At 40.7% G+C, this 233,985-nt stretch overlaps 1 protein-coding gene across 2 annotated transcripts; it reads right to left on the reverse strand.

The window, feature by feature from the left end:
• Window positions 1–21,200: 21,200 nt before the first annotated feature.
• NYAP2 (neuronal tyrosine-phosphorylated phosphoinositide-3-kinase adaptor 2) lies at window positions 21,201–200,309 on the reverse strand. 2 transcript variants are annotated; one of them, XM_043522822.1, is made up of 8 exons: window positions 199,051–200,309; window positions 198,315–198,808; window positions 191,253–191,495; window positions 115,725–116,023; window positions 86,580–87,677; window positions 66,687–66,899; window positions 58,040–58,143; window positions 21,201–23,483 (listed from the first exon to the last, which is right to left on the reverse strand). In XM_043522822.1, the coding sequence occupies exons 3-8, from the start codon at window positions 191,456–191,458 to the stop codon at window positions 23,256–23,258; spliced, it is 2,148 nt and encodes a 715-aa protein (XP_043378757.1). In that variant the 5' UTR covers window positions 191,459–191,495; window positions 198,315–198,808; window positions 199,051–200,309; the 3' UTR covers window positions 21,201–23,255. The 2 variants fall into 2 exon arrangements, with proteins under 2 accessions (XP_043378757.1, XP_037765420.1); XM_037909492.2 differs by having other exon boundaries at window positions 198,315–200,309.
• Between the last annotated feature and the right edge of the window lie 33,676 nt (window positions 200,310–233,985).

The following is a 233,985-nucleotide window of genomic DNA, read 5'->3' on the forward strand; positions in this document are numbered from 1 at the left end:
ATCTCCAGTTGGAATAATTGGGTTTGTTGTCTGAGCACCATCACTAATAGGGAAAGATTGGTCTCTAATTGAAGTACAGACAACTGAGATCTTCAGTTTCACTGGAGAAAAATGGGACTTTGAGCTACATAGTTAAGAAGTGAGAAATTACAAGGAAAAAATGAGCAAAATAAAACCAGCATAGGTTGGCAGAAGTCCTAGGATGAATAGAAATACTGGAATCTGGTCTCCCACGGTGGTATGCTTGCTGTTGCCTTAGGAGGGCATCTAAGCTACTTATTATGGTGTAACAAATCATACCACTGATGAGAAAAAGTGGAATAAGATTTTTTTTAAAAAACATTAGGACTCTCTTGCGGCTTTACTTGCCACTGATGAGAAGATGGGAAGGAAGATGAACACGGTACCAGGGTTAGTCCTGCAGAGGACAAAGGTAGTTAAACCTTCCAGGGAGACTGGGAAAGTGCACATAGGCATACCAGCCACTACACTACACTTAAAAAGGATGCTGCACACACTCCTCCAGCACCAGCTTTGGAGTGCCAGATGCTGTGAAAGCAGAGCAAGGCAATGGACAACCCTTCACTTTCTCCAGCCCTCTCTCCTTTGGGATGTCTAGCATAGATAGCACTACGACTCCCCAAGATATTTATATGGCCTTCATTATCATAGTATATGAGCCCTACATAACTCAACTGTGAAGCAGGCAAGTACTATATAATCCCCAAATTCACACATTGGGAACTGAGGCACAGAAGAGACTAAGTGACAGATCAGGGAATTGAACCCAGGTGTTCTGAGTTCTGGGACTCTACTTCTCCCTGAACCTTGTGCTCTGGAAGCATAAGAGCCAGGTTTCCAGCTATTTCCTTTAAAGGAGTAAGAAAGGGTCTCTACAGAATGTATCCACCTCCTTGAGCACCTGCTCTCGTACAGACAGAATCTGGTCCTTGACACTTTTTTAGACTAGATGGAAAGACACCTTGCACCAAATCCCCCAGACCACTTTTGCACTGAAATGCTGGCAGATTCTGGCCATCAATCTGCCATAACGAGCCCCAGGATGCTAACCTTAGTAGACTGAAGAGCCTCAAAAATGTGCAGACTTCTAAGTGACTTTTTTTCTGCCGTCTATGTAGAAGCAAGGGAGCATGGCTAGCTAGTGTGTACATTGCACCCATTGCTAGCTGTTATTTCAGACCCTTGGCGCCATTAACTAGAGTAGACTAAAGGTGGCTGTTTACACTAAGGAGCTATCCCTGAATATAGTGCATGTTCCAGTGATGCAAAGGGAAGCTTTGTGCCGCTTGGACTGAGGTATGCTCTTGCTGGTGTCGTCAAAGATCTGGCTCTTTACATTTGGTTATTGCTATTGCTGGAGAATGGCCAGCTGGGTTCCCTCCCCCTGAAAAAATTTCTACATAATTTCCAATTGAGACTCTATCATTCCCATGTATTTTGGACTGAGCACCTGGATGCCTACATCTCTAGTATCTACTCACACTAAATTGGACAAAATTTGCACAACTCTGTTGAACCTGATGTGAACTCCAGATGGAGGTTGAATGTACACCAGACTCTCTCAGCACTAGGCACATGAAATACACTATCATGAGTTCAGATAGCAGGGCTCTGGCTCAGCAAACCTATGGGATTCATTCAGAATGACAACGTTGCTCAGGACCATTTTGAGTGTCACACTCACTATGCCTTAGTGATCCAAGAGATTTTGGAATTACTTAGCAAGCTGCACGTAGCAAGCTGCACAGACACCTTTATGAGACTGTGATGGGCGAGGCAGAGAGCAGATGAGAATGAAGTCTCTTAGGATGAGGCTAATAGCTTCTTTCAATGGTACCAATTATATTTTACAGAGTAGCAGCCATGTTAGTCTGTATTTGCAAAAAGAAAAGGAGTACTTGTGGCACCTTAGAGACTAACCAATTTATTTGAGCATAAGCTTTCGTGAGCTACAGCTCACTCCATCGGATACATTCAGTGGAAAATACAGTGAGGAGATTTATATACACATAGAACATGAAAAAATGGGTGTTTATCGTGCACACTGTAAGGAGAGTGATCACTTAAGACGAGCTATTACCAGCAGGAGAGCGCGGGGGGGGGGGGGTGGGGCGCGGAGAGAAAATCTTTTGTAGTGATAATCAAGGTGGGCCATTTCCAGCAGTTAACAAGAACGTCTTTTATGAATTTTTAATTTCCCCTTTTGTCCCTTACTCTATTGACGCCATATGAATAGTCTATCTGCTGAATTAGCATGTCTTTGCATTTTGCTATGGGATCTAGCTTGTGTGCACGCTTGCTGAAGGTGGGGAAGATTAGGAAGATATTTTGCAGTTTTATGATCCTGTCAGTATCACACATCATTATTGGATTAAAGTCCCACCAGAGGGCAGTATAAGAGCAGATCAGAACAACTAGCATTTATAATTGAAAAAAATATTATGAATTTAAAAAAAAAAAAAAAAGACTGTCCTGTCTTGTAACAAACGTTGACAGAGACTTTTGCTGAGCTGGGGTTCTGAAGAACCACTGAAATGGGTGCTGGCGACCTGGAAATTGTACAGCTTGTAATCATTCTCAGGGTATTTAATGTGCTTCACTAGTAATGCTTTTAAATGCCAGGCTCATTCCAACCAGTGCTTGAGTCAGAGATGTTGCAATTAATTAGTACCTGGGAACTCTGAACAACTTTTGCATGACACATTTGTTGAGACTAATGTGTGTCTTACAAGTGAAGCTTCATTCTAATGTGTAGAGTATGGTATTGCTGACAGTACCATTTTAATGTTTTGCTGTCAAGGGCATTTTTGTACTATACCGAAGTATGCAGAACTGATCCATAATAATCCCATGAAGGAAAAATTGGGTTCCCAATGATCGTTTATTTAAGTGGGAAGCCACAAATCCTGTCTTGTGAAGCTCTATAGGCACAGAGAGCTGCAGATGCAGTGCAGTACTGGAGCAGATTTGGGGTAGCCCGTGCAAGGGTGGAAAACAACAAGCATAATAGTGAGTTGATGGTCTTTACAGAAGCCTGCACTGCACAACACATCAAATCAGGATGTTTGCTTGCGGATTTATCTACTGATCACTGGGCAGCTGGCTCTTGTGGAGAGTATTCAGTGTTCTAATCAGCAGGATCCAATCTTTTGTTTGAACCCAGTTTTCCAACCTTTCAAGCTTAAGAAAAAAAATCACTGTTATATGTAATTATGGGTTAAAATATTTAGCTTTGTTCTATAGTTAGAGAGTTTTTAAAGTTTTATTTGTTTTAATTAAGTTATTTTTCATGGTTTTCATTTTCTAGAGAATGCCATCTATGTTCAGTTTTAATTACACTTTTAATACACTTATTATTAACCTCAGACTGGTACAGATTGTGGCTGAAGCATTAATTTAAATTTAGTGTCAGTAAAACCCAGAATCAGCTAGTAACTTTCTTAGTCTGTTAGTTTCCTAATTATCTAGAATCCAGATTATTTGATTCTTGTTCAAAAGTTTGAACAAGTTAGCACATCATGAATTTAGTTTGCAAGCTGCTGGCACAGTAATATTTAAGCATTCTAAAAGGCAGTGTAACAGCTCTCTATAAACATTGGGCCCTCAATAAACTGTTCTCAAGGGAAACAAGAAAATTTCTGTTGTATGTCAGTGATTTGAATGATTATTTAACTAACAAGCAGTTCTGAATTTTTACCAAAATCTTTAAACTATACTCTGTCTCTATTTTTCTATTATGTTGCAGTTGCTTGAAGAACAGTTGCCAGGATAAGATGTGTCATGTAAACACATTTCAAAACTATGTGATTGTAGCCCTATTTAGAGAAATCTCCGAATAACGTTCAAGTAGCTCAGAAGATAGTTCTGATGGACTTTAATGTACAGCACAGTTGAAAAAAGTTCCACTAAGACACCCATTCTTACCATTCAGATCTGCAATACTGCTCTTCTTTCCGTTCAGAAAGCTGGCAACCTGTCCTTAGTGAGACTAACCTGCAGTGCTCATGCACATGACTCTGCTGATCCTTTTGCTGGCTAAGCCACACCAAGGCTTGTTCTTTTACCACATGGCTCCTTTTTACACTAACCAACTGATCCTGTGAGATGCTGAACACCCTACACTCCCCATTGAGTCACCTGGAGTTGAGGGTGCTTGTGAGGATGTGAGATCTCTTCAGAAGTAAGAGAAGGAACATAGGAGAGTAGTTACCAAGTGGACAGAGAAAGATTCCACAGGTCTCTTTACGGATGCACCTGTTTGCCTCTGCCAGGCCCAGAAAGGCATGCTGTGAAAAAGATCATATACGATAGAAGCTGTACACTAAAAGTACATAACCAGGGACAGGTTTAGCTGGACCCAGATCTCTAATAAAAGAAGCCCCTAGGGAATGGGCTGCTTCTGTGTTGTGTATATTGCAGTACTGCTGACCCTCTCAATTTTATCCCAAGTGTCACAAGTGTCATTGTGGTCTTAGCTCCCAGAGTCATGAGAATCTCAGCTTTCATTACAAAAAGTTTCTAGCCTTCATGGTTGCAGAGACTCTTGAAAACACAACCTGACCTGAGTGTACCCTAACAGTGGTGCTGGAACAATTTGTAGTGGGGGTGCTGAGAGCCATTGAAGTAAACTGTATACCCTATATATGATGGAAACCACTTCAAGCCAGGGGTGCTGCTGTACCCCTAGCACCCCTAGTTCTAGCACCTAAAGCCCTAAAGGCTCAGAAACCTGAAGCCAAATGCAAGAACACTCAGTTTCTTTAATCTCAAGATTCTAAAGCCAATCATGATTTTGGGAGGGGAGGGTTGGGGGGACCCCTGATTTAAGATTTTTGCCATTTGAGATTGGCAATACTCATATCACCACTATATCACCAAGCTCAGTTCCTTTAAAGATCCGGTGCTGCTCAGTTGTGTATGGAGTTCACAAGTGCAAATTATGACAGGCTTCTCAGCTTGTGGCTTCATCCTTTGATTGGGGGCCTACTTTCTCATTGGCCAACTTCCTGCCCACTGCCCTCCTCTTGCTGTTATATACACATAATCAATGAGAGCTATCCCAAGTATAAAAAGCAATGTAGGTGTGGTCGCACAGGCAGCCTCAGCAGTGGTGGCATAGTTGACCCGTGCCAAGTATGTATACACAGGGTTCAGGCGGGTTTGTACTCGGCACAGCTAAGCCAGGCCCCGCTGCCTTTGCTATCACAGCAACACTACTATTTATACTCACAAGCTAGCACAAGTATGTCCACACAAACTAGGAATCACGTCTAGCTCGTAGTGTGGATGCAGCCTAAGTCATTGTGATATGACATCTTGGCATCAAGCACCAGAAGGAGTAAGGGCTCGACTTTTTGTTTTTTGATTGTACAGTGCTTAGCACAATGGGGTCCTGATCGTTAACTAGGGCTCCTTGGTGTTATGGCAATACAAATTAATAATAATAATAATAATCAACTAGTAACCAAGCATGTTACTTCTAACAGCTCAGATCTGCTTTACGGGTACAAGTCCGCTTTAAACTTGATCCTCAGTCGCTTTTGAGTCTTAAAGTCAACTGAAAACGTACTCAGTTAGCAGTCCCATCACCCCTGCAAGGATTCAGTATTGATTTTTCACACTTGGATATATGCCTGTTCAAAGTAGCTATGAATGTTTCTGTCCTTGAAAACAGACTGCGTATTTTTAAGAAAATTCTTTGAGGTGGACGTGATAAATCTTGACTTTAGCAAATCTTTTGATACGGTCTCCCACGGTATTCTTGCCAGCAAGTTAAAAAAGTATGGATTGGATGAATGGACTATAAGGTGGATAGAAATCTGGCTAGATTGTCGGGCTCACCGGGTAGTGATCAACAGCTTGATGTTTAGTTGGCAGCCGGTATCAAACGGAGTGCCCCAAAGGTCGGTCCTGGGGTCAGTTTTGTTGAACATCTTTATTAATGATCTTGATGATGGGATGGATTGCACCCTCAGGAAGTTCGCAATGACACTAAGCTGGGGGGAGAGGTAGATATGGTGCAGGGTAGGAATAGGGTCCAGAGTGACCTACACAAATTGGAGGATTGGGCCAAAAGAACTCTGAGGAGGTTCAACAAAGACAAGTGCAGAGTCCTGCACTTAGGATGGAAGAATCCCATGCACAGCTACAGGCTGGGGACTGACTGGCTAAGCATCAGTTCTGCAGAAAAGGACTTGGGGATTACAGTGGATGAGAAGCTGGATATGAGTCAGCAGTGTGCCCTTGTTGCCAAGAAGGCATATTGGGCTGCATTAGTAGGAACAACACCAGCAGATTGAAGGAAGTGATTATTCCCCTCTATTCGGCACTGGTGAGGCCACATCTGGAGTATTGCATCCAGTTTTGCGCCCCCCCCACCACCACTACAGACAGGATGTGGACAAAATTGGAGAGAGTCTAGTGGAGGGCAATGAAAATGATCAGGGGGCTGGGGCACATGACTTACGTGGAGAGGCTGAGGGAACTGGACTTGTTTAGTCTGCAGAAAAGAAGACTGAGGGCGGATTTGATAGCAGCCTTCAACTACTTGAAGGGGGGTTCCAAAGAGGATGGGGCTCAGCTGTTCTCAGTGATGGCAGATGACAGAACAAGGAGCAATGGTCTCAAGTTGCAGTGGAAGAGGTCTAGGTTGGATATTAGGAAACAGTATTTCATTAGGAGGGTGGTGAAGCACTGGAATGGGTTACCTAGGGAAGTGGTGGAATCTCCATTGTTAGAGGTTTTTAAGGCCTGGCTTGACAAAGCCCTGGCTGGGATAATTTAGTTGCTGTTGGTCCTGCTTTCATAGAATCATAGAATATCAGGGTTGGAAGGGACCTCAGGAGGTCATCTAGTCCAACCCCCTCCTCAAAGCAGGACCAATCCCCAACTTTGAGCAGGGGGTTCGACTAGATGACCTCCTGAGGTCTCTTCCAACCCTAATCTTCTATGATTCTATGCTTCAGTAAGAATGGCAAAAAAATAAAAATCAACTGAAAGAGAATACCTCCATAGTTAAGTGCTATCTTCTTCTCTCCCAAGACTTCCCTTTGATTTAATAATAATAATCATCATCACTGTCTGGGCTATCAAGACAGGAACAAAATGATTTTTTTATTATTATATGCTAAAATGATAGATGCTAATTTCATTAGTGATGCTTATAAGATTTCACTTCCTATAGTAGCAGGTTCTGGTGGTTACCGGGGTTCTTGTGTGGACCACACAGATATGGTAGCTCCTCCCATTCTCACATGGCTCAAGATCTATAGAGTCTGGTAAGGCTTGGATACTCCCTGAAGCAGTGTCCACAGAGTATCCCCACCTATATTTTTTTTTACTGATTGATGAAGGGTTTAGGAGATAGCAGGCAGAGGGGGTGCTCTTGCCAGAATGGCTCCATTGGAGCTGTGCAACCATGGAGACCTGGAAAGGCCAGGATGATGGTCAGGCACAGTAGCAGGGGCACATGGCCTCAATTTTGATGGCCCTTGCCATTGGAGAGTTCTCTCATTGTCAGTGTGGATCTCAGAGGGATGCATGGGTTGGGGGTGGAGAGAGGACTGAATTCATTTTTCATTCCAACCCCAAAGGAACAATCTTGTGGAAACTATGCAAATGGGAACCTCCCAGAGATTCCTGCCCCCTGTGTGTGTTTTTCCCCACTGATGAGATGATCTGCCTTGATTTCCTAGAATACTGTGAATCAGTCTAATTAAGCAGCTAAATATCTTCACGATTCTCATAGGGAAGCTAAAATGGAATATTTTGTGGAACATTAGATAGTGGCTGAAGTTCAGCATTGACATATGTATTTTTCTTACTTATTATAGCAATCTTTGGCTAATATGTATGCATGTATGTATAAATGAAATAAGTAATCTCAGATGTCCTATAAAACCTGACTCTGTTATCCAACTATATGTACTGAAGCTTCAGTAGTTACATAAGCCCTATGTTTTGAGATTTGTCTCACTGAGGGAATGACCAAGCTTTACTTAGGAAAACTTTTACCTAGCAAATACATACATTGCAGAAGACATTTGTACCTTCTCCAGGGTATTAAGGGCTTTATCTTTCACTGACATGAATATGAATTTTTCTACTATTACTCCTGAATCTGCTTTCAGTGGAATCAGACTCCTTGAGCACCCACAATGTCCACTGATGGCAGTGTGAATTTTGAATTTGCAAGAATGTAGGATCTGCCCCTAAGAAGCTCCCAACTGAAACTCTCTGACAAGAAGAACAACTATTTCTCAAATCTACATTATACAGGAATTTGACTGCTTCTCATGATGGTACACTCCCATGGGGTAGATTTAGCTGTTTATACTGTCATGGTCCAAAATACTAATTAGCTCTAATGATCTATTTTGGACTAAAATTTAGCTGGTCAAAATAAAAAAACATTCACTGTTATATCCTGTTTTTAAACAGACTCATTAGCACGTTCTGAAAAATGTGCATAATGTTGCTTTGATACTTAGGGTGGATATTTTTATTGTTTTCTCCCCAAGGAAAAAAAAGTAATGAACACAGCGTAGTCTTGATATTTCAATGAATGTGCCACTAAATGTTTTTCTAAATCCTAAATTTATGATTGATAAGTTTACCCACATGTTCTCAGGTCACAATATCACTATTTGGTTATAAGTTATGAAGAGGGTTATTATGGGAGAGTAGTGGGTCAAGGCACTGGCCTTATAGTTTCTGCTGGCCTAGCCATCCGGTGGATGGCCTGGCCAAGGTTGCATGCAGCAGGTCTCAATCACCTCATTCCCAATGGGGTTCTCCCACTATAGAAGAGCAGGGGGCAAGTTGGGGGACTCAAGCCCACCCATTCCACCAGCTCCCAACCCAGGGCCCTAAGGAATTTGTCAAAGTGCCCAGACCAGTTATTGATGCACCTCGAGTTTCAAGTTTTCACTTTCCTACCAGACAGGAGCTCCTCTGGTTTAGAATACTCCACTTGGTCTGTTAATGTCCAGTTCAAAGCAACCTCTTTTAGGACTTTCAACGCTCCAAAGGAGGGCAGGGAACGGTAATCCAGACCCCCGCTGCTGCAGCAGCCTTACTGTAACCACTCCTACCACAGCTCCTAGTATCAGTCTTGCTTCCTGGTGCAGCCTGAACCTCTTCTCTCCCATTCCTTTCCTGGGCTACCATTATCCTTTTAAACAGTCCTCCACGAGCAGCGTGCTCTGCACCTGTTGAGAAGTGGGGTTCTCCCTAGCCCAGTATTGCTCTACTCCTCACCCTGGTTCAACGTGGGGTCTGTATACCCCATCACAGGGAGAAAAATCAATCATGTTCTTAAATGTTCAGCCATAAAAGAACAATTCAAGCTTGAAAAGATTGGAAACAATCTGTCCCAATAAGTATTTAATTGTTGATAACAAGGTAGCAAGTAGATAAACTGATAGGAAAGCACATTTAAAACATTAATTGTACACACTAGTGCTTAATGCTACCCAAAAGGTTTTTTTTTTAAAGACTCCTGTACATTAAAGTTCCATAGTTCACTGCAGAATTGCCTCAATCCACTGGAGACAGCAGGTGATAAATGTGACACAACAAACTAATTTCTTTTACGTTAAGAAAATTACATTTTTTTTAAATTACTATCAGCCAGACTTTGCCCACACTTGGTGACCTTACTCTCCTGAGCAGTCCCAATGATGGTAATGTACAGTCATTCATGCGCATATGTGTTTGCAGGATTGGGTCCATAGAGACATAAGTAACTTTACACAGGTAGGATCAGGACCACTATTCCCTCTAAGCTGTGCACGTGTGCGCGCGCACACAGATCCTAAACCCTGCGCACATGGCGACACACTGGGTGCACAAAAATGTGCACAGAAGCACAACAATTTGCACAGAAACAATTTTTGTGCACCCGGCCTGTCAAAAATTTGCACAGAAGAATTTTTTTGCGCACACGGCCTGTCAAAAATTGGAGGGAACATTGATCAGGACCTCCAACTGGTGTAGCATAATACATAGAATGAGACAACTGTTCAGTATATTATGCTTTTACCTCCCTCAATGTGAAATCACCCACCTTTCTGGAGAGTGGGTATTTCAGTACTCTCTATCCATCAGACAGCTTTGGGTACCCACAACTTCCAATGTCTTGGACAGCTTCTGATTCGAAGGGTGTTACTTTCACTCTGCCATGCCCATACTGTACTTCCATCTTTGTGGTCTTGCATTTACTATTAGTTCATTAGTGTGTCACAAGCCCATGAGTGTGTTTTTCTCAAACCTTGAACAAACTCTGTAAAGCCTGTAGTGCGAACTTCACCTCTTGCTGCCTCATCAATCACTTCAGATATCTATAAGGGCCAGATTTTAAAAGGTATTTAGGAATCTAGAACTGCCTGTACCAGGGCAGCCCATTCCTCATTGCCCCCTTGTGGCTAGCAAGGCTCTGGACCCTCTTCTGGTTCCCTTAAAGCCCCACACCATCTCTCTCATGGCTATCACCACTCCCACATCTGGGGTTGGTTAAATAATAGAAACACTTTAAAACATGCTTCAAAATAAAGCCCATCACCACAGCCCAGAAGTTCATACTCAGTTCTGGCTCTTCCACTACACATGGAGATCTTCTTCTATCCTAGTCTGCTTTTCATCAAGCCGCTACTCTTAGCCCATCCAAGCAGGAGCTCAGCCTTCTGACTTCTGGTTTCCTTCTGCCAGCATCTTGCCTGTTCTGGCAGAGAAGGAAGCTTATATATACGGCCCTCCTTTCCCACACTCCTCCTGATTGGCTGAGAGAGAAGGGAGCCCCACCCAATCCCATACTACAGGGCTCCTGGTCTCAGGTCCTTACAGGGTCAGTGTCCTGGATCCCATCCCCATTCAACTACTAATTCCCAAGGACCACATTCTCTCTTCTGGCTTCTACCATTTTCTGAACCTTTATTTGTTCCTGGAACAGGGTTTTCTGTCCCCCTCTAGGCTTAAAGGGCTAGCATACTGCTTCACAGTGTTTTGCTAACTCTCATTGAAATCAATTACAGTTAGGCACCTAATGGGATTTTCAAAAGCGTCTACCTACATATTTAGGCACATTAGTACCTTTACACATCTGGCCGTAGGTCCCTCCATACCAGCTCAGTCCTGGGCCTCTATGGAGAAACACCTTATTTTTCTACATGAGGGCCCAACTGGAAAAACCTTATGTTGGGGAGCACTTGTCTGTGTGACTAGTCATTAGTGTTACTCACGTGAATAAGGGTTGCATGTCAGGCTGATTTGTAATGCAAGAACCAAGTATGGATTCAGTCCTTACTGGTCCTTGTCCTCAAGAGCTTAAAAGCCAAATAAAGAATAGATTTGGGCTTACTGTGGCAGAGATAACCAGATTAATTTTACCTATGTTTCCCTACCTTGGTGCAGGGGGCTATAGCCACAAAGGTACACAACCTCCCTAATTAAATAAATATATATGTATTGTGTCTCTCTCGTAAGGCTGCTGCTTCTTTCTTCATTTAGTAGGTGTGCAGCAAAGTTACAAGCTGATGCCCCATTTCACATGAATAGCTTTCAAAAATATTAAACAAAGTAGCTGAATAACAATTATCCACAATTTAGTTAAAGGGTCCAGCAAGTGGAAAGTTGAGGTAAGGAAATATTGGAGGCTGACACCTATGACATTTCACATTTCATTTTTCTGTAAAATATGGGACACAGAACGCTACTGAACCCTCATTAAATCCTTGATTTACATCTGACAATTTGAGTCAGCCAATGCAGGCCCATCCAGAGATAAATCAAATCTGTATAAAATATTCTCTGTCTAGAGTAAATCCAAAAGGGTGTTCTTCAAAGGTAGCATAGCAGTAAGCGCACCATTAATTATTCTTCCCTGTTGTATTATCTAGTGATCTTAACTTGAGATATTTGATGGACAGAGGAAAACCTTGTTAAAAGCAAAAATTCAAAGTCGGCAGTCTATCTGATTTATTTTTAGCATATCATGGAAACACTATGAAACTTTTCTAAGACACACCTTGAACAAAGAGAATATATACATTAGCTCTAATAAGATAGTCCGTGACACCATAAAATAATTAACCTCTCTTTAAAGGACAATAATATATGCTTATTGTAAAGAAAGTTAGTATAAAATGTATACATGTTCCTTCTTTCTTTCCCTGATAGATAGCTAGATGCTGACCACAGTTTACATAGCCAATTACTAGTCTTTTTGAAAAGGCACTATGAAAGAACTCACTAGTAAGAAATGACATTATCACAGCAAAAGCCTGGAGCTAGTATTTCATGTTCCTGAAGGTGAGATCATGCTCAAAATAGGATTGTGGTTTGAGGTGTCAGAAATCAAATGCTTCAGAGGAAATACATAGCCATTGATGGTACTAGTCATTGAAGTCATTCTCAATTTTTAGACAATCACAGAATGAATTCAGGTATGTTACTTGACCTCCGTGCACCTCTCTGCATCCACTGTCATCTCCACAAATATTGCATCAGAGATGAGCTTCCCAGGAGAACTAAATTGCCACATACATATAAATAAGTAAATAAATAAATAACTTGTCTCAATAGGTTCATGACCCAGCCTGTACTGAAGGTCCAGTTAATTACCCACTTCAGTAATTATGGTCAACCTACAGTGCACAGTAAATATCACAATGTAATGGTCGTCCCCTCAACATAGCCCCAAAAGTGAGCTAACACCGCCCAAAAAGTGGGTTTTGCTGGCCAACATGGCCTCCTCTAGCAGGACGCAAATTGTAATGTAATATTCCCCACCACCACACTGAAAATCCAGAGGTAGGGCATTGGCAATCCCACTGGCTGCTTTTCCCAGCTGACTCCTCCATGAGATGCAGGAGACCAGAGAAGTGTAATTTACCCCTTCATGTGTCAGCTTCAATGGATCTGGACCTTCAACTAAAATGTGTACCACTATGTGTTTTCTCTCTGGATTACTGCAATGCACTTGGCACAAAGCTACCCTCTCAAACCAGTCATAAATGGTAGCTAATGCAGAATGAAGCTGAAGACAGGCAGTCTTGCAGAGAGCATGTTATACCACCTGGGATCTGCACTGGCAAGTTCTGGGTGAAGCTTAAAGTGTTGATTTTGATCTTTAATATCTTAGGTGATTTGGATCGCAGCTATTTGAAAGACTGTCTCTCTTCATGGCAGTTCAGATCATCTCAGGTGCGTGAGCTGGTGGCCCCATCTGAGTATAACAGGAACTGGGCTGCAGGCAGAGCGTTCTCAGAGAGGGGTCCTGGGCTTCTCCCACTTTTCCACCAGAGCCTAGATTTGAGGGCCTTCAGGACGTGCTGCCAGATGTACCTTTATTCCCAGGCTTTCCCAGGGTAAGAGGAGAGATGATTGGGGGAATGGACTAGGATGGGAGGGAAGGATTGTTTGACAGGCTGGGTTAGGAAGAGTTGGGCAGAGGTCAGGGAAAGTTAAGCACCCTTACATTTTATAAGATTATAACAAGTTGCGAGAGTAACCTACTTGTGGCACTCTTGACCTTTTGAGTTGGTTTTTAGTTTTTGTACAGTGCCTACAGGATGGGAGGGTGCTTTAGAAATGTACATTAACTATATAAATATATCCAAAATATTCCTCTGCTCTGCCCTACTGAAGCCTTTTCCCCTCTCAGTAAACACTATGCTGTTATTACTCGAGTATGTTTGGGCAAGAGCCCTTAGATACTTATGCTGTTCTGAAACCTCTTGAATATAATGCCAATCTAGAATAGCAGCTGCACTTCTATAATTTTCCTCTAATAATTTGACATTTATCAGACGGAGGCACAGTCTTGTGCAGAAGCGACATTACAGCCCGTTCCTTAATCATCTGGGACAAGGGTCTGAATGGCCCTATGATAATGACACCCTTTCACAAATACATCATCTTTGTTCTTGGCTGCATGCTTCCATTTGTGCCAGGTTGCTGGATCTATGTCTGGATGGACACAGTGGTAAATGAGTGTTGCTGTCCTCGCTGGTGCTCAGTGATGTACCATTGAATAAGGGGATAGTGTTTAGTCAGTCGCATAGATTCAGCAGAGAATAATTCATCCAATAAACCTCTTATCCTGTATGTACAGGGTGTCAGAGGATTATTAAGCTTCTGATGAGTTGGAAAAGAGACACAGGGCGAAAACATTAACCTCCTTCTGTAAATAATTGCACCTCACGCTGGCAGGACATGTCATCTTTTTGTTTCATAGAAATTGGGTGACAAAATTCAGCAAATTGTGAGGGAGTCTAGAAAATTGGTTAGGTCATGGAGACCTGGACTCTTTAAATACATACCATAGGGAAAAAGAGTTGTGTTTGAAATAATGGCACTAAAAACATGGATGATTTAGAAAAACAAATGCTTTTTGGGAAGAACTAAATTCCACTGAGCTTAATTGAAACTACAGAAACAAGCTGGAGAAGAAGACAACAGAGTTGATTCTTCACTGCCCTGTACCCTGTACGATCATTTACACTCTTTCAAAATAGATGTAAAAATGCTACTAAATCATAATGGCAGCATTTACCACCCACTTTGCGGAGATGGTAATGGCTCTATAAGGTATAAGGCAATAGAGAATTTGGACCAGAGAAACCCAGCTAAGAATAGTTAGTGAAAAACTGCAGACACACAACTCTGTTAGTAGGATATTGATTGACAAAAAAGTATACCAATGAAACACCAGGCCGACTATTTGTCAGTTATTTATGTTAATGGCTGGTCAGGGTTCCTAAGGTTAGGTCACTGATACCTAGCAATTTTTCCAGAGTAGATTAACCCTTTGATGGCACACATACTTTACAGCTATGCCTTGCTGCTGTCTACTGACTCATAATTCAATTGTGCCATGCTCTAGAAGTGATATCATGGTAAACTGTGTGATCCACCGCATTCAAGGCCTAGATATCCAACCTTGCATTAATTGAAAGTTTGCCTCATTGTCTATCAGCTCCCACATGCACCTTTATAGAGGCTACTTCAACGAGTCACAGTAAAGTTTGTGTTCAACACAATCTCTTGCTTAGAACTATTTCTGAACAAATGGAAATTTAATGTTCAACAGTTTAAGTTTTGGTGACATTTCTCCCCCTCCTCCCCAAAGACCTGGCTACAAGGCCAAGACCACGGTATTATAAATTAGAAGTAAATGGGCTGTTCTTCCAAACCTCCAAGCCAAGAGCAGTCAGGCAAACCTACCTTTGTGTCCCCTTACTGGCCAAACTTGGGAAACAAGCTGTTATTTAGAGACTTGGTAAATAAAAGAACTTTACAACTAAACTCGAGCTGTGAGAGAAGAGTGAATCAAGAGTCCCAGCGAGACACAGGCAATATATCTAGAAAGCTAAACCAATGCCTAATAGTTCCACAATAGTTCCTAAATGATGCACAACATGCTGTTAGGTGAAGAGAAATACCCCTTAGGATTTTAAAGTTGGTTTAAAAACAAATAACTACATGCATTTACTGCACCATTGCTTAAGAAATATTTACTTCAGTGGCTTCCTTTTATTAGTCCCTAAAATTTACCATTTATCTTCCAGACCACCTGATTCATTAGATGAAACTTAACAAAAAACACTTATTTTCAGTCCTTCACCAATATTCCTCCCAAAGAAAAGGGCACTTCACATATTCCACTAATGTCTTTAAAATAAAGAAAAGGCCCAGCATGCAGCAGTAACCAGTGGAGTGAGTGGATGCTGAGCTGTATCATGACAGGTGTTATATTAACCTGAGGCAGGTCAGTTGGCTAGGCTCAGGAAACAGAGTTCAGTCTCTTTGTAAGGACTACTGTGTGTCACGTCTCTATCACAAGGTGTGGACCTTGCTCCTCCCTCTCCCACTTCCTGACACAAGAGCAGGTTTCTGCCATAAAACAGTTGGCCCATCTGTGAGGATCTCCCAGGAAAAATCTAGTCAACAAAGATTTAACCCTGTGGATAAATGATTAATTTATCTCTTCCCTTTGAATGTATTGATTCATTTGTCACAGGGTTTAAGAACATATTTGGGGAAAGCAGAATTAAAATAAAATAAAATTTAAAAAAAACTTAACTAAACCAAAAGGCTGAGTCAGCTCCAACATAAAGGAAAATAGGGAGGATTCTCATTACCCAATCCTTTCATTGTTGTTATCAATTATTTGTATTATAGAGCCTTCAAATTCCATCCAAGACCAGGGCCTCCTGGCACTAGGCACTTACAGATACATAGTATGAGGTATGAAAAGAGGTTGCAATCTAAACAGACAATACACATAAGGAGTAGCAGAAATGAGATAGTATTGTCCAATTTTATAGCTGGGGAACTGAGACACAAAGAAAGGAAAGTCCTAGTCTTGTAAAGACTAACCCACATGGTTAACTATAAGAATGTAAGTTTCATTGTCTTCAAACTTAGGGTATAGCGATTCTTCTATCTGGAAGTGTAATTTTTGCAACTCAGGGAGATAGCCAAGTTATCTCTGAATGAGCTCGCACACTAAAAAGACATTGTAGCCATGGTGGTGCAAGTGGTGGGAAGGGCTAGCTGCCTTGCGTACGTAACCATCCAAGATTCTAGGTACATAGGGTGGCTCCTCCCTCCTCTTGCGTTGCCATGGCTACACTCTGTCTTTTTTAGTAGACACATTATAATCATTATTAATTTTTGTATCATTTTTATTGGTGTAAAACTTAGTCAAATATCATTGCAGGGTTTCAGTCATTCTATCAAAGGGCCAACCAAGCTAACCCAAACATGAATCCCCCATGTTGTTGATTCTAAATCCAGGGTCAGAGAAGTGTGGGAAAAGTTTTCTTACCTTGATTTTGCTGCACATATGCTGCCCCCTGCCACCTCCCATAAAGATGTATTGTGAAATCAGTGTAGAGCTGAGTTCACTGTTCCTGTGTCCTCTCCATGTACTTTCACATGGCAGCATGCAAGGATAGCAGCAGGGAGTGTACAGAGCATGGAAATGCAGAGCCCTGACTCTTAACTGGAGATAGGGGAATGGTTTAGAAAAAATAGAATCTTCATCCAAACAAAACTTCTCAGAATTTTTGTAAAAAAATCAGACCTTTTGAAACCCTTTTAACATTATTATATGTCTCTGCACTATCTGGTTCAGGCTAGGACTGGAAAGAGAAATATCTGCATCCCAGGAGTGAGAATGAATTCATGGAAGTCTCAAGAGAGATATACTATCCTGATGCAATTTGCAGCTCAGTTCTGAGTTGCTGAGAAGGATCCCGATTTAGGGTAATTGGACTGGGAGTCAAGAAATTTGGGCACTGCTCCCAGCTCTGCCATTGATTTACTGTGGCCTGAGGCAAGTCCATTAAACTATACCTGAATTTTCCCATCTATAAATGGATATAATTATAGTTAACTTACGTTGTAAAGTACTTCAGAGTCTGTGCAAGAAACATACTTTATAAATGCTAAGTATAGTGTCACTAAATATTATCATAGAAAAACAAACCTGTTGACCATCCACCGTTATTCCTGATTTCTGTGCACATCTTCACGTGGAAAGATAGCCTAGAAGCAGGAGAGGAAGTGGTGAAGGGAAAAAAGGAAAAATAAATGGGAGAGGAAGGGGATAGGGCAGAGAGAAAGTGAGGGGGGGAATAACAATTGTAATATATGAAATATACAGAGCAAATTTGATCCCAAAGCACATCCGAAAAAAGAAAAGAATTGGACAGAAAAGTAAAGAGAGAAAGGGAGAGAAGGAAATGAAAAAAAAAATGCTCCACAAATGAAGAGAAGAATAAAACAACCAGTTGTCACAGAGAGAAAAATCTCAATTTAAAGGTGACAGGTGTGTAATTTTGTTTTAAAGGGAAAGCTAGCCCATAAAAGAGATGTTTTTAGGTTTAAAAAGTAATTGCCAGATGTTTTCATTCATGCCTTTGAGCACTGTTTCTTTTCAGTTCTCTAGTTTTTGCAAATTTTATTTAGCTTCATGCTGTTTCATTGCCGACACTCTGTCAGCTATCACTGTAGTACTGAGTAATGTTGGCCCATCACCGCTCTATTAGCTATTCAATTTTTTGCCTTGCTGGGGGCAGGTTACTTATTATTAAGCAAGACAGACTATGTATGTCTGACTATGTGGCCACTTTGGTGACAGGCTAAAGTAACCCAGACTGATTTGCAAGAGAGAGGTGGCCAGTTCTCTACCCAAGGTTATAGAGATCATTTTTAAAACACAAAAGCAATGTACAGAGGGCATAGGAGTTACTTTGAGGTGGGAGAGAATGGAGATACTCCACTATATGGGCCCAAGTCATTGAGTCCACCCCCAAGAGCTGGGGTAGAGGGAGCTAACGAAACTTCAGTATAGCAGTTATGGCCACTTAGTAGCTCTGTTGCCCAACTGCAACCTGAAAGCAGAGAAATGGCTTATCCTGGGTTCCTGCATATGGCTCTCGAAGCAAAAATTGCTTCTTTAGATCTTCTGCCTCCGGGGTGTGCTCCAGTTCCTGCAGAAATCAATGGAAACACTTTTGTTGGATCAGGCCCTTTGCATAAAGCAAAGCTGAAATGACAAACATGGATACTTTCCTCCGGCATACTAAATGTATCACTCATTATTACCATAAACTTTTAGAATCTTGATTAGAATGATTTTTTGTTTAAAATGAACCACTACTTTACCAAGTTTCAGAGTAACAGCCGTGTTAGTCTGTATTCGTAAAAAGAAAAGGAGTACTTGTGGCACCTTAGAGACTAACCAGTTTATTTGAGCATGAGCTTTCGTGAGCTGCAGCTCACTTCATCGGATGCATAGCATATCGTGGAAACTGCAGAAGACATTATATACACACAGAGACCATGAAACAAAACTTCCTCCCACCCCACTCTCCTGTTGGTAACCTGAAGTTGACAACAGGCTGGGATCACTTGGGGCTGCATTGACTTTTAAGCAGATTCCTTACACTGCTGAGCGGAACATGATGCATATTTGCCCTGCCTCACTTGTGGATTCTGCAGACCGTTGTAGTGCCATCAAGGTGACACTCCTCCTTCCACTCAGAAAGGGGGAGATGAGGAGATGAGGAATTTTTCCACTTGCAGATTCATTGGGCAAGTTCTGGCTCTTGGCTCGGAAGAATATTGCTCTAGTGATCCCTCAAGTTGAGAATGAAACTAATGGCATTCACGTAACCAGGCCTAACCAGAGAGTATTCAAATGATCAATTCATTGCTCCCTAATAAAAACACACTAAAAAATTTCATCAGAATAAATATAAAAGCCCATGATTTCACTTTTCCTCAAGAGAGTGTTGAATGCAAATCCTAATAAACAAGCAGTTTTAAATTATATACCAAACAAACAGAAATAAAAGGCAGGATATTTTAAACTATTGCTTTTATTATAATTCCACTGGAGCACAAATAAATAAGCACTAAATTATTGTAAAATATTGTCAATGCACTAAAGAAAGCAGAATCTCCAAACAACATCTTATTACTTCAGAAGTATCAAAGTACAGTTAATTACATCTTACTTAAAAAAATCAAGTACAAAAATGAAAAGAAAATTATTATGTATTTATACTGTGTATATAGAAATGGCTAATAATATATGATTACAGTTATCCTCTAGCTACTCCTTACTCCTACACAATTTCAGGCACATACCTGACATTTCTAACAAAATATGAAAAAAAAAGCAATATGACATTCAGTTTTAAGATATCGGTAAACATATTACATTGGAATGAACACACAGAATGGTTTCTTCTTATTTAAAAACCCTGTAATTTAAAAACATAATGCCATAGTCCACTGAAAGAAAAAATACCATTTTATACCATTAATTTATTTTGTTAAAAAGAGCAATAAAAGTAAGCATACATTTGCTAATATACGTAAACACATTTTTAGTGCAAGAATAACGAGACCTGTGACTTTACTGTGCTTTCTTGAAATCACAGTGCACTTTACACAAATTGCTACACTATAATGTTTAACTTTAGGAATTTAAAGCAAAGTAAGTGCATACCAAACAATTTCATATATACAGTCTCCATAAGTGTGTGTAGATATGTGGCCTGTATGTATATTCAGATTGCATATTTATATAACTGCAGCTTTAATGAGCACATGTTGCTAAATGCGATCATTCACCCTGTGATATAGAAACTGCTGAGACAATAGGGAATGTAGAAAATGTTTAGACACCATTTTGATGGTACGTTCTCTGCAGTGAATATTCACCTTTTATTCTCAGGCTGTGCACTCTGCCTAATGATAATGTTGTCAAATGGTCAGAGCACAAGACAGGGACCTTATCCTAGCTCTGGCTTTGATTGGCTTTGGCAAGTCACTCAGCATCTCTGCCTCAATCTCACTTTCTATAAAATAAAATGTATCCTTCCTCACATAGGTGTGTGGTTTAATTCACGTTTGTAAAGTGCTTTGAAGATAAGTGCTAAGTTCTATTTTAATTTTTCATGTGGCGTCAAACAATAATAAATATAAGCTATTGTTTGCATGGGATACAATGGTGGTCAGCAAGCATTTGGGCTAATTAACGGATGATGACTATGGTGCTGAACTATGTAAGCAAAGCACTAAGTGGTTTTTGTGGTAGTTTAAATGGTCAAGCAAATCTGTTTATGACCAGAATGCTTCAGTACCATGATAATTATTCCTATAATATGTCAATATGAAAAGGATACTGTACAAAAACTTGAACGATTGTATATAAAATTGTTTATACTCTCCCAAAGGTTTGTATTGTTGCCTCTTTTGAAGGTTTTTCAAGATGTTCCCATTGGAGGCATGAATGTCAGTGATGAACAGCTGCTCTTGGGGAATACTTCCAAAGGGAATATTAAAGTTTTTAAAATGACTAATTGCTTAAGGAAGTGTGTACAAGAAGTATCATGACTGAACACATACACATAGAAAGATTTGGTGCAGCTTGTGAAAGGGACCAAGTAAAAAAAAAATCTCACATTGATTATATGAAAGTCTTTTCTTGGCATATAATCACCCATAACAAGGAAGATAATGCATTTCACCATTCTAAACATTTTCTGAGTAATGAACCTGTTATCTCAACATATTCCGCATGACTAGCAAGTCATTCTCTTTCCAGCAGATTCTGGAGAATTGCAAGATCTCTTGAGTTTTTCTTCTGCCATTTTCTTTCATTTTGAAAAAAATGAGTAGGCAGAATATACAATTGGTGCCTTTTGGGTACAAGATTTATTTAAAGATTCCTTCACAATTTGTGGTTTTTATGTTTTCTGTCTTTTGGATTGTGGGGGCTTCTTTAAATTTTCATCTAAATTTTGTACCCATTTCAGCCTCTGTATATCCAACAACACACACACATTTCATATATACAGTATGTATATAGATGAGAGTGTGTATGTGTGCATATATGCACCTATACATATACACACACATTATAGCATAATGCTAATATACATACACACATATGAACACACACTTTTGTTTATCTTATACAGAAATCCTCAATTTGGACATCAAAATATACATTAGTTAATTAGTTATAAAATATTTAAAAACTTTATTATTATTTCAGAGACTGGAAAGAAACTACTACTGATAAAGCGTTACTCAAACTTTAGTAATATAGATTACAAAAAAACCCTACTAAAATTGGTTATTTTTGGTTTTTTTGATCAGCAGTGATGCCCAGGGCATTGCTGCAATATAGTTTCAAAGAAAAGCCAATATGACAATAAGTTCAAACAACACATTTTTTCTTCTCAGAGAATATAATTTTTAAAGGACTATTAAAGAGGAATTTTCATGCTGCCAAATTTCAGAAGCATCGATAGAACTTTAAATATACAAAATATATGTGATAGCATCATTTTATCACTCCATGGCAATACGGATATTGTTCACCCTAAAGCGTTTCTTTTGGAAGATATTTTAATGCACAGCTCTCACTCTCATATGCAATATAAGCCATCTCTTTCTCCTGTTAAAACCAAGAGGTCATAATTCTTTGGTCATGACATAGCATTCTCTTAGGATGGGTGTGATGTCACAGAGGACTATGACCCAATTATCTGATCAGCCAGGAACAGGAAATGGGTTACGTGAGAGAAAGGTGCTCTGTGGGTCTGATCCAAAGCCAAGTGAAGTCAATGGGAGTCTTTCCATTGATGTCAATGGAGTTTGGGTCAGGCCTTTTTAAATAATGCTTTCCAATTTGATACAGACCCAACTAGGGATGTTTGGGGTACTTAAAAATAATGTAAACAGATTTTGTTACCTTTACTTTCTGGACCAAAGACAAATGTGGACAGGAATCATGGGTGCATTGCCACTGTTTTAACCTGCTAAACAATGGGTTAACTCATTATCATGTGATGTACAATTCTTAGTCACAGTGAACCATGGTCTCCTCTAGTCAGCTGAATAAAAGAAGGAAGAGCATCTGTTTTAGACCTTTCTGCAGTAAATTTCGTTTACTTGGTTAGCCAAATGTAGCCTAGGAACTATCACTGGAGACTTTAATAACTGATTGACATAAAAAGAAGGGCAATTTATAATAGTAAATTTACCAAAAATCTGATGCAGAACAACTCTTTTTTAATGCAATTTGGACATCCAAATTAAGCATTTTTATTTGCATTGTTTACAGTTTTTACTACTTCCTGCCAAAACCTTTCCCAGAAGAACAAAAGCAACGGATGTCTCTAATGAATATGACTCTAGTGAACTTCTACAGCCCTAGCACCAGGTTGATTTGTACATTGTACTTGTTAAACAAAAGTACAACCACATGCTTTTGTACAGAGGCCAAATTTAGGCAGGTAAGATCATTAAAAATGACAACAACAAAAAAGAGCATTCGGATACCACATATAAAATAGTTAATAAAACAATATAACAGTAATTATATTATATAGTAAAATTCTTCATAAACTTTTGAATTATATATTTTAAACAGTGTATTAGTTCAGGTGTTTTCAATAGATTGGCAAAATATTTACAATTCAATATCTTCTGGATCCAAAAAAATCCTTAATAAATATGCATGCCTTAATCAGCTGGAAATTTATACTTTCCTTTAGATTGACAGGTGAGCACCACATTGGTATGTTTTTCACTAGGTAGTTCGTCACCTGCAGATTAAGTTTTATGTCACAGGCATTGCCTTATTAAGAAAGGAGGCTACTTGTGCATCTTACAACATTGTGGTGATGGCATCAGCAACAGTCTGGTCATATCGCTGTGTCCCAGAAAACAGTTTGTTGTTTGGAATAAGGAGGAGGGCTGTATTTCTTGGTCCCAGTGTTCTTCTTCCAACTCGGCAAAATGGGCATGCTGTCCTGTTTGCAAAGTCCTTTCTCTGATTTCTGTCGAGCCTTTATTTCTTTGCACAAACAACGCTTTTTCTCAATCATTTCCAGCATTGTATGGTCCCCATGCAACCACTGCATACATGTCACCTATCAAAAAAATAATGCATACAAATAACTGCTTAGCCATAGATTATATTTAGAGTGTTGGCTCCTTGTGGTTACCATGATGTTTGTGAAGCATTATCCATGGTTTTATGAACACAAAATCCTTATGCACTAAAAGGAATAAACACAAAAATCTACTTATATATACTAGACAAAGACATAAGGGAAAATAAAAATAATCCTTGTTAACATTGCAAGCCTAATGCAAGCTAATAAGGTAACTGTTTTTTGCCAAATGACGGCTGTTTATTTCTGGATTTTAAATAATATAGATCTTTAAAAGGCACATAGATCTTACCAATATCCTGCCGTGTTGAAGGTAAAAATTCTATCCACTCAAAACCATGTTTTATGATGCCTGCCAAATCCAATTTGTCACATTAGAACTGTGGTGTTAATATAAATATAAAGCTAAATACGTTTGGGGTTTTTTGTATGATTTAATGAATCCTATTCCAGTCAGATGGTTTAACCTGTGCTGTTCTTTGAAGTGTTTCATTAACACAAAAGCAGAAAGTTGTTTTAAAACTGAACATCTTCATTCATTCACTCTGTTGCAAACTATGGTCCTGATCCAGCGAAGCAGATCTATGGTCCTGCTGAAGTCAGGGGAAATAGCTTCTTTTCAGTTCAGCGGGACGACTCATAAATATCGTATGAAGTGCATCACTGGATTGGGGCCTAAACAGCTAACTTTCAAATGTGTCAGTAAATGGATCAATGGATTTTGAGCATATCCTTGCTGTACATCTGCTTGTGTACACAGATCAGGTAACTCTGCTTTTAGCAAACTTGATGTGCATGTAAAAGTGCTGGTTTGTGTGTCAACATGTGTATTTTGCCTATGCCTTTAACCGCACAGTTGCCCTTGTATAACTGTGAGGCTAAATTTGGAGGCACAGTTTTCGTGGCTCTTCTGAACTTGTAGTGAAAATGTATATACTGTAAACTAATATGGAGAATACGTTTTAAGTTTCACAAAAAATGTTTGTTTACAATTAACTTTATACAGGTAAACATAATCTATGGGCATTCTTTCACCTCCAGATGTGATGTGGTATGGAACATTCTTGCTAACCTAGAATAATACAGGTAACATATGTACAGCATACCTTTCCTGAACTGAATGAAGTTAAAAGTCAACTAGGAGCCTGATGTGCTTTGCAATTTCTATTTGAGGGTTTGGCTCTCACTTTAGGTGTCATTTACGACAGACTCCATATGGCAGATGTCATGGTGAGTCAACAAAGTTATTAGACTTGTTATGAGCGCTTTGGGCCTGATCTAAAGCTTGTTGAAGTCAGTGGAGAGATTCCCATTGGCTTCAATGGACTTTGGATCAGAACCTGTGTGACTAAGAGGTTTCCTTGCCATTCCGTCCAAGGGCAATATTTTATTACTTACACAGTTGTGTCTTCTTTTTTGTTGGATCCCTCAATGTGGCAGGCCAGGCGCATAGTCTGCACACAATTCATCAAACAGAATATCCAAATATATGACTGCATACCAGCATCTGGGCAGAGTTTGACCAAACAGACACTTGAGAGTGGATTTCACTTACAGGCATGCGGAAATACCCTTTTTTTTACCCACCCAGTAAGGGAACAGTGCAAGTTCTAATATGAAATGTATGCCTTATACTATACTCATCAGCTGTAATGCACTGGAAAGCCATCATCAGCACATACCATTGCTATCAAGAATAAATTTTATTCATGTTTTCATCCACACACTCGCCCCATTGTGCTCTATTAGAGTTTGCCTGGTTCGATATTTTCTAATGGATTAAGACTTTCACATGCTTTGAAGGAACTGAAGCTGAATCTTTACATCCTAAAAAGTAAAACACCAATTGCAAATCCCTAAAGATGGAAATGGTATTCCAGAATTTGTCTGCATATTAGCAGCCACAAAACAGCTCTGGAATTCCCTGTATCACTGAGCTAAAATAAACTCAAGTACAGAGAATGCAACATTCTTTTGTATTGGTTAGAGCTAGATGAATAGTTCATAAAGAGCAATTTACTTCATGTCCAATCTATGAGATATCTGAATGCCCTTAACTCCCTGAGAGGAGATAGCTTCTTTGATGTTTAGCATGCAAAGGTTTCTCCTCCAGGATAAATGATGTGTGTATGAAAGCCAAGAAAGAAAAGTTGGTGTGCTCTGTAATCAGCCATACATCATTATTTGACAAAAGAAACCTGCCTGTAAGCTTTTCTAAAACAAATCTAAATCATACCGGTATCTTTTATTTAAGCAAGATCATTTACCACAAGTTGTGTCATCCCTTAACCAACACATATTTGCAATACATTTAAGGCTTTTGTAAAGAAACACATTGCACAACTTGCATTACGCAACCAAAAACATATGACCAATAATAAAATAATCATATGATAATATTAGACGTGTGTGTGTGTGTGTATACACATCTGAACATATATATTATATATAAAAACATTGTTTATATTAAAAATAAGTCACAGAGATCTGAAACAACTGGGCGGGAAAGAAGAAAAATTGAGAGGTATGGCATTCTGGTTTAGCTTGATTTAGGGCCTACTTGTCAAAATAAGGCCTTTAATTTTGTGCACATAATCATTTCTATGAGGGCCTCCATTCATGGTAATTTGCATGAACACAACATTTAAGCATGATGCTTAAGTGAATAGTAAAATGTATGGGAGAAATCATGTCAGAGCAAAATTGGAAAATGTGGCCTTAGATGTAAACATTACATTTTAAAAAGGCCAGTCCATTTTGAGGGCCTGATCCTGCACCCATGGAAGTCAATGGGAATTTTGCCATTAATTTATACAGGAGTACATTCAGCTCCTTAATATGACCATATGCCTTTTAGAATGCCCTGAAATAGTGAATTAAAAAAGCCACATATGAAGGTTTTTGAAAATGGGAGAATGAGGATCTCAGCTTGGGCCCTTCAACTCCAAATACCTTTTCTGAAGGGGACAAACTATCATGAAAGTTTTGAAAAAGAAATCAATCTAGTGGTTAAAAGGAAAGGCCTGTGAGCCAAGAGATGTGGGTTCTATTTTAGCTGTGTTATCAGATTTCTGGATGATCCTGGAAAATCAACTAACCTTAGTGCCTCAGTTTTCCCATTTGTAAAAATGTATTGGTATTTACCTCCCAAAGCTGTTGAGACTAACTTCATTAATGTTTGCAAAATGCTATAAAAGGGAAATAATAATATAATTTTTTTCAGCTCAGAGAAACCATACTTCCCAATTTTAAACTCTAATTAAATTATAAAACTATGGAGTTACATTAAAAGGAAAACTATTATTCATGGGAGAAGTTTGATGAGGAGAGGATTTATACCTTTCTTACAAATGTCCTCCTTTCTTTCTTTTCCTGACAGAAACTAGCAATGTGGCAAAATTCTGTCTCACTGATATGGAATGCAGAGGAGATAATAATTCATTAATCTTCATAAAGAACTGCAGCAAACTGTCATAAAGTTTGGTGAATAAGCCCTGCAAAGCTTTGGGTGACATCCAGGCTCCATTTAAGTCAATGGCAAAACTCCCATTGACTTCAATGAAGCCAGGATTTCTCCCTTTGTCACTAGGCAGGTTCCTCCTTATGAATCTGAATGCATTTGTTAAGGATATTGGGCCTGATCCAATGCTCTTAAAGTCAACGGGAGGCTTTCCATTGATTCTAGTGGACTTCGGATCAGGGCCATGATGAAGAATGAGATTTAAAAATCCATGTTAACGCAGAAATCACATGCAGGAAAACTCTATGCTGATACAGGAGGAAACTTTCAGGGTGCCTGGGGATCTCATTTTGAACAGAAATTGTACTGTTGTTTTATTTGGCGTCTGTAACTTAGTCATGAGCTAAGGAGGTGATTACATCAAAGAGATGGAATTGGGGAGGAAGTAAGAGAGGGAGAGATCTGGCTCCCCAAAACAGCAGTACAGAAGGGATTTTTACACCTCAAACACATCAGACAGTTGTAATTCAGGAGAGCCCTAAATAATTAGACTTTATGTGGCCATGCTGTGTGGGCTGTGAGGAGGATTGGCTCCACCTCCCAAGCAAGGGAGAAGCCATAGGCCCAATACCCTTAACAAATGTATTCAGACTCATAATGAAGACCTGCCTAGTGACGAAGGGAGAAATCCTGGCTTCACTGAAGTCAGTGGGAGTTTTACCATTGACTTAAATGGTGCCTGTATAGTACTCAGCAGCTGCTACACCAGCTTATGGACAGGAATAGCAGCCATAGCTCCTTTACATCTTCCTCTGGTATATGGGAATTCCTGGCCTCTGCACCTAATATCCTAGATCTTGCCCACCTAGATTGCAGGTTGGGTTACTGAATAGAAATAGCAGTGATAGGACTGATGGATATCTTGCTATTAATGCATATAGGATGGATATTTATACTCTTGGACCTCTCTGCAGAGAATACTGATATCCTATCTGTGAAAGGTAGCAGTGTTCTAGGGTAGCATTGGGAAATGGTTTGAATCTTTCCTCAGTGCTGCATCCAAAGGTCAGTGATGGGCAACTGTACCTCTGCCACCAAACCCCCTTCACCTGTGGAGCACCATTCTATTCTGTAGAACTCCTGCCTTATTCAGTATTCACATGCAGCTAATAGGAGAAATTCTGAGGCTTCCTTTGCGCCTACATGTCAACAATATGGCAATGACACAACTCTGCTGTTCACACCCCATGATAACACCACTGTCACCCAGCCATCTCAGTGTTTAGCTAGAGTAGCACATGGAGTAGGAAGAGCAGGCAGAAATTAAATCCTAGTGAGATGAAAGTAATGCTGACGAGTAGAAGAAGCACTTCAACCAGCTTGCTAACAGAGTGCTGCATCAGCCAGTCAAAGATGTGTGCCCACAAGGCATCAACACCGACCAATTTTTTTTTTTCAACTTCTCACTGCCATAGCTAATATTGGACATGCCTGCTTCTGCGAGAAATCCATACTACCCCCTCCAAGTGGTTAGGAGACTGCATCTCAACCTTACTGTTGATACCTAGCTTTGACCATGCATGCTTCCTTGGATTATTGCAATGCAAGTTTTTAGACATGAAAGCATCAGCCCTGAAAAAACTCTAACTGGTGCAGAATACACCTCCTCAGAATCATGGCATACTACGAGCACATTTCCTCTGCACTCCACTGCCTCCCTTTAGATAGAACATCACATCAGAGTGTCTCATTCCTTATTTTAAAGGTTCTAAATGGTCAAGGGGCTCAAGATGCCTAAAAGCTTCACTCACTATCCTGGACTTTGACCACTCTTGGCAATCCATTCCTCATAACAAAGCTGTTTCCATAAGGACAAACTCTAATGAGCTGGAGACAGGCCTTTCTAAAAGGTGGGTTTAAAACTGTGGAATTCACTCCCACAGGAACTAAGGATGACACAAACATCAATACTCTCCAGTACAAATGCAAAACTCATAGTTTGACCTTGCTTTCTTACAGAGCTACATATCACATATATTTTTTTTAAAAATATAGGCTATTGAAAGAGAAAGGAAGGAAGGGAAACAAAATGCTAACTGTTTATTCTTAACTCAAGGAAGTGCTCAGATAGCTGAGTGATGGGCATGGTATAAGAATCTAAGCAGAATAGAATTTTAAAGGAAAATAGGGAATGTGCTCCTAGAAGCTTCTACTGCAGCAGATAATACTTACAGTCATGAGTCAGAAGGCAAAGCTACAAGGTCAGGAAAGAATTATGAGAATATTACCAGGGCACTACAGACGCACTTAGAAACCATGAATTTCTTGACAGGGAGATGACTGAATATAAGTACTTGGGGCAGAACTTCAGCCACCATAAATGGGCATAGCTCCATTGAGTCCTAAGGGGCTGCTTACACCCACATCAACTAAGGATCAGGGCCCTATATTCCAGAGTGATAGATAGACAAATGAGATAGATGGATAAGAAAGGCAGGTAAGGGTGTGTATGGCATTAATTACAACAACAAAAAGATTTTTAAATCAAGAAAAATAAGTACAATGAATGCAACAATTCTTTTCCTTTGTTAAACTAAGCGGGTTAATTTTGTTTTGATAGAGGGAGTAATAAGTATGCATGGAATAAGGTCAGAAGGAAATATTTTTGACATTCCGACTAGTAATATTAAGCAGTTACTGCTAGATACAGCGCTCATCACTCATTAGCTATAGCCATTAGAAACAGTTATTCCCCCATATCTTTTGTCAGTAAATGATACAAAGTCTTGTGTTTTAATATGAGATGCTTCTCTGCTGACTTTCAAGAGTCTGGACACTCAACATATAACACAAGACATAAATTGTGTTAACACACTAAACAAACACTTCTTTAGTAGTTAGTAAATACATATACATAACTGAAAAAATATGGAAACACCTTCAAGTTACGTACATACCAAACCATATCCAACAAAAGCAAAAGCGTGAAGGGAAGAGAGGGGGAGAGAGAAAGGAAGACGGGACTGAACATATAAAATGAAAAACGCTCAGTATCAGGTCTGTGAACCTGTTTCTCTATTAGGCATAGTAACTTTGTCTGCTCAGGTAATATCTGTTGTTGAATTTCACCCCTATAGGGAAGGCTTATGTGCCCCCTAAGTTCCACATGAGTTCTGTTTCGATGGATTAAATGATGCGTAAGGTAGGCTCATGCTGGTTCTCTGCACGGGGGTTAGCTTCATCCTACATATCATATTTTCAGAGCTGGTTGAAAAATAGGATATAATTTGCAAAAAAAACTTCATGAAAATCTGGTTTAATTTTTGTTGTTGAACTTTCATGAAAAAATTATTGAAATTTTACAGCCAGCTCTACAGCAGGTCACAAACCAGGCCAAAAATGTTGACATTATTTTCATTATTTAAAATTTTGATGAAAAATTGCAAACATTATCAACCAATGGTATATTTCATACTTTGGACCCTTTTTTATCCTTTGTGAATTTTTTCCATGATCCAAATAGAGCATCTCTTACTAATGCTCATATCAAGGCATTGTGAAGAACAGATTAGATTATGTAACGTTCCATTTTCTTATTTTCTCAGCAGGGAAGTCTTTGCTGTTGGGAGGCTTGCTTGTTTGTTTTTAATATGGTTGGAATATTAGGTGGCATTTGAAGCTCTAGCCAATAAGGCATGCCCATACTTCAATGGGTGTTTCCATAATTTTTTCCCCAGTACTGTATAATCACACTTACTTTGCTGTAACTGTACAGGTTATTAGGCAGAGGAAGAGGCTGTTCTCTTCTGGTCCTTGAGGTTTTCCTCCCTCTCCTATTGGATGGGCAGTGGGGCTGACTCTTCATTTACGGAAGTATGGGGAAAACCAAATAATGCTTATGTGATATTGAATGTCATGTACAGATATGCCCTTTTTCTTCATGATTACCATATACCATACCAAAAATGACAGTCCAACATTTAATGTAAGGACATACAAAGTGATCTTAGAATGAATGAAATTAAAAACCAACCACAACATTGTTCTGAAGTGATTAGAAATGGCTTCAGCATCTGAAAACAAAGCAACAAAGCTATGTAATATGGTCTGTGAACAGTGCAACAAATGATTTCAATACAGCGAAGCATGCTACTGGTTTCCATCAGGCTAATAACAGGTGAAGAAGAAAGGCTTACTGAAAGCCACTTACCATCCTCTATGAGGAAGTGAGAATGGGCTCAGCACTGCTCCCTCCCCACTTGCCTGTTCTGACATGGCAGTCTCCACACTCTCTTTCCCACTGAGAATCTAGGTGGCACTTTCTCTTGTTTTCCAGCCATCTTGTCAACTGACGTATTTCCACTTGGAAGGGTGTGGAATCACATGACCTCTGATGTTGTCTGGGTCCCACTGGTGCATGTGGGATATGGCTATTCTATGGAGCAGTAGTTATTTCACATTCTCTGAACTGACACACTTGGCTTGACATAACACAGATTCCCTCACCTTATATTCACAAGCAGGATTCACTCACTGCAGTAACTCAGCAGCCATCCTGTTTCAGAAAGACATAAGGTGACATCCTGATCCTTCTGGAGTCAATGAGAGTTTGGCCACTGACTTCAACTGGGCCAGGGTGTCACCAGCGGTTTGCTAAAACAAATATTAATAAAAGCAAATGTTTCAGCAAAGTCTCTTAAAGATATTTTGAACATTTATATTATGTTGTAAAGGTTTAATTTGGCTAGTCTACTAGAACCACTGCACTGCACCTGTATTGGGAGGATCAGATTCCACTTACACTTCTGCAGGTATAAAGCCAGAGTAGTACCATGTCGTTGATGGAGTTACTCTGGATTTACACCGACATAAATGAGAGCAGAATTTGGGCCAGCATATGCAGTCATCTGCTTAGCTCTGCACTGGCTAATCAGTTATTCCACAGTTGTTATATTCAAACATGAATTGGTTATTAGTACAGTGTTACTCAATAGTGACAATATATGCAGGGATGCACAAAGCACACCAAGTGAACAGAGAAAGCAGGTGCTCTCCACACAATGGCTAGTGCATGTGATAAATTTCCCCCGGGAGCTGAAGGCACCTCTATTTGATCTTTTCTAGAAAGCATTCTGAGCCAGCCCTTGGTTACATCAGTGTTCATGCTACAGTGTTACCTATGCATTCACATGCTTATATAGCAGTCACAAATACAAAGGTTGCATTATGCATAACCAGAGAAAAGTCTTTGCCTCCAGTATTCACAAATGCTGCCTTCCAATAAGCACAATGAATAACCTCTCCATTGATGTTTGACTTGTGTAGTCCAAACATAGAGGGATGTGGGGCCATAATAGCTGAAAAAGAGATGATGCCTGCTAAAAAGAACCAAATAAAGCTCTATGAATAGACTATATTAAGCAGTTGTTATATAGATTTTGATAGCAGCATATGTCTGATTAACATATGTGAATAATTACACATTGGAAGTTTAAAAAACATTTATTCTCGTTTTCGTAATGCTTTTATCCTTTGCTGTCTGTGTTTCCCTTGGGATACAAGCCAGCATGAATCTATTTGGTGTTTTTGTTTATGAACCAAAATCTTTAATGTTGCTAGCGCAGATCTGCAAATAAAAATTTGCTAGTTTAACCTGAGCTCCTTTGCTATGGCAATGAAGCACAAACCTATGACAATGGTGTCTATTTGTTTCTAGTACCTAGGTGATAGAGGGCATATATTTTTAAGCAGATTTGTACATTCTGGTACATTCTGGAGGTGATTCCCCCAGGCCACAGCCATAATTTTAACATCATGATGGAAAAAATATTGTGAAGTTTTGTCTCGCCCTCTCTCCCCCCAAACACTACAAAAAGTATGTGTGTATGTCAAAGTTTATGCTACAGGGATATTTTACAGTAAAATTATGTGAATCATTCTTCAGGGCTTGTTCAGATCATGATGTGGGCCCTAATCCAGCAAGATACTTAAGCACATAAGAAATGTTATCAACTTCAGGGGGAATAATTATGTGATTAAAGTTATGAAATAAATATTAAATATTAAATAAAGCTTAAATATCTTGCTTGAATCAGGCCCACCATGATTAAAGGAATTTTAGCCTAGGTACAACTTTGCACAATTGGCCACATGCTTTGTTGTTTGCCTTCCTCTGAAGTATGAGGTTGTGATCATTGATACAGGCAGGTAATAAACAGACCAACAGTCTTTTCTGTTATGGTAAATCCTGTGGTCCTAAAACTCTGCAAACTCATTTTAAATATAAATGATATTACCAGAAACGATACGCAATGTCCCTATAACAACTGCTGTAGCATTTGCTGTAAATCTTGTCTTATAATTTGACATAACATAAAAAGAAACCTCTTGACGTACTGTATCTTACCAAAAATATGCGTCTTACCAAAAATAGAGACAGGGTAAGTTACATAGTCTTGTCTTTAAATGCTGGGTTAACAACAAGAGCAGACAAAAGTACTTGGAACTTCAGGAATTCCAGTAGATTGTGTCAGATACAAATAATCTTTATTCTCAAATTTAATTAACCAATGGTTAAACCATTTAGCATATCTGATCTCAATCTTCCAGTTTCATGATTCAGATTTCCAATTACTAACCATCACAGTTACTTCATACTAAGCAAACATAGCACGTAATCCTCAACTAGCTTTCCTTTGGTCTTTAATGTCAAATTAACTAGTTACCCTCAGACTGTTACTGTATTTTTCAATAAAACAAACTTTTTGAATGATAAATTAACATTCCTTCATTCAGTTCTCATGCTAATAAATACATTAAGTGCACTCTTGCGCCACAGATCTTCTTGACCTGGTATTAACTTATTTAGAAGCATGACTATTCCTTATCAAAGCTAATCTAGCTATTAAACAAATGGCTTGAAATGTATTACCTGACATAGTGTTATTTAACACATCATGGACTGCAAATATTACAAATGTGCAAAGTAAGAATTATAGAACAGCAAATGTTATGTATAAAGTAGTCTCATGACATCTAATTTATGTGGCAGAGAAACATACACCGCAGTCCCATTGAGGCCACTCATGAAAACCAAACCTTAGTCTATGCCTTTTCCCCAGAACTAAGAAATAAACACAGGGCTCAAGCAAACGGTGTGATACATCTTCTTGTTAACCCTGAAAATGGAGAGGGAAATGAAATATTGTGTTAGGGCCGCCAAAGGGGAGATAAGGGGCAGGCTACCCAGACACTATGGAATTTGATTGAGATAGAGACGTTTTTATGACCACACAGCATTTTACATTGCAGTGCCTAGAAACAAAACTATTTCAGAATTTCAGCTCTTGGAAGAGAAGCAGGATAGTATAAAGAAAAACACATGTTTAACTTTTCTGAATTTAATTAATCTATTTCCTGGTAATTAAGAATAAGAAGGGCCTGAGCCTTTAGCTTTTACTCACATAGACAATCCTTACTCATGCATCTAGTTCCATTTGAATTAGTAGATTACATGTGTTAATAAGGGTTGCCTAAGGCAGGACCCTTACATTCTTAGGACCCACCCCCCCTGTGTTTAGGGAAGGGTCTGATATAGCAATGAGTCACTCAGCAAAAGGCAGCCGGACACATACACTTAGTGAGGGACCCAGATCCCAATCTGCAGCATTGAAGTCAATGGGAGTTTTGTCATTGACTTAAAAAGGAACAAGACCGAGCCATTGGGAGGAAGAAATGGATTGTGGTGCCCCTCGATCCTTTATGTCATGTTACCACGTGACCCAAGAGAAGGGAGAGAAGCTGGCAGTAGCTGAAAGTTCCAGAACTCTGATACAGGTGCTGTAAACTGTCCAGAGAAGCTCCAGATTTTTAAGCAGGGGCCAAGTTTTGTGGATCTTGGCCCAGTTTAATCTTAATCCACCCCTGCTCCTATTGATATCAGTGGCAAAATTGACAGTGACTTCTGTGAGAGAAGGTTCAGTCCCAGGAGCAACACTTTTCTTTCTCAAGCACTGGAATTAGAACTGTAGTATGTCACTATCAAGCATGGGAATGAATTCATAATAATGATGCTCTTTATCACCAGCCTTTCTTAAAATGATGCATAATAACCTATTTGTGATTTATTCCTTCAAACGTACATATGGATTTAGCTAATCTTGATTATTGCTCCAAATTGAGAGTACAAGTCTCTTTTTCTTCTTTAAATGTTTGTTTGTATAAAGCGTTCTCAACAAAATGGACACAAAAGGCTTCCTCCTTGTCTAAAAACAATCATTGAAAGATTGAAGATGAAAGAGAAAAAGTTAGCATATTTAGCCCATGGAGAAAATGCCTCCACAGATAAAGTCCTGGTAGTCAGAACTCCTTGGTGGTCTGCTCATGTAGCATGATAAATTCACAAACTCAATGGGACCATGCGCCTGTACAAGTATCTGCAGGCCTGGGGTCTCACATTCTAAAGTTGTCTTACATATATACAATATAGCACTGTGTTCTGTTCCATTTCTTCTTTTCTTATGGCCAAATCAAGTCAATGATTGTTTTTTAAAGTGAACATCATTTGTCAAGGATGGTATCATTATACCATGGGAAAAAATGAATGTAGGATAGTAAGGCATTTAAATGAATCATTATGTGTGAGTGAAAGATAACACTGAGCTATTCAGGGTTGGCAAAGTTTCGGCATGTGGGAATATCATCCTTCTTTCTACATGCATAGAATTGTGCTTAAAAGGCAAAGGTATCCCATGTGTTATTAGTTACTAAGATATACTTTAATTATAAAAGTGCTGAATGGAAGATATTACTATCCAACATTGCTACAGTATGTTTCATCTGAAGGATCCCAAAGAACATTTCTAACAACAGTGTACAGGAGCCAGTTCACCACCATCGTTAGCGTGGATTTTGGCTCAGGGCAATGTTATACAACCATTTACGTCAGGAACTGTTAAACAATGTAGTAACCAAATACAATGCATGGGTGATTTATCTCAATCCATAAACATCAAGTACAGTTATGGAATGTGTCCTTTTTAAATGATTGGATCTTTGTTGTTGAGACAAAAGACATGAGAAAAAAACATTCCTTGAAAGTCTCCTGGGATCCCTCAATTATAGCCTATGGGTAAAATGGGACTTTTGCTGTTGACTTCAAGGGGGTCAGGATTTCACCCTCTGACTTTAAAAATGAAAGATTTTCTGGCATGTGACTTCATTTAGAATGAAGGCCTTTCACAATGGTGCCTATGTCACTGCCAGTAAAACATTCTAAAAATTCCTCAGTATTTCCTCTGTAAAGATTTGTCTTCTTTCTAACAGCTTTCTAAGTAGCTGCTGACACTATGCTGCAATAACTTATTATTCACTGAGGCCAATCCAGCTGGACAAAATCCCGGAAGAGAAATAATAAAACTAGCATTAAATGTCAACAAAGTTGCCACACTTAAAAATAAATATGGCTTATGTAAGCATATATAATTCTTCATAGAAGACTTTATCCAGTAAAGCACTTAAACACATGCTCCACTTTAAGTATGTTAGTACAGTGTTTCGCAAATGGTGGGTCTGATCCACCAGTGGGTTGCGGGAAGGTTCTAGATGGGTTGCAGGTCCTAGGTAAACATAAACTTCTCATGGCTTGGTGTGGCAGGGAGGACCTGGTGTTGGGGGTCTGGGTTGGGGAAGGGGTTGGAGAGTGAGTTCACCCCATACTCTCCCCACAGCAGTGGTTCCTGGATTCCTCTTCCTGCTCTGAGCATTGTGATCTGGCAGATGGTTTGGAGCCAGGTCACAACAGTTTGAGTGACGCTGCGACCCCATGCGCCAGATCATAACACCTGGAGCGGGGAGCGTACCCCAGCTCTTCAGGTCAGGAGCCACCACTAGGGGGTGAGTGCAGGGTGGGCTCGCTCTCCACCCCCTCACCAGACCCTCCCCTCCGCACTCGGCTGGGACTAGAATTACAGTGCTGGGGCAGAGGGTGCATTTATGTAATAGTGCGTTACAAAAAAGACAGTTGTTTGGGTCGCCTTCATAAAAAGTTTGGGAACCACTAGCTTGTAACCATCTATATAACACACTTTAGTCTGCAACATGCTTTTAACCTCTCGTCAGCATTTATTAACCCTTTGTAAACTATTTATAAATGTATTCTTACTGTAAAGTGTGATTGACATTTTTACCTGATCCTAAAACTCCACTGCACTGGAAAGGCGTTTCTTTCAAATGAAGAATACAAAATATTAATGAAAACAATACCTTGTCACTTAGAAAAGCAGCGTAATTAACTGACCAATGCCCTGATCCTACAAACATTTATGCATGTGGGTGACTTTATGCATGTAAATCGTTCTTTGAGTTCAGTAGAACTCTTCACATGAGACAAGTCAGCATTTGCAGGATTGGCACCCAACTGTCTGAGAGCATTAGTTGCAAATGGAAACACTTGATGAACACAAGATGAAAAAAACCGAATGGACAAAATGCAGAATGTTTCCAAACACCTTTCAATCACAAATGACCATTGAAAGATGAGTCTAGGAGAAACAGAGTCAGCATTGCAAACTTAGGTTCAATAAAATACCTTTTAAGGAACAGTAACATGTAAAGCAATAGAAAAATAATCATTGTTAAAGTTCTCATTTAAAATACATGACATTTTTATTTTCATAGTTCAACAAGACAAAATGAGGGTAAAAGTAAGTTATCAAAAGTGGGTGCTGGCATTCATACTTCTTTGCAATCAACGTACACTTAATGTATATGAATAGCCATATATTTCTAATGAAAGACTATGAACAAACACACATACATATACATAGATATATAAACATACTATACATACATACATGGGTGAATATACATATTTATGTGCATACAGTATACAGACAAGATACTATACAACTACAGTAAGTGCAATATACTGTATAAGACTATACAAACATTGAGGGACTCTGATGAAAACATGACAACTATGAGAGCAAATTTGAGTGATTTATGATGTAATTTCCTGTCCTGTGGCATGTTTTATGCATCACACAATTAGAACAGAAAAACATGGTACAGAATATTCAGTTCATATACAAAAAGGCAAGACAACAGAGTGCATGGGGATAGCTGAAATGTGCATGATCAGACAAATAAGGTGGTTTTGTCTAGAATACAGGATCTTCATGTTCCTTTACAGAGGGTGCCTATATATAAATCCATGCTTTCATGAATTCTCTTTTCATGCCGTTGTTTGTAATTTCTATTTGTTTTCTTTATGAATACTATAAAATTCTTGCCCTGAGTTGAACATAAATACAGAAAGGAAAAAAAGGAAATTGCTTGCTTTTTGTTTTATTTGTTTTTTTGTTTAAAACCAAGGCACAGTGTCTTCAGTAGTGATCGTAACACCATTTAAAATAAACACCACAATGGTTATTGTCCTGGCACTACTTCTCTTGTTAACATGATTAAACAAATTGGTTGCATTCAAAAGTCTCAGAACAAATTCTGGAATTAATTTAAGGGGTTTTTAAGAGAGTAAGTCAGTTATAAGAGGGTGCCTTAAAGAGATATTCCCTAAAGGAGCAAGGAGTTTTGCAAGATAAAATTCAATTATAGCTAACTTACTAATGTTTAGGCATAACATATTATTTTACTCTCTCCTTAGCATAAATTACAGTATAATGAAATGAAAGTTTGAATGCAAGTTACTTCCATTTTTAATAGAACCACGTACAAAGCTCCAAGAGCAGTTAAATAGTAGATGAAGCACCTCTAGTTAATTTTTAATTTCTCTGTATAGGCAGGACAGGAAAGTGATTTCATAAATGCATTTCACAAGCCTCAAGAGGTTTAGCCTAACAGTATCAGCCCAATGAAACAATAAGAATTTGAGGCTGCTTACCATCAATAATTGTATCTCACCCCATCTCAGCAATCTGGATGTCTTCTATTGGTGAGGTTCTTTATTCTCACTTTTGCTTTTATGTCCATTCAATTAATAAGGTGACTAAATAATCATAAACACGGTTATGTGAATGAATAAAAGTAAATCACAGATCTTTATATCATCCAAGATAGGTTGTGTATCTGAAAGCACAGGGCCAGATCCTGAGCTGAGAAGCACTCAGAAGTGGTACAGAGGTTGTGGGGTGTGCAAAGGTGGCTGTAAACCAACCCTGTACTTCCCTGATCCTGGGTATGCCTTGCACTGGACTGGTCCCTTAAGCTATTCTGATTTGTGTTGGCTTTTATTGGCCCCAAGGGTCTTTGATGGCAGCCTGGACAGCATACCTTGGCCTTGCCCCCTTTCTTCTGGTCACACTACCTACTTACCCATGACAGGGTGGCACATCAGTTGCTAGGGACATATTATACTATCTAAGGGATTCCCTGTGTAGGAAGATCTTCCTTCGATTGCATCCAGCAGTTTTGAGGCTGCTTTGCACAGCTGGAGCAGCATAAAACAGTCCCAGTGCACCAACGGACTAGGACCACACTATGTGGAAGAACTCAAAGAGCAAGCTGACCATACAGGGGGAGCAGGCTCCATTCTTTTATAATGCTCCCTGGACACTGGGCTGCTCTGAGAGGAATTGTGCCGCAGTGAAGCATAATCTCTTCCAGAGCTTCCCAGGGCTGAAATTCCCCCCTTTGCAAAGGACCCCAATCAGACTTATAGCTATCTATCTGCAGTAACCTGGGCCATAAGCACCTCAATCTCTGAGCACCTTGCAATCTTTCAGGTAGTTATCCCCACAACAGCCAAGGAGGTAGAGCAGTGCTATTATCCCCAATCTACAGACTGGGAACTGAGAAGCTAAGTGACTTGCCCAAGGCCACACATGGAATTTGTGGAAAAGGCAGGACTTAAATTCAGGCCTCCCTGGTCACCACCCTGACCACTGGACCAGCCATCCAGTTTGCTTTGGTGATTAAATGGGACTTCTGTGATATAGAGGCTTTGTGATGGCCCTCTGCACTGGGGGCTCTTTCTACTCGAGCTATACGCTAAAATGTGATCCTTTTTACACTGTGATTTTCCAACAATCAACTGAAAATCCAGCCACTGGTTTGTAGCATGCACAAAAACCCTACATAATAAACACAGCTGGAGAGCTCTTGGTATAGATCACTACTGCCTCACGCCACCTAGTGGCAGAACTCCTCACCTCCTGCTTGCCTCCTCCCCATCCCCCAGACTTCTGTTACTGTTTTAGCTCCCACCCTGCCCTTTCCTGATGATCACTAAGGGCATCACATGTGACTGCAACCAACAGAAGAGGCCGATTTGCTCATCCTATATTTCTGGTGAGGTCCTTGCCCATTTCAGGACACCATGCTTCTTGCAATGATGCTTTAATGTGGGCTGTGTGCTAGGAACTGGATTTGTCTGCCCTTTTGGTTGGAAATAAACCTCACTGGTAGATTTTGATTTGTCCTCTGATTTTTTTAATTACTTCAGATTGGCTGTAGTGCCCTTGCCAGTTGTGTCACAAGAGGCCAAACAGTGCTGCATCAGGGCTCACCACACCTATCGCTGGTTAACCTCTACAAGGACCGATGCAGCCACACAGCTTTCCCTAGCTGTCAACTTTTTACCTGGGTCTCCCGTGTATTGCAAAACACACCCCTGTCCCTATCAAAGAGAGATACAGCATTACAAATGGATTGAAACAAGCTTCCTGAACCCCCATAGTCTGTGACGATGAATGAAATCCCACAGTTGGGTAATGCTACAGCAACCACCTCCAGGAGACCACTGAAAGATCTGCCCCTTCCCTTGTGAAAATACAATGGCTTATCTCCAGGCTTCATCACACAACTAGTAGAGCTGGTCAAAAGCAGGGACACATTTTTCATAAAAAACCACTGTGAAAATGTGTCCCTTTCTTTGTCAAAATATAGTTACATTTGAAAAGTTTTAAGCAGCTCTACTCCTAGGGGACATACACCCTGCAGGTAGCAGTGCTTGCTTTCAAGTTTTCAAACCTCAGCTAAGAAACATAAGTAAGAATCTTAAAAGAGTAGAGCAACCTTCCCCCACCACATCTTAATTCCCAAATATCCATTTTTCTTGAATGGCCACTAGCCATGTTGAGCCTTGAGACGGGGTGGAGATAAGGAGAGATGCCTCAAATGGTCACTGAGGGATGCTAGGCAAAAGGGCTGAGGAGCTCAAGATTTTATCTTCCTGTCCCCTTCACTGATTCTCTTTCCTAGAGAAAAACCTTCTGAAAGCCTGCTTGGATGGTCAGTCCTCCCTTTCCACAGGCATCACCTGCTCCAAAACCTGTCCCAGAGACTTTGGGCCACATTTTCAAAGGCATCTCGATGTGATTTAGTCATTTGCACACACAAATAATAAAATATGCACAGGGAAATCAGGTAGTTGAATGTGCAAACACTCTATTTGTGCAAGCAAGGGTAAGGCCAGCTTTGAAAACATGTTCCTTTGTCTCTATAGACAGTAAACCGCCCACTCAAAATCTAAAGATTATCATCTGGTATAGGCCTACTTCTCCACTCTGTTACACCAGGTTTATGCCTGAGATGGCATAAATAGACCCATAATCTATATACTTTGCAGTAGGGGCCCTGGAACCTACTTCAACTGTATGGTACACCCAGAGCTTCCATAGGCCGGTGGTCTGATTTTGCATCTACTGAAAACAGTGGCAAGACCCACAGTCACATCAATAACAACGAGGGCCTCAAAGAGCATGTGATCTCATGCTTTTAAACCAGAGTCCTAGCAATGCAAAACACAGTGATGCAGCAACCTGCTTCTGCTTCATGACCATAACTGTAGAAACGCTGAAGGAAAAATATTGGGACAGCAACAGAACTACTGTGTGCCAGCAGGAGATGACTTTGGCACTTCTGACAGTGATTTCAGCCCATGAGGTGAAGGATGCTGGACTCTGGAGAGATTTGGTGATTGCATCTATTTCAATTTTTTAATAAATCCACCATTAGTGGAAGGGTTGTTTTTTGTAACCATTTGTATTATTTTGGACTAATTCTCTGATACATAAAGCCCGTATTTCGAGCGGAAACTCAGCATAATGCAATGTGGCACCTTTCCTAAGGCAGTAAATTTTTTCACATTGTGTGCTTCCAAAATGTTGACAGCTATTTAGTTGGATTGCCCACAGTAGAATTTTTCCTTAGTGTGTGCAAAATAGCTGTCCTTGGGAAAAAAAGATTTTAAAATAGTCCCATTGCTCCCTCTTGTGGTCAGATCAAAGAAAGACAACGTAGATACAGGTTTCAGAGTAGCAGCTGTGTTAGTCTGTATCCTCAAAAAGAAAAGGAGTACTCGTGGCACCTTAGAGACTAACAAATTTATTTGAGCATAAGCTTTTGTGAGCTACAGCTCACTTCATCGGATGCATGCGGTGGAAACTCACTTCATCGGATGCATGCAGTGGAAAATTCCACTGCATGCATCCGATGAAGTGAGCTGTAGCTGTAGCTCACGAAAGCTTATGCTCAAATAAATTTGTTAACCTAGATACAGAGAACATTACACATCTCTAGCGCTCTGCATAACTCATGCTATGAATCCCAAGGTTTCATTAGAAATTCAAAGCTCATCCCAGATTTGTGAACTTTTGCTTAGGAATGGGACCAAGCCAATGCTCACATTTTGAGTGGAGACAGCTGATATACTGACTTGGGTCTGAATGTTGTTATTAGGGTCTGTCTACACTCGGCCAGACTGGAATCCCAAATCCACACACTCCCAAAATTTAGAGGGTGCCTTAAAATCTGAATCCTGTGGCCCCAGTTGACCTCTACTTTTGACCATACACAGGCCCATCTCCTTCTCCTATGTACCACCAGCAGCTCTCCCTATACCCCCATCCCTGTCACATGTAGCACTCCCCTGGCACCCTCTTCCTCCAAGCCAGACAGGTGACTCTCTTCTGGCCCTTTCTCTCATAGATCTCCAGGAGCTCTATCAGGCAGCCCAGGAAGGCACATCTCCTGCAGATCATCAGCCCAGAAACCAGCAGCAGCCTCCCCGCAAACCCAACGTGAATACGTCTCCTCAGAACCTGTCTAAATTCAGGAGTCTCCAGTTCAGTGGGTGGTGCCGGGGCGGGGGGGTGGGGGGGGGGAAACGGGGGGTAGAAAAGGAGCTCAGGTTGTTTCTCAATTTCTGAGTAGGGAGAGAGATGCACAGGTGGAAGGGTGCAGTGAGGGGGAGGAGGGGTAGAGCAAGTGTTCATATGGCATCTCAAACACCCAGGAGAGGAGAGAGCATGTTTGGAAGCAGAGTTCTTTTGATATGACTAGTGCTTGCAGGATAGAATCACAACCTAACCAGCCTGCTCCTGGGGTTCCTGCCTTTCCCAGCAGCTCAGACATGGCTAGGAATGTTCCAAGGCCTGCAGGGCTTCCCCCAACTCCATCAGTAATTAGATACAAACTAGCCTACTGTTCAAAGGCTTGAGTGACAACTACCCCAAGCCATTCCCTCTTGCAGTCTTGCAATAGCGACTGCACACAACCATTCGATGTGAGGCACAGTTATACTATGGTCTTTTCTGTGATATCCCGCCCTGTCCTCCCTCCCTCCAATTTCCTACTAAATTTGATCAGAGAAAAACATCCATTTAATATTTGCTGTTCTAGTTCCCTCTAGTGGCAACTGTGCTTCATTGTAGAGAATATAAATCTCTACAAGCTTCACTAACAAATTCACCATGTTTTTTGGTCAAAACTGGTTTGCACAGGATCACAGTCCTGGCCATTCAAGAGTCCAGCACCGAACAAACCCAGTTTTCCAGCAGTCAGATCTTGTAGGTGAAGTTTAGGCTGGAAATCCTATACACATTGGCTTGGATTCCCTCTGGGCTGGCTGCTTCAGTGGATCACTGACCTGGACTCTCCTCTCACTGACAGGATTCCATACCAGGCTCCCTCCACTGGCTTCAGTGGGGTTATTTGTGACTCATTCCAGTGACAGTGAGAAGAGGCTCAGGCTCACTACCCTGAATACAGCACAAATGGCAGCCTCCCAAAAGCATCGCCAGGCAAAAACAGCTCCAAAGAACCACTGCTGCTTTGCGAATGCAGCTCAAACGGCAAGGCTGTTTGCATCACATGCACCCCTTTGCTCTGTGTCCCTTCCAAGAGAAGCTGGCAAGGACTCAGTCAGAACAACGTGACTTTCAAATGGGGCTCCAGCCCTTCTGGGCAAGAACTGTGTTTGTACAGCTTCTGACACAATAGAGTCCTGGTCTATGACTGGAGCTCCTAAGTGCTACAGCAAACAAACTAATGATAATAGGTTCCCCCTCCCAAGATTTAGTTAAAATGGCTTTTATCCCTTTTTATCTCAATTTGAGTTGAGCTGGAAGTTAAAATACAAGAAGTTAAAGAACCAACGCATTGCTTGTCGGAAGCAGCATTGCAGAGCGGAAAGTTCTCATGACATTGCACTGAGCAAACTCTCTGAAGATGCAGCTGTCTGCTACTAAACCCACCCACACTGAATACTTCACACGAATTCTGAGGCTAGACAAATTCATTGAGAAATCCCTGGTTGCTAAGGACCAAACCCTATTCGGTAGGAGTTTTGACACTGACTTAAATTCACAGTTACTGTAGGCACCTCTTAAAGAGCTCCATCAAAATCTCCTCATGTCTCTGGGTCATTCTGGGTTACATTGTTACTTGAGCTGCTTAGGGGTATGAGAGGGAATAAGAAACCCTTTTGGTAATCCTTACGTCCAAATACATAGGAGTACATGGGTGCTGTGTGTCATTTATCTATCTATCCTAGGTACTTGAATGGCCCCCCCTTACAGTAGTTTCTGAGAACCTCACAAAGCTCCTGTGAGATGGGGCCGTGCTATTATTCCCATTGTCAATATGGGAAACTGAGGCACAGAGAGGACCAAAGTCACACAGAAAATCTGTGGCAGCGCCAGGACTTGAACCCAGGTCTCAAATACTACGCTACTGTCCTAACCACTGGACCACCTTCCTCCTTCTAATCCCCACAGTTCTGCCTGTGGAGCAGGTGAGCCAAGGAGGGGTCAGCGGGGGAAAATGGGCATAGCCAAGGCTTCCCAGTGCATCAGCCAGCACAGCCACCAGCATGGGGGTATAGACCAGCAGCAAATTAACTACACCTTGGAGCAAAGGGGAAGCAGGAAAGGGATCTAGCCTTTCAGTTCCTTCCCTAAACCATCCCAGACACTGGGCTTGAGGCAAAAGCCACAGACTACTCCTCAATATACATCCTGAAGAATTTCTTACTGGTGTAGTCGCCAGTGATTGTACAATCAGCCATATGAGTCGCAATCGCATACAAAAAGAAACTCCTGCCAAACCAAGGAAACTCACAATTAATCTATATTGTTTGTTCTCTTCTCCACAGATATTGAAGAGGTCTCCAAACACTGAGCCCAACAAGGACAGTTAAGGAATGACCCATAATACATAACAACATGCTTGGAGCACAGTACATATGGGTTTGCATTTTCAGATATTTAGAACTTATAAAACTATAAAATATTTGCGTGTGATTGTGTTAACAGAGTATAAAATGTAATTGAAAGAAGTGTACAAGATGGTGGGTTAGCCTGCCCTCTGAATTTCTTTGCATGTATTGTTTTTGGGCAGGATGTATAATATATCAAAGCTTTCTCAGGGTCTGTGGGCCACATCTTGCAATCCTTACCCATCGAATCCCCTCTGTATCCATCCGTTGCCTCTTGTCTTGTACTTAGATTGTGAGGTCTTTGGGATTTTTGTTCTGTGTTTGTACAGCACCTGGCAGAATGGGGTTTTGGCCCACAAGTGGGGCTCTCAGGCACTAAGGTAATACAAATAATAAATAACGTTATGTTGGAAGGTGTTAATGGTTGCCATTAAATGGTCTTTGATCTAGGCAGCCACAGATCGGATTAAAGCTGATGGCTGCGCTAATCATGCTTCTTTAAATTTAGGCTAAATGCAAGGAGCAATTAAGACTCTTTATGGAGTGAGATAGCTGGAAACAACAGAAGCCACTGCTAAAGGCAATAGGTGCATGGCAAGGCCTGATCAGAAGCTAAGCTGTGAGGGTTGAGTAGTTCCCTGTCTGCAGACACAGGGACTTTGGGTTTGTCTGCGTGTGTATGTTAGAGAAAGAAAACAGGCAGACTCAACAGAAGCAGTCGCAAGCATGGCCCTGTAAGGGATCAGGGACTGGGCGTTCCTTGGGGCACAGGACTGATTGGCAGACCAGACTTGAAACTTGTGAGCAAGGAAACTGCCTGCTGTTGTTTGTTCCTACTGTGGTCACGGCAACAGACCTTTGTGTACATGATTGTACCAAAGAATACCCTGGACTTGTATCGTCCATTTTTCCTCCTAACAGAAACAATCCTGGAAGGCCCCAAATATTGCCTAAGCCCTTGGCCCAAAGGGGTAATAATAATAAGTGCCCCACTCCTCTGAAGTTTATGGACAAGCTTGACTTCAGTGAGACCACTTGTGTGTAATTGTTCACAAACATGAGAAAAGGAGAGGTCACAGTCTGTCTCAAAGTAGCTCCCTGAGGAGTTAGACACTACTCAGCATGAGTAAGGCTGGAGGAACCTGGCCCTTTTATTGTAGTCCCTTCACCCTGATAGCAACATGCTGATGTCAGTTTCTTCCTGATATCTTTCAGGAACCATCTCCAGCTTGGATTTATGACACTGAATGATCAAAATGGCTTTTACTATGAAGTCTATATCAGTTCCGTTATGAGCATCAGTTTTTACAGTTACCATTTCCCTCATATTCAAGCAGGATGACAGAATACCTCAGTTCAGAAAGTTCTCCACCTACCTCTAACGACTCTATTTCTTTTATATCATGGAGGTTTAATAGGGCTGGTGTGATCTGTTATGGATCCTTGTGGTTCTTGATTGATTTGTGTTCATTTTTCAACAACAGAATTCATTAAGTGTGAAAGTCAGGAAACCAGTCCCTCTTAAGAAGCCTGACAACTGCGGGTTATTTACTGACTCCTCTGGCACTTTTGTACAGTATTGCTGTGGGAATATAGAAGCTTTGGCCTGACAGAAATGTAAACAAAAAAGTACCGCTGCACTGTTTATGTTCCAGGAGGCATAGGGGGCATATATTAATTCTGAAAGCAGAGATCCCAAATCATAGAAATTTGAATTCATTAGAGAAATATTTGACCAGGTGCTTTAAAAAATTATAACAATAATAAAAAATAATAAATAATAATTAATAATTTGCTCTTCTAAAAGAAATCAAAGCACACTGCAGAAATTGATTAATTATAGTATAAGCACAACGCTCTGAGGCATGTAATTATTACTGTACCCATTTTACACGTGACTAAATTGAGGCACAAGGGCTAGACTTGTGGCTGAGGCAATATGGGAGTACTCACGTGCTTAAAGTTAGGCACATGCTTAAATACCTTGTTGCACTAGGGGCAGAATGCTCAGGTAGCTCTGCACGCTGCCTCCCGCCCCATGCACTGGCTCCGCAGTTCCCATTGGCTGGGAACCGCAGCCAATGGGAGCTGTGGGGGGAGTGCCCGCAGGAGGAGGCAATGCACAGAGCTGCTTAGCTGCACCTCCGCCTAGGAGCAGCAGGGACAGGTTGCCACTCGCGGGGAGCTGCCTGAGGTGAGTGCCACTTGGATCTGATACCCCAAAACCCCTCTTGCGTACCAACCCCCTGCCTTAAGCCCCCTCCTGCACACAAACTCCCTCCCAGAGCCCGTGCCCTGCACCCCTCCCATGCCCCAACCCCCTACCCCGCATCCCCTCCCGCACTGCAAACCCGTCGTGGCCATTTTTCCGCCTAGAACAGCGGGGACATGTTGCCACTTCCAGGGAGCCACGTGGAGCCAGGAAGGAAGCCTACCAGCCCTGCGCCAACGGGACTATAAACCAGACTTTCTATGAAGATTAGAAATGCTGGTTTGTAGAGCTTCCCGGTTGGTACAGGGCCGAATAACACAGCTTTTACTGTATACAGCATACCCAAATATACACCAAAAAATAGACAGCTAGAAGACACAGCAACTTCTATAGATGCCACTAGGTGGAGCCATCAGTCCAAGAAACAGATTGTCAGAGCCAGAAGAGTACCCAGAAGTTACCTACTACAGGACAGGTCCAACAAAGAAAGTAACAGAATGCCACTAGCCATCACCTTCAGCCCCCAACTAAAACCTCTTCAACGCATCATCAAGGATCTACAACCTATCCTGAAAGATGAACCCTCACTCTTACAGATCTTGGGGGACAGGCCAGTCCTTGTTTACAGACAGCCCCCCCCCCCCCCCCCCCCCCCCAACCTGAAACAAATACTCACCAGCAACCACACATCACACAACAAAAACACTAACCCAGGAACCTATCCTTGCAACAAAGCCCATTGCCAACTGTTTCCACATATCTATTCAGGGGACACCACCATAGGGCCTAATCACATCAGCCACACCATCAGAGGCTCGTTCACCTGCACATCTACCAATGTGATACATGCCATCATGTGCCAGCAATGCCCCTCTGCCATGTACATTGGCCAAACAAGGCAGTTTCTACGTAAAAGAATAAATGGACACGAATCCGACGTCAAGAATTATAACATTCAAAAACCAGTCGGAGAACACTTCCATCTCCCTGGTCACTCGATTACAGAGCTAAAAGTGGCAATACACAACAAAAAAACTTCAAAAACAGACTCCAACAAGAAACTGCTGAATTGGAATTAATTTGCAAACTGGACACCATTACATTAGGCTTGAATAAAGACTGGGAGTGGATGGGTCATTACACAAAGTAAAACTATTTCCCCATGCTAATTTTTCCTTCTACTGTTACTCACATCTTCTTGTCAACTGTTGGAAATGGGCCATCCTGATTATCACTACAAAAGATTTTTTTTCTCCTGCTGATAATAGCTCACCTTAACTGATTATTTTTGTTATAGTTGGAATGGCAACACCCATTTTTTCATGTTCTCTGTGTATATATTATCTTCCTACTTTATTTTCCACTGCATGCATCCGATGAAGTGGGCTTTAGCCCACAAAAGCTTATGCTCAAATAAATTTGTTAGTCTCTAAGGTGCCACAAGTACTCCTCGTTCTTTTTGCAATTTTAAAGGCACCTAACTTTCTTCATTATTATATAGACCAGTGATTCTCAACCTTTCCATACTACGGTACCCCTTTCAAGAGTCTGATTTGTCTTGTGTACCCCCAAGTTTCACCTCACTTAAAAACTTATAAAATTGGACATAAAAATACATTACTTTCTCATTAGTACCATATAATTATAAAATAAAACAATTGGAATATAAATAGTGTACTTACATTTCAGTGTATAATGTACAGAACAGTATAAACAAATAATTGTCTGTATGAAATTTTAGTTTGCACTGATTTCTCTAGTGCTTTTTACGTAGCCTGTTGTAAAACTAAGCAAATATCTAGATGACTTGATGAACCCCCTTGAAGAACTCTGTGTACTCCCAAGGGTTAAACGTACTCCTTGTTGAGAACCACTGATGTAGAGAGACAAGATGGGTGAGGTACTACATTTTATTGGACCAACTTCTGTTGGTGAAAGAGGCAAGCTTTGGAGCTACACAGAGCTCTTCTTCAGGTTGTTTTTATCATGTATCAGGGCTTTCTGCTCCTTTGCTTAGTACCATTCACAGGGGTGGTATAGTAGGGTTTGGAGTTGACAGTTATGGGGAGGAATTTTTGGCTTTTGGTTTTCAAATACAATTCAAAGATACATTTGGGGGAAAACATTTTCAGACCATCTTTAACCAGGTCTCCATTTCTGGAGCTGTAACTTTGCAAGGGCAAATAACTCTGGGACTAGAATGGAGGAGGGGATTTGAAAATCTGGCCCAATGATGTATAATTCATCACAAAACTTCCATATATTACAATGCAAATAAAGTTATGTAACTAAATTAGCACCACTAATTTGGACTAGATTATGCAGTAAAAAAACCTGATTTGCGACATTCTGAAGTGCAAGGTGGATTATGCAGCCCATTCCTTCACTGTGGGATTGCAGAGCACAGGGAGCAAGATTTTCACGAACAGGAGCTAAAAGGTATGCTCTGAAGTAAATATTTAGGCACCTAAATAAGTAACCTTATTTTCCAAAGTGTTCCAATTTACTTCAAGAGGAGCTACAGGATACTTGCCACTTTTGAAAATGAGGTCACTCGGGAGCCTAACCCTGGTTTTGAAAAATTTGGCCATCCCTAGGAAAAGCCACACTACAGGTGAAGTGTACATTATATTTTCTTACCAGGCACCCTAGCAAGAGAACAGACTCCATGGAAACTTCTTCCCCCAAATGTCTTTGGATCAGGAAGGGCCCCTACAACGTTCAGCTAATCTAATGTTCTTCCAGCTCATTAGCCCTATCCATTCAGCCTGGGTAGACTGGATCTGAGTAGGTAAAAAAATTATGCAACCAAAGAATAAGGACATGAAGGTCTGTTCTCTTTAGCTGTAACTCCCAGAGCATATCTTTTCTACACAGAGTGTAGCATGCTCAGCAGTTCTGGAAACCAGATCGCTTATTTAGGGGATGTCTAGACTCATAGGACACATAACCAGGGGCCCCATGGCCTGAGCACTTTTTATGCAGAAGCCACTCAAGACAATCTGACACCCTAGGCAAAACCTCCTCATATGCCAACTGTGATGAGGAGCAGCCAGGCCATATGGGAGTGAGAGGCACTGCAACTGGCCTCCTGGGTCCATTGCGATGGGGCGGCTGGGCCAAATCTGCCTTGTGAGGCAGCTGCCCAGAAATCTGCTGCCCTAAGCAGCTGCCTACTTTGCCTATAGCTAGAGCCCAACTTTTATGGTGGAAGTAGAGATTGGAGGTGAGCAGTGCCCAGAGCAGCAGCAGGATAAGCATGCTGGATCCACAGCATGGTCAGCCCTGCCACAGTGAGTGTACTGTATGGAGCAAATCTATGCCCCCTCCCCACCACTTCAAATGGTGCTCTGCAGCCCCTCTCTACAGTGCAATCAGAGGCATGACTGCAGCACATGTAGACATACCTAAGCTTCAGCAACAAAGTAGTGAAGCTGGGGCAGCAGGGGACAGCTGCTCAAGTACATCACCAGGGTCCCACTCAGGGCTGCCCAGTTTGTGCTGCCCCCTGTGCCACTGTGGCTTCACTGCTATTGTTATTCAAGTTACCTAGATCAAAGCTAGCTCTGTTACGTCTACATGTGCTGGGGTCACACCTCTGACTGCAGTGTAGACAGACTCCAAGATATCGAAATATGGATTTAGGCACCAGTTTCAAAACTTTAGGCACCGATTTTAAAATTCTTGTCCATAGAAATCTGATTTTAAAAGGGTTTACTAATGGATGCATTCCTTTGAGGAAGTACGGTGTGTATATCTTTACATGACAGCTGTGCCTATGCTGTTAGCATGTGAACTTCCATCTTTCCTTTACTATAGTAGTAAAGTAACCAGGGAGAGAATGAGAGAACCCTTCCCCTGCATGGGATATTGGGAGGTTGGGGTTATTCTCTCAGCCAGGACTGAGATATATGAACTCTGCATTGTGTGCTCTTGGGAGAAGCCCTAAGGGCCACATGATGGGAGCTTTAAGCAGAAAAAAATAAGGGATTAACTGAAGGTCACTCAACCTGTTGTAGCAACTAGCAACCTGTTGTAGACATCATCTTTATGGCAGGAAGACTGCTTATTTGCACCACATCCACTATCTCTGCTTAACTATTTACCTTGCTAACTGGGCTGAGCTGAGAGAAGAGCCATTAAAAGTTCAGAGCAAGAGTGTTTCCTGTAGCACTGTGTAATTTTCTAGTGCTTTCTCCATTCTTCTTTTAAATGGAAGTTGAGGCGCCTGTAGACAAAGATGTCCTGTGACCTTTATTCCCTCTTGTGGACGAGTTATTATTCTTAATCCTGGCACAGATTTTGAATTCTACTATGATCATTACTGGAAAGCTTAAACATTCTTACTCTGCTTACATCGAATATACCTGTCACCAACCCCATTCAGGGAGGTACCAGAATTTAGAAGGTCTATGCACCAACCAGAGATTGGAGACAATAGTATAGGAGCTACACTGCTGTCTTCCAACTGAAGAAAAAAACCAAACCAAACCGCTAACTGACAGCATGAAGGATGCTGCACATTTGCAGATAAGGTACAAGGTTCACAAAAATAGGCCTGCAAGAAGGCTCTGCATCGCAAAAGTGATGAAATACAGGCATCAGAACTAAAGAAGGATTTTTTCCTCAAGGGTTTCTATTCCTTCAGGGAATGGGCTTTCTTTATTAATATGTGCTAACAGAACAGCCATAATCATGCAACTAAGTACCGGGAATTTTGCTGTAATAGTCCTAATCTAACAACAAGAACAACCAGAACAAAAATCAGTTTGCAAAATCCATTTGGAGCCACAAATTGGCAATAGATACATTTGCTATTTTTTAAACTGGTATCTGAAATTCTTTCCTTGTTAACAATCAAGACTGCACACATTAATTTTTTAACTAAACTATGTCTGTAAGGATCCCAATAACGACCTAGCAGTGATGTTTTATGTAAATTTAAAATAAGATTTGAAAAAAATCCCTTCATACGCAGTAATCTAACATCTGCAATGCAGTTCACTTTAAGTGCATCCTTTTGTACCTAAAATAACACATTATGTGTGTATGTATATGACACATAAGGCGGGTCTTGTGAAGCCATTCATTCTTCACTATCCTGAGACAAACGTGAGACATGCGTTTTTATATTCCTTTAAAATGAGGACGAGTGAGAGGAGGCTGGTGAGCAACCTTATACTGAAACCCCACTCATCTAATTTTTTTCCCTTTAAATCTGAATCCTGCTGGCTTTACACATACTAGGAGCTCCATTCATTTACAGTGGGTCTACTGACGTGAATGACACCAGCAGAATTTGGCCAAGGACTTCAGAGAAAGATTTGAGAGGCAGTGAGGTGGAATAGGTAGTCACTTCACAGGGAGTCAGGACACATGGGTTCTAGTCCCAACAATACCACTGACCTGCCACTAAGGATTTGTGCTCCATGGCACTTTTGAAAACCCCACCCTCTGTCTATTGCAAGCTTAACTTCTCTAGTAAGACTGCCAGTTGGTGCCAACGTGGTGGTGATGCATTTTGTCATGTAGACAAGGAACTGAAGCCACTAACTCAGTCAACATAGTAGGCCACACACTACATGGTCATTTGACCACTTCCAATCTAGAATGGATTTCAAATCGCAACTTAATGGTGAAAGGTTCAGAATCCCTTGAACTACCCAGCTACTCAGCAGCATCCATCTTTCTTTACTGTATTTTTAATTATAAAATGATCAAGGGCACACCTGGTTTACCTAGCTGAGTGCTAGGGCTTGCCTTTACATGGCTCTTGCTTTGGGTCTTTCTCTTTGAGAATTCTGGTTGCTGGCCTTACATCCCCTATTCCAACCTCCTGCTTCTTTAACTGCTGTTCCTTACTGCACTAGATAATTTATAGCTGTTCTCCATCAGAGGCCAGTCTCTTACTTTGTCTCTGCCTGTTGAAGAAATATTTTTGTTTTATTCATACAGTGAGATCAAAATATCGCTTAGCACCTTATAAAGCACTTTCAATCTTCAAAGTGCTTGACACACATTAACTAGTCAGTCATCACAACACTCCTCTGAAATATGTTAACCACCATTATTACCACAGTATACAGATGAGGAAAGTGAGGCAGAGGATTTAGGTGCTCAAGATTACACAAATAGTTAATGTCTGAGCTGGATTAGAATTTAAGAGTTCCTATCTTTTCATCCTATGCTCTAACCACTAGACCTGTCCTCCCCACCTGGTGTAAAAAAGATCATATTATAACATCGGTAGGGTTTTGTGAAATGTTCAACTGCAAACGTGAACCTACCTGAAATCAGTTAATGGGTTTAGGATCTATTCCTACTCAAGAGCATCACCCAAGTCCATGAACATATGAGATAATTGGGCTAACGCAGTAGTCTGTCTCTTTTCCTATGTGTTCTTCTTTCTTGGGGCCTTGTCTGCAAAGAGCACTGGGTGGTGGTTATCCCCACCTCACACATTTAGGGTGGATTCCACGCAAAGCTCCTTGCTTCTTAATCCTGAATGATCTTTGGGAAAGCCTGTTGCTGCCAATGCTATGGTGCAGTTAAGGAAAATCAGTCTCAGTACTCTAAGACAACCATAGCATAGGACTATAATACCCTCTAGTCCAGTGGTTCTCAAAGCCGGTCTGCCGCTTGTTCTGGGAAAGGCCCAGGTGGGCCGGACCGGTTTGCTTACCTGCCGTGTCCGCAGGTTCGGCCAATCGCATCTCCCACTGGCCGCGGTTCGCCGCTCCAGGCCAACGGGGGCTGCGGGAAGCGGTGCGGGCCAAGGGACGAGCGGACTGGCTTTGAGAACCGCTGCACTAGTCCACAACTGATCTGACTTCCAGTGGGCTAACAGCCCCTATCCTTCTTCACACACATTTCACTTGACCCAGGGTGTCGCATACCACGGTAATATGGGAATATGACTCTAGGGTAGGGATTGAGTTGTGCCAGGTTTTACACAAAAAATCCCAGTGATGTCTGTGTACATAATACAACTGCTATCTTTCATCCTCTCCTCCTGCTTCTCACTGGAGAAGTTCAGCGGGATTTTCCTGCCGCCGCCACTTAGGGCCTGTTTCTACACCATTCATGTTGGTGAGAGTTTGGCCATTGGCTTCCCTGGGAACTCAGTTAGGCTAAGGCTCCTCCTATCTATCTCCACTGCTTTCTTTTGGCTTGGCTTTTCATTTCATTCATGCAGTGGCAAGGTATTTCAAAGCTGATGAGACAACACTAACCAGTGATTTTGGAGTTCTGTTTGGGTATTTGTCAAAAACAACTTTTTAAGGTACCATGCCAATGAGGTTACTCACCCTCTAGGGCTGCCATGTTTGCTGTTCTCACAGGTACCCAAACAAACGCACCCATACCTGACCATCTTCCCATACAGCATTACAAATTAGTAGTGTTCAGCATGATTTTCTATTGCCCCAGGGCCTTGCTTTATCCTACATCTTCTTACACCCTCCTGTCAATTGCACTTCCTAGTGCAATCCTGCCTTCCAACTCCATCAATGTGTAACTTATACTAGTTAACAGCCGCGGATGCCTACTAACACTATCTCCTCCCACTGTTGTCACCTCTGAATTTGGCTCATAGTCTCTAAAATCTCCTTGCAATACAAGATATTTTTACTATGTCATTTTTAAAAAAAGGTTGAATGAAGTTTCTAACATGTAAAGAGTTTCATATGGAACACACCAGAGGACCAAAAAGAGATGGACTATAACTCTATAAGGCCTGATCCAAGAACCAACAGAACTGAATAGAATAATACTTTAACAAGCTTTGTATCAGAGCCACAGAAAGCAGTGGTACTATAAGTGAGGGAATGCTTGGTAATATCAGATGACAATATCTGCGACAAAGTTGTGAAGTTAATTTCCCCACTTGCGGGATGCGATGTAATATGCAGTTAACTGCTCTTAGAAACTCTGGGCCTGATCCTTTTCTCCTTGAAGTCCATGAGAGTTTTGCCATTCAATGAGAGCAGGACCAAACCCTCTCATTGAAAATCATACCATCATAATAGAGTATTGTGGCACACCAGTGCTTTATTTTTTCCCAACTGGTCAGTTTAAAGGGAATATTAATATGAATCGAAGCCTATTACTAGGGTAGCAGGGATTTTTTTTCGGGGAGAGCCATAATACACACTATACACTACACTGTTAGCAAAATCTTCGTCTTTTAGTTACTTGAATTTTTTTCCCGTCATCTTTATTCCTTTCTTCTCTCTAGAGTGAAGTGAATCCTTTCTCCACAGTTCTAATCAACCCTGGCTGCAGCTTCTGGAAGTCTCCTTATCTCTATCATCACACCGAGTTCTGCTTACAGGGCTTATTGTTTTTTTTTTTTATATCCGAACCGAGATACTAAAAATCCTTTGTAACATTCAAGGTGCCTTTGTGACTGAGTAACCAGCAATGTGTTGCATTGGCTTTGCACCCTGATCAATCATAAATCATGTATTACATATACATCGGGCCATGCAAAAATATTCAGAAGTGCAATTGCTCTGATTTTTTTCCGTAGAAAGAACTCTCAACATATCATTTAATTAGCTTGTCATTGTGAGTCACCGTTAATTTGCTTACCTAAAATACCTTTTGGTAATGTGTAAGATTTTTTTAGGCATCATCTCCAACAGGACACAAAATTATAGTAGAACCTCAGAGTTATGAACATGTTGGGAATGGAGGTTGCTTGTAACTCTGAAATATTTGTAACAAAACATTATGGCTGTTCTTTCAAAAGTTTACAACTAAACATTGACTTAATACAGCTTTGAAACTTTACTGTGCTTTTAACTCTCTGAATTTAAATGATACAAGCACAGAAAGTTTCCTTACCTTGTCAAATCCTTTTTTTAAACCTTTATTTTTTAGTAGTTGACATTTAACACAGTACTGTACTGTAATTGCCCCCCTTTTTTTGTTGTCTCTGCTGCTGCCCGCTGGCAGACTTCCAGTTCCAAATGAGGTGTGTGGTTGACCGGTCAGTCCATAACTCTGGGGTTCGTAACTCTGAGGTTCTACTGTAATAGAACAGCTCTTACTTCAGTTAAGCAAAGTTAGAGAAGTTCAACCAATATGGACTCAGTTGTCCAAACAGAATGTTACTGGAAAATAGGCTGAGTGAATTGGCAAAGCTTCATTAGCTGTGCCAATGTACACCAGCATTACAGGCGTTAGTTAGAGCAGAGCTTCTTGCAGAAACTCACAGAGCTGCAATACAATTAAGTATGGGAATAGCAAAGGGGCCCTAAAGGGAGTTAGGCCCCTACATCTCATTGAAATTCAATGAGATGTAGGGGCCTTATTCCTTTCTGATCATTTGAAAAATCACAACTAAGTAAACAGAAATAATATATATAAGTATAAAAGAAAACCATTCAATACCAAAATGCTTCATGTTTGATGGAAGACATAAATGCAATATTTAAATGCAGTCGTTGCCCCTATTACTAATCTTTGTAGTTAGTTCTGAAGATTAGTAAAACACCTCATCACTTGTGTGCACTGAAGTGAGCAGGATCTCCACGTTAGCAGACAAAACAAAGTTACATGTGCATTTGGCCATGTCTTTATTTCTCATCTCTTTTCTCCAGTTGCTAATATAGGTCTCATTTGCCGTGTTCAGATACTTAGATTTCTTTGTCAAGTGTCCGTTGGGTATTTTTGGTATTGTTGAGAAAAGTAGCTCCATTTAAAGCAAGTAGGGTTTTTTCTTCGTTTCGTTTTGAATTTTTTGCATTTTTTTTTTTTTTTACAATTTACAATAAACATAACTACAACAGACTATTTAATAGTCCCATTACCACTATATGGCCTTAGGTTGAAGAGAGGCTAGCTGCCATATTTAAACAAAATAACTCGCCGTGTGAGCAATTTTAAGGACAACGATAATTCACAGTGTAATACAATCATGCACCAAGCTCAAAACAAATGTAAGACTGGCACAAATATTACAGTACAACAGGGCAGAAGTTAAAAGGTATGTACAAGTCTTTTGACAAACATTGGTGCAAGTGCTTTAGACGAGACATTTAAAAGAAACACACTAAAACATAGATTAAATTTATCAAATTTTGATAAATTTTAGACAGTAAAAAAGTACACAAAACATGAAAAAAAATAAAAAAAACAACCAATACATATATAGTTTCACTACATCTATATTACAGAATGAAGGAAATCAGAGACAAAAAAGATTTAAGAATTCACAGCAAAGAAATTTCTACCAGCCTTGAAGGATAGAATTTCATTGCCAGTGAGAGACACACGCACACGCACAAAAGTAAAAACAAACACAAAAAATCATTTACTGTAACAAATGACAGACACAGAGGTGAGAAACATTTGGCATGTTGCATCACATGAAGTCATTCACGATTGGCTAACGATGGTACCTGGCTGGGTTGGAGATCGCTGGCTTGCCTGAGAGGAGTGACTGATGGAGGAGGCACACCTGATGTGGATGCAGATCGACCTAATCTACAGCTTGCTTTAGGCTCTAGGAAGGGAGAGAAAAGAAGACATATGCCCAGTTAATGGGATTGTTGATGTTGGTGCAGTAACTTGACACTTGAGGTGACATAGAGAACTATAGGTCCTTGTAAGTGCAATTCACCTGCCTGCCAACCTCCCCAGAACTTTCCCAAGGTATGGAATTCAGGCACATATTCCTGGACAATGTCTTGGGAAGTTGGCTGAGTCATAAATAAAAGTTGTCTTCTAGGCACTAGCCACCAGTATGGCAAGAGAGAGGCCTGGAACTAACTTCTCCCCACACCTTGCTGTCTCAACCTCTTTAATTTCCAGTAGCATCTCTGAGCCTGAAGAGTAGAGCAATGAGCAGCAGAGATAGGAAGCACGTCCAATTTTCCTTCTGCCCTCCACCCACACACTGTGGCAGTCTCAGTGCCCAACTCTCTCACTTGCATAATGTGGCAGTGATTGGTGAGGGGTGACTGAGAGGGGTAACTTGTGGCCCAATACCCTCATTCAGCGGCTGAGTGGGATAGATAGTGGAAGAGGACAAAAAGATGGTGAGGCTGAGGGAAGCGGAGGGAAATCACGAAGAAGACACAGTTCTTGGGGAAGTGGACAAAGGTAGGAGAGGGTGATGGGGTAGGTGGGGAAAATGGGAAGTTAGAGATTTTCCAGAATCAAGACATCATGATTTGTGATGTCATGAAGGCCACACAGAAATCTGAAAGTAGCTGACAGTGAGTCAAGGTCAGCCGCAGAACACAGAGTACAGGGAAGAAACTTCAAGTTTTAATAGCATGACACAGGCCTCGGCAATGGAGTCTGTGAAGTTGGTTGCATTGTGTTGTCTCCAGCTTGTGTGTTCCCCAAGTAGGAGCGATTAACAGAAGTGAAGGACACTATGAAACAGGAGAGAGATCTCAGGCACCTGAAAAGAATTTTGATGCAGAAGTATTTGATTTCCCTATCCTGGTTTTACCCAGAGACATTTCCTGGAAGATTTCCCACTGAGTTACAATTCAATTTACTGCAATGATCCCAGGATAAATACCGAGCTGGGAGAAATTTACCACCTAATGGTCTGTCTGCAGCTGGTTTAGAAGAACATATCTCCCTGGGAATCTGATCTGCCCATCTCTGGTTGAGAGAAATGTTGCTCCCTGAAAGAACTGCAGTGCCCATGTCTCCTCTAGGCATTCGTCTGCCTTCGTCTGGCTCAGAGGAATGTGTTTATTCTGCTTGTATGTTATATCCCTTTCAACAACCCTTTATCGGTCCTGTCTATTTAAACTGTAAACACCTCAAGGCAGGGACTGTCTCTTACTCTGTGTTTGTACACTGCACAGCACAACAGTGCCGTGATTTTATTTGGGATCCCTATGCTCTGCTGTAATACAAACAATAATGCATCTCCTTACATCTGGTTGAAAAGACGTGTCTTCTCACAGCTTATATCAGCCCAAGTTTAGCTGAAGGCACACATCTCCCCATGATGATGGTCTGTCATGTCTAGCTTTAATGTGAATCTTCTCATATATCTTATCTGCCTATGTCTGACTGAGAGACATGTGCTTTCTCATGTCTGGCTAAGAACATCTTCCCCCAATGCCATTCTATGTATGCCGCTGGATGACCAGAACACACCTCTCCATAGCATTGGCCTTTAAGGATCTGCAGCGGCTGCTGGCTGGGTCACTTCCTCCACTTCATTTTCTGAGCAGGTCAGCAGGCCAACTTCCTTCCATTGCCACCACCCACTTTTACCCAAAAACTCCTTCTGGAGTCTCCAGGAGAGCTGGCAGCCTGCACCAGTACATAATCTGATGTTTTGCCTTTCTGAATGAGGACAGTACACTGTTCAGTTGATTAGATCTATTCTGAGATAATTTGTTATTATACATCTGAAATCATTTATTTCTTCACACTGTCTGTGTGCAAGGCACCCGATTTTTCCTTTACTAGAATATACACTAGCAACTGGAGTTTTCCTGTTGATTTCCATGGGAGAAAAATTGGGGCTTATTTTTGTTTTGTTTATCTGTTAAGGACAGATGCTACACTGTCTCTATGTTAAGCAAAATCAGATTCCCATCCAGCATTACCTTGGTTAGTATTGTTGATGTCAAAAACTCCAAGGCATTGCTTCTGAATTGTTTTTTTTTTTTTTTTTTTTTGCTTTGAGAAAGCAGAGAAAAATGTCATAATTTCCAATTTGGATATACTTGCTGCAATGAGAGCCCATTGTTTCCTTGCCAAAGACAATCCTTTCATCTGGCATCAAAGAAATAAAATCCATCCAACTCAGATGAAATATTAGTTTCTTCTTTTATCTCCCTGGCAATATATTCAAGTGTCAGAAACTATTGCAAATTCCAGCATGGTTCTTACTATGGGAAGTTTCCAATCAATGCTTATCTAGCTTTTTCACATCCAGAAGTTTAGGTGAATAAGAATTTCTTTTTTAAGGGACAGTTCCATTGATATCAATGGGATTATTTTTACACTGAATCAATTGGGAACATGTAACAGAAAGTTTTGCTGTGACTAACTTCTTCATGCTGTGGCATGGAATGCAATTTTTTTCCCTAAATGATCCATCAGATATTGTCTGTACAGCTGACCACACCATATTCAGTGTATCCAGTGCTATGTCTTTTTTGTCCCTTGTGCACTCCTTATTCCCTGTACTCAGCTAACCAGACTTGGAGTACAATGAGCATTTTTCTTGAGTAAGAAGTTCTGAATAGGGTCCCCTAACAGCTGCAGGAGGACTCTGTGTATAATGATGCCCAGCATCCTTTCCCCTTCAGTGAATTCAGTTTCTGAGTTGTGTGTTTCAAATGACAAATTTGAACTTGTCTACAGTGCTCTGTGGCTTCATGCACATTCTGATTCTGGGAGCAAACAGACAGAGTTAGTTTGAAAACTCCCTGCTGCTGTCCCCAAGGGGGTCCCAAACTGTTTGCCAGCAAAGAGGAGGGCTGGCTTCCAGGGACAGCATGATGGCAAACCTGAAGTGGAGACAGATCAGTGTCAAGTGCTAACATAACCTCGCTGAGCCCCAGGTGTGCCCCTAACAACAAAGCAGGAGCCAGTTTGGGCCATGACTGGAGGAATGTGTGCTTTGACATGGATCTCTGGGGTGGTAAGAACTTGGGGTTCTAAACAATTCTGTCCCAAAGGCCACATCCCATTCCAAGTGCAAAATTCCTTTCAGAGCACAGAGACAGTGGCTGTGTGACATTGCTACTAGCCACTCAACTGCTGACAGTTGATCCTGAGGATCTCCTGCTATGCTAGGGAAGTCCCAAGCATATGGATAAGTGCTTTACTAGATGGAAGCCAAAGGATGCCATGTGTTTGAACAGCCATGAGATGCCTGTTGTAATCAATGGGCATCACGTGACTTGAACTCAGCAGATCATGTTGAAAATGTAGTGGGTTGTTTTCAAGATTTTATTTATGTCAAAGACAAATATTTAAAAAAATATTTAGTTGCTATATTTACTGACGAAATGTTTGTTGTGATAGTTTTCTCAGCTTCAAAAGCCGGTTCCTTCACATTGTGTCATGTGAAATGAAGCACACACTGAGGGCCAGACTCATTCTCAGTGAAGTCATTGAGCAGGATCTCAGTGGAACTCCACATGGACATAAGGGATCATGTTGTAGGATCAGTGTCTAAGAAGCAAACACTGATTTCCCATAAAAACATAAGGCATAGATTAACAAATGGGGGCACCTAGATTTAGGCACCTAAATCTACATTTATGCTCATTTATAAGTGACCTGATCTTCAAAGATGCTGAGCATCTGCATAGCCCATTGTCCTCAATTAAGGGTGTATTTTTTGCTAACATAGCAGACATCTCTGTTCTAAGGCCAGAATTTTCTGAAATAATTTAGATTTGTTTTATAACAACAAGAGGCGGTTTCCTGCATTCATCCATTACACAACTGTTCTGCAGGATGTTTATTTCTGGGTTTGATCAGAAGAGATCTCTTTTATGCATCCCAAGGAGTCATCATTCTGCCTATCCTAATCTTAATTTAAAAAAAAATTCTCTGGCTGTCACACTAGAAACGCTTCCTATCCTGCCGCAGTCTCTCCTTTGCACATGAAAATAGAAGTTGCTTATGCATTATTGCTGCCAAGAAGCACATCTTGAATTAAACAATAAGACATGACAAGATGTATATCCTATGCAAAAAAATTGAACATGCACATTTTAAAACAAATTTCATCTATTATTGTTATACTGACGTAACCTCACTGGTCTCCTAATAAATATAAATAATCTGTAATATAACTGGAAATGATCGAATACTGTATAGGAAGAAATCATTTGATATTTTTCTTTCTTAAAAATATTTGACATGAGACTGCCGTCAGGAGGCATTCAGTGTTGAAACTTAAGAGCAGTGCATTTAAAAAGAAACGTTTGTATACCATACATTGATAAACCTCTGGAACTCAGTGTTACTAGATATCATTGAGGATAATATCTTGGTAGAATTCAGAAACAGGATTAGACATTTATACAGAGCTAAAAAGAACACCTGCAGCTACATAGATTTAAAAAAAAAATTTGATGGGGTATAAACCCTTACATTTCAGGGCATATACCAACCACTAACTGCTGGGGACAAGGAAGAAACATCCCATATTGGCAGGTTATTCTATAATAGTCCACTACAGGTTTCTTGCAGCTTCCTGTGAAGCAGCTGGCACTGGCCAAAGTCAGATGCAGGACACTGGACCAGATGGATGATTAGTCTGATCTGATATGGCAATTCCTATGGTCTGAATATGCATATATGCCATAAAATGGTGAAGTGCTTATGTGTAAAGGGTCACAATCTGAAGATTTTTTTTTATATGCATGTACCTTCTCCACAGCTTACTGGGTCTCCTTTGTATTCTATCCAAAAATATACTTCCTTCTATAGGGGTAGGCAGGTGCCTATACACTGTCATCTAGGAAGGAGTGATAGAACTGTGTATTATGAACACAGATTTGTTTATACAAGCAAACTTTTCTTTTCAACTGCATATGCATCTCTGCATCCCGGGGTGATCTTTCAGCAGGACTTTAATGGAGCACAGACCGCCAGTTTAAAGCTACCCTCACCTGGAGAATGCTACTGCCTGCCATTCCCCTGGGGATGAATCCTCCTTGGATGAAGCAGGCATAGGTTGGGACAGTTTGCCTCCTGCGCCATGATAGCGGGGATGAATCAGGCCCTATATCTCTTCGGCCTCCCAAGGGGCTTTTTTGTGTGTGTCAATGTTTCTCCCATAGCGCTTGAGGTTAACAGTTGATTATACTTTGAAATCCTAACCACAAACTCTGATTAAGTACAGTATACTCATTCCTTTCCTGATCATCTGCAGAGTATTCAGCCTGAATGCTAAATGTGTTGGCTGAGCTTCTAATAGATGGCGATTATAAAACAACGCCCCCTCCGCCCAACAACCAGTTCTATAAACTATTTAAAATGCAATGTAGAAATGCTTCTCTCTCGCAGCAGGTGGTAATGCAAAATGCTACATAGTAGCAATAAGAGAGCAACATTCCAGAAAATGTTCTTCAAAACTCCTGGAGTTAAATTACATGTGCTTCCCATTTTGTAAACCTCCTGTGACTTTGCCCTGAAATTGCAAGGACATGTTTTGAATGCGGGTGTGCGTAAAAGATCATTGACAGTGCTTTCCAAATGGAGCTCTCTGGGAGAAACGGTATCATGCAGATAGGATGCAAATGTCCCTGAGAAATTATCTGATAGATGAGAGAATGATCCAGTGCTGTGAAAATTGTTATTCAGGTGGAATTAGTGACCTAAGGTAATTTAAACTTTGTGTGCCCACCAAAAGGGCCCATGATCTTTTCTGGAGAGGCCTGAGCTCTGATTCCAACCTTACTAGCACCAGTGTAGATCAGGAGTAACCCACCGAAACAGTCAGTGGCGTTACACTGTGTAAAACTGTTATAAACACAATTGGAATCAGGCCCCAGAACAAGTTAATCTGGGTCCCAGATTCCCAGCACAGTTCTAACAGTACATACAATAAATCACATTGACTTGATAATGTACCTGTACCTATCCAGATAAATCTAAACCTTAATTTTTGTTTTTCATTGTACTGTAATTCTAGTTTGTTTGCAACAGTTGCAATCCACAAGGACAGTGTGCAGCACTGGGAATGAAATGCCACAATGAGGAAAAGTCAATTATGTATTGGTGCAAGAGCTATGGATCCCATCCAGGGAAAAATGTATATGGCTCACCGGGGTGCGCAACTCAAAGGAATTGTAGTAAATAACACATTTGAAAAAACCACAGTGATACTCTTTGGGGGGAAGAAAGAGGCTTAATTCAGCCAATAAAATATTTGTATAATACTAACAATTGCGCTTGCCATCTGAGGCTTTGATGGTCTTTGTAGTAAAAGACAAGACACAGCCACAGGTAGCTTACTGTAACGTCTGATCTGACACCCATTGAAGTCTAGAGAGCTATGCAGATTTAGAACTGGAGCCGGTGAGTGTTTTGCATGATTTAACTGTGAGATGAATGAAGTCCCCCACAGCAGCCTCTGCATAAGGGCTGGATGGAAGTGAAATATTTTGTTTATGCTTTATTCATATTGAGGGATGGACAGAGACTGGGTCCCTCTGATTAATTTTCCTTTTTCTTGGTTCTGATCAATATTATTGTCTAGCATGACTAAAGAGTTTGGTATGTACCATGGGTTTGAGTCTGTGCTGTCCTGGCATTCTGATCTGGTAGAATCTTTCAGTGGTGCAAATGATACCATAATGTGCAGGACAAAGTCCCTTGAGTTTATCTAAAACATTCACAGGTTCTAACCCTATAAAGGTAAATTTTTCTCTTACTCACTTTGCTGCACCCTCTGTATCTTACTCCCAGCCTCTCAACTCCTCCTCCCTCCTTCCTGTTTCCTGTCCTTTCAGACTCCCAACAGCCAGTGCTTCCAATTCTAATAATTACAAGCAACATCTAAACACCACACCACTCCTAAAATCTAATCCTGCAAACCCTTACTCACCAGAGTAATAAATAGGTACATTTAAAAAAATCCTAATAAATAAAAAAAATAGCTAAATACTTTGCCAAGTATACTTTGCCAATTTACACTGATGAGGGGTATGCAGGATTGGATCTATAAAGAAGACTTTTTTTTCCCTACCAGAAGAAATATTCTGCAGAATGTAGTGCAGAGTAACTACACAAATCTATAATGGAAAAAGTGAGTGAAAGATTGCTGCAAACCTTTTGTCATCTTGGCAAAGTTTGTACAGTTCTACTGAGTCCTTGTTGTCAGAGCAACAAGCAAGACTTCTCGTCTCTGGGAAGCAAGACGTCTTTTATCACGCGCTGAAGTAGTGTTTTAAGTGAGAAGAGATATCATACTTCTATTGTTATGACAGTATGTAGACACCAATGTCTGCTACCATTCACTCAAAAACATCTCTTCTGCAGAAATGGTTTATTGTTTATCAGTTTCGGTATGAGACACCGTCCACAATCTTTACTCTTGTAGAAGATTGTTACTGAGATTACTGAACTATTTATGTCAATTGTTATGAAAGTGGATATTTCTGGCAAACAGGCCACGAAACTTCTTTTTTAGTGATCTAAGGTAATTATTAAGGTAAGGTAGTGATCTGTCACATTTAAAAAAAGTAACACTGCATTGATTATTCATAGTGTTATACATGTGCCAGCTATATTCAGCTTAGATAGACATTTTACAAAATATAGGCTGTTTTTTTATTTCAATGGATTATATCAAGTCACTATATACATTATATGTATATATATATAAATGTATATAATAGTTAATGTGATTAATAACACTGATGAATACTAATACTGACTTCTGAAATCTATAGTGAGTTTTGGACTGATTTACATGTAAGCATAAAAGAGTGGACCTCTTGTTTTCATCTGTTGTGTATATCAATATGACAGTTTTGTTTATGCTACAGCATGTTCTACTCATTATCTTATGTGACATTTGAATTTATTATGGTCCCTCTATGAAGTGAAATCTGGAGGATTATTAGGCACAGTGTCCCTCAAAATTATGTGTAATTTACAAATTTTGTTCAAATATTTGAATGGTACAATTTTATTCTTGGTCATTAGCTACTAAGGACCTAATCCTGCCTAAATAGAGAAAACAGCTATAGGGAATATAAAGCCTGAACCTGAAAGGTGCTAATGGACAGATTTTTAAAGATATTTGGGTGCCCAAAGATGCAGATAAGTGCCTAGTGGGATTTTCCAAAGCATCTAGGTACCTAATTCCCATTGATTTCAATAAGAATTTAGCACAATAGATGAAAAGCTGATTTCAGTGGAAGTTAATCACCTATATGCATCTTTTGGCAACTAAATACCTTTAAAAAGCTGGCGCTAAGTGCCCTCAACTTCCAATTTCTTTAGCTCAGCTCCTTGCAGGATTGGGCCCTATATTTGTAATGGTATCATGAGATTTCTTTCCTTGCTCTGCTTGTGAAACAAACTCCCACATACCTGAGCTGTTGTTTCCTGCCAACATTGTTGGACTAACAGAGGATCTTCCCAGTCTACTGGACACAACTGGTGGTCCTGGTGTTCCATCCCATTCCTGAGCTTTTATTGGCTCCCTGGAGGAAGTTGTCCCATGGTGACCTCCTCTCTCTTTGTTTTCCAACTTTGGTAGTGGTTCAGTACTGTGGCTCCTGATCTTCAGCTCGTCTAGTGGTTCTACAAAATATACAAAGTCCACATGCCATTATCTAGTGCATTTTAATTAAATTCATACCATGGTATTCTTTAACAGACTAGTATAAAAAGCGATCATCCTTAATTATCCCTCTGGTTGAGTTATGACCACCACAATCAGAGAGATGGGTAAAACTGGCAGTTTTTAATTCACTTGTTTTTGTTGAACTACAATATTTTATGAAAATACTTATTGTGCAAAAAATTATGCCCCAATCAAAGCTCTTTAAATTATATTTTTAAAATTAACATTTAGGAAATTACCTTGAATTCTTTATGGCTGTCTCGTCCCTGCAAACTGGTCCTTCTAGAACTCTCTCTCTCTCTTTCTATGCAAGTTGTTTCCTAAGGTTTTGTATTGTTCAGCTGATGGGCTTGTGACTCCCAGGAGCATTAATGGAAGCTACATACAATCTATCGTGCCTGACTAATTTAAGTATTTCTAGTATGCCAGTAGCATAATCTATGGGATAAATTCTGCTTATACAACTCACTTGAATAATCCCTCTGACGTCAAATTAGTGGCTGCTCCATTTGCAAGCACAAGAGTTGTTGCGGAGTGGAGAAGGCAGACAAATGGGAGAGCAGGTGTCCCCAGTGATGCCAGGGTTTTAGCAGCTTTTTCCATCCCTGGTAACTCTCTCTTCCGTCCAGAGCCCCTTCTTGCTCCTCCCCCATTTCTTCTATGACGGGCCCATCAACAGGGTGGGGCATCGTATTTCAAAACTAACTCACCTTCAATGGAATTAACAGATAGTTTCCATTTCTATTTTCTATGGTCTATGAATGAATTGTATCAAAAACATGAACAGGGGAAGCATTTAAGAGAGACTTAAAATCACAACAGTTAATTACTATTTGATCCACTTATGCAAAGCCTGCTGATCTATTTTTTTCTTATTTGATGAAAAATTCCCTCTGGAATTTTATGCTTCAGATTTATGGCCAAAGGTATTCTTATGGCATATTCCTGATTTATAAACATTCGGGATTATAATGGAAATGCTGGCCCTTTTGAACTTCAGCATCACCGTGTGAGTACTATAGTGTAAATACAGTTTTAACTATCTACATAATTTGGAGGAGAAGAGAGAGAGAGAGAGATTTACACAATGCCTACACACAACTATACACAAAATTGTTTATTGTACCTTGAACAAAGATACCCGGTTAGATTTTGGGTCCCTTAATATTTTAATCTGTTGATTAACTTGTTTATGAGAAAAATAACATTTTCTTTGTAAAATCCCTCAAGAAAACATTAATGAGAAGACAAATTTATCATTTCTAATGAGCAGGTATGCTGTACATTATGGAATCAATAAGATACTGTATGAATTACTGTCGGTTTATAAGCTTGCTACTGAAAAGAGAAGGGAGTATAAGGATTTTAACAATGTTTCTGACAGGAACATTTTTTCATCCCCAAGCATTAAGGTCTTAGGTCACAGTAACAAAAAAGCAATAGAATATCACAAAACAATTCCAAGCTGACGATTCACATAAAGAATATTTAGAGTAATCACAAAAGCACTATAATCTCAAAATCTAACAACTATTTACTGCCCTTCCTTGAACTTTTGGACTGCCTACTTTAATAGAGAAATATCATAAGCGGGAAGGCCCCTGCTTTGTAACCCAAAAGGCTACATAGGGAGAGCATTGAAGAATAGTTTGCATCCATATTACATGACACAGGCTTTTCAGGGACTTTCAGCATGGAATGTCTGCCACCAAGCCTTGTTTATGCATTCTTAGAGAGGCAGGGTAATGCAAGGAGCTATGTCGAGAAATATAATGACACAGGGATTTATTCATTTAACATTTACACATAATTATAGCAGAAATATATCTATAAACTAATAAAATGTGATTCCTGTAAATGTCATGTTACTGGGAAAGTGGAAGAGGAGAACAAATATCAGAAATTCGATGGAAATATAAACCAAAGACACTGAATAAGGGTCGAGTCCTGGGAGGAGCTGACTGCCTTCTTCAAAGTTCTGAGTGCCTATTTTCCAATAAAACCAACAGAAATTGAGAGGGGCATATGTAATCTCATAGATTCAGGTCCTAACTAATAGTAAATGTGCACATTGAAGTTATGGAAAGAACGTATGTAACTTTACCTAAACTCCTTCATCTTATTGCAGCATTCAAAAGAACTAATTCACCATATCTTTCAATAGCTACTGTAAATGCTTTGATTATTTTAGTGAGAGCCTTTTATATTTGTGACTTCTTATTGCTGATTGAATACAACCACTTGAAATTTCACACACTGACAAAGTCATCCCTTAGTTACAGAAGAAGCACTCCAGTTGCATGTGGAACAATGGGGATCAAAAACACTTCAGTTCACTTTACAGAGCAGCATTTGTACTTATTACTTGATGCAAATGATTTTTCTGAATGTCACCTCTTATTTCTATTAGCTGAATCAAATGGCAGCAATTTTCTGCAAACAAACTGAGCTGTGGAAATACTCAAAGGCAATTTAAAACAGACTGATTAAGCAATGAGACCCAACAGGCAATCCATTTTGCATGATGTTATAAAGTACTCTGACAAAAGAGTGAAAAGAGGTGCAATGCAATGCTCTGATCCTGCAAACTTGCTACTGTGCATAATACTAAAAACCATGAGCAGCCTTAGTGAAATCACTTTCTTCAGTGGCACCATATCTGGTCATAAACATTATAGATAGCAGTGTTTTCAGAGTCAGGCTCTTTCTGTTAATTTGGAGACAGCGTAAACGGTCATTCACTTCAGTAGGAGCTATAGTAGTTTATACCAGCTAAAATCTGCCCTGGAATGTCTTAGGGCTGAACAGTCCTAAAGTTGATCTGCATTAGTTAGTCTTTGTTAGTCAGCACTAAGGAAAAGTGTTTTATATATTCGGAATACTATGAGGAGGAAAATAGGACCATCTCCTCAGCTGGTATTAAACAGTGTAGCTGCTGTGGAATTGGTAGAGCTATGTCAATTTACCCCAGCTGAAGATCTGGTCTCAGTTTATTTCTTAAGATTTTGTAGAAAATCAGTTTTCACTTGTGAGCCTAGATTTCATATATTTCCACTCCCCATCCTTTCCTGGGGAGCTTCAGCTCTGAGGTTATCTAAAAATTAATAAATCCTAAAAATGAAAAGCAGATTGGATCAGACTATAATCTCATGCAGCCCATTATAGGCCCCAAACATTGTTATTGGATGATACTTATCAGTAACACTGATGCAAAGTCAGAAAAACAATATGCTGATATTTTCCATGGCCTTCTGGAATATTTGATTTCACCTGGTTTTGTAATATGTCAAGAACAATAAAGTATATGACAAAATTAATTTTCAGTCACCTCATCTTGAAGATGGCCCTACTTTACTTAAATGACAAGAGGGAATAATTTCAGCTTCAAAATTTTACTTATATATTATTAATAATATATATATTTACTTCAAATTTAAGACCAAAGGAATTCTTATGTCATATTCTGATTTATAATCATACAGGATTATAATGGATATATATAGTATTCCCTCAAATCTCATGTTTTTGTAAATTCACCATAATACTTCCTGTTACATCTGAAGAATGACTAATTTTAACTGGTCCAATGAAGGTTTGAGAGGGGCAGAATGCTCCCCTCCCAGGCCATGGAACATAACTGGAACCATTCTGTGGTCACTATGACAGCTCTACAGTTATCTGGGCTGTCTCATGCCGTCTACCATTCTACACTACTCTACGCTACTGCAAATGGAACTCCATGGACCACAGCTCAGTGGCCCTTACACTAGTTAAAAACTTACTCATTGTTTTATATAAACGCCTCAGGCACTGATCCTGCAATGTATACTGTGTGAGAAGAAAGCTGCACACATGTGGAGCCATGGTGAAGTACCCATATTGAAATAACCTTATTATTTATCTAAGGCGAAACACATGCTTTTATGGGTGGTTGATAATTTTAGCTGGGACAAGCCAAGACTTAAAGGAATAGTTGTGCAATCCTGCAAAAGCTGTGGAAGGACTTCAGTACTCAGTGTACCCATATTGACAGTAGGTAACATATACTCTACAGAGGGCTCATCACTTATTATTTAAATGACACAAAATAATGCAAATTGGATTTAAGATATACTATGCTGTTATTATCTCATTCAGATGGCTGGAGGTAGCAAAAGCCATAAAAGCTCTGTGTTAATGAGTTCCTTGAATCACATGTCTAAAGGTAAATCTTTTCACAGTCAAACGCTGAATTTTGAAAACTGAACATCATTATGGAAAGTGTCTTTATTGGTCTATAATTCTTAACCCAAAATAGTACATAAAATGTAAATTTCAATAAATCATTTGTTGCTTTAAATATTTATGAATACCCCTTCAGTGAGATTCCCATACCGGTGTTCAAATGCTTGAAGCACTTCCACATATCACTGTATTTCAATATTAAGAGATGTGCACTTTCCACATTTATTTCACCTAAATCCCAGGCCTTCTCATTTGATGAGAAAGATGGCAGCTAAAATCTCTTAGGCAGTACACATTTTCTAAATAATTGACATGTATGGTTTGAACATTATAAAAGATCTCTTAATGGGTGCATAGTTTTGATGTGATTTGTGGTTCCGAGGACTTGTAAGCTCTAAACAACCTGAGAAACGCAGCTAATCAGCCACAGTTTAGACCAAACTAATTTGACAATCGGAGCTAGGGAAAACATTTTACCTAAAAAGCTATCATTGCAACAAATATACTCTATGTGGCCAGCCTGCCACAAGCTGCTTAAGCACATATTAATTCTAGGACATGATGGCTTCTTATTGTAATGCTATCTAACAAATAGCAGAATCATTTTTAAGGAGGCAAACAAACAATAGTGTGAAGGAACTACACATGAGGGTTGCTCTGATAACCTTCTCTCTGTAATCTGTAATTAATAAAGTAATAATCCATGTTTTATTCATTCTTTCTTTTTTCTGTCTTTTATAAATCTAAAATAAAAAAAAAACATTTAAAGCATACAACTCTGTTAATCCGGGGAATAATTTTTTCTACTCACGGTACCTAAAGAAACATATGTGCATAAGTCTTTGCAAGATTGGGATATTGATGTGGAAACCAGGTAAATCACTTGGAGATGGATTTTAAAAGCTCTTAACATTGGCTTTACTTTCCTTCCATTGAAGTCAAGGGGAGCTTTACTGTTGACTCCAGAGTGAGTACAGTTAGGCCAATGCCAAGCTCTTTTCAAAATCCTACCTCTAACCTTTGTGCCTCAATTTATTTATCTGTAAATTGGGGATAAAATTTTACTCATCTTTATAAGGTACTTTAAAATCTTGGAATGAATGCTTCTTCATAATGTCAAAGTATTATACTTCCTTCTTGATGTGCACTTATTTGTCTGATCTGCGCAGACCATCGTGTACAAATATATATTCAAAAACACCACAGAGAAAATAAACTGGGTATAAATTCTGCAAAAGGAAAGATTCAATGCTTTAAGAAATTATATTTATAACAAACAATTATGAATATATTACAGTGCCAATGAAAGCCTTTTTCTGATCTTTATTAAGCTTGTGGCTTGTCTAGTCTGTCTTTATCTGGTTGCTAATTAAGCAGAAGTTTGCTTTTCATATCAATTTTTAATACTCATTTCTTACAGTTAAGTGAGAATTGGAGCAGCTCAATTCAAAGCAGTTCTGACCTAGTTCCATGCAAAATCAATAGAGTGCCTGAAAAAGAGTCTCAGAAACCACCCAACATTCAAGGAGACAAGACTGAAATGCATCTAATGATTAATTCAACATAGGTGCCCATGGAATGGAGCGTAGCAGAGCTAGAAGGGAGGCACCCCCCCACCGCCACCCCAGCAGCCTTTAGGTTTATGTGTGGTGCTTTTTTAACTGAAGGTGGTACCACCAGTGACCCATGGCTCTGCCACTGTTCAAATTCTGGCTCCGCTTCTGGAATGTGAGTTTTTATGCACATCTAAATACAGTGGATATGTACTCTGCCTACTAACAGATGGAATAGGGAAGGGGCAGACAGACCTTGGAAGCTTAGAATTGGAGGCTACCTGTTGTTTGGCTGATTTTTTGTAGCTAGGCCTCAAGGCCACAAGTGGGGAATTCTGGGGGATGTAGGAGAGTAAAGGAGGGCACTTGCAGGGGCGAATTTATACAAAACAAAATCAAAAGTAGAAATAGGCTGATAATTCCATGAAAACGAAGGGTTAGTAAAAAATAAAGCATTAGGGTCATTCCAAAATAGAAATTAGGGAAGAATTAAAGCTGAAACATAAAAAAAGAAAACAGGGAAGGACAATAATAGAAATAGTCAGAAAACAGGTAACATTTTTCAAAAGTAGAAAAATAGATACATTTAAAAAAATAGGTAATGGCTTTCAAATAGAAAAATAGGGCCAGATGCTGACAGCTTGGCTCCTATTGGGTAAGCATCTTATTTCATAACTGCAATAGCTTCAAAGTAGTGCCAATGACTTTAGTGGGACTATTTGTGGAGTAAGATACTCTTCGGTGGGAATAAGTATATCACATCTGGCCCACAGAAATGGAAAAAGATATGGGTTACAATAAATAATAAGGTTTAAAATTTAATATAAACTAAAACTAGCAAATGTAAAGACCTAACTAATAAGACATGCATCTAACCTCATTAAACATTTTTCTTGTTTACTGTCTGTCTATTTTTATCATTTCTCTGACTTATCTTTTTTGGATCCCATCCTGCATGTGTTAAACTTTGCTAGCATGAGTAGTCCTACTGAAATCAAGTTGAGCACATGTGTCTTTTCAGGATTGGAGTGTTAGCATGTAAACACTTTGGGGCAGGTACTGTGTCTTCTCTCTATAGATGATCTGGTCATCTCTTCTGGCCTTAAACTCTATGACTCTTACAGTAACCTAGCATAAGAAAGTAGGGATTGGTCTCTTTACACTGTAACAATATAAATAATAGTAGCTGTGAACTCATCAATGGGTGTTGGGGCTGAACATAATGCACATTCTACTGTGAGAAAGAACTGCTGGAAATTACTGTGAATATATTGTGGTTTATACTGTTCTGAAAATAAATGGTTGGTTGTGAGATGTTAACATAGATACATATATTATTCTGGGGCTCAGAGACTGTTTTGCCACTTAGGAATATCAAACCACATGTTTCAGGACTTAAGCCAGCCTTTAACTATTTGAGACCTAATGTGGAGGGCAGATGATTCCACCACTGCCTACTGCAAGATTTCCTTCCTATGAAGCATCTTGTAATGGCCCCAGTCATAGAAAGGATACTGGACCACAAGTGCAATCCAGTCTGGTAATAACTATGTTCCTACATCCTCAGCGTGAAGGATTTTTTCCATCAACTTGCTGCTTGAATGAATAATTGGTATTAACGTTCACTTTGAATAAAAGAACTTGGTTAGTGTCTACACTCATTCAACAATTCCTTTTGCTCCAAACACTGTTCATCACCGTTGGACGGATTCCTGGTAAGCACAGGGTCCATTCCAATCAATGACCTTCTGAGGTCCCTTCCAACTCTGATATTCTATGAATCTATGAATGAAATAATAAGTCTTGAACAAACATTTTCTACTTTTATTTTTAAAAATCTCCACTCAAAAACAACTGAAAATGTTTTGACTGATGGAGTGAAAAAGCAGGACATTTCAGATATCCTGGGACAGCACAAGAGAAAGTGGTGCTGACTTGGTGAAGCTGAATTATAGGGTCACTTTAACAAAAAGGTGAGTGCACAGACTTCATGGGTACAAGTTTATAGCCTCACTTGCAAATGCAGTCTCTTTCAATAGAAACTAATGGAGCTGTTGAATATTTTTAGTTGAATAGTTTTTCAACAAAATAGAACTTTTTGAACTATACCAACATTTTACATGAATATTTTACTGTTGAAATTTTCCATTTTTTTGGTCAAAACAACATTTTTATTTTCATTTAGTTATTAATTAAACATTTTGTTTATACTGAAATTGAAACAAACTCATGTTTCTGTTCTAATTTAATTTTTTTTCATCTTTTATATTTTTCCTTTTTTCTCTCCCCCGCCCCCACTTTACCAGTGGGGAAAGGGTGGAAAGAGAAGAGGTGAATAAATATCAAATATATGAAAAAAACAAATTTTAAATTTTGATTTCAATCAAATAAAATCTGAACACTTTTTAAAAATTGCATTTAGATGATAAATGAAAAAGTTTATGAAAATTTTCAACTGAAACTAACATTGTTTGATTTTATTCAAAGTTTTTCCTGGAAAATAACTGCAATTTTTCTAACCGCTTTGAGTATAACACGTTTATTAATGCTAGTTTTTGTTTGATGGTTTAATTTTTCAACCAACGAGAGCACCTCCTTGTCATTACTAACAGAAATGTTCTGTTTGTATTTTGTTCCTTATACCACAGTTCAGTGGCTGAAGCACATGACTAAGGAGTAAGGAAATCTGGCACCAATTTGCATCCTGATCCTTCCAAGCTTAACATATGTGCTTAATTTTAGGCAATGTGAAAATGTTTGTGAGGTCATGTCCAAGTTAATTGCAACCAAAGAGTAACACCCAGATTTACTGACTTCCAGTCACAAACTAACACCTACATTATGCTGCCTTTCTTATGTCCCTTTATCTTGAGTTAATACATTTCAGTGCTACAGTAGATTCACATTTCCAAAACAAGTTGTTTTTTTAAATTATGGATGTAAATCACACATCAGAATAAGGTTTACCCGTGTCTATCTGGTTCAAACAATGAGGCTTTTTTCTTTCAGCTGAGGTCAGATGATCAATAGCTCTCCTATTCCCACTTAATGCATGATTGGATGTTAATTGCATGTTAATTTTTGTACCAAATAATTATTATGGATGGATGAATCCACTCATTACTAAAAGCAGCTTGGCCCTTTGTACAAAATTAAAGCCCAGTTGAACTTGACCCTTCCTTGTTTATTACAGTAATAATAATTATTATTATTTCTCTGTGTTCCTGTATTTCTATTTCCAGCCTCAGCTGAACCCAGGAAGTTCTGGAAATCCCACAAGTTTTCCAGCTCAATATCCAGATCAAGGTGAGCTGGATAAACCAAATAAAATATCTCTGAACATTTGAGGTTTGCCCATCCATGATAGGCCCATGTCATTGGTTGTGTTGAGATAAGATGTTCCTGGCAGGTTTTTTATGGAGAGATTGTGGGTAGCTAAGGGGACACAATGGGCCAAAAGTTATGTGTAATGTTCCAGCTAGTCACATTTACTAATTCTCCCTATCCCCCTTATTAGTATCTATAGTCTGAGTATACAAGTATGCTGAGTCAGAGAGGCTTTTTGTATGGAACAAATTTTTCACACAAGAAGTAAAGCCCTTTTACTCCATTGCCAAAATGTAGGCCTAATCCAAAACCCACTGAAGTGGGAGTCTTTCCTCTGACTTCACTGGCCTTTGGAGCAGTCCTTTAATGACTGCACGTAAGGACTGGGATCACGCTGCTGGGACTCAAATCAGAAGTTCTAGAAAGTCGAGATACTTCAAAGCTCATGTATAAGCAACTTAGTCAACCCAATAAATTGTTATTCCTTATTATGTAGATAGGTATGGAAAAGACATTTTAAGAAACGTTAAGAAGGGCAATAGTAGCTACAAGTGTTGCAAGGATTTCAGAACTTAAGGCAGGAACTTATTTCTTCTCTTTATTCTTTTCACCCCCATGCACAGTTCCCACCATCTTCTCTCTTATAATAACACAGATTCTACAGCTAACTTGTTTTACTGTAAGATGTCCAGATAATGCATTTAATTAACCTCAGTCTCTTGGCAAGAAGCAGTGACAGTGGCTCAGGAGATCCTGGGAGTAGCATTCAGATCATGAGCAAGGGTTGGAAAGGTCTTCTTTTAATGATGACTTTCTGTAGCTCTGATGTACACATTCTAATTTTGAAAATGGAAAGCAGACATTTGCTAGCAAAATTAAGTTTTGCTTATGGTAAAATTGGGGAAATTGTTTCAGCTTGGTTGCCTTTGGAAATGCAAAAATGATCATTCTACTTTCTATATTGTACAATTGCTATGCTTTTTTTACCTCTCTTCACTACAATTTGTTTTAAACAAGCTAATTTTGACTGTATTCTGAATAGACACACACATATATACTAGTCCCTACAATGGACTGTATCTGATCTGTGAAAATCTGTGTTATAAACATGCTGGTCCTAAAGAACATTTTCTATTATATAGAAAATATGGAGGGTCTGTACTTTGAATTTTGGGGGTCTTGAAACTACAGAAGCACTTGAATTTTATCCCAGCTTACAAGTATGAAACTCAAAGTACGCACAGTTTTGTGTACAGGCACAGCTGTGAAGTCCTAAAAGAAGCATATTAACACTCTCAGAGGAGAAGGTTCCCTGATCAGCCTGCCAGAGGGACTGCCCACACTGTCACATACCCAGAGGAAGGTACAAAGGAAGGTCAGACTCTGAAAGAGAGAGGCTGCATCTACACTGTGAGCTAGGGGCATGATTCTCCTGCTCTAGTACCCATAGTCACGCTGAGAGCTAGCATGAGTATAAATAGTAGCAGAGCCGTGGTAGCACAGGGAATGACAGAATAGGCACCGCTGAGCTGTGCCAAATACAAACCCGCCTCAAAATGGTGGGTGTGGGCTCAGCGTGGCTCATCCGTGCCTCTGCCGCCACAACCCTGCTATCAGGGCTACGCTACTAATACTGATACCAGCTCGATGAGAGCTTGCATGCACATGTGTACGTAAGCATGGTTTGAATGAGCTCTCCCTTGACATCTGATCATGCACCGGGGAAAAGATTTCAGGAGCAGACCCTATTTGCATAGACACACCTATCCTGCCTAGGTGTTCGGCAGACAGACCTGCTTTGCCAAAGTGATCAACTTTGGCTAGTTTTGGTTAGTTTTGGTTTAAAATGCTAGTTATTACTTCATTATTATTTTCACTGAGGAATATATGAGTACCATATATTTATCTCTCCACTCTAAAGGACTCAGATAAATTTCAACAGATTGTATTTATGCAATTTGACTGAAAGTAATGCATGTTTGGATTTCTGGAAAACAGCACAAGGTTAAATGTTTTTACTTCTATTTTTATTATTTCTAGGCGCACATCAATCTGTTGTGCATTCTGCAGTTTACATATTTAGAAAAAAGCAGTATTTATAATATATTGCCAGTTTTGCTAGATGACTGTACAATTTTGAATATGGGCTTTTGTAATTACAAATGTCAGATTTGTGTCTAATAGCCAGATGCACAGCTGGTGTAAATTGACACTGCTCCATTGATTTCAACTGAGATATGCTAGATTACAACAATTGAGGATTTGGCCCTAGAGGTCTAATTTTCACAGACATAATTTTTTGTGGCTTAGAAAGTTCTGTGCAGATAAATGAGTGGCACTCAAAACTTAGAGCAAATAATTAAACTCCAGGTCTTCAAATGCAGCAAGTGTTCATTTGCTTATCATTGGCATCTATTAAATACAGACCAGAGTAGGTGCCAGTAATTTAATTTATTTTTAAAAGATCCATTTATTTAAAAATGTTTAATATGGCCAAGAAAACCCATAGCCTACCTGTATATGTAATAAACAAAAAATAAAGCCTATTTCAACCTTGTGAAACCTTAACCAAAAAGTTGAAGACAGACTTTACTCAATTTCTTTTTTAACTATAGATTTTTAAGGGTTGTTTTTTTTTAATTCCTAAAAAGAAATGTTGATTGAGGTCCATACACATCAGTCAGAAGCAGCAGCTGTTTATAAAAAAAAAATCTGAGGAATTATTTATGAAATTACGTCTTCTTCAACGATTCTATATACTGTAGCAGTCCCAAGAGAATCTGATTTTTTCATGAGCCTAAACTGCTGAAGTAGAAGAGGAGACAATGTCATGGTCTCAGTTAACGAATCTATCGTGTCATTTCAAAATATGTTTTCTATTTTAATGTCTGTGTGTAACAAAGACATTCTTTCATTCAAATAATAAACCACTAATTTTTCTGCTCCTCTCAAGCTCCACTGAACGCCTCCCTTCTTGGCCCATTCTTGTGCAGGTTCTCCTCCATATTTATTGATAAATACATAAGCAGCTGAAATACAAGCTTTCCTCATTTTTTTCTCTCCCGTTCTGCCATTTTGTTCTTTTTCCTTCCATTTAATTCCTTTTATAGAAGTGAATGGAGTTACAATAGTGCAAAACGGAGGTCATTCAGTGGTCACACTACAAGGAGTCTATCACCTCAGGGCCAGATTTTCAAGAGTCCAGCTTCCATCTCAGCCCCAGCCAGAGTTTCAAAAGTGCTCAGCACCCGGCAACTCCCACTGTGACACCGATGGCCAGATTTTGGGAAGAGTTCAGTACCCGACATGCTGAAGCTGTTCTGAAAAGCTGGCCATGTGATTCTGGTGCCTAACTGGTAGCTGAAGGCTTATGAAAATCTGGGTCTGATGGCAGGTGCTGTGCTCTTTCAAAAGTGTGCCCTGTACTTACCAACATACAAGAAGGCAAAGGCATGTCTAAGGAACTGAATACAAGGGTGGGGAGAAAAGAGCAAATGAAAATAAACATAAGCATTAAGGAAAGTGGGGTAGGGAGAATTAAGTACTCATACTCCAAGTATAGTAATTAACCTTGCCAGTTCCGATAACTTGTTAATGTTACCTAAAAATTGGCAGCATCCCTATAATATATAGTATATTGTTACCATCAGGAATTAGAGGGAAGTGCTGCAAAGAGCAGCAACATTATTTGGTTATCCTGGGTTACTCAGTTATCTAATGCAATTGGCAAGAATTTAAGCATGACCACTGTATCCAGTTATGTTGACTGAGTCACTCAGTTTGCCCAGAGCATATGCAGTATCTGTCTTATCCACATCCTTAATGCAGACTGAATTAGAGAAATGAACAGCCTTCAGATTTTCTCATGCTGTTTTCTGTATACCTCTGTCTTTTATGTCATCATGTAGATATGTAGCCAACCATGATGATAACACAGAACCAAAGTGAGGCACGCATACACACACACATGCACAGTTAAAACTACAATAAAAAACTGGCAGTGGCCGGGTCATCTATTTCCCTAAGTTAAGTATCCTCACACCTTCTTGTCAACTGTCTAAATGGGCCATCTTGATTATCACTACAAAAGTTTTTTTCTCCTGCTGATAATAGCGCATCTTAACTAATTAGCCTCTCACAGTTTGTATGGTAACTTCCAACTTATCTGTATGTGTATATATATATATTTTTAATCTTCTTACTATATGTTCCATTCTATGCATCCGATGAATTGGGCTCTAGCCCACGAAAGCTTATGCTCTAATAAATTTGTTAGTCTCTAAGATGCCACAAGTACTCCTGTTCTTTTTGCGGATACAGACTAACACAGCTGCTACTCTGAAACCTACAATACAGTTGTATCTATAATGCTCTTTTCCGACTCATTCATTTCAGCCCATTTGATTTAGCTGGGTGAAATGCTACTGAAAGCCACAATGAGGGCCAGCAATTTCTATTTGCAAATTATTTATTTCTATTTATTAATGGTCTTCTTTCCTACTGTAAATTTATAAGAGCTTCGTGTTTATATGCATGTTTTCAAGCTAATGGGAACTTTGTTGTAGTTTATAGTAGTGACTGCTAAAAAGACTTGTGTGTTTGTGAATTTCTGCACATATTGTAAGATTCTTGTATGCAATGAATAATAGTTGTAATGCAACCCTCTCCACAGGGTCTTGCAGAGTCTGTGGCTTCTGCCCTATGGAGCATTTCACTGTACAGTTGTGACAGGGAGGAAATGTGTGATGTACTATTTTCAGAAGGTTTGGAGGTTTAGTTAAGCATCTGAAGATTTAGATAATTATACAGATTTTCTGATCCTTCTTGGTGTCTACTGAATTGTGGATTATAATTTCATTATAATCTTTCAAATAACATATATGGGGGGGTGGCTAACCACCTTAAAAATGAACTTATTCAGATTCCAAGCTGCCGTCATCCACCCACAAAGATTTCAAAGCTGCTACATGCCAAGGAATTAGTTCACAAAGTGATAGAGAGAAAGCTGAATTTTTCATCCTAGTGCTTTCCAAGGAGCTAGCATATGGATTTGGATCCCTGTCGGACAGAAGAGCATATGGGAAAAGAAAGTTTACAGAAATTAATCAGACCAAGCTAAATGCAAAATTCTCTTGTTAGATCTGTATGGCAGTCCAAGCTAAGTGTGGTAAACTCCTGCCATAGTCATTAGGAGTCCCTGTAGGTAGAAAGGGCAGGATATCTGAGTTTGTATGTCTGGTGGATTCAAAGTGAGAATTTGGCCCTAATGAATGTGGGTTCGTACTCCTTTCAAATCTGCACTTGTCCAGATTGCTCACCTTCCCAAAACATGGTTAAGTTCCAATTCACAGGCCTTCTGACTTTGGAGTTTTAGCCCGAAAGAGGAGTTTTAGCAGACTTTCTATTGCTATTGCACTATCTTCAGATGTATAATTGAGGTCTGTTTCAGGCACAGAGATTTGGGAACATAAATGATTTTTGACCTTAAGTTGACGTAATTCCTGCAGTTTTCTTTTATGGGTAGATACCAACCTCATTCTGCAGCCCTTCCAGATAAATGGATTGAATGGAGTGTTATGCATGCAGGATGACTGCAGAATTCAGTCCAAGCAAATAGCAGATGCATACCTGCCAAACTGTTCAAACCTAGGTGCCTACACTTAGTCTCTGCCAAAATGTTCAAACCTAGGTGCCTACACTTAGTCTCCCTGTTGAGGTATCTAAATAAAAACTCTGAAATGATTTTAAAAGGTGCTGAACTGGCGCTCCAGTTGGTTTCAGTGGAATGTTTGAGTGCGCAGCAGTTTTCAAATTCATCACATCTAACTAGGTGCCTAATTATAGCTTTAGAACCCTCTCTTTAGGTACCCAAGTTTGAAAATTTTGGCCACAATGTAGCTACTAACATAAAAATCCCAATGAATGGCCAAATTCATTCCTGGTATAAGCAGACAACTCCACTGGGTTATGTTTTGCTCTTAAAATTAATAGAAACTGAGCATCCAAATCTCTTTAGAAATTTTGAAAATCCCACCGCAAATTTAAAAAAGTTACCCTTTAGCTAACTAAATTTATCCCTTAAGTAACTTATTTCTAAACCTAAAACTAAATAGAGGGTATCTTAAATTGCTATAAATACTGAAGGGTTTATACAGTTTAATTGTAAATATATAAATATTAGACTATATATAAATATATTTGTCATAAAATCAGGAATAAAAATTATAATCCCAAATCAGAGATTTTACAGTAATTTAAACTGAAGGCCTTAATAAAATGTGAAGGCTTTAGCAGTTAGATTTAAAGGTGGCCAAGGGAGCAATTCAAAGATTTCAAATATCTTTTAAAAAAATAAAAGTACTACAGTTTTACAAAAGATTTATAAAAGACACATACTATATAGATTTTCTGTAGTAAAATCCACCATTTAAGCAGACATCTCTATTTCTCAAACTAGTTTTGAACTATTTTGAAACCATTTTGAATCACATTGCTAAATATATTTTTCTTATTCCTGCCAAGAGTTTCATGATTTTTAAATGTCTTTATACATACGCACACAGATACATACACGCGCACACACACGCGTGGTACTTTTGACATTTGGGTTTTATCAGGGATGGAGGTGGATGCTTATGGTAATAAAGGGATGAACAGCTTTCATTGAGGACTTTGAGAAATGCTAAGCTGTACCCACTGCACTGTAAACTCAGGGTTCAAACTCAGGCTTAAGCCTAATCCCCACCCTTCCGTCTATGAAAAAATTGCACTAAGCCAGGGCTCAGACACAGGGTCCCAAGGCTCCAAGGGGGTGGATGGTCCAAGCCTGAGTCTAGCTGGGACCCAGGATTCAAGCCCTATTGTTTTGCAGTGTAACTGCAGCCCCACTGGAAGCATGCTCTGCGAGTCTGTCAAAAGTACCCCACAATCCCTTGGGCTGACTTTCTTTGTCCTCTGGACAGGCAGTTTTGGTGGACAGTCAAGTTTTCCCACACTGCACCATGAACAAAGGGTTAGAGCGGCCACATTTGGGAAGAGCACTAGAAAGTCCAGGATACGGGTGTTTGAATTTGGGCCTGCATAATGCATTGTAGATGCTGGAGCCCCAGGTTTGGACCCAGGGTTCAACAATTCCTAACTTGGGGTTACAAATGAGTGTAGACGCTCAAGCCCTAGGTTAACAAACCCAGGGTCTGCCAACTCAAGTTCTATTAGCTCTGGGCTGACATTGCAGTCTGGACATATCCTAAGAGACCTGGGAGGCTAATGAGAGTCGGAGCTCATCAGCACTGCAGTGACCACTGCAGCCAACTATAGGACCACTCCAGCCAATTTTCAGTGAGCACTTTTTTGCCTACAAAGGAGGCTCCTTCCTCTTCTAAAGCTAAAATAAAACCCAACAGTTCAGAAAGATAGCCTCTTCCCATTCCCATGGTAGGCAACACTACCATGATGCACAGCAGCCTCCCCTTTGGCTGATCTGCTGCAGTGGATCATGGGAGATGCAGTTCAGCTGGGGATTCCAGCGCATAGAGCAAAAGGGACCAGAAGCATCTAAACTACAGTCCTGCAGCACTTCAGGCAGATGCAGCTTAATGTTGAGCCTACTTGAAATGAAATGAAACATTTCAACATTTCCAAATTCAGCTGGAGTGGCAACCATGTAGCTGAGTCGACTTTGCTCGATAATTGCTACAGTACATTCCTACTACACCCAATTTGAATCCAAAATCCTGTATCATGCAGTTTTTAAAACTTACATTTAGCAGTGAGTACTTCAAACAAGTCACAGAGGGCCAAATTGCACAGGCTTCAATGAGAATCTTGCCTGAGATATGCCAAGAATAAATATATATATTTTTTCAAACTACACATTGATTAGTTTCTGAGCTCTTATTTCATAAGGTGGACACAACTTTCTCTTTTTTTTTCTACTTCCATCTGGTTTCCAGAAACTCGTTCAGACTAAATTACATTAAGCTTGCAAAAAGAAAAAAGGGCCAGTGCTGGTTTGCCATATATTACATTTGCTCTTCTCTTGTTCAAATAAATGTTGAGTATTACATCCTGATTCAAAATAGTGTGACAGCCTCAGGCTTTCTGCATGATTTGTATGAGTAAAATTTCTTAAATACATCTGGAGACAAGTTTAGTCTACATTGTCTTCCACTGTGTGTTATTATACACCACAAAATGTGACAAGCTTGGTCACAAGCTTTCAAACTCCACAATTTACTCTAATTGTGTTATCGTGGATCTCTCTCTTCCCCCCCCCCTTTTTTTTTTGTAGAATTACACAAGAGATATTGCTCATCTCATACTTGGTTACAAGTCATCCTACAGTGATTTCTATTGCTATAATATCTGAGCACAAACCCTGTTCTTGCTTATTGTGGTAATCCCAGGAGATTAAATCATACTGTAAATACCACAAGAAGTAAAGCAGGATTAGACTGACAGTCTGTTTACTTCCCCTACACAGCAGCACTCCAGAGTCTTTTGCTGTTAGCTTCACTACATAACATGGATGGTTTGTCCTTAAAGGAACCAAATTTGGCTTCTCTAATTCCTCTTCTCTCTCACTGCTAATGGCCAATAACAAGCACTTTCTCTCCCCTTGGAAGAGCAAACAAAATGTTCCTAGGGCAGCCAGTAAGAAAGCTGCTTCTTGTGGAGATCTCAAGGGCAGGATCTGCTTTAAATTCATATCTGAAATTTTCCTTGATAGTCTACGGTTAATTTCAGTCAAGTGGACTATAGAGAACTTTTTTGGAGGGTCATCCAGGGGTGCTGGAACAATTTGTATAGTGGGAGTAATGAGAGCCATCAAACCAAACTGTAAACCCTGTATGTAATAGAAACCACTTCAAACCAGGGTGTGCTGCAGCACCCCCATCCCTGCACCCCTAGTTCCAGCACCTATGGCATCAGCTGTGAAATGGCAGCATAAAGAGATCCTGAAATTTCAGCATTTGGAACTAATGACACATTCACTGTGGGAATTTCTCAGGGTTCTAAGGCCAGCTCTCTTATACACACTGACAAAGAAAGAACCTTAGAATTTATTCATTCTCTGGATGGTGCTGGATTTTTGTTTGCTTATTAACAAGCAATAATGTTTATTGCCAGTTTTACTCCTCCACTGTTTCTCTACCACATCACTTTAATTATTCCTAAATGTTGTAACATACTCCATATTTGTCCCCTATTACAAGAACCTTCTCATTCTAGACCCAAATTTGTTTCCATCCCACACACAAATCTGGTGTTATTGTATTTTTATTACTGTAATTATTTGTGGCAAAACTACTGAATCATGGAACTAAGCTTTCATACAATGCATTTATGTCTGCAGGCTGACAAACTATTGTAGGTGGATCAGGCTAATTTCTGCACTGACTTATACTCTGTGTATCCTACTGAGCCTAATTCCCTTCTCACTGCTACGGTTTTAAATCCATAGGCTTCAAAGGAGTTACTCCTGATGTACGCTAATATACATGAGAAGAGACTTGGTCCCAAGGGGAGGTGTAAAACTGCTGTCAGCGACAGAAGAATCAAGTGCTGACTTCAGTGGGATACACAGATTACAAAGCAGTTCAGAAAATGACCCATCTCTCTATAAAACTTTGGTAGCCTGAAGACATCCTAACTACCATCACTTATAAGGATGAAAGCCAGCACAGAATTTGGAACTTTTTTTGTTACATCTCTGCCAAAAAGGTATAATATATGATTAGTACAAACATACAATAGAGTGCTACAAAATCAGCTATTCTCAAATAAAAGCATTTGAGCTATTCGGGCTTCAAGATATCAAAGTAATAAACTGAGAAATCATATCAAGCTCACTGACTTTACTCATCTATAAAAGCTTAGGGCCATATTCCACCCTAACCCCTGTCTTTGGTTTCACTGACTTTGAAGGATTTGGGGACATACTAATATCTGTGCCAAGTTTACCCTTATGGATGTTCATCTCTTGCTAACTGCAGTTAGAGTTACACCGTGTGTAGTCTCAGGGTCAGAATGCTGCAAGATGCTGAGCAGCCTCAAAGCTAATGGGAGCTAAGGGTGAGACTGTTAGCCAGGAAACAAAGGTGTGGCATTCTTTTGTTGAAAACAACTAGGACATTTATCATGTTGTAACATTATTTAAGTATTTATGGGCCTGAGTCCATGAGGTATGAATTCCATGTGAGTTCAGGGCACTTCAATGGCATTGGACAGAACTCGGCACCACAACAAAAATCTTTAAAACCTTTCAGGGATTGGGCCTTAAATCTCTTACAGTTCTCTTTTGCAAGCCTTCATAATACAGGACAAATAGCTTTGAAACCTTGATATATAAAATAAAAACATGAAATATAAAAGCAGTTTTCATCAGTAATCAACTTTCCTCTGGAATGGAATAGGCATATATAATTCATGTTGCTGAGTTATGTGGTTATTTGCACAGTTCTGATTTAATAAAATATGACAAGAGTTATAATGCTGTAAATGAGACAGTTGAACAGTGTATTGAAAACTTACTCTCTGCAGGCTCTTTAGATCTTCTGCCACTGGACGACTTCCTCAGTAAACTTCGTCCTGAGGTAAAGAGGCTGGTTAATTCCTCTAAAGGACTGGTTGGTGTTCTAGAACGTGAACCACTCTGTGATGATGACCCGTAGGTATTGACCGAGGCATTTACCATCTTTCCCCCTTCTTGCAACGTGTTTCTGGCTGTAGAATGAGGCACTGATGGAGAACTTCTTGAGAGACTTCCTGAATGTACAGAGTCATAAGGTGGAGGTCTTTTGAGGCTTAAGGGGGTAAGAGACCTACCCATACTGACAGGAGAGGGTGAGGCAGAGTGACTTTTAGGGTAGCCATGTGGAGACTGTGTTCTGTATAAGGTAGAAGGATGAGGAGGTGAGGAGGAGTGCCCAGGAGTGGTAGTTCCATGAGATACTGTCTGGTCTTTCTCCAGTTTTTGATGGCCCGGTGTATGAGGTGGCAGTGAAGATGGAGAAGCTCCAACTTGTTGTTTGATGTAAGACACATTTTCTAATACAGGAAGCTTTGTGACTTCCAGTGGAGTTAGAGGAGACTCATCAGAATTTGGGGAACACTGCACTGGTGCTGGCGGGAACACCAATAGTGGAGGTCTATGAGAAAGTAGATTTGGAAATGGTGGGGGGATATCACAAAGCAAGCCCTTGGGAGTAGATGGCACTGAGGACTTGGTGAATTCTAGGTCAGGCACTGTGGGAGTAGCACACTGAGAAGAACAACTGTGATGGTCATATTCACATGAACACTTTGAATCTTGGCCTACATCATCAAATATAGGGTATTTCATCTCCTCATAGACTGCTTCACTTTGGTCATCCTCATCTTTTTTAAAGTCTCTTAGTATATTCCCAACCATTTCAATATAAACAGGCTCTTCTTCTTCTGTGTCTGGGGCAGGACTGCTGACTTGCAATAAAGAGGCATCCCTAGTGAGTGTTGTCTTCATGGGGCCATGCTTTTTGATGTACGTTTCATCAAAAGATGTGCTTAACTGAGTGTTTGGATTTCGTTTAGGCTTAGGAGGAGGGATCTTCTTGGTATATTCATCACTGTGGGGTCTTGGTTTGGCCGATGCTGAAAACAGAATGTAATATAAATTCATCAAAAATATTTAAACTTCTTTGGACACAGAATTTCTTACAATGTTATCATTCTAGAATGGATTTCTGGGGCCTGATTCACTTAGCAATACTCCAGTTACTCTAGTGCAACCCAATTGAAAATAATGGCCCATTCAAAACATGCCCTTTCCTTTCCCAACCCTGCTACGGTGCGCCACAATTATACTCTTAGTGAGCACTTCTTCCTCTCACAAGGGTTGCCCTCTCTCAGGCACTTTGGACAGGGCACTTTTCACATTTAAATATTATTCTGCTGAAATATCACTATAGTTTATAAAAAAACCCTGGAGAGACAACAGTTGTACCTAGGAATGTACTTATGAACATGAAAGAACCTTTAAGACTCCAGACAATCACACTGGAGTGACAGAGGCATAACACTAGAGTAACACAGTGATGAATCAAGACTCTCATATTTATAAGACCATTCTGTAGAGGGCATAACAAGTGCATGTTTAGTCCTACTGATGAAGTATATTTGTACTTACTGCGATGTAAGTACTGTAATACTTATCTTCAAAATCATTCTAATGAATCATTTAGATTCCATGTTGTGAGATGCCAAGACTTCAATGGAAACTGAAGGGACTCAGCATCTCAAATGATTTGAACCTTTTGAGTAGTTTAAATCTGGAAACAATTCATAAATCTGTTTTTGAAATTACAAGTTGAAATATTACGATGAAATTCATTTGATATGAAAGGTCAAAGATTTAATAGCAACTATCCTCTACAGATACAACAAGAAACATACACATGAAAATTAAAGGTTGGGGTTAAGTCAGTTTATCCTCTTAAATGGACTTAACCAACTCACCTGCAAAAAAATCAGCAAGAATCCTAGCCCTTATCTCTATTCTTGTAGAATAAATATCTCCCCTATGTTGAAAACCCTGACACCTTATTGATGTATCCCACAGCTCTAAATGTCCTAAATCATAGCTCAGTTTAACATGCCAATCTTCCAGAATTTTACTTATACTGTATTTCTCTGTGATACTGTCAACTCTACACTTAGAGAATTTTCCAAGTACCTTCTGCTGACCCATCAGAAAAACATCTAGTGAGTTTCTAACTTTAAATCAACCAGGCAGCACTTGTGGACTTAAAGGACCCCTTCTAGAAGCTCAGCCTCAAATGCACTACTAAAGTCAGCAACAGTACATTGTTCTGCCAGCTGGAAGACCAGATTTTGACAGTCTACTTATGATCCCAGCTCTGGGGTAGAAGAGGCTAGCATTTTGGCCTGTGTTTGAACTCTCTTGTTTATGGGGGAAGGATTCTAGCATATTATTATCGCTATTTGTCATACTTGTGCTTTGTTACATAAGATACCATTACTGCTCACTGCTAAGACATATGCCCCATCATAGAATATCGGGGTTGGAGGAGACCTCAGGATGTCATCTAGTCCAACCCTCTAACCCCCTAACGGAAGCCGTGGCAATAAAGGTTCAAGTTAAATAGACTGCTAGTTCTGTTTAAGAATAAGTAGACTTGGGTTTATATTGAGTGTTGAGACCACATTCAAGCCAGTAGTATCTGGATAAGTATAATGGGTAAAAAGGATTTCTTCTGAGAGGAAGGGACGAAATAGGAACTTAACCAGATTTTCAAACCCATAAAAGTTGTACTACAATGTATTCAAATGTGTCAGGAGTAAAATTTACAGAAGGGCCTAAATGAATTATACCTGGTCTACACTTAAAATTTAGGTCAACATCTCTTCATTGGTCAGCGGTGTGAAAAATCCACATTGCTGACCAATGTTGCCATACCAACCTAAACCCCAATGTCAACACAGCTAGATCAAATGCAAGAATGCTTCACTGACCTAACTACCATGATGCAGGGAGATAGTATCCCTTTCTGTTTCTATAGGCTGCGTCTACACTGTGAGGTTATGCTAGCATAGCTACATGCCAGGATAATTCCTATAATGTAGGCCAGTGGTTCCCAAACTTGTTCTGCCGCTTGTGCAGGGAAACCCCCTGGTGGGCTGGGCCGGTTTGTTTACCTGCCGCGTCCACAGGTTCGGCCAATCACGGCTCCCACTGGCTGTGGTTCACTGCTCCAGGCCAATGGGGGCTGCTGGAAGTGGCGCAGGCCGAGGGACATACTGGCCGCTGCTTCCAACAGCTCCCATTGGCCTTGAGCAGCGAACCGCGGCCACTGGGAGCTGTGATCGGCCGAACCTGTGGATGCGGCAGGTAAACAAACTGGCCTGGACCACCAGCGGCTTTCCCTGCACAAGCAGCGGAACAAGTTTGGGAACCACTGGTGTAGGCATTCACTTAGGAGGCTAAATCTCATTTCCAAAAGTCTCTTAGGGCAAGTCTCCACAGGGACACTCAAGAAAGTTATGCTGAATTAATTAAAGGTGTGAATGTAAAGTGCATTGGCCCTTGTGTGAATGCTCTCATTCAGAAGTAAAGTGGCATTAGTTCAGTTTAGCTTACTCACTAGAAGGGGGGAACCTGGGAGGCACACAGAGCCCCTGGCATGAAGATGGGCATGGAGTTGTGTAGGGAGCCCCTGAATAGAGGGGAATGGGAGGGTGGCAAATGGGGAGTGTGAGTGGGGAGAATGGAGGAATGCAAAGAGCCCTGGTGGGTATAGCAAGATGTACGACTCTCATGTTAGCATAGAGGAGAATACAGACACTGGACAACATTTTCAGAGGTAACTTAGGTTTGATCTACACTTCAAATTTATTCAAGCACACCTATATCAATTGGGATGTGAAAAGCCACACCCCTGATGGAATGCTTCAGTCGGCATAGCTACTGTCATTCAGGGAGGTGGTGTAGGCCAGATCTATACCAGAGGGCTGGCTGACAGATATGCTGACATAAGCGCCGTAGTGTAGTAGCCAGAGGCCAGGTCTGCACTGAAAAGTGAGGTTGACTCAGCTATGTTGCTCAGGGGGGTGAAAAATCCACACCCCAAGCAATGTAGTGAAGCCGACCTAACCGCTGATGTAGACAGCACTAGGTTGATGGAAGAATTCTTACATTGACCTAGCTACCAGCTCTCAGGGAGGTAGATTAACTACAACGATGGGAGAAGCCCTCCTGTCACTGCAGTGAGTGTCTACACTGAAGCGCTACAGTGGTGCAGCCAAAGCCTTAGGAACTTGGAGCCTGACTCTGTAAGACTCCTGAAGGCATGGCTACACAGGGACACTCAGGAAAGTTATGCTAAATTAACTCAAGGTGTGAATTTAAAGTACATTATACTCATGTGCCAATGCTCTCATTCATCAGTAAAGTGGCCTCAGATAGATTTAATTTAATTCACTTGTGTTCCCTCCCTCTCCTATAATCCCCCATGCCACTGTCTATCTACACCTCCCACCCACACACATATTCTTCTCCCTCATACCACTGTCCCCACTCTCCCCATCCCTCCTTTCCCCCCTTTCACTCTTCCTCACCATGGCAGCTTTGTGTACCCCCACATTCCCTCTTCTGCCACATGGCTGGGGCTATTTGTCCCCCATGTTGTCCTTCCCCCCATACCTGTGTCCCCTATTCTCTCTGCCAGAGGTGCTGTGTGATCCCCCACAGATGGGAGGATGGGCAGAGCTGAGATGGAATGCTGAAAGTTGCTAATGCAACCCATTCTAGACAATTGCAAAGGTGCTTGAAGCTCCTGGGTCTGCTAACCAGTTGCAAGGGACTCTGTGTGTCCCTAATTTCCCTCCTATCATTTTTCCAATTTTCACCAAAATCGTTGGGTTCTTTCTGCCATTGATGCATAGAACTTTCCCTGCAATTTTGGAATTGATCCGACGTGGCATACAAAAGTTTTCACAATACAGACAAATAGACTGAGCTGGCCAGAAAACAAAATTTCACGTCTGTAAAAATGTTTGAATTTTTGGAACTTTATGACCCAAATTGGGACAAAGAGCTGAAACGTCCAAGTTTTTTTCAATATTTTAAAATCCTGCAATATTTTGTTTTGGAAACACTGAAACAGGGATTCTGATGGAACGCTCCCTGTGTTCAGTAGCGACGGCAGGTTAGTAAGGAGAGAGTGTTCAGTAGAGAGTTTATCAAAATATAACCATTTCCACAAAACTTTACTATTTGACAAACCTGTAAATTGTGACCAAACAATGTTTGGTTTAATTTTCCAACCAGCTCTAAGACAGAAAAAGAGGAATTCCATTGAGTTGTGGGGAAGGCCTTGCTTCTCTCTAAGACACTCTCTCTCTCACACACACACACACACACAAAACTACAGTGACATGCAGGTCTTTTTGCAACTGGCACATGATGCCCTTATCAACAGAAAGGTCAACTGACCCAACCCTGCTGTATAGGGTGGAAGATAAATACCTACGGGGTGACTTTTTTCTCTCACGGTTATTTTATTTTTTCTCTACCATACTTTAAATAAGTTAAGCAGGGTTTTTTTAGTAGTAGAATAGCAACACATAATTTAGATGCTTTCCCCCATCCCCAGCAATCTGTAGGACTTTAAATATTTTATAAAATGTTGTTTTTTTGTAAATTTAGGAACCTACTATATATTACTTTTACCAGGAATATGTGGTATTATAAGACACAAGAGAAACTAGCCAAATAAACTGGTGTGTGTGGGGTGGGGGGGGAGCGGGACGGGACAGCAGAGGCCTCTGAGTAAGAAAGGGAGCAGGGAAGCTACTACGCACCTATATGGGGTGCCGTGTACTCTCATTCAATGTCAATGAAGTCAGACTTCATTGCAATTGAATGAGAGTACACTGTACCCCATATAGGTATCAAACTGAATTAACACCATATAGGTGTCAAACTGAAATAACACCATGATGATTCAGGCTTATCGTTATTATTAATTATTGTTACTATTATTTTGGAAAGGCTTAGCACACTTCTGTAGCAAGAGATTAACTTTGTGGCAAAACCTACTGCTGCAGAATCATGGAATACCTATTTATAGACGACCACTCAAAGAATTGTAGATGGAACACAAGAATGCTGCAATTAAGAAAACTGTGCAACTGTAATGAAAGGCGCAGACAATGTGTCTGCAAATTTATGTATAACTAACATTTGGCAGGGATAGCTGTACACGAGGAGCTCTGCCAAGGTCCCATAGTTAATGAAAGCAGATTATTTGGCAATCCCTGTGAGCGGAAAGGCAGCACTGCCTTAGTACTTGACATTTATCAGGCCGGGAAAGCATTCAGCATGCCTACTGGGAACACAATCTCCTATGAAAAGCAGCTATGGCTGACACATTGGTGATACACACACACTGCAGGGTTGTCTGCTATAAGCATGGAATAATTAAATGCTTTTCAACGTGGATTACTATGCCACTGGTCACTTGTTCTTACTAACCTGCCATCGCTACCTTGCTACTATTACTACTTCTAAGCACTAAACGCCTGATCTGAAGCTCACTGACAGCAATGAAAAGACTCTCATACACTTCAGTGGGCTTTGGATCAGGTCTTCATATCATGCTGTTAAGAGTCTTATTTTGACAGGAGCTGAGCACTCACAAATCTCACTGAAGTCAATGGGAGGGGTGGCTGCTCAGCACCTCAGCCTGTTGGGACCGTCTCTAAACATTCCAGCATTTGTTCATCTTCACATCTTCTACTGTGGCAAAGTGGGAATTTTCTGAAATATTTTTATGAATCTTAAGCATGCCTCAGTTTCCATCTGTACATGGCATTGCTAACTGATCATCAGTTGGCAAGAGCAAACAGGACAAATGCCCAGTTTTGCAAAAAAGTGGGGTCAGGATGTGGAGGAACATGTGGGAGGAGGGGGCAAATGGCAGTGACAGCTCTGTGTGGGAGGGAGGGCTCGGAGAGTGGCTCTGCCTGGGCCAGCCACACACAGGTGGGTGGCAGGGGATCTTGGGTCAGCCCTGCATGCAGGGGATAGTGGAGGACCTCAGGCTAGCCCCACTCGGGCAGGGGTGGGAGGGCTTCATGCCAGCCCCATGCAGTGTATTCCGTTTTCGCTCCAGCAAGACAAAGAGATGCCACAATGACTGAACAATCAACACCCAACTGCATGAAACTCCAGCTGGGAGGACTTGGGAACTGAACTGAAAAACAAGGTGTCAGGTGACTAGAAGAAGGAGGCTTTTTGGAGGGACTCAGGAGCCCAGACTGGAGGAAACAAAGAGAGAGGGAGCCAGAGATGGAGTCCCTCACAGCTTGGCTGGCCTATCAGGGCACTGTTTGACCAAGATGGGCTATGTGGCTTAAGAGAGGGATTGCTGGTGCCAACTGCCCAATCTTGGAGGCCATGGGCCTGCCCTGTGGAACTTGGGGCCTGGCACACTAGAGGGGTCACTCCCAGGAGACTGGTGACAGGCTGGGGCATACACCAGACCCTGTGACTCCATGACAATCTCATCCTGCGTTTCTCTGATTTTTTCATAGATACCTAGAATTTAAAGCCTTTCTCGTGTGACCTCCTATATATCACAGGCCCTTACATTTTGCCCAGTTACTACTGGATTGAGACCAATAACTTGTGTTTGGCTAAAACATATCTTTCAGAAAAGCATCCAGTCTTGATCTGAAGATTTCAAAAGATGGAGAATTCACCTCTTCCCTTGGCAGTTTGTTATAATGGCTAATCACCCTCAGTAATAAAAATCTGTGCCTTATTTCCAATTTGAATTTGTCTGGCTTCAGCTTTCAGCAATTGGCTCTTGTTATGCCTGTCCCTAACAAGATTACAGTTATAGATTCCAGTAGATTACAAAGCCCTTTAGTACCCAGGATTCTCCCCGTGAAGATATTTATACACTAATTAAGTCACCTCTCAATCTTTTTTTGGTAAGCTAAACAGATTGCGATCTTTAAGTTTTGCCCTCTCCAGCCCTTGAATTATTTTTGTGGCTCTTTTCTGCACCCACTCCAATTTTCCCATCACCATTTTTTAAAATGTGGACACCAGAACTAGATGCAGTATTCTAGTGCTGGTCTCACCACTGCCATATAGTAAAAATCACTTCCCTATTCCTACTCACTACTTCCCTGTTTAAACTTCCAAGGATCTCGTTAGTCCTTTTTACCATAGCATCACATTGGGAGCTCATGTTGAGTTGCTTGTCCACTATGACCCCTAGATCCTTTCCAGAGTCACTGCTTTCCAGGATACTGTCACCCCAACTTGTAAGCATGGCCTGTGCGCATTGTTCCTGGATGGATGATTTGTATTGGATATATTAAAATGAAATTTTGGTATATTAAGGTTTAGAAAAAATTATTTACTATTTTGACTTTTTCATATTATTACAAAATTTTTAAAAAAATCAAGATAAGTCATCTTGAAAGGAAAAAAAAAGTTTTTCACTTCTGAAAAATGTTAAAATGGAGCATTTCAACATTGTTGGAACTTTCCCCCCTTTTGTTCTCTGAAACAAAATTTTGGCAACATTGACATGATTTTATGAAGCATTTTGATTTTGTTGGAATTGCATTTTCCATCAGAAAATGATTCTAGGAATGGTCTTCTGACCAACTGTATTGCTTACAGTTAAAAATACTTGAGAAACTGCAAAAACAGAACAATTTTAGACTATCTGAAGCTACTATTCCTGGTTATAACAGGATTACGAGAAACAATTTTGAGATGGAAGATTGAGTATTCAGTGTCTGGACTGTGTACTGTGATTGGTTTGTAATCACAAGCATCACACTATCACAAGCATCACACTATCATTTGCACAGCTAGTTGAAAAGGAAATACAACTTTCGTACTTTGCTACCAAATCCTCCCCCGATCCCGGCATCGGAAAGACAAAATACAGCAGAATCAGCATGATCCAACTGTCTTTGATATCAGCTATGGAGATTTTTTGCAGTCTTCTGCTTGCCATGGGTCCAATCTCCACAAGGGTTCACATGGAAGAAGGCAGAGGGAAGTGAATATGTAAATTGCATAGATTCACTGGCCCACAAAGTCACATGAGGGGATTTATACTGCACAACGGGTATTCCTGCTCACACTGGTTTCCTGCTCAACCTGTTTTCCTGCTCCATGTCTCAGACGTGGAGCAGCTCCAACCCAAGCAAGAGCCGGCTGGAACTAAGGATTCCATCCCTCTGTGCAAGGTGCACAGTCCCTTAACGAGCAATGTAAAACTGTGCCTCGTTTTACCAGCATGATTAATTTGTCAATGTTATCTTTAGAGGGAGAGATAAATATATATGGTTACCACGTTCAGGCCTAGGTCGCGCCTGTAAGAATTAGCTCTGTATTGGGGTTGTGCAGAGCTGCCCACCATCCCAGGGGAAGCTCGGGAAGGAACTGTACCTTAGGTGGTCCATATAGATAAAATGGATACAGTGCTGGTGGGCAGCCTTTGAAAGCCTAGCAGGAACTCTGAACTTGGCTGGGTGAGGGATGGTTTAGGAGTTGCTATCGTGGTTCTACATCATATGGGGTGTCCCAATTGCTCAAAGGATCCTACAAGATCCTCTTGTAGGATCTTGGATCTCCTAGCTATAGTGCTGCTTTGTCCTGTTGAAACAACCCAAACCAGCCACAGCTGGAGGATAGGAGCCACTGTGATCAGCTGCTAAACTTTAGAAATAAGCCAGAACTTTAGCGAATCTAAAACTACTTTGATATCAAATCTCCCATATTGAATAGAATTCTACCACCATTATTAATACCTCCAATGACTGAATGATGAAATATGGCTAATAAACCAAGATATAGAGGCAGCTGTGCTTTAGAAACAAGAAGCTTAAAATAGCCTACTGGCAGCCCTCCTGAATAAGCAGAGTCTGACATTTTTGAAATGAGATATTTGTAGCACAAAGGTTATGCATAGCTTTCAGACATGCCTAAATGATCTGCCTTTCACAGTTAATTTTGGAAATTCAGCCTGCTTCTTGTCATCCTATCCTTCTGAAGTCTTTTTCCTCTTTAAGGAGAGACTGAACTATGAAATCATGTTGTGGCATTTCTTTTCATTATTTTCTCAGTGTATGGAAAAAAGGACAATTTTTTTAATAAAACGAGTTTGTCATTTTCTACTGTGCCTTAGCTGTTTACCAGATTTTGCGACCCACACATAGTCAATGTACTGTGCAGTTCAGCCCACTGCAAGAAGAAAATTAAGTACATGAAACAATTAAACTCCTACCTTTCAATGTTTAAAAGGTGCCACATCAAATGTAATTTTAAAGCTGAATTTCTTTCTAAACAAAAGATTTCCAGTTGCTTAAATTACAAATTTAAAAATTTTCTCCTTAAAAGATTATATTTGCTTAGCAATAGGAATTGCTCAGGCTATATTTGCGTCTTCCTTAGAAAGGACCCACAGAACAAAAGGCTATAGTATTCCTTTCATTAAAACCCTGAAATTACTGAATATCAAACTGTAGGTCACAGATTACTTTCTTCTACTATAACATATACACCATTTAATCAAACAAAATATGCCCCCAAAGCAGCAAATCAATTATACACATATGTAAGTTTAAGCATTTGAGTAGCCCCTATTGGCTTCAATGGGATGACTCACCTGGCTAAAGTTACATGTCACTTTAAGTGCATTGCTGGACCAGGATCTGTGTGTCTCTAATTTCATTCATACCGTAGATGAATTTGGCGAGTATTCTTCATGAGACAGTATTGAGAAAGCAGCATGCTCCAACGCAGAGGTGGGCATACTACAGCCCGCGGGTCACATCCGGCCTGCGGGACCCTCCTGCCCAGCCCCTGAGCTCCAGGGCCGGGAGGCGAGCCCCGTCCCCTCCCCTACTGTTCCCCCTCCCCCGCAGACTCAGCTCACTGCTCCGTCAACGCAATGCTCTGGGCGGTGGGGCTCCGAGCTCTTGCCGGGCAGCGCAGCTGCAGAGCCGCGGCCTTACCCGGTGCTCTATGCTGCACGGTGGTGTGGCTGGCTCCAGCTGGGCGGCACAGCTGCCTGTCCTGGTGCACTGGGTAGTGCGGCTGTAGCACCGCCAGCCATCAGTGATCCAGGCAGCGCAGTAAGGGGGCAGGGGGTGGGAGGGGCTGGATAGAGGGCAGGGGAGTTTGGGAGGGGGTGGTCAGGGGGTGGGGGTGTGGATAAGGATCGGGATGGTCAGAGGACGGGGAACAGGGTGGTTGAATGGGGGCAGGGATCCCGAGGGGGGGCAGTGAGGAAGGAGAGGGGGTGTTGGATGGGGTGGCAGGGGGCAGTCAGGGGCAGGGGTTCCAGCGGCAGTCAGGGGACAGGGAGTGGTGGATGGGGCAGGGGTCCCGGGGGGGCCAACATGGGGTGAGAAGCGGGGGGGGGGGGTCAGATAGAGGGCAGGGGCCACATCACTCTTTGCTGTCTGGGGAGGCACAGCCTCCTCTAACCAGCCCTCCATACAATTTCGGAAACCCGATGTGGCCCTCAGGCCAAATAGTTTGCCCACCCCTGCTCCAGTGCACTGGACTGGCACTCAGGAGACCTGTGTTAAATTTCCATCTCTGTTACTGACCAGCTGTGTGACCTTGGGCAAGTCATTTCATTTTTCCATGCCTCTGTTTCCCCTTCTACCCTTTGTCTATTTATACTGCAAGCTCTTTGGAGCAGGGACTGTTCCTTATTTTGTGTTTATACCATGCCTAGCACAATGGGCCCAAAATTTATTATTGTAACACAAATAGTAAAAAATAAAGAGGCTTGGACAATGTGTATTGAACTCTTGTTATGTTGAACATCCGTCTTTTCCTCTCTGAGGAACTTGCTATGGCAAAAGTTCTTGATCTGTTAACATCAATAAAACATACAAAGCTGTCTTTCGGCAGATGACATGACCATCTAAATATCATCTCTGGTTTGGCTTTAACACTAGGGAGCATATCTTTGTCACCAACCAAAGCTGGCTCTCAGAGTATTATTGTCCATGAGGGGGTTTTTTTTTGTTTGTTTTTTTTTCTTTTACACAGACCAGCTTTCAGTTTTCTAAAAACAAGCTAATAAGAAAAAGTACAGAGAGGAAGGGACAACAGATAAAAGAGCACTCAGTGTAAAGGCCCTTCAAGCAGTAGTTGGTTTTGACAGAAATTTAATGTTGCTACAAATACATTCCCCCACCACCAAATAATCTATGTCCCTCCCTTCCTAGCCCTTGTGTGGGTGGTTAAAGAATGACTCAAGCACAGTCAAGTGAGGGGACTGAAAGACCGCTTCATAAAATACCACTCTGATGTCAATTAAGGTAAATTTACACAGCTTGTGGCAGCAAGCTCCCAAGCCTGCATCAACAGACTCAGGTTTGTGCTATAGCACTTAAAATCGCTGTGTAGATGTTGTGGCTGGGCAGGAGCTAGAGCTCTGAATCATGGTGATGGGTTTCAGAGCCCAAGCCCCAACCTGAGGTGCAACTTCAAAGCGTTGTCCACAAAGCTATTCTTAGCATGGTAACGTGAGCCCCATAAGCCCACGTCTGTTGACCTGGGCTCAGAGGCCTGATGCCGCAGGCTGCCACTGGCTCTGGAGACACACCCTCAGTGGCCTCAGGTGCTTTCAGGCTACATTTAAGGAAACTTCAAGAATGTTTACATCCCAGATTTTGGTCATAATTTCTTTCACCTCTTTAAAGCCAAATTCTACTCTCATTTACACTAGTGTAAACCAATTTACTCAAAAGGAGATGATAATCCAGAATTAACAACAGAATAAAAGAGAGCAGAATTTGGCCCTTGATAGTAAATTTGAGTCTGCATTTAATCCAACAATTCCTTCAATGTTGCATCAACATATCAAAGACTGGATAAACACCATGGCCTGAAGATATGCTACTGTCAGGTTGGGCCTTAGAGCTTTCTGTGCTGGAGGGGACACTCCTCCTATACTCAAGGCCTAGGAGCATCAGACTTACAGGCTGTCTTCTCCTTTCAACCATACTAGATCTCTGCTTCTCTGTGCATTTCTCTGGCATACTGAGCTGCATTAATTAACCTTTCTCACAATGAAGAATTTACAAAAGACTCCCAGAATATTATAAAATAACTGATTCCCCTCTCAACTACAGACCTTGTACCTCTAAATTTGAGTTGCATATCCTAGATCCCTTCAAGACTGAGTAACTGACCAACCTTAATTGTCCGGAAAACTGAGATAACAGCGAGCAAGCAAATGACAAATAAAAAGTCAATATTTGGGGAACAAATGGAACATTTATGCTGTCAAGCCTTTCTGTACTATTTCATGGTGTGGAGAGCTCTTGTTTTCAGGCAACCTAATGCCATCAAAGGTGGAAAAAAAATCTCATTTTGGTTTAAAACAATTGTGAGTTTGAAGTGGCCTCCTTTTCCAGAAAGGAAATGATGGACCAGGCACAACTGCTGGCAAATAAAAAAGTGGATGTTTAAGAATCCCTCTATGGGCAGACGTTGTTGAGTAATGATTTCGGAAAAAAACCTCTTTGAATATTGCTGCTATATCCAAATATATTCAAAGTATGCTCTATTATTCTGGTGTAAACCTTGAACAATTCCAGTGTAATGAGTAGAATTATTCCTGATTTATGCCAGCATAATCAAGAGCAGAGTCCACTCCAGTGTCTTCAGAAGATGGTACATCCATAAACTACATCATTCTATAGAATATGCATTAACCTGACTAGGACTAAAGTGATCAGATATGAAAATAGTGCAACTGTACTATAATCTGGAGGACCTCTAGCTATAGATTATATAACCTGTATATAAAATGATCAACAACAAGTATCACTAGATGAATTACATGAAGCATGTGCAAATGAAACTACTGAACCATGCTCAGAAAGAAATGAATTTACAAAACGTATGTGCTTGTTTGTTGTTGGTTTTAGTAACTAGTCTGCTATTGTATTTTAGCAGTGTCTGCCTAAGGCTGATGTTGTACAGTAGCTTAACTGGTTGGAGCATTGAATGAAAAAAATGCCCTCTCATCACATCCACTATGAGAGTATGGAAAAGCATCTACGGAGTAACAAAAGAGTAAAGCAGTTAAATTTGAAATCAGCATGTATTTTCACTGTCACCAGGGACATGAAGCTAAGGGCATTTACTGTTCTACTATAAATTAACTGATATCACTATATTCTCATAGTTACTAGCAAACTAACTGCAATTCATAATAAGAATTAAGAATTTGAAAAAGGTTAACTAAAAACAGCCTTTTTCCCCCCACAGTGACTGAGCTGTGCTAGTGTCATGACAGCCCCGCTCTAAGACAAATGTCCTCCCTATGCTATCTCTTATCTATTTCTGTCTAGCTATCTATCTCATGCTCATCATCATATTTGCTGAATGTCTTACAAAAATGTCTGTTCTGTGCCGTAGTATTGTCTGCAGCTTTCTATAGGCTATGCAGTTTGCTAAGGCAAGCTTAGTAGAACTTCCACTGGCTCAACAAGAGAAAGGATCCCTTTTCACTCAGCTGAGCATTTTCAAAAGCATCTAAGTGACTTAGGCACCTTGATCCTATTGAAATTCACACTGAGACTGAGTGAACTAGGTCACTTAGACATTTCTGAAAATGGCAGGCTGTTTCTGAACCTTGGTCTCGGACACAGTAAAGCACACAATATACACATGCGCATGTGCAAATTCAGCCTTTGTATAAGTGCAACTCTTCTGACTGCCCATTTACACAAGGCCTCAATTTGGCCCACTGGGTCTTGCCATTGCAAAGAGGATTTTGCAATGTCGAGAAACTGCAACCCTGGGTCTTAGTGTACTCTCATATAGAACAACCAGTGGACAGCCTCAGCAGTTGGCAAAGATGACAGGCCACTCTTGCATGCAACTACTGGAGTGAGAGAAAAATACAAAATATACAAAGAGTAAATTCCATCTGAGGGACAGTACATTTAGTTCAGTTATTTGACTTGGCCAGGAAAACGCTCCCTATCAGCTCACCTGGTAGTTGGCCAGGGACTCAATGGTGATCATGTGCAAGGGGACACAGGCGTGGAGAATTCATCCACCAGATGGGGGACTCTACCAGTTGTTTATATTCACTCGTCTTCCATCTGCTGATGCCATGGTTGATGTCTAATCTATCATTCATTTACACTGTTCATGATATGGTTGCCAAACTTCCAAAATAACTTCAGCCCATCAAAGGAGGCTGCCAGATTGGCAGATTACGGATTGTAAATTGCAATAAATCACTTCTGGCTATTGCACGGGTATGGCAGTCCTTAGAAATGTTTCTGCACTTCCTAAACGCTTTCAACTGGTGTCAAAGAACAAGCAGCTTCCAGTAACCCCCAGACAGAAGTTCTGTGCTCTTTGTACAAGCCTTTCTCTTGAGGCCTTTGTTAAAAAAAAAAAACACATTGCTGAGGATGAATGACACCTCTGACAGGCTTCTGTGTTGACACTTAGACTTCATCAAGGCGGAATTACAATGAGAGTAGTACAATGCCAATCAAAAGGGCCAGCTGAGTTGCAACAGCAGAAGCATCAGGAAGGAGAATTATACCTACTGACCAAGAGTTCATTTAAAGGAGCTACCCCGTCTCCGTCAAAAGGACACAGGATAACCCCACAGCAACAGATTCTGCAGGTTGTCATTGAGCATTTTCTGGGGTGATTATAATGGTAGTTGAAGTGAACAAAGCATTGTTAGAACAGTTCAGCTGCACTTCACAGGGATCTGCAGCCTGCAGATATAACATCTCTGCGGTCAGGGGCTGAGCAGTTCTCAAATGCTCAGTGTAATCAGTTTTAAGAAAAGACCCTCAAAGCAGTTTCACATTTCAGTTCCATCTCCATAGTGGTGGCTCCACCCTCCTCCTCCTCCCCATGACAGGATAAATCATTGCCATGAATTAAGAGTGGCCAAGTGTGAGTTTTTCTCAGATAAACTTAATTATCTCTGATTCTGGCACTCACCATTTTGTAAGTAATTGCTTTCCTTCACTTTAAGGTTCAACTACCACTAAGGTTCAACCCAACTACTATAGGTAGCAAGGCCCTGATTTGGATCTCTCTTATGATACACTGGTGTAAATCGGGGCTCTTTAGCTGGTGGTATACTTTTAGACAGTGCTCAACTGGAAGAGGGGCAGAGCCCCACTGAGAGAAAGTTCCCCATCTCTATCTCCACAACAGCTGAAGGAAGGGAGAAGAAAGTTAGCCTGCAGCTGAAAAGAATGTGTTGAAAGTGACTTTCATTTGGGTAGCTGGTTCCTCCTCCTTTCCCTTCCCTGTGGCTGCTCCACAGTGGTTAAACTGCATCCCCAACCTTACAGTAAAATGCAGCCCCTAGATAAAAGAAGCAGAGGCTCAGGACGTAGAAGTGAAAGGTCTCCCTCTCTTCCCCTGGACATATCATGTAGTTTTTTCCTTTCAGTTTGCATTCATAGCAAGACAAAATGCCTGGCTTAAAAGCATGCTGGGGAGAGATGGCTGGGAAATGGAATTTCAGTTCCACAAAAAATTTTGAGCCTTCAGAAGTTATTATCTTGAACTGTGTCTTAAAATCTAAAAACTTTAAATTTTTCACAGAACTGAAATTTCTCAATATTTCACTTCAGAAACACCAAAACTTTCCAACAGCAAGAATGTTTTGGTGTTTCTGAAATTAAATATATTCCCCAATCTCTGCTCTGGCACTCTAGCAACACCATAAAGGGGGCATAAATTACATTCACGCTCACTCTAAGGCCCCTGTGTATTGCTGAGTGGTGCAAAGAGGCTTTAGTATACATGAGACTCAGGACCACAGTATTCTCATTTAAAGCTGTTCTTTGCACCAAAATGGTGAGAGCAGGGCTTTTTATTAAAGTCTGAGCCTCTTTTATATGAGCTGCTCAGAATCTGAGATGCTCAAAGGAGAAAGCAAAACATTGTAAATTGACTGAATTACTGCTAGGCCACCCCACTGATTTCATTTTATTTGATTGAAGTCAATGGGGTAGCCTGGATGTAAATGAAAGCAGAATTTGACCCCACGTGCTCATTACAGAAACAAAGTTCTTTGTTATTTTCCCCCTTATCCTTCAACTATCTTTGCTGTTGGCACAGCCTTCTTGAAATTGGTTGCACAGCACAAACTCATTTTGAAAGGAACTAGATGGTTTTTTCTCCCTACCTACGTAAAACCCATTAAAAATTCAAACCTCAGATGCTAACGTTATTCACTTAGAACAGACATGAAGGAAACAATGTGGAGAAAAACTGGAAAATAGATAGAGTTGGTATGTTTCACATAACTGCTCACACTGAAGCCATTGGCATGGTCTTGAATAGGAACAACCCTGCATCTGACATCTGGGACAGATCCATTGAAGACAATGGAGCTATGACAATTTACATTATCTGAATATGTGTCTCCTGGTGCTTCAGGTCATAATAATGCCTTGCCCCCACTTCAGGAATCCCACATACTGTGCAAATACGAAGTATGAAGGCTGTGGTATTAGCAGATACCAAGTATGAAGGCTTTGCAATGACAGCTACAGCAATGATTCAGCTTCTCTTCTGGCAAGCAAGATTCCACAGATTAAGAAGCTTTGCCTTATAAGGTGCTTCCTGTGAAGCACCAAGTGCCCTCAGCTCCCACTGAATTCAATCAGCCCAATACAGGAACTGCTTCACAGATCTGGGTCCTAAAGCTGTGAGAGGAAAAAGGAAACTAGCTGTTGCACAGTATTTATAACCTGGCTCATTCTGCTGCTACTGAAAAATGAAGCTCTTATTTAATAAGAACTCAACTATGCCATTTAGGCATAGCCCATAGTAAAGGGTGGTACAGAGGCAAACTGAGGTCTCCTAGCACCTCCTATGATTGATTTCACTGTGAGTTGATGGTGCTCAACACCTTGCTTGAGATGCCAAGTATCTTGCAGGATCAGGCTATGATTGCAGGCCAGATTTTGCCACCTTACTTGCATTGGGTAGCATTACTGACATCAACAGGAATATTGGTAATGAGATCTTGAGCACTTTTTGAAAAGATCTCCCTCTTTTGTTATATCACTATAGACTTCTGTTTCCATAGTAATTGAGAGAGTTTTTAAAAACAAATCAAAACAAACAAACAAAACCCAAATCCTTCCTTATAGTACATTATTGCCAGCAATGAGAGACTCCAAATACTGGGATTTTCTGTGCCCTTCTTTTTCTGTTCAGAATGTCTTTCTTCATCTATTTACTGCTGCAGTTCCAGAGGTCACTATGCTAGCACCTGATCCTGCACAGCTTTGATCTGGTGATTACTCCTAATTTACACGAGTAATATATAACAATAACACTTATCTCCTTATGTAGCATTTTTCATTAGTAGACGTTAAACTGCTTTATAAAGGAGGGCAGTATCATTATCCCCATTTTACAGATAGGGAAAATGAGGCAGAGAAATGGGACAATATTTGGCCAAGATCAATCAATGGGCCAGTGGCAGAGCCAGAGCCAGACACAGAACCTGGGTCTCCTAAGTCCTGCTTTAGTGCTCTAACCACTAGGCCATTAATTACAATGGGACTAATTGCTTGCGTGGCGTAAGGGTTTGAATGTAAATAGAATCCTATACTTGCTGTCAAGATCACTCATCTCAGCTTTGAAGACAAACCAATAAATAATTCAGAGCAATGGATCAATATTTGTGACTTCCGTGTTTTTGTTTTTAAAAGCCCACATGTAAGAACATAAACTAGTTCCATAGGGGTGCTTCGGCTTGAGGTATTGTCATTACTGGCAGCTTTAGAGTAAACTCCATTGTTGTTTCAGTGTTTTCTTGGGGCCCGTGATTCCCTGACTGAGGGACTTGTTGCTGCTGCTGTAGTATTTATTCACCCTAAGTAATAACACCCAAACATTTCAAAACTTCCATTGTTATAAACACAAATCTAATTCAATCAAACTGTCCCTATGGAGGAGACAGTTAATCAGATGCGGGCTTTCTGCACTTGGGGCAGAATCAACTTCAGCAAAGAGCAGGACTGATATATAGGCCCAGCTACTGTATTCTCAGGGAAGTGACAATGGGCCAAGTCCTTCCATGGGTGTGGCAGGAAGGAGGATGCTCGGAGCCTTCCTCTTCTTGCAAGGCCCACCTTAGGACAGGAGAGGAAGGATTAGCTTGCAGTTAACGCACTGTAGTGAGTCATGTAAGCCCCAGATCCACAAAGGTTCCTAACTTCCATGGAAGTTAGAACCTAAATACCTTCGCAGCTCTGGCCCTTAGTATCTCTGCAAGCTGCCTCTTAACCTGCAAAGCAGTGATGGCTATTTCCTTTCTCTCCTGCTTTGTCTGCCCTGTCTATTTAGATTGTAATCTCTCCAAGGCAGGGACTGTGTCTTTTGCTATACAGTGCTTAGCATAGTGGGGCCCTGGTCTCAGCAGGGGCCTCTAGATGCTGTTGGAAAATAAATAATGATAAAGGGCCAGGTTCAACTGCATTCAAAGGCTGCATCTGCACTGTGAGCTGGGGTGGGATTCCCCGGCTCGTGTCCACATTCTCACACTAGCACAAGCATAGATAGCACTGTAGATGGGGTAGCAGAGGTAGCAGCAGCAGAGGCATTGCTGAGCCATGCCGAGTACAGACCGGGACGTTTCAGGCGGGTTTGTACTCAGCCCTGCTTCTGCTCCTGCTACCTGTGCTACTGTGGCTAAGCGGCTATTTATACTCATGCTGGCTCAATGAGTATGCAAGTGTGAGTGTGTGCACATGAGCAGGGATATCATGTCTAGTGTAGCTGTAGCCAAAGAAGCATAGGGACTGTTCCCTCCCTATGCCCTTGGTGTGTGTGTAGGGGGTGGTGGGGGGGGCAAGTAAGTCTGGGGAGTGGTCTTGCTCCCCACTCTGCACTAGCACACAAAGTGGTACTGGCTTGGTACTGGTACGGGGTGCCAGCAGCACCTGGTGTTCCACCTGTGCCCTTTGGAGAGCCGGAGGGATTCTACATAGCAGACTTCCTCTCTGAGCTCCACCAATTCTACCTCCCCTCCCCGCCCACACACACCCTGAACATAGAGCACACTTAAGCCTAGTGTTAGATGCATGCAGTTTTGTTTTTATTTTTCTATTAATCCTCTCAAAAGCTGGAATTACTCAAGTGTAACTTACATGCTAACCAGTTGAGTAATATTTACTGAAAAAATATTATTCGTGATCATCTCCGAAAGGTGTTACCAATAAAGCTGTGACAAGAATTATAACATCGTACCAAGGAGTGGACACAAAATTATGGTCTTTAGTTGATTTGCTGACAACAAAGAGGTCAAATGTACTGTCATCCAGATTTTGGCCTCTCTTGCAATCCTGTGCAAGCCCACTGAAACCAGCATAACTCCACAGAACGTATACTGAGTTAGAATTTGAACTTGTGTATTCCAGCTCACACGCCTGTAGTTCAAAGCAATGACCGTTACAATTGCCAAGGTATGAACGGTAATGAAGAACCACCACCACATGTAGATAATACAGACAATGATGGAGAACAGAAGATTCTTGGTGAACTTTTGTGTCAAATGGAGCCACTAGCGACAACAGAAGAATGGCCTCCCACAAAGAAGTGTCTGAACACCTACATTATTCAACATCTACACAAATGACCAGCCAAGCTGCTCTGGCACAAGATGATTTATCTACACAAGGAATGTGGAATAGTAGCGAGTAGGTGAATGTACTTAACACCTTATATGAGTACTATGCAGCAAACCAGCAGTGCATTCCATCTCAAAAACCAAGAGGCCACATGTGAACTCAACATCAGCTGGCTTGGAATGAAAATTACTCATTCCTGTATACCTTGGCGTCACTCTTAAACATGCACTGTCTTTTAGAACCCACGTTGAGAAAACGAAAGCCAAAGTTAGCATACAAACCAATATTCGCAGCAAGTGCATCAAAGTGGGGTGCAGACCCATCCATTGTGTGATCAACTGGCACATTGCTGCTCCTCTGATGAAAACACAAATGCAGCATGGGCACAATCCCCTCAAACAAAGAAGCTAGACCCTGCACACAATACTGCCTGCTGATTTATTACAGGATGCCGTTGCCTACTGTGACAGGGTCGGGCCAGATGGCTACAGGAGAGTGACAGAAGGCAGATATATTAGCCTCAGGTTAAGTAGGTCCCTTTTCCCTGGGTAAGGTAATAGGGAAGGTTCCAGAACAATCAGGAACTTTCTGGTAAACAATTCAGGCAGACAGGGAACACCTGCAGCCAATCAAGAAGCTGCTAGAATCAATTAAGGCAGGCTAATCAGGGCACCTGGGTTTAAAAAGGAGCTCACTTCAGTTTGCGGTGTGCGTGTAAGAAGCTGGGAGCAAGAGGCACAAGAAGTTAAGAGTGAGAAGGCGTACTACTGGAAGACTGAGAAGTACAAGCATTATCAGACATCAGGAGGAAGGTCCTGTGGTGAGGATAAAGAAGGTGTTAGGAGCAGGCCATGGGGAAGTAGCCCAGGGAGTTGTAGCTGTCATGCAGCTGTTACAGGAGCCACTGTAGACAGCTGCAATCCACAGGGCCCTGGGCTAGAACCCGGAGTAGAAGGCGGGCCTGGGTTCCCCCCACCCCTCCATCCCCCCAACTCCCTACTTGATACTGGAGGAGTTGAACTGGACGGTGGGTTCCACCAGTGGGGAAGGTCTCTGGCCTGTTCCCTGATCCACTAGGTGGATCAGCAGAGACTGTGGGGATTGTTCTTCTTCCTTTCCCCATGCTGGCCAGTGAGGAGGCTAACTGAGTGAACGGCAGATTTGAGCCATGAAAGTGGCCAAACTGAGGGCTGCTGTGAACCTCTGAGGCGAGAAAATCCACCAATAAGCACAGGACCCACCAAGGCAGAGGAGGAACTTCGTCACACTACCCATATCAACAGCCTCTACATCCGCGCAGGTATTGCTCCTCCGGCTATACTCCAGGAGGTTACAGTAGAGTTGAACACACAAAGCTAATGTGCAGATCTAAGATATCCACTATATGACATTGGCTCCAAGTCGACTGAAGTCACAACAAAGTTATCGTGCCATTGTTAAACCCCTAACATTGTCACCCAAACAGACAAGTGTTCAGTTATGGCAAACAAAGATGGAGAACGACCTTGTACGCCTCTTTGCTCCAGCTCCCAGCAGTTGAGGACCTACCTGGTACAGATCAGCCCTGGATTACATGGTCCTAATCAATGCCATAGTGGAGCTGGCTCATCTAGAGATGCAATGATCAAGTGGGGCTACATCACTGGCCCCCGGATCTGTGACTGCAGCAGAAACATGAAGCATCTCCTGCAATAACAGTTGCTTGCGCATGACTGCTCTTCCAGTGACCTGGCAGAGTGCAATGATCAGGCAATCACATGTGCACAGACATGGTGGGAAGCAGTTTGAGGACAAGACAAGAAGAAGAAGAATCAGTAAAACAAACACCAAGTTATTTTGGGGTTTGCATCTGCATTTTTTTAAAGTCCCATTCTGGCTCATTATGACCCCGTGGAGATGAGGATGTATTCTGTTTAGCTGTTGCTAGTGTGCGTGTTATCCCAACATAGCTCCGTTTGCTGTATTTACAGCATGCTTATAAACTGAAAAGCATGAAGTGCCAAACACAGTTGCAGCATGTCAGGCATATGCTGCTTGATGTCACCCAGTGTTAATCTATGCGGATGATATGAAAGCGGCAACTTTGTGTGTCAACCAAGAAGATTATATTCGAACAGTGATTAGCTACAAATTAGTGACAAACTGGAGAATGGGCAGTAGGTTTACTAGGAGCCTGGCACAAAATCTCTTAAGGCTCATTTTGGCTGAGCCCCCTCAACTCGCACTGAATTCAGTGCGAGTTGAGGGTGCTCAGCACTTTGCCTGATCAAGGCTTTAGGAAGAAAATGCTTTTAAGTTCCTGCTCCATTCAATTCAATGAGAGTTTTGCCATTAGCTTTAATGGGAGTAGAATTAGAGCTTAATTGAACAAGAAGGTAAGGGAAAAGGTACGAGGATAGAAATCTAATTTATTTTCTATAGAATAATGTGTGCAGCTGTGTTCTGTTCTCTTTCCTGTAGCTCCACATGAGTTTTACAGGACATAGGTATTACAATGGATAAGCTCTAAGGATATGTGTGGGATTTAATATTCTGACCTGATCCCGCAAACCCTTACCCGAGTAGTACCATTGCCTTCAACATTTTCAGGTCAGCTCTAGCAATGAGGCAATGGAAACCGAAGCTTTGTTTTTCCAGTGGCTTTTAATGCTTTTAGGGAGACATCCAGTAGACTAAAATAATCCAGGATCTGGTTTTATCACAGAATTTCAGCTCATGGCTAGTGGAAATACTGTGAGAAGGCCCATTATTATGTCTCCCTGCAGTGCAAACAACCCAATGAAAAGGTATCTGCTATGTGTACCTATACACTAGGTTAAACATAATGTAACTTAAGTGTAATAAATACATTTATGGATATTGCAGGCAGGCTGTATTTCTCATCTCGCGCTCTTTTTGCATGTGGAATGTCACCCCAAGTAAATGATCTATGTCCACGCACAAAATAGAAATGTGAAATGTATAAAGTGATTTCATCAAATGAAAAAAAGCCATTAAGCACACAAATCCTAGTGCAGGCTCATCTGTCATAGCTACAGTACTAATCATCAGTTCCCCAGCACAGAATAATTCCCTAGCTGGCAACTAGATTGTCATGTCTTTTAATACTGCATGGTCTGTTCTCCATTCAGTGCTTGTAACTTCCATTAACATCAATAAGTACGCCTATGTGCCTTGAGTGGTAGAAGATACCCCTGTATGGATTCAAAACTTGTTTACAAATTCCTCAGAAAAAAATCACATTGTGCTCATTGTTCTTGGCAGAAAGCTATCACAGCTGCATTGGAACCTCTGCTTTTGTTCCACTTTTTTCTGACCAGAGGGACCAGACAATACACCAGAGCAGATAGAAGGTGGCGTGGAATGCCGAGAAAAATAATTCAGCTCTGGGAGTCTGCCAGCGGAAAGTGGGGTTGCAGCAGAAAGGTGGTTACTGAAACTGCAGATCCAAACCTGCAGTGGCAACCTCAGCTAAAAATAAGCAAAGGAGACAACCACCCGTGACGGCATATCTTAGAGCTAACCGAGTGGTTAGACTGAGCTCTTTGCTGTTAGTTCCTGTTAGAATCCAGGCAACTGGGAGCAAGCAACCGTTGCAGCCTTAAGGGCCAAACTGTGGCTGTCTTCTGCGTGGGCTAATACACTCATAGTTACAGGGAGATGTTCCTTGTCCCCACCAGCAAAATCAGGCAGGACCTGATCCTGCTGTTTGCAATCCCTGAATGAAAGGCAATGTGGCTTTCTGGCCTGAAGACTGGAGCTAGGGAGAAATACATGCTGCATTTTGTTTTTGTTTTTTAAAGCAGTGACTGCATTTTTCGAGCCCCACTGAAGGCACTGTGTCTACCTCTGCCCTATTTAGGCATATTGGGGGAGATTTTCAATGGCACAGATGTTAGTTAGGGAATCAACTCCCATTAATTTTCAGCGGGAGCTGGGCACCTAACTGCCATCTAGAAAATCTCCCCCTTTGTCTCCAGTCACTCCCACTTAGGTGCTACACCTTCGCAACCCCGCATCACAGCTGTTGCTTGGGAAGAGCTGTAATTTAGCTGTAAGTAGTTTAAGGGTAGTTCAGCTTAGCAGCAGGGTGAGGATCCTGGCAAAACAATATCAGAAAAAGCTACTTAGGTATATGGAGTGAATACTTATTGAGGGCCAAATGCTGTCGTGATTTATATCCATACTACAAGACTCTATAGGGTTACACAAGGAGTAGTCAGGGAAGAACACTGCCCTTGAAATATGAAGCAACAGCCAGGGAAAGCGGGAATGGGAAAAAATGTATTACATAATAAGGATCTTCTGACATATTTCTTCCATTAACAGGCACACAGCTAGGATGGAAAAAGCTGGTTATAAGCCAGGAAACATCATTCTTTAAATAAATTATTAGCCAATGTAGGAAACAAAAGGAACTGAGAACTGCATAAAGCTACTGAAAGCTCTAAATCCATTTCAGTCCAACTGCTGTTTAGCTCATGTGGCAACAGTTCAAGCTCATAGCAGGTGGTTAGCAGCTTGGGTGGGTAAGTAACTGGGAATTTATGAGAGGCACTGCCTTTTGAACAACTCCAATTACAGTATTAATTGCCTTTTTCCAAAGCTACATATTCTCCACAAGTTGACTGCTTGTAGAGGTTACTGAGCAGAAGAAATGCTTTTATCAGACAGAATTACAGAGCAGCAGGGTAGATGCCTCACATTCAGGTAAACACACACACGCGCACACACTTAAATGGGCACCATAAGTGAGGATTTTCAAGAATGACCTGTCTCTGCATCTTTTAAAATCTAATTTGCTTTTCTCTGGTTTTATGATTTAATTGTTTGTATTGCAGCAGTGCCGAGGATCCCCCAGCTACTGACAAACACAGAAGAAAGAGAGGGTTCCTGTCTCTAAGAGCTTACACAGTCACTCTTTATTCTGTTCTGTTCCCTTCTGTATTTCTTTAAACCTGGGCAGTAAAAATACATCAGTCAGTTTCACTCCTCTTTATATTTGTTATGTGCCATACAAGACAAAAAGCAAGATAATGTCCCCACCCTGAAGGAGCTTACTTTCTAAAATATCTCTTTCAGGTTGCCAAGCACTAGGGCAATGATATGATGTGGGATGCAAAACAGCTGTTTCTATTGGAAGTTTAAATCTCCATGGAAAGACAGCCTTAGATTTTGTAAAAACTGGGTTTTATAAATCCAAACATGTGGAACAAATGTCACCTGATGAAGGCCCTTTAATTAGTAAGGGGCAGGGGAGGGGCAGAGAGAAGAAGGAATAATATAGCCTGATAGTGTACACAAAGATATAGAAACATACCAATCAAATTAAAGAGAGGTCACAGGAATTTCTCTGTCTTAGAAATTGCTCCTTAAATCACAGACAACTTGAATATGCTGTGATACCACACACACTGGAGCATTATCACATTGCTATATAAGGAGGTTGGGCTAATGTGTGTCAGCACAAGTTAAAAAGATTTTTACACTATAGCAAATTTGGAAACAAGAACCTTTATACAAAAAGCAATTTAAGGAGCCACTACCTTTCTGTTTCTGATGCTATTTATGTTTTAAACAAGGAAGGACTTACTAACTTCCAGTCAAGTTTCTCCTATTTACTGTCAGAGTCATATTTAAAAAAATCTATTGCTATGGAAATTATTGTGATGTGACAGATTCAATATTTTGACTTCACCAGAATCAGGAAGCAGAAGAGAAAGTGGGTCACGAGACAGAACCCCTATCATTTTTTTTCAAAATGGATCATTATAGAACAGAATAAAAAGAAAACACACATTGTATTAAAGATGATGTTGACAAATCTCTCCAATGGTTGCCTGGGAAGTTAAATTAATTTTCTTCCAAATTAGCCAGTGGGCCAGATTATAGACAAAAGAGTTGGAATTATCACAAGTTGCCATTAAAGTATACCTGCACCATTTTTGTGCAAACATCTTTGCAAAATATCCTATATGTGTTTATAGAAAACAACAGCTTTGTTTCATAATTTTCCATAGTGGAATCTCCCCGATCCAATAGCACAAAAAGCTGAAAGGTCACTTGATATCAGACCTGTCAGTGATACAAGGCTGACTATTGTCTCTTTTGGGCCTTGGGCCAGTGAAATACTGTGGGGATAAATTCTGGAGGAAATGAAGGAAAAATGTGGTAAACAGCTTAGTTTTTCAAATGGCAGCAGTTTAAAGATTGGGTTTGGAGTGTAAGAAGTTGGATTTGGATCTGTGGGCAGAGTGACACAATGGAATATGCATGACAAATTCCATTTTCAGATTGTTTTACCTATCAACACATGTGAGATATAAATCTATGCTCTAATTCAATCTCTGTCTATAAATAGCCAGTTGAGCTAGGAGCTTTGAAATTTTTTTATTGCCTTTTGAAAATCTGATTGGTTAAAAAAGGGTTATAGCATGAGCAAACCCAACAAGTATTTCTGACCACAACCGAGCCCCAATGGACACAGACATGGAGAGCAATATACCACATCAAGTGTCATAACTGACATGTAATGTGGGGAGTGAGAGTAGACCAGCACTGACTAAAAATAATCTGTGTCATTCTGACCCTAAGGAATCCCTTTTACATCTCACACTAGGAAGCAGAACTAGCTTGATGTCTCCCAGTAGGGAGCATAGCTAGTTCTCCTGCTCCACTAAAGACAACTCTAGCCTGGAGGGGAGGAAGGAAAGATCCTAATAACTTGTCCCCTCCTAAACAGTTTTTGGTGGAGAAGGAAGGACCTCGTACCCTGCCTCCTTTTCACTATTTCTGCTGAGGGGTTGGGGTGGAAAGAGCGGGCACAGGTTTTGCCCTAAATTGGGAAGATCGGGAAAAGGCAAGAATCCTTCTAGGTTAATTAATCTAATAATGGTTTGTCAAGGTTCCTTTCCCACTCTGAACTCTAGGGTACAGATGTGGGGATCTGCATGAAAGACCCCCTAAGCTTATTCTTACCAGCTTAGGTTAAAAGTTCAGCAAGGTACAAACTTTTACCTTTTGTCCTTGAACCTTTATGCTGCCACCACCAAAGTATCTAACAAAAATAACAGGGGAAGTGCCCACTTGGAAACATCTCCCCCTCCAAAATATCCCCCCCAAGCACTACACCCCCTTTCCTGGGGAAGGCTTGATAAAAATCCTCACCAATTTGCATAGGTGAACACAGACCCAAACCCTTGGATCTTAAGAACAATGAAAAAGCAATCAGGTTCTTAAAAGAGAATTTTAATGAAAGAAAAAGTAAAAGAAAAACCTCTGTAAAATCAGGAAGATAAATACCTTACAGGGTAATCAGATTCAAAACATAGAGAATCCCTCTAGGCAAAACGTTAAGTTACAAAAAGACACAAAAATAGGAATATACATTCCATTCAGCACAACTTATTTTATCAGCCATTTAAACAAAACAGAATCTAACGCATATCTAACTAGATGGCTTTTTTTTACCAGCTTAGGTTAAAACTTCCCCAAGGTACAAACTATTTTACCTTTTGCCCTTGGACTTTATTGCTGCCACCACCAAGCGTCTAACAAATATATAACAGAGAAAGAGCCCGCTTGGAAACATCTTTCCCCCCAAACCCTACACCCCCTTTCCTGGGGAAAGCTTGATAAAAATCCTCACCAATTTGCATAGGTGAACACAGACCCAAACCCTTGGATCTTAAGAACAATGAAAAAGCAATCAGGTTCTTAAAAGAAGAATTTTAATTGAAGAAAAAAAGTAAAAGAATCACCTCTGTGAAATCAGGATGGTATATACCTTACAGGGTAATCAGATTCAAAACACAGAGAATCCCTCTAGGCAAAACGTTAAGTTACAAAAAGACACAAAAACAGGAATATACATTCCATTCAGCACAGCTTATTCTATCAGCCATTTAAACAAAACAGAATCTAACGCATATCTAACTAGATTGCTTACTAACTCTTTACAGGAGTTCTGACCTGCATTCCTGCTCTGGTCCCGGCAGAAGCATCACACAGACAGAGAAGACCCTTTGTTCCCCCACCCCCTCCAGCTTTGAAAGTATCTTGTCTCCTCATTGGTCATTTTGATCAGGTGCCAGCGAGGTTATCCTAGCTTCTTAACCCTTTCCAGGTGAAAAGGTTTTTCCTCTGGCCAGGAGGGATTTAAAGGTGTTTACCCTTCCCTTTATGACATGGTTGTTTTACCATTCCTTACAAAAGCCAATATTACCTCTGGGCAATATACACCACCTCTGCAACTATTTTTACCTTTGGGCAATATTTTACTGCTATAGTTCTGAGAGAGAGAGAGACTTTACTTTTGTAAGTACTCTTGTAATATAACTTTGTCTAGGAAAATGGTACTGGCATAGTTACTTAAACTACAGGTAATACATTTGCAGTGTTTCAGGAAAACTTTATTAATAGGTTGACCTTAACATTGGGTCTCTCTAACACCACATTTCAAATAATTGTATTATTTACCTTCAGTCTTGTCCGGTAGTTTCCCACTCTTACTTGTTCCAGAGTTGACCGTTTCAGATGAGGTGCTTAGTTTGGTGTTGGGATCTCGTTTAGGTTTTGGTGGAGGTTGTTTACGAGAGCAACTACTGCTTTCATCGTCGGTACCCCCAACCGAATGAAGAGACTGGGATCTCACGGTAAAGCCACTAGAGCAAGGATGCGGCAGTCTGTCCTGAGGAGCAGGCATTGTCATAAATCCCATCCGGAAATGTTTGCCCACATAACTTCCTTCATTTCCTCTCGCGACTTCTCCACCTATGCTGTAAGAGAAAAGACATACACATACAGGTAAGGGATCTACCTGCATTTGAACAGCACCTAGAAATGGGGCCTCTGGACATTAATATTTAATAATCAACATCTCATCATAAAAGCTTTTACATAAAAAAGTTTCAGTGATATACATTTCCATGGCGTGGGGTGGAGAGGGTGGAGGATATTTTTTAGTCTTTTTTTTTTCTAAAAAAAAATCTGTGCACTTAGCTAACTTAATCAGAGACAATGAAAATAAAAACAGATTGTGAGGTCAGTTACAATGGTGTAAATCCACAGTAAGTCCAAAGAGGTACCCTGATCTAAAATAGTATAACTGAGATATGGATTTAGCCTTTGGAATTAAAGGGTGGAGATTTGAGATGGTCAACAAAAGGGGATAAAAATTAAGAATTTTAATTTTTTCCTCCTTTTTTAATTTGAAACATTTTAACCAGCTCTGTAGATAGTCCAAAATTGTGTGCATGAGAAGGAAATTTTGCCCAAAATGTCAATACTTTTTCTTATTTATTTTTCAAAAGTTTGAAACATGATTTTTTTTTAATTCCAGAAATACCGACCAGTTCTAAGAAAAAGGCACCTAAACTGGCAGTGACAAGATGGAGAAAGCCCATGTCCTTAACTTGCAACCCCTCTTTCAGATAGTATACAGGTCCTTCAGTTTTACAATTCCTTCTTGTGTTCCAGACTCGCTGGTGTGTCATGGCTGATTTGGGCCAGATCTTCTTTTCCCCTAAGGGACCTACCTACCCACTGGCTTTATTTTATAATCCTGCTTTAATGAGCCCATATATCCTGTGGAGTGTGGAGTATCACAAGCTGTTTAAAACTTTTTAATTTCCCTTCTAGCTCTTCAGCAATATATACATTTTTCTCTTCAGCAAGGCTAAAAATCAAACCAGGCCAAACCATTCTGTAGCTATTACAAGCCAACACAGAAAAGCCTTCAGAAGTGAATGTCAGGTAAAATTTTCAAATCATCACAGCATTAAAACTTCTCTTCTGATTTTTACCAACCTTTTCAGGAAACAGTCACCTCTGGGATGAGATGCAGTAGGCAAATGTTCAGGAAGAATCTCTCTTTCTCTCTCTGAAGTAGTTAGAGGGTGAGGTTTAAAAATCAGTAATAATAGGAAATCAGCTTCAGTTTTAACTATGAAATAGCTACTTCAATTCTACAAATACTGCTTTTATATTTTTATAAAACAGTTGAACCCCCCCCCCCCTAAATAACACTACTTTAAGTAGTTAATTTGACTTTTTTATCTGAAATATATTTTTCTGTTTCCCACTCTGACTTTTCTTTTTAAATGGTTTCCTACATGGCTTTTTTCACTCTTATCTCTGGTTATACAATTTCATAGGGATGTTCACTGAAATCATTGTCAAGTCAAAAATCAAGTTATGATGTAAGATCTATATTTACTGCCATATCCCAAGCATTTTCTATTACTGATCCCACATGAAGATCTGAAGACTCTACAGAATTGTAAACTCTTTGAACCAGGGATCATCTTTTTGTTCTGGGTTTGTACACCTCCAAGCACGGTGGGGTCCTGGCTTGTGTCCAGGGCTCCTTAGGTGCTACCATAGTGCAAATAATAAACAATAAAATAATAAAACATTAAAAAACGCTCATCCCATGTTATTTTAGGGTAACAAGCAGTTGACTTCTAAATTTTGTATGCTGTGAGAACAACATCTGGCGAGATATAATTAGTGCATTTTATCAGTCTGTGTCTCTATCTAGTATTTGATATACGGTTGTACGCTTGAAACGTTAAAAGTAGTACTTCGACTCAGCTCAGATTTTATAGCAGTGTGACAAGAACCTGCCCACAGGACAAATCCCAAACATCAGAAGTTCAAGAGGAATCTTTAGGAAGAAGAGAGAAAATTGGTCTTGCAAAAAAGGGTATTACTTTAGAAATGTAGCACCATGGATTGATCTGTACTTCCAGGTACTCCTCTATGACTGTAGACATACATGCATCTTAGGAAATAAAAATCATGGGATCTAGTCAATCCCTTTGGAATAAAAAGAATGCAAGGGAAAAATGCTCCAGAAATAACTCTCATACAGGGAAATGTAAACTCCACCTTATTATCCCATCAAATCTACATGAATCTGCAATGTGAGCAGCAACAAGGTAGTGAGGTAGAAGTGTGAAAGATGAATGGATAATGGGAATGCAGTCCAGATTCTCAGGAGACAAAATAACCCGGAACAATTTAAGTAAATCACAGGTATATGAGAAGGAAAACTCAGCTGACTTGGATCTGAATGTATAGAGACAGGTACCAAAATGCATTGGGGATGACAGTTCTGCACACAGTATTTCTTCTGCAGTACATATCAATTCTGGAATGCTGTTCTTATTTATGCTTATATTTCTGGAATGCAAACACAGTTTGTTTCAGTTAAAAACCTTCAGCAACACAGTAAAATGAATGGGGATTATATCTGTAACAGATATCCAAACCATTCAGACAGCTAGTTACGTACACTCTCAGTTACATACACCTGAACCATATGGCCTTCATCACAATACATACAACTTCCACTCAATACTTATTGTCAGTGGGTAAAATGTTTAACTTGCTCCCATTTTAATGTCCTGTTTGAAGTGATCCTTCATTAGGATAATACTGAGTAAGGGATCTGGCAATTAATACACCTCTGTTTCCGAAAGCTAATGCCATTTTTCTACAGCTCACTTGAGGATTGAGCAAGCCCTGTGCATCACATTCATAGAATCATAGAATCATAGAATATCAGGGTTGGAAGGGACCTCAGGAGGTCATCTAGTCCAACCCCCTGCTCAAAGCAGGACCAATCCCCATTATGCTGCCCTCCCTCCCTTTGATCTCTGGGGAATCAGAAGAACACCTCTTTTTTTGTTTAATTACATACTTCTTGAGATGATAAGCTACAGCTTATATCAAATATGCACTGTGTACCAGATGAGATAATAGCACGTTGATGATTATATGCTCCAAAAGCAACAGTCTACCACATGACCTCAGGGAGAATCTCTATTAGTTCACAATACTATTTCCACTCTTTTCTAAGTTCCAGCCACTAGAAGAAAAGTCTATTATAAAAGGCTAGAAATTGAACATGTCTTGACATATTCCATCCATTAGAGGCAGTGGTGCACATATAGATAAACTAGCACATGTTTACAACCAACTTATTATTGAATCATAACGGGCGTCGATTCCAGAGGGATTTTCAAGCAAAAAAAATCAAAGGTAGAACTTGATGTTTTCCTCCACAATTTGAAGATTAATAATTAAAAACTACCAAGCAATCAACCAACCAACTGGTGGCTGATTTAAATGATCAACTAATCTTTCCATAAATTGTTCTGATAGTATAATCCTCTGATTTGCCACAACAAAAAATGCCTGTCACATCATGTAAAGAGGATTACCATTTAAACGTATTGAAGGATGCAGGTAGGAGATCCACTTTAATCCTTAATTCTACTGTATTTATATATTGTGACAAAGTTCCTCCTCTACCTTGGTGGGTCTTGTGCTTATTGGTAGATTTGCTCATCTTGGAGCTTCACAGCAGCCCTCAGTTCGGCTGTTTTTGTGAATCCACAGTCCAGGTCAACTCCTCCTGTGTCTGACCAGGAGTTGGGAGGTTTGGGGGGAAGCCGGGCCCACCCTTTACTCCGGGTTCCAGCCCAGGGCCCTGTGGAATGCAGCTGTCTAGAGTGTCTCCTGGAACAGCTGTGCGACAGCTACAACTCCCTGGGCTACTTCCCCATGGCCTCCTCCCAACACTTTCTTTATCCTCACCATAGGACCTTCCTCCTGGTGTCTGATAATGCTTTTACTCTCAGTCCTCCAACAGTCCACATTCTCACTCTCAGCTCCTAGTGCCTCTTACTCCCAGCTCCTTACAAGTACACCACAAACTGAAGTGACCTCCTTTTTTAAACCGAGGTGCCCTAATTAGCCTGCCTTAATTGATTCTAGCAGCTTCTTGATTGGCTGCAGGTGTTCTAATTAGCCTGTCTGTCTTAATTGTCTCCAGAAGGTTCCTGATTGTTCTGGAACCTTCCCTATTACCTTACCCAGGGAAAAGGGACCTACTTAACCTGAGGCTAATATATCTACCTTCTATTACTCTCCTGTAGCCATCCGGCCCGACCCTGTTACAATATATAGGCACATTTGTTATGTATACAATGCTCTGAATAGAATATACTAATCAGAAGTAATGATTTCACTTCCATATAGAGATGTTTAGATTGTATACCATAGACCAAATTCTGTCCTCAGAAATTAACGTACACAACTTTCATTGTGGTGGTGGTTTTCCCCTTTGTCTAAGAAAACACAGGACCAGGAAAAATGCCTGTGGATTTTATCATCCCTTCGAATGATCTTACACTCCCCGATAAAAATTCTATTTCCTCTAGATTTGCAAATCTTTGTTATATGCCAAATTTACTTCTAAATTATCTGCAAGTCATCATAGGCTGACATTCCAAAAGATTTAGATTTGTCTTGGGCTTTTTCCCATCTTTAAAAGCTGTGGTACTCCTATAGTATAGTAAATCTGGAAAGTCTCCTATTTGGCAGAGAAATGGGCATTTGGAGGTCACTTTGAAATTTTGAGCGATCAGCACCTACTCTTGAAAGAGATGCTTACTACTGGTTACATGCGCACACACATCGGTGCACGCACCCACCCACGGCTAAGAGTATGCCAGTGCCATAAATTACATTGACATATTAAACTACTCACGCACCCGCCAGTTGGCTCAAAGAGCACCAATGCAATAAATTGCATGCCAGTTAAATAGTAAACTTTACACCTCTGCTATATTTGCCCTCGAACAGCTTTCATGATACTAACTACTGAAGATTTCCTGAGACCTGCCCCTGCAGGAGGTGTGCAGTATTTGCACCTATAGCAAGACAGAAGTATGAACACAAATAGCCAGAACAAACCTGATGTGTCCCAAGCAAAGGACATTTTTTCCACAGGACATTTTTTCATTTTCTGTCTAATTCTTACACATGTACACTAGTAACCACCAAAATGGCCTTTATTAGTAGGGCAGACACACAAAGTCGAATCAATCCCTGGAGTTCCCCAAAGGACAGAATAAGCCCACAGCTTCTTCTAAAGCTACCACCTGTATCAAAGATGTGACATGAATGCTAGTAAAAGACTAGCCTTCTGTTCCTGATCCCCGTTACATGACATGGTTACAAAAGGTCTCACACTATTGAGGCGATTGTTAGTAGCACAGCAGTAGGCGCTCTTTAGAAGCATGCCTGGCACTTTTCTCCCATTCACTAGAGGCAGTGAGCCAAATCTTGATCTCAGGTACATGAGCTAAAATCCAGAATAACTCTGTCCAAGTGAACAGAGTCACACCAGATTTATACCAGTATAAATGAAATCAGATTTATCTGGACCTGCCATTTACCTTTGTCTTCCCCCCAAACAAACAAACTCACTAAAGTCGTTTTGGAACCTGAGTCTCCAACATTACAATGCCTTGAGCTATTGAGAGAATTAAAGGATTTATTTATGCACTCCTCCAACTTGTAAGGAGGAGCTGGCTGGAGCTAGAATGTCCTGCTACAGCATAGCGGACTGAGAAAGATTTATACATACTTTGCTGCATAAAGGACTATTGAGACAGCTACTAGAAAGAATTGTGTAGATGATCTCATCCCATTAATTTTGACAGGAAAGTGCCTGAGCTCTCCATTGTACTGGTAATAGGTTCCCTCTCATTTCAAATGTGTATTATATGAGTTGCTGAAAATGTTACAGTTTATTAATATATATGGAAATGCAGATTTGGATTATTCCCTTGGGAAATTTCAATTTGAACTGGTTAGGTTCAACGGCTTCTATGACAGAGCAAAAAATGTGCCCAAGTAACGTTAAAAAAACAAAACAAAAATAAAACTGGACATTTGTCAGCAAAAACTAAGGTAAGGGGTGAATTGCACAGTGATAACATTTAATCATGTAAAGCACTCATGTTATAGACAGAGTAAAGTGATGGCTCTTGGAGCTGGAGATGCACTGTGGGACATTGATCGGACATATAGTGGTTAAGTATGTAATGTGCGCTTCCTACAGCTCACCTGGCCATGCCCGTTTTGGGCCATTGAACATTGCCAGAACACTAGCTACCTCCTTCTTTGATGAATTAGGGGTCAACAGAGTTTCCTGCCTTCTCTCACTCCCCTAGAGACAGTTACAATTTGACACTTAGGGTCCAATTCCAACACTCATATAAGGCAGGATTTACCTTAAATTAAGAGGAAAACTAGTGGACTTCAACTGCAGTATCTAAAACATGCACAGTCATTATTCTTCAAGCTAGGTTAAATACATAGACTATAATCCTTTCCCCACTGAAGTCAATGCTAGGATCAGCTGGGTTTATCTCACTAAATCAATTCCCTACCATGTCAGGGGCCTAGGGTGTTGGTGCACCTCAGTCCTTTCTGTTGTCTGTTTGTGGCACATAATTGTTTAGTCTCCAGATGGCAAAAACACTTTGGTCTAATACTGGTTGTTGGGCTGGATGCAGCGTTGGCTGGGTGATGCGATCCACAGGCAGTCAAATTAGTTGATCTGGTGATTCCTTCTGGCCTTAAACACGATGATATCAGTGTTATAATTGACTTTGATGGGGCCAGGATTTCACCTGGATTGAGGAACAATAGATGATGAATAAAGCTGATCTGACAACAGGGAAAGGAGGGAACCTCAGTTCACAAGAACTCTGAACACAACTGAACTCAGAACTTGGTGGGCCAAGTTGTGGCCTCAGATTCAGGGTTGCCATCTCAACTGAGTCCTTGTTGAGGTCAGAACTAGGCAAGGCAGGGTTAGAAGTCACTAACCTAAAAAAGAGACTAAATGTGTAGCAAATGCTATTAATAACAATAGTTTGCCCATCTCTAGGTTGATAGCTCTGGTGTCCTGGCCAAATAACTACTCAGCTAATCATATTCAGCCTATTTAAATTCTACCCATGTATTATAGTGCAGTGGTTCTCAGCCAGGGATACAAATACCACTGGGGGTAAGCAGAGGTCCTCCACGGGGTACATCAACTCATCTAGTTATTTGCCTAGTTTTACAACAGGCTACGTAAAAAGCACTAATGAAGTCAGTACAAATGAAAATATCATACAATGACTTGTTTATACTGTTCTATATACTATACACTGAAATGTAAGTACAATATTTATATTCCAATTGATTTATTTTACAATTATATGGTAAAAATGAGAAAGTAAGCAATTTTTCAGTAAGAGTGTGCTGTGACACTTCTGTATTTTATGTCTGATTTTGTAAGCAAGTAGTTTTTAAGTGGGGTAAAGCTTGGGGGTACACAAGACAACTCAGACTCCTGAAAGGGGTACAGTACTCTGGAAAGGTTCAGAGCCACTGTTATACTGTCAACTGAATATGGCAGTCTTCACTTTCTGACTCAAACTGTGATATAGAATTGTTGAAAAGCTGCCACAGTCTACCCTAGAAGAAGCTGCATTTCCTTGGTGGGTGAAATGATCTTTCTCTCTCTCAGAGTATAATTTAGTTAATGTTTAGGTGCTTGGAAAGATGAAAGGGGCGACTGAAGGGCTTTGCTATGATTATTATGACTTATTTTATTACAAACAACAATAAAGAAAAAAGAGTGTATAAAGGGGTCAACATCCTGAACAAAAAATAAAACCCTACAGAGTACTGGTTATTTTTTTTATTCCACTTTGCTTTACTAGTCAGTCATAATAAAAAGCTTCTTAACTCTGAAGTTGGATACTGAAGGCAGAGAATTTACATTAATTAAGAAATACTGGCCAAACAGAAGTGGTGGCATTTGCTTAATATTTGGACATTGCTTGTCAAACTGTGGAGTCTTTCTACTTCACTTTTTTTCCCCTAATGTGTGTTACAAATAATGGGTTTAAAGTTATTCTGTTACTTTGCTCTATGGAAATTACATCACGAGTTACTTGCAGAAATGTAATTAAAATGCTGTACAGCAAACTAATACAATTATGTTATTTATATATTTATTTTAGAAACTGCAAATACCTTATAATATCACAGTTCTGAGTAAAGCTGGAGGGATTCAGAATTATTGTGGTTGCTTAAATCCCATGATGTTCAAATACTGTAGAGTCACATCTTCTTCCCTGAGCCCTTCTTACCAGTTCAGACCTATAATCTATTGGTTTCATGCCTCAGGCACAAGCATTCATTTTAGGCACTTCATATCCACTGAGAGAGATCTATTTTTCTCCTTCTGTGTTCCTGCATCTGATATTTTAACACTACTTTTGCAGTTCTTAGCTAGAAGATGCCATGGAATTGCAAAGTGTTCTATTATTCGCACAGAACCTTTGCATTTACCTTTGTCATTCACAAGCCGTGAAGAGCTGTGCTTTGCCTCTATAAAAAGAGGCTTCTTGTTCTGGCTATGGCAACCCAAAGGAAGTTATAGTAGTGACTGCTCCTTATTCTGAGTAAGGAGAGACACTTGATAGCAGTTGCTGGCCTGATTCATCTCTTGGGTTAGCTGGCAAAATCCAGGCTGTGGGCCTCAGCAATGGTAAGACCCAGAGGAGTGTGTATCTGTGGAGTAGTGTACCACAAACCATTGCAAAGCCTGCTACCATAGGAAGCCTGTAGACCCAGCTGGTATACTTTCCATAGTAGGTCAGTCTAGTCCAACGAGATACATTAATTCAGAGACAGGGGAAAAAAGAAGATGTTACAGAAATGAACTACGCTGAAAGACAACAGAATGACCTATTGTAGATACAGTGCTAATATTTGACTCAAGAACTGTGTGTGTGCTAGCTAGAGGCATTCTCTTCACTGAATAAATAGAAATTTATTACTCAAAGCAATTAGTATTGTCACAGTTAAGCAAACAGTAACTTATTTTAGGATACTTTAACCCCTTGTTTACTCTTATGCCAATTAATATGCACATTCTCTGTTCACATCAAATGTTCTGAAGATAAAGGACTGAAGTGGCTTTGAAATGTCTGTTCCCCACTGGAATAAATTACATATGTATATATTAGGATGACATATTTAACTTTGTATCAGAAAGGCCCTTTCAAGATTAGCATAAATTATATTTGTAAATTGGAACTAGTATCTTCAGTTTTTAGGCATCCACTATTTTTATCCTCAAACAAGATTTCAACAGTCCATGAGATGTAATAGTGATAGATGTGAGGGGGCGGGAAAGGTAGGATCACAACCATGGAGTCAGGGAACTGCACACACCAGTGCTATAATATACAACTATATTGTTTACATTGAGCTACGTCATGTTAGTCAGACACACGAACAGCAGGAGCTTTCCAAATTGAAAGGATTCTGCTTGTATTTTTTTTTTAGTTTAAATTGCATTTTCTTTTCAGCGACCCCATTCCTTGTCTCACCCTTCCCATCCTCTCCCAAGCATAGAATGTCTGCACCATGCTACAGCCCAATCAAACCAAAGGTCCTAATGGCGCCTGATGATCCCACATCAGCATCTTACCAGGATCCGGAAGATAATAAAACCTGTAACATTGATACACAGGCCTGAAGTTCAAGTAAAGAGCCACAAAGGTCAACCCCAGTGTCACTTGCTGTACTGGCCAGCAGGAGCAGCTGATCCAGTGAGCAACAAACACACACTTCCATGTCAAGGAAATAGTTTACTTCTGCCATATGCATCATCTTTAGTGGCAAGAGATCAGATGCTGCTCAAAAAGTCAGGTCTCTCATGACACAGCACTCAGTACTGCTGTGAACTGCTAGGCTTGGCTCCTTTTTTACCAAAGTCAAGTCTATAAACATAGGGTTTGATCCTGCAAACATTGCACATGCAAGTTATCTCCCTTACCCACATGTGTAGTCCTGCTGAAATTACTGAGATGATTCATAGGAGTTTCCTTTGGTTTGTGCTATTATACCATTTGCAAGAGAGGATTCATGTAGCTCTTTCTGGAGCTATATTATATATCCAGCAAAATCATTTCCCAGCAGACTAGCATGTAATTCTACTAGTTGTTTCCCTATTAACACATAAAACATCTTAAAATGAAGAGATGGGTCTGAGCTCAGAACATTTGGTTCCAGAGCCAGAAATTGATTTTGAATCAGGGGTTATGGCTCTTCCCTTTACAGAGATGGGGCAGCCACTCAATTCAGAGGAGTTTAGCTTTGAGTCATAGGACATAGCAATATCCATACTGGATCAGATCCCTCATTGTCAGAGCCTCTCAGTAGGCCAATGTGGGATAATCTGGTTTCCAAATTAGGTCTCACCCTGACCTGTAATAATTAGAGATAAGCTAAAGCCCTGTAGCACGAGCATTAAATTCAGCCAGAGCTGTCTGGAGTGGACCTCCGGTAAATATTTTAGCCCCATGGGGCTAAAGCCCCAAGGCCCCATCCCCACCCTGCAGCTAAAGCCCTGAGCTCTGGTGCACACCCATCTACTATGGGGCAGAAGTCCTGAGCCCCGGAACATGCCCCCCTTTCCCCCTCCCCACCATGGAGAATTGGGGTGGGGGCATAGTGGGCTCTGGGAAATACTCCATGAGAATTTAAGCCCTAAGCATGAGGTTTAACATGTGTATGAGCATCTTCCCTTCCCCGCAGGCACAAAGTTTGGGAGTGATCCTGGGTTGTAGCTGAGTCCACCTCTACCTATAACATCAATGCTGATTTCTTAGATATCGCATGCCAGCACTGTTAGCTGTGATCACATTGCCACAGGAATCCTAGCAGAATTATACACATTGTTATTGTGAAAGTCTGACAGCCACGGCCTTCAAGCAGATTTTTTTTTGGCAGCCCGGGGTGGGGGTGGGGGTACTTCTGCCAGCCTGGGCCAGGCAGCTCCTTTCCCTCCCTGACTGCAGAGCATTCTGCAAGCTGGTAGGTACCAGTGCCACGTGTGTTTGGCAGTGGGTCAGCATGGAGCTGGGAATGCTGCAGCCGAGACCCAGCAGGGCAGCATGAGATCTGGAGCAGCTGAGAACCTGGCGTAGAGTCAGGCAGCAGGGCCACCCAGTTAGTCGATCCCCCCTGTTGGAAGCAGGAGCCAGGTACAAACTCTGTAGAGAATCACTCCCTTCCCCCCGGGCTACCCCTAGCTCCCCTGCTGCCCCTATGTTCCTGCCAGCTCCCCCAACTAGCCCTCAGTGCCCTCCCAGGGCCTCCCACTCCCACACCGGACATTCACCATCTTGGCCACCACTGGGGATTGAACTGGGAACTTTGGCACTAGCTGTGTTAGCATATACAGCTTGACCTAAAGGACCATGCCAAGCAACTGGGCGTTGAAATAGACTCAGTGGGAATGAAAGGAGATACATAACACACACACTGGACGATGGGTTACAAAAGCAGACATTTTTAGTCTTCTAATCAAGACTGTTCACAGCAGGGTTGAATAAAAGGTTTAATATTCTCTCTCAAAGGAAAGGCTTACCATGCCCCTGCTGATATCTATTTTCATAATAACAGCACTGGAAACCTACCAATAATTGGAATTTAGAGAAGGTACTTAAAAAAGAGTCTTAAAATAGAACTATGGTATATTATGTTTACAGCAAATCTGATTTGAATAAAGGGATCCTATAAAGATATGCAGCTCTCCTAGGTACTGGGCAGAACTGCTCACCAACTACTCCTCAGGAAATGTAATGTGCCCCTAAAGGGATGGAAAGAGACAGAGTAGGTGGAGCCATGGATTGCCATGGCTTGCTGGCAACACAAGTGAGTACTATACGGCTCCCCTTACAGGGGTGTAGCATTGTGTGATATCTCGCTGAGGTGGAGTATCTCCACTGCTCTGCCCTCAGGACTGGACGATGATGCTTCAGTGTCACAATCTAGAGACAGATAAAAAACAGCCTGTCAAGGTTCCTTCCCCACTCTGAACTCTAGGGTACAGATGTGGGGACCTGCATAAAACCCCCCTAAGCTTTTTTTTTTTTACCAGCTTAGGTTAAAACTTCCCCAAGGTACAAACTATTTTACCTTTTGCCCTTGGACTTTATTGCTGCCACCACCAAGTGTCTAACAAATATATAACAGAGAAAGAGCCCGCTTGGAAACATCTTTCCCCCCAAACCCTACACCCCCTTTCCTGGGGAAATCTTGATAAAAATCCTCACTAATTTGCATAGGTGAACACAGACCCAAACCCTTGGATCTTAAGAACAATGAAAAAGCAATCAGGTTCTTAAAAGAAGAATTTTAATTGAAGAAAAAAAGTAAAAGAATCACCTCTGTGAAATCAGGATGGTAAATACCTTACAGGGTAATCAGATTCAAAACACAGAGAATCCCTCTAGGCAAAACGTTAAGTTACAAAAAGACACAAAAACAGGAATATACATTCCATTCAGCACAGCTTATTTTATCAGCCATTTAAACAAAACAGAATCTAACGCATATCTAACTAGATTGCTTACTAACTCTTTACAGGAGTTCTGACCTGCATTCCTGCTCTGGTCCCGGCAAAAGCATCACTCAGACAGAGAGAACCTTTGTTTCTCCCCCTCCCCCTCCATCTTTGAAAGTATCTTGTCTCCTCATTGGTCATTTTGGTCAGGTGCCAGTGAGGTTATCCTAACTTCTTAACCCTTTCCAGGTGAAAGGGTTTGTCCTCTGGCCAGGGGGGATTTTAAAGGTGTTTACCCTTCCCTTTATATTTATGACACAGCCTAAAAATATTCCTACTTTTTGAACATAGGGGAAGCTTAATGAACATCAGTGAAGCGGGTTCTGATTGGCTATGTTTTAAAATTTTTGCATGGGAAATGCTCAACTAAAAGCCAAGAAATAAGAGCTCATACACTCCCTCAGAGTCTGAGAGTGATTTCAGATTAGAAACCTGCCATATACAATATTTAAACCGAGTGAAAATTTGTGTTCACTTTAACGGAATGCATGTTTGCACCTTATCAGAAATGGGTGGAGCTTTGACAAAGTTGTACACTTGTCACTTTCAATGGAAAATCATGTTGGGACAGCATCCATTATGCCCGGGTGCATGTGGATGAATGAGTAAGTAATTATTGAAATGAAATATGTAAATTAATTAACATATGAAAGCCTCTAGTTGTGAATTTTAGCTGCTACAATGATTCTATGGCTTGGATCAGTAAACAGAGGATTCTTAGATAGACAAGACCATTTCTCATGGGAGGAAATTTATAGAAAGGAATAAAGGCTTCCTTTTTGGATCAGATACTGGAAAAACTTTAGACTTGGCACAAACAAAGGAAACATGTTGGAGCTCTCGGAAGTGGGATTTGGAAGTCAAGCACACAGGAGCCGTGCTTTGCTTGCCAAGGTATTACCTTGTCTCTAGCCTTTCCAGCAACAGGCTTATTTCCAGCAATGATTTACAGACACTTTTCTAAGGCCATCTAATCAATATGAGTCTACTTTCCTTTTAAATATACAGCTCAAGTAGCAAGCGCAAAGGGAAACATTAAAGGTTTTCAATAGCATGTCAGTTCCCACAGCAGAAGATGTAGGGTGAGATTTTCAGAAGCCCAACAAAGCTGATCTGTAAATCAGGGGAAACTCCACTGAAGTCAACACAGTTGAATCAGTCTGAAACCCATATGAGAACACAATCAGACTCATAATATTTGTATACCACTATTGCTGCTACTACTACTACTTAAAATAATAATGATGCTTATAATGGTAATGCCTAGGGGTCAACTGAAAATTGGACCCCACTTGTACTGTACAGCGATAGAATAAGGAACAGTCTGTGCCCTGAAGAGATTCAGGCTACCCAGACATGACAGAGAAAGGGTAGGGAAAAGGGTTAGAGCATAAAAACAGAGGGATCAGCATGCTAACTGCAAAGAGCATATTAATTCTGAGGTTTCTTTAGTTTTGTCTTGCTATTTAAACCCTTTCAGTGGGGTTATGTAGCAGAAAAGTAAAAACAAAGGCAGGCAGTGGGTTGCAGCAAATAGCCAATGGCAGAATGTTCAGAGTGAAAACTGCAGAGAATAGCCTGAGACATCAGTATCCATAGGTTCCACTCCCTGCTTGAATTGTTTCTCAGGCTGGCTTCTCCAAGAAGCCATGTGAGTGGAATGCTACCAGGACCGGCTCTAGGCACCAGCAAAGCAAGCACGTGCTTGGGGCAGCACAATTCCAGGGGCGGCATTCCAGCCACCCTTTTTTTTTTTTTTTTTTTGCTTCGGCAGTTGCGCTCTTGGAGTGGCAAATTTTTTGCTTGGGGCGGCAAAAAACCTAGAGCCGGCCCTGAATGCTACCTGGGTCCTAGTGCCCGCAGGGGTTTTGCCTACACAAACAGGTGTGCTCTCAAATATTTCAGGTGCATTTTTAGATGCTGCATTAAAAATTGACCCTTAATACACAGGTATCCCTTTCAACTTTAAAACGAAAAGTCGCTGATGTGCTGTGTTTTAGTAGTAAGTCATGTGATTAAAAATTTGGGGCCAGATTTTCATCTATAACTGAGAAAGGCACAGTGTAAGTCCGCAGGAGCTGCAAAGGTGGCATAAAACCCACCTTGGTACTTCCCTGGATCATGGGACCCCTGCATATAGGGCTGATCTGCAGATATAGTCAGAACAGCCTGACAGCTGCTCTGACTTACTACAGCTGCTAATTGTCCCCAGCATAGACACCTCCTGGCTGCACCCTGGTCACATCCCATCCACTGTTAGGAGGAAAATATAGTGTCTACATTACCAGAGAATCCCCTTTCCACTGGAATATTTCTCCCAGAGCCCGTTATCTTGGCTTTATAGCCAGAATATGTCAGCAGCACCATCCACACTTTGGCCCATTATATTTTTGAAGCAAAATACCCATTCATTCCTTGATAGCCACCATATGAAATAAATCCATCATATCTCAGCACTACCAGCTTCTTGTACCTTGCAAAATTACTGCAACCTCTGAAAATTAAGCACATTTTTCAGAGGTGTGACTATATATGGACATTATACAGAATGCAATGCACAATGTGCAATGCATCTCAGATGATTCTGAAAATAGAGTCTGTTCTCTCACTCTCCCGCTCTGACTGGTCTCAGGCTGATAAAACAACTGAATCCAATACTGTACATCAATATTGGCAGCTTTCAGAGTCACTTTGCATCCAAGCCTAAAGGGCTGCAGGGTCTTGTTCACTAACATTCAAATTTCCCAATGAACAGCTCTCTGTGGCTCTCTTCATGGCATATCTATTTGTAACAAAATGATAGTTATCACCACAAGATAATATTAACATACTTTATGCCTACATTTGAAAATAAAAAGAAATCTTTCCCTGCCTTGATGGATGCCAATAACTAAGCCAGTTTTGTCAGATGGATGGTTATAATAAACTAAGCACCTACACTGAGAGAAAATGGGGGGGAAACGGAAATTGTATTTTTATAAACAAAGTTGATTTAAAATTGCATGGCACAATGTGAGAATATGGTTAAGACTTACTGATTTAAATTAGCTCACTGAAAGAAACTACCCAGCAAAGGACTGCATGTCATTTACATGTACTTACCATAATGCTCCAGCATAAAATTCATATTAAGAAACCAATTCTGCCTGCTGACATGTGCAAGCATCTCCCACTGAAATCAATGAGAGTTGTGCATGTGCAAAGTCAACATTTGATTTTAAATGTTCTTCTCCTATGTATTCACAAAGGCTATGAAAAGGGGATGCTTATTCTCTTAAGTATTAGAGGCGCGAACCCAAGTCCATTGAAGCAAATCCTACAGGGCCTTAAACATAGAGCTTCACGGTCAGGAATGAAATACCGGCTATGGCTATAATAATTGCAGGTAAGCGGATTACCTTGAAAAAAAGCAGTATGTGTTGAATTTCTATTACTCAGAAATTGCCCCTGCAAATGGAAAGAAAGTGGAGCTACTGTAGCTGACTGGCATCCTTCTCATATAACCCAAAGGGTTTTCAGTACAGCTTGCGAAGCTGCAGTGACATGAAATCCATGCCCAATTCAACAAAAAGTGTTGTCTTCCAGGCTGTGAAAGTCTGTGTGAGGCTCATGCTTTTTCAAGTATTCCAGAAAAAAAACACAACCCCACCAGAAGGGGACATAAGTCATGGCAATAGTTGAATTATACCTATGTATGCTCCGCATTTGAACTTTCCAAAAGAATGTTTGCTGTGCATTGGGGTGGTATGAAATTGCTCCCAGAACAGACTGGGATGCTGTAGTGAAATGAAGTCTGAGCCTCATTTTACAAAAAAAAGGTGTCAAAGAGCACAACATTGTTTTGTTCTTTTTGTTGGGTTAAGGATTATTTTTATTACTAATTTTGCAAGATTGCTGGCAAAACTTTCAGGGATTTAGGCCTTTTTGAAAATTTTACCCTGCAGCAATATGTTCTATTCAATGATGTCTTAATCCAGGCCAGAATTCAAGGAGGCCCTGTGTGAATACACTAGGTATCACAGGCCAGGTCAGTCAGGATTAAAGGATAGCTGTAGCTTCAACAGAGACTCAGCTTTGCATTCGTTACAGTGGAGTCCTATAGCTTCTCTGTTTAGAGGAAAACCACTAAACACTTCTTCCCACCCCCTGCTTAGTGCACAGATAGACAATAACTACTGTAATACAGCACACCTGCTACTGTGCTCTTTCTTGTACTGGCAGCAGAACGTTTACTTTTTGGTAGGATGTCCCAAAAGCAAATCATTTTAAGAGTTAGATAGAAATTTCTTAGGCTGGAGAGGCCTATGCGTATACATGTCCTGTTCCTTCCATGGTTGCTCTGTTCATATTCTGTGTACATGGAGGCTAAAAACAGTTTCCAAGCAAATATATTGTAGTCCAGTTTCACACATGAACTTTGCATAATAATCAAACATAGTAAATAAAAGGTTAATGAGTTCTGGACAATACATGGGCTAAACTGGAGTTCATGTGAGCAGATGTACTCCTGGGAATACTGGAGGATCAAAATATAAGTCATTTCCTAGTCTACACACTAGTGCTGGACCTGAATGCATCTGTAGAATAGTATGTGTTATCTTCTGAACTGGAGATCTGAAGATAGTGAGTTTATACATAGAGACCTGGTTCAGTAAGTTTCTGTATGTGGCTAGACTAGTGTATTGTTCTGTAGACTCCCACCCTTGGATATTCCTTTCTACTGTATACTAAATAAAGGCTAACCATTTTGTTAAGTAAAACCAAGTGGATACTTTATGGCTTAATGCATAATTAATGCTTTGTTTGGCAGGAGCAGGAAGATCAGAGGTACAGGGAAGAGGGACCACTAAAGTACTACCAGTCCCAAACATTCAATAATCCTATGTTAGGTCTCAAAAAATAAAACAAAACAAATTATGAGATTGGCTTTAAAATCATATCTTTTTTAAATAATAAATTTTGGGTACTTTTAGTCTTCCAGTTTTTGAGCCTCTAAGATGAACATGGATCACATTTTCAAGCTCTGTCTATAACCATGAGGGCTAAAACTCCCCATTGTTTTAAATGAAAGCTGAGATTTTCACTTAACCCCAGGCCTCCAGAAGTGGAGGCTTAAAGAAAAAATCCACCAAATATTGCAAGACTTGTGATAAAAGTATGAGAGGTGGCACCCCTACCACTATAAAATCCCCATAAAGTGAAATACATTTAACCTTTGGACATACAGAGTAGTTAAAATTGGCAGACTTCCTTAGCATTCCTGGTATTTCACATCAGGATTGGCTTCCCTCCCTGCCACCTAGGCCATTATTCAGTCAGGTCCATTCTACACTGGAAGGCAAACCAAAGGGACCTACCAGCAAGCCATAGGAAGCCATAATGCAGGGAGAGTAATGCTGAAGGCAAAATCTGAACTGGTCCTGAATTTAGAACCCAAGTGTTCCCTCAGGGGAGAAGAGGAAACTCAAAGAAAAGGTTTGCTTGCAAATCTTGTTGAAACCAACAACGTTTTGGACTCATATTACAGCTGTAGGTACACACAGCTACCAGTGTGGACAGGTAGTTTACTATCACTATACCTACCAATTTCTTCAAAACACTCTTGATTTAAACCCAAAATTAACTGAAGCAATAGGAACCTCATATATCATGAAAACACACTATGCTGGAAAATATCACCAGGGAAATAGCATTCTGCATTGTTAGGGTGAGAAACTGGGTGGTCTAATGAGCTTTTTCCATGTCTATATCTATGATTCTCGAGTTGCTGATAAAAATAAATATGAATTATAATTTTTATAGTACTTATGAGTCCTTTAGGCTTATGCTCTTTAGTGTGTGTTTATTCCCCTTCAAGCTGAGTGGAAGAACAATTAGATTCTTTTTCAGCAGTGGTATTATGGAACACACACGTACATACTTTTGATTTACAGAGTGTGACAGGCAATCAATGTGTGTCAGAGAAGACCCACATCAACAAAAAGATTTGTGATAGCTGTATTTGAGTATTCTTTTTCAGACCTGAACAGGGGTTTTTCTTCATTCAGCAAATACACTAGGAATGTCAGACCACCTGAAATCTGTGCTAGGAGCAGATATACTACCTTAAAATGTAGTAAAAGTAAATAGCACTGGCTTTAATGATTAACTCCAGGAGAAAAACATGGCAATGTCTTCAATGGAATCATGTAGTGCACAACAGAAAAAAAGGGAAGCAGACAGATGCTAGAGCCCGTTATTAGAATTTCCCACTTATATACTGCAAATAGTACAAAATGACAGCTAGAAATGCACCGGTATGTCAGAAATACACACCATATGACAGAGATACAATAAAATTGTTTTGGGCCTCAAAAATGACGAACTGAAGCAGAAGTCAAAAAAAGAAAAAAATAGTCTATGAATACTTTTTAGTTTATTCAAAGTAGAAAATACTGGAGAGAAATTAAAGACCAAAAGTCCCTGTTTATTAATGATGGGACATGGCTATGACAGCAGTTAAAGATACTTTTAAAAAATCCATAGACATGACTATCATATAAGGTTTAAGTCAGTCATTATAGCTTTAACAGAGGCAATTCAGATAGGCAGTGTTAGAATGTAATATCAGAGGCTATGGAAGAGATAGACATTTGTTTCCCATGTGTCAAAGTGGATAAAGTCACTAGCATTTTGCTTTTGGAACCAGAGGTCAAGTCCAGCAGCTTAGTGCCCTAAACTTGTATAACTCATCACCACATTCACATTTGTCCTTTTTGTGATGCTCTCAGTCCCCACTGACTGCACCGTCTATAGACATCCCTATTTGATCCCTTGTCCCAACAAAGCTTGGAACTCCTACTTCCCAGAAAAACCCTAGTTCAGTTCTAATACCTGTGTTTATTTCCATCCAGGGTCCCATAATTAGAGCTGTGTGGGAACCAGAATTTCCATTTCTGGATCAGAATGAAAACAAAGAATGATTTCCCATTATATGAATTTTTCAAAACAATATCATTTCCGGTAAAATCAACACATTTTCAGTAAAACTTTTAATCTGAATTGACTTTTTTTTTAAATGTAAAATGTAAATGTTTCAAAAAGTTTTGATATGAAAAACCAAAATGTTGTGCTCTAAAAGAGTCATAACAGAACACTTCTATCTTAAATAGATGCTTTTACTTTTCAAACTTTTCCGATATGAAATTTTGTTGAAATGAACGAGTTCCCACAGAACGTTTCAGTTTCAATGAAACACCATTTTACAAAAGCAATCTGTTCCATCAGAAAAGTTTCAGCCAGCTCTACCCACTCTTTCTAGATACAGTAGAACCTCCGAGTTACGAACACATTGGGAATGGAGGTTGTTCGTAACTCTGGAATGTTCATATCGCTGAATAAAATATTCTGGGAGCTAAACCATGGCTAACAAGTTTACATCATGCACATTTTATCTGTTTATTGCTAATGGAATCAGTAACAAAGAGTAAGTCCCTACAAAAGCACACAGCAAAGGGAAAGACGCTGAACTCAGTCACGAAAGAAACAGGTTAGATATAAAGCAGTGTCTCGCCTATCATTTCAACCCATCAATTTATACCAAGTAAATTTTAGGTTTTAAAATAGAAAGAGCTACTGTGGGAAAGACATCAGAAAATAAGCACTCTGTCTGTAATGGAAAACTTTGGATGGAGACTATTACAGAAGTGCAAAGATCTCCAAGAGCTTTGTAAATAGGTTTGAAAGATTTTAAATTGGTAAATGTTGATTTCACTGTACACACACAAACCTATGAAAAATGTTTTCATCAATAATCAAAATTTACAGATCGGCAAAGAAAGAAAAATGCACTTTAAGAATTTAAAGTAAAAATCCAGTGGTTTAGACTAATGAATTAGGCTGGTTACAAAGGAACTAGTGAATGAATAGTAAAATTGAGTATGATTTGTTGATTGAAGGATATTTACTTTGTACATTTTGACATGTGACGCTGACAATTTGTGTTTTAATGGCTTATAAAGCTTTAAAGACCGTATATGCTGAGATTTAAAATCAAACAATTGTTTGACACCCCCATAATTTCCTGCAACTGTGAAAATTTAAATGGATAAAACTTTAAAAAACTGTTTTCAAATAAACATTGATATTATCTGTCAAAAATACAAAAAATAAAAATCAAATTCTGCTAAGCCTATTTATAAATGTTAATGACTTATGCCTTGTGACTAATCTTATGAAATAGGTTAGTAACTATTAATCACATTTTCAAGATCCAGAAACAGCATGAAGAAGGTACATTACATTCTCAGAAGTGTCCACTCATTTTGCGTGCCAAACTTGAGACCAGTAGGAAAAGGCAGCGTTGTCTAGTGCACACAGCATTGGATTGGGAATTGGGAGAACTGGACTCTGCCACTGACCCGCTGTGTGACCATGAGCAAACCACTTTAGCTTTTCCTCCACCCACTCTTTGTCTGCCTTAGATTGCAAGTGCTTAGAGCCAGGGATTCTGTGTGTACATTGTGAAGTACAATCAGAACTTAGTGGCTGGGTCTGCTAGGCCCCACTGTCATAAAAACTAATAATAATGACTAATAAGTGTCTTGCCCAGTTGTCACTCAGCAAGTCTGAGACAGAGTTGTGGAACAGAACCAAGCTCTTCTCCCTCTCAGTCCTGGGCTTTAGCCGCAAAACCAGCCTACCTCACACCTAAAGAATAGTAAAACTAGGTGTTTGGGTAAAAAGCCTCCGATTACAGTGAAGGAGAAATCCAACTGGTAATTATTGTATTTTATAACTACATGCCTAGCCAATTTTCAAGAATGTACTGCAGCAATTTGTTTGGCTTAGGAAAACAACAAGTCATCATCTGTTCAGTATATTAATGAAATGTTTGCATGCAGCAGGAGGCTTAAATATCACAGGGGCGTCCCAGAGAGAATAGTCCACTGCTCTTTCTTGTTTCTAGCTTGGAATTTATTCTCATCTCTTCTGTTGTCCTTTTTTCCCCTCCCTTCTGTTCTTTTCAAACAGTGTTTCAGATCTGTTCACCTGAGTTTATCACTTTAGGAAGAAGGGATAGGAAAGAGGTGCCTCAAGAGAAATAGAGGGAATCACTGGGCTTAGAGGGAGATGCAGCTGGGGCACTCATTGTACTTGATAGAATGTTCTGGAGTTGGGTCCAAGAAATCAGAGGATGGATCAGTTTGGGGAAAGGAAGGAATGGAGAAAAGGGGATGGAGCAGAAAAGATTCATGGTGAAATCCTGGTCCCACTGAGGTCTATCTAAGGCAGTGGTTCTTCACCTTTCCCAAGTACTGTACCACTTTCAGGAGTCTGAAGCTGAGCCCACTGCCTGGGCCACACAAGCCCGAGCCCCACCACTCAGGGTGGAAGTCCGAACCGGCCACCGGGGGCTGAAGCATGTAACTTAGTTTCATGGAGCCCCTTGTGGCATGGGCCCCCAGGCAATTGCCCTGCTTGCCACCTCCTAATGCCAGCCCTGCACTTGCGACCCCCCTAAACCCATCCTGTGACCCCTTGGGGGTCATAACCCTGACGTTGAGAAACACTGATCTAGATGAAGTGATATACCCCTGGAAGATCTTTGTGTACCCCCAGGAGTATGTGTACTTCTGGTTGAGAGCCACTGATCTAAGGTATTTCTATAGTCCACATGACCATAGTATCCGAACACTTCCCACACTAATATATTTATCCTCACAACAACCCTGAGAAATTGGAAAGTGCTATTATCCCCATTTTACAGAATGGGAACTGAGGCACTGAGAAGCTAAGTGATTTGCCCCAAGTCACACAGGAAGTCTATAGCAGAGCAGAAGTTGGACTCAGGTTTCCCAACTACTAGGGTAGCACCCTACCCGTAGGGTGAGCCTTCCTCTCTGGCAAAGCTCCTGTTGAATTCAGCTAGTCCAGGATTTCACCCTTACAATTCAGTTATGTATCTGAACACTTGTCTCTCAAGCCATGATGAGTCATTTTAATTTAGCAGAATGTTGTTGACATTACAAAGCCAAAATAGAATTCACTACCATTTGACATGATTGACAATGGCAGTCTCTCAGGAAAGGCCAAGCCTAAGAGCATAAAGGGGGCCTGCAATGAGGTCTCACATTGAAGTGCGAGGACAGAATGTGCTTTTGGCTTATCTGCAGCTACCTAGTCATCCCATCCCTTTTCATCTTTCTAGGTTCTCCAGCACATGCCAAATCAGGCAAAAAGAGGGCAGTGAGACACATTCTCTAATGATAAACATACACACGTACACACCCCTCAAAGTGACATAGCCCCAGCACAGTAAAATCTAGTATGTAATGACAATGTTGGAGTGTTTGGTACTTCTGTCGTGAGGAAAGAAATGTATGGCAAAGGATGGACAAGTACACTGTGACTGAACTGGTACACTTTTCATCGTAATTACACAAATATGTGCCAAAATTGGGAGAGGGGCTGTTAAGGATTTGGAGGGGGGGAAAAAAACAAAGCAGGAGGCTTACTTGGTTTTGCAGTCAGAGATGGGGAATATGGTATGTATGCTAAGGGGTGCTTCGTGGCCAGAACCATAGTGCAGATGGACTGAAACAGAGGAACCTGGACACACTAATACTACTAAATATTTACACCCAGCTTGAAACTGGTCCAAAAAAGCATTTATGGAATTTTGTGTTGAGTGAAAATGTGAACCTATTAAAATTGGATCATTGACACAATATAGTTGGTCAATGCACAGTTAACAATAGTATCGACAGTACATTTTAATGGAGACAGTTTGATGTTCTGTATTATAGCAATGCATAACAGTCTAGGTTTTGATGTTACGCCTATCTTGCAATAAGACTCTTTGATTGAAATTACATTGGATTGAAAGCAGTGACTATTATTTCAATGAGCCCATTACATTTCCTTAGAGAAGAGTTCACCTGTTAATTTACAGGGAGAGAAGGGGGGCTCTTGGTATGAAACTTTGGGCCTAATATCAGTCTAACATTAGTATCACCATCATTCATGGGGGAATTAGAAAGTGGGGATGAATGAACTAGTTTTTCATAAAGTATCAATCTCTGAAAACTCCAACTAAGCCCTTTCTGAAGTATGAGAAATTTAGGATAATTCCCTATTTATCTTAGGTACTTTTATGGTCTCCTTTGCCACAGTATCTGAGTGCCTCAAAATCTTGAAATATTTATCCTCAAACCAACGAATTGAAAAAGGGTCTCCCAGGTTAGCACCTTAACTACTGATCATCCTTTCCTCTGCCCCCATCACTTTTCATTTGTACTCACCTCTGCACTTACTGGTTCTAAAAAAGTCTGGAAGTGGAAATGATGGTTAGAGACTTATAAAAAAAGCTATATTTACAATAATGCATTTCTGACTAATTAGTCTTTATGCTTCTGGTTTAATCTTAGTCACGCCCTACCCACAATAAAGAAGAACTGTTACTGTATTGTGAGATTTTTCAGCCTAGTTTGGGTATAACTGAATGAAAAACTTGACTAAAGACACTTATTGTGTGCCTGTGGAAGCTGATTTTTGAACATTAAATATGTTAAAAGGCTTCATTCCACACTGAGTACTAAGGGCCAGATTCTCTATTGAGAGCTGGCCCCTTTACTTCACAAATGCGCCTAAATCTGTCCATATGCAGCCAGCAAGAAATTCCCTTAGTATGGGGGAATTCTGTGCTGACAGAGGCAATACCCGTCCTAGCTGCCCACCTCTAGCTGTAGACGCATGTGCCTCTCCTCCACTGGCACAGAGTCCGTTAGACTAGAGTACGTCTACAATGCAATGCCCTGGGTTAGTAGAACTCGAGTTAGCCAGATCCTGGGTCTGTTAATCTAGGGCTTGAGCATCTACACTCATTTGTAATCTTAGGTTAGGCATTGTTGAACCCTGGGTCCCAACCTTGAGCTCGAGCGTCTACACTGCATTATGTGGGCCTGAATCCAACCATTCATATCCCAGCCTTCCTAGTGGCCTCCCAAAATGTGGCTGCTGTAGCCCTTTGTTCATGGTGCAATGTTGGAAAACTTGACTGTCCACCAACCTTGACTGTCCAGAGGACAAAGAAAGTAATTCTATGGGATTGGGGGGATACTTCTGGCAAACTCACAGAGCACAAGTCCAGTGGGGCTACATCTCCACTGCAAAGCAATACAGCTTGAATCCTGGGTCCCATCTTGGAACCACTCCCAGGGGGTCCTGGGATCCTTGGTCTGAACCCTGGATTAGCATTATTTGTGGGTAGATGGAAAGGGGATTAGGCTTGAGCCTGAGTTTGAACCCTGGGTTTACACTGCAGTGTAGACATACTCTTAGAAACCCTATGCCAGCGTGAAAGTTAGACCAGTCCCTTAATTGCTCTAAGTCTTGTTGAGACTGGGACCATGGCTGATGCAGACCTTCCATCAAGATCAGGGAGAGGAAAGCAGCTCTCTCATGTCCCCCATCTCCCCAGTAGAGCTTGGCTGCAACAGAGAACAGGGTCTTAAGGGTCCAATCCTATGGTCCTTTCAAAGGCAAAGCTCACATTGACATAAATAAGAATGTTACCTATGAAAAGACTGCAAGACAGAGCTCTAAGCCCCTGAAGCACACTGACATTGGAATTAAACTCATGCAACCAGGCTGAGTAAAAATGTTACAGAAATCACCACCATAAAGCTTGTTTTTAAAACTGTGTGTTCTAAAAAAAGCAGCTTAAGTGAATTGTGGGGGAAATGGGATGCAATCTGATGACAGAGTTGCTAAAGGAAATGGGTGTTCAGTTGAAATGGGTGTTTTGAGACCATGAATACTTTGCTATGACTATGCGACTATGTTAAAGACCTCGGAATAAAAAGCTATTTTCTAATGCCATCTGCTTTTCTCTGCTTGTACCCCCCACTATGCTATTATGCAGTGCTACTGTTAAGCCAGTGCTTCTGGGAATGTTGTTACAGCATGGCAAGAGAAATGGTATTTTCTAAGGCCTGGATCCAAACCCCATTGGAGTCAATGGGACTCTTTCCATCAGACTACAAATTAGCAACAGTGCAGGCAGAAAAATGTTTTCCCTCCCTGTGGACTTGATGGCAATCTCAGTGTTTAGACGGACCAGAACCTTCTCCAGCTTTAATATGTATATAAATGCCAAACTACCTATGTTTGCTTCTCTGTATGAGTACCTAGAACACTGAAATGATTATACATTTTGTAGGACAGGATTGCTATAGTGACTAGATGTGGGAAACAGCCACAAAGTTCAGGTTAGGGTACATTTGAATCTGGGATTTGGGTTAAAACCATTACAGAGATAGTGGCCAGCATGAAGTTTGATCCACATCCGGATCAAAGCTGTCCTAGAGTTCACATATGCATGTATCCTGCGTTTTGGTGATTCGGGTCCATTTCCATTAATGATCTGATAAATACATTAAAACTCACATGAACTAAAGTGGAGTTAGATTTAGAACAAGATCTGCCAAAATGGCTGTGATTCCAAAGAGTCGGCTCTTATCACATGATAGGATACCATGATATCGGAGATACCATATGTAACATCCCTTTGCTTAGAACAGGGAAATAAATATTCTGAAGTACTGAGCTGATCTGTTGATTTGAGTCCAACACATGTAAACTAGAACAATGCCTGCTTTAGAATATTTCAATTATCGTTATTTCCCTGAATTCCAGTTTGCCAGCTCTTATTTATTTTTGAGGCAAAGCCTGAGAACTTGTATCCCTACTCGGATCAAATTGCAGGTAGTTATTGTGGGCAACCACACACTGTAAATGTCATTGTACTTATAAATCAATAAAGATGTGTTTTATGTATTTCTCTGGTTGATTCCTGTGCACTATGATGTTTACAAGATGGTCAAAGTCAGATAAATCATTACTATCTATGGCAGGAGTAAATGTCTGATCATTAAGTTGGAAGGCTGTGGTTTTTTCCTCAGAACATGTGGGGGGCATGTTATCTTAATAACATTGCTAAAGACAAATATAAATTGATAGGGACATCAACATCTCCAATATATTCCCCAATGTGAGTTCATTCATATAAACCATGTCATAGAAAGTCCTGGATGAAAATTATAGTTGACATTTACCTTTGTCTAATGTTCTCCTTATATGTGTATTTAATTATAAAAGAAAAATTTCTCAAAACTTTGCTTTCATCAGTTTTAAATCTTTGTCAAAGAAGCTAATGATGAAGGGCCTGATCCTCCAAGTGCTTATGCACTTGAGCAAAGTGTTTTCAGAAATTGGGCCCTTCCATGATTATGTGTGCTCATACATCTCAAAATGAATAAGATATTTAGAGAAGTCAATCTGACAAGCAATTGGGTTGAATATATATTTAGCATTTTGAGGGGGAAAGTTTGAGAACATAAAAGAGCCATTTTTAAACACTACTATTTTCTTAACAAAAACGTTACTAATATGAGCTATTGCAGCTGCCTGTACTGAGGGCAGAGTTACTTCCTGAATGCAGCATATAAAATGTTACTTAGCTTCTTATGCTCTCAGAGAACCATTTATCTTATAGGTTTAACAAGGCTTTCGGCTGTTTACCATAACAATATCACATGGCAGTGAGTTCCATAGATTAACTATGTTAAAACTAGATACTATTTTTAATATATCTGTTTTAAATGTTCTGGTTTATATTATAGAAAAGTGCAAACAGGACAACCCAGAAAGCTTCCTGTATCCCATTAATCAAACTTGCTTGGAAAGGTGGAGAGTCACAGGGAATATGATCATTCCTCTATTATATTTCCTTTTACTCTTCATTCCAAACTAACTAGTCCTTGTCATTTTAGTTTCCCTATACATGGCTGTCAACAAGTTGTCTTAACTATTCTTCCAATGAACTGCATAGCACTTTCTAAATGTCTGCTTACAGGAATAGACTGAGGCACAATCAGCCATTCTGACATCTCAGATGAATAATAAATGGTTTTGAAACTATCCAAATATTGATTTAATTGTCTAGAAAAAAATAGCTCTTTTGGGTAGTGCAATAAGTGATTTAAAATACTTACTAAATATGTATTTACTCTATAGATCAAACTGCAAAGAATCCATTCCAGTCTTTTAAGTAACACATATGTTGCACATTTTATAACCTAAAAATCTTCCCTGGAAAGTCACAGACTAACACGGCTGCTACTCTGAAAAAATATTCAGTAATTTGTTACGTATTTATTACTAAACAATGCCAAGGGACCTGATTTAAACCCACCTTGCAAACCTGTAAATTAAGGCTGAGGCTCCTTTCCAAAACTTGTACCATGAAACTCACTTTCCTTTTCCCTGAGTAAACGCTCCCTGACTGAAATCCTAGTGCCATTGAAGTCAATGGGAACTTTGCCTTTGACTTCAGTGTGGCCAGGATGTCGCTCCTTGAATTAAAGGACAATGCTGGTTTCCAATCAGGGTTTCCTTTACTTCTGTCAGTTTAAGCCAAACTCTTGCCAACAACATCATCTTTCCTCACCAGTGGAAAGGAAATCAGGTATGAGATGTTATATGTTTAATCTTGCTAAGCAAAGGCATTCTCAAAAGAACTTCAGAGCATCCATATTATTGCTATGTAGGCAAGATAAGAGATAAGGTCAAGTTGGCACAGCAGACAGCAAATCTGAGATTATTCTTGTTGGCTGCCTTTTGTGAGGTTTCTGTAGCTTTAAACTTTTCTGTCATTATTTTCTGAATATTGGACCTTAAATAGCTAAGAAATCTGCCCATATGCCAAGACAGTAGCCATTTTGTTCTTAGTGTGACTACAACCTGCACCAGAGGGGAGACACTCTGCTCTCTCTTTGTGACTTTACTTTTATTCTGTCTTGCTACACTGTTTCCAAAGCTCATGATTTTATCATGTCTCATGATATTGAGTGTTTTTCTTAAAGCCCTAGCTTCTGCAGTCATGTTATTTCCTGAGAATCTCAGCTTTCATTTTTTAGTGAAGGAAATTTCTATTTCTCGTGCTGATGGAAGAAAGTTTGAAAGTGTGTCCTAAGTGCTCCCTAAAAGTTCTGAAAAACAGGAGGCAAAGAGTGAGCCCAAAGGTTTGCATTGTTTTTAAAAATATAATTTTTAAGCCAATCATTTTGGGGGGCCTAACTCATTTTTGATGCATGTGGGGGTAGCAATACTGTTGCGGTATTTTTCTTAAGCTAAAATAAATTGAATCTGAGATGTAAGTGTATATTCTCATTTTTTATGAGAGAGCACAACACACATGAGTGCTAGTAGACCCTTTAGCATCCTAATACTCTGCCTCCCCTCTACTGCGGGAAGTCACTCTTGGCAGGTCTAATATCCAACAGACTCACCAGGTCCCTCCTATGCAGTAATCATTTTTGGGTGGCAGGGAGGGGGAACCTAAAGGTCCAGATACAGCCCACTCTCTCTCTGAGGGAGAAGTTGTGAAGTCCTGGCAGTAAGGAAAAGTGGTCACAGCAGGAAAGCAGGCCAGGGGAAATGGGGTTTTCCATGAGAAAGTGCAAAAGCCAAGACTACTCCTTTCCAAGGGTGCTGACCTGCCTCACATTCCAGCAACCAGAAAACTTCCCTTCTCTGTAACATAGTAGTTCCTATTACAACTAGTGGCCTAGCTGTAGCCTCAATTAATTGACTAGACTCCCAGGTGTTAAATACTTGCAGATTAGCCTTTATCCTAAGGGTAAAATAACATGCACAGAACATTTGAGATTTTTTCAGCATAAGAGGTGGAGATATAGCTGCATGACCCCCACTCAGATAAGATATGTGATTAAATCCCTGCATATGGCACTATAGACCTTAAGGTTTTTTAAACCAATTAAAAAATTTAAATTGTGATTCAGAAGTCACAAACATGGATGTTAAGGACATTCTGACAGCAGATTTTCACGTAAGATTAGTGCAAAAAGCCTACAGAGAACACAAAAAGAGTAGGCATGCTGAAACGGCACAATGATAGGGAATACACCAGCAAACAGGCAATGGGGGTGTGGGGGGGAAGGTCACCATGACAAATGACAAAGTGACTAGATTGAGAATTTCCAGAACAGAAATAAGACAAAACCCAAAACATGCTGAAGGTTTGAATAGTTCTCCCCCTTTATTGGGTGGGTTTTTGCACTTGATCTCTTCAGAAAAGTGCTGAACGTGCTCTTTGCTTATATAAGATGCTTTTAGCAACAACAACAAAATAAATGAACAAACAGTTGGCATGTCAAGATGAATCTGTGTGCTTCTTGAATAAGCCTCTTCAAATTGTGCTAATGAGTAGGTAATACTGAAGGGTAATGTGACCAGACTTATATCCCCCAAAACCAGAAGAATCAAGATGGTAAAAGATACTACAATAGGTGAATAGAGTTTAGACGTTCACTCTAGACCCAGACGGAAAGGAAAGCTCATAATTGTCCAGGATGGTCATCTTGTTAATGCTCCTGGTCAAGAGAAAGGAGTTTCGTGTTACACTGCTGCTTTACCAAAGTCTCCCTGGGTGACTTTGGGCAAGTCACAAGGCCAAATCCCAAGTTGCAGCTCATTGGTATTCAGTGCATTGGGGGGAGGGCAGTCACAAAAAAGGTGCTCTTTGCATGCACACTTACCTTAATTCTGGGGCTGGTTCTGGTACAAATTCAAGCAGCTTTAGGGTGGAATATTAGAGAATATTCATGGACAGCAAATGTTGAACTCCTAAATGGGGATATTCACACTGGAAAGCTAGCACCAAGAGTCACGCTCATCCAGGCAAGGAGAAAATAGACGAACCATGTAACCTGATTCCAGCCACAATTATTATTATTAAATAATTTCTATTGTAATAACACTTAAGGACCCCAAACAGGGATCAGGGACTCATTGTACTATGCTCTGTCAAACAAATAACACCTACAGTTCCAGTCTCCAAGAGCTCACAGTCTACAAAGACTGAAATCTTGAATATAAAATATTCAAAACAAATTGCTTACAAACTGCTTAACAGATCAAGCATTATTTGTAGAATTTAGCCAACAAATAATTTGTATAATGAATAAACATATAATGAATACATTTGTAAGTTGCTGTCAGGCAATTCACAGCAAGGAAAAAAGCAAAATTTGTCAGTTATGATTTGCTATGAATTATTTTCTCAGCTCAATATTATGGGGGTGGGGAGGAAGGTAGATTTGGAATAAACCAAAAATTTCTAGTTTTGTTCCTCCAGTTGAATTTAGCTCTTAATGAAATCAGTTCCTATTTTTCTAATTCTGGTTTACTCCAGAATAATAAAAGACAACATTGTTGCATTTCTATGGTCCCTACACAAGTGTTAAATAATGAGTCCCTAATTCTGCCATTGATTACAGAATTGGGAGCATTCGTTGGGAACTAGGCAACCTGTCTAGAAGTGGAGAGAGTTTGGGCTAGAGGAGGAGTTAAGGGACACTGAGGACATATTCGGGATCAGGAAGAGAAGGTTTTAGGGTTTGGAATGAAAGACACAGGGACAGATGATTGATTGATTTTGAAGGCAGGAATGAGAAGAAATGGAGAAAGAAACATGGAAGGAAAAGAGAGACTCAAAGGGTTTGGATAACTTCAAACTGGACATTGTGATGATCTGGAATCTGGAAGCCATTTGCCATGTACATCAACAATAATTTTATTTGACTTACAAATTTATGAATATTACATTTTTATGGCCACTTTTTATATTGTCTACATACACACTGTTTTATGTATATAAGTCCCAAAACAGATGTGAATTTTTCATAGCATATCCAGATTCACTACTTGAATTAGATAGCTGCTAAAATGGATATGCTTTAGATATCCAGTGTGAAATAAATGAATTGAAGATGTTAGCAGAAAAATAAAGCAGTTTAAACTCAATCTATGGAGCTAGCTCCAAACTGCAGCCAGAGATACAAGGCATGATTCTTTTCTCATTTACACTGCTTCAATTCCTGTGACTTCATTGGAGTTACTCCAGATTTACAATGTAACTGAGAGGAGAGTCAGGCTAACAACATATCAATACCAATACATTCCTAATTAGGATCAAGTGTTTTGAAATTTTTATTTCCAGCTAATTAGTGTTGCTATTCTATTACTAGGTTATGATTGCTTTCGGATTCCGCAATAAAGAATGATTCATATCTTGATTCAAATAAATTATTAAGCAAAAAATAAATAAATAAAAAAAGCATCTCTAATTTGTGTATTTACAATGCTGCCAAAACCTAACATTAAAAAAGGTCACAGTGGAGGATCCAAGCCACACATCTGATAGAATGTAGCCATCTGGAGAAGATGTATTTGGAAAGTATTTTAGCCACTTGGAAGAAAGTCAGAGGGTATTTTACAGGTACAAATTGAGATACATTGACAGAGGTATATGGAAAAGCTTTCAGAACCCCTGTTCCTTCTCTTTTATAGGCAATAATGTCACCCACAAAGTAACTGAAGAATTTAAAAAGCCTTACCTGCAGGTACAATCAGAAATGGTAAAAAATTAGGAAACATTGAAACAGTTGTCCAGAAGATTGTCAAAGCAAATTGAAGATATACAGGACATTGCACATGTCATTCATTTAGTAGGTTACTAAAACCAGTTTAATGCATGGTTCAGAAAATTAGAAGCAGCAGCAGCAACAAAAATCATTTTAATCTAAATGATAAACCTCTATCAATTTGTATATAAATGTCCAAATGAATATAATATTTGTAGAGGTGTATCTGCCTGCCATAGAAGTAAGCAGCAGAAATCCCATGGATGTCAATGAGAGCATGGGCATCCCATTAGTAGCTGTCTCTCATCACTGAATATGTTGTCAGAGTTGCCTCTCTTCCCCCATTTTATCCTTTCTCACCTGGTGAAAATCACCCTAGCTCCACTGAAGTCAAGAGAACTATGCCAGTTTACACCAGCTGAGGATCTGGCTTGTATCTCTTGTAATGTGTGTGTGTGTGGGGGGGGGGGTGGTACAAAGGAGGAAAGTAGTTTAACTACTTTCAAAGACCAATTACAATTTTATGAGAAATGAAAATCTTCAGCAGTCTATCAGTTTTTACAAGGAGCAGTAAAAGTTATGAAATAAAATCATGACAATTTCCCCTTCCTCGAATAAATAACAGGAAAAGCACTTTAAAAATAAATAAATCAGTAAATGGATCAGGATGGTTTGGAGGCAAATAATTGTATTTTCCATTTGTTGAAACATCATATCTTTATCATCATAACTTTAATGACCATGTGTTTAGTCATTCACGACAGGTTTCAGAGTAGCAGCCGTGTTAGTCTGTAGTCGCAAAAAGAAAAGGAGGACTTGTGGCACCTTAGAGACTAACAAATTTATTTGAGCATAAGCTTTCGTGAGCTACAGCTCACTTCATCGGAATGCATTCCGATGAAGTGAGCTGTAGCTCACGAAAACTTATGCTCAAATAAATTTGTTAGTCTCTAAGGTGCCACAAGTCCTCCTTTTCTTTTAGTCATTCAGTTTCCTGTTACCATGGGTCATTTTTATGAATATGAGCCTGGGACGAAACGGGACTGATGCTTCTCAGAAAAGTCTAATCAATCAATTGATGAAATCCTTATTTTTATTAAGGAGGATAATGAATTGTAAACCAAAAGTAAAGATTAAAGCCTATTAATGAATTCCTTAATAATGAGCTAAAGTAACAAACTGGAATAATAAATTCCATTATAACTAGTAAGTAAAAAGCTGGTGTGATGTATTACCAGTGGGATCTTTCTTTTATCTCACCTGGTAGGCCTGCTGTCTGTGAGCAAAAAGGATCCTTCCGGAAGTCTCGGCCATGGCACGTCAGAGGAACATACAGTGAATCCTGCTGTTGAATGAAAGCTTTCAGCTAATTGTTCACTCCCTGGTGCCAACACAGTCTGATTTCATACCAGTTTTACACAGCAATGACAATTCAATAGCATAACTCCATTTAATTCAGTGAAGCTATACCTTGGTTTACAACCTGGTGTAAGTGAGATGAGAATCAGGCTGAGAACATAAGTGTAGGAACTAGGAGCACGGGGGGGTGCTGCAGCACCCCCGGGTTTTGCGTGGGGTCTCAGTTGCCGGCCAGGGTCCTGGCTGCTGGCCCCATGCCCGGGGCTACCCTGCTGGTCCTGGTCCTGGCTGCTGGCCTGGGGTCCTGGCTGCCGACCCCGCACCCAGGGTCCAGGCTGCCAACTCCACAGCTGGGGCACCGCTCCTGGCCCTCGCCTGATGCTCCGCACCCACCTCCAGCTGTGGCCCAAGCCTCAGCCCCCTTAATCCATCCACATCCCCTCCTCCTGAAGCCGCAGCCCTGCTCCCGGCCCCAGCTCTAGGGGGCAGTGAGGGGCGCGGATGGGGCAAGGGGAGTGCTACTCAGCACCCCCACTCTAAAAGCTGTTTCCGTGCCACTGGCTGAGAGCTATTCAGAAAGCTAGGTTGTTATTGTTTGAAGATACGCATGTAAATACCTCACACATACACATTCCTCCAGGGAAATAATCACGTACGTCTCTTCACCCAGAAGAAGTGACCAAACAGAAAAAGAAAGAGCTTTTGACATTCTGCTAGGAATCAGATTTGGAACTACGGCATAAGAAGACCTTCACTCTGTCTGGTGTAGGGAAGGTGCAAGGAGCACTCATTGACCCAGGAGGAGTGAGGTGAAGGTGGAGATGGAGCCACCACCTGGAACAAGCTGGACATATCAGTGGGATTGGAGGGATAAGCAGGCCACACTACCTGAAAGGTGCAATCCCTTTCTGAAGCACAGTCCTTCCGTGTGTCTTCATGGCACAATCTAATTCATAATGGCAAGAGTCAGAGGTTATTTCCATTTATGAAATGGGCGTATCTGAAGCATTCTCCTCGTACAACATATTAAGTTATTTTTCATAAGAGCCACTAAGTCAGCCAGTCATTAAAATCAAATTGGCCTGAATTCCAGATTGTGCTTGCTTGCAGTTTTCCAAGGCTGCCATGCCAGCGCCCTCATCTATTTCCCCATGAAAATGTTAACAATTATGGGTTCTACAGACATGTAATGCAGGAATTTTGCCTAATTAAAGCTGAAAAGATTTAAAGACATTTTCCTTAGAGAAAACCCATCTAAGATCATTAGTTTTTTTCATTTCTTTGGACAGGTTCTTTGTGTGAAAAGAGATTTCTACATTATGGGATGCCTGAAACCTATATTGAGGGCATAGGAATCAAGAGCACAGGGCAGGATTTAACTCAGAAAATGGCACTGATGTCCATGTCCATGTCATTCTGACATTTAACCAACCCATGGAGACAGTTTGTAGGAGTTGGGTTGTGTCACACTAAAATATACTGTTGCTCTACACATAATAATAATAATAATATCCAGACTATATGAAATGCTTTTCACTCCAGTACAATGCTTTACCTATAACTCAGCAACACTAACAGTGTAGCAAGATATTATATACAATGAATTACATTTCTAACATAAAAAAACCCATCTAAACCAAGTTTCTTGTTATCTTATAAGTTCAAAACTAAACAAAATGTTACATACAAAAAATCTCTCTTAGGGTTTGATTTGACTTTCCACGGTCCTATATAAGAGTCAGTCTATTGTAGTTTATGTAACATATGCTATTTCATACACAATCTATTCTTCTCTAGACCCTAGCCTTTATCCCCATGGTATCTTACCAGGTGATCATGCCCCTCCACCCTCACATTGGGCAATGCCACTGAAGTCAAAGGGACAGATCCTCAGGTGGTATAAATCAGCATAGTTCAAGTGAAGTCTATGGGACTATGCCAGTTTAAACCAGCTGGGGATCTGGCTCACTGGCTCTACTTCTGGAGTAAGGATCTATTCACTGTAGCAAAATCTGGCCCTAAAAAGCAATTTGCTTTAAAAAAAAAAAATCAAACCCTACCATAAGGAAAACAGAAACTCCATATCCTTCTAGAACAGACTCCATATGGAAACATTACAAGTCTCTTTAAAAGGAAGATTAACTTCATTTCTCCCACCACGATGCTGGAATACATAAATTCATATGATATCTAAAAATAACATGCTGAATCTGTTTGTTTAAGCTGGCAAACGCAGGTGATGGTAGTTTTCATTTCATGCAGCTATACCTAATTTGCTACAGTTAAAACCTATTTGAAACATGCTGAGCAAGAGGGACAAGCAAGGTGTCCCCTTGTCTGCAACTTAAAACACCACACTAAATCTTGCCAGTCACTGCACACATCTTCTGTCCTATATTTAAAGGTCACATCTGGCCAAGTAATTGTTAATCAAACATCCACACAATTTAATCAATTAGAATGCAGATTGTATTTGTACCCTCCTGTAGCTGCACGTAAATTTTCCTGTCATAGCTGCGGCTCCTTTTTCATACCAAACTGATCCAATTTTCAGCAAAATGGCAAAGGGTAATGCTCCTCTTTTAGATGAGATGAATATAGAATGTGCCTTTTTTGTTTTGTTTTCATACTTAAAGATCAAGGAGAACCTACATCAATACATTTTTGTTTAATTATACAGTAGCTAAGGGGCTGTGACTCAGTCTCTTTGAAGTGCTTAACTTCTCTGCTACTTTCTCAAGTGAAATTACACACAAAAGGGAAGGTACTCATCACTCTGAATAGTATCAGCTTAGATCTGTGTAGAGAAAGGAAGTCAGATATATTTTCCGATTGATTAATAAAATGTAAACACAGCCTTAGATTAAATAGTGGTCGGTTTCCTGAAAGATGGGTTGTCAATAATGGCTAAGATATTTACATTTAATCTTAAAATGCTGAAAACATCTTTGGGGTCTGATGCTGGCCCCAGTTGAGCCCAAGGGAGTTTTGCCATCAACTTCAATTGCAACAGCTACAGTCCCTGGGCAGACTTTAAGGTAATTATTCATTCTTTGTTTAGGGGCCACCTTCTTCTTCATTGGCTTCATTCAGTTTATGCAGAAAAATATTTAGCTTCCACCATGTGACGATTTCTTTGTCCTCATTGGTAGCTTGATCCATCTCCCATCTAACTCCCATTGATTTGAATGGTGCAGGATCAAGCCCTGGAAGAAGTCAGTGATTCTACGGAATTCCTCACATAAACAAGGGTTTTAAGCATTGGGCATATGTCCCTTGGTTTTGAAATTCATAGTAAAATTTTCTTAGCACCAATATTAGAAGTTGGGAACAGCTAGTCTTAGGGTCTATCTATCACCACCACTATGGTCTCTTTATTTGCCTGATGGTAAATTAATAAAAAAAATATTTTTCAACTTGCAAAATGTATTGGAAATATTTTTCTGCCACTTAAACACCTTTATAAATGCATTTTTACGCATGCAACCTACAAACTCTACAATGTGCTTAACACCAGAAAAGAAAACCTGAAGCAAGAACATGAACAAGAGATGAACTAAGCTCTGTTGTCTCAGATTTTTATTGAATAATGGAGACATCTCATCTTAGAATCTCCAGCTGTGAGGTTCCCCAACCCCCAGCCCATATATTTTTCAGACATCAGGATGGCAACATTTACTAAAAGATATTGAGTGATAGCTTTAGCAGTGAAAGCGATGCCAATTCAATTACACAGATGATTAGTACCCAGTAAAGCAGGAGAAGAAGGGAAAGATTATCATTTAAGCACAGTATGTCAAAGGACAAACACTGATACTTCTTCTGGGATTTCCACATTTGATAAAATAAACTTAAACTATTATTTATGGAATGTTGATCCTTTGCTTCACATATTTATATTTATATATATGTAATTTAGAACAACAAAAGATCTGTGTGCTGTTTTGATAGAATGTTGCTTAATGAAGGAAAAGGTTGTTTTTTTTCTAAGTGTATTATTTATGCCTGCCATATGACACACATGGCTTGATCATGATAGCAATAAATCACATTTATCTCTGTGTACTTACAAACACTCCCTGGAGACCAATAAAAAGGCATATGGCATAATGGAGTCATCTGTTCAACTGTAATCATTATTGTGGTACATATTAAATGTACTGTACTGAAGGTGAACTGAAAGTGCTATGGCCTGTTAGCTTAGACTTTTTTTGGGGGGGGGGGTGGTTTTATATTTTGTTTCACCTGAATTTAGTACTCATGAAAGGCAGCAGATTGGCAGCACTGATATGCCTACACTGTAATCATGGGGGGTAGATATACTTGAGGTAGTTTTAATCCACTGGAATCAACAGTAAAGCTGCAGCAGCTCATGCTTCAGTACTGCTGTACAAGCCTACCAGGAATCATGGGCAATAACTCATGGGCTGCTGCAGCTTCACTGCTAGATTAAAGCTAGCTTAGTACGTCAACAATCATACGCCATGATTGCAGCGTAGACATACCCTGAGAATGAAGCCTTCCATCCACAACACAGGTACAACATTGACAGAACAAGCAGAAGTTTTTCCCACTTAAACACCCTGCAGAAGACGGATTTGTAGGTGTGAGAAAGTATTCTCCACATCTGTTCAATCCTGCTCTTCCGGAACTATTGGTCAGATTTCATTTGAAGAGCATAACTTTGTTTCTGTCGCTCAGTAACTGGCACTGCCAATGAGAGTGTCAAGAAGGCTACGAAATTTAAATCCAAAGTTAGATCCTCAGCTGAGTTTTTCCCAGAGTTCGGGGCTGTATGAATTTGGAAGAGTTTTGGTTCAGGCCAAAACCAAAAGTTCAGTTTCCAATCCACCATTTTAGGGGATGAAGATCTAGTTCAGGGCTATCACTAATACTGTGTAATGACAGTGGACTTTTTTTCACGACGAACTGTACCAATTAAGTCAATTAATTTCACATCGGCCTCGAAACTGTCAATTGGTGGTATAAAAAAAATGGGACAGTCTACTGGTCACAACCAAGCTGAGCCAGTGTGTTAGAGCAGAAAATCTCTAACTCTCATCACAGTTCCTCTGAGCCATCCAGTCAGTCATTCATCTCACTCTTCACTGAAAATATATGGATGCATTGACAGATATTTGGTGGGAATATTATTTGGAAAGATTTATTACACTTCTAAATTCACTGTTTTAAAAATTTTCATTAGATGTCAGAATTCTGCAATCTAAAATTCTGAAATCTCAATTCACAGTAAGGTTTATTCTGGCAAGCTGCGACTTACCCTGAATAACTATCTATTTTTTTCCACAAAATGTAGTTTGATATCGAATTTGTCAGTTACACAGATCAGCCAGAAAGTGGTCTAACCTCAAAATTTACATCTCAACAACAGTTGTAAAGAAAGACTTTATCTGCTCTTTTTGACAAATCCATAATGAAGAGAAAACCTGAGAAATTATTTTCAATCTTTTATTACAGACTGCTGGAATTACACTGGGACAGAACTCTCGGTGTTCAAAGGAAGAAACCTGTTATTACTTCTTATTGTAGTATTATAGTAGTCCCTAGCAGCCTCTTAATGAGGTGTAATGACCCTTTAAGGCTGGGGGAGCGGGGGGAAACTTGGAGACCAGGTTACCCCACTGCAGGAGTTCTGTTCCACACAGAGACCCAGGGAACAGAGGCAGCTGTTGCGAGAAAGGAGGTAGTCCTGGGGTAGCAGTCGATGTCCAGAAAGACCCCAAGCTATTGGGTTGTTCAAGACTTGGACTAGGATACTTCGTATGGCACTGGGCAGGGCTCCCCGCTCTTTCAGAGAATGACGGCTGGTTCCAGGAAGGAAGGTAGCATAGAACCTGTTTCTTCCTTCATAGAGGGAGCATTGCTGTTTGGCACCGGTCTCGCTGCTAGCCTCTACCAGGACTCTACTACCTTCAAAGACCCCCCCCACACACACACACACGTACAAGACTATATAACTGCATCAAATGCATATGATGGAGTAGGGAGAATGAGACTTGGCTGTTAGGACTGTATGTTCAGAGTGTGAAAGGAGAGGTGAACAAAACTCACCCCAGAAAGGATGGCTGGGGAGGAACGAATCCTCCAGCCCAGGATGCAGCAAGGTAAAGTTGATTTAAGGACTTGCTAAGTGCGGCCACAGTCACTGCCGCAGTGAGCTCACAGTCTAAGTAGGCAAGGCAGGCAATGGTGGGAGGGGAAATAAAGGCAAAGTGATTTTCCCAGGTCACAGTGCAGGTAGGTGGCAGAGTCAGGAACAGAACCCAGGTCTCCTGATTCCTACTTCAAGAACCTGTCCACCACTTTAGGAGGTCAGATTAAAGGAAAGTTCCCCAAAATTCTAGTTCTGGCAGTTGAAATCCAACAGTGACTACAGACATAACCTCATGTATTGTACTACCTACATAGTTACTGTGACACCAATTCAGTATTTGTGTCGAAGACTCATGCAAAATAAGCCTTTCATGTATGACTGATTTTTGCATTTTACTGCTTTTCCCCCTTTGAATAAGAGATGGATCATATTTTCAAAAAGCTGCCTCTCACGGAGCATGGCAAAAATTGCACCTGCATCAACCCAGGTGGAAAAAGGCAGGGATGTGTCATGAAAACAGATGCCTGTGCAGGATTATGGGGTGTGGAATTAGAGCCCAGGTTGATAAGACGGAACGGTTAGTGACTTACGACTCTTAAACAGAGTTGGTCATATTGCAAGAAGTGTTCATGGACTTTTGCTCAAAATTCTGAACAGCTATTTGGTTCTCCCATATTCCTTACCCTTTTTAGTCACTGTTCATGAATGAGCTTTTACTACACTAATGATTGCTAAATGGGGGTATGAATCTTCTTAGCTTCATATGAGCAAGACTATTCACTATTCTTTTGCATTTATTCAGTATTATCTGTTAATCTATATAAAAGTTTCAGTCATCCAATCAGGAGCAGCACCAATACCACGTGACTTAGGTGACTGGTCACATACTAGGAACAACAAAGAGAAAACAAACAACTCACTGGTACCCAGAGGCTGAAATTTACTTGTATAAGCTATTCTGTGAATCTGTATGAATAAACAAATACATTTGTAGACATCAGGATCAATTCACTAATGATTAATGAACAGAAAAATAGGCTGAATTTGTCAAATACCTTATTCTCCACCAATAATTTCAACCATCTCTACCTTAAATGAAACAAACGGGCTTTCAAATAGCCACACATGCAAAATATGATCTCTTCTTTCTGTGACATGAGATGAGCTATTTTTTCCCCAAATACTAGAGTATGTCCTTCTATGGGATTGTCTGTCAAAGCTGTGCTCAGAAAAGCATGTTATTAACTCCTTCCAGAACCAATTCTAATACCACACAGTAGGCTAAATTACCAAAGGCTATAACTTGACAGTTTGGGACTCACTCTACCCACTCTGACCCTGAAGAGTGAATATGGATAAAGCTGATCTGTCAGAGAATCCTTCATAGACGGGAAATAGCCCTGACAGTCTTAGCTCTTAAAGGAAATGATTTAAAAGTGAGTTGGCCAGGAAAGAGAGAGAGAGACTATGAGTGAGCACTGCCAGTAACTTTAAAGCTCTTCTTTAAGTTACAACAGAAAGTCACTTGAAAATGTTTATTAAGTGGATTCTATCTATGGATTAATAATTTAGTTATGCATTTACACTGTAGCTGCATTTTTGGAGGATTTCATTCTGCAGCGAGTTTAGCCAAGTAATCTGAATATAATTAATCAATCAATCAATAGAAGGGATATATCCAGCCACATGCTGGTTTTTCTGGTAGGCTTGGCAGACCATGTGGTATACAGAAACATAGGAATTGCTGTAATGGATCAGACATGAAGCCCATCCACTCTGATATTCTGTTTCTGACAGTGACCGGTGCCAAATGCTTCAGAGGAATGTGTAAGAACCCCATTGTAGGCAGATATGGAATAAACTGCCCCCCATATTGTTTAGAAATAGGCTCAATCCCTGAAGCATGAGGCCTAATATCCCTTGTACAAATTTCATTAATTATAATCATTGATATTCTTGATATCCATATAAACATCCCACCCCTTTTTGAATCTTGTTAAGTTCTTGGCCTCAACAACTTCCAGTGACAGTGAGTTCCACAGTTTAATTACACTTTGTGTGAAAAAAGTAAGTCTTTTTCTCAGTTTTGAATTTCCCACCTTTTAGTTTCACGGAATGCCCCCTTATTTTTGTGTTACGAGACCGGGGGAATATACATTCTCCCTCTACCTTCTCTCATTATTGTATATACTTTTATCATGTCTCCTCTTATTACTTTTCTTTCTAAGGTAAGCAATCCCAATCTTTTCAGGAAAGGGGGAGTTCCTGTATTCCTCCAAACTGCAGGTACTGCTGTCTACCCCTTTCATGATGGTCCCTATGGGAGAAAGGACTCTTTGGCTTGGTCTGCACTACAGACTTATGTCGGTATAACTACATCGCTCAGGGGTGTGGACGCAGTCATACCGACTGAACTCCTAGTTTAGATAGCGCTACATCAACAGGGAGGTGGAGCACCTACACCGACAGGAGAAGCTCTCCCATCGGCGTAGGTAGTGTCTTCACTAAGCACTACAGTGGCGCATCAGCTTCAGTGCAGCTGCTGCGCTTTATGTGTAGACAAACCCTCCATGTTGCCCTCGTTCCCTGAGCATCCCCACTGGGCTCTGACACAATCCAGCCTGTGTGGAGTACCAAACCTGCTGTTCAAAAAAAATACTCTGCTCGCATGAGAGGTCCCTCTATGGTATATTCATGTACAAATGGCAGCTGATTGAGCATAGGATTACTGTCACATGGCATGTGTTGCACACTGCCTTGATTTGACATTCATAATTCCCTGACTGAACATAAGAATGCATAAAACATGCTGGCCATTGCACGCAATGTGAGCAGTTACTTCAGTCACTCCACACCTTGAGGGAGAGGAGATGCATGACAGCTGGTACTTGCATCAGATCAAGCAGGAGGTATTCTCCAGATGGAATTTCACCAACCTTCTGGTTGAACGACTCTGTACAATGAAAAACCATTAATAATTTTGCAATGCAAAATATAGGTGCTGAGAAAGGGAGCTTGGTTTATTTGTTACTTGCTTATGAAGTCCTAAGGAAAGCTAAAGTATTATTATGAGATATGCGCTGCCTGTGACATTTTTGTCTCACTTGTTGTAAGTCCTGCTACTGACAGCAGTGTGATAGCATGTAGGTTCTTGGTTAGCCATTAACTAGTCAAATACTATTCAAAGGGAGCTCAGATTAATGGAAGTTTGCATGAGTAAGGACTGAATAGGGATCTCTGGTACTTTTTTTTTTTATAACAGCACCCTAGTATGATGGGCAATTTGTAAACAAACCAGACCAGGAAATGAAAAATAGTTGTTTGTTTTCTTACAGATAACATACAGCACCAAATTTATCCCTGGTGTAACCCCATTAAGTAAATAAAGTTGCACCAGGGCTGATGACAGCCCTAAATGTTTCAGGGCAAATTGTGATTTTGTAGTAACATATCATGTAAAGTTGTGGGATCAATTTATGGCTTGTCATCTGTGCAACAGCAATAAAATCAAAGTAGGTCCAAAGTTGCTCCATAGCATATAGATGCCCCACTCTGTTGAAGAAGATGTGTTTCTCTAACTGCAGCTTTTTATATGAATTGCTTAACATTGTATTTATGTCACCGCACAAATCTTAGACTACATCAACTTTAGCTGAGGGTTAGTGCTTACAAAAGGGACACTTGAGAATCACATTTTTCTCTGAAGATTTTGTTCCTTCTATAGTAACACCTAAGGTCTCTATGACTGGAAGATCAGAGAAAAAATTTTGATTAGTTTACTTTGCACATTTGACAACACTTTGCATTTTAGTCAATTACCTTTCCTGTCTCATGTTCTTATTGAGTACCTCCCTCTGATGCGCTGCTCTGGGTGGGAAATGTACATGCATTCTCCCCCACAGGCCCCAGAAGAGAAACAGCAGCAGCAAAGCAGAAAATGAAAAAGCAGCAGTCAGAACATATGCACCAATATATTTGGTATTCTTGGTCCTACCCAAAAGACCCCTGAAAGAGAACAGAAAATCCCTGAGGAATATTTTTATGAACAAAAATTAAATAAGAAATCCGGTTAAAATTATTAGCTAGTTTTCAAAAGAAGCAACTCAGCAATGCCCATTTAATATGTGGAGAAGTTTCTCGATGTGTGCTAGCTTCCTTGGTCCAAGATCTTTTTTCAATGTGTTTGATTAAAAGGTTTAGTACAGTAGTCAGTCTTAGAAATGTAGGGCTGAAGGGACCACATGAGGTCCTCTAGTCCATCCCCCGACACTGATGCAAGATCAAGGGTTAAGTACACTAAAACCATTCCCCACAGATGTCTGTCTAACCCAGGGGAGGACAAACGACGGCCTGCAGGCCGAATCTGGCCCGTCAAGGCTTTCAATCCAGCCCGCGGGATTGCCAGCTCCATGGCGCAGTGGAGCTAAGGCAGGCTTCCTGCCTGCTGTGGCCCCATGCCCCTCCTGGAAGCGGCAGGCACAACATCCCTGCAGCCCCTGCGGGAGGAGGGGGTAGAGGGCTCCGAGCGCTGCCCTCGCCTGCAGGCACCACCCCCTGCAGCTCCCATTGGCCGGGAATGGGGAACCATGGCCAATGGAAGCTTCAGGGGTGGTACCCACAGGCCAGGGCAGTGCACAATGGAGCCGCCTGCCCCACCCAACTCCCAGGAGCCACTGCCGGACATGCTGGCCACTTCTGGGAGCGGCGTGGGGCCAGGGCAGGCAGGCAGGGAGCCTGCCTTAGCCCCGCTGTGCGCCACTGCCACCCCGGAGCCGCTCGAGGTAAGTGGTGCCGGGCCAGAGCCCATACCCTGAACCCCTCCTGCACCCCACATCCCAACCCTCTGCCCTGAGCCCTCTCCCACACCCCTCCTGCACCCCAACCCCTTGCCTTGAATCCCCTCCTGCACCCTGCACCCCACCCCCTGCCCTGAACCCCCTCCTGCAACCTGCACCCCAACCCCTTGCCCTGAGCCCCCTCCCGCACTCTGCACCCTAACCCCCTGCCCTGAGCCCCCTCCTGCAACTCGCACCCCAACCCCCTGCCCTACATTCATGGCCCTGCATACAATTTCCCCACCCAGGTGTGGCCCTCAGGCCAAAATGTTTCCCCACCCCTGGTCTAACCTGTTCTGAAAAGCCACCAATGACAGGAATTCCATAATCTCCCTTGGTAAGCTGTTCCAAGGTTAAATACCCTTATAGTTAGAAAGTTTTTGCTAATATCTAACTTGAATTTCCCTCGCTGCAGATTAAGCTAGTTACTTTTTGTCAGCGGACATGGAGAGCAATTCATCATTGTCCTGTTTGCAACAGCCCCTTAACATATTTGAAGGCTTATCCAGTAACGCCTCAGGCTTCTTTTCTCCAGACTAAACATACCCAGACTTTTTAACCTTTTTCATAGGTCAGGTTTTCTAAACTTTTAACATAGTTGTTGCTCTCCTCTGGACTCTCTCCAATTTGTCCACCTCTATCTGGTGCCCCAAACTAGCCACAATACTCCAACTGAGGCCGCACAGTGCCAAGTGAGATAGATTACAGAGTACAGCAAGGTACTACATTCAAGTCAGTAATATAGTTAATCAACTTTTCCACTCTGAAGTCCATCCCCATCACCACACATGAACCAGACTTTTGAAATCCATCTAGCCAGAGGCTGTGTATTAGGGTTAACACCATTCTGCCATAACAATTCAGGCAGCCAGCTCTAGTTATTGTATAGGATCCTGATTTAAGTACAGTAGAGTTTTCTTCAAATCCCAACAGGTCATACGGAGGAGATAATACAAATTGGTCTCAAGCTACTGTATTTCTATTCAGTATTTGGCTATTTAATCCCCTCAAAAATTTAACTTCGGGGCATTCTCGCCACATGTGAGAAAAGCTGCTCATTATATTACAGCCTCTGCAGTCCTAGTCTGATAGCAAGTTTCCCATTTCATTCAATCTGTTCAGGGTAAGGTTAGTTCTCCAGGAGACCCTAACACTGAATTCTAAAGCAGTGTGTGCAAATTCTTCCTAGTATGTCTGAATTCAGCAAGCCAGAATTTTGTTGTGGTTTTAAAACTGCATAGAGTTGAGGTTTCATAGGGTTCAATAAGTTTAATACTTTTGGAGGGTGCAATGAATGTGTTAATAGCTCCATGTTTTTGTGATAAGTTCTTTATCATCAGTGAAGTTATTAAATACTTGTTCAGTCCCATATAATGGCTTCAAAAATAATGTTAATCAAGGGTACAAAAAAAAGTCTGTGTCTCAGAGAGACTGGTGAAGAGAGAGCTCCAGTTTTACACCTGGCTTTAATTTGTTCAAATGCCATATCCACTTCCCATGTGTTATACATACTCTCTCTTACCAATATATGGTATGTATCTCATCCTTTTTTGAAATGCATCAGGTGAAGCTATGGGCTGAAAGAAGGAATTGCTATGTAAGGCCCTATTTTTACCATCAAAACAACTCTCTACAGCTGGTGCTAACAGGGTTGATTCCTACCTGTGTGGACAGAATAAACAGCGTTAGGTACACATTTCAACCTAGCTATATATCAGAGTTCACACATGGCTCTCCAACAAGACCATGATGTTGGGGGCGGGCGGGGGTCTGACCACGCACAGGCATAGCTCTCCAACCTGATTATAACATATTTGGCCATAACTATGTTACACAACCATGTTGAAAAATGATTTTGTAGCTGAGATAGGGCCTAACAGTAGGACAATGGGATGGAATTTCATAATTTTAATTACTTTTCTCCAGGTAGTAGACATATAGGCTGGGTTTCTCCAATGTTCATTGCAGTCAGTGGAAAGGACCCCATTGACTTTAGCAGCCTTTGAATTGTACCCACCCTATGTGCCACAAATTGATTATCCAAAGGCCTGGGAAAGTTTTGTCTGGATAAGAAGAGAATACTGTGTCCCTAAAACCCTCAGTGCCTGGGAGTTACAAGAATATCCTGATCCTGCTATGTACATTGTGGTTCACCACAGATTGTCATTTAAGATCTTCAGTGAAAGCCAGGATCTTGCTAGTCATTTATGTAGTTGTGAAATATATATATTATGCAAGGAGTTATGTATGTATATTGAAAATATGTTCCTAAAGTCTGTATCAAGGCAGGGCTGACAAACAGGTTTCTGCCAGACAATGGATGTATATTCACCTGTCTCTCTGGGTCTGCATTGCAAATTAAGCATTGGAAGCCAACACAATGCAAGTTCATTTACAAACAAAATCAACAAAGTTGATGACAGGAAATCACTGAATAAACCACAGGAGTTGTCCTGTGGCTGGGAAAAGACAATGAACTTTGGGGATTATAAGAAGAAGGCAAAACATCCTTTTATTCTGCACCAAGGAAGTAATCATGCAGCACAATTAACATTCATGAAAATGGGATCACAACCAGCCTTGGTTGAAAGGCTGCAAAGGACATTTGGGGTGAGAAACTTCTTTAGACCAAAAGTTAGCCTATTAAGTTAGTCACTAGAAAGCACTATACTTTTAATTTGTTTGTAACCTGTTGTTTACTCACCATCTTGTAAATCTTGATAATATACTTACAATCATATCTCAGTGCTACGGTACTAAGTTAAGTGCTGCTTCTGAATTGAACTAACTAAGCTGATGTGTACACTGTTCCCCTGAGGGCAGCAGTCCTGGGAATGACGAGTGTTCAGTAAGAAGGGGCTGGCCACTACAGGGGAATGCTTCAAAGGGCCGTGAGGACTGGGTACATCTATTGTTAGACCTCAAGGCAAAGAAAGTGCTGACATAGCCCAGAGGAGGGTACTTGGGCAGTAACAGACTGGAGGTGTCAGGGAACTGACACACAGTTAAGCACAAACAATTCTTTATCTTGCTGGAGGCAAGGTGGCTCTCAGGATGCTCAGACCTGTGAGCCATCAGAGATATATTTTATTATTTTAAAGAAAAAAGTAATGTCAAGAACCTGGGAAGAGGATATAAGTCAATTATAGCAAGCAGGAAGGTGAAGGACAAGCATACTGTGCAGTAACAGAGAATCTCTAAGTAGTCTGGTCACATAGTATTAATCAGAGTCATTAACTGAAGCATTTTGCACTGCTTGCCAAATGATTTGTTCATCAAATCGATTCTTCTGGTATTTGACTGGCTGTAATAAATATGAAGACAGAGGAGTAACCCAACTTTGAATCGTAACTTTAAAGAAAATAGGATTATACGCCTTGATACTCAGTGTTTAGGTGTGACAACGAAGAGGACTATAGAAAACAATAGCTAGATGGTGCTTGTGAACGGAAGGGGCCATTGAGGACACACAGAATTAGAGCCTGCCCAAGGTAACCCGTATAGGCAGTCTTTCTTGGCAGGTGTGAAAGGCGTCAGGCAACAGCTGCCCCAAACTCATCAGATCCATACTCAAATCCTGAGTCTCTTAACTGTCCAAAACGTAATTGGCCGATTTTAACCCAAAGGCATCCAAGCCCTGTGTGCCCTTGCAAGTTCCTATACCAAGTAACCCAGAAGTGTGCAGTGCAACTTCAGGCATTCTTGCAGCTCTCAACCCCTTCAGCACAGTAAGTCAATCAATGCCCAGGTCTCAGGACAGGGCATTTACTCTCTCCCTCAGCTTCTGTGGGTATGAAAGACCCAACCATTCAAACTCTACCAAGGGAAAACTAGCCCCTGCCTCCAGGACAAACTGCCTAATTTTAGGATCTTGTGGGAAAAAAAGTATTATAAATGAACGTAACCTCAGCACCTGCCCTCGCACATTGTGGCATCCAGGCCCATGCAACAAAGAGAGCCCCGCTGCTTTAAAGTCCCAAATGTACTCGTACAATAGCATGTGTCCCAAAGCCTTGCAGTTACCCAAAGTGTCCTCATCCCTGTGCCAAGAAAAGCAAAAGTGTAACCATTAACCTACAAGGGAGGCAAGGCAGGAAATTTGCAGCAGTAGGTGAGAAGCAGGAACAGCCTGCTTCTGCCGAACCTCTATGGGAGGACCCTGCCTGCCAATCCCAGAATCCCTTGGAATTACTGGGACTGGCCAATAGCAGCCCCTCTACCTGGGGAAGGATACATTGGCCATCAGGCATTGCAGTATTCTCCAAATGTGTGGCCCATCGTCCCTGCCTTGCCCTTTGATCTAGTATGGCTTAGATGGCCAGTACCTCCACCCCCTATGTGAAAACAAATTGGGTAGCATAATCCTTAAATGCCCAGAGAAAGTAGGAGAACTGCTTTCAGGCCCCAAATGAAAGAAGGCAATGCATGAAAAGAAAAATGCTTAAATGAAACAAATCCTCAATTCATTCTTTCCGTGAATTTTTAAATAGTTGCCTTCCTTGACTTCTCCTTTTCTCCTATCATCCTAACACCAGCAGTTGGCTGAAGGAAAATTGTATTGTCATAATACCACTAAGTTAATGTTTAAACATTAATTCTTTTCAACCTCAGATCTCTTTTTCCTTCCTTTGATGACAGTCCATGCGGGGGTTACTGGTAGCTCAGAGGTGATGAGAAGAAATAGCTTCCAGTCACCACACCAAGAAATTTGATGGGCACACAGCAGACTAAGAAGCTGCAGGTGCCATGGAATTATATCTGACCTCTGCTTCTTTCCCTTTCATAGAAGAGACTTCATGAGTTTTGATTCTTGCATTTGCTAGCTAGTCTTTTTCCTGATATTCCTTCTTTTCTTATTCTCTGGCATTTTTGTTTCCCCTCCAAAAGGACAACAACAAGAAACAAAGATAGATGACTATTACAGTGGTTCTCAAACTGGGATCTGTTGATCATGGATGGTCCATGGAGCTATTTCCGTCAGTCTTCAAACAATTTTTCTTACTGCTAGTTATAGGACAATTCAGGCCTCTTTTAGAATTCTTAGAGATTTTTAGGACCATCTAAACTAAACAAACCAAATGCCTTTATTCATTGCTGCTTCGTGTCTTTCGTCAAAATTCAGCCATGATCAAAATTTTCTTGTGGTCACCAACACAGGAAGCATAACAAAACACACAAGGCAGACCAAAACATCAAAAGTGTCCTGGAGTGACTACAGTAGTGAGGGGCTAATAAATGTAAAGCTCTTCATCCAGGGAGAAGAAATCAAAAGGACAGAATGGTGGATTGTAACAACGCTGCATAAATATCATGATTACTTCCACAATGCTTCCTTAATTATTGTCCTAATATTAATGCTAGAGCTGGTAGAAGCAAAGTGTTCCATGAGAAAATTTTACAAAACTTTGTGGGAACATATCAATTCTGATTGTTTTGACTGAAATACTCCATATTTTGATGTTAGAATGGAACATTATCTCCCATTTGTCACAGCCTCCTGCTGCTCTTTGTAGGTCAATCACCCTGATATCTCAGGTGTGGCTCATTCTGTAATCAGGATTCACTAGCTCCAGCCCTTAAGCGGCAAGCCACCCTGTTATGCCTCGCCATTTTGAACAGAAAAGTCTGATGATCATATTTGTAGCTTTCAAGATAATCCCAAATCACGCAGTGAGCTGTATTCCAGTTTCCTGGCTGTTAGCCCCACCATCACTCAGATTAGAATTAGATCGCTTGAGGTAGTGAAAAGCAGTACTTTGCTAGCTGAGAAGAAACAAGCTTCTGCCGGATGCTTTTCACAAAACTGGCAAAAATCGCCCCGGGGCATTTTTATGCCTGATAAACAAATAGCAAAAAGGCTGACATGGCCGAATTTCACTGAAGATATTTTTCAGACAAAACAAGGAAATGAGAGTGACAAATTAAATGGATGTCTTAGTTGTAGGCTCTTTCTCCTCCCTTGTCCTAACCATGAGAGGAAATGGTACAAATTAGCATTTGTAGGTGTAGCTTGCAGTATATATTGTTTCCTGCAGTGTGGGCTGTAGAATTCTATTGTTTTGAAAGTAAAAAGAGAAAATGCCATTCCATTTACAAACCTTAAAAAGTTAATATTTATCAACCACATTTTTAGCATCGTTTTTCCTCTTTTAAAAAACTCCGGTATCTCATATTACCAGGTGGTAACTTGGCCAATCTTCACAATAGTGAACTCTTAATAATAAAGAAGGTGTCAGTCAAAGGGATATACATAAGTAATGATTATTTCTCTCAATCGCATGTATAATTCCATTCATGCTGATAGGCGATCCATGCATGGATTAATGGCAGCCCCATACATGGCTCATAAAGTGCCTGCTTAATTCTTGCCCCTGTTTATGTGTAAACACTCTGTTTAGCATATGCAGTATAGAATATGCCACTTTCCTAATGAATATAAAAATATTTGTATATTTAATAATATGTGTGTGTAGCTTGTGTGTGTATGCATGCTAGGCCAGGAGTGCAAATATTCTCCACTCAGGCCAGCTCTGAAACCACCCACCGTTTCTTGCCCTGCTCTGATCCCCAAGTCTGTTGCAGTTGAAAAGGATTGTGGGATTGGAGTCGTGGCAAGAAACTGTGGCTTGTTTCAGAGGGGGCCAGGAGGGGTACGCTCTGCTACTACTCAAGTAGATCAGATAGTTTGCTACCTTGCTTAATGTGTTACTTCTGGAAAGTGTCAGTTTTTAAATGGCTTTACAATCAGGAGTGACATCACACCACTAGACATAAAACTATCCAGATATTGTAAAGTCAATTAAGCAGCTCAGATACTGTAAAGTCAGTGCCAGAAGGATTGTTTCCAGAAATAATAGCTTCAGAGAGAAGGGGGGAAAAAATTATGACTGCAAGTAGCGAAACAGAAAGACAGTCCATTTCCTCCAGGTCTCCAGTTACCCCAGTGTATCTGGAGAAACCAAAATTTCAAAACCAAAAGATTAATCTATTTTTCAAGAGCCTGCAGCAATAGCTCTCTTGACTTCAAATTCTAGTCAGTCTTCTTCAAGCAAGCAGCCCAGGTAGTTGGTAAGGGGCCACTGGCTGCAGCGTTCCAGTCGGTGGAGATTAGAGATATTTACCTGCCCTCACATTCTTGTGTTCAGCTTTCTGTTGTTCCTTCAAGCATAGGATGAGTAGAATTTTAATGAGTTGCAACCTTTTGCTTGAGGTAGTATTTTGGCAAGTTCTCATGCAGCAGCCAGGTCTGGATTTTTCTTCTTTTCACACAAGAGCTGGTTTCTCCAATGTTTTAATGAGCTATCTAGTATACTACAATGTTTCTGCTATGACACAAGAAGTCACTGATGTAATGCAAAAACTATGGTAAGCAACATGCATGTTTATTAGACACCATTCTAAACTGCTGCAGAGCTATGTATTATTCCATACCAAAAAAGTCAATTCTTGTAAGATATTGTTTGTCTGATGCAGACCCTTGTGGGCCCAACTGATATCAGGACCCCATTGTACTAGGTGATTTAAATACACATAAGAGATAAGCCCCATCCCAAAGAGTTCACATTCTAAATAATATAGCCATTTAGAATAGATTCCACTGCTGTAGAGCCTACAGCCCTGTAAACAAGTGGCCTCCTCCCAAACACCCCCTTGTGACAGCCCTGCAAGTGGTCCCTCACTTCAGTTTCCCTTTTGAGTCCCCCAGTAACTCCATTGAAGCTTATCTTCTATTCATACATAGTTTATTAATAAATAGGGTGACCAGATGTCCCGATTTTATAGGGACAGTCCCAATTTTTGGATCTTTTTCTTATATAGGTTCCTATTAACCCCCCCCCCCCCACCCCCATCCTGACTTTTCACATTTGCTGTCTGGTCACCCTATTAATAAAACATAGTGTAAAAATCCCAAAGCATAATCCATATCACCCCACTGCAAATAGCCTTTAAAATCATAGATCCTCCTGACCATTGACATAAGACATACCATATTGTGGTGCCTTCTGCCACACCCAGACTCTTTATCAGTCCTCCTCTGTCTCTCTGCCAGGACAGCGACTCCAGCCTTCCTTCTCCAGTGAAATCCCACTCTTCCCAGAAAAAAAACCCATAGCCTCTGCTGGTAGCATCCCTCACTCCCCCTGGCCCTTTCACTGTTCCCCAGGGTCCAACTTTCCAGCAAGCAGACATCAGCAGGTAAACCCATCCACTGTTCCCCCTCTCTCACCTTTGGCTCCAGGTCAGAGCCAGCAGGCATCTCCCTCTGCTGCTTCTCCTACTTTCCGCTCCTGGCTCTTTGGCTTGAAGATGCCAGCCAGCAAACCCCTCTTGCTGCTCTCCAGTCTTTAACATTTCCCAGGGACCACTTTCTCTAGAAGCTCTCATCTCCTGCCCTTTCTCACTGAACCAGTCCACTCTAACTCCCACACTTATTTTCTCACCAGGCCTCTTACAGCCCCCAGATGCTGCCTGCCCTCTTAATTGGCCCAATTGGAAGCATGTGGACTAGAACAGGAGTGCTGAGCCCAGTTTCATTTAATGGGCAGGCTACCCTGTTACAAGGCCTACATTATTTGATATTAGCTTTTTTAAAATGATGCTATGTGTAGTTGCAAATGTAATATATATGAAATAGGATACATTACATTTTTGTGCAAATAAATGAAGTATGATTCTCTTTTGGCTAAAGGCCTGCAGGTTCTTTACTACTCCCAAAAATGCCTCCAGTAACTTACAGGGACAAAATGATGTTTTCGTGCTACTGGGGTTTCTCTGTTCTACTACTGCTGCTGGATGTACTGTCATTAGCACCATGCCTCTAGAAGGGAAGCAGGGAGTTATTTCTATCATTATCTGTCTGTCTCGAGAGGGCAAGTATGGAGTTATTTTTGGTTTGCATCCAAAGGAAGAATTTTTTGCAAGGAATCAAAGGAAATGCCTTCCTGTCTTTTCTACCCTCTGAAAGAAACACAAGATAAGAAGATTATGTCTGAAATCATTCCTGCATTGATGCCTGGCAAAAGAATGGAGTGCTGGCAGCTTTCACATCCCTGGTCCTTGAGCTGCCAGGGGCTAGTCTGGCGGCAGCACTGGTTAGGCCAGCCCTATCTTGCACTGGCTGCCATATCCCTATGGGGTTTGCAGCAGCTGGGGAATAGCTGAAGTGTAAAATTGGCCTGGCCATGCCTCCTTTTACTTATAGCATGCATCCTAAGGGAGATCACAGAGCCAGCCATCTATGCTGGCACAAAATAGCCATCGTACAGGGGTGATTTCAACCCCAAGTTTTCCTCCAGAGAGTTAGCTGCTGTTATGCAGCACCCCTGAATTTAGGGCTGCAATACTTAATTTACATAAGGATCTAAGAATGAGAGTCAGATATAGTGAAAATTAGGGCTCAAACTCTGGAAAGCTTGTCTACTTGTCACGTGGAATATGGGCATAATACTAAGCATTGTGTAACCTAAGTTAATGCAGTTCCGTTCAGTGCAGCAGAAATGACAAAGTACCAAAAACAACAACAAAAAATGAACTGTATGTTTAAAAGCATCAGGTACAGTAGTATTGATTCCTAGTAATAGATTTCACCTGGCAATTGAAGTAAAAGCGTCTTATGCTGTTTAAGTGCCAAGGGCCATGATCTAACCACATGTGTAGAAGGATGAAAGTGGTTTAGAAAAGGGGTAGAAAACTGAGTGTATGAACTGCTATTTCAAACCATAAAAAGGTTTATTCTATGGTGTTTAAATATGGAGTACATCATGCAGTCAGAGGCTTACAGTGAGGACAAAGAAGAAAAACAGAGTGTAGATAATATTAGAGGACACATCATAAGAAAATACCATTCAAGTTGTGCAAGATCTAATCAAATAGCCTATTGCAGCAAACCTGTATGCTCAGCACACTGCTAATTCCCTGTGTGTGTGTGTGTGTGTGTGTGTGTGTGTGTGTATGGAATGGTGATTTAGCCTCTTTGAATTCAATAAAAACATAAACAGCCTCCTGGAGCCACAGATCCCATCAAAGTTTATTGGCTCTCTGTTGCAGATAAACACCATGTAAAATGGCTGGACCTATAATAAACAATGGAAGACAGAAATATCCCAAACATCTCAAAACAGACAATATGTGCAAAAGGAAAGACAACCTTTGAATCACTCATTGTGATCTCATCATCTGGGTTTTGTTTGTGTTCTTTTTATGTTATATGCTGTGGGAAAGCAGTTGGTGGTTACACAATAAGAAGTGTCTTGGAAGTACTGCATGCTGAAAGAACTGTAAATTTATATATATACACAACATTTGCTTTTATATAGCATCTACAAAATTGATATTCAGTGTGTATATTTTTCTTTAACAAAGGAGTTTGTATGTTTGGTGTCTATAATGATAGGTATGCTCTTGATGCACTTGACAGTAGAGCTATCTGAGAAGTGCTTTTTTCCACCACCCCACATGAACAACTGATGATAATAAAAAACAAAAATTCTTGTTCATCAACATTTTTTCATTAAAAAATAGAAAACCCCAAAATGTTTATCAGTTTTCAGCAATGAGCAAATCTCGAGAAACAGCTGATTTTCGAGTTTCTGACTTTTCAACAACTCCCTCCCCCCCTCCCCCCAATAATGAAAATGGACATTTCCCATGGAAATTCTGTGAAATAAGCATTTTGCATTGTAAATGCTCTTCAAGAGCCAAATGCGAGCTGAATGGATTGCTAGAACTGTAGACGCACACAGAAAATGAAAATGATTTTATCAAACAAGTCAGTTGAAGCAGGATAGGCTCATGGCTGTTCAAATTTAGAGTTAAGTTCCAAGTAGGTTCCTATTTCTTTTGAATAACTGCACATCTCTAATTCAAAGTAGGGAAGGGGATATGATTTCCCCGAAGCGGTGAGTTTTTCCTGACAGTGTAGCGAGAAGGAACGTAATTGTTTACAGCACAGGTAAACTACAATGAAAAAAAAACCCATGAAGAAAATAACTGTGTAAAATTCAGTCTCCCTAGTTTCACCTCTTTTTGTGTTCAGACACAACATGTGTGTTTTTCAAAGCAATCAAACTTACCACTTTTTCCCTAGCTACATTAGCTGACATTCTTCTTCCTTTACTGCAGCAGGCTGTTTTGTTTGTGGGCTAGCTCACACACAGGAGCAAGTGAAAACAGTCCCAAAAGAGAAAGTAACCAGCCACCAGGAAGTCCCCTTTGAGCTCCTGTGATCTAGCAGACAGTTTGCCACAAGACACTTACTTGGTGGATATCATTCATAATACGACTACTGGGACTTAATCCTTTGGCTATTTATGCTGAGCGCTGCCTTGGGGCTGCTATCAGTGTAAGTTAAAAAGATGATTACATGTGAAATGGACCATTGTGGCTGCAGCTATCTCGTTTGCGATGCAGATTTCAAAAGATGGATTTAATTAGAATTTAACCTAGCTACCTCCTAAAGCAAAAGAATCAGAAAACAAGTTTGATATTGAAGGGAGATGAGGATGACTCCTCCAAAAGAGCTGGGAGGGCAGATGTTACTTGGATACACATTGGATCATCCTAAAAGCAGAGCAGATTGGCTTTCACAAAGGAGCTGTCCTAAGTGGCTTGGTAATAGAAGAGCTGGCTGAAAAATATCTAAATTTGAAAATTTTCAATGAAAACCAAGGACAAGTTTTTCATGAAAATGTTTTCCATTTTCTGGCCTGCTCTAGACAATACATTGGGCCAACAAGTGGAAAACAAAGGCTAACAGAGAATATATTCGCAAAAAGAAAAGGAGGACTTGTGGCACCTTAGAGACTAACAAATTTATTTCAGCATAAGCTTTCGTGAGCTACAGCTCACTTCATCGGAATGCATGCGATGAAGTGAGCTGTAGCTCACAAAAGCTTATGCTCAAATAAATTTGTTAGTCTCTAAGGTGCCACAAGTCCTCCTTTTCTTTTTGTGAATACAGACTAACACGGGTGCTACTCTGAAACCAGAGAATACATTCTGTCCTCAGTAGATTCTTTCTATGGCAAAATCAAAGATACTGGGCAATATGCTACTGTTACACAGCACTCTGTCATCACTGAGTGCTTTCCATGATCCTTACAAAGATTCTGGAATGATGTTCTGCATGGTCACTGACAGATGCTTGCCACAACAATTCCAAAACTACTAAGGCAATATGAATATTAGTTTTAAGATAGGATGACCATGTTTTCCCAAAGTTGAAAATGGAACACTGCCCAGGGCTGGCCCAAGTCCCCCGTGGCCCTTGTCTCCCTCCACCCCATGCGGGGCCGGCCCAAGGTCTCCCCTCTCTCCGTTACAAGTGGGGCTGGCATGAGTCCCCACGCCCCCGCATGGGGCCAGCTCAAGGCCCCCAGCCGGCCCGAGACTCCCCACCCCACCCCTACCTGTCTGCATGGGGTTGGCCTGAGGCCCCCCTCTAACTCCCGCACTTGTGGCTGGCCCAAGACCCCCTGCCACCTGCCAGCACAGGGCTGGCCAGGCCCCAGCCACTGTCCCAAGCCCTCCCTCCCATGCAGGGTTGATGTTGCTGCTCATCCATCCCTCTCCCCCCGTACATTTCTCTGCGCCCCGCTCAGGGTCACCCCCTACTTTTTTGGCAAAACAGGGCATTTGTCCCATTTGCTCTTGCCAACTAGAACAGGGGTTAAAAAAGGGACTGTCCCCATCAAAACGGGACATATAGTCACCCGATTTCAAGTTATTAGGTTGGCCAGAGCTGCTTATTCCTTTAATAATCTGATGAACGCCTCAATCCTGTGCATTTAATGTTTTTTAAAGATGCATCTTGTTTTATCTCCACAAAAGAAAAAAAGAATGGAAAATGCTGAAAGAAGTTTCAGAAAGAAACAAAAAAGTTACCTCATTTACAAAACTCGTGCACTTAAATCCAAGAAAATGAATAGTTTAGGATAGCATAAATCTTACACTACTTATATAATAAGCACAAGCACATTTTTCTTACTGAGCAATGTATATTTCATTGCAATACAGCCTTAACTCTGACTCAAAATAAATAGCAGTGGTAGTCTCAAAGTATGAACTCAACACAACATCCTTTGGAGAAAGAAACAGATGTTATATATGCACACACAGCAATGACTCATGGTGATCAGGCTTACATGCAAGTCTGCAGACATCAGTAATATTTTCATAACAAGAATATTACACACTATTACTCTTAAACTAAGAATATGTTATTCTGAGGAAAGAGCAACTATAAGTACTTTTCCAAAACATTCCACAGTCCATCAATGGGTATTAAATTATATTTACCAGAGTACATCTGTGATGGGGTATACAAACCCCAGAGTGCGATAGAAGGGGCCGTTCTGGGTGCAGCTGATGGAAGAGCTTAAAAGAGAGCCAGACTGGTCAGAAAGGAGCAGATACGATAAGAGGAGAGAGCTACATTGGGAGCTCTTGAGTAAGGGCACACCAGAAGCCCTGGCTGCACGGGAGAAGTCTGTATAGCAGCATTAGCAACTACCCCAGGGACTAACTCTCCCCTAGTCATAGGGAACCCTTCACTCCATCATCTAGTGGATTATTTGTGACTCCTGTGGCTTTCTGACCATGTTCTGGACTGGGTGGGTTAGTGGTAGGAATTAAGCACTTGTGTATGTTTGATATCACTGCCTCTTGTAGGGCCCTGGGCCAGAGCCCGGTGGAGAAAGAGGATGTGGGCTTCATAAGAAGGGGACACAAACCCTTTCCCACCTGGAGATGTGGGTGGGTGGGTGACAGAGCCATTGTAAGACATGAGGAAAGGGGTCACAGCCCATAGGGGACTATAGACATGGGCTGAAGATTCTCTTCCTTTGTAAGGGATATTGGACTTGTATATTTGGTTGGATTCTGTTATGGTGAAAGCGGATGGACTCAGCTAGTAACCTGGCTGGAGGGCTGAGTACTATTTACTAGAAAGGAAACTGCCACCACACTGGCGTGACCACTGGTTGTGTGATACTAGAGACTGGGGGAGTGTTGTGACTCAGGTACCTCACCAATAGGCATACTACCCATAAACTTATCCCATCACAACACCTAAAAGAAATACGTAGATAGCAGAATCAAGATAAACAAAGCCAAGGGGTGGAGATCAGAGTTAAGTGGTTGAGGTATTATATTATATTTGGTAAGAAAAATAGGTTTCTGTTTTTCTAGAGATGAGGTAAGGTCCTAATCCTTAACCATTAATTTTTCTGCTTTTATAGTAAACTATGTGGTGGATAATTACATAACTGTCTCTTAGTAGCCTTCAATGTTTTGAAATGCAGGATTTATAAAAATATATTCTGTTGGTAACATTTATCTGCAAATATTAGGCCCAATCTTACAAGCCCTTCTTGCACAGAACTCCTAGGATGAGGCCCTTTAAGTCACAGAAAGGAGCTATTGATGACAGATACTGTCTGGCTTGTAAGCTTTCAGGAAAAACAATACACTGAAAAACAGATTGAGGACAAATGAGTGAACGAGTAGGAAACAACTACTCATAATATTTTGTCATGGGACTACATAACCTTTCACATAGTTTTAATTTCAGACAAAAAGAGACAGTAACCTTATAGTAACCTTTATAGTATAATTCTTTTGATGAGGAAAAAAAAAACCAAGGAAAAGAGGTTTTGAATTCTGGAATAGGAAAAAGGGGCATATGCATGTGCATGAATGCTTTAATGGAAGTGGATACGGGGTAGGTGATCTTCTTTGAAAATCCAGCACCACTTATGGGTACTGAGCACTTTGGAAAATCTGGCCCTTTGATTAGAAGTAAAAGACTCAATATCTCTTCCCCATGCTAATTCAGCTAATAATTCAGTGGTGTCTTTATTGATAGAATTGGCTTGTCCAAAATCTTGGCTGAATTTCTGCTAAGGACAATCTGGGCAGTGAATGACTCTTGGCTTTATTTAATGCCTCAAATCAAGAAATGATCCTGCAAATTGTCTCCCTACAAGGTTGATATTAATAAGGAAACACCTGAAGGAGACAATAAATAATGACATAATCACCACATGGTGTTATGAAAGCAGCATTCTAAAGTATATCACCTTACTCAATAACAAGGCACTATCTTATTCTGGTGTATCTAAAGAATGTCTCCTTAGTGAAATGTTGGTTTTGCTTCTGAGCCCTAGCAAAAATGTGTGTGTCAGTGTCAGGATCTTCAACTTTTCCATGATAATGAATACAACATTTGCTTGCCCTTTAAGTGACCGTGTTAATGTACAAGTACACTTGCAAATTAATTCCTAGACCAAGCTCATGCTATTGCATTGTGGATCACTTTCAAAATGATTACCGAAAAACAAAAAAGGAAACCAGGGTTTAGGCAGCTTCCTAAGCACTGGTGTTAACTAAAAACATTTCCACATAAATGTGACTGCTTGAGAAATAAAGATGAAAGTGTGATTGACTTGAATTGAAAATCGAAAACAGGCTTTCCTCAAGTTCAAAAGCTACACTACAAATCACCAGAATCATTAATTCCAGCATACAGGGACTTGAAAGGTGTCCTCTTTGTAAAATGGGTTACCTTTATATAACTGGAGCTAAATGACAGCTGCATAGCTGAAGCAAAAGGCCAAATAATTGATTTTTTTATTAATTAAACTAACAAACTCTTTATACCTTCTTGTCACTCTGCCAAATTTCCTCCCTCATTTTGTTGATGCAGCACATTGCTCCACATAACTCCTCCACTGTAACTATGGGGTCATATGTAGTGACTGTAACTTTAATCAAAAAGGACAATCATAAACTGTATTGTTTTGTATATAATGCACTAAATTGATAAAGCCAAAGGCAGGCAACTGTTTTGTTTTTACTCGTATTTTACTGTTTAATAATATACTGCTTCAAGTGCAGATGCATGTCTGATCTAAGTCCCACTTCTTCATTTTAGTCAAGTGTACACACTTTGAGATATATTTTTATTCTAACAAAGTGTTGGCCAAACAAATTAAAGTCCTCATTAAACCGGGAATAAAATATGCACACTATTTCAGTCAGATCTCATTCTTTTCACTGACTTTTTTCCCCGTGTAGATTGTATAGGCAGTACAGAAAAAATCTGTGTCAAATTGGGGGCAGGTTTTAAATGGCCATAAATACCAATTATAGTCCATGTGCTCCCTTCCACTATGCAACGTGTAGCATGACAAATGCAGCAGTAAAGACTCTGTCCCTGCAGAGGCAGGAGACTAGTAGCTCCACAGCATACCACCTGCTGGCCTTTCACACATCACAAAGGCCCTCAGCTGTACATTCTCGGGGCTCGGGGCCTTTGGGGGAGCAGAGACAGTAAGGAAGAGCAGACTGTCTTTGCAGCATGCTTCCTTCATAAGTTACCAGTTCTCAGACCAGCATTAACGCCCCCTCTGAATCTGCCAGCCTGCTCTTTCTGATGGGTAAGCATAGCTGCAGATGGGGAAAGGGAAGTAAACAACAGCAGCATAACTTCTAAAGAAGGGCAAGGACAGGAGCACCATGGAGGTTCAAATGCTCCAAAAGAATGGCTGGGGACTTGCGAAGTCACTCTCTGCTGTCCTCACAGATATTTTAAGGGAAGTATGCAGGTGCTCTGAGCAGAAGCCTGTGGGGGTTTCTGAAGTTTGTCCTGGCACGTTAGCACATGACCTGGCACTGAAAATGACTCCTTAATGTTCCTAAAGTGCTCTTAAGTAAAGGCCCAAGTTCTGACCTCGTTTATACTCTTGAAATCTATAGGGTTTTACATGTGAAACTGAAGGCAGAAAATTGGCCTGAAAAGTGTTGTGCAGTATAAGTGCCTGTGATGGGGTGTACCCCACACAGGCCCTGACTGGGTTAATGTGGGCCTGAGAGGCCAATTAACATACCCGAGAGCACCTTCCAAAGAGAGACAGCCAGGTTTCATTGATGATGAAGCCCAGCTGGGGAGGGACTGGTGGTGATTATGAAGCCAGATAGTTGAGAGCAGAAGGGACTGTCAGGGGAGACAGTCTGCAGTCACTCTCTGCGAATATAGAGGTGGAGAAAAAGAAACCCACAGGGAAAGAATAAGCCCGTGGAGTCTAGCTGGAGTAGAGAAGGCTGGCAAGCAGTTGGGGAGGTATAAAGCAGCTACTGGGCTGGAGCATGCTCTGGTTGCACACCTTGAAAGAAGGGCAGGATTTGAACTGCCAGATAGAGAGAACCTTGGGAGGGGTTCTGTGGAGGAACAGAGTAAGGGGAACTTAAGAAGCTTGTAAGGGCAAGCCTGAGGAGGGCTGAAATTGTTGTTTATATATATATACTTTTATACTGAGATTTTGTTATGGGATTTGAGGGGAGGTCTCTGAAAGAAGGGTCAACCTAGAAAAGTTGGAGGGAAGAAGGTCTGAGAAAGGCTGGATAGGAAGGACTCCAGGGAAACAGCAGCAAGGAGTGAGACTGTACAGACTCTGGCTGCAGGTTATAGATCCCTGGGCTGGAACTTACTGTAGTGGGAGTGCTTGGGTTCTGCTACCAGCCATTGACAAGGTGGCTTGAGTCCGGAGGAGGGGACAAGGGTATGAGGACCAAGGACTTGGAGTTGAGGTCAAAGACCCTCTTTTGTGAGGATATTGGACTATTTTATGTTGGGCTTTCTGTTACATTGGATCATGACCTGGCCAGAGGGCTGAGTTATGGGAAGAGAGACCACCAGAATGACTGTCAGCAGGGGGTGGCAGACTGAAAGACAGCTGCTATACCATGCCTGGCCACAAGGGATGCTCCTGTGGTGAGTGAAGCCCTTTGCAGTGCCATTAATGCCCCACTGAAATCAAAGGGCCTTTCTACTTAAAAAGCAATGGAACAATGTTGCCTGTTTATGGAATCTATTAACCTTTGTATGGTCAGTGTTTTATCCTATTGAAGAAATGTTGCTGAAATACCGTTGTATTAGTGAAATGGAAGTGAAGAAAATGCCAAAAGAGAGGACTCCATCCACCTCTGTCCTCCAGGTTTTAATTTAAGAAATAAAGTCGAGTGGGGGGTGTTGCTTTACTGCAAAATGTTGCTTTACTGAAATCTCCAAGTAAAAAAGCATGGAATAGAAGCAAAACCCTGGTGGTCTGTCAGTTTACTGACATTTTTCCCCTTTAAAAAAATCTGCCAAATATAGCAAAGATCACATGACAAAATGGCATCTGTGTGTTTGAGAAGCTACTCTGTTCTTTGGCTCTGAACTAGCACATGTATCATGTGATGCAAGGGTAGCCATGGTAAATACATATGCAATTTTCTGATCTGCTCCATGACAGATGCCTCAGAATTCAAATTAACATTGCAAGAATATGATTGTATGAAAAAGCATTTCTAGTCCGGGCTTAAGTTTGGATATGAATCTGATGGAATTTTAAGTAAAATATCTGTTCAGTAATAATCAGTGTAATACAGATAAAGCCAGTTTTTAATCTCCAACTGAAGCCATTTAAATTACAAGTTACCAATCTGATCAAAAATAATGTAATTTTGACACATACACCTTACAATACATGAATATCAATGTGTTTTCCCATTTCAAGTGCACACTAAAATATAATATTCTAGCTACCAAAACACGGTTCTAATTAGTACTGGGAGAAACCACAAATTTCTCAGTATTATAACAAGACCAAAACATATCTTAAAAAATTAAAGTTCAACAGGAGCTTTTTTAACCGTTGTAATCCACTGGTTGCCTGTCAGCTCTGAGAAACTTGTGTGAAATGTAGCTAAGAGACATCATGGAATTTCGTTAACATCTGATGCTAAAGTTAGGAGACTGGCTAATTCAGTTGGTTGATAATGGACTACATAGCCTTTCACTTCTAGCTGACTGGTTGAACATGGCCTAAATCATTAGTAACAGAGGGCCAGATTTACAAAGTATTTATGCATCCAAAGATGCAAATAGAAGGTTCGTCACTTCTGAAAATCCTAAATGAGTTACATGCTTAACTCATGCTGAACTGAACTTTCAATAGGAGTTAGGTGCCTATTTGCATCTATATGCACCTATATACCTCTGTAAATCTGGCTCCAAAAGCTTTACCATCTAATTTATCTTCAGCTGTCCGTGCAAAATGAGCTGGCAGTCTTAGTCCAGCTGCAAGTGGAGAGATTCATGGATTCCAAGGCTAAAAGGGACCATTGTGATAATCTAATCTGACCTCCCATGAAACAGACGATAGAACTTCCCCCAAATAATTCCTAGAGCAGATCTTTTAGAAAAACATCCAATCTTGATTTAAAAATTCTCAATGATGGAGAATCCACCACAACTCCAGTAAATTATTCCAGTGGTTAATAACCCTCACTTTTTAAAAACAAACTTATGCCTTATTTCCAGTCTAAATTTGTCTAGCTTCTATTTCAAGCCATTAGATCATATTATATACCTTTCTCTGATAGTTTAAAGAGCTCATTATCATATTACCCCATGAAGGGACTTATTGACTATACTCAAGTCACACCTTAACCTTTTCTTTGTTAGATATAAGGAGTTCAAGGCATGTTTTCTAATCCTTTATTCATTCTCATGGCTCTTCTCTGAACCCTCCAATTTATCAATATCCTTCTTGAATAGTGGATACAACTGGACTAGTATTCCAGCAACAGGAGTGGGGTCTCCTCACTGTACCAGATATAGGAGCCCAAAACTCTCTTTCTCAGATCCATTAAGGGATGCTTTCCTTCCAATCCTTTTCTAATCTATTTTATCCAATGATCATAATGAGTACCTGCACTGGACATCTACCCCGAGGTTTATGTACTAAGTTGCTTAATTATAACCTAACCTCCTGTCCCTTTCTACTGGGTCCTCGACCTGCTGTCAGGAATACAAAACAAAAAATAAGCCCGTCACCCTGCTTCAGCCATTCTCGTGATGAGGAAAAATTCCTTCCCACCCCCCTCCGCTGCCCAGTAAAAAATGGTGCTGAGGAGTGCACGGGGGGGAAGGGGGGGGCAAAGCAGGGGCACAGACCCCTCCAATAATTGGCAGGGGCACAGAACTCCTCTGGCCCTGGGGCCAGAGCGGGAGCTGACAGTTCCTCTGGCTGCAGTTCCTCTGGCTGCAGCGAGCCCCTCCGGTCATGGGGGGGAGGGAGGGGAAGCAGGCCCCGCCAAAAGCAGTAAAATGTTTGTTCCTGAGCAGACCTCTGTAAGTGTGATTAGCATAATGACCACAGCAGGTCCTGAGGAAACCTGGTCCATCTGCAAATTTCATGGGTGTGTAGGTGGGTGCTGCCAGCCCAATCCAGGTGAAGGAGGCTTCTCCAGGCCTGCATGGGGATAGAAATACCCCTACTGATGGTCAACAGGAAGGACACAATCCCCATCCTGTCTGTCCAGCTCCTTCCTGTCCTTCTGTACTCTCTATCCCTGTAAACTTTCCCCACTTGTCCTCTTTTAACACTTGTTGTAAGCGGAGCCCTTAAAGAGACAACTACTCTTTTCTTCTGGCCAGCTGCACAAGAACTCACTGCATTGAGCGGAGGTGAGCACATAACTGACTCATGAGGCAAAAGAATGAGCAGAGGCCTCCCCAACACAGTAAGAGAATGAGAGGCTGCTGCTGGTTTTTTTCCTTTTATTAGACATACTTTGGGAATTTGGGTACTTCTAGCCCCCTTCCTTTTTCTCAATTAGTGTTAAAAAAGGATAAACTCTGCTCTTCCTACCATTCATATTTTTTGTTTCCTTTCCATTGAGTGCAATCTACCTTCTCTCCCATAGCAATAAAAGGGAAAATAATCATTACATTCAGTGTCCTGATTTAAAAGGATCACAACACTAAAATACAGCACACTACACAATATAGCATTCTATTCACTGTGAATTTTAGTGTCTTCTGGTTTTTTGTTTTGTTTTTAAAAAATTTGATGTCTACCCAACTGACACCCCTGTCACTTTTCTAATCTAGATGGCTTGCTGATCATGAAACTAAGAGCTGATTGTGTGGATTTGAGCTGAAACGAAGATAAACTTCAAACCATATAGTATTTAGACCTTGATATTCATCTTCATCTCTAAAGTACAGAGAATTGGAAGTAAATAGCAAATTTTCCCCTGCAAAACAGCAACTTTTAGCTTATTACAAAATTGCTGACACTTCCCTCTAGTTCATTTCACTTCCAAAACTTGGGAAAATTAAATCGCAGTTAGTTTGCACTAATGTGATTTTTGGTATCAGCAGATGTATTTAAATTAGTCTCTTTGTTTACTGATTTTTCTGATTTACATAATCTGGGACTACTGCGATATTGTCCCTGCTGGTGTTATAATGCTGAGTGTGAGAAAAATAACTTCTGATGTATACCAACACCACAGTTTCAGCCCTGAGCTTTTTGCATATAGCAGGAATTTTCTGTCCCTCAACAGCATGCAGAGAAGCACAATAATCTTTACGTTTAATATAGAAGATTGTTCTCTTGATGAACTGCATTTTAAATGATCCTACTCCAATAGTAAGAGACACTGCACCTTCATTTCCTTTTGTCTTTAAATATTCGAGTAAAAGCATGTTTCAGAAATTAAATTATAGTATAAAATTAGCCAAAGTATGAAATACTGCATTTGCTCTAGCATTCAGGGAAAGGCTGTACCAAGCAATTCACTTAATAGCACATGTGATCTCAACTTAATAACTGAAGTGCCCTCAGTTAGCAGAGAATCTACTGGTGAGATATGTCCTGTATAATCCACCAGAAGAGGGAATGGATTAAATGTATGTAAATTTTATTAATTAGTAGCAAGCCATGCAATTGTTCATATTTTCAATCTTTTAAAATTATGATTGCCTAATGTAACTCATTTCCAGCCAAGAATAGCGGTGTTGGTTTTAGATATTTATAGCTCTTTCACTATGGACACATTCTAGACGTGCCTATTAACTCTTTTTATTAAGATTTCAAGCTATTCAAACAATAGCTGTTAGATGGAACTCCTCAGTATATCCCAGCAACTAGGGAACAATGCTGCACTACAATACAACTGGAAATGAGCAGTCGTTTAACCCCTAAATCATAAGGTTTTTCTACCTGTTGTGTATTGTCTAAATGTTAAATTGTGAGCTGTCTCTGGCCAGGACTGTCTTTGCATTATATGTTTATACAGTGCCTCATATAATGGGCCCCTAATTTCTATTTGGGGTCTTTAGGCACTGCTGCACTAGAAATAAATAGCACAACTCTCTGCTTTTGACTGGACTTCTGCTATGGAAGCTGAAGTCATTTCATTTATTCATTTCACAGGCTATGCAGCACCCTGGGTAGGGAGTTGCAGTGTTAGCTCTCCTACAACAGTCCACCAGCACTTTCAACCCTGTACTGAACCTCTCTGACTCTGTGGAGGTGAGAAGTCATCCTGTTTTCATGTTAGCTGAGCTGTAGCCTCTCCGAAGAGGAGACTGTCATTGGCACTAAATTATGAATGAAGGTTTGTGCCGAGGACAATTTTCAACAGGGAATTTTGTTGACACCTTTAAACTTAGTTTACTTAGGACTTCAAGCCAAATTGGAATAGAAAACCTTAGAGGAAGAAAAGGTTAGCTTCTAAACCATGCAGTCCCGTCCCCCTCCAAAATCTGCTTCTGCTTTAATCTCTCATTTCTCAAATTTTAATCCAATCACATACAAATCTAATATGCACAACAAAAATGAACCTTCCCCTATATTAATGTTTTCATATAATTTCAGTCCTCCACCTAGCACACAGCGCACAAGTAACACCCATTGACATATGTTGGCTTTTGTTGCAGAGCAGCCATGTGCTACAATAATTTCTTTTCTGATGCATGTCCAAACAGGGCCCCCTTCTCCTTGTCACAAGTAAATAAACTCACTGATTAGATTATCAAGGCACCATAGTGTGTACTCAAGCCAATTCCTCTTAAAAATAAATCGTAATGAAAATATTTGTAACCTGAAATATCTGAGGGGTGCTAATGTCTAGAGAGAGGGGAGAGCACAGTTATCAGCCAATTGGGTGGGATGTGACATAATCCCCTCTATTATTAATGAGTGCAAAGTACAGCTGGAATTTACAGCCCTGGAAAAGGGAATGACCTGAAATGTGTTTCAAAAACAATTTGCCTGCTTCAGTTTTGTTCAGGCTTACATTTAGGTGTTTATAAATGATGGATTTTCATAAGGCATAAAAACGATCCACTCATATTATCCTTGTTATCAGACATCTTTGGTTCTGTTTCTTCCCCCTGCCCTGTGTTGAGTGGCACTTTCCCAGTTGTATGTACAAGCGACCAGTTTGTCAGCAGCTCATAAGTGTGTGTTTGTGTGCTTCACTACTGACTGCATTTTACGGCTTATGGATTCAGAGAGTTCTTTTTGGCCTCTCTTCCGCAACTATTACTTCCTTGGGCAGCGTCATCCTTTCCCATAAGCATTATTCAAGCCACATGCAATGACTCTGTGTGTCAGGAGTCAGTGGAACTTGACCATAGAATATATTACTGAAATTGTGAATTTATTTTTAATGGTAGCAGATCAACACTTACAAAGCAATTTTTCCAGCTGAACTGGACTAATTGCTAATGTATGTGATTCTGCTGTTTTACTGAAGGTATTTCTTTATTAATGAGATCCATTCTGAATTCACTAAAAAGGCTATAAGTGGGCAGCCTTGAAAATATGCTCTCCTTCTTTTCCTGCCCAGTCTCTATTTGATAACATTAAATCCCCTTCTGGAAAAGTCCTATGGAATTTAATAGATAATGATAACCTTTCTATCCTATTTTTGACCCATATCATTTCTTCACTTTATAATCTCCTGTCTGTAGAATTCTGTACAATGGTTAAAAATTCATTAATTTTCTAATAAATTCTGCACGTGTTTAGAATACTTTGTATACAACCCTGTAACATTTCTATTGCTCTATAGTGGTTTCATTTCTATTAAGTTCTATAGCCCTCTCCATAAGGGACACTACCACTTGTTTAAAACATTTCTCCATTTTCTGCATTAGATTAGAAATACCCTGGCTATATTTTTTAAAAATGTAAGCAAGAGATAGCAAGGAAATGTAGAAAGAAAGGAGCAGAAAAACAAGGGATTAAAAGTGGCAGTGGAAAATTCTTGAGACACTTGCCAATATGCCTCAGTCATGATGTGTAGGGTACCATAAAGAATGATGGAGCCAGGAAGTCTCCATGATAATTCAGTCTGCCAAGAGTGCTAGCCAGGCTGTAAGTTATAATGTGAACATCTGGCCACTAGAACATCTAGCCACAGAAACTGGAATGAGGTCAGCAGTCCATGTCACACCGGTTACCACACAGCAAACAGGTAGCAATAACTGTCAACCATTATTGACTTGGGCTGTATTTGAACTAGTGACTTCAAGAGGAAGGGCCCTGTATCCCATTACCAGTCCTCTGAGCCATCTATGTCCATTCTCTTTTGTCCTTTTAAATATGGCTAATGGAAGCCAAGTCGAAACAACTAGGCTTTGTGGGGTGGCGAGCACTGGGGGAGCTCACCTGTTCACATTACAAGTTAAATATCAGAAGAGAGAGACCCTCAAAACTGTATAAGATTTACTTGAAATGAATCTCATTATTTTTATACCAATCTCATGATTATTTTTCTCTGTTTTCTGATTTTGATCACTTGGGGTTGGCAGTGCTGTCACAGTACCAGACAGCAAGTAGTTGTTTCCCTCAGCTGGTAAATATTGACTTGTTTTGCAAGACTGCCCTAAAGTAATATTTCAGGAATGACAATAGTAATACATTTGCTTTGGGGGTTGTTTATTTTGTATTGTACTAATATGGGTAGCCATATGGCTCTGAGCATTTGGGAAGGAGGATTTGTCAGCTGGATCATCTCATCTATTTACTTATAAATGTAAGAAAATACATGCAGAGGTCAACAGGGCAAATATTTTACTTGCTATGGGTAGAAAAGATGTTGCTACACTAACTGAACGACATGTGATCATAAGATGATTTGAGATTTTCACAAAACAAAGTTTTTAAAGTCCTGTGTTAAACTGAAATCTCTAACAGAACCTTAACTACAGTGTTGTGACCAGCTCCACCATAATATGACTTGTATCCCAGTATAAATTCCACAGAGTTACTATACAGCATGTAATGGAGAATCATGAAGAAATCAGAACTTTTACTGATTAAGTTCCTCAACAGCACATGCCTCTTGATTAAAACATCAGGTTATGTCAGAAAATCTCCTTTGTCACTGAATGGTAAACCTTGTATTGTAAAGCAATAAACTGATGAGCTCATAATTAACAACCTCTCAACAGAACCCCATATCTGCACTTGCAGATGTTTTCACTGAGCCTATCACCCACAATGGCTGCATTTATTCCACTTTTGTGTTTTTTCTTGAGGTCTGGCTGCAAACATTATCTGCTGAGCATGAATATTCTAACATGTATTTTGAAATGTGTAGTTGACTGAGCACAATTTCAATGACTGGCAAATATTTTTACTAGTTAAAAAAAACAAGTGCATGCATTCTTTTGCCTAAAGTATTTTCTCAATATCAACATATTACTGAAATTAAGTTCATTGTGAACTGTAAGTTGGTAATGAAAAGACTTTCCTTAGGCTATTTTTATTCTGATATAAACATTTTGGTAGAAGCACTTTAACATCTCCATGCACACTATTTTGTTACTCTAAGATTACACATTTTCTCTGCTAAATAGAGCATTTAGCAGTAAATAAACCCATGGACCAAAATATTTTTCATCCTTGTTTGCAGTTACATACATTTACAAATGTCTAGCTTTTAGCTGAAGGATGTCCTATGTCCTATTTAGAAAGAAACCTGAGGACATAACCATTGAAAACTACAGACAGTGCCTCCACACCCTTAAAAATAAATATTGAGAGAGAGAGAGAGAGAGAGAGAAAATATTATCTTACATTTTGCTGATGGGTTAGTCTTCAATATGTGATCTGCCATAGGGAAGAGAGGTTAGGATGACAGCTGTTCATTACAATTCCTTCTTTATTAGAAGAGCTTAATTCTGCTTTTGGCTGGCTGGCCCATATCTGTTAGCTCTAACTCAAAACAGCACTACTAAAAGCTCCTCCTTCATGTCGGCATCTGTTTATTTACTCCCAATAACAAGCAAAAACAAAGCTTTCCACAATGCCATTTCACAGTGCTAGAAATGGTCTGCGAGCAAGGTTAACTGCTTGAAACAGGAAGAAATACTCTTACAGCTATGTCCAAATCTTGATGGGTGGAGATTCGTGGTCACTCACACCATCAGATTAGCATGAGGGGAGTTACATTTTTACATGTGCATCAAGATAAAAATATTCTCTATAGAATTGGCAGCTGAGGCGTGGAAAACTGTAGGACAAAACTGTTGAATGTACAGACATCATTTTTACACTAATTTATATGTCATGCAACCCCAGTGACTTCATATGGCTGATGTGACTGTTATTTCAGTTTTCACATGAGAATTTGAATTCATGCATTTTTTAAAAAAAATGCTTTCCAGTTGAGTTTTTATATAGGGCAAGGTAGCATGGACAAGGGTACGGAAGTTTAATAGGCTTAAAGCCTTTTGAATTTATGTTTCAACTATGGACGAGCTGGCAGGCAAATGCCTGCCATCATGGGTGCCTGAGGATAAACCCAAAATACTCAACCTTCCCCCCGGGCACCCTGTATAGAAGAGGCAACCAGGCGTTTTAGTCACAGAAGTGCTGCCTCCAGTAGGTGGTCCACTGTTTTCTATTAAGAGTGGCTAAGACACATGTTCCGGCATTGCAACTCGATTCCTAATGGAAGCCGTAATGCTTCTTAACGTTGTATTCGTAACACATAAACTCTGTAGGCAATATGGCAATGTACCGCTAATAGTTTCCTGTCATGCTGGATAGACCAGTCTTCAAACTTGAAGAAGAGCTCTGTGTAAGCTCGAAAGCTTGTCTCTCTCACCAACAGAAGTTGGTTCAATAAAAAATATTACCTCAGCCACCTTGTCTCTACCCTAAAATAGTAAGACCAGAAAAATAAGATACAAGAAATCAGTATGTCCAGAAAGTCGGTGCTAACTTTGTATGAAAACATATTTACTGTTTAATCGCAGCCCTTTCTCAGCACATTATCCTTGTTTTCTTTACATAACCATTAAATACTGAGCTAAAATTAGGTCAAAAATTCCGATCAGATCAGCTGACTTGGTCCAGCAAGATGAGAGAGAGACTAAATTTTTGCTCAGTTCAATATGAGGCACGTTTTATTTCTTGTAACTTACAAAATGATCCATACAATATTTCTTCCATAATTAACCTATCAACATGTGTTGAATTAACAATCATACCAAAAGGTACATCAATGCCACTGTTAGCGCACAAATACAATGTGATGTAGCACTCCCAACCCTTTCTCAAGAAAAATGTATAATACAAGAGCATTTTAATTTTTTGTAGGTCATTTTTCACATTATATTTGCAGAACACTGGCACCATCTAATTCATTTCACTGAACTATTTTGCTTATCTTAAAAGGTTCTACCCATGGAACTGAGAAAATAAATAAGTTACTCCATCCTATTTTGTTAACAACCATGATCAACCTTTTTCTAAAAAGAATCATTTTATACTCAAAATGAATGGCTCCCAAAAATGGTATTATGAATTCCAGGGAATGTTTTGAAAATTGTATCCTCAGTCATGAACACCTCTCACCCAAACCATAATATTTGTTTTGAGTTTTTTACCTTGGCACACTTCCTCATGTAGTCTCTGGTCTTTTCATGATTTTATGCCTGCATGTGTTCCCTAACAACCACTGTCGCTCTCTAGATCACATGTGCAGGAACCAAAAGTAATCTAAAAGTCCAAAGAGTTAATAGTGCAAATACTTAAGGATAGTTGCATGAAACAAAGAGGGAAACTAATAATCCCATGCCATATTTTATGCCTGCCACTTGTCAACAGGGAACATGGCGCTGGATAAATCCCTTGATGTCTCCACAGGGAGCAGACTTGCTTGCAATCAACTTAAGTGGCTTTTGATGTCATTGCTCTTTTAGACAAGTCAGATTTCTTCTAGATTATCACAGTTTTCAGTTCTCCTAATAAAAGGGGAAAATAGCCCCTCCCCCTTTCCCACCCCAGACTCTGTGCAGGGAAGCCTGTGGGAGGGAGCTAAAGGAAAGGAAAACTCCATCAGGATTCCTTTGAGGAAATTGTTATAACTTGTTTCCCAGCCCATGGAACATTCAGAAAGAGGCCAGGGCCATTTTCAAAGAGTTTTTATGCCTCCATGCAGATGTGGTGCCCCTCAGACATACCAGCTCCCTGGCTGTGTCTCTCCACTGCAAGCACTTCTGAAGCCAGCAACAGCCCCCAGGAGGATCCCTGCTGTTAAGGAGAGCTCCATCAGAATGGTACTGTAGCCTCACGTTTTATTATCCTTCCTGAAAGACCTCTGGGTGGCATGATGCAAATCCATCCCCATATCTACCTCCACCCAACACACCCCTGACTCCTTTCTGCCTGAGAAAGGAGAGATTTTTACCCCACCGACCCATGCCTGGCACACAAATCTGGGAAGCATGGTCTGGCTGTGGGTGGTTGGCCTGTTTCCTCAGCCCAGGATGGACTCATTTCCACACCCACGTCATTCTGGGCACAGTTTGATTGTTTGGTGGCTGAACTGAAAAATTAATAACTAAATAAATAAAACAACCCCAACAATTGGCTCATTTTGACTCTGGTGATTTTATTTTTTTTATCACCGAAACAAAGTGTCCAAATGCTTTGAATGACTTTGACATTTTAAAAAAAAATCCTTTTTTCCCCAGCTGAAACAATTTGCCAAATGCTCTATTTGCCATCCACTAACTAAAAACAAAACCAAGACATTAACACCTTTCTTGTGGTTTCCTTGTTTCTTTGTTTACACCAGGGAAGTTTATCAACAAATTTCCCCTATTGCTAGGATCAGCTCCACCTGGGCCATTTTATTTTCGACAGGCTGCCTGCTGCCATGGCATGTAGGTGACAGTGAATAGGGGTGCTAGTAACTAATAACTCATCTACGCTAGAGCTCCAGGGCACCCAACATAGGAGATCAGCCAGCATTAGCAGCAACAGGCCATTTCTGGCAATATTCCTCTCGGGCAGATGTGGCTTCTGTGTCTTTTCTTCCTTCCCAAGCGTGAGGTCTGTGGAACTGTCTATGTTAATATGTTGCACAGATATTTACCTGTTAAAATCCAACAGTGGGTAAGTTGTGTGTGTGTGTGTGTGTGTGTGAGTGAGTGTACGAGAGAGGGAAAGAACAAATATATACATTATATAGCTTGTTTGCTTACATAGAGAAAACAGAAAGGAAACCAAGATGGCACAAATTAAACAAAAGCACAACCAGCATAAACCAAAACAGAAAACTAACTTGCTTTCCTTATGGCCAGTTAATGTAACCTTATAACGTCATATGTATTACAGCTGAACCACCAAAAAAACTACGGTCTCCACTCCCAAACATTCTGAAGCACTCTAAATACAGTACGTCCCACAAATCCCTGTCAGGATATCCTACCCTCAGAAGATTCCAAAATGCACATGTTTGATTACGGATCGCTGTTCACCTACCATGTCACACTGTCTTTTCCCCCTTCCCCAAAAACAAAAGGAGTATTCAAACAGAAAATCCAAAGACATCAGCAAACATGGCCGTCGCAATTTCGGCTTTTGTTGCTTTTCCCCCCGGAGCGCCAGATCTACTTCTATTGCTCTATTAACATTCCATCAGAATTAATGGACTATTAAGGTGTCCCTGGAACGTTCAGCAGCACAGCAGGTCTGCTTTACCTGTACAGTGCAAGGTACTTTTTGCAACATTTAATCACTTATATTACTATGCTGAAGATTCACACTGGGGGAAATAGTCAAAGGGCCTCCTATCTGTGTGTGTGTGTTCAAATCCTTCATTTGCATATGCAAGTTTAGCACTTAGATGGGTGGTTTGTATTTATACAATTTGTCCTTTCCCTCAAATCAATGGCAGATTTGCATATGTAAATATGTCTTTTGCTCATCCTTTTTTCCTGTCCGTGAAAGTTCATAGTTCTCATTGACATCCATGGGAATTTGAGGCTAGATCCAGTAAGCACTCTGTTCTTAAACTGCACATTAAAATCTATGGGAGTTCAGTATATAGAATATTTACAGAATCAGACCTTTTGTGCATATATGGAGTCTAATCCATTTCCATTGAAATGAATGATAAAGCTTCTGATGGCTTCAGAGAGAGCAGGATGATGAAGAGATGCCATAAATAGCAAATAAATTATCTGAGTTCTCTGATATTATTAAAGTAAATTTTTTATATAAAAGCATCAAATCAAGAATAATCTATTTTGAGCCACAAGGAATATTCCCTAATGTCCCAATCCTGCAAACACATAGGAATGTATTTAACTTTATACAAGATGTTCCACTGGAGGGATTACTCATATGCATAAATTACATATTTGAAAGTGTTTGTAGGATCAGTTCCTAACTCTTCCAAGAAATGCAATTTAATTCACATCAATCTAACTTTTATTTAGAAATCACACTGGTGAGGGTCCCAAACTCATACCTTTGGTTAGAGATATATTCTGTTAGTTAAGAGTATCGTCTTTCTCAGATTTCTGAGGACAGAGCCACTCTGTCACTCATGCATACTGTAAAACATATGAGATTAACAGCTCAGTGTGGGTCCAGATCCTCAGCTGGTGTAAATCAGCATTAGCTACAGAGATGTTACTAGAGCTATGCTGATTTGTACCAGCTCAAGGTCTGGCCCCTTACTTTTCAATCAGTTTTACGGACCATACAGCTGAAGCCAATAGTCAATGGGATAATTTTCTCATGACCACTTCCTGGCAAACCATGTTCTTTTTATTGATATATTTACCGTTTTATTGCTTCTTCTTGTTTTCGGCGTTTTTCATTCTTTTCTTTCAAGTAAGCCAGGTTTGTTTCATTCCTCATGCGATCATTCTCTCGAGCAATGTCTGATGCATTCTGTATAACCAAGCCATCATAGGCCTTCATCCCCATATCTTCAATATACTGGAGAAAAGTGCCCAACGTGACCTCCTCCTGATTAGAACTCATCATCTTGCAGGAGATAATGGACGAAGGAAAGCAACACTTCCTGCAGGTTGAAAGACACATGATACCTTAATCAGTGAGCAAATAGCTTACAATTTATTACAGATAATATGTTGTCAGCAGCAATTTGCAGCGCTTGGCAGGAAATATTTTTGAGGCCAGCCTCCTACCTAAATTTATAGCAAACAAGGCAAAACAAAAAAAAAAACCCTTTTCATTTAAGTTACCCAGAACCATCAGGTTATGGATATTGTAAGTTTGTGTTATCATGTGATCTTAATACTGTTTCTCTGCTCCCCTTTCCCTCCTCTCCTTCCAATTGTTTATTACATTCGCTAAATTGTATCTTGTCCTTCAGTTGATTGTAAACTCTTCAAGGCAAGGACTCTGGATCCCTTTGTGTTTGTACAGTGCTCAGCACAGTGGAGTAAGGAGCCTACCTCAGGTCCTAGGTTCATCTTATTTACTAATGTTTTTAAATCACACTTTGAAGTGCCATTTATAAAAAGAGTTAATAAATGATTGTAACATATTAATCATAAGTAGCATGCATTGTATATGGCTATAAACATAAGGGGGTTGTAAGCCATAGTTTCAAGCAATTTCTTGGACTCTATAACAATTGGCTATTTATTAATATATATTAACCATTTGTCAATCCTTTATAAATAGAATCTTCATATAAAGTGTGAACATTTTTTCTGTCTTAGGTTCTCATATAGTCTCCATCACCTCACAGTCTTTTAATGTATCTATCCTCACAATGCCCAATGAGAGAAGTACTATTATCCCCATTTCACAGAGGGAGAATTGAGGCACAGAAAAACTAAAGTAACTTGTCAAAGTCATGCCGGGTCTGGGTTATATGAGGAGGAAGGATGGTATCATTTCTCAGACAAGGACTGAGTCTATGTAATCATAATGCAGCATAAGAACAATGCCAGGACAGTGAGAACACCTTAACTGATCTTACTGAGCAGGCAATGGGAGTTCTGTCTGAACGTGGACTGTAGCATAGGATCCACTGTTTAACTAGCATCAAAATATTTCCTCTCATTGTTATATAGTGTTATGTTTCCAGGCCCATTTCAGCATTATTTCATGCTGCTGGATAAGTAAAATTCTGATGTGGACAGTTATTAGTTTTAAACCCAAAATGAAAATCTCTGATAGATTCCAATAATCACTGTGCACCTGTGGGCACAGCCCAGACCATGAGACAAATTCACAAAGGAAACCAAACTGTGAAAGGTAGAGGTCCTCCCCTCTCCACCAACCAAAAAGACTATTCTTTTCTATTTAGTAATTTTAGCTGTTACTGGTAGCAAAAGTAAGTCAGGTTCAGATGGAAATATTTTTGGTGTCCCATTAAATACAGACAATTTCATTGCCTTTACTTCCCTTTTTTTACAAAACAAAAAATATAAATGTAAAAATGACTTTAGAGTAACATTAAAGTTGGGCAGTTAAAATCTTAAAAGTCAGAAAGGACTAAGGCCCCAGTCATGCAATCTATTTCCTGCAGGCAAGCCCTCTGCACCCACGCAGAAGTCCCCCTTTTAAATCCACTGGGGCTCTGTGTGGGCACAGGAGTCTCTCTGCATAGAACAATATGCAGGATCAGCACCTATTTTAAGGATCTAAGAGCAGAGTCAACCTGGCAGCCTTGTTTTTGTGTAATTTTATTGGTGTTTCAACAGAAGTGAATTTGGACCAACATGGCTACGTTCATAATATTGTGAGTTATGGAACTGTAGGGCATGAGATGGCAGCCCTTACTCCGACAAACCTCCTTTTGCCTTCAGTTTAAATTCTGCTTGATTATGGAACACAGGACTAGACTCAGAATTGTTCTGTCTCCAGAGTTTGTTTTCTTTTAACTAGAGATTTAGAATCTAGTCCTTTCCCTTATTTTAAGGTCATTTACATTTAGCCAAACACTTTCTGGATATGTCTACACAGCATTTTGGAACAATTGGGAGTGAGCCTCCCAGCCTGGGTCAACAGACTTGGGGTAGCAGGGCTCACGCTAGCACTCTAACTATAGCTGTATAGAGAGCGCTTGGAAGCTGCGGTTCAAGTTCTGAAGCCTAGGAAGGGGGATGGACTTCAGAGCCAAACTCCAGCCCAGACTGCAACTTCAAAGTGCTGTCTATACAGCTATTCTTAGAGCGCTAACACTCGCCCCCCTAGCCTGAGTCTGTTGACCTGGGCTGGAAGGCTTGCTCCCATTCGGTCCAAAATGCTGCATACATGTACCCTTTCAGCATACATAAAACAATAGCACATGAGGTAGTGATAGAGTTCCTTTAAGGTAAGGTTCATTCAACCATGAAATCCTGACTCCATTAAGTTAAAGGAAGTTTTGCCATTGGTTTCACTGGGGACAGAATTTCATCCTTGAAGAATATATTTATTATATGTTGATGAGGTTTTGGGGGCTGATCCAAAGTTCATTGGTCAATAGAAATACTCCCAATGACTTCAGTTGACTTTGATCAGGCCCCAAAGAATTATTCAATGGAGAATTATTCTGATCTTTTTCACTGAGGCATGCAGAACTTAATTTGTTTATTACATGTCCTCCACATGACTTGGTTACTGCATTTTATTCCGTGTTCTCTTTTTCTGAGGCTTAAAATATGCAGGCATTAAACAATATAAAAGAGCTGCTTAGCTAAGGCTCATGGTACGAAGAATTTTATTTTTTATTTATATTAAGCCCGAGGTCAAAGCAATATGGGGAAGGCAAACATACATGTGCTCATTAGAGATGAGTCTCTGTTTTGCTGTATGCAGTGGCCAGATATTTTATTATATTGTGTTATTGTATTAGTTGCTATTTATTACTGATCATGTAGATAGCACTGTACATTTCTTTGGTGTTTTAGAAACATAGAATAAGACACATTCCCTGCCACAAATAGTTTACAATTTAAGGATGCAATTTTGCAAACACTACTGATCACAGTTCTACTGTCGTAGTCCCATTGAAGCCCACTCCTGCAATCACTTTATACTAAGCATATCACTGTCTGCTTAGTCCCAAAGGATTCAGTGTGTTGTATTGACATCAGTGGCACTACATATTAAAATAAGTAGTGAGATCAGTAGCAAGTGTTTGCTGGATCAGATCCTAAGTATCTGGTATAATTTTTGAATTTTGCAATCTCATGGCATTTGCCAGTATTTGAAACTTGTATCTGCCATGCTTAAATAGGGCATAAACTTCAAACAGCTGGGACCAGTCAAAGCTTAGAGTACGTATTACTGTAAACATTGTTACTTTATTAATCTATCCAGTGTAATAAGACAGGCTGATTTTTGTTAATGCACAATTGTGTCGCTTCAGACATTTTATTACTTGAATATCCAGACTGGTGAGAATGTGTAACCAATACATGTGGCCCTTTGAGTCATAATATACATGGTCTGTCACTCTCTCTTGGTAATGTAGGTTGTGGACAACACTGATCAACTGCTGACCAAAGGTTTAATTTCTGGTAAACTCAGACAACAAACCATTTCCAGTCATCTATCAGAGGAGAGAAAAGTCAAGCAAGTATTCTGTTTGAGTACATTTACATTTGATTACACATCTGTAAATCACTAAATATGTAATGTAAGCCTGAGGTGAGGCAACATTTTGTCACCCCTGTTGTGCATATAGTGCTCCTGGAGTTTTAATTAGCTGGTGATGAGGGGAAGAGAATCATAGGGCCACTTGCATAATCAACTTGCTTTCAGTGCTTTTGATTTCTGAAACCGGAAAATACTGGCTAATTGTGACATGGAGATCGCGTAATTTGGAAAATTCTCTTATACCACTTTCCACCCCTCTCTGTGTGGATATATATACATGGGGAGGGGGCTGTTTCAAAAACACCTAAATGTCAGCCTAATTCTGCTCCCAGTGAAGTCAGTGGTATGGAATGGTAATGATAAGTCAATGCCACTGATTTCATTGAGCACTTTTGGCAATCCATCCTACAGTGAGGACATAACTAAAAAGGTATCCAAGGCATACACTTCATTTCATAAAAATTACATGAAAAGCAAATGTGTCAATTACAATAAATCTGGTCATTTTCTCAAGTGTAGCTGTATATGCTGGATGATTTGGCAAGCCTATAAAGACTGGTCCTATATTTATCCCCATAAATGTGCTATGCTACTGTGAATACCATTATATTTATTAATGTACACAATAGAATAGCATGCAAAAATGTAACAAATTGATGTTCCATAATATCAATGAGTAAGCATTCTGGGGAAGGCCTTGGAAGTTAATCGCTGTACATTAGCAGGACAGTTTTTTGCAGTTCGGGCAGGATAACCCCTTCTTCAAAAAACATCAAGATCTGAAAGTCTCATCACCTTCTTCTCTCCTCCAAGTCAAAGTTGAGAGACATTATGAGGGCAACATGGAGCAGCTTACAGTGACACTGCCCATGCAATCAGCTGTCCGCATGAAAGAAATTAAATTAGATTTTTGCCAACTCTTCTACAAATGCATACAGTTTACTGGCAAGTGCAAGCAGTTCCCTGACTGATTTTTGCCTATTAACAGGACTGAATATAAGAGAATTGTAATACTTCAGATGTGATTTCTGAAAATGTGGGTAAATAATGCATGGTGTTTCACAAAGCTGCTATGACATACTCTAGTATATCTTTATACATTTGAAATACAATTTTCTATTTGATCTGATGCATAATATACAGAATCCTAGTATTAAAAAACTAACACCGTCCAGAAAATGCACAATCTATGTGTGAGGAATGCTAAAGTCAGACTACTAAGTGCAGTGATTGCGTGTAATATCATGCTGTTGCTATGTTGTAAAATTCAGAGAAGTGGCTCCACCTTTATTCATGGTTAGGCCACCCCAAGAATCTTCACAGTTGCTTTTCACCCTGCCTGATAGCCTCAAAATGCAGCTGTGCTACATTGAAAAATGGCAATGTTGATGTTAAACTGAAGGAGCTTGTTTAAATAGTGACAAAGGCGCTGATTGCTTTCTTCTCAAATCAATGGGAGGCATTTTGTTTTTTTAAACATAGGAGGACTAAGGCTGACAGAACTCAACAGTGATGTAGTACATGTCATGAATCCAACCCCGGATTCGTGGGGGATATGTATTCCACTTCATTCCTGCTTTACTCCCTGCATACTCACGCTCCTCTCTTTTACACCCCATTCACTCTAGTGTTACTTGTCAGCTATCTCAGCAAAATGCAACATTTCAAAAGCATTTTGCACAGATCAAGAATGCTAAATTGCCACCCTGCCCTTTGAGTTTGTGCTGCAGTGTTCCAGTAGCTTGCAAGGCAATAAGTGCAAAGTAAACAGACCACATCTGATTTTCACAAACTGGTGACTACAGCCCCATTAATAAGGGCTTCATGGTATTAGGGGGTAGACAGTATACTTTTCCCTCACCAAAAGAAGTGACTGCAAATACATCAGCAAGTGGAAAGAGACGCTGCCTTCCATGAAATCGCTTCTATACCTCTCATAATATTTCTACCCCTGTGCCAGGCAAGCTTCCATATGTTAAATATTTGATCTGATTAATTGTTAAAAGGAGAAGCATGAACAAGCAATGCATCAATAAAAGGCAAATAATGAACAGGCATGTTGTTTGCCTAAGTAGTACTACACTAGATTCTAATGTCAAATAGAGAGCAAAGTCTCTATGAATTAGGCACTCAGGCTTTCCTAAGTCGTACCATGTAGTTTGATCATTTTTTTTTATTAAATAGAAGCTAATTTAGTCTTAAATGCAAATAATTTTTTACAAGTTATCTTTGCTAAGATTACATACTATCCATCTTGCAGTCATTACACTGCACAATATGAGTGATAGGCACCAGCACCTGAGTGAAAGACACAGACGCTAAGTGATGCTAAAACCTTCACTTGAAGAGGTTAAAACTGGCTCTTTGGGAAGAATAAAAAAAAACCTGCTATGTGTATTTAAGAAAGTGGCTATAAACTTTCACCTTTCAAGTGTAAAGGTCATTCGATCAAGAGTTTAAAAAAAAACAAAACCCCAAAACCTTGGAATTTGAGTCACTTCATGCTGCATTTTGGGCAGCAGAAAGATCACTGCCTACAATGTCTCCTCTCTGCTTTAGAATTTAGAGAGCTGTTGTTGTTTACTTTGCAAAAAGACACTTTGATCAAGGTGCCTTTTCAAAAAGATAGAATATGTTTCATCCAAAATACATGTATTAAAATGTAACAAATCTGCATTCGTAACAGCAAGCACTCAGTGTAATTATGAGATTTAGATTATCCTTATACTACTGGGGAGAATTAGAAAAACATTACGGGCAAACATAGATGTGTATTTGAACTCAGAAGAAAGAAAGAAAGAAAGAAAGAAAGAGCTTCCTGTGTATGTGATTTTTTTCCTCCCTTAAGAAAATGAAATGGAGATTTTACTACTAAGAGTAATGTATTAAAATGTTGTAAAATATTAATAGTGTGGCATGTCTGATAAGTAACTAACACAGATGTTATGAATCATATCAATTAATACATCAGAATATAGCAAAGAATGTTTTTAATAATTTAGCTCTGCTTTTTACAAATGAAAAATCCAGCTCAAAATGTTCCTATTATAAACATAGCTAATGTGTGTAGGTACATAAAAGAGTCTGAGATACATTTACAGCATTGTTTAGTTAAGGAATAGTTTGATTAATCTGCCAAAAACAGATAAGCAAACTTTGGCATTAGACATCCCTGACTACAAATTATTCCAGTTTTGTAAGTATAATTTTTTTTAACCTTCTCTAATTAGCACTGTATTCTATTAACATGCTCAGAGAATTTTTAAAAACATGTACATACCAAAATTTAAGTCCACGGGGACTGCTAAGTGCAATAATCAAAGGTGACTTTTGTCTGTAAAAGCCCTTTCCTGTGGTTATCTCAGTGCAGTCTGAAGGAATATTTCAGCACCATAAGAAACAGACTTGCTATTAGGCTCAGTTTTTCTTCAGTTAAAGTGCATTAAATCTTGTTGGCAAAGATGCCCAGATTGTAGAATTCTGCATCACTAGAAGTCAGTGGGTATGTTAAAGATCTTCTTGGTATAGGATTAAAATGGCCTTTAAAGTTTGGCTTTTAAAAATGCAGTGGCAAGAGAAGACAGGTGCTTGCTTCTTTAAATCCACATTCAGAGAACAGAGGGCATAGATAATGGGAGGGTACAAACAGCACCCTGCTTTCGGTCCAGCTGAGAAGAAACTGGATGATGTTTACCCACTTTACAACGTAGAAGATTACACCACCGTCATATGCAATAACACAGAGATTGCTAAGGTGCCTCATTTGAATGTATTCTGTGGAGACAAAAATAAATGAAAGAAAGGAATAGAAAACATCCTATCCAAATGGCTTCTTGCAGCAGAAAAGATGCTCTCTCTCTCATTGCCACTCAGATACAGAAGGTTTGAAGCAGTCTAGCTTGTGGCATCGTCTCTCTCCCCCGTGACTTACAGGCAGGCTTGCTCTCTCCAGCTGCCTTAGTCTGTTGATGCTGCTGTTGATTAATCAGGGATTCTCAAACAAAGAGCAAGCCTACCTTCTGATATAAGCAGTAATCTGGTTCTCCTCTCTTTCTGCAATCCGCTTGTATTCAGCAGCCAAGCAGCCAGCATTCTAGTACCTTGGATAGTTCCTGCTCACTAGGCCCATTGGAAAACGGTTGAGAAGAAGCAAGTGAAGAAATGACAAGAGACCAGAAAACAGCATCATTCTACTTCAGATTTCAGCTCCCGGGGGTTCAGTTGCTCATTAAAGCCTCCTATCTAGGCAACAGATCTCTCTCTTATCTCCACTGTACTGTAGTCTGATTAGCAAATAATCCAGTGGAAAAAAAATCTGCATTAACAACACCATACATCATATTTAGCCTCTGTAGGTAGGAAAGAATATGAAACACACACACCTTAAAAGAAAAAAAGAAAAAAACCTGTTCTTCCTCGGAGAATGTGTAAGTTAACCTTTAGCCCATGTTATGGCTCAAGGAAATGAGCAGCCACTTAAACGGAACATCTAGGTCTCAGTTTGATGCCTCATATTGATATATCTTTTGCACTCACCCTCACTGTAAAGCAGTGCAAGGCACACAATTACTGCTGACGCAGATTAGGCTGCTGCTTGGGGAAAGATGGGAGGAGCTTTTTAACCTCATCAAAACAACCTTCCACCACCTGCTCCCATTGCATGAGAACAAAACTATCCTACTTGGACAGAATAAGCGTGATCTGTATGCTGCTTGCTTTTTTTTTTTTTTCCCCATGAGAGACGCACTCGAATCCAGCATGCTGCATTATCAATATCCAGAATGTAACTATGCAGTTTCATATCTCCCTAAATTTGCAAACTCACTTTCTCAAGGAAGACTTTTATTTGTATTTCTTAATTTTTCACCATATAATTTTATTTGCTCATCTTCTATTTGCTCTTCCTGGAATTAATGCAGCTCATCTTTGTCACCCAAAGCTGCTAGATCAGACACAAAGCAAAGGCGCTCAGTCCTAAACCGTGAAGCCAGTGAAAATGGAGATGTCAAAATGTACACAAGAATGTAAGTTACACCGTTGTCTAACTTCAATTCCTTCCCCCCTTTCCCGCACCCCCCCCTGCACACTGACTCAGTCACTTCTTTACCTTGCGTGAATTTTAAATCTAATAGTATACTAATGTTTGAGTAATTTTAGAAAAAAATAAGAAGTGAGGCTTACTGGATAAATTCCCATCAAATTGGTGCATATACACTGCAAAAGCAATATTACTACACACCTAAATACTAGCAGTAAGCAGCCCCTTAGACAGGACACACACATACCTTACTGGTAGGAATAATTTGTGCAGATTCATTACGTCTATGCTGGAACATTGGAGTATGCTCTGTTTAGGCACTTCTGATATCCCCCCAGAAGCTTTAACTGGAGCAAAAGCTAACTGCAAGCTGAATAGTGGAATAACTTGATATGTGAGCTGCAGCCTGAGAAGCACATGCTGCTAAAAATTGTTTAAACAGTAATAATAAATAATTCAGTTACAATGTACTTTGTGAAGGTGGCTGTGCCAGGACACTCAGGCTTGGGGTGCACGCCCGCATCCCACTGCACCTGTTACAATTTATGGATCCTTTAAAACTGGGAGCTATAGTTTGTAGGTCATGTGCTTGCCTCTTAGTCATGTGCCCAACAGGAAATTTCATATAATGCTGTCAGGCAAGGGAGCAGGCTGGAGGGACCTGGGGGGAGAAGAGGACCTGGGAGAGGCCCTGCACCTGTCAGATGGAAGGCCTGGAAAGGACACATCTGCAGGAAGCAAGAGCCAGCTGGAGAGGGCTGTAAGGACCATGAGCATCCGGAGAAAGGGACTAGGACAAGAACCTGAGGGGCAGTGAGTGTTTGGGTTGCTGTGTTTTTGCTTCTAACTTCATAAAGAAACTTCCTGAGAAGAGGAATTGGGATTGTGCTGTTTGGAGCATTATTTCCCCTTCCTCTGGTGGTGGATCAGCACACACACTTACAGTGGAGTTAAGATCGCTGCCAGATCATAGTGCCTTGTGCTCTGCATGTTCTTCCAGAATTTCAGAGCCCCCAAACTCTGCACTGGAGAACTAGGACATGCTCATTTAAGATCCTTCCATGTATCTCTAAGAGAATCTCACTGTAAACTTATTAAAACCCGAGAAAACCAGGGACTGCACAGCCAAGGGAATGCTTACAACCCAGCATCTCGATCAACCTTAACTCTGTCCCCAAAGGCAGGAGAGAAGAGATGTCCCTCAAGCTGACTCGGGAGCAGAGCTAGCAGCTCCCTCCTTGAATCAGCTTCTGCCCACGTCAGAGCGTGAGCTTCAACTGGGAGAGCAGAGTTGTGATGGAGAGCCTTGGAATGGAATGGCTAGGGGAAAGGGAATACGTTCCCCAAGGCTGGAGGAAGGGCATAACTGAGGGACCATCAGGGAGGTCCTGTGATTATGCGTGGGTGTGGGGAGTGAGGCAGTGAGAGAAGTATGCTGCCAGGGATAGAGGGACGTCTCTATCCCTGCATCTCTGCCACTTCCATCCACGACACCTGTGACAGAGAGCTAGGAGCCTAGAGCTGACCCAGCACTCTGGTACTAACTCTTTCCCCCTGGAGTAGACTTAAGTGGAGATGGGTGCTCAGTGGCTAAATTAGGCAGGGGACTAACAAGCTAATGAGAGCAATCAACCTATCAGATGGGAACAGTTAAAAGTCAGAAGGAAGTGCAAGGGGGAAGCTGGCCAGGGCCAGGAGATACAGGATCTCAGGATGAGGAGATATTTCTTCTCCCTCCCTGGAGTGTCGGCTAAGGGGGAAGTTTATGTCCATTTATATGTTGCTGCACAAGGTTGTACACTCTTGAACTGTTGGAGGGGAACTAGTAAATAACACACTGCTGCTTATAAACCTGGAAAGCGTCCAGCCTGTTTGTGTTGGTTCAAAGGGCGGAGAAGGGAGCCTGTTTGCCCCCCGCTCCCCTTTTCAGGAAATACTCCCCCAGCTCTGGAGGATGTGGTCTGGCTTCAAGAACCAAGTCCCAGTCTGGTGGACCATCTATGGTTGGCTAGCTGGGGACAGCTGCTGGTGGAGTTGAGCATTAGCTGTCCTCCTGATAGAGCTTCCACACCAGCTTCCTCAGTCTGAGCATAACAGGGACCATGGAGGGGACAGAGACAGCTGACAACTCAGCTATAGACTCCGAGCTGTAGTGGCTGCCCGTGTTCCACAGAGCGGGCAGTAGCATGGAGTACAAAAAATGAGTCACTAAATGTTTTAATATTCCAAGTTGTGCACCTTTCTTGGTAGTATGCCCTTGTTCCCACCATAGAGAAACTAGGGATGTATTTTTTCTCTCCTGCTCACTATTTTTAACCGAGATGTAGGCAAAAATATGTGAGAAGACTTCTGAAATATTAACAGCTCAAGAATCCCTAGTTCAAATGACTTCATACCCCCCCCCCCTTCCAAATTCTACCCTGGCTGCACACCTGACCTAAAAAATTTCAGGCCCATCTGACTTCTTTTGTGTGTTTCTCTCACAGGGAGGTACAATAATCAGCTTTAAAAAGAAACTGAACTGCAACCTGGATCATGCAGTGGTTAGCTGCTACTCCTTAGTGATGACAGGGACTATGGTCAAGACTGGAGCATACACACAACCATATTTGCTCAACATTTCAATGGCCAGATCTCCTGTGGAAAACGGTATGCATATGGGCACCACATCAGTCAGTTCTGAAGTGTAATACTCCCCTCATGATGTCGCTGTGTGCCACATTTCTGGTGGTCACTTATTGTACAGCATCTTGCCTGAATCTCACACTTTAAAATTAATTTGATCTATATGCACTGAGCTTCCACCTACCAAAAGCCCACAGTCTCCATTATACAGCATTCTGAGTGTACTCTGTGTTAGACTAAGGACATGCCACCAGGTGTGAAAACCCCACAGTAGTCCAGGGCACGAAGGGGTTAATAATCTGCCATGGAAATGGGGATTGAGATCAGCTCCCCTTTGCAATACCTGCCAGAAACTGCAAGCCCAGAGGAAGAGCTGCCGTGAGTAAGGAAGGTCTCAGAGTATAAAGGGAACAGGACTGGCCTCAGCAGCGGGCTGCTCTGCCAAAGGGCTGACCTTCCTTCCAGACTCCAAGAGAAGCCCAAAGTCTGCAGCCAGCAGATCAAGCAAAGGGCTTCTCTGGGGAAGGGAAGGCTCATTTTACAGGCTATTTGACCACTCAGGGTGGGGCAGGCTGTCCAGCTCTCCCTGACATAAGGGGAAAGCTAAGGACAAACTGCTTACAGATTTTTGTGGTTCTGACTCACTCTCCAAACTTGGCCAAGCGAGACATATTTGAAAAACTGCCATCTGCACATGCTCAGTAAAAACTTCTAAGGTTTTAGCAGCAAAAAAACTCAGAAGATTCCATCCTCAATGAGCATACTCAAGCCTCTCTCAGCTCCTAGCGCTGACCGGGCTGCACATGTGTACCCCTACAGAGCAACTAAGCATGCTTCATCCCCTCACAGCTGCTAGCTGAGAGAGACCATGCCACACATGCCATCCCTACACAGTGACCAAGCATGCTCTAGCCCAGGGAAACAGAAGCAAAGCTAGACTTCACCCGTAATGGCTGCTCCCAGCTACTTGGGACCAGGCACTGGAAATAAGAGCAATGAGCCTGTCTCTAATGTGCTCTCAGTGACCCCCCCACACCCAGGCCTAGGCATCGTGGAGGAGAAAAGCAACTAAGTCTAATGCTGAGAGGTCAAAAACCAGACCAGCAGGGAGGGAAAGGAGTAGATTGGAGAAAGACTTTTAAACTGGGACTGGAGAGGGAGTGAGAAACTCTCTGGAACACACTGGGCAAGGAGATTGGGACCAGGAGCCAGTGAGGGAAATGGGGGGGAGAGGTGGGAAACCACTGAGGTCGGACAAGGAGCTGGAGGGACAAGGAATCTGGGACTGGTGAGACAAGGAGACTGGGACTAGAACCAGTGGAGAGGGCAGGGAGGGAAGACAGGTACAACAAGGAGCTGGAGTGGAGAGGCAGAAATGGGACTGGCTGGGCAAAGAGACTGTGGCAAGCAGCCTGGGAGGAGAGAGACTAGGGCAAGGAGCCAGGAAGGGATTGGAGAAGGGGGACTGAAGTGGTTGATGAGTCCAGGGAGGGGGATGAGGACTGGAAGTCAGTTGTGGGGAGGGGGAAGAGACAGATCAGATGAGGCACCAGGAGAATGAAAACTGGAACTGGTTGGGCCAGGAGACTGGGACTGGGATGTGAAAAGCCTGGAGACTGGGTAGTCAAGGAGAATGGAACTTTGACAAGGAGACAGAGGCAGGGAAGAGACAGGTTGGAGAGGATGGAGCAGATGGGGTCAGGTTTGAGGGGAATGGGCAGAAGAGTCTGTGTTCGCTAGGACACACGCCCCTCCAGAGACTGGAATGGAACCCAAGATTCCTAAGTCTCCCCTTTCCTTTGCTGCCAGCAATCTCATCTGCAAACACCAATTCAACTACCTTTTCTGGGTGGACAATTCACAGATCTCTCCCTACTCCAGACCTATCTTCTTCTGTTCAAACTAAAATCTCAGCCTGTCTCTCTGACATCTCAGCATCAGCTCAAAGTCAACATGGCTAAACCAGCTCTTAATCTTCCCCTCCAAACCCTCCCACCACCTACTTTCTCTGTGGACAACAACACCATCTTGCAACTTAGAAACCATCCATAACATATTTTTTTCACAATGAACTTATCAGAACAACGTATTGAATTAACAATCATACCAAAAATGTATGTCAGGGTCATTGTTAGTGTGAAAATAGAATTCAATGTATAATTCCCAACCCTTTCTCAAACAAAACATATAATACAAGGGCAATTGCAATGTGAAAAATGTTCTACAAAAATGAATTTGCATAATATTGGCACCATCTAATCAATAAAACTATCTCATCCTCCTTCAAATCCTTCCAACTCTCTTATGCCATAATACTTATAAAAAAAAAACAAAAAACCATGACAATAGTTAGACTGCTGGTGTGTTGAGGCCAAAGCTTATCATGCTGATCAATAATGTCTGTTTCCTTGTACTCCCCCTTGTCTGTATTCATGTTTTGTCTTGTGCTTCGATTGTAAGCTGTTTGGGGCAAGAACTGTCTTTTGGTTCTGTGTAAGTACAACACCTAGCCCAATGGGGCCTGGTCCATGCCTGGGGCTCCTACAGCTACAACACTATAAATAATAATAATCATGTATCACCATTCCTTTGCTGTCAGCAAATGTCATCTTCAGATGTAGGATAAAGATTTGCATCTCCACACAGCCCCTGGGATGCAGAAAGCTGTATATTGTTTCTACTGAAGAAGGCTATTATAGTTTATTTAAGCTCAAACTGAGTTAATAAGTATTTAAGAACACCAGTAGGCTAATTAGAGGGGAACGCATAGGAAACAAATGAAAGCTTCAGTCTATATTATGGACCATTCCATTCTGTTATATCACCTTTCTTTAGTTAATCACAGCAAGGCTGTCTGAGGTTTTTAGGTGGGCAAATGCAGCTAAGCTGCAGGGTTAAGGAAGAGGACAGAATCCCGAAAGGGACTTTACTCAGTGAAAAGAGAAATATAATTACTGATTGTCAGGCATTTCTAAATCTTAATTTGCATAATCACATTTAAAAAACCTGCAACAACCTTTTATGAACATACACGCACAAAAGTCAGTGCTAGCTGTCTGAATGTAAATTATGCTGAGTTTTGATTTTGTATTGGGCAGTTGCTACCAGTCTCTGACCATGCTAAGCAAATGATATAGTTCAGTGAAAACCTAATAACTCCATTCTGCACTGAATTTTACTACACAATGTACCAAAAACGTAAGAGGAAACTTGACATCAACACTGTAATCATGCTTACACTGTGAGGTAAGATTGAAGGAAAATATTATCATTTGTAAACGCTACATACTACAGTAGATAGATATTAAACATTTTAGTGTCAAAGTAGTCCCAGAATATCCATTCGTATCCTCCTCTTTGCTCTGATGAGATGATATAAAAGCTCACTAACTGAGATATTGGCTTTCAAACTATATTACTAGAGGGTTCCACTGTGTTGCTTCTGTATGCTGAGCTGTACAACCAGAGAAAGCAGCATGTGAAACTGCTGCCTGTGATGTGTACGCAGCAGCAGGGGGCGCCAGAGAAATTCCTCTGCCTGCAACACTAGGAATTATGGAATTATCCAATGCAATGTTCAAACTTTATTGCTGTACATACAGACAGACAGACACGAAGAGTATATTTATTATATGCTTCTACTTGCATTTTATTAAATACAATTAGAATGGAAGAGAAGCTTTTATGGAGGTAGAGGATCCAATTCCATAAAGCTTAATTCACTTGAATAGTCATTACCTATAGCAGTAGGCCATATGAAGTCAGTTGGAACTACTCTTGTAAGAGTTTGCAGGCTCATGTACAAGTACAAATTAAAAAACAGTTTCTTTCTACCTTTCAATGAGAAAACCTGCAGTAAATGTGAATAAGCTCATCTTACTTGGGCCCTGTGTTGCTCCAACTGAAGGCAATGGCAAACTTTCCATTGCGTGGGAGCAGAACTGCATCTCTTCCGTCTTTCTGATGTTTGGAAAATTAAACTAGCCTTGGCTACATGTCAGGCCTGTCCCTGCAAGAGGCTGACTATCCTCAACACCCAATGAGTCAATAGGAGTTTAGGGTGTGCAGGATATCACACTGTTATCACATCCCAGCAAGACCCTATTCAGTGCACTGGGAGTAGTTTTCAAAGACACAAATAGCAGTTAGGCACCTAATTCACCTAGGAAGTCAAGGAGAGTTAGGAACGTAACTGCCATTTGTGCCTTTCAAAATCTGTCCCATTGTCCCTCAGTGATCAAGTTTTCCATGTTGTTCTGATCTTGCACTTATTGTTTAGGCAAACCTTCCATTAAAATCCATGGGGAGCTTTGCCTGATTAAGGAATGAAGAACAAGACCCTACATGTATTTGCATACACTACAAAGATCGTGTCCTGATTAAGACAATTTATTCTACATGACATCTGGGGCAGTGGGGCTGTTTGTAAACTGAACTGTGCTGTAAAATATTTCATTGTTTTGACCATTTTAATTTCTTCTAATGGATTTCAATGACAATGGATTTCTTTCTTAAACTAGATTCAATTCAAGGTTGCTATCCAAACCCTTTAATTATTGGACAGTGTATGTTCAATGCTTTAAGTAGCACTTCAGACCCCGTGAGCTCCTGCCAAAAATCTATTAAAGCTGGTAAAGACACATTTCTATATAGGATCCTGAAACATGTATCAAAAAAGTAAATTTTAACACAGGATTTGAATTAGGCCAGCTCACCACAACAGTGCTCCAGAATCTCAGTTTTTGTTTTAAAGAAGTGTAAAGTCCTAATCCTACAGACACTTTCACTCATGCTTAACTTTATGTGTATGCATAATATTCTTGACCAAATTACTTGTATGCTTAAGTCATTGCATGATCAGACTAAGCCGCCAGCGCTTATGGTTGCAAATAAAGCCTTGAAAAGGTCAAGCCTGCCTGAGTTTTCAGAGAGCCCGGAACAATAGCTCTGAGAAGTATGATCTACCACGTTCCTCTCTGTTAGTTATTAATGTGGATAAAAGATGGTAATTTAATTGTCAACACTGTTAACCATTTCCTTGATGACCAAAGCATGTAAGGAAGGAGAGGTGTGTGATCGTATTATGAAAATCTGCACAATCTCTTTCGGCACCACAGATTCATTGGTGCTCGTGAGAGGACAACCCTGTCTATTTTCCTCAGTCTGGAACATGCCGCTACTGAACCACAGAGAAGGAGGGGAGCCAAGGTGAACAACTGAGACTTTCACTACACTTAAAACTTACACTAGCATAGCTAGGAGTCGGGGGCGGGGGAGGACAGGACAAAACAAAACATACATCCCTGGCTTACATAGTTATTCTGACAAAAACCCTAGTGTAGATGCAGCTATGCCATCAGAACAGTGTTTCTGTCAGTATAGCTAATGTCATTGGGAGAGGTGGCAGAAAAACTTCTTGTCTGTGTTAGTGGCTTCTACTCTAGGGGGCTGTACCAGCATGCTATACCAACACAGGCTCCAGAGTGTACGCATAGCCAGAGTCTCAAAGGAGAGCCAATCATCCAGAGTGCTCAGAGGCACCCAAGCCCCAGGGAGAAATAGCCATATTCTGAACCCCAGAGGGAAAAGCAAATCTGAGAAACCCAACAGATCACACAATCATATTTTGAACATCTGCATTGTCTACTGTGAATGAAATCCCATTTTGCTGTCTCACATTGGTGGAGATGGATTTGTGGGTGGAGTTTAGAAGAATACCACTTTCTTTTTTCCCGTTTGACCCCTGAATCTGCCTTCATAAAAAAAGTATTCAAACTTGAAATCTTATGATCTTAATATAATCTACAAATATTTTGTGCAGCTCTGTAGAAAACTAAGTCCTATCTAGCTAGAGTTTTTGTCCAGTATCCAGCATCCATTGCGACTTCAATGGGATTTGTGGTTGCTCAATACCTCAAAGTATCAGGCTGCTAGATAAACACAAACATGGTAGGATTATAAAGGAATGAAAGAGCTCAAGGAAGAGACAGCGTCTTGTACTAATGTTCTCTAGACACAGACAAAAATAAGAGATGCATTGACTAAGTAAATAATTGATCAATTTTGCTACATTTTAAAGATATTTAAAAGGAAATTGTTGCTTCTGGCTAAACTCCACTTTTCATTTATTTTTAATAGGCATTTAGCTTTATAATGAAATTAAAACAGAGGCTATTTATTAGACTTTGTTCAATCTAATTTACCTTACCTTTTAAAAAAGCTAGAGCATAATATTGGTTTTCAGAAGTATACAATAAAATTAGTATAAAATATTTGTTGCTACAAACCTGTTTATGTTGGTGCTATCCAAGCTCTTGAAAGCTGAACCCCACTCCTGGAAAATTAAACTAGTTGAATCTCAGCTGCAACCTCGCCATGTGTTGTTAAAGGACTACCCATCTTAGTTATGTGCTTGTGTAAATCTTCATAATATATGTCCTTGCCTCTCAGGTATGGCCTCTCCTCTCTTCCAGACTGATGAGAAATGGCATAGTTAACCATGCTGACAATTAAATAATCATAATTGGAAGTTAGACTCCATTGAAATGAATAGAAAAGTTCAAATCTTGGAGCTATTGTTTCAGGCTTTCTGCAAACTCAGGCAGACAGCTCAGAATCAGTTACCCTCACTTCACATTTTCAGGGCTTTCTTCACAACCATAACAGTGAAAGACTTGCTTTTATTTAAAAATGAAAGCTGAAAAACTAGAGAACAATTTAGAAGATGGTCCACACACCCCTCATGCACCAGCTAGTCCTTTATGCTCTCCCTGCCAGAGGGAAATGCTACACTTCGCAAAACAGTGGTTAACGTGGCAAAGGAAGGTTCAATGATGCTGAGTGCAGAGGACAGGCATTGAGGGTTTCATGTATGAGCACAAGGGAAACTGTGACGAGCAGTCACCAAGTTGCTTTGTCCTAGTAGCAGGCCTGAAGCCAAAGAGAGAAGCACATAACTAAGCACATGATTTGCATGCTGTGAGCCATCGCATTTAAGCTTATGTCCTCTCAGACACACATTCTCCCTGAACCCTTGAGAATAAAAGGGGAAGAGCACTAGGTACTTGAGAATCACTTTCATTTATTATAGCGGACAAGGGACAATATTTAATTTTACTTGATCCCATGCCTAGCATCCAGTCACACTTTTGCTGGAGCACAGCAGTTTTGTGATCTCTTTGGAACTCTATACCAGTTTTATACTTAGGGTCAGCTGTGGACATCCCAGAGACACCAATGAGACCTGTAGGCAACTTTCTTTAAACATCATGGAATTTTTAGTTAGTAGAAATAACCCAAAAGGAAATGGATCAGAGCAAGACAGGGAGGAAAGAGATGAGAAACAGAAGAAGGAAAAGATGGGAGACACCTGAGAAAAGAGAATACAAAACACATTGGGGATTAGAGAAAAAGAGTCCGGAAACCCACAAGAAGAAACATAAGGAGAATGGAATGGAGCTGAAAGAAAAGGAGGAAAGTGGGAGATAAGAGACAAAGAGAACGCTTTCAAGACAGGAAGACACACAAGGCATTACAATTAGCATCACTTATTTTTGCTCCTATATTTTTTGATGAGGGAAGGATGTTAGGAGTCCAGGGAGCTGGATTTGGAGAGAAAGGAGTGGTCTAAGCAGTGGATTTGAGGAGGCAGTGGAGGATGGTCTACTTGGTGCAGTGAGGCAGCAAATTAAAAAATTTTGCATCCATCAAATTTTGCTATTATGTAAAATAAGAAACTATCTGATTTTGCATAGAAATTTGTACAAACTTAATAGCCCCTCTCTTTCTTTAAACTTGTCCTTTCCCACATGAGAAAAGGCTATTTTTCACTATAAAAGGGAGCTCCTTTTTAGCACCAACACCTACAAATTATGGCACCTATTTTGGCAAAATGGAGCCTTTTTCAAGTTCAGAGTAAAATGTAAAAAACTCACATTTCACTTTTTTTGTGAATAGTTTACATTCTTCTGATTACTATGGAAACCACCAAGGAAACATTCATTTCCTGGTCAGTTTCTAGATAAACAATTAAGAAAGTCAGATCTCCATGACCACAGACAGCTAATAATTGGATAATGACAGTTTAACATATTCCTGCAGCCCCCTCCCCCCCATTTCATTAAAATATTGTGATCCTTTGTACTGTCTTGGTATAATAGCTACTCCTATCAATGGATGTGCTGAAAATGCCCCCATGAAGGAATTAAAGAATGCAAATGTGGAATACCAATTAACCTCTTTACAATTAAAAATGTCCCTATCTATTATACCACCCATTAGCGATACTCTAGTTAATGGTCTGTTAACATTTCCATTAGACCTTTTCCCCCTGCACCCATACAGAGCTAAATCCTGGCTAATCACCTTGAAAACTTATCCGTGGATTTACATGGCACCACATACATGGTTCAAATGAGGTAAAATATGGATACACATTACTTTGAGCCATTACATTCTAAGTACGTACACATCTGCTAATTTACATTAAAATATACTGAGTGATTTTGCAAGATGTTTTTCTCTCTCAACATTAGTACAGTTATTTCATCTACAAAAAACAAAACAAAACAAAAATCCCTAAATAATTGTGGAGGTCTGTCTCAAACTAATATGGTGAAAGTTGCAGTTTGAAGCTTTGTCCATAACTGACTCCTTTCAGCCAACATGTTTTAGATGATAGGATTGTCTTTTCAGGAGATTTGGGACAGTGGGTTATGTTTTGTGCTATGTGCTATAATTCCTAGACACTGCAGGGTCAATTAAGGACAAGGGTTCAGCCTTAATAGCTCAGAATCCCCTGACATCTTTATGGTTAAGCCACACTCTCCTCATTATTGTAATGCAGACTTTTGTATGTCAAATTCATTACAAATTTAACATGTTCATGTATATTGCATTTGTCATTCCTTGAAACATTAAAGACATATTTAAACATTTTATGGAGTACTAGGGAAAAGAAAAACAAAAAGCACTGGTTATACAGACAGGAAAAAAGCCATATGAGCTAAAGCCTAATCTACAATTTAACTCTTGGTTTCACCATTATATTTCTCAATATGTTCACAATGGTATTGACTAGTGCTTGTAAAAATGCATTGGCAACATTCTGAGTATTTAACTTCCACCTAATTGTTGAACTTATTCGTCTGTCAACTTTATTCTCACTCGGAGGCTATGTAGCTTTGATGTGAACTAATTAAATCCGGGCCATGTAAATGGACTACCACTCAGCAACAAAAAGCTGTAAGATGCTCACTGGTTTAAAAGAGTTGTAATGCGTTGAATAAAGAATGATTGACTTTTGGGGAGGCTAGAGTTTTTTACCAGATGTATTTGGATAAACTGAAAATCCCAACACATTTTATGTACATTATGCATATTGAAATATCAATTAAAAGAACTAAGTTGTAGTTTGATGCCCAGTTTCTGTGCACAGAATCCACAAACTTTAGAAGCAGAAAATAGAGGTTTGGATCCTGCATAGATGTGCTTAACTTTGAACCCTGGGAGTAGTTCCATTGAATTCAATAGGACTACTCCCTTTCATAAAGTTCAGAACATACACAGGGTTTTGCAAGATTGGGGGCTTTGTATGATTACATGACACCAAATATGCTGAGCCTAATTTTCTAGTTTATCATTTGTGTTGTACCTGCTTTCTAACACTGACAAGCTTTTCTTTATCATGGGGCTATAACAAGCAGGTGTATGCCTTAAATAGGAACACTGAATGCATAGTAAAAACAAACCAAAAAAATCCCCAAAACTTCTTACAGGAAATGTATAGTGGTGACAGAGTGAAAGTACAGGCACTCCAGTCCAGAATCCTGTAAACTGGTGTTATGGGGTGGGTTAAACCTTGTTGAAACCAGTGGGTGTAACAGCTGCCCTTCATTTGGGATAAATGTAAGAAGCAGTTAAGCTCCTTTATGGAATCAGATAGCTGAAGCAAAAGCAGCTGCCACCCAAAACATAGGCACATGCAAGGCACATGTAGGCAGAGGGATTTCTCAGGGTATTATTTTATGAAGGTTTTTGTGACTGAGATAGAGGAATGAAAATCAGAGAAAAAGAGAGAGAAGGCAATAAGGAAGCACCAGAGAGCCAGAAAAAGCACTGGGAACAAGGTCCTGAGAAAAAGCTAAGAGAGCTTTTGGGACTGAGTGCTGGCTAGAAAGGGGTTTGGACCTGTCAGCAAAGAAATGGTCTCCTGCTGTTTGATTCTTGCTGTGTTTAGAGAAATAGGGCTTTGTCATGCTTTGAAAATAAACATGATTGCATCAGAGAAATATCTGGTTCCAGCATCAACTTCTCCTTCTAACTGAAAAACTGCAAGACTCTGAATTTTGGCCAACTACTCAGGTCAAAAAGAGTTAACCAATAGAATGTACCTGAAGCAGTTAAGGATTTCACATACCCCATTCCAGGTCTGAAAGAAACTACATTATTCAACTAGTATTGCTATCCATGTAACCTTTTCTTTTAAAAAAAAAGTAAATTCTCAACATGTCAACTGCTTTCATTTATGTAATTCCAAACCGTGCCTGTCTATAGAACCAACAATGTGAAAAAACCATGTAGCTCTTGCTGGACCCACTGCTGATTCAAGCAGGTGAATGGCCAAACACCTAGCACAGGGGATAAAATGACCTACTAGTGGGGCACAGAAGATCCGGCAATGGCACCCGTGGTTCTTGTCCACCCTTTAGTAACTTTAACAGATTAAGGTCCACAAGGCCAAGGCTCAGTATTTGCTGCTCAAGTAGAATTGTCCATAATTATTCATCATTATAAATTATATAGCATTAATGGTGTGAATGGCATTGAGAGACACATGAAGACAAAACCCCTGCCTAGAAGAGTCTAAGCAACTGAACTCCACTAGCAAGCGTGCACATGATGACTGTGTGCATACACTGCTGCAATAACTGTGCATCTAAACTGCTTACAAACATAATAATTCAGTTGACTTCTGTTGTTCTAAGAGGATGTAGGGGAAAGAGGAGCAATAGACCAGCCTATAATAATGTGCTTCTTGCTTGCCTTGAGTTTGTATATCAAACATCAGTTACCTTTTTGTTTTGTTCGTAGGATTCTGCTTTTAATAATTATTTCCAACATGTAAACCAGGTGATACAGAAGAAGAAAAGAAATGAGTATTTTGGCTATCACAGTGCACAGACAGTCAATGGTAAATGCAGTATCCTGTTTCTAACCTGCTACTTCGTAAACCATTGACATTCAGTTATTTATCCAAGATAATACTGATGATTCTGGATTAATTGGCAAAAGTCACACAGTAGCACAGATACAATCATATCTTCAAGCAACCTTAAATTTAGTATTTTAAACTGTTCACAGATTTAATCAATCTGAAGACCTAAAATGAGTATCACAGGCCTAGAAAAGAAACTTATGCTTATTCCTGTTTATTATTTAGATTACAGTCATCTCCAAAATGTGCTAGCTGAGAGGGAGACGCGTTCTCTTCCTGAAAGAGCACACAATCTGAAAGACCAAAGCAGACCGAAGCAGACAAAGCAAGGGAAAGGGTATAATTAGAGTTAGCTGGATGTTTTCAGTGAAATGAAATTCCACTAAAGCCAAAACGTTTTGCTGAGCCATATCAGTTTGGATGAAGTTTTTAGTTAGGGAGGATTTTTCCCCCCAGAGCTCTCTGGTCAGAAGTGATGAGAGAGAGAGAGGCAGAGAGAAATTGAAAACCTGAGCTTTTTGATTTAAAAAATTGATGTTTTGACAATTCCATTTTGTGACAATGTTCAAAAGGTTTTGCTTTCATTGCACTGAGGATTGAAAAGACAACAGTTACACCTACATTTTCCTAAGCTTGGTTTTATCCCATCACTCCAGGTTATAACTCCCTGGAACACTTCTACATAATTTCTCACTTTCTTGGTGTTTATGCCTATCAAATATCTGAAGTACTTTTAGTTTAGTTTACTGAAATACTCCCCTCCACACAACCTCGGCTATTGTCTAGCCAAGCTACTCACCTTTAGTCTCTATAATCTTACCACTAGATCTTTCTCTCCAGACACTCAGGCTGTACTTTTCTGAAATCCCCCATTTGTTGACATCTTTCGGATGTTGAGAAGCCCAGTGTTTTTATTTCTTCCTGAAGGTCCATTTGCATTGATCCTGTGTCTCACTGGTGCTTGCAAAACCTCCCACTTTAGCATCCAGTGCAAAGCTATATAATGGGCTGGTTATCCCTGCTTCCAGTTAATTAAGAACAATGCTAAATAAATATTACAATTTTAATATCAAAGTCAGTTCTCATATACCTAGGGGGTAAATCCTGAAGCCTCCCCAACATGCCCAACAGTGACAAGTGCCTTGGACATAGGGCAGTAATGTTTGCCCCACTAAAGGGGCGGCAGAATTTGGGGAGATCTTATAGGGGCCTGCACTGCTAAATAATATAGCATTTGAGTGACGTCTCACACTAGGATAAATTAAGAGTAACTTCACTGAAGTCAGTGGACTAATATTGTAAAACTGGTGTGAGAGGGGAATCTGGTTCACAAAGACTTATAGATCCAACAAATGTTTCTCATGTAGAGAAGCATGCAGCCCAAAGAAACTATCTTGGAAACCCCTCTAAACCTCCTCTTCGATGTTCTTTGTTCAACAATCATAGTTTCTACATTTACCACACACACATACTTACACACCCCAACCCCTATCCATCAGCCAAATGGCATCTGATGCCAGCACTTGAATAAATGAAAAAAGAAACAGTCTCTGATATTGTTCCAGCTACGTAGATTCACTCCTCAAAATGAACAATTCCAAGAAAGATACATAAAGTTCTCTTTTTTGTCTATTATCCATGCACTTTTTTTTCTAAATTTAATTCCACAGAACACACACAAGTACTCCCTAATCTTCAGCAAAGCAGGCCTTGAAGTTTAACCTTTCCATAATTTAAACAGAAATCTAAGAACCAATGTTCTTTTTGTGGGGCTTTTCTTTTTAATCATGGCAATGATTCAGAGAGAGGATATGAAATAGTAAAGGCAACCTGAACTTTTTGTGAGCATACATCAACTCCAGAATGAAAGGGGCATTATTACTTCTTATCTATTGCTTCTCATTATTCATCTGTTTCATTCCACTTCATTGCCGAGATAGTTTAACATTCCTGATGTCAGATATTTTACTAGTTTAATTACAAATATCTGCAAGGGATTAAAGAAGAGACAATAATGCAACACTCAGACTATGGGATTTGTATTTAATTTTGAAAGAGCAAAATGTTGTTACTACACAATTTTAAATGATTTAATTCAAAGGGTACTTGATAAGGGTGTGACACTTAGGAGTGCTGAGAACAAACGGAACTTTATTTCTTGGTCCCCATCACCTGACCGAGGTCACGGTTACAAAGAGCAACATAACGGGCACACAATACCAAAGGTCCACTGACTCTGCTTGGTTTCTCTTACAAGCCCTACAATCCCGAATTATGAAAATTAGTTTATTTCAAAGCACACATCCATTCTAGATTAAAATGAGCACTGGCTGAAAGGTTTACACATGAGTCATCTTAGTGGAGTAAGGGGACTAGGACTTAGCCCCAATCACAGGGGCTGACTTTTGTTTTTGCCGGTGGGTGCTCCTCTCTGCACCCTCCCCCTGTGCAAGTGGGGCCTCGGTGGGAAGAGGCTAAGCAGGGGCGGGGCTTCTGGGCTGAGCAGAAGGCAGAGCGGGGCCACAGTTTGGGCGCCGGGGCCCACAAAAGACTAATCCGGACCTGCAGTGCTGAGCAGCCCCTAATTTTTTTTTTTTTTTTTGGTGGGTGCTTGAGCCACGGAGCACCCACAGAGTTGGCACCTATGGCCTCAATTTTAAAAATATTTTGAGCGCTCCCTACTCTGCCAAATACACTGGCCCTGTGTACATGTGAGAGCAGTGTTGTCCTCTAGAGTTTGGTACACCCATGGAATGAGGGTTCTGCTGCCACCACACCACCAGCTTCTTCTTGAGTTCAAGGGATAGAGTTTTGGCAACAGCATTCTTGTCCCCGCTCCCCACGTACATATCACTTGCATAATTGTCAAAGATTTCTTACACACCCATTTTTCCTATCAGAAACCATGGGTAATTCAAGCAGCGACACTGACAGCAGCCTTAGAAAGAACCTTTCATCCTCTTCTCCTGGCTGATATATGACAATACCAGCTACCAGTTGTTTGCAAAAGGTTGTAAGTGAGTAAAAGAGTATGAACAGGTTTCTCACATTTGATGTGCAGAACTCATTGCACTCTTGAGACAGTCTCACATGATTGGCACTAATCAAAGTATATAAATCATGACAGCATTGACCTACTTGGAAGAGTACAGGAATCCTTTCCCTGATATAGATTTTCCACTAACTTTCTCTGAGCAGTAACCTAAGATGTTAGCATCCTTTATGACTTCTTTAACCCCTTTGCTGCACCAGTAATACAAGCATGTCAGCAACTGTCTTGCATGCACCCAAAGAAATGTATGTTTCTGTACACACTGTCTACAAGGAGGGAGCACATTTTCTAAGACTTAACTATATACCGTAGTTACATCATGTATATCAAAAACTATCAATTGCATACAAGTACCTCTAACACTTGTTACAATGACCAGTTTTGAATGACTAGTACAAGTCACAAATATACTGTTGACTTCAATGGGAGCTGCTAATGTAGCTGCCCAAATATGAATTTAGGAGCCTCATTTTGTGCATCCATTTTTGAAAATCTTGGCCACCATATCTTGCTCTTAACGTGACATGATCAAAACCTGTGGTTAATGATGCCGTCTCACCTTTGTAAATGGCAGTGAGATCTCTGCAGGAAAAGCGTAGGCACCAATTATGGTAATTTCAGAGAGCCATGAAACTAAGAATTTCCATACACAGCAATCGAAGCAAACCTCCTGCCACAGCAAACTCCTTCAAAAACTAAAGCAACACCTTAGGAGGCCCTAGGCACCCTATGCATGAAAGCTAACAGAAGTACTGGGGAAAATACTTCCATCATATGAGCATCCAACTCACCTCTGAGTATAATTTTGGGGCAATACGGCCAGGGCAATACCCCGCTACATACTTGATAAATTACATTCCCTTCTCGTATCAGTTAACTATGTGTTGTCCGGCTATATCGAAAGAAGGACAGGAGACACTTGATATGGATTTAATCAGGCTGCAACTTTATTATTAGATGTCTGGGACTACCCGGCAGATAAAAATGTACAGTATTTATTCCATAATTCCCTGGGGGGCTTCCATCAGCTCCCCCTCTTTTTCCATCCAGGTCCCTCCAGCACATCCATTGTCAGGACCTTACTATCCACCCCTCCTTGTAGAAGGGTTAAGGTGGGCTACAAGAAAGGGGGGTGAGGTTGTCTCCTTTCCATTCCAATCATAGGATCCCCAAACCCCCTATTATTCCATTCCTTTAACCAGCACCCCCATTTTAAGTCCTTTACCAGGCCATTTATCTGGTCGTGCCTTCCTATGCCTTCTATGACGAGATAACTGGCTCTGTGGGTGAGGGGAAAACAGTGGACGTGTTATTCCTTGACTTTAGCAAAGCTTTTGACACGGTCTCCCACAGTATTCTTGCCAGCAATTTAAAGAAGTATGGGCTGGATGAATGGACTATAAGGTGAATAGAAAGCTGGCTAGATCATTGGGCTCAACAGGTAGTGATCAATGGCTCCATATCTAGTTGGCAGTGCCCCAAGGGTCGGTCCTGCGGCTGGTTTTGTTCAATATCTTCATTAATGATCTGGAGGATGGCGTGGATTGCACCCTCAGTAAGTTTGCATAGGACACTAAACTGGGAGGAGAGGTAGATACGCTGGAGGGTAGGGATAGGATACAGAGGGAGCTAGACAAATTGGAGGATTGAGCCAAAAGAAATCTGATGAGGTTCAACAAGGACAAGTGCAGAGTCCTGCACTTAGGATGGAAGAATCCCATGCACCACTACAGACTAGGGACCGAATAGCTAGGCAGCAGTTCTGCAGAAAAGGACCTAGGGGTTACAGTGGACGAGACGCTGGAGTCAACAGTGTGCCAAGAAGGCCAATGGCATTTTGGGATGTATAAGTAGGGGCATTGCCAGCAGATCGAGGGACGTGATAATTCCCCTCTATTCGACATTGATGAGGCCTCATCTGGAGTATTGTGTCCAGTTTTGGGCCCCACACTACAAGAAGGATGTGAAAAAATTGGAAAGCGTCCAGCGGAGGGCAACAAAAATGATTAGGGGATTGGAACACATGACTTATGAGGAGAGGCTGAGGGAACTGGGATTGTTTAGTCTGCGGAAGACAAAAATGAGGGAAGATTTGATAGCTACTTTCAACTACCTGAAAGGATGTTCCAAAGAGGATGGATCTAGACTGTTCTCAGTGGTAGCAGATGACAGAACAAGGAGTAATGGTCTCAAGGAGGGAGCGATAGCTCAGTGGTTTGAGCATTGGCCAGCTAAACCCAGGGTTGTGAGTTCCATCCTTGAGGGGGCCATTTAGGGATCTGGGGCAAAAATTGGGGATTGGTCCTGCTTTGAGCAGGGGGTTGGACTACATGACCTCCTGAGGTCCCTTCCAACCCTGATAGTCTATGATTTTATGCAGTACCTGCACTGGATGTCCAGCCCCCTGCTTACAAAATAAGTTGTAACATCTAGCCTACCACCTTTTGCGCTCACCATAAAAAGTCTTCCCTGACACCCACCATGGGAAAGGAGAAAAAACCCCACTCCACCGAAGACAATATGGTAGTGAGGGGAAAATTCCTTTCCAGCCCCACTAAAAAAAGAGCAACTAGCGCCAGGGGTGCTGGAACAATTTATATAGTGAGGGTGCTGAGAGCCATTGAACCAAACTGTAAACCTTCTATATAACAGAAACCACTTTCAAACCCACAGCAGGTTCAAACCCCACCTGATAATCACACCTCAAGGGGAGGGGGGGTGGGTGCTTCCTTCTTGCCTGCTGTGAGAAGAAGGGGATTTCCAAGACCAGGGCTTGCACCTTTAAAGCCCTCCACCCATTACATTTCCAGGGGGTGGGTCAGTGCTGCAAAGCTGACCACCACCCACCTTTTTGCAGTAGTTTCTGACCTAGTCTCCTGCCTCCCACCCCCGCCATAAAGCACTACTGCCTTCCTCTGGCAAGCCTGGACAATGTCTTACACTGCCCCCCCACACACACACACACTTTAGGAGTGGTGTGGTCAGTTTGGGATGCTGACTCCACTCTATCATCCATCTCTGGTCTCCTCCTGAATATCTTTCAACTTTCCTTTACCTGGATCCCAGCTGACACCCAGGCCATGTCTACACTTATCTCCAGAGCGATCGATCCAGAGGGGGTCGATTTATCGCATCTAGTGAAGACGTGATAAATCGACAGCCGAGCGCTCTCCCATCGACTCCGGTACTCCACCGGAGCGAGAAGCATAGGAAGAGTCGATGGGGGATCATCAGCAGTCGACCTACTGCAGTGAAGACACAGCGGTAAGTAGATCTAAGTACCTTATTGACGTAGCTGAAGTTGCGCAACTTAGATCGATCCCACCTCCCCCACCCACCATGTAGACCAGGCCTGAGTGATAGAAACTGGAGGGAAACTAGAAGGTCACTGCTAGCTACTTCCAATTTCCTGTGAATTTGCCTCTACTGTCAAAGGAGGAGTAAAGAGAAACAGATCTGAGGAAAGGAGGTCTGTGATTTGGGAAAAGAGAGTGTCTTCATCTGATTCCTACCTTTGGCCATTTTTTTTCCAGGACACACTGTCTTGGAGGAATTGTTCTACCAGGGGTCTCTCTATGACGATCTTGCTCCAAAGAGCTAGCAAAGGAGGGGATGTGAGTATCATGGCCCCACAATCTCACTATACTACTGAAGTAACACGATCACTGCTAATACTATGGCTACAGAAATCATCCACTCTGAATTTGTCTCAGCTCAGACAGTTGCACTAAATATCGCCTTCTGATAGTAGATGGTTAGAAAGTATGTCAAGATGTTAATCTACTGAATACGTGCTTAATAAAATGTCAAAAGTAAACCACTGGGTGAAGCCCAAGAACAATAGGCTAAAAGAAAAAATAAAAAAAACAAGAAGGGAATCAGTCAAACATGCAGGGAAAAAATATAACTAGCTGAGTTAGAAAAAACTTTTAGAGAAAAGATGGTTAATAAGGGTGTTGCATTAATAATATTCCTTCATGCAAATCAAGAAAACATGACGAACATTTCATGCCAATCTCTCCCTCCTCAAACTCACATTTTGAGCACTGGCATTTTGTCTAGTGACAAGCAAGGATGAGTATCTATTACTGAGTATCAAGGATGAGTGTCTTACTTCATCCTGATAGTCTGGGTCAGGTTCTAAGGAAATCTGGGACTATGGGCATAGTTCCTGTCAAGGTTCCTTCCCCACTCTGAACGCTAGGGTACAGATGTGGGGACCTGCATGAAAACCTCCTAAGCTTACTTTTACCAGCTTAGGTTAAAACTTCCCCAAGGTACAAACTATTTTACCTTTTGCCCTTGGACTTTCGCTGCCACCACCAAACGTCTAACCGGGTTTATTATTGGGAAAGAGTCGTCTGGAAACATCTTTCCCCCCAAAGTCCTCACCAAAACCTTGCACCCCCCTTCCTGGGGAAGGTATGATAAAAATCCTCACCAATTAGATGACCACAGACCCAAACCCTTGAATCTTAAGAACAATGAAAAAAGCATTCAGTTTCTTACAAGAAGAATTTTAATAGAAGAAAAAGTAAAAAGAATCACCTCTGTAAAATCAGGATGGTAAATACCTTACAGGGTAATTCGATTCAAAACATAGAGAATCGCTCTAGGCAAAACCTTAAGTTACAAAAAGACACAAAGACAGGAATATCCATTCCATTCCATTCAGCACAGCTTATTTTTCAGCCATTTAAAGAAACCATAATCTTACGCATATCTAGCTAGATTACTTACTAAGTTCTAAGACTCCATTCCTGTTCTGTCCCCGGCAAAAGCATCACACAGACAGACCCAGACCCTTTGTTTCTCCCCCCCTCCAGCTTTGAAAGAATCTTGTCTCCCCATTGTTCATTGTGATCAGGTGCCAGCGAGGTTATCCTAGCTTCTTAACCCTTTACAGGTGAAAGGGTTTTTCCTCTGGCCAGGAGAGATTTTAAAGGTGTTTACCCTTCCCTTTATATTTATGATAGTGCCATACGGGCCACCCAACAGCCACAACCACATCAGAGGGTAGATTGATGGTGGTGGCTCCTACACCCACCTAGCAATGACAGAAGCATGGCTAGGGATCTGCTGTTCTCAGGAGTTTGATTTGGAACCAGGTGATTTCCTCCTTGGTTTTATATGGCTTCTGGAGGTGGTTTGAAGACTTAGGCAGAGAGGTTTATACTCAGTTCACATTTTCAAACCTTTTCTCCCCCACATACTTGAGGGATAGAAACAAAATTCTTTTAAAAATGAAAATATGGTGGCAGACACTCTGTCCAGGAAAGAGGGCTCTGACCTGCTGCCTCTGGGTCAGCCAGTGGCTAACTCTCCTGCAGTTTTGTAAGGGGAACCCTACCAGCATCCCAATGCAAGGGGCTCACTGATATCTGGCAGTAAGTTCCAGCTGGCCTGACCAGTTCAGTGTATGTGTAAATTGGTGCTTCGGTGCAATGGTGCTCCCTCTTGGCCAGGCGTGATGTGCACCTGAACTCACTCGGCCTGGCGGGGCTGTTAATCTATTGGTGCCCAGGGGTCTGAAAACCCTCTCTGCTCTTATGGATGTCCAGGGTGGTGGTGGTAGGGGAACCCAGCCTTGTCCACACCACTGGGTTCCAGCTCGGGGCCCTCAAGCTGGATCAGGGTCCGTCAACTCTGGCTGTGCCCTGAGCTCCTTCTTGCCTTCCTCCAGGTTTCTGGTCACCTTTATCTAAGGTGTTGGTGAACGAATACAAATACAAACCTTAAATTCATGTTGGTTTAAAAGCGGTCCGTGAAAATCTCCCCCCCGCTTTCTTTCAGTCAAGGACTTTAGAGGTATGCCTACACTGTAGAAAGGACTTTCAGGGTATGCCTACACTGCAATAAAACACCTGTGCCTGGCCAGCATTAGCTGACTCGGGTTTGTGGGGCTCTGGCTGTGGGGCTATACAATTGCAATGTAGACATTTGGGTTGGAGCTGGAGTGGAGATCCTCTCCCCTAGACGGCCTGATCCAAAGCCCACCGAAATGAGCAGGAGATTTTCCATTGATTTATAAGGACTTTGAATCAGGCACATAAATCAGGACTAACTCTACTGAGGCCAGGGGCGAATCGTACCCTATATGTTCACATGCATGAGTTAGATGGAGCTAGCTGTAGCTGACCTGAAAATTTAGAACGAATTACTTTAGACAATGCTGTAAAGTCTATAAATATCATGAAACAGCTGTTACATATTTGCTGCGTGCCTATAATTTTCTCTATTATGAAAACTTAGTTTGATAACACCAATCTGAAACTACCAATAAGCAGTGATCAGGAAGGGTTTTAAGTAAAAATTTTAACCCTCTTGTGAAATTCTAATACTTTGCAAAAGAAGATTGAAAGTCCCAGTTTTAGTTCAGTTAATAAAATATTGTGTTTGACAAAAAAAGCTGTAACAAACCATTCATGCATTTTAACATTAATATCAACATCAATATTATTTTTCTACTAAGCCCTGACTTTATTATATATTCTGTTTTAATTGTAGAGCACTGAGAGTTACTAACCAGGCCTGTCAGAACTGGGACTCTACATGTATTCTGGGAGTCACTGTCCCTCAGACAGTCACAAAGAGCCTGATCCTCCTCTCATACCAGTATAAATCAGGATTCACTCCAGGGAAATTCTGTAGGACCTTTCCAAGGTATAATACACCATTCTAGCTCCATCAGTGTATATATTATGCCTACCTAATCTCCTTCTAGACTCAAGTTAGAGACTGTAGGCTGAATGTCTGAATGGGGGAGGGGAACTCTGACCTATCTTTCTGTTCTCCTGATCCTGGGGCAGCCAGTGTTTGATTATTTTATGAATGGTATTTAATGATGCTGCCTGTGAAAGGGGACTGGACTCCATAACTGGGGAGGTCCCTTTGTAGAGAAAAAACTGCAAATTCCATTTTGTTTAGGCACTTCGCCATTTTGTTTGTAAGGAGTTGTTGTTTGTCCACCATGTTGGTAAGCTTCTTCTTGAGACAGTTGGTGCCTTTTTCTCTCTAAGGCAGGAAAGAGCAAGGATCACATGGCCTGTGATCTGCCTAGTAATAGGAAAGCATAAAAGACTGCTGCACCCGAGAGGAGAGGCTGTCCTTCCTGGTGGCAGCGCAGTACATGTCCTAGCCAAGACTTCGAGGGATCTACAGAAGACCAAAGAAGAAGATCCAAACTCCATAGTTCCATCTATCAGTTCCTGATTGATTCCTATTCTATCTGTATCCTGAACTCCTGTGTCCTCACCTTGATGTCCTGATGTATTCCATCCATGATGTCCTCTGTCGTTGGTCCATTCCTCTGAACCTGGTGTAGTATACTGTGTACCTCTGTACCTTAGCTGTAGTAAATTCTCCTTTGTCCTTATGGGTTTGGGACCTTGACTTTATGTCAGTTTGTTGTGCCAACCTGTACCTGTATGCCCTTTGTGTATTGTTTTGCTGGGGGTCCAATAAGTTACTGTTTCCTGTTTGAGTCACTGTTTAATAAACCAGTTTGCTTTATAGTTAATCCTTCCCTTAATTTTCTCTCCATTGATAGATGTGGTTTGGGGGAACGAGTCTGCTGTGTGGGGACTCTGAGGTGTGGAACCTACAGCACATCCAGTTAACCACAGGTAAGATCTGAGTCCTGGTTAACACCTTTCTGTCCTAAATTCTTCACATCCACAGATGCACGTGCATAGGTAATTGACCAGATAAGGTGCATCCTACTAGAGAATCAGACAGACACACAGCAACTTACAAGGGTGTAATTTACCACTCCATCTTGCACATCAAAGTTTTTATAAGGGTCTGCACTGCAGGGCCAAAAGAAAGGCATGTGTAACAAGGCATAAATTGTAATCGTCCCCACTCTATTGTAATGTACATCTTACTATGCTTTCTTTCAGCACTTTGGCCTGCAGGTGACACCAGCTTAGATTCCCTTATATTCGCTCATCAGTCTGTGAATATAAGGGAATTGAAGGAATTCTGAGGAGGGTATAACAGAGTATACGAATCTATGTTATGCCCCGTTAAACATCACCTATGAATATCCCTCCAAAACTCTTCAGGTCTAAAATTAAAGGGAAAATGAAATGGAAAAAGCTATTCCACCAAAGAGGAAGTTAGGCTATACTGGAGTCTCCAGAACAGGATATGTCAGATAAGAAGTGTTGGACCCTGCTGGGTGTTTTGTAAGTTGCTGAAGGATTCGGCTGGGTTTCTATAGAAACACATTGATGCTTTTATATATAGTCACTATGCTTTTCAGCTGATGGCATCATACACTTATCTGTACATGTGTTTTCCAGAATTGTTCTTTGTCTTTCAAAACAGGACACCAGATAATGAGGATGCCATAGATACAGTTGAAGATGAAAGACTTTCTGTACTAATGATGAAAGACGTAAATAATAGTAAAACCATCATTAGAATATGTTTTAACACTGTCAAACGTTACCTGTAAACTCATTGACCAGGTCCAAAGCTTTAAAAGTATAATTTCAGATTGCAAGAACAACACAACAAACCTGTTTCTTCCCTTATCTGCAAAGACCTCCACTATCCTAGAACATGACTCCTCACCAGAATCTGAATTCCATATCTGTGATTTGAGGGCTTACAGCAAATACCCATAAATATTTACTTAGCCATATTTCTGTTTTAGATTGATCACTACATGCAAAACAAGTATAAAAAGTCAAATTGCAAAGCAATACAGAAAGCAGTCTGGCTAGGACACGCTGCAGTTAAAAAGTGTATTTAACGCATGCATTGCTGAGTATTTTGTTTTCATTTCAGGTGCTGATATTCAGCCATCTGGCTTTCCTTGTGGCTTTTTTTTTTCTTTTTTTTTTTAAATAAATGTTATTCAATTGCATAGGATACAGAAAGAAGAGTGAATCCATTCTTTAATAAAAACCACTGCAGGCTACAAACTGCTGTGCCATTGTTAAACCAAGATGAATCATTTGGCAAATAAAATTTCTGTACCAGAGACTATTTCCCAAAGAATTCTTTGTTATCCCTCTTAAGTCTTCCTTTTGTTCCCACTACTGCTCATCCCAGCCACCAGATGGCTAGAAATTTATAATTAATAGTATTCATTAAAAAGAAATACAGGAACTTGAATTTTTGAATAGATGTGTCCATTTCTTTCAGTCTCAATGAAAAGTTAGAATTTTTGATAAAACAGATGGATATTCACCTTGTGACATGCCCAGGGGCAGGGAGTAATTTTGAATTTATTATCAGTGGATCACCTTTGAACCTACAGCATGCAAACATTAAAATTCAACTTGAGTTGTATGAAACACTGGATGATTAAAAAGTTTCCAAGTGATGAAGCACCAGCCTACTTCCCGTAATCACTACTAGCTCAAGCCTATGCGGTCCTAAGCACCCACAACTCCCTTGGCCTCCAGCACAGAACAGGATTGCGCCCTTACACAGCATTATCAAAAACAAGTCAAGATTTCCAAAGTGACCAGGTATTTTGGATGCCTCCATTTTTATGTGTTCAAGCTGGGACATCATAAAGGGGTTTGATTTTCAAAGGGAGGTGCTCAGCATTTGCTGAAAAATCAGGTTCCTTTTAAGGCAACTTCAGTTAGACCCTCAGAAATTGAGACCCCCAAATTCATTAGTCACTTCTGGAAATCTTGGCCTGAAGAACTGATCCCGCAGTCTATATTTACACAAGTAAGAGTTGCAGGCTCTGCTCCGAAAGACTAAGAAATGTCATATAGGAATGTTGTTGTTTTTTGCAGGGAAGGGGAGACAAGAGAAGATGGTTAATTTTGTTTTTTTACACCATTTCTGCTTGCTGAATTAATGGAACAGTGGAACATATCTACTGTACTATAGATTATTTTTATTGTAGTGGCAACAAGAGGCTGTCAAATTCCCTGAAGACCTTACAATCTAATCTATGGGGACTCAAATGTCTTTGTTATGTATTTCAGATATTATAGGGAATAACTGTATGGGTGCATAGCAATTTAACATGTTCAATAGAAGGAAACATTTCTAGGACTGGGTAGTGGTGACATGCCGTGAACATGTTTTCATATGGGAATCTTACAGGGCCTTCTACTGGCAGGTGCTTTCTAACGTTCTCTAACCATATAGCCAGAACGGTTTATGCTGGACTAACAACCCAATTCTTGTCAGATTTTAACATCCATTCATTTTTAATCCTCTTTCCTTGTTTATATAAATTACCGTGGCTTGTTATCTGTCAGGATTTGTATCTGTGAATTTAATGGAAATGCACTTCTCAAAATCACCCACACTGTCAACAGCTCTAATTTGTTTACGTTGAATCAGTCTCTCCACCCCCCATTACCCTTCTGTTTCATACCATTTATATTAGCTTGTCAGCTGGTTGGGGGTGGGGAGAGGGAAAGGAAGGGCTGCTTATATGAAATCCTGACAGCAGGAAGATTGGATGGCTCCAGGGACTAACAATGAGCTTCAGATCCTTTCACAGCTAACCTATTAGTTCCAATCAAGCCCTGGTCAATAGTGACCAAAAGTTATGACCACTTTATTTATTTATTTATTATTCAATTCTATCTATTTTGCTCGGCTGATTACGCACAAAGAGCTTTCTATGGTAGTGTGGTGTTCATTATTCATAATGTCCTAGCTGGCTACAATCGGTCAAGAAAGTCACCTAATGTTGTTCCTGGTCCCTGAAGGAGTGCACAAGGATGTCTGGTGCAAACACAAGTACATAGGTGAAATTCTCTTTTTGTGAATATTTACACATGCAACTTTGTCTATAGGCTCACATAGCTATAAGATATATATTTCTTTATGTATGACAACTTTACATATATTTTTAGAAGAAATTAAAACCATTTGGCATGCAAGCCATTATTATTTACTAGGTATGTTGTAGTAGCACGCCACTGGGACAGTACTGCACAAAACACAGACAAGATGGTCCAAAAGAGCTTACATTCTTCTTTCCGCTTCTCTTCTTCAAGTAACCTAAACAAGTAACCAAATCAACACACATCATAATACAGTTTATTGTGGGTGACTGTGGGAATATTGATAGAATACGCAGTGCTTGTTATTTAGGTCCTGATTCAAAGTGCTTTGCTGAACTGGGGCCTTAATCCCTCAAGGACAAATCATTGACTTATAAGACAGCCTGAATGGCGGTGCAGTGGTCTGGGTTTCTCTATGAACGGTAGGATTGGGAAATCGGTGGCCAGGCCTAGTGGTTAGCATAGGGCTGGGATCCCACACCAGTCCGGGTTCAGAATCAGAAGGCCAGAAACCGAGAGTAAGATATTGGGAAACAGGGGAGTCAGGAAACCAGGAGGTCAGGACCAGGAGACAAGAGCAGGTAGCACGGGGTGAACATTCCAAAGCAGGGGGAGACCCAGTTATACAGACAACTTCCTGTTCCTCCTTCTGGCTTAAGTAGGGGGAACGAGCCAATCAGGATCTCTGGGATTCAACCAAGCAGAGTCCAAGGGTGGAGTCTCCTATCTGAGCTGCACGTCAAGGAGTCTTAGTTCTAGGTGATGCCAATAAGCCTGGTGGTGGAGGGCTGGAGCATGATGATCACCCAAGCTGAAGAGCCAGGTTTGAGACATTGGGTCATGACAATGAGGGGTGGGAAAGAAAGGAATCCAATAGAATCTGTACTTTAGTATCCCACCGACTCCATGGCACCTACTTGTAGTCTTGAAGCCAGGGGCATAGCCACAGGTTTGGCTGGGGCATAGCCACAGGTGGGCCACAGCCCACTCACTTAGCATCCAGGCCGACCCCCTAGCCCTGACTCTGCTCCGGCCCCAGCGCTTGCCCCGCTATGCCCACCCACCCCACGCTCCAGACAGGGAGTGGGGTCCAGAGCTAGCCCCACTCCGCCCGCCCAGTGGTCCTGCCAGGGAGTGGGGTCGGGGTGCAGGGGCTTACCTCACTCCGCCCAGCACTCCAGCTGGGGAGCGGGGTCAGGGGCTCACTCTGCCCCATCCGCCTGCCCAGCACTCCAGCCGAGGAGCAGGTCAGGTGACCAGATAGTAAGTGTGAAAAATCGGAACAGGAGGTGGGGGGGTGGGGTAATAGGCACCTATTTAACAAAAAGCTCTGAATATTGGGACTGTCCCTATAAAAATCGGGACACATGGTCACCCTAGGAGCAGAGTCCGGAAGCGGGAGCTTGCCCACCCAGCTGAAGTCAGGACCTACCCAAATGTCCCGTCCTGGCTATGCCACTGCTTCAAACTACTATAGTTCCCACAGTCCTGTTCCACGGGTGGCAGTGTCTGTTAATCTCTGTAGCAATGAATCTGTCAGCTTTGCCCCCCTTGCTCTACAGCCATCCTCTGTGCATGAAAGCATACTAGGAGCCGGCATGCGAAAGGGAATGTGTACCTCCTGTGTGGGCTGCCCACACAACACTGGTTCCACTGTATCTGGGGACCTCTGGAAGATGAAGCAGGATTTCCACTAATGGAACATAATTATAATGAAGCATGACATCTTTATCATTATGAAGCCAAGTCAGAATTCTATAGGGGTTTACTCTTTATCGCCTACAATTTAGAGAATGTGATCATGCTATATGAAATGTGTGCATGGTTTGCTATTGCAACTCTGCTGTACATCATGAGATCCATAAACCTGGTAACTAGTCCTCTGGGGAATGGTAATTGTAAGTTGTTATGTTAAATAAAATCCAATATCTTGAACTGTTAACAAGGTGGAGACTCCTACTTTTTAAAAATATAAATAAAATACATCTGTGTTTTTTGTATCTCATGTCTGGGCTTTGCTTGTACAGTTTTCAAAATGTATTCTTCTGCCAGATTACCAAATATACACCCCTGTCCTACACACGTAGATGGACATCCTTAACTCTTAACCCTTCACGGCCCCATGGTTTGAAGGATTGAGGCTATAGCATGTTACTATATGGTTCTATTTTCCTCAGAAGATACATCCCAGAAACTTAAAGGTCTTCCTCCTCCTAATGCTACCTCCCACTGCATTTTAACAACTAATCCGGATTAATGAACTCATTCTTGGTGCATATTACTTTACTTGCCAACAATTTAACTTTATCTCATCTAGCAATGAACAAGACAGGTCCCATGCACATACAAAATTCCAAGAAATATATATTTAATGTCATTCTCCACCCATTTTTGGCTGCATTGAATTAATCAAATGGCTCTAGTTGTGTGCTACCTTTGTCAGTGCTCTTGGCCTAGATCCATGCCTGCCAGATCGACAATCATTTGCAGGCCAAACAGATGTTTTTAGCCTTTTGCCAGCTGTTCAGTTCTTTTAACACTTAGCACAATGTATTTTTTTATTCCTTTTTGTCTCTTTTGTATAGTGGCTTTCCCAGTATTGGCGGGATTTATATTGACTGCCAGCCCTGCTCTCTATGATTTATTTATAGTATTTCTGGATACTATGACAAACCCTTGTGCAGAAAGATGATAAAAATGGTTTACTTCATTTGATCAGGCTGAACTCACCACACTGTCTTATCATTTGTATGAATTAGATTCATACAACAGATACTTTTTAAATTGCTAGAACTTTCCTACTGAAGTCTTAGTTCTTATAACAACTAATCCTAAAACTGCTGCTATCATGTCGATGTGCTTCCATTATACAGACCAATTTTCAGGATTTTTTAAAACAACATTATATGCATGTTCATGCTTTCGGCTAAATTTAGCACACAGGATTTCAAATTGGGGGAAAGGGAAAAGAGGTGAAATCCTGGCCCTACCAAAGTCAATAAGAGCACTTTCATTGATTTCAATAGGGCAGGATTTCATCCTGAGTGAAATATTTATCTTCAATCCAAAATTTCTGAGTTTCAGAGAAAAACAATGTTAGGATGACCAAGTTTTCTTGTTTTTAAGATCAAAACATTTTTTTTTAAATATTGCAGATAAAGAATAATATGCACAAATTGTGACTGACATTTTGGAAAATCCAATTTAACCCTATTCATCAAGGCATTTTTTCTTACACAGCTATCTTAACAGAGATTTTTAATCACCATTATACTTTTTACACTATGTTGAGATGGGTCCAAACCAAACCCTTAGATCCCTATATCCATAAACCTTAGGAGTATTTGAAATTTGAGCTTGAAATCAGATCCAAATTTTGCTGCTCTCGTACTTTAATCCCAAAGTTTAGGCTGTTTGGCTCAATCTTGATGTGGCTCTAACTCTGAAATTTGTGGTTTAAGACCGTCTTTAATAAAATTTATGGTGGAGATTTGCTATGTGTGCGTATATGCACATGCACACATCCCTTAATCCCTTTCATTCCTCATTTCCTCCAAAAGATCAATTCCCTTTGATAGCAATGAAAGGTGAAGGTGATGATCAGCACCTCTGAAAAATCAGGCCACTCTTATTACAGTGCCTAAGTTTAAATTTAGGAACCTAACTTTAGGGACCCAAGTATGAAGATGTTGACCAAACCCTAAGGAAAAACCAGCTGCAACCGGCATCCACTATGTAACACATTTATGGTGAAGCTTCTTGGGATTGTGTGTTTATCACCCCACTACTGTTTTGAGGCAGCTTTTCTATAGTGACGTTGGGTACTGTGCTGGCTCTCCCCTTTTTAATGTTGTGTAAGAAAATGAAAGTTTTTGTAAAGAGCTCTTTCATACTAACAGGTCACTTTAATATCAAGAGCCAATCATTCACACAATCTTGTAAACAATAATATTGCTTCTGCCACAATAGTTTCACTAGTAATTCACGTCAAGCTTGGTAATGACTGTTGTTCTACTGTTACTATTCTGCTGATATTAAGCACAGATTACTTTCACATCTTCAACAGCACAACCCTAACCAAAGTACAAGGTGTAAATGTTAAAGCACGTCCTGAGTTTCTCTCTTTCGATTTGTAAGCTATGTTTCAGGTTAACTATAAACATGAAATATTCTATTTCTTTTTCAAACTGACTACAGTAGAGTTACTCTGGGATTACAGTGGTGCAAATGAGAGCAGACTCTGGCACTGTGTTTCCGAGTTGTTTATATGCCATTAAAATGTAAGGTCAATTAAATTGTCTGGATACGAATGTACATTTGGGACCAAATGTGAGTGGTTTGGCTGGCTGCACAGCAGAGAATTATGTGGAAGCCACAGATTTAGGAAAGGCTTTCATTTTTTCCAGTGGGCAGGGAATAGAAATATTACCAAAGGGACATGGGGAATTTATGGGAATTTATGGTGCTTGGCTCATTCATAGAGCTAGGTGACATTTTTGGTCAACTTTTTTTTTGGGGGGGGGTGGGGCAAGCTGTTCAGATTCAGCAAGACTAAATCATGCTGATTTCATCTAACTGTCTGTTTTGGAAAAAGCCCCAAAAAATCAGTTTCATTTCAACATGTTCCAGACAAGATAGTTTGATGTTTCTGTTTGAAATGACTTCACTTCAAAGTTTCCTTTCATTTAATTTTTAAAAAATCAAGGGTTTTAAAATGATCAAAATCAAAATATTTGGTTTTTTTTAAACAAAATATTTAGTTCAACCCAAAATGCAGTTTTATTTGACTCGTCAAAATTGCAAATGAATCGAAAAATCTGCTCAGCCAGCTCTACTTGTTCATACCACATAATGGCTTAATACTGTTGCACTCAGGTCCTGAAGAAGGGTTATTTATTCCTCCCCAAAAACACAGTTTGTATATAGTTTGATCTAGCCTAACATTAGGAGGTGTTCAGATTTAGGATTTTGATTCAGCCCTTTAAAGAGTTAAACACAGATGCTAAATTCAAATCTGGATCCAAAATTCCCCAAGGGTCACAGGAGTTACAATCTGGCATTATAATTCAAATCCATATTCAGAAAAGAGGCCAGGCCTACAGAAAAATGCAGAATGCATCTTACATTTAGCCATAGCCAGTAAATTATACATCCCCATAGCATCATAGTGGACTTTGAAAGAGCCCCTATCAATTAGCACAGTGATGATATTACTACAGTACATTAAGTCAAAGAGAACTGTGAAACAGGATGATCTGGTTGCTGATTAGGTAGATGGCACAGCAGAAGTACAAACATTTGTTGTGTTTTCGATATTACATTTTCCAATGTAAGGTATATAGCTCAGTGGGTAAACTTCTGTGTCAAACCCAGATAGACTTATGGTGATGACTTATAGTTGTATTTTCAGTAATGGCAGGTTGTAAATTTTTCAAATTTTTCTGGGTCATATTTTACTCATGTCACAGCTTTCTTCATATATGCTGTAAAAATATTGTGAAAAGGGTAACCTGGTTACTGGTTGCTGTGTGTGTATCTATATCCAGATCCAGATCCACAGGAGAGGACACAGGAGAGGCTGGTTGGCCTTGCAACCATCTCAATAGAGCATGAGCTGGCCCAGACTGTGGACCTTCAGGAAGCAGTTCAAATCTTTGCAACCATGAAGGCACAGAAAGCACCACTTTGATTATTCAAACAGATAAAAATGCCAGTGTTTACTATGCAGACAAGAAAAGTTAACTTTCAAATGCCTGAACAGCAAATGTAAGTATTACTTAAAATTTTTGAACAAGGCATTTTAAGTTGTTAGTTCTCCTTTATTGGGGTAGGTAGCAGAGCAGTACCATGAGAGGAGTAAAACAGGAAGAAGGCAGAATTGAGACCTTTCAAAGTTTTGGTTCAGGCGAGGGGGCATGGGGGCGTCATTTGAGCTCCCTGCCTCAGGTGCCAAAATGTTGTATAACACACACTTAGCTTCGAACATCCAACACACATTTAAGTCAGGATTAGTGCCATTTTGGGGATACCTAATTTCAGGGCTCCTTTCTAATGTTCTAGTGTCTGAAATGGGACAGAATTTTAAGTATTTCTCTTTATAAATGCAACTTAAAGGACTCTGAGTCAGGTATTAAAAGAGTTTCTGCTAACTTAGCTGAATGGACAAAGCACTCACCTGAGACACTTAAGACATAAATTTTTAGTCCCAGCCATAACCTCCCTCTTATACTTATTAAACGTATGCCT

Source organism: Chelonia mydas, chromosome 9, assembly GCF_015237465.2.
Source record: "Chelonia mydas isolate rCheMyd1 chromosome 9, rCheMyd1.pri.v2, whole genome shotgun sequence".
Lineage (NCBI taxonomy): Eukaryota > Metazoa > Chordata > Testudines > Cheloniidae > Chelonia > Chelonia mydas.

Coding starts and splice junctions, on each gene's coding strand:
- NYAP2 (XM_043522822.1), bottom strand. CDS start 191,458: ATGATGAGTTCTAATCAGGAGGAGGTCACGTTGGGCACTTTTCTCCAG. Junction 116,024..191,252: donor CAAGAAGAAGCAATAAAACG/GTAAATATATCA, acceptor TTTCTCTTACAG/CATAGGTGGAGAAGTCGCGA. Junction 66,900..86,579: donor ATCTAAAGAGCCTGCAGAGA/GTAAGTTTTCAA, acceptor TATATTTTGTAG/AACCACTAGACGAGCTGAAG.